At 43.8% G+C, this 287,716-nt stretch overlaps 5 protein-coding genes across 14 annotated transcripts; 2 read left to right on the top strand and 3 right to left on the bottom strand.

The window, feature by feature from the left end:
• Positions 1-14,132: 14,132 nt before the first annotated feature.
• PDLIM4 (PDZ and LIM domain 4) lies at positions 14,133-28,641 on the bottom strand. Of its 2 annotated transcripts, XM_059917032.1 has the most exons (7): positions 28,472-28,641; positions 23,860-24,011; positions 19,999-20,080; positions 15,403-15,584; positions 15,023-15,186; positions 14,581-14,698; positions 14,133-14,449 (listed from the first exon to the last, which is right to left on the bottom strand). In XM_059917032.1, the coding sequence occupies exons 1-7, from the start codon at positions 28,562-28,564 to the stop codon at positions 14,245-14,247; spliced, it is 996 nt and encodes a 331-aa protein (XP_059773015.1). In that variant the 5' UTR covers positions 28,565-28,641; the 3' UTR covers positions 14,133-14,244. The 2 variants fall into 2 exon arrangements, with proteins under 2 accessions (XP_059773015.1, XP_059773016.1); XM_059917033.1 differs by lacking the exon at positions 14,581-14,698 and having other exon boundaries at positions 14,285-14,449.
• A 21,695-nt stretch (positions 28,642-50,336) lies between these two features.
• On the top strand, positions 50,337-88,535 carry LOC132362480 (prolyl 4-hydroxylase subunit alpha-2). 9 transcript variants are annotated; one of them, XM_059917027.1, is made up of 18 exons: positions 50,337-50,405; positions 50,950-51,081; positions 58,008-58,091; positions 59,261-59,360; positions 59,971-60,067; positions 60,360-60,511; positions 63,278-63,415; positions 66,897-67,136; positions 68,424-68,617; positions 69,401-69,577; positions 73,420-73,490; positions 73,727-73,826; positions 78,001-78,054; positions 78,165-78,233; positions 78,603-78,668; positions 80,438-80,506; positions 80,899-80,995; positions 88,065-88,535. In XM_059917027.1, exons 4-18 carry the CDS (start codon positions 59,279-59,281, stop codon positions 88,133-88,135), a joined length of 1,677 nt encoding a protein of 558 aa, XP_059773010.1. In that variant the 5' UTR covers positions 50,337-50,405; positions 50,950-51,081; positions 58,008-58,091; positions 59,261-59,278; the 3' UTR covers positions 88,136-88,535. The 9 variants fall into 9 exon arrangements, with proteins under 9 accessions (XP_059773010.1, XP_059773006.1, XP_059773005.1 ...); XM_059917023.1 differs by having other exon boundaries at positions 58,008-58,096; XM_059917022.1 differs by lacking the exon at positions 58,008-58,091.
• A 21,677-nt stretch (positions 88,536-110,212) lies between these two features.
• Positions 110,213-179,948, top strand: LOC132363387 (prolyl 4-hydroxylase subunit alpha-2-like). Its single transcript, XM_059919097.1, is given in 10 exon segments — positions 110,213-110,429; positions 149,923-150,063; positions 150,760-151,005; positions 155,931-156,060; positions 156,062-156,128; positions 157,366-157,542; positions 177,841-177,911; positions 178,596-178,695; positions 179,519-179,572; positions 179,877-179,948. Coding segments are annotated over 10 exon segments (1,275 nt in total).
• A 91,122-nt stretch (positions 179,949-271,070) lies between these two features.
• CSF2 (colony stimulating factor 2) lies at positions 271,071-273,124 on the bottom strand. Its single transcript, XM_059919457.1, has 4 exons — positions 272,966-273,124; positions 272,824-272,865; positions 271,963-272,088; positions 271,071-271,178 (listed from the first exon to the last, which is right to left on the bottom strand). Exons 1-4 carry the CDS (start codon positions 273,122-273,124, stop codon positions 271,071-271,073), a joined length of 435 nt encoding a protein of 144 aa, XP_059775440.1.
• An 11,893-nt stretch (positions 273,125-285,017) lies between these two features.
• LOC132363386 (interleukin-3-like) lies at positions 285,018-286,796 on the bottom strand. The gene is made up of 5 exons (XM_059919096.1): positions 286,632-286,796; positions 286,500-286,535; positions 285,404-285,496; positions 285,240-285,275; positions 285,018-285,122 (listed from the first exon to the last, which is right to left on the bottom strand). Exons 1-5 carry the CDS (start codon positions 286,794-286,796, stop codon positions 285,018-285,020), a joined length of 435 nt encoding a protein of 144 aa, XP_059775079.1.
• Between the last annotated feature and the right edge of the window lie 920 nt (positions 286,797-287,716).

The raw sequence follows: 287,716 nt of genomic DNA, 5'->3' as shown, positions 1-287,716 counted from the left end.
GAATTTATGTGGAGATCATTTATTTATAGTAGTGATCCCAAGGAAAGGAGTGAAGGACTAGGGAGAGTGAACAGGGAAGGAGGTAAGGCCGACACAAGACTGTGTAATTGAGCTGGTCATTGGTACTGACCAGGATCAGTGACAGTGATGTGCTGTGACATTAGAACTTGAGACCAAAGGAAAAAATTAGTAATAACTGATCGAATCTTAAAATTTTGATGTTTTGTTCATCATGGATTTTTATATTGGTTTTGATTTTTAAAAATACTATGTTAAAATATTATTTATCTTGATTATTGAATTTCTTGGCACCCCCTTAAATTTTGCACCTGAGGCAAGTGCCTCACTCTTTTCACTTGCCTTAGCTTTTTCCCAACCCTAATTGCTGTGGGTAATTGGGATTTGATCCAGCTGGGACCTTCTAAAGAGCCTTAGAGAATGAAGAGGCATTTGTTTACTAGTTCTGGCTCCACTGGTCGACTCCCCTGCACTTTCAGGGTGTACATGTGTGAGAGCCAGCAGGTACCACTTCACAAAACTGTTTGCCATAGCCCATGAGTATATGTAAGTCCATACCTTGAACCACTTCACCTGCCATACAAAACGAATGCCCAAGTACACTGCTTATAGCTGGACCATTGGGAGGATTTCCCTTCACCATTGTCCTTTAGGGCCACTCCTAAGTGGGGCTATGTTGCAGTAAACAATCCATTTTTTGGCTGATAGCACCTGTGAGACAGGGCTGAGTATTTTTTTCCCTCTATCCGTTGATTATAGAGAAACACCCCCATAAGACCATAGGTTTGAGTTGAGGGAGAAGTGTTGGTATAGCTGAGGTGTAGGTGTCATGGAGTCTGAGCCTTCTGTTCATTAACTTACCTGAACTGTATGGACCTGCTCGATCCTGATCCTGACTCTACCATTTCTCTTATATGATGGATTGCTTATGTGCTTGCTTAATCTTATGACTTGATAGAATTTGACAATACCTAGCTCTTACTGGATATTTCTAGTTGCATAGACCCTTGATGTCCCATTGTCAGGTATAGCCAAATAGCTGCTTTTCAAAAGGCAAATAGCTCCCTGCTACAGAAGGCATGACCTTGCTCTGGCACCCTAGAGATCTTACTTAAACTCTTTTATTATGGCTTATCAGAGACTCTACCCAGCATCCTTATCACCATGAACATCTCTAGCAGCATTGATTCTGCTGGGTCATGTGGACCAAATGGCAGGGAACCTTGTGCTATTGTTAGACACATTGTAGAGCTCTCTCTTGCTCTGGGCTTCACTCAAAGGTGGGAGCCTTCCAAGGCACCCATTAAATGGGTTAGAGTAGTATTCTCACCAAGCACTATGTCTTTTTATTAGTGGTAGAGGGTACAGGGTACAACAACTTGCCTTTACCTTACAGAGGATGGCCTGGCATGCTTCAGACTACTGGATCCCTAATAACTTCACCAATTGGCTTCAAAATAATATGGAATGAAAGAAGTGGGGTGAGGATATAGATGAAATAAGATTAACCATAATATTGGTCCTAGGGGTTCATTTTACTACTTTGTCAAATTTTATATACATTTAACTCACTCTGGAACAAAAAGGTAAAAAAACCTTCACCAGCATGGAAGGCCCTCAATCATACTTTTTCTCTCCCATCTTCTGGTATGAATGTATCTTACTAGGACATCTGCTCACTAGGTTATGATATATTAGCATTATGTCATCAGTACAGTGGACCATCATGATGTTCTATGGAATATCAAGACAAAGTCACTAAATACTATATTGTGACAGAGAGCCGGAGAATTAACATAACCTAAGGGCAAGACAGTGATATGTACTGCTATTCATCCCACATAAAAACAAACAGCTTTTGATCCTCCATACTGAAGGATATAAAGAAGAAAACCTTTGATGTTGGTGCTAATCTCTGTAATTCCTCCAAGGAGGTGGTTTTACTTCTGATATAATAAATTGGTCAAAAATGTGGGTGTGTTAGAGGCTTCTGTTTGGTCCTTCCTACCATAATTGCTCTTATTTAATAGGACAGGGAGTAAATGTTAGAGTCTTGCCAGCTGCTAAGTGTATCTCTCCTAGTTATGCACTTAGGGACTAGGGAACTACTAAAGATCCAGTGTGGATCTTTAAATCCGTTAGACTTGCTTGCAGGAGAACTCCATTTACCACCTGGCTTTCATGAGCCCCCAGTATAACTGGGGGACCCTAATGGTGCTTCCTGTCCGTTGGTATCAGGGCCAGCTCGTACTCTGTATCCAACAGCTCTTGACAGCTCTGGGTCTTTCCCTTTCCTCAGGCCAGAGTTACTTGGGTTAAAGGCCACTGCTATGGACTGAATTGCGGCCTCCCCCCCCCCAATTCATATGTTAAAGCCCTAACCTCCAGTGTGGAAGTATGGTTGGAGATGGGGCCTTTGGGAAATAATTAGGTTTAGATAAGATCATGAGGGTGGGGTTTTCATGATGGGATAGTGCCCTTATGGGAAGGGACACCAGAGAGATATTTACAAGCCAGGAAAAAGACTCGCCAGGAAAAAGACTCTCCCCAGGAACTGAATTGGCCAGCACTTGATCTTGGACTTTCCAGCCTACAGAATTGTGAGAAATAAATTTCTATTGTTTAAGCCACCCAGTCTGTGGTATTTTGTTATAGCAGCCTGAGTAGTCTGAGATAGCCACATATCCCTTACAGGGAAAGATTGGGGAAGTAATTATCATAAATACTTTTAGCAGTATAGGAGGGTTCTTCCTTAAAGAGACTTGGCCTCCTTTTCAATTAATAGGCTCTGAGCTTGTGAACTGGCCTGAATCTGGGAAATTTATGAGGAAATACTATTTTCCATTGTAGCAGTTGTCATCAGCCTTCTGATCACTAGCTCTTACTTTTGGGGGTGAGGTTGTTATACAAGTCAAGTAATAGTCATCTGCCCATTTATTTAACTCCTAGGAAAAGCATGGTGTATTAGCCATCACCACAGATCCCGTGGGTTGAAGCCCTCTGGTTGTCCCTTTGGTCTGTAATTACATCCACTCTGCCTCTGTTGTTTAAGTGTCACCATCCAGCCTCTGCTATTCTAGAATCCTACCATCCCCACTAACACTAGAGATCCGCACCTGTGCATTTTGTATTGCCTTAGTGAAGAGAGTGTCTGATGAACCTGGCTTGGGAATATAATCTGGTGATAGGTTCTCTGGTCTTGCGTGTTAGAAACAATCTGACAGTCTCACTCCCCTGGGCCTTCTGACTCCTTTGATACTGTCAAGAAAGTTCTGGCATTTCCACCTCATTTCCATAGGCCATAATTGTATCCAAGTACTGAAGAGCCATCTCAGAAGCATATGAAGATGGTTTTATGTATCCTTGCTTGGATGTTAAACCCAGCGTAATGAGAGAATGCTTCCAGGTTAATAAATTCCCACATGTTACCCCTGTTCCTACCAGAACATAGGTCCTGTCATTTTTTCAATATATATGCTATTTCCTTGTGGATCAGGGACGGTATTTCCCCGCTTAGGCTATGCTGAAACCTAACTCTAGTATAGAGACCATGAGGGGAGGTAAGGAGGATCCGGAGGAGGGTAGGCGTCACCTCTGGAGCCGCTTGCCTTAGGAGGAGTCTTGGCAGGGATTCCAGGCAAGGAGAGGCTACTCTCCTGTAGTATGGGGAAGAGAGCTGCTGCTCCTGGCCTTGAAGGTTTAGGGGAATCCAGGAATTAAAAATTCTCAATTAACTGACCCAAATGTCCCTGTTCCATGTTCCAGGGTTCTGTGTATTTTGTATCAGGGCCATGACTTTGTCATAGACCTAACAAAGCTATGCATGCAGCCTTTTGTTGTGGCTCTCCTACCCTTATAGTTAAATCAATTAAATAAGCCCTGGGTTTGATTTCCAACACAGTCTGTCCTGTGGCTGCAGGAGATAAAGGTCTCTTTAAAAGCTTCTATGCAGGCCTCCTGGCTTTCACAGTGTACCTTGAGTTTAGAGTTGGCTGACCTGGGACTATCATTTTCTTTTTTCAAGGCTTCTAAAGCACTTAGCAAAAGCCAGTCAAGGCCATCATCCTTATAATCACCATTGTCCTCATGTGTTCTATGTGCCATAACCAGGGTTTCTCAATCTTGGCACTACTGAAATTCTGAGCTAGATTATTCTTTCTTGTGAGGGGCTGTCCTGTGTATTTTAGGATGTTTAGCAGCATCTCTGGCCTCTACCTATTAGATGCCATAGTACACTCTCCTAGTGGTACCAGACATTTAGCAGTGTCTCCAGACATTGCTAAATGTCCCCTGGGAGATAAAATAGCCCCTGATTAAAAAGCACTGACACAAGCCAATGCTTCACTTTCCCCTTGCGTCTCTTTCTAATCTCTAATCATAGGAGTTCTGGTAAATGATGCTACTGCATGTTGGTATTATTACCATCCTACTTACTAACAGTAATGGGGTCCTTATCTCTGTTTGAAAGGGGACTGTTCCAGTTCTGGAATCCCTTCCTTGCAAGTCTGCCTTCTAGACTGCCTTCTATTTGGGAATGACTCTAAGGGAACAGGACTAAGGGATGATGGAGAGTAAAACAGAGAAGAAGAAAAGCAAGTACAAAGGTACAGTGTAGGGTTGTTTACAGCTGTGGGGACCTGGGGGAATGTGTCTCAGAAATGTCTAAGATTCAGAAGTAGGCAACATTTATCCATAGGTTCCCGCCCTTCTTTGGTTCAGGTGTGGGTGTTAACCCCCCAGTACTTCCAGATTGCACACCCATGCATGTTGAGCAGGTTTCTATATGTGTTCCATGCCTCAGCTTCCGAGGAGTCCAGGAGAGAAAGTGAGAAGTAAGCAGCACAGCTGAGATTGGGATACCCCAGAGAAGCTGGTTGCTATATCAGTGGCTGGTTGCTATAAACAGTGTGCCTGGAATATCTGAAGTTGTGAGCTTGAGGTGTCCTATGTGGTCATCCTACTTACATATGACTACGGAGGATGCAGCCTGTGCTGCCCTTCACTGGGTGCTGCCTAGGAACATGAGGAAGGCTAGACCCTGGCAGCCTCATTTATAGGTTCAAACCCTGCCTCTGCTCCTTCTGACCAAAAGGGCCTGGAGTCAACTATGTGGGGCGGGTGGATCCATGGGCCACCCCCTGGCACCCAGGCAATCTGCTCCAACCCAGACACCTGCCATGTGAACACTAAACCAGTGGTTGGGAAAGGCAGATGGATGAGATTGGAAACGTTGGCAGAGGATAGACCATACCTGACCTAAAAAATTCTTAATTAAAAAAATTTAATTAATTTTTATTGAAGTGTAGTTGATTTACAATATTGTGTTAGTTTCAGGTGTACAGCACGGTGATCCAGATATATATATATCTATATCTCCATATATATATATATATATATATATATACTATATATTTTTAGATTTATATTTTAAAATATATATGTATTTCAGTTATATATATATATATTTTCAGATTCTTTTCCCTTGTAGGTTATTACAAAATATTGAGTATAGTTCCATGTGCTGTACAAACCTAAGTGGAGTCACAGTAGGACAGTCAGTTTAAGATTGAGCCTGTAGGGGAAGAACCATCCCTTGGCTGGGCCTCTGAGCTCTATCCTCCCAGACCAATTCCAGTGGGACCGGGTGAGACTACAAAAAGAGGGCGGGGGCAGTTTGGAAGGGATCTACTATTAGGTATTGCAAACAACCCAAGGCACTCTTGAGAATGAGCATTTGGAGAAGAAAGGAGAAGCTGGGCCAGAAGCTTGAGGAGGCTGGTGCCTCAGGGATAGGCAGGGGAGTGGACAGGAACACAGACTGAGAAGGCACTGCATGAAGTAGGAGGGGGAGGTGGTGAGGAGTCAGAACAGCCCATTTAGCTCAGGGATCCAAACCTGACCCCAGGCCCAAGTCAGGCAGGTGTGGGGGTGGGTTCGTGCAAGCCAGAGTTTATGAACAGGTGCTGTGGGCACCAGCCTTGTCTACACCCAGACCCAAAGCTTCAGGGGTCACCTGGACTCAGCTCATCTTCCACCGTTCCATGCTCCATGGAGGAGCCTGGCCCTGTGTGAAGAGCTGGTGCATCTGAGCTGCACTCTGGGCTGTCTAGGGACCTTGACAAGCAGAGATAGGTCAGCACCCTTCAGAAGTGGCCTGGCAAGAGTCACCAGGCCATTGGTAGGACAGGCAATGTTCTCCAGGGAAGATGCATACTTGCGATTGCCCTGGGTGTTCTTGCCATGGAGATAGCTGACCAGCGTGTGACCTGGGCAAGTTTCTCAACCTTTCTAAGCTCATCCATGAAGTGAGGATAATAACTGTACTTCCTTTCAGGTTTATGTGAAGATGAAGGAAGAGTAATATCAGTTCACTAAGGACTTGAAGGTGAAGACCTGGGACATATTAGCTCCTATGATATTTCTTACCCAATTTGCATCCTCTGAGACTTCCTCTGAGTCTGTAACTGTGCTCTGGCTTCCCATGAAATGTGCCTTTAGGCCAAGAATACCCTGGAGAGAAGCCGAGTGTCCTTCCACTGCTGCCTATATTGGTAAAGGAGCTGGTGTGTGGTGTGGTGCTTCAGCCTCTGAGCTTCGCTAACCCAGTCAGACTGGGGAGACAGACCTGCTCACAGGGCTGGTCAGTCAGGTCTCTGAGCCCACGTGGCTGAGGCCAACCCCAGACCCTATAGGAACAGGTAAGGCCTCTGGCAGCCTTTCCTGGGATTTCTAGCCTCTGCCTTCAGCCACAGATGGTCCACATCAGACAGGAGCAAAGATAAAATTTGGTTTCCAAGTACAGTTTCCTACTTGTGGTAGAGGGGGCACAGAAGGACAGTCCTTGCTTATTAGAGACCCCTTTACTACCCTCATTTCTTTTTAAACTTCCACCTCTTTTCAGAAGTGCTAAGGACTATTTTGTGGGAAAATTTTGAACGTTATGTGAGAAAATGATAAACCAGGAAATTACCCAGAGTTGTAGGAAGCAAATCAGGGGTTAGCGTGGGGACTAAAGTCAAGAAGCTGTTACCCTGGGTAAGAATGAGCCCCAGGATGGAGCTGCAGTGCAGATAAGCTGGGCAGGGAGACCCACAGGTGGAGGAGGAGGCAGGGCACTCCCTGAGTGGTCAGCGGGACTCTCTGGGCCCATAGCCCAGTCTTCTGGGCCTCACAGTGCAGGTCACAACACCCCTAACTCAGCTGTTCATGGGCTGTTACCCCAGGGCCAGGCTGCTGTGCCACCAAGAGGGGCTGAGTCCTTGGCCGGGAAGGGAGGGCTGGCTTGAAGCAGCATCTGGGTTTCTCCTGCCCTCACCCCTTTCCTTGGTTCTCAAGGTGGAAGGTGGGAGAATAAAGCTTATCACACAGAGAACCAGAAAGAAGGACTCAGTTTTCATTTCTAGCTCCTTGGAAGGTCAAGGAAGCCTGTAAGAGTCTGGAAAAAGATCTTGAGGAAGCTGAATTTACAGATCAGCACAACTGCAATTATGGGGGCCTGAGGCAGGGCTGTCAGCAAATTTCAGCAGGGACTACACCTCATGGGGCCTTGTGGGCTGGGTTCAGGAGTTTAGACTTTGTCCTAAGAGCAATGGGGAGCCATGGAAGCTTTAATAGACAAGAGTGGCATAGTCAGATTTGCATTTTAAAAATCTTTCTTTGCCGTTGGGTGGAGAAAGGATTGAGGGGCCAGATGGGAGACAGGAAGGCCAGTCAGGAGGCTGTTACAGGGGCCAGGCAGGAGAATGTAGGGGCCTGAACTGGGGCTGGAGCTATGGAGGCAGAGGGAAGTGGGCTAGTTAGGGATTAGTCAGGGATGAATGCAGTCATGCCTACGAACTGGTCTCCTTGCTTCCACCTTTGCCCCTTACAGTCTATTCTCCATACAGCAGACACAGTCATCCTGGTTAAAACATAAAAGCCCAGGTCATGCCACTCCTCTGGCTTCTCCTCTCCGAGTAAAAGCCAAAGTCCTTCCTGAGGCTTACAAGGTCAACGTGGCCAGTCTTCCCACCCCCACGTCTCTCTGAGCTCATATACTTCTACTGGCACCTCACTTATACCACTCCAGACATTTCTTCACTGCTCTTAGAACAGGCAAGCACATGTCTCCTCCTCCCTGCCCCGTCCAGGGCCTCTATGTTCCCTGCTCCCTTGGCCTGAAATGCAGTTTGCCCAGATATCCACACAGATGCTCCCTCACTCCTTATTTTCTACTGTAGTATCCTATTTATTTCCATTAGGCACTGCTTATCATCTGTGCTTTTTAAATATGTTTGTTCAAAATGTCTCCTAGTATGTAGCACAATGCCTGGAACATAGTAGATTCTTAGTAAATAATTAGTTGAATGAATGAGTTGAGGTTGAGGTTGAGGATGCAGGAGTGAGGCAGTTGCCCTCTAGGCCTTACCTCCTCTTGAGGGTTTAGGCAGTATGCCAGCAGAAACTAGGAGAGCGAGGTGAGGAGGAAAGTGGTAAGAGGCAGGGACGCCCAAGGTATGTGTGTGTGAGAGAGAGGGTAGGTGCTGGCCCCAGGGCCCCTGCACCTCTCCGTGCCTGACCTGAGATCTGGGCAGGACGGTGGTAGGTCTGGGCCAGGCTCTGACCAAGGAGATAACAGGCTGTGTCAGAAGCACCAGGAAGGAATGGAAGGGGTAGGATGGAGGGCATATGGATGGGAACTACTACTGATTTTGCCTGGGGATGGGCCGGCCAAGGCTTTGCTCTAGGGGAGGGGACAGTGGAGCTGGGCCTTAAAAAGTGAGTAGGAGTTTGCTGAATGAAGAAGAAAGAATAAAGGCATTTCGAGCTTGAGAAAAGGTCTGAGGGTATGAAAAGCCAGGATTGCTCAAAGAATGGTGAACAGTCTTGTGTAGCAGAGGAAGTAAGAACGCACAGTCGGTCAGCAACCCGCAGTCCAAGAGGTCTTAAATGGTAGGCCTATAATTGATCGGTCAGGGGCTCTATCCTGAGGGCCTTGGGGCCATGTTGGCCAGGGGAGGGGGTCCATGAAGCAAGGGAATAAGAGAATTCTCCAGCTGTCCTGAAATGGACCCCAGAAATGCTTAGGAAGCAGAACCCCAGACACAGTGATGGGTAGGATGGGATGGCTGGGGAGAAGGTGTAGAGGATGATGTCCAAGTCTCTGGTTTGAAGGCCCCTGAGGTGAAGACGTGAGAGAGGGGCAGGTTTCGGGACAATAACAAGGGGTCGGACTGGGGCAGGTGGGCTGGGATCTCTGAATTAGGGACCCTAGATCTGTGTCTCCTCCTGGAGATTCGGCTGCCCCGTCTCAGGACTGGGACCCTGGGTCACAAAGACCTTGTTCCACAGCTTGTCCCAAGCTTTTCATGGTCCAGCACATTTGGGGTCAGTCAGGGCCCCTGGGCAAAGAAGGTAGTTGGGGGACTGGGCAGAGCCTGGGCCTTGAAGCAGGGAAGACTGGCAGCTCTGGCACCACTCCTCTTGGCTACTGCCCACCCCCGCCCCTCCCCGCAGGATGCCTACCTTGGCAAGTGTTGATCTGGTTGTGAAACCGTGTACAAGCCCCTGTGTCCTTGTCTTTTGAAGTAAAAGGCTGACTCAAGAGTTAGTGATTGGGAAATGTGAAGATGTAGAAACAAAGAATAGCTGTTGGGCTGGGGAAATGGTAAAAATTAGACTATAAATCTGCCACATGGCAGAATCACCGAACTCCCAGTTCCCTGAAAGATATAAAGGCCTGACACACATTACTAAGCTGTTTTTATAGGAAGCAGCCCCCCTCGCACCAGATGAAAACTGCTGACCCCAAGAACATAGACCCTAGACTGGTTAAAGCCAAAAGGTTGATGATGCTTGAAACTTCACCTTATGCCAACCAGTCTGAGAACTGTCCACAAGCTGATAATGCCCTGCTCCTTGAACACTATAAAACTCCTCACTACCCCCTCCAAGGTGGGTCACACAGTCTCGAGGGCATTAGCTCACTGTGGCCCCCTTTGCCTGGCAAGGCAATAAAAGCTATTCTTCTCTACTTCACCCCAAAACTCTGTTTCCGAGTTTCTATTCAGCACTGGTGAACAGAGGCTGAGTCTCCACAACAGTTGCTGCAGCTTTGCTTGATCATGATCTTGATGGTACCTAGGTAACTGGAGGACTCCTCAATTGGGGTGGGTAGGCCCTGTGTGGGGAGGTGGTGACTGTGGGATTAAGGCGAGTAAGGGCGCCTGCTGGGAGTGGGGAGCCAGGTTTCGGCAGGTTTGAGTCTGGGAGAGGAGTGGGGGCCTGTGCCTGAGGCTACAGGATTTTTTCACTGGAGATCCTGAGCCTAATAGCTTCCCCCACTGCGGGCCAGTCCTCTGCTCACCGTATGAGCGGGTGGTGCCTGACCTTGTCTGCAGACTGCATAGGCCTGCAGGACCAGGGCGCAAGACTCCAGCCACTCACTTCTCAGAGGACACTTGCACACTGCCCTGTGCTCCTTGAGGGAGGGGAAGGGTGGGGTCCGTGGGAGGAGCCTTGGAAGAAATTCCTAGGAACAAATTAAAGCAGGAACACAAGATCTATAAGAAGAAAATGGAAATAAAAATATACCAGAGTACTACACTCTGTCAATGAAAAAAGTTAATCAATAGTCAACCTAAGAGAGAAATGAAATATTTTATTTGAGCCAAACTGAGGATTATAGCCCAGGAGACAGTCTGAGAGCACTCTGAGAACTGTTCGTAGAGGTAGGTGGGGAGGTCAGTATATATGTGATTTTGGTTAAGTGGATACTAGCAATCCAGCTCACATCTCAGTAGAAGGTTGCTGCTAGCCATGAGCAACAGACATCTTAGTTAATGGTTTTAGTGCTTTTCTCAGTATGGGAAGATGCAAGAATCAAGATTCTTAAAAATTTCTCCTGAAAATATCTAACTCTCTGAAGGCCTGTTCTGCCACTTTTCCCAGAACACAGAGTGCCTCATCCTGATCTTTGCCTTGAATTCTTTTCAGGGTCTACTGTAGGTCAGTGACTGCAGTGGCTAATGACTTGATTCTTGTAGAACTGGATGGTGGGCAACATTCTTTATTTTACAATCCCTTCCCTTTCGGTCTTAATTTCAACCAAGGTTTGGGGGCCATTTCATGACCAATTTGTCCCATGGCACTAGGAATGTTCATTCCCAGGTCAGTCAAGGATTTCATTGATAGGCCACTCAATGTGCTATTACTGGACTAGGCCCTGTTAACAGTAACCAAAGGCCTCTGGACTGCCTATCTCACTAGTCTGTTATGGTCCAGGAAATGGTTCTCTCTTGTTGCTTCTTCACATATCTAGAGTTACACTATCACACTCATTGATCTTATAGAACTATATATTTGGTCAGTCATTTCAAGTTGCCTAATCATCATTAATTTTATCTGAGGCTCAGTCACACATTTGGTAATGCAAGAAACAATAATCTGGCAAAATAGGCAGAATATAAGAAATATATCGAGTAACATTAATAAGGTCATAAGTAAGTATTTAAGCTAAGAACTTCCACTAGGTGGGGCCCAGTATTTACCCAGGTCATCTGACCAGTCTATTCTGCACCAATCACTATCTTTAAGGAAAATTATACACTGGCATTGTACATAAAGTTCACCAAAGATGTAGGCACATACAAGGCAAGTGGTGGTGTGTCATCATGACCCCTTACAGGATTGAGAAAGGAATGTTACCTTCTAAGAGTTACATGGCTGGCACCAGGAGAAAAATTGATGTTTATGGTTGAGGAGGTATTTCTGCCATTGGGGAGGTCTAGTTAACGCACATGGCAGCTGCGCAGTGCACACTAAGGGGAGGGAGGAGGCTAAAGGGCAGAGAAAAAGTTTTATGTTTAAATTTTTTTTGGTCTTGCCTTAAAATCTGAATTTTTATTTCATCAACATGAATAAATGCAGAATAAGCACAGATCACAGTATTCTCTGGGAGGAAAGGACTCTAGCCAGTTTTCCCCAAGTGAGTCTCTAGAATCAGGGCAACCCCCCAGTCATGGTTCAAAGGGGTTTGTTGTCTGTTTTTCCAGAGCCTGATACTGAGTCTAAATCTCTGGACAATTGGAAATGTATGAGAATAACCTTGGCAAGTTTGTAAATGAATAACAAGGAGGAGAGATTAGCACGTTAAACTCTTTAAGAGGTAATAATTAAATCAATATGATAGTTTCAATAATAAAATATTTCAGTGGAATAGGGTCCAGTAACAAAGATTCTTGCAAAAATATGAAAAGTTCCTATCTATCATTGAGAAGTTAATCCTCAGAAAAATGAGTGAAGGGTTTAGAGGAATTCTTGGAGGGAGAAGACCATTTTATTCCATGTTCATTCAGCACCCACCTGCAAACACAACAAATGTTTGTTGAATGAATGCTCATCCCTGGTAATCAGAGAAATGCAAATTAAAGTAACTACACATCGCATTTTACTTATCAGATTGGCAAAAATGAAAAATAAAAACCTGGTAATACCCTGTGTTGCAAGAGCGTGAGGAAATGAGCACTGTCATGTGCTGATGGTGAGAGTGTGAATTGGTAATGTTGCCGAAATGTCGGCTTCCCTGTGCACCAATGCCGAACAGAAATACAGAGACAGAGATTTTGGAGGAAGAGAGAGATGGCTTTATTTTTCTTCCATGCAGAAGGGAAGACAGAGCTGGCAGTGCCTCAAGAACTGTGCCCCTCTGTCCTAGGGAATTACAGGGGGGTCTTATAGGTGGAACCCGCAGTCCAGGGTAAGTGAAAAGGATCAAAGTGGTGAATGTCTTGCATTCTTCTTCTTGCAATATTTTAAAACAGTTACTGCTGGCGTCAGGCAGCCTGGTAATTGGGTCTGTTCATCTCTGGGTTATCGGCCTGCGACCTTCTTTCTGAAATGTAAACAGCTAAGAGGGGTGATTTGCTACAAGAGAATGCAGCAAGAGTAAGTGCCAGGTGCAGGGTACAATTCATATGGAATCAGAGAGTAATTAGTTTTGCTTAGCTTTGTGAAGGACAAGTCTAGCTACAAGTGTTAGTAGTAACAGCTAAAGTATAACCAAGATTGATTAATTCTTTCAGGCCTGTTTATGCTGTTTCCCCAGCCTGCTCATTGTTTCTTATTTTCCTTGTTTATCAGAAGAGTCTCATTTCTATTTTTGCTGCAACAGTAACAGTCTTTTGTGGTTTGTGATAGTACAAAACTGAATATAGCACAACCGCCCATTACCCGGGGCTCACTAAATAAACGAGGCTGCTTCCTCTTCCGAGCAACCTAAGGAGAGGGTAGATCCACGTGACCCGGAGTCCAGGATGCGTCATCGAGTGCGAACAGCCACAATTCACCAACTCTGCTACCACTTATATTTTTTAAAAGTGCGAGTCTCTACAGGAGTGTGCAACCGAGCTGTGAAAGGCCAGGCTTCCGAGAAGGAGTGGCGTGTACTCTGGAGGCGAGTGTTCTTTTCTTTCTACTAAAATCTTACACACACACACGCGCGCACACACGCACACACACACACACATGCCCTGCGCGCTCCCTGGTGGGGAGAGTGGGAAAGGAGAAAGAAGGAAAGAATACATTGGGGGTGGGGGGGGTGGGGGCGGGGGGATCGGAGAGGACGGGAAGAAACCCGGAAGAAAGAAATGCTGAGATTGCCGGGAGGCAGGTACCGCCCCCAGCCAAACCGGTGATCTCCCCAGTCCTATCCCCCGCGGGGCAGTCCCTCCTGCGGCTGCTAGGGGCCGCTCGCGCTCGTGCTGGTGCCCACACGGGGCCTTTGCTGCCTGTGCTCGCCTTTGACATATCTTTGCACACAGTTCCTCACCCTGTAGAGCTCTTCCCTCCCTCATCCCTTAGTTCTCAGCTGACACCTTCCCTGACTCCATCCAGCTCAAACCCTTTGGCATGACATCCCCTTCTAGCACCTCAGACCTCGCTTCCCTATTAACAGGACTGCCCTTGTGATTCATGTCTGCCATCCACCCAGGCTGTGGCTTCCTTGAGGGCAGCACAGTACCTGTCTTGCTCCCCCTTGCACCCAGTGCCTAAGAAAATGCTTGGCACCTGAACAGGTGTAGCACTCGAGAGCCATGGCCTGTGCTGGAGGGAGGCAGGCCAGGGCACCGACACGGTTGAGGCCAAGCAGAGGGAGTTTATTAGAGAGGCAGGGCGCAAACATATTTACACGGGTGCGCGGGGACGTTAAAAAAAGCAGAGTCGGGGACGGGAGGTTCCGGGAGCGGCTCAGACGAGTTCCACCTTGGCATTGGGGTACACCGCCACCACGTCATAGCCCTCAGGCGGCTTGACGCGCGCCTTGGCATGGCTTTCGCAGTAGAGCCGGTCGTCCAGAAAGAAGTAACCGCGCTGCTTGAGGTTCAGGCCGCAGTCGCTGCACATGAAGCACTCGGGGTGGTAGAGCTTGTCCCGCGCCTTGACGATGGTACCCCTGATGGGTGATCGGAGAGGACAGCGTCAGGGGCTAACCGATCCGAGAGCACGCCCCCACTAAGGGCCTCGGGCGGGGTCAGGGGACCACGGGGTTGGGGGGCGGGTGGGGAAGACAGGGGAGGTACTCACACGATGCCGTGGCCGCAGCGCGTGCACTCCGGCAGCCCCTGCAGGCCGCTCAGCGGAGCGCCTAGCTTGCCCGCCGTGGGCTTGAGGTTCCGGGGGCCGCCAGGCCCGGGCCGTTCCCCTGAAAGCCAGAGCACGATTGGCAAGAGCCCGGTGCGGAGGTCAGAAAAGGGAAAAACTTCATTTCTGCAGAGTGTGGGGCTGGGCCCTGCTTCCGTAGCCATCGGCACAGAGACTGGGACGGGGGTTGGAAGGGCGACAGGGGTTGGGCGGGAATGAGAAAGCCCGGGCGCAGCGAGGTGTGTGGGAGCGCGCTGAGGACACGGGGGAGGGGCTAATGGCCGGGAGGCCGGACGTGGGGTCGCAAAGGCGTGGCTTGGGCTGGTTGGGGGCGCGAAGTTCGGTACCTCAGGGAGCGGGGAAGGCGGGTGAGGTAAAATCTTACCGCCCTCGCCGGCCTCTAGCATGCCCTGCAAGTAGCGGAAGGAGCCTGACTGCTTGGGCTCCGCAGCCGTGGGCTCGGCCGACTCCCGAAGCATCCTGTACACCTCTGAGCCCAGGTCTACTCCGCAGTCGCGGCTCCGCGAAAGGCCTCTGGCCAGGTCAGTGCTGGGCGAAAGAAGATGCACTAAGGGACAGGGTTGCAGTACCAGCCTTCACTCTGCCAGCTCAAGGGTGTGGTGAGGTTTCATGAGTCAGAAGGCAATCAGCTGAGACCCAAGGATCAAGTGTTAAGGGTCAGGATGGGACCTGGTGTGAGATTTAAGGCATCGGGGATTAGGATGGGATCTGGGTATGGCATCAAAGATTATGCCTCTGTACTACCTGTGGGGTGGAGACACGTGCAGGGTGCCCATCTGGGCCAGTAAAGTAGCCTCACTGCTGCTGCCATTGTGAGGGACTGGGAGGCGAGGTGACTGCCCGTAAGGAGATCCCAGGCCTGGCCTGCCATCTTCTGGCCCAAGCCCCGTGGCTGAGGGCCACCTGCTTGTCGCTGGACTGCCATCCTAGGAGAGAGAGGAGCCTGAGGCACTGGGAGACCCTCTGGGGTAGGACCTCTGGCCATTCCTTGTACACCCACCCCTGCCCTGCTATGACAAGCCTTCTTGGGTGTTGGCTGGCTACTCTTGCTCGGGCATCTCTCGGCTATGGTGCCCGGTCAGGGAAGGGGTTTGTGGGGAAAGGCTGAGCCTTGGGCCTGGTTCAATCCCTGCAGAAATGAGAAATGCTCATGGAAAGTCAGACACAAAAACCTGAGTCCCTGAGACTCAACGTTGGCTCATGAGCCCTGTGGTGGTTCTGACTACCAGTGCCCATGGGGGACAGTGTTGGGGCAGGACCATCCCAAGAAGCTTTTTAAGGCCAGCATGTCTGGTTCTGAGTGTGTGGCTTCCTTGCAGAGGTGGTCCTGATAACAAAGTCTTCTTCCCTGTCAGAACTGTGCTGGGTACTGGATGGGCCCATGGCTAGGAATGCAAAAAAGGAATTCCTGTTCTGCAGCCAGGAAGGGTCATCAATCATTGTGTCCCAAGACCCTTTAGTGGGAGCAGGCTGAGGTTTAAAGGTACCATTGTGAGGTCAGCCCCCTCCAGGCCTGTATTTTTTCCCCCATTTCCTGCTTCCCAGGCCAAAATAGGTGGCCTTCTGTAGACATAGCAGATAGGGGCAAAGGCTTGGCCAGGGCTCAAAGCTCCCCACACCACCACCCCACAGCCAGCCTGATGCCCACAGCTGAAACATTTGAGGAGGAATGCCCTGAAAATGCCTCCTCAGTCCATGAGAAGAGGTCAGTCTCTCTGCAGGCGTGGTTTCTGAATGGGGACTTCAGATCTTTGTCCCTGCAGAGTCCAGGGCCATGTTGCCCCTCGCTTGCAGGCACACAAGCCTGCCCTCAGCAGTGTGATAACGCACACTCTCACAAATACATTTAAAGACATACCCATGCATGAAGGCAACACATAGGCACCAGCCAGTCCTCCACCTACATACACCTAATCACACACAGTTACATATACTCGGAGCCAGTGCTGGTCATGCTGGGGATGACCATGGTGACCTCCATGACACAGTTGGTGGCCAGAGCAGCCTGACTTTAGGGTGGGCCCCAAGAGCCCAGGCCATGAAGGTGTTCTCAGCCTCAGTCTGGGAGGTGACATGTAAATTGTTCCTCCCCTCTACAGTGTGAACAGGGATGCTAGGTGGGGAGGAAAGGACGCCTACCCTACAGGGAAAGAGCAAGCCTTGGACTCGGTCAGCCTCCAGCTGGGGCACAGTTGAGCCTGCAGGTCTTTGCCCAAGCTGCTGCTTTCTACAGGCTCTGAGCTGGGCAGGGGTGTGAGGAATGGGCAGACTAGCAGCTGAGTGACTGAATGGGGGTGGTGTCCCAACTTCTCCCAACCCAACAGACAAAGGAGAGGGGGTCTCTCACTGCCCAGGTGGGCCCCTATCAACGAGGCAACAGCAGCAGAAAAACCCTTAGCCTTAGCCTCTGAGAAACCTGAGCACTCTCACACATGTCTGCAGGGCAGGCAGGCCGGGGCTGGCCTGGCCTCTAATGGGGACCAGATGGGCCATGGGCCGTGGGGGCAGGGCTGGGCCCCGTACAGAAGAGGCTTCAACAGGAAGGGGGGGCTGGAGGGACCTGGAGGGAGGAAGCCCTCACTGACCCCCACCCAGCAGGGTGTGGGAGTTTATTGCAGGGTCATCAGAGCCACTGCCCCTCCCACGGCCACCCATGCAGCAGCCTCTCTAGGTCTGAACTCAGTGGTTAGGACACACGTGGTGACCTCAGTGTTGGTTTGAGTCTCAGCTCTATCACTCGTTCACTGAGCAAGTTACATCACCTCTCTGAACCTCAGTTTCTTCATCTGTGAAATGGGGGTGATGGTTTCTATATCATAAGTTCCTCGTGGAGATAAAATGAGTCAGTTGCGTACAAAGCACTTAGCATAGTGCCTGGCACACATCCATTGTTGGATGAATGGCTGTCATGGGCATTCCTGAGCCCCCATTCCTGGATTTCCCTTCTCCATGGTGTGCCTGGTACCATGTGTTCCCCATGTCTGAGTACCCACCAGCTGCCGACTTGGTTGTTGAATCCTCAGTGGGCTAGTCAGCAGCATGGGGGTAACTGCTAGCTTGCTCATCAGCTCCAGCATGACTGTGGTCAGAATCTGGGACACTCAACTTAGACGGAGGTGGGCACTAAATCCAGGTGAGCAGGTGGCACCTCCCAGAGGCCAAGTTCCAGCTCCCTGCTGGTCTGGAGAGGACAGGCTGAGTCCTGCACTGCCTGCTGCACCTGGCTTGCCTTAACCCATCACCTGGTTCTCAGTTCAAATGTCACCCTCTCCGGGAAACCTTTCCTGATCACCATCCTTCCTCCACTCTGGGCTGTGTTTCCATGTGAGGCCTGAGAGAAGGAGTCTCCAGTGACCCTACATGGAAGGTGGGCCTGAAGCCCCAGTTGGTGAGAGCCAGGGTACCTTGTGCTGGTCTTAGGGCCAGCTGTGGTCTTCCCCTCCTGTGATGGCTCCAGCTGGGCCCACCACCCTCCCCCCTGCAGGTAGAGGGTGGGAGCAGTATGGAGACAATGGGCCCTGTATCTGTGTTCCTGAGGACACGGCCCTACAGGGGCTGGGTGGGGGTGTTTCTGTCCCCCCCCCCATGGAGCTCATGACCTTTTAAGTACCAAAGGGGGGCAGCACCTGAGGGGCTGCCCTGTTGCTTGTGGAAAATCCCCCTGCTTCCAGCCTGAGCCCCCAGCAGCCTGGCCCTTGAGGAGGTCAGTGAGGGAAAGTGTGGGACAGAGGGAGCTGTTCTCCAGCCCCCAGCCCCACTGGCCCAGAGCCTCTCCTGGAGGACTCAACAGACCTGAGCTTCATATTCCAAAGCTCAGGCCCCCTTGTCCTATCCATCTTGGCGCTCACACACGAGAGCTGGGCTCACACATGAGCTGGGGGCCTGTACCACGCTATTCCCGTTTTGCCCATGTCAAGTCTGGGTGATTTGTCTATGCCCCCCAGCCCCTGTCCCCATGGGTCCATGGCACTACCAGAGCAAGCTTCTGAGACCCAGGCGTGGCCACAAATCTCTTGAAGAACAGCTGAGGTCCTGGGTAGAAGAAACCGAGAGCCTCTCTGTGCCCTCAGCCCTCACCTCTGCCCCCTGCCACCCCTGGGACTTTTTTCTCTGAACCTACGGTGCACAATCTCACCTCTTGGCCTTTGTATGTGCTTCACTTTGTATGTGGCACACTTCTCTCCATGCCCCTTTGCCTCCCTTATTCTTCCAGACCCTCAGGTCTTGGCTTGGATACCCCCTCTTCCAGGGAGCCCTCTCTGACCCCTTGAGTCATATACCTACTCTGGACTCCTTTGACCCCTGGCTTCTGCCATCCCAGAACTGCTAGGTGCCTCTCCCCTTCCAGAATGGGCATATGGTAAGCACCTGGCCTCAGGGATGCCAGCAAAAGCAAGGTAGGGAACAAATGTCAGAGAAAGATGGGGACTGGGATAGGGGGTGAAGGAGAGGCCATGGCAAATCATTCCCTCTGGTACAGCAAATCCTCCATGGAGAGAAAGTGGATATGAGCAGGCCCAGGGGGCCATGGTCCCACATGCTGGGTCCCAAGTTCTGGCTCCATCATAGACCAGTCGAGTCTCCGCCTTGCCCAAACTCAGTGGCCCAGAAATAACGAGTTCACTCTGGATACCTCAGCTTTGCCCACTTGGCCACCCCTCAAGCCCATGGCAAAATGAGGCCCTAAAGCAGCCTGGCTCCACCTCACTCTCCCTGAGGACAGCACCATAGCTGTGACTCTTGTCATACACAGCAAGGTGACTGAGCAGACAGGCCTGCAGCCTGAGGTCTGCTAGCTGCAATCACAGAATGGCCAGGAGAAAACTTCAGTCTTGGATAGGGCAAGGCAGTGCCTTATATTCTAAGGTTGGCTCTGGCCAGGTAGGTGCCCAAGGCTGGGATGAGACAGAAGAGTGCCCCATAGCCTGAGGTCACTCCACAGCCTATGGCTGTCCCCCACCCCTCCCCCAAGGCTGGTGACTTCCTCCTGATCTGGCAACACTGGGCGACAGAGTGAAACCCAGCTGGGTAGGTGGTAGCCCTGAGCCAAGGCCTGGCCCAGTCCCTGCCCACCACAGGCACTATTGTCCCAGAATCCAGGACTGCTTAGAGTACTGGCAGAGCCCACAGCAGGTACCCGTCACCTTGGGAGCACCTGATGGGGCATGGACAGAGCCCAGAGAAGTCTTCTGCTTCAGTCTCTGACCTGGGCATCTGAGAACCACAGTGAGGACATCCAATGCAGTTAAACCCATGGACAAGGCCTGGCCTCTCTGCCCTGGGCTTGCTCTGAGCTAGGCCAGGCCAGGCCAGGCCAGGCCAGGTGGTATACGTACATACCTGGGCCTCGGGATCGATGTGGATCCTGTGTGCCTGAGCCTTGCTGTCCTCTGGGGTATTGGGCCAGCTCCTGCCTTCAGGCCTGTGGCAGGAATTAGGATGGTCAGAAATCTCTGCTTACTAGCCCACCATGCCTGGGAACTAGGACCAAGAAGCGCTGGGGTCTGGGCCCAGGGCCACCCAGGACCAGGCTTGGTACCCTGCATGGATAAGGATACTACCCCAACTCTTTCCCCTGCACCAGAATGCTGGCCTTCGTGGCAAGGAGACACAACTCTAGATCTGCCACTCACCTGGGGTAGGCTGTGTGCCCCTTCTCCACCAGCTGCTCCTTCCCCCTCTGGTCTGGTTCCTAGAAAGGAAGCCCTGCAGCTTCCCCACCTTTCCACCCTCTCTGTGGCCTACGGAAGCTCAGCATAAAGAGGGCCAAGCTCGTGGTGGAGCAAGCCAGGCCTTACACGTTGATCAGCTAGGAGCCCATCCACTCATCCCGCTTCCATTCACAGCCTCTGACAGGGCCTGGGAGTCAGGCATCCGTGGGCCTAGGAAAAGTGGAATGGAGGCTCTGAGGGGTGCACCTCCCCTCCTGCTGCCGCTGGCAGAGTCATCACCAATGTCTGCCCAGCCCAGATGGGAAACAGGCCATTAGGAAATTCCTGCTTCGCCATAGAAACCAAAAGCCAAACACCACTCAGGAGGGAGAAAAACATCATAAACCTGCCATAAGCGGGGGCAGGCGGGGCCGAGAGGCTACAGGCCTGGGGCCCAGTCCTGCCACTGAGTAGTCCTGTGAGAAGGTAGGCCAGGAGGGTGTGTGGACCCCGGATTGGCAGGTGGGTGTGAGTGAGGCTGGTTACACCGAAGGGGAATAATGTCCCCACTCTGCCCCACAGGGCTTCCTGGGTCTTCTCAGGGGTCTTACCACTGGGCTAGCAGCTCAACCCTGCCCCTCTCCCCCGACTCAGCAGAGGATTTTAACAATCTGATTACACGTGTAGTCCACACTCACTCTGCTCTTCCTCACATTGCCCATTCCTTGGTCCCCTGCAGGCTACCTCTCTTCTCCACAGCCTTTCACAGGCCTGTGGCACCAAGGCTCTGCTGTTCCACCCCCCACTGGCATCTGGCTCCAGCCCCCTCAGCCAGGCTCCCAACTGACTGCCCTAACTCATAGCTCTAACTATGGTCTCTATGCACTCAGAACTCTGCTGGAATAAACCTAGGACAGCTTGTGTGGCTATTTGGCCTTATACTTCCTTGAAGTCCGGCCCAGAAGAGAAGTACAAGCCTGAGGTCTGAAGATCAGAGGGTACAAAGTACCCAGAGCCATCAGAGTGGCCCAAAGGCATAAGATTGGAATGAGAGGCTTATTCATGTGTCAACCTCCACCCCCAGGTCTCCACACTTAAGGCTGAGCAGGTAGCTCCATCTGCCATCTTTAAGCTCACCAAAGGGTGGGCTGTACAAATCCATCTTGTATCCCATGTAATAGGTGACAGGGACCTCACCAGAGGCCCCAGGGTTGCAGCTGATGCCAGGAAGGTCCTGGACCTACAGAACATGCCCAGAAATTGTGGGTTAGCTTGGATTGCTGGATACCTGGCTCTGAGTTCCGGACAGAGTAAGCATAGCGGGGAAGCTGGGCCTTTACTTCACTTTTGATCCTGTGGAGAAGTCTGTGGAGGATTACAGCCCTCTGTACGCAAGAGGGCAGGTAGGGAAGCTGGCCTAGGTAGAGCTCTGGGAGTGCTGGCACAGAGTAGCTCCCTCCAAGCAGCTCACCAGGCCAATCTTCCACAGACCCCATGTTGGGGGTGGTCTTTGGGGGCTCAGGCATAAGTCCTGGCACAACAGGCAGGATAGAGAGCAGGATCAGAGGCCTTGCAGGTGAGAAAGCACCCAGGAGAAGAGATGCTGGCCCAGAAGATCAAGGTGGCCCCTGTGTCTTGATCCCCCAGAATCTGCATGTGTGAGAATTAGGGATAGGGGGCTGGGGGACAGGACACCAGGTTTTCACCCTGACTGAGCAGACCCTGTATGTCATCCTCACTCAATCCCAGATCCCCCATTCTGAAGTTGAGGAAGCTAAGGGCTCTGATATTAAATCACTAGGACAACACAGTTCTCCAGTGCAGAGCTGGGACTGGAACCCAGATCTGTGATAGGAGAGAGTGTGCTCTCACCTGCTCCACGGCCAGGCAGCATCTGGGGGCTAAAACACCCAGTGTGGAACAGGTCAGTGGACCCCTGGCTCCATCCATGCCTGGCTTGGAACAAATGGCCACGGAAGGAAGGAAGGAAGGAAGGAAGGGGGACCTCCACCCTGCCCCCACCCTGCTACCCTTCCCTGACATCATTCCCTCTGTGGACCTCCTGAATCAGGCCCCCTGTGAGCCTTCCCTGCCCCTTGTCCCACTACTACCAGGGCTTCCCTTATTCAGCCATGCAGAGTCAAGGCCAGAGGTGAATCAGGGCCCAGGAACCCAGCCAAGTTGGGTGGCATCAGAGGCCCCTCGTGGGCAGAGCAGTGCTGATGCTTCCCCCAGCCAGCCTGTACCTCGGTCTCAGAGAGGGTGATGAATGTGATCCTGCTTTATGGAGAAGGAAACCCAGGCTCACAGAGGTCATCTGGTGAGCCTAAGAGCCCAAAGAGTCTGGAAGAGGGCCAGCTCTGCTGAACTCCCAGGACAGGGCATCCTCACTGTGGGCCAGGTGGAGTGTACAAGGCCCTGGACTTGCAGCTGGACCCACTCAGCGCTGAGAGCAGAGTCAGGGGTCCTGACTTCAACACGGACCCGGGCCAGACATAAATGGGGCTACTTCAGAAGGCTTCCCACCATGTTTAATGGCTCTGAGCCGATGGATTACCCCATGCCCTGCTGGCTCTAAGGCCTGGTTAACCGTGTTGTGGTTTGGGGAGGATTCGCCTACACACATCCACATGGGGTCGTGGAAAGTCGCTGTTAACAGTAAACGTGGCAGAGCTGAGCAGTTATGTCTGACTTCCCTGGATCTAGGCAAGACATGGGGAGGGAGATCCCGCCCAGCGCGGACCCAGCTGACTGCCATCAGCCTGAGCAAGGCTGGAGATGCCCCAGGTAGACCTTCCATCCTGGAGCACATCCAGGGCACAGATGGGGCTTGGTGACCCCCCCAATCCTCCCCTTCCTGATGGGCAGTATAGCACTACACAGTCCACGGCATCCAGATTTAAGCAGGGCAGAGGTTTGGGCCATAGTGGGGACAGCTGAGGCGGGGCAGCTGTGGGGCTGGCAGAAGTGGTCAGCAGTCAAGCAGAAGGAATGGAGTCTTTGAGAGTGAGAGAGACCTGAGGTCAAATCTTGCTTCCTCATTGCTCTGCTGTGTGACTTGAAGCACCCTCCAAACTTTCTGAGTCTCAGTTGTCTCACGTGTAAAGTGGAGACTATATTAGGTTTTACCTTATCGAGTTGGTTTGACAGTTAAACAAGGTGTTGAACGATAAAATTCTTTGAACTGGTCATCAAGCTGGTCACTCATGGGTGGGAAAAGGACTGAAATCACACACACCTCACCCCCGGTTTGAGGCTACTCAAGGTCTTAGTTCAGTCCTGATTTTGGGCTGCCTACCCCCTGCCATAAGTCCCCCAACATAGTTCCAGCCATAGGTTAAATGGGGGCTCCTTCCTCTTTTAAGCCACCTGCATCTCCAAACAGTGCCTGTCAAACCCCTGTGAAAGTGCTGCCCCATAGGAATGGGGTGCCAGGGAGCTGAAGCAGAGAGGCTGTGTGAGGCCCAGCTCACCCAGGATGCTGGCCACCCAGAACTGAGCCTCCCCTGATTCACCCGCATCATCCTGGCCCAGCCTGCCCTGTGCGTACCTGCTCACGGAGAGTGTGAGGTGGTCATGGCAGCCCTTGATGCGGTTCTGCGCCTCCAGGTGTGTCATGAGCTCTGTGCTCTCACCATTGATGGCCTCGATCAGGTCTCCAGGGCACAGGGCAGCCAGGGCAGCCTTGCTGCCAGCATGGACCTGTGGATGGACAAGCCAGATGGCTGGACACTGGTCATTATGTGGCCTTGCTGCAGGCTCTGTTCTAGACCCCTTCCAACCTCAGAACCGGGCCAGTGTAGCCCTGCTACCAATGTGACCTGTGGGTGGGCAAGTTGAGTTCCCACGTGGCTTTGCTGGAGCCTCTGCTCTAAACAAGCCCAACTCTAGCACGTGGAGGTCTGGCGAGGTATGAGGGCATATGAGAGGGGCTTCCTCTGGGCTGGGACAAATGGGATGTCACTCTTGCAGCCTGCATACATGCAAGGGACACAGAAGGATATGTGTTCTCCAGAAGATACAAAGCATGGACATGTCACATGTACCTTGTATTGCCCAACCCAGACAGACCACATAGTAGCCCCTTGACCTGACGTTCAAACCCTTAGTGACCTTTTTTCCTCTCATCTCCACCCCTCCGCATTTACCTCCACACACCCACACTCTATCCAGACCATCTGAACGTCAAGGGGGTACTCACGGGTACCAGATAGCTATCACCTCCGCACTTCTGCAGATGCTGTTCTCTCTACCTGGAACACACTTTCCTTTGACCCCAAACCCTAATTACCAGCTAACGCCTCCTCATCCTTCAGGTCTCAGGCTCTCAGCAGAGGCCATTTCTCCTGGAAGCCTCTCCTCTGGGGTCCCACAGTACCCTGTGGACCCCCTTTACCACTCTGCTCCCCTAACATTGTTAGTGCCTCATTCTGTGCTGTCACCTACCCAGGCAAGTCGAGGGCCATCTACTTTTAGCTGCCAGCCTGCACTCCCGGGTCACAATTTCACCTCCCCTTCCTCTGGAGGACAGGCACTCAGGCCACCCCAGTGCCACTGTTGACCCCAGAGGGTCAAGCAGTGTCCACATCTGGAGCCTCCTATAATGCTGGTCCCTTGACATGTGCCACATGAGGTTGGGAATAGGCTCACAGGAGGCCTAAGTAAGCAGCCTTGGGGGGGAATTCAGGCAAAAGGACATCCTTTACCCTGTCCCTGGTCCCAGCACAGCCTTTGGAAAGAGACTTTAGGGACCCTCATTCCTCCCAGCCTCTCAAGCTGTGGCTCAAGAGCTGTCAGTGGCACTGTCCCTGTTGGGGTGGGAGCTCCTGGAGGCCTGGCCAGGCTCAGCTTAGCCAGTTCTCTGTAGTGAGTGGACAAAGCCGAGGTGCCGGCAGCTCCTTGGCTGGAGTCCTGGTGTGGGTACTGCCAAGCAACCTGCCCTGAAATAGGCTGCCCCAAGGAATGTTCTTCTGGAGCAGGCTACCCTCAGCCAACCAGCCCACCATTAATGTTCCCTTGTAGGGCATGGGCACCTACACAGGCCTGTCTTCCCAGGGAAGGCACCCACTTGGCACCATCCCACCCTCCCCCCAAGGCCCTGCTCTAGGCCCCCTCTCCTACACGATACCTGCTCTGTGACATGGCCTGGGCTCAGTGCTTTAGCCATAACTAGCTCATGGCAACCTCTCAACCACCTGACGAGACAGAGGCTGTTCTCATCCCTATTTTCAGATGAAGAAAGAGAGGTTTTGGGGATGGGGCGCTTTGCCCCAGTCCCCATGCTGGAGAGGAGTCTTCTTCCTCAGGGGGGTGGCTAGCTGCAGGATGACTCAGCCAGCACAAGGGGTGCATTCAGGCCCCTGTGGGTGGAGGAAGTTCTCGAAAGCAGGGGTGGCTGGGACTCTGCCAGCTCCGCTAGCTTGGGAGTTCTGGTCAGAGAGGGCGTGAGGCCAGGAAACCGTGACTCTTCCAACTGCCTTTACATGCATTGTTTCATTAGTCCTCAAGGCAAGCCTATTTCCTAGATGAGGAAACCAAGGTCCAGAGAAGTACAGGACACTCAACTGATAAATGGCAGAGTTAGGATTTCAGTCCAGACCAACCAATTCCAAATCCTATGCTCTTAACCAGTGTGCTTTTCTGCAAAAGGGAGTGAGGGGAGAGAGAGTGTCCCAAGTAGAAGGATCAGCATGTGTAATGGCTCATCTGGGAGTGAAAGTAAAAGCAGGTTCCTGTGGCAACAATATCACCAAAATATCAGTGAGGAGAGAGTGGAAGAGATGAAATCAGAGGAAAAAGCAGGGACCAGACCTACAGGCCTTGTAGGCCCAGGCGAGAAAATTCTAAACAGGGAAATCGCAGGACAGAGTTGAATTCAGGCTGATCCTTCTGGCTGCTGAGTGTGGGATAAACAGACAGAAGGAAGAGAGAGGGGAGTGGTGAAGTCAGCTGGGAGGCTGGGGCGTGAACCAGCCCCTTCACCTATAGCAGCTACATTTAAAGCCCCTGTGTCACTCCACCTGGCCTAGATGCAAAAAGCCCCTACAGGGAGCTGGGCATACAGTTGGTGGTGTTCATTCCAGGCACTAGTTTCTAGGGACCTGGTAGCAACAACCCATTAGGATTACAAGGCCAGCGGTCACTATAGTTTGTGAGGAAGGAGCCCTGGGCAATGTTTGGGGGGGCTCCCAGGAGCTTTGTGGGCTGAGGTTGCATAGTCCCAGCTCTGCCAGGCAGCCGGCCTCTGTGTGAGTGTGGCTGTCTCCACTGGGTGGGGGAAGTCCCGTAAGCATGGGAGGGGTCGGGTCTTGAACCCCCTCGGTGAGGACACTCCCACATATCATCAGTGTCTGTAGACCTGCCCTTGAGGTACCTGCTGGGCAAGCTGTGGCCTGTGCCTCCTCAGCCCCGTAAATCTCCCCAGATCCCACCCAAACCCAGGCTCAGCCATCCTGGCTCCTCAGGCCTTAGCTGCTGCTCTGTGACTTTGGGGGGACAAGGCAGGGGTGTTCTTCCCGGTAAACCCTTTCCAGCCTGTCTGCCTGCCAGCGGCCTGCATCCCGATTAGCTCCAAACAAGGCTGCCGCTGTTGCTGCCGCTGTGACGTGTGGAGGCCTTTCCTCGGCGGGCAGGCAGCCGCGTGGGCAACAGATGTCTCTGCTCCCTGCTGCCTGCGGCCGTCAGCCGCTGCCACTGAGCCTGTCAGCAGCCTCACGCCCAGGGTGCCTGGCCCGCCGGCTGGCCTAGCACCCCCAAAAGCCTGCCTCGGTGGACACACAGCATGACACTCACTGGCAGACACAGATGTGCGCGCTCTCTCTCTCTCACACACACACACACAGGCCCCCAGCAGGGCTCTCTCAGGGAAGTGGGAGATAAAAGGCTCCCGGATGTGTTGAAGGCCCACCTCACTCAGCCCCAGGGACCTGGTGGCCATGGGGTGAGGGCAGATGTGGGAATCCTCCCAGGACAGCTGGGCCTGCCTGTCACCCTGGCCCCCAGAAATGGGATTCCATGATTCCATGCTCCACCAGGTGCCCACCCCTTCCCCTAAACTGGAAAGAAGACTCTGAAAGCCCAGCCAGCTTGGTCCAGCCCCCATGGAGAGAGGTGGCCGAAGGGTGGGGGGAAGGTGCTCTCAGTTCCCCCGATACAGGGCCCCGAAGACCAGAGCAGCCTGTATGGGGTCAAGGGATGGCCCCAGGTCCCCTTCTCTCTTCCCTTCAGACTGGGAGCCCCCAAGGGCAGGACCTGGGTTCTCGCCTCTTCTGTCCCCTAGGCTGGGACCCCCAGGGGCAGCGTCTGAGTCCCCTCTTCTGGCCCTTCAAATATGGGACCCCAAGGCTGGGCCAGGATCCTGTCTTTCCCAGTTTGGGCACCCCCTCTGACAGGGCCCGAGTCATGTCCTCTGTTCCTCTGTCCTCCACAAATTAGCCACCGCCCGGGGCGGTGCCCCCTCCTCCTCCTCCTCTGCCTAAACCTAGGGCAGTGCATGGCCATAGAAACTTGAGGAACTGGGCGGAGGTTATCCTGGCCCCTGGCCTTGTGTGTCTTGTGGCGAGGGGGTCTCCCAACTGCATAGTCAAGTCTCCCTTTCCCCTGGAAGCCAAAAATTCCTCCTGGTCACTTCCCCTTAGGACAAGTGAGGTCATGGATGAGAGACTGACCAAAACCAGAGTGGGGAACTGGATGGATCTTTCTTTCTTCAGTTTCAGAGAGGACCCCAGACCTCCTTGGGATCACCCAGCTCTACTGGCAGGGACCCTTGATAAGCGAAGGAGTCTCTCAAGTCATTTTGCTCGAAATTTTCAGGCGGGGTTCAGTCGAAGCAGCATCTCTGGGCCTCTGGAGATCAGTCCAGATCTCTGGCCCATGACTTTGGCCTGCAGTGAGTCCCCCAAAATGAGGCCAGCAGGGAGGCTGGTTTGTGAACTCTTGGGGGGAATCCTTCAAGGGATAAGGGCAGGTAGGCCCAGCGGGAGGGGGAGGAGGCTGTGGCGACGCTGCCCAGCCTGGAAGCCTCCTCTACAGCCTGTGGGTCACCGAGGCCAACCCTTGGCCTTCGAGCCTCCAGGACGTCGGGGATCCGGGTCCCGGGTGGACTGTAAGGACCGGGTCTCAGATTCAGGACCTCCCCGCCGCCCTGTGGCCGCTGGACTCACCCGCGAGATGGTGAGGGGTACGCTGAAGTCCCGGCCGCCCACCAGGCGGAAGCCCCAGGGCGAAGGGCCGCGCAGGGTCACCGAGTGGGGCATCGCGAGCCAGAGCTGCAGCCGGAGCTTGAGCCGGACACTGAGGAGCCGCCGCCGTCGCCGCCGCCGTCGCCGCCGCCGCGCCCCGCCCCTGGCCCGCCCGCCCCCGTACCCCCCTTCGCCCGGCCCCCGCCCCTGCTCCCCGCGCGCCGGGATTGGCCCCGCGGCCGACCCGACCCTCCCACTTCGGGGGGCTCAGAGGACCCGCCCCTCAGCCCCGGCCGCCTGCAGCCCGGCACCCCCGCCAGGTTCTCAGAGACCCGGGACTGGAACGGCCCCGACGTCCGAGATCCTGCCCGGGCCTCCGCTCTGCGGGCCGCGGACCGGAGCCCGGCTGTGGAAGCTCAAGCCTGGCCCTTTGAAGTCGCTTCTGCGGGGCGGCGCCCCAGCCCGGGGAAGGATGGGGGGCAGGGGCAGCCCAGATGGGGGATGGGGCCGTGCCTTGCTCCGAAACCTCCTCAAGGTCCTGGCAGGCAAACTGCGATCCCACCCCTCAGTGCGAGGAGTCCTCTGAACAGCGAGCGAGCACTGATGGGGACCCCTGGGCCTGAGCAGGCCTGGGCCAGTGTCACAGACCCAGGATGATAGCGGGCAGTGCCAAGTATGGGAGAAGGAACAAAAAAGTACCCAGCCTCATTCGGAGAGGTCAGGAAGGCTCTCTGAAAGAGGTGACCACTGACTTGAGTTTAGAAGCAAGGTGCCCTGTCTTGTCCTTCCAGGTGTCATTGCTTCCCCAGGACACTCAGGCCTTCTCCAGCTGCCCTGTCCTTCCAGGCCTTATTCCTGCGTGCATGACCCCCTTCCCTCTTCCCTTGCAAGGAGCTTTGTTTCCCCAGGCTACCTAGAAAAGGAGCAGCTAGGGTAGCTGGGGTCTTGGCTGTGCCACGTTGGAGGGGTGTGAAGTACTGAGGGGAGTGGAATTTGGGGCAGCCCTTCTCTTGGGACCCTCCCTAGTCTTCTCTCCACTCTCAACCATTGTCCTCCAGGGACAGCTTTTGCAGGTGCCATGGCCTAGCCGGGGCCCCACTTACCACTCTCAGACCCTCCTGGACACTTTGGTCTGGCTACATCAGGGCGGCACTATCCGTCGTTACAGACCCTGAGGGGCCCCTAATTTAGCCATTCTTGATAACCCTGTGTGCCCTCTTGTCCAAGTTCTGTTAAGGATGCTGCCCTTGGGATGCTAACAGGTTATGGGGTAAGGTGTCTGTGGGATCTGTAACACCTCAAGAAGGAGGACACTTGAGAGGCACAAACTTAGGGTAGTCCAAGGAAGTGCGGGTGCCCTTCAGGGTGGAATATGGATGCCTCTCTGGGAGACGGGGTGCTGCTGTCTGTTCAGCTGGCAGAGAAACATGAGTGGTGTGTGTGGCAGTGGTGTGTGTGTGGGAGGATGTATATGAGGGTGTGTGTGTGTGTGTGTATGTATACATATCCAGGGAGTGCCAGCCATTGGGCTCTCAATACTGTGAGGGAGAAGGTTTCTGCTCAGCTCTGTACAGACTTAGGCTCAACAGGGACCGAGTGGAAGGGCCAGTAAGAGAGTTGGCTGCTGGATGGTCTCTTGGGGACCCTTAGGCCAGAGGCGCCCCAGGACTTGGACCCCACTGAATGATGTGAAGATTGGGGGCAACTATCACTATCACTGACTGTCCGAGGATTAAGTGCACAGCATGGCTGGGTGGTCAGAAACCTCATCGGGACTCCAAGAGCCATGGTGAATGAAAATGGTGCAGAGCTTTGCTGTGGGGAGGGGGACCTCAGGAGTCTGTGGAAGTTCCTGCCCAAGGCATCCCATAGTGGATTCCTGAAACTCTTCCTTAGACGTTGCTTCCTTCTCCCAACTTACACACCCCCAGACACTGCCAACCCCGCCACCCACCATCATGAAATCCCTTCATTATCTTCCTGTTTACTTCCATTTGGGAGGGAGCGTATCACCCCCTTGCAGAAGTGGTCCTCCCGAGTATGACTTTCCTAGCCCTTCAGCACCTGGGCTGCGTAATCCATCTCTGAAGGCTTCTCGCACAGGGTTGAAGACAGGGGTGTGGTGGGGAGTGGCTCTTCTAGAATCAGGTGTATAAACTTTCCCCATTTCATTGAGCAGTTTCTGGGGTAGTTCCAGGGTCCATGCCAGTCATCCCCCACAGTGGGTCCTTGATGGCATCCCTGTCTTGAGAGGACATCAGAGGCCCGCTTCTGACAGCACCCTCCCACAGGACACAGGCCTGGACAAGGCTGTGCCCCTGGAGACTGGAAGCAGCCCTTCTTAGGGGCCACACTGTAGGCTCACTCCTGAGATACCCTGCATCCTGGACAGCAGGTTAGACAAGCTGCTACCAATGCATCCCCAATACTCCCTCCGGGAAACTCTCAGAATTTCCTTTTCACGCTTAATGTCCTTGTTCCTGGGGGACTGCTGTATTGCTGAATCTCTATCATGCTGGAGCACCAGGTCATGGGACAATTTACAGGGTCTGGGAGCCTTCTCCAAGGTGGAGATGGTGGTGGCTGAGTCATGCCTCACCTCTGCCCTAGTGGCCTTCACTTGTTCACTGCACACCCCTCCAGGCATCTGTGCTGCTGAGTATAACCAGACTGCTCATTTCATGCATTCTTTATTCATTCAACAAAAACGTATTGAGTGCTTTCCATATGCCATGGCCTATGCCTGCTCAGGGCTGTGGTAGAGGCATCCATGGGGACAAGGACTGTGTCTATCTTATTTATTTATGTTTCCCCAGCACCCACAGAGAGGTGGCACACAGAGGGTGTTCAAAAACATTTGTTAGTAACAATATTATTACCGTTATGGGAATTATTATCACAGCTCATCCCCCAGCCACAGCCCAGAGAGAAGCAGGGAGGGCATGAGGGGGCCCAGGAGGGGGAAGACTTCTGCTCTTGCTGCCTTGGAGGCACACTTAGTGGCCCTGTCGTTCAAGGGAGCCCCAAGTAGCTCAGGGCACTATGCCGAGGTCTGCTGTGTGTGGCCAGGTCTGTCCGAGGTCAGGAGAAACTACAGTGCTTTTTCCCCAATGGACTGGCAGGCTCCAGCAGGAACAGATGCCCTTGGGAGATGCCCTTGGGACTGAGCCCAGGGTGAGCGGGAGGGAAGGGCCAGAACAAGAACAACCTCAGGCTGAAGTTGAGGCCAACCCAGGGGAATATCCAGAGTTGGAAGCAGCCCTGGGTGGAGTGTGTAGTGAAGCTGACGGAGCAGCCCTTTATACCTTCCTGTGAGGTGCCAGGGGCTGGCCAGAGAGCTCAGACCCTAACCTGCCCTGTCCTGGCCCCATGGCCACAGGTCTCTGGGTAGAATCTGCTCCATTCAGGCCAATACATCCTTCCTTCAAGGCCGAGTTCTCTCCCTTCAGTCAATAGCCTGGATTCCAAGGGATCTGAATCTTGATGGGGCATTTCCTCTTCATGGGATGCCCACTCCTCAGTACTGGCCACTCCAGGGCCCAATGAGTAGCCAAAGAAGAACCTGAGAAGCCCCCATTTCAGTGTGGTCTAATGTGGCCTAATGTGGCCCGACACCAGGTCCCATGGCTTCTGGCCTCCTTGGGGTTTGCTCTCCAAGAGGCCTGCTGGTCAAGGCTAGGAACCTGTGAGTCTGTAGGGTGGAGAGGACAGCAGTCTGTGGCAGGGCTGGATGGGGAGGGGCTATGTGGGCCTTCTGCAGGGCCAGGGCTTGGCGCCACAGTGGTAGGGAGCAAGGCAGGCCTAGGCAAGGTTTGAGGGGCTCTGAAAGGGGTGAAGGCAGCCAGGGGCATGGGCACCAGGCGACATCCAAAAGGAAGGTCTGGGGTGGTGTAGCTTTTGGGCCGGCTGAGGATCTGATGCCCCACATATCCTGGGATGACAAGGCTAGTCAAGGAGGCAATAAAGCTGGCCTTTGAGCTGTGTTTGGTGCAGCAGAACACAGGGGAGGGCATGCCTGTGACAAAGGGAGTTTCCCAGCTCTAGTTTTGTGCCATTCGATCCCTCAACAAACTCTTATTGAGTGCCTGCTGTGTGTCTAGCCTAGACCTGATTCGCTAGACTTGGAGGCGTGGTGGGGACTCTCCACTCTGCCACACCTCCTCTGGGGGCTGAGAGGCTAGAGGCTCTAGAGAGAATCAGTCTCTGAAGGTCCAAACAGGGACAAAGCCAATTCTGACAATTGGAGCCTAGTTACTGGCCCAGAGCCAGATTCCAGGGCGGACACGAAAGCAGAACCAATTCTCATCAGGAAACCGAGCCTTGGAAAGGGTGAGTGTCCAACCCAAGCTCACATAGCTTCTAAGCAGTTGATCAGGGGTTTAGACCCTGCATTGGTGACATTGCCATGCCCCTTGCACCAGGGACTAGACGTGTCTCAGTCATACCTGCAATCCCCAATAGCACCCCTGTCAGACCTGCTTTGTCTCTGTTTTTACAGAGAAAACCCATCTGCTCTGGGACCCAACAAAGGGACTGTCACGCAGCAGGGCGGGGCAGATTTACCCAGCTGAGCCCAGGGAGGCCCTGGCCCTGAGGCCTGGGAGTGGAGGGTGTTGGGAAGAGTAGAGGGAAGCAGCAGACAGGTGGGAGAGCCAGGGGCAGCTCAGCCCAGCCCAGGCAGGGAAGTGACAGAACAGGCTGTTGGAGGTGGCTGTGAGGCCCATGTAATTGAGGGCTGTGCTACTGGGGCCTCAGGAAAGCAGCTTACAAAGTCACCATGGTCTCAGCCCCTGCCTCAAGGACACCCCCATCTTACCCTCCCTCCTACTTCTCATTCAGGCCAGAGGGTGCAGGCAGCCTGCCCTAGATCACCCAGCCTCTCCTAGCACCAAATGCTTCAGTTCTACCTGTAGCCCCAAAATAGAAGTCCAATGCAGGGGTTCTCAAGTTTCCAGCTTCCCCTGAGAGTTGAAGGCTTCTATCAGCCAGCCACACTTGTCCCTGTGCAGAGAAAATACCTCCTTTTACAAATCAGCTTCTCCAGGCGGAACAGCAGAGGGATCAGGGAGCAACTGGACTGTTCATTTTGTTCCCTGGATGCTCTTGGCCCTGGCCCGATCATCACCATGCTCTAGCATAAGCAGGACTATTCCCTCTGCAGCTCAGGGGGAGAGACATGGCTGTCAGGTGCAGGTAAGGCTCTACCAAAGGTGCAGGCATGACAGAGAGGAAACAAGCATGGGAAGCAGCCCAGGAATCTAATCACTGGGGCTCCTGAGACACACACCTCTACTCGTCTGTCAACTTGGGACTTGCTTCCTGGGCCTGGACTCCTGGCACGGCTCAGCTCTACCCCAATCCACACATCCACAGACACTCACATTTGGCAGTGATCTGGCCAGGATACTCTGTTCTCCTGGCTGAGGACCTTCCTCCTCTTCCTGACCATTAGAGCTGACACCCAGGCCACTCAGGGAGAGCAGGAGAGGTCCTGGCCACTTCCATATTTCTAAGCTCTCAGTGAAATAAAAATGGAAAAAATGTGAAAATAGTGTTTTAAGAATCATGGCATATGTTATTTATGCTTTGGTCATTTATTCAACAAATATTTTTGAGAGCCTCCTATAGGTCAGGCATTGTTTTAAGCCTGAGTATCAAACAGTTGAATGTCTGTAACACACATAAAAATGTATAGCCTCATTTGGAGATAACTTCAAAGATTTAAATTCCAGTCTTCCTAGTCCTTCTCCTCGAGATGAACCTTAACAGCCCCTACCCCTCGTAATTTTCTTACCAGTATAGATTTGGCCTCTGTCCCCGTCTACCCAAGAGTCTTGGGGACCACAGTGAGATTGGTGGAGGCCGCGAAGCCTTCCTCAGGAGTCCAGCAAGCATGGCCCTGCTTCCAGCCTGTCTTCCCAGCTGCATCCTTTCTATGTCTAAGGGCCACCCACCTCACTACATCAACAGCAACTTTAGGCACTGGCTGGTCTTGGTGAAATGCCCTGCCCCGTGGAGCGCAGCACTGCCAAGTCGTGCCTGTGGTGCCTCTAGTGGCTGAGTCACAGGCTGGCAGGGACTGTTCAGGCTGACTTCACCTCCGGGCCTGGCTATGGGACACCCCAGCTGTGGCCACCTGGTGTGAGCCTGACCGCTCCGGTTGCTGGGAGAGTGGGGCAGAGCTGTGCCCGCAGAGCGCAGCAGTCACCAGCTGGCCCCAGGGTGTGGGAAACCAGGTGCAGGGGGCCACGGGAATTAGAGCAGAAAGAGCCAGATACAGGCCTGGAAGGGTGAAGCTGGGTTGAGGCTTCTCCAGGTCCATGGGGTGAATGGACTGGAGCAGGACCCATGAGTGGGCCTCAGGTCCTGGGTGGCTATATTTTGGCTCCCAAGAATCTTCAAAAAAATCCTTTCCCACTTTCTTTCCCTCCCCAGGCTAGGTCCATAGCTGTGCAGACGCAGGCTCAGCAGTGGGAAGTGGGCAGAGCCCTCAGTGTTGGGGGCTGAGCTCCTCACACCCCACATCTCTTATACCCGCCCACAGTGGAAAGAGTGTATATGTGATGTGAACCCCCGCTGAGAGGACACAGGATCAGATTGTTTGCTGCCTGTGAGATCATTGTATTTCCAGGAAGGTAGGCTTGCCAAAGAACGGGGGAGGTGGGGCTGGGGGGTGTAGAGGGCTGCCTCTCCCACACAAGAAGCCAGGATTGCTCACAGAGAATGTATAATGAGCATTCTGTGTGCTGAGAGTTAAGCAAGAAGCGCCTCATCTCAGGGAAGACGAAGGGAAAATGGCAGGTCCGGACTAGACATGCACTGAGTGTTGGAATGGGCCCTGCCCAGAACTCTGGAACCAGCAGGCCCTGAGAGGTAGCTGTGTCTAGCATTAAAACAAGTGACCACAAAGAGCTGTGACGTTGGGCATTCAAGCATGAAGCATTGTTGGCCCAGATAAGGAACACAAACATTCTCCCTCTGAGAAGGGTGGTGCTCCAGGGCCAGCGCAAGATGGAGAGCTTCCACAATTATTGTTAAGCTCTATTATCCTAACACCAAGGCAGCCCCCTGCAGAGAAAATGACAGATCCATCTAATTTGTGAATATAACAAAGTGGCTTCCGTAGTATGATAAAATGGTTATCAACTTGGGGATTTTTTTCTAGGATTGCAAGCTTGATTTAACATTATAAAATCCACTGATTAATAGATTAAAGAGAGAAAAAGGAACACTGTGATCAACTCAAAAGGCATTTGATAAAATTCACCAGCCATTCACAGTAAACAGTTAGAAAATCATGAAGAGAAGGAAACGTTAACACTTTAAATAACATACACTAGAAACCAAAAGACAATATTGGACCTAAGACTCTAAAATTCCCATTAATGTCAGGATCCAAACAATGTCCCTTTTGCTACTACTGTGCAGTGTTGTTTTGGAGGTCCTTACTAGGACGATAAGGTGGAAAAAAAGAAATAATGGATAAGTAAAAAAAATAAGTAATGGAAAAAGTCAAAAGGGTCATTATTGGCAGATGTTATTGTGGTTGTGCCTTCAAAAAATCCAGGAGAATCAATTGAAAAACTACTATGACTAGTAGAGGGATCTAGTCAGAGGGAGCAGAGTAAGGTATATTCGTGTACGTATACAGGTTTTAATAGCTTTTAAAAGTATTAAGTCACAACTAATTAAAAAATATGATGTAAACAATTTACCATTCACAATAACAGTGACACATGAGAAATACCTAGAAACTGACTTAGGGCACATGGAAGGCATATAAGTTTTGCTCTAGGATAAATAGAAAAGAAGACAAAATAGAGGCATATGTCATGTTCCTGGAAGACTCAATATTTTATATTTAGTTAATTGATAAATTCGAAGTAATTCTAATCAAAATTTATTTGGATGGGGGAATTGGCAAGATGATTCTAAGATCAACTGGAAGGGTAAATATGGACAAAAACCAGAGATTTGCCCTATAGGCATTAAAATATGCAATAAAGCTGAAGTAATTGAGTATGGTGCAGCATAGGAAAAGACAAATATATCAATGGAACAAGACAGCTCATAGCATGTGGTAAAGCACACATATTAATTCAGAGTATAAACAGTAGTTTATTCAGTAAATCATGTTGGAGTCATTTATTATCTATACAAAAAAGTATGGTTATAATCCTATATACTATATACTTCTCCATACTATAAAATGACTTCCAAACTGATTCACAAATTATGTTTCAGTTTTTCTGATCTGAGTGTTCTTATAAACTATTCATATACTTAAACACAAAAAAGGGCTGGTAGAAATTATAGATAAATAATTTATAATATCTTTTTCATCAAGATAAATACTTTAAACCAGGTTATGTATTTCTACAGTGTTTTAATTTTATCTAAATAAATTTGTATTGTATTTATAACTAGAAAGATGAAGATAATGAGAAATAAAGAAGAAAAGGATAAATTTTGCTTCTTAGACAATGTAAAAACCTTACAATAATATACTTCCATTTACCCCTCCCTTCCTTTTTACTGTGTTGTTGTACATTTACTTCTACAAATGTCATTAACTCCATAATGAAGAGTTGTTATTTTTGCTTTAAACAGTCAGTTGTCTCTTAAATAATTTAAGAAACAAGAAAACGTATTTTATATTTACTTATTACAAGTGTGTTCCCTTGTTTAGAGCCAAATTTCCATCAGGTATCATTTCCCTTCAGCCTTAAGAACTTCCTTTAACATTTCTTTTTTTTAAAAAAAATATTTATTCATTTATTTGGTTGTGCCGGGTCTTAGTTGTAGCAGGTGGGCTCCTTAGTTGTGGCATGCATGTGGTCTCTAGTTCCCTGACCAGGGATCGAACCCGGGCCCCCTACATTGGGAGCGTGGAGCCTTATCCACTGCACCACCAGGGAAGTCCCCTCCTTTAACATTTCTGATAGTGCAGGTCCACTGGTGATGAATTCTCTCAGCTTTTTTTTTTTAATCTGAAAATATTTTTATTTCTCATTTCTTTTTTAAAGATAATTTCTCTGGACATAGAATTCTAGGTTGCTTTTAATAGCATATTTAATATGCAATATATCGTTTTATGTTTCCATGTTTTCTGGCTTACATTACTTCTGATGACTCGTAAATGTTCATTCTTATCATTGCTCCTCTTAATGTAACGTGTTTGTGCTCTTTCACTGTTTTTAAGATGTTCTCTTTGGTTTTAAGATATTTGATTATGATGTACCTGGATGTGGTTTCTTTTGTGTTTATCCCGCCTGGGGTTTTATTATCCTAAGCTTTGGGGGATGATGTGTTAATAATTTTAAAAATCAAATTTAGAATTTCAGTTACTATTCTTTTGAAGTTTTGCTGCAATCTCTTTCTCTCCTTTCCTTCTGGGGCTTCAGTTCTATGTATACTAGTCTGCTTGATATTGTTTCCAGGTCACTTCACCGAGGCTCTATTCACATTTTTTCAGTCCTTTTTCTTTCTATGTTTCCATTTAGATGGTTTCTATTGACTTAACTTCAGGTTTGCTGAACTTTTCTTCTGCAGTGTCCAGTCTGCTCTTAAGACCACCTGGTAAATTTTTCATTTTATATATTATATTTTTCAGTTCTAGAATTTCCGTTTAGTTCTTTTTTACAGTTTCCATTTCTCTGCTGAGATGGCTCATCTGTTCATTTATTATGTCCCTCTTACTACTCAAAAAAATTTTTTTAACATCTTTATTGGAGTATAATTGCTTTACAATGGTGTGTTAGTTTCTGCTTTATAACAAAGTGAATCAGTTATATATATACATATGTTCCCATATCTCTTCCCTCTTGCATCTCCCTCCCTCCCAACCTCCCTATCCCACCCCTCTAGGTGGTCACAAAGCACCAAGCTGATCTCCCCGTGCTATGCGGTTGCTTCCCACTAGCTATCTATTTTACGTTTGGTAGTGTATATATGTCCATGCCACTCTTTCACTTTGTCACTGCTTACCCTTCCCCCTCCCCCAAAATTCTTGAACATATTTATAACAAGTGTTTTAAAGTCGTTATCTGCTAATTCCAATATCTGTGTTATCTCTGAATCTGTTTCTATTCATTATTGTTTCTCTTGGTTATAGATCATATTTTCCTGCTTCTTCATATGTCTGGTATGGTAATATTTGATTGTATGTTGGGAATTGTGGACAATACATTGTTGAGAGTCTGGATTTTGCTCTTCTTTATAGAGTGTTGAGTTTGTTCCATTAGGCAGTAAATCTACTAGAGGCTTAATGTGATCCTGTTGAGGCTTTGTTAGAACAGGTGTAAAACTAACGCATTTTGTATGGCTAGAGTAGCCCTATTCCTAAGGTACGGACTTTCTAAGATTTTAATTAAATGCTCAGGGTGTTCAGCAAGGTCTTTCCACTCTGACCAGAACAGGTCAGCACTGTGTTAACTCTGGAATCCCCATTTAGTTCACAGACTCAGAGTTTTTATCCATCAGGCCTCAAAGATTCTTTCCTTGCACATGTACAACTTAGACAAAGCCTCAAGAGTGCATCTATGCAGATTTCTAGAGCTCCTTCTCCGTGCAGCTCCCTCCTCTTTAATACCCTGCCCCAGAAGTTCAGCCACCTCAGTATCCTCTATCTCTTGATCTCTGTTTCCTTTACTCAGGGAGACCATTGCTCTGTTTGGGCTCCACTTCCCTCTGCCATAGTTTGGAAAATGCCCTAGGCAAAGAATTTTAGTGAATGTGGAATTCACTTCATGTGTTTCCTTTCTCTCAAGGATGAAGTCTATTTGATGTCCAGTGCCTGTAATCAGTTGCTATAAATGTTTTATCTAGCTTTATAGTTGTTTAGGTAGAGAAGTAAGTCTATTACCAATTACTCACCCATGGTTGGAATCCAATACAATTTTAAAAGAAGAAAGGAAGAGAAAGGAAAACAGGGAGCCGTAATTCAGAATGTGGATCTGATATCACAGGTGTCTAAGAATATAAGCTGGAGCTGAAAGCAGCTGGGCCAGTGGGGCCTATCCCTTTCCAGTATTTTCTAATCTGGCACCAAAATTGGACTAAATAAAACTTCCAGTTCTGGCCATGGTGGTAGGTTGTATCAGACTAATACTCTTGCCAAAAACATTTATGAAAATTGGACAAAACATAAAGAACAACTATTTGAGGGCATTGGAGAACAACCAATACAGGTTAAGAATTGAAGGATTATGATCCTTGAGAAAGGGAATAATGTGTAGTGAGTTCCACACTTACCCTGGCTTTTTCTGGGGGCATGTCCCACATTGTTGCATGGAACAATGGGAACTCTCATACATTGCTGCTGGGAGAGTAATTTTGTGCAACCATCTAGAAAAATGGTTGGAAGTAACTACTATAGCTAAATATATGCATATCCTATGACCTAGCAATTCCACTCCTGGGTTTATATTCTACATAAATGAATGTTTATTTCCACTAAGAATTAACAATGTATGCTAAGAATATACATGTGCAAACATATACAAAGCAGCTTTATTTAAAATAAGTAAAAACTGGAAACAATCCAAATGTTCACCTACAATAGAATGTATAAATTGTGATATATTCAAACTCTGGAATACCACACAGCAATGAAATAGAATGATGTACTACCAAAAACAGCAAGGTGGATTGCTATCACAACCATAATGTTGAGTTTAAGAAGCAGACATAAAAGTATATAGTGTATATGTTCACTTTTATAAAATTCAAAATCTGTCAAAAATAATCAAAGGAGAAAGAAGAAAGAATAGTAGTCAACTTTGGGAGATTTTATTGACTATCACGGAGTACAAGGGAACCTTTTGATATTGCGGAAATAGTCTATATCTTGATCTAGGTGATGCTTATATGAATTTATATATATTCAAAACACATTGAGCTATATATTAAGATATGTATAGTTTTCTGTATGTTAATTATATCTTAATAAGAAGTTTTTAAACAAAAGTTTAAAATGGCACTGGCTGCCCATGCCATCCCACCCCTGCTAGTAGGGGTCTGTGAAGTTCAAGCAGGAGATACTAGCTTTCCAGTGGGTGGAATGAGGCTCTGCCTGGCCACCACAGGCTTCCATGTGAATTAGTCATCCTCCGCCCCAGCCTTTTAATTTTTTTATTTTTGGCCACACCACGTGGCTTGTGGGATCTTAGTTCCCTGACCAGGGATTGAACCGGGCCTTCGGCAGTGAGAGTACAGAGTCCTAACCACTGGACCGCCAGGGAATTCCCCCACCCCCCCACCCCAGCCTTTGTTCCTTCTGTCTCCCAGACCTCCAATACTCCCCCTGGCTGACTACTCAGGGAGACCCAAACCCCACTCCCTTACCTGACTACTCAGCATGTGAGATGCCCCTTCTGCAGGTTCCCTCAACCCCTAGGATTCATTGTCAGTTTCCTGTCTGTGTCCTTGGCCCCCCTCAAAAAAAAAAAAAAAAAAAACGCTTTAGCTCTGTCAGACGCCTTTGTCAGACTCATCTCTGTATCTATGTCCCTGGGCACTTAGGCCTGGGCACAGAGAAGGTGTCAGCAAATATTTATTGACATGGGTAAGTGAGGGTGTAGAAGGCTTCTGAGTCCTCCGGCTGAGTGATCCAGTGTGAATGCCCTTCTAGAGCAGATGGGCCTGGCTGCCCTTCAGTATAGCCAGGGCAGCTCAAAGACAGTCCTGAGGCTAAGTAGGTCACTGAGCCAGGCCCTCAAGTGTAGGCTGCAGGCAACTTCCCCAAAGTCCATTTCCTCCCTCTGGCTGACCACTTCTTGGTACTCCCCATTGGTTGAATCCAATCAAAAGTCAAACGGCAGGAGCACCTGTTGATGTCATCCATATGGGTAGGCAGCCAGGAGCACAGAGCAAGGGAAGGGAGAGAGACAGGGATCTGAAGGAGCAAGCAGAAGCCATCCAACACAGATGATGTCTGCGAAGTGTTAGGTTACACCTGGTACAGGGAAAACGCTCCCTCCATTAGCTGCCCTATTACAGAAGCACTTGGAGCATCAGGGGAACCCAGATGAGGACTGCCCATTCCTTCTCCTCTGGCCCCTCTCTTTAAAGGAATTATCTCAACACGAGCCATGATATTCTAGGTACGTTCAGAGTCCTGTCAGTGGCCTCCCCCATCTCCTTACCTAACTTCACTGCACTACTGCACCTTGGTTTTTCTTTAGGCCTATTGGCTCCTATGGCCTGAGTCTCCCCCAAGGCTGCAAGTCAACTTAACTGGCTGTGAAGGGCCTTGTTCACCCATGGCTGAATAAGGGGTTTGGGACCCTCCCAACATCCTCCCTGCCTTTCTCACCGTTGGAGGTCCCAGCATTGGAGGCATTCCTTATGGCCTGGTAAACATCTCTATCTGCCCCAGTTGCTCATGATTATGCAGTTCTAGGCAAGGGTCCCAGTTAAACCTTGGCAGCTTGGAGGGGTAGAGCATGGGATCAAGAACTGAGGAACTTTTTGAGCAAGGTTGGGACTGCTCCTTTAACTGGGTGGCCCATGGCGGGCTCCAGGCACCCTCTGCTGGCCATCCTCATTTTTGCAGATGCAGCTCTCTGGGCAGGACCAGAGCAGCAGAATTCTCCCAAAGGGTTTTGAGGCCCGATGCGTCTTAGCCCAGGGACAGAGATAACTGCTATTGTCCTGGGATGGAGTAAAGATAAAATCCCAGGTTTTGATGAAGGCAAGGGGTCAGCCTGGCCTAGAGATGTTGGGTGACTGTTGGGATGAGAGAGTAACGCTTGCTTCCAAGACTGTTGATGCATGATAGTGTCTGATGGCTAGACACTGTGGAAAAGCCATGTCTCCACCTTCACCACCTGGATCATTCACTCTTCAGCCAGGGAGATACCCTGTCCAAGTCATCCCTGATCCCCTTGGGTGTGTGATTCCTGCAGATGATGGAAGTGGACATCTTTCTGTTTCCAAGCCTCAGCTGAGTGGTTCAAGGTCAGGGATAAGGTCAGATTCTGTTTCAAAGTTAATATCAAGTTGTGAGACAGAGTCAAGGTTAAGGGCAGAGCCAGAGTACAGATCACAGAACCTCCTCCTCATGTTAGAGGCCAAGTTCCACAGGCTTGTGCATGCCTGCACATCCCTGTGTGCATGTGTGCATGTGTGTATGCACCTGCGTGTCCAGTGGGTAAAGATTCTCCTACCAAAGGCTGTGGCCAAGTCATTCTGTCTTTCAGCACTAGAGGCACAGGGATCATCAAGCTTCTCACAGGTTCATGCAAATGATGGAGAGAGGAAAAAATGTAGAAAACTACAAGAAAGAAAATGTAAATACTAAGTGCCAGCAAATATAACATTATGTCATGGAAACTAGTTAACTGTGACTCAGCCATGTTCTTACTGGGGAAGTATAAAATGTACTTATATGAGATGTGGGTGTACTGGAGTGTGTTTGATGTGGTGTGGGGTAGTCAAGGCCTCCAGAGGAATGAGTGCCTTGGCCTCCCTGTGGTGGGTCAGAGTCCTGGGCAGTGTCCCTCGGGCAGAGGACAGGGCCCACCAGTAAGTTCAGATGACTGTGTCTACTCAAGGGGCTTGGGGAGAGTCAGAGCCACAACCAGAGCTGATACAGGCAGGATAGTTGAGGACAGGAGAGAGCCTATGGGAGTTGAGGTCCTTAAGGCCTTATCCAAAAGGGTGACTCAGGATCCTACGATTATGTGGTGGTAGATGTACCAAATCATATGGCGATTTTTTACAAATCAGCAAAGAATACCCCATTTGCAATTCACTTTATTTCCATCTACTGGTAAGTTGTAATGAATAATCCAATCTACAATGTGTGTGATGTGAATGGAGCCCCAGGCTTGTGCAGCACAGAATCTGCACAACTTGACTAGGCTAGGGTCACTCATGGATGGATATCCATCTCATTCCAGAAAGGATATAAGGCGCCTTAGAAACATGCAGCACTAGAGCAGAAGTACATTCATTTAAAAATAAGAGCGGGGGGACTTCCCTGGGGGTGCAGTGGTTGGGAATCCACCTGCCAATGCAGGGGACACGGGTTCGAACCCTGGTCCGGGAAGATCCCACATGCCATGGAGCAACTAAGCCCGTGCACCACAACTACTGAGCCTGCACTCTAGAGCCCGCAAGCCACAACTACGGAGGCTGCGTGCCACAACTACTGAAGCCGGCACGCCTAGAGCCTGTGCTCCACAACAAGAGAAGCCACTGCAATGAGAAGCCCACTCACTGCAGCGAAGAGTGACCCCTGCTCGCTGCAACTAGAGAAAGCCCGTGCGCAGCAACGAAGACCCAATGCAGCCAAAAATAAATAAATAAATTTATTTTTAAAAAATAAATAATTAATTAATTAAAAATAGGAGGGGGAAATGAAGCACAGGGAGAGGAAGGGTGACATTAATAAGTTAGTGCCAAGACCATCATTAACTGGGTGGTTACCTTGTTGTAGAAGGAGCCTCACGACTGAGGAAACCAGATGCGTGATTAGGATTCCATGTCAGTCTAAAACTCCAAAGGGTGCTGGTGTGTTCTCTGGGGGTAACCAACTTGCTCCCTATTCTTGTGTTTTCTGAGGGCTGCCACTGATTTCCTTTAGCAGGGCCTGCTTTGCAATGGCAGGGCTGAGGGAGCCAAGGGTGAAAAGATCTCATTCTGGATGTGAAGTAGGGCCTCATCCCGAAGAGGGAGCGCAGAATGGGGAGCAGAGCATTCAGTAAATATTTGTTGAATAAATGAATGAACATAGCCTTCCTGTTTTACCTCCTTATGAATTCTTAAATCTTCCCCCTTCTTTCTCTATGCATTGCCATTCCCTACTTCAGATCACCATCAGCTGTCATGTAGACTTTGCACCAGCCCCGTCCCCAGTCGCTTCCAGGCTCTGCTCCTCCTTCTCCCCCTTCCCCGTCAGCAGGCAGACAGAGTGCTCTTCCTAGATTCCAAATGGGATCCTGCTCCTCCCTAGCTTTCACTCGGGGGTGGCTGCTCCCTGCCTTCAGCATCACATCCAAATCCATTTTTTGGGGCCCACGAAAGGTGATCTGCCCCAGGACCTCTGCAGCCTCACCTCTCGTTTCTCCTCTACCCTCTGCTATACTGGCTTCCTGACATTTTGACAAGGCCTGAAAAAAATAGTAAAACCACTGAACTTTCGGCCTTTTAAACAGTAGCTAAGTCAGATGTCCAATAACTATCCCCACTCTCACCTCATTCTCACCCATCCCTAATCCTTACCCAGCCCAATGCTGGGGGAGGAGGGACGGGGATGGGAGTGGGGGTGGGATGAGTTTCTGTGTTGTAATAATAATAATTTTTAAAAACATATTTACACTGTATGCATTAAAATATCAAGATTTGTAAGCACCATACCTAGCTAACTCCTGGCCCTCTGGGTATTTGCACCAGCCCAGAAGCTCCTTGCTCAAGATGGAAGTGGGGAGAGTGTGGTGAGGAGGGAAGCGGAAGTCTAAGCCCACTGGCTCAACCCTGAGGGCCTGTCCTGGACCTGCTGCATAATTATGGCTCCCAGAGGCCCTGGATGCCTCTCTCCACCCTGTAATGACAGCCCAGCTTGTGCTGGCTCTGCTTGGGCTGCAGGGGTCCGTGGGGGAGGCAGCTAGGAGGGGACTTGTTGGCATTCTATCAGGCCTGCCTCATCTTTTGCATGCACCAGGTGGGCACTCTGTGGGGACCCACTTGGCCCTGTCCAGGGCTGGCATTGTAGGCTCCTGGGGTTTCTGCCAGATTCTTTGTCTCTACCCCAGGGTCCTACACCAGGCTGTAAGACCAGACTACCTGGCAAGGCCCTATTTCTGAACCAGTGAGGCCACCACTAGGTGGCCCCACTCAAGCTGCACCCTCTCTCACTGGCCTTGAGTCAAAAGTGCTGGTCAATTGGGACACATCCAGTCTTTCCTTGGTCCCTAAAGGAGGAACCTGGAGGGGAGGGTTGGTCCCAAAGTCCAGTGGACAGCTCTATGCTGACGGCGCTGAAAGGTACAGATGTGTATGTATAATACCCTCTGCGGCCTTCGTTAATCCCGGGAGCCCTGCTCTGGGGAATCCCATGGAGGGACCAGGTGCTCATAAACCCTGACCAGGCTTCCAGCTACTGTGGTAGTTGCCAGGCCCTGAAAGTGCCATCAGCAGTCAGAGAGGACTCAGTGTCAGGCAGTGGAAGTTGTCCCTTCCCCTTCTCCAGGGCAGGGATCACAGGTGAGTGGGGGAAGGCAGGAGCAGGGCAAGCTGAGGATGCCTCTGTTTAGAGGGAAAGCCTGCACCACACCTGCCTTCCCATTCATCCAGTTACCTGTCCATCCAGCACAGATATTTTTGCCATCCTTTTCTGGAGAGATACCAGGTTCTTCTCCTGGGATGAGGGTGGTGGGCAGACAAGTCTAGCCTGCTTTGAGGAGCCATTGGCCAGGGCTGTCACTTAGGGACAGCGTGGGGCTAGGGCTTCATTTGGCAATGCCCCTGGCCAGGCTGGGGTCAATGGTGGCAGTGCATACCTGATCTTGAGCCTGGGAAGGGTCTCTAAGACTGGGACTAGGCAGGTAGCACCTTCTGTCACCAGTTGGAAATGGCTGGGTGTTTCCCTCCCTGGGTAAGTTTGCTTTGTGGGCCTCTGTTCACCTGCCAGTTTTCCCCACTAGACAGAGCCCCTTTGATCTTCATGGTCCCTGAATCCCCAGCCAGGGCCTCAACTGGTGCCCAGCAAATGTTTGTGGAATGAATGCATGAACGAATAGGATAGAGCCATTACCAGAAGGGAGGTGTGACTTTATTTACACAGTAGATGTGGGGGAAAGGAGTGTGACATGGCTGCTCAAGATGGCTGTTGATTTATTAAGTCACCCAAAATGGGTGTGCTTAGTGAGGCCTGCTGGAGGCCACATTAGTGGGGGATGTTCATTCATTCATTCATTTATTCATGTATTTTTCTTCCCCACTCCCTCTCTAGGTCCTGGCTTCCAGGCCCTATGCTAGAGCTGGAGACATAGTGGTAAACAGGACAGAAGCAGCCCCCATTCCTAGGAAGGCAAAGTGGTGAAGGAAGTAGAAATGAGAGTCAGATAGCTTGCATGAAATTCATCCACGAAGAGTTATGGGGTCTATGCAGGGACCTGGCTCAGGCTTGGTCCAAAGGGAAAACCTTTTGGAGTGTTCCAGACAGGAAGAATGACACAGTCAAAGGTCAGGGAACTGAAAAATGCCTCAGGTGCTGGAGCATCAAGTTTGAGGCTACACATGATAAGAGAGGCCATCAGGGCTGTATAAAGGGGATTGGCAGCCTTGGTGAGATCTGTGTCTATCCTTGTGGCAGGGACACCTTTGAGAGGTTCTATGTATGGAAATGACATGATCAGAATCACACTGTTAAAATATCACTCTGCCTGTGGCATGGAATAAGGATGGAAGGAGCTGAGTGGAAGCTGTGGGCCAGGATGGACCATCCAGGTAAGAGATGGTGATGTCCTGAATTTGAGCTGTGGCTACGGGAATGGAGAGCAGTAAATGGATTGAGTGATCTACCAGGTAAGATCTACAGTGGGGGAATGTGGTGGGGAAGAAAATGGAAATGACCAGGAGATGTTGATTCTGCTTCCTGAGATATGGGAAATGCTGGGGTGGAAGGAACTGTGGGCAGTGTGAGGTAGAGTGTGGGGAGATAATGAGTTCACCTAACAAGTGGCCTCAAAGAAAAGGCTATGTGGGTCTGGAGTGGGCCTGGGCTGGAGATTCAGAACTAAGAGCCAAGGATTTATAAGGGGTCCAGGAGCCCCTGGAGGGCATGAGGGAATGTCAAGTGTAGTAGGTTGAATTGTGGCCCTGAAAAGATATGTCCATGTCCTAATACCTGGACACTGTGGATATGACCTTATTTAGAAAGAGGAATTTTGCAGATGTAATTTAAGTTAAGGATCATAAGGTGAGATCATCCTGATTACCCAGGTGAGTCTTAAGTCCAGTAAGTATCCTTATAAGAGACAGAAGAGGAATAGAAGCAGACACTGAGGAATGAGTGGGGTCCAGGACTCTGAGGCCCTGTGGAGGCTTTAGTCGGAACTTTGGCTATGGTTATGTGGAGCAAGGCATTAAGGAGACACCCATCCCTTCATATAATCATGAAATATTTATTGAGCTCAGTTCTGTGGTAGTTGCTGAGGATGTCATGATGGACAAAACACACATTGTTTACATACTCCCAGGCCAGTGGTGTGTGTGTTGGGGGGAGGGGGGGCAGACATGAATCAAACAATCATTCAACTGTATCAACTGTAGCAAGTGTTAGGAAGCATGTAGGACATGAGAGGCTGTGATAGGAGATTTTGACCTGGCCAGGGAAGCGAGGAAATTCCCTCTGGGAGGATCTGAAGGATTTAATTGGGGAGGAGGGACATTTTCCTAGACAGAAAGAACAGCATGTGAAAAGGCCTGGGAGTGGAATGGGGAGGGAGAATGGCCAGTTAGAGGGACTGGAGGGGAAGGTCAGTGTGGCTAGAGGAGTGAGCAGTCACCAAACCATGCCGGGCCTTATAGGCCACTTTCAGGATTTTTCCTAAGAACAATGCAATTTACTAAGCTGAGAGTGATGGGTTCAGATCTGCCTTCTGAGGAGGTCACTGTGGTTGCCGTGTGGAAGAGAGACGGGAGGAAGTAAGAACGGAGGGGGACAGCCAGCGGGGAAACTGTTGCAATCATTCAAGTGAAAGAGGATGGAGAGAAATGAATGAATTAGAGAGGGATTTAGGTGGTAGAATTGAATGGACGTGGGATATGGAAGGACAGGGTTTGGGGGCGGGGCAGAGGGAAGTGCTGAGGGTGATTCCCAGGCTTCTGGTTAGGTAACTGGTGGTGGTGCAGGGGGCCGGGTGGCTCCCTCAGTGAAGCAGGGAATATGAGAGGTATGGGGGTGGGGGAAGGGGAGAGAGCATGAACTCAGCGTTGGGCACGTTGTGATTGAGGTGCCTGTGGACACTCAGCGGAGATGTAGACTCAGCAGCCAGTCAAACGCGTCTGGAGCTCAGGAGTCAGGGCAAGCGTAGAGAGAGAAATTTGTGTCATCTGTGTATAGGAATTATAGAAAGAGGAGAGGAAAGTAGAGCGCCTAGGCCTGAACTCTGAGGAACCACCAACCTTTACCGACTAATGGGCAGAGAGGGAAAGGAGGGTGAGCTGGGGGCGAAGATGCCTGGGCAGAGGTGGCGAGAGATGATAGTGGCAACAGAGGGAAATGAGTGTTCAAGGGAGACAGTGGCCAAACACTGCTGGGTGTGAGGTGCTGCTGGGAGCTTTGGCAGATGAGGACTGAAGAGTGGCTGTTGAATTTAGACTTGGAGGTTATAGAGAGTTTGTTGAGATCTGGTTTGGTCTTGTCGGGGGGCCAGAAGGCCCACTGCAGGGTTCTGAGGGGTGGGAGCAAAGTGAGGACAGACTGCTCTTTCGGGGAATTTTGCTGTGGTTGGAAGGAGAGAGACACTGCAATAGTTGGTGGGGTCTAATGAGGGTTTTGTTTCCATACTAGAGACCTGAAAATATTTACAGGTCAAGGGATGGATCCATTTGGGGAGAGGTTTAACATTCAAGTGAGAGAAGGGGTGATCCACAGGGCAAGCTCCTGAGAAGGGGGAGAGGATGGGAGGACCTGGGCAGACAGAGGGAGACTCCTGCGGCATAACAGGATGTAGCAGAGGCAGGAAGATTTCTGTTTGGTTTTAGTTGAGCTCTGGGGAGGTCAGCTGGTGGCTGAGGAAGGGCGGAACAGTGGCTCATTCCGTGTTTTATGTGTCTTGTGTGTATTTTTCTGTGTGTCCATGCCTTCCCCAGGTCTGGGCTGCCAGCCTGGATGGTGTGCCATAGGGAATATCCCCACACTGGACTGGGCGGAGGCTGAGCACCTCCCACTCTGGCCTAGCTCTCTGATGAGATTCTCAGACACTGTTTCCCCTCATTCATGACCAGGAAGGTTCACAGAACAGGCGTGGGAACCTGCTTGGTGGCCAGGGCCTCCTCTAGCCCAGGCTGAGATTTGCAGCATCCCTGCCTTCACTCCCTCCCAGCCTGGATTGGCTGAAGGAAGTGCCCACTGTTTTTGGCCCATGTTGTATGTAAGGGCTTGGGGAAAACGAAGGTTGGCTCCAGCGTGCCCCCCTTCCCCCCGTCTTTGATACGCTCCCTTCTCATCAACCCTTTCACCCACACATACATCCCCAGGAGGAGTGTTGGATCCAGGAGCTGGGGACAGTCTGCATTCCTTTGGGAGCTTGGCCCTGGGGGTGGATGCCAGGTCTCCAGTCTTCTTCAGGTCCTTCTCCACTGTCCCCATCCCTGATAATCCAGCTCCTGGGCCGGGTGACCCCACCCCCTGTAACCTGATGGTGGTGATGATGGGGAGGCGGCAGTAGGAGCCGTGTATACAGCAGGACCACCGAGGAAATGGGCATGAGCTGGGGCCAGGGTAGCTGGCCAGCATCCAGGGATGCTCCCCTCGACAGCACCGGCTTCAGGATAGGGTCGTGGGCCCCTCTCCAGCCGCCCAGGGGCCGGGGAGGAGGGCGGGCCGAGTCCCACAGGTGCGGGCGCCAAGGAGACGCCGCGTACGTGCGGAGAGCGGCGGGCGGCATGAAGGGCGCGGCGGCCGGCCCCAGGCCCGCTCCCGGCTCCCGTGCGGCCGGGCGGCCTCGGCCTTCCCGGGGGTCGCTGGCTGTGGTAGTGACCCCTGGCCGACGCTGTCTGGGCGCGGAGCCAGGGGCCGCGGGCGGGGGAGCGGGGGGCGGGGCGGGAGGTGGGGACGTGGCTGCAGCTCAAGCGGGCGGAGCCCGGCGACGGCGGGAGGTGGAGCCGCCGAGGGAGGAGGGGCCGAGCGGGTTGGGTGCCGCCGCGGGAGGTTCTGGAAACGCCGGGAGCGGCGCGTGTCCGGGTGAGCGTCCCGCGCGCCCGGCCCCCGGGTCCGCCGCGGGGCTCGGGCGCGGGCTGGGGTCGCCGGTTCGAGCCTTCTGCCTGCGCGGGTCTGGGAGCTGCGGAGCGGGGGTCGCGCCGTCCGGGCCGCAGCCCCGCGCCCTCTGCTCTGTTTCTACACCCTTGTGGGTTCCTGTCCCGCCGCCGCGTCCCCTCCCCGAGCTCAGGGTGGTGAGGTCAGCCGCGCCCTTCCTGCCGGTCCCCTCGGGGCGGCCGGGCCTGGCGGTCAGCGTGGCCGCCCCGCCTGTCAGGCTCCCGGGAAGGGGCGGCCTGGCCCGAGGGCTGCCAGAGGTTGGAGGCGGTGGCAGGGGCGGCGGGCAGGCCCTGAGGGGCCGCTTAGTGTTAGGGAGGTCCACCATCCTGCCTCCAAAGGGCTGGGAGTCTGCGGCCTTGGCCCCGCTTGCTGCGCATTAAGACAGGCTGTTGGATGAGAAAGTTTTGTTTTTCTTTTTCTTTTTTCCCCCTCCAGACATCCTTTTCTAACCTGCATGGTTTTGCCTCAGCAGGCGCGGAGACTTGTAACTAGTTAATTAATTCAACAAACGGACCCTTCTGCGTATCAGAAACTGCAAGGAGTTGCTAGCCCAGTGGGGCAGGCGGACTGGAAGACCAGGAAAGGCCAGGCCCCGGGCAGTGTGGTGAGTGCTGTGCTGGGAGGGAGCACCGGACTGTGGGTACTTGGTAGAGGACAGGATGCTTCAAGCCAGAGGGCTTCCTGGAGGAGGTGACCCATGAGCAGGAGTGGTCAGATGAAGGCAGTAGAAAGGGTAAGCCGGACAGAGGAACAGCATGTGTGAGTGGAAGCAGACCTGGGTACTCTAGTGGAAGCAAGGTGATGGGGGAAGGGACACTTTAGGGAATAGCTGCCCATGGACCCTGTCCAAAGAGCTTCAAGTGAGAGGACAGTGCCTGGTATTGTGCCCTGTATGTGGAGGATGCTCAGTGAACCCTTGCAGCATAAACATGGATCAGCATAAACCCTCCTTCTTCAGGGCAGAGGCCCCTGGCCTCTGTTTTCTAATCTGACACCTTTAAGGTGGTGTAGAAGAACATCAGAGTCCCTCCCAAGGCTGAGACTGGTGTATTCTGCTGTAGAGTGACACCTAAGGCTTGTGTTGCTTGATGTAATCCATCTGAAGCTCAGCAACCTCAGTGCTTTTGCAAGAGATCCTGGCCCTGAGAGCAGGAGTTGGGGAACATTGCTTTGTAGCTTAGGGCATTCTCAAATGTTCCTGATTTTGCAGAGATACACTGTCCACCTAAGAATTTATAGAATGGTTTTGCAAGCTGCTGCCCGTATCACATCTGGGATAGCAGGTTCCATGATTTAGTTCTCTGTTAAATGAACCATGGTTTCCTTTGGCTTGTGCTTAAACGGCCCCTGAAGCTTCCAGGGTGCAGTCTCTCATTTTATTCTGGGCCTCAAGGGCCAGCCTCTCTGTTTAGTTCTCCCTACTCATAAGATGTTTGGGCTTTGAATCCTTTTATCCTTGGGTCTCATTTGTAGACGGCCAAGCCCACGCGCTGTGTGACCCAGCCAAGGAAGCCACGTAGCAGAGTTGGAGTGTGTTGGCTGGGGGCCTCATCCCAGAGATGCTGTCATACTGGGCCACCCTAGTTCTCTGAGAGGTCAGCAGGCAGACATGATGGCGACTGAGCATTGTCTGTGGCTTGTGATAGGCCCTTCTACCCTGTCCAATGCTCTGAAATGGGTGTGCCCAGGAGAGTGCCTGCTTTGTCACTGGTTTAGCCTGGCCACAGCCAATCTCTGTTCATTCCTGGAGTACCTCCTGTGTGCTGGGCTTCTGCTTAAAGTGTACCTGGGGCTGGAATGAGGGAGGAGGGAAAGGAGGCAGTGGCGGTGGCACTATCCTTGCCCATGGGTGGCTCACAGTCTCTCTGAGATTGCTGCTTCACGCTGGCAGGTGGTCATGTGCCAGGGAGGAGCTCAGAGTGTCAGTGCTCATGAGAAGGAGAGACCGCATGGGTGCAGCCCTGAGGAATGAGTGGGGTGAGCGAATCTGGGGTCTGCTCATTTCCTGAGAGAACCTCCCCTTTTGACTCTGCCCTCCCACATCCTTGGGAGGGTCTGAGACTGGATGTAAGACCTTGGCCAGTGTGTGGCCACGCTGGCTGTAGTGTGCATTGGTCTGGCCGGTGTGTCCCTGGCTCCTGGGATCTCTCAAGAGTTTAAATCTATGCAGATGGAAGTTGGCAGGAGATGCTGTGATGCAGGCACGTGCAAGCCCAGACAGGGTGCTAGAGTGAGGGTTAAGCTTTGAAAACATTGCTCGAGTCTAGCAATTTGAACTTTTGAAGTGCACCAGGATGGGACATCAGTCTGTTCTTGAGCAGAGAGGGCTGGTGGCTCCTGTGGTCTCTGGGGTTTGAGCTGGAGATGTGGAATGAGGGATATAGTTTTTATTCTCAGAAGGAGAAGAGGAGCATGAAAAGTCTGGATTAGAGACCGAGGAGACCTAGGTCTAGGAGACCTAGGAGAGAGTGTTTGTTCAAGTGGTGTCATTGCAGGGCAGAGGATTAAATGTTTGGGTAATGAGTTCCCCAGCTCTAATAGGATCACAGACCAGCATCTGCTCTAGACCTGATCACAGACCACCATCTGCTCTAGACCTTTCACGAAGTGCTTGCTGAAACATAGCCTGCTCTGTACCCGGCACTCCTGAGGGCCCAGGGTGTGGCCGCGATCCTGAGGCCTGGTACTCGTAGGAACTCAGAGTGAGCAGGTCAGAGACATAGAAATACGTGAGATTCTAGAGTATTGGTCCAGTCACCTGTTTTTGCCAGAGAACTTTCCTTCCTTGGTGAGAGTTAGAGCCAGTGATTGACCAGTTTCCAGTTATTCCCTGATGGTCAGTATGTTGCATTACGCCTGACTCCACCCTCTGCTGAATCTCTTAACACTCCTGGGACATGGAGTGTTAAGAGATTCAATTTCTGTCTTGTTTTCATCTTCACTGTCCCCTAGACTGGACCGTCTTTCTCTCCAGGGATCAGCTGGGAAGCTGGCTGCTTCAGGTCTATTGCCATTCCTCTAGTACCCTTGGTGCTCATGACTGGTATAAGTTGTGCCTGGTGCTAGGCTGCCCACTGACATCTGTCATCTTATTCAGTCTTCAAAACAGCCCTGTGATATGCAGATTCTAATATTTTCACTGTTAAATATATGGGAAAACTGAGGCTCAAAGAGACCCTGTAACTTGTCTAAGGTCCCAAAGCCTGGAAGTGATTGTGGAGCTAAGCTTTAATTCTGGGGCTCTCTGACCCCAGGGTGGGTGTGCCTGCCTACTAGACTGTACTGTCTTGCCCTGAGCTGGGCCATTTGGTCATTTGTGAGTGCTGTGATGTCTGGGCAGGAGTGACTGCTCACTTGAACTTGAGGCACCATGTTTTTGTCTTCTGGGTCCATGTTGTTGTCTGCCTTCTGGTGGGATCCAGCCACGGACGTCATGAGGCTGCTTTGTGAACCACAATAAAGTCCTTGACCTGGGCAGGCCTGTTCTGCTAGGCCAAAGTGTGGCTCCTCCTTCTGGGAAGTCCTTGTGCTATAAGACAACAGATGTTACTGAGTAGGATTGAAGGCAGCAATATATAGTAGAAAGTATGTTTTGGATTTGAGTCTGGGCTCTGCCAGTAATTTCCTGTAGCATGTGAGGTGCGCAGGAAACTCTCAGCCTCAGTTATGTATCTTATATATCTATATCTCAAATGGAGATGGTTATCTAGTTTACAAGGTGTTGGTGAGGATTAGATGGTAGAAATGAAAGATTTTTGGAAAAATGAATAGTGGTTATCTTAGCCTAGAAAACAGACCCCAAAGCAGAGCTTAAGTACTTAATGCTTTGTTAGAAGGTAAGTTGCAGAGTAGCAAGGGTAAGGGAAAATAAAAGTGAGGTCGAGAAGGAGGCGAAGCAAATACAAGGTGGTGCTTTAGCAAGCTGACCAGTCTGCACAGAGATACACTAGTTGCTCAGCCATGCAGGACATCTCTGGGTGAGCTCTACAGAAGCTCCGTGCTGCAGAACAGTTTCTCAGTGAAGGCCTGGAGAGGGAATTTATCTGCTGACGTCCTCTTGTTTCTGTCCTTCATTGGTCACAGTTGCCCTAGGAGGAGTTAATTCCCCCATGCTCACTCCTCAGTTGCACTCCCAGGGCCCTCCAGCAGCCCCTGGGGAGGTCAGCGTGGCGCTTCGCTGGAGTCTGGAAGTAGCAGGAGGAGTCAGAGATTTGGGGCCTGCACAGTCTCCTTCACTGGGTCTGAGGCAGAGCAAGTGGCCCATGGCCCAGGAGGCAGGTGAGACCAAGAGAGTACAAGGTGGTATGTCAGATTCATCCAGTATAGTGGTGTGTGGATTTTATTCTTTCCGGTAGTTCCTTATAAGGTAGTCTTACCTGGACTGCCAAGTCTTTGCCAAGACTGATTGAAAACTCAACTGGCTTTTGAATGTTGATTTGTACGGCCTTTTCTGCTACTTAATTGTCTAGTTACTGAAGCAGGAGACTTTGTGGTTTTGATGGTACCCACGTGGGAAGTACAAGTCAACATGTCCAGGTACTGGATAGAGAAACTACAGTCAGCCCTCCATATCTGCAGATGTAAAACCTGTGGATACGGAAGGCTGACTGTACTACACCTATTATATAAGGGACTTGAGCATCTGTGGATGTTGGTATCTGTGGGGCCTCCTGGAACCAATCCCTTGTGGATACTGAGGGACAACTGGATAAGGATAGGTATGCATGAACATCTAGGCTTTGTTAGGTTCTCAGTGAAGGAGAATGTTTTTCATGTGATGTGGTAGTTAAAGGTATAAAACCTGGAGTCATGAGATGGGGCTGGAGAGCGCAGTAGGGCCAGGTCACACAGAGTCAAAAAGGCCCTTAGGACTAAGTAATTTGGACTTTGTCCTGAGAGTAGTGGAGAGCCTTCGGCGGGTTCTTAGGGAGAAAGAGACCAAACGAGGGGCTGTAGTAAGCTGTGATGGCTATTTTGTAGAGCAGAGGTGGGAGGGAGGCCACGTAAGATGAGAGACCAGTGCAGGTAGGGGCCAGTATAGCTGCAAGAGGGACTTAGGGGTGGCTCAGATCAGGGTGATGATTGAGGCATGACATCAGGTAGGGAGAGTAGAGTGCCTTCCATCCTTCCCTGGGGTGCCAGTGAGAGCAGCTTATGGGCCCAAATGGACATCCATGTACATAGGTGGTAGGGCCTCCTGGAGCCTCTGTTGAACTCTTCCTGGGTTGAGCACGCAGGTCCTCTTGGCTCTGCCATTTCAGAGTTGGCCACGCTACTGGGAGGCAAGGCCGCTGTGGGGAGCCCTGTTCAGGCTCATTTTGCCCCTTCACAGAAGGCAGGCAGCCTCTTGTTCAGAGCTAAGCCAGACAAATACATTGTTAAAACTCAAGCTGTTGCATTTGGGTTGCAGCTGGGAGCTTGGCAGAGGTTCCTGCCTGATGAGGTAAGGGGAGAAGCTAAGGACGCTGCTGGTTTGCAGTTGGAAACATCTTTTCATGGTCATTTGGCCAGGTTGTAAACGTCCTTTCCAAAGAGCGGGCTTGCTAAGGCATGTGATTGTATGTCTTGGAATTGTCCTGTGCTTAGAAATAGTGCCGGTCGCCTGGTGGGTGATTTATTGTCACTGGGGTGTTGGCAGGCTTTGGAGGACCTCCCCGTGGGGGTCCAAACTCAGGCTGCTGGACCACTTTAGAGTCCATTTGAGAGGGCCTGCTTTGTTTTCTTTTCATTTTAAATATGAAATATATTTTAAATTTCTCATAGAACTCCTTGTAGAAAGATTAGGAAATACAAGTAAACATAAAGAGAAAAATAAAATTATTTCAGCAAGATACAACTAGATTTATGACTCTCTGCTTGCATATATATGCAGGTATGTAAATTTCCATATATAAAAATTTTTCCTTATAAAAATGAAATCATAGAGTATATATTGTTTGGGAGCTTTTCTCACTTAACAGGATGCTTTGATCTTCTCTCAATGTTAATGTGCACACAGTGTCCATTCTTACACAATCCATAACAATCCACTGTTTGGAAGAAATGTAACATCTTCTGTTGTTACAGTTTCCTGGAATGAACAAGTCTGCGGTGAGGGTTTTTTTTTTTGCTGTTTTTGTTGGGCCAGACTTTGCTCTAAACTTGGGATGCAGCTCAGATAAAACTCAGTATTGGTTTTCTGTTCAGACTTGGTGATACTTTATTTTCATAAAAGGGGCCTCAGTGTTGCCCATTTCTAGGCCTATTCAGTATGGATTTCTGAGGCTTCCTGGAGGGCTTTTGACAGCACTGGACACTGGTGGGGGCACTGGGCAGGCATACATGCTCCCACTTATTCTGTCATAAGCAAACTCTGGGTATAGGTATGAGATGGGATGGGGGGCATGTAGGTGGTTGGCTTTTCCCATACTGTGGCACACAGTCTTTCTTGGAGACTGCCTCCTCCCAGCCTGACCCTGATTAGATGGCCTTTTGTACACCTAATACAAATTAGTGTTCGGGGGCTCAGGATCAGGGGAAATGGGCTGGGACTCTAGTGTACTTTTGCCTGGGGTGGCAGTGTTGATTGTGGCGGTCTGGGGGCTGCGTGGGAGCGCCTAGATCTCTGGACCAGCAGGGTTGTCATCCCCCTCCTCCATCAGAGCAGGCCTTCGTAGGCTCTTGGTCAGCCCATAATCCCATCTGTGATTCTTTGGGCTCTGCCTCCAGGCTGGGATTCGTCGATAGGCTCAGTCTAAGCCAGATAGCACATTCCAGAGAAATGACAGCTGGTATTCATGTAATGAAGGAACTTGGCTGCTTTTTCCTGAGTGCTGTAAGGCATGAACCATGGGCAGTATCACCAGGGTGACTCGAAAGGAACAGAGAGGCTTCTCCCTCCCTTAAATTTGTTACCTGATCTCTGAATGGGCATGCCACTGCAACTACTGATGGAACAGGGGACAAACGCTGGTGCCCCCCAACTTCCAACTGTGTTTGGTCTGGTCTCCTGCCTGGGCACTGCTCTCCCATCACCCCAGCCTGATGGGTAGTTGGCTGATTCATTGTCCACAGATACAGCCTCCTGGCTCTGGGTTTTTACTGTTCCCTCCCTACACACATACAGAAGGTGTTCTCCTGAGCGGATGAAGCCTCTTGAAGTACAAGGAGCAGACCCTAACCCTGTGAATGGGTCTTACGTAAGCAAGAAGAGAGGCCTTCTGGAATCCCGGGGTGGAGATGTGGTATGCTGAGGCCTGGGAGCAGATTTGTGGCTGGCAAAAAGGGGATCTGGGCTTTACCTTGGGGCTAGGCTGGGCCGTCTCACCTCTTCTCGGTGACTTGCTTTCATCTGCTGCCCTAACTTTATAATGGATCCCTTAGCCCATACTCCCTACCCTGCAATAGGTTGTGGGCTGAAGGATCTTGTTCTGTGTATCTCTGGGCCCCTGACACCTAGGGTATTGATGGGCATGATGTCAGCTCTGCAGACATTTGGCAGGGGATGAACAAATGGGGACACTCACTTATTCTCTCCTCTTCCTCATATAGGAACCCGTTTGAGGGTGGGGGTCGTGGTTGGGCTTCTCTGAGCCTAATCTGGAACCACAGTGGATTGGAATTTCTTCTGAAAGGGTGAGGTGAGGAATGGTGGGTGTGACTGTGCATCTAATCATCGCAGGCAAAAAACTGCTGATCTGGCGTTAGTCAGCTCAGACTTAGAATTCTGTCAGATAAGGCTTACATTTTGGAGAGAAAGCATTTGTATTTCCTTTATATTCCTTGTTTTCACTCAGTAAATTTCCAGTGGGGCTTGGCTGAAGTAGAGCAGGAAGAGGAGGGACTGACAGAACTGGGGCTTACGTGGGTGCTGTTCCTTCAGCGTGCTCCAGGCTGCATGGCTGAGCTGGGAGATGATGTCCAAAGCTTCCATTGTGTACTTGGGTCCACTGCCAGTGGGGCTTGCCCCATGGTGTGCCTGCTGCCTTCAGAGCTGGGTCTGGCTATTTCTAGGCTGATGAGAAGACAGCAGCTGGCCTCTTACTCATGTCAGCAACCCAGCCTGGCCTAAGGTTTTGCCCCTGTGTGGCTGATTCATTTTTGTATCCCGAGTGCCTAGCTCAGTGCCTGGCATATGTGGGTCTTTAGTAAATATTTGAGAATGGTGATTCTCCATGAGGACAGTGTCTTCCAAGGAGCTCACTACAGGAAGAGCAGCGTCTGCCCAGTCTGCTCTAACTGTGGCCAGGTGCAGACCAGCAGGGAGCAGTTTGATTTCTCTTCTGGCTCACCATCTGCTGTACACCTTATTTTGGGTGTGGGTCCCCTGGGGCATATTGAGTCAAGTTCTCTTTCTGTCATTGTCTCTCCTATACTTTCAGTTTTCTTGTGGGCAGGGACTGTGTGTTACATCTGGGTCCTCAGCACCTGGCACTGTCCTCGCACCTGTGTTGGAAGGAAAGACAGAAACAGAGAAGAAGTCTGGGCCAGAATCTTGAACTGACAGACTATTAGACCCAGAGGTGACTGTTGTCCACGGCCCCTGCCTCCATTCAGCCTTCCTGTGTTGTCAGTGGTTACCAGAAGTCGAGAGGCAGAGTCTCTCCCAAGGGCACTTGGCCTCCTGGAGCAGGGGACAGAATTAAGCATACATCTCTGGTTCTATACCCTGGCATCTTTCCACTGGTGGTCCTGAATATCTTCCCTGGCTTTTGTGTGTTAGGTCAGGATTTTGGCATGTTTGAATGTGTGTATATATGTTACCATTGTTGATCTAATGACTACTATCACTGAATGCCTTGCAGACACTGCCCTCTGTGACCATGAAACTCTGGGTATCCATGTTGCTGGTGGCCTGGTTTGGTGTCCTGGGCTGTGTGCAGGCTGAATTCTTTACTTCTATTGGTATGTGCCAACAGGACTATTGTCTACCTGAGCAATCCTTGACTCATGTGCCAGGGGATGTCACTGCCTGAGGCCTGTTCTCATTCAGGGTGGGATGGCCTCATCCACTGGTTTTGACCAGATCTGGGGAGAGCTGCTGTTTCCCCCTCTGAGCCCTGATGACCTGGATGTCCTTCCTGGGAGCCAGCTGTCTCAGCTGAGCCTCCACCCTGGGTAGTGGAGGCTGCTCCTGGGCTGCCTGGCATTTCTGACCAACTTTCTCCTGGACTAGAGTGTAGTTCTGAGCAGAGAAGCCCCCAGGATGTCTATGTCCCAGTAACATGACCCAACTGGGTGGCAGTGGGAGAATGAGATTTGGGGTTTCTTCCTTAAGGTGTCCTCAGTGCACTTAACATTCCATTGGACCCTCTGCCTCTCTCTTCCTGAAGCTAGGGGCCAGGACCATACGAATGTCTAGGTCTCGTTTAACTCTAGGGCCCCATGATCCCAAGAGAGTTGATATGCCCTTAGCCCAGGGGGCTTGCCTCTGAGCTGATGTTTTGTGCCCCAAGTTCGGGAGCTGGATGTCCCTCATCCATTTCTTACTGGCCCTTTTTTCTCTCCCTTGCAGGGCACATGACAGACCTGATTTATGCAGAGAAGGACCTAGTGCTGTCCCTGAAGGAGTACATCTTGGTGGAGGAAGCCAAGCTCTCCAAGATTAAGAGGTGTCTAATGTCCTAAATCCCTACACCCACCCTGAGCCAGCCCTCCTCCCCCACACCACCCCCCCACCCCGCACCAGAACCCATCCTGGGTGCCCATAAGAGGAAGCCCGTGAGGGGGCAATGTGGGGCTGGCCTGGAGGTTACTTCATGCCAGTCCCCCAGAGTAGCTAAGTATGTGGGCTAAGGACTCACTGCTTTTTCCTTTTTAAATAGAGACCCCCTGAATCTCACCAGGAAAATTACCCTAGGTCAAGATCCGTGTGTTAACCTTCCTTTTTCTCTGGTTCCGCAGCTGGGCCAACAAAATGGAAGCCCTGACCAGCAAGTCAGCTGCTGACCCTGAAGGCTACCTGTCCCACCCTGTGAATGCCTATAAACTGGTGAAGCGGCTAAACACAGACTGGCCTGCGCTGGAGGACCTTGTCTTGCAGAACTCAGCTGCAGGTGAGGGACAGTGAGCAGGTGGTTGGGTGAGCCAGTATGTCTGTGTGCTGGCACCTGGGGAGTGTGGGTCTGAGCCTGTCCTGGGTCGGGGTGTTGGTGTGCACGTGCAGTGTGTGAACATGCAGCCTGCCAGTCCGGTGGCTCTCATCTCTGTGGGGACCTGGCAGTTGTCTGTCCTTGCTTTTAATATGTTATAATAATCAGTTCTTGGGGATTCCCTAGTGGTCCAGTGGTTAGGACTGTGAGCTTCCACTGCAGGGGGCACGGGTTTGATCCCTGGTTGGGAACTAAGATCCTGCATGCTGTGCTACGTGGTCAAAAAAAAAAAAAAAAAAATCAGTTCTTGCCTTTTCCTAGTGTTTTTGGGTCCCTTTTTTTTTTTTGGTAGTGACTTTTTTCTAATTACACTTTAGTAATACATATTTATAGAAACATTGGAAAACACAAAAACAATCATATAAGAAAATTACAGTTCTTAATCCAATTGCCTAGTGATAATCACTGTTAAAATTCTAGTCTTTTTACACATGTATATACATTTTAAAAAATGGAATCATACATATATATCGTGGAATGCAAACTTATTTGCTTTGAGGGACCAAATGAATTAACAAAAGTAAGATAAGTGGGCTAAGTGGTGGGACCAGTGCAAGCTGGGGAGCACGGGCCTCATCTAAATTTATTCCCATTCATATCTTTTAGAAAGAAAACATTATCTGTTGGCAGATTTGTGACATAAGCATATACTGTTTTCCTGAATTTTTCAGCTTCTCTATATGTCCTTTAAATGTTCTTCTGCAACATGGTTTTAATGGCTGGACAGTAATATGTCATACTGGTGTAGTGTAAAACTGGTCAAGTCAGTGGATGTGGAATTGTTTCCAGATTATCGGCAATCTTACACATATCTTTATGCCCATCTCTGATTATTTTCTTATGATAAATTCCTATAAGTGGGATTTGCAGGTTAGAGTATGAACTTATTTAAAGCTTTAACTGTGCTTAGTCTTTTACTATGGTAGTACTTTCTATGCTCTAATATTTTCCTCTTAGCAGGAGATGGTGGGGCAGGCCTGGAGGTGGGCCCTTCTGATTCCAGCCTTGAGCCCAGCCCCGCTGGACTCACTGTCTCTTCTCCCTGAGTTGGAAGTGCTGATTAACTTCAGACCCGTTGTCGTCTCTCGGGCTGAGGCGTTTTAGCCCTTAATGGCCAGACTGGGCTGGGCTGGGCTGGGAGCAGGGTGGCCTCTGGGCAGGGATTAGTGAGCTCAGCTGGGCGGAGCTGTGCCCAGTGAGCTCACTGCCTCCAGAAGCCACGGCTGCCTTTCCCAGACCCTGCCTCCCAGCCTGAGCCTGTAGCTCAGAACTGGCTGTCCTGCCTGCAGTGCGGGAGAATAAGCCTGCCCATATGATCTTCTGTTCTCAAGTCTTGTTCTTCATACCCATCCCCCGCCATCAACATCTGGTTCTTCTGGAAAACCTTATAATTACCCGGAGGGAGACAGGACGGCCCCAGTCAGCAATACGTTGTTTTCACCTCTTTCTTTCAGAGTTCTTTCCCCTGAAATGGGGAGAGGGGGAGGCAGGGAGACATGCTAACAATGTGGTTTTTTTCTGGAAGCATTTTTTCCCCCTGGATTGTAAACTCATAGAGTCCCTGACCATGCAGCCGTGAGGAAGACAGGGTTGCAGCATCTTGGTCCCTGGGTCCCCAGGCAGGGCTAGAAGTGGGTGTTTGAGCCTGAGGTCGTGGGAGTAGGTGGCTATGGGTCCTGCTGCTCTGGGGAAGAGGCCAGAGAAGAAATGGCCTTGGACTTCCCCTTCTAATTCTCAGCTTATGAGCACAACTGAAGCCCCTGAATCAGCATGGGAGGGCCTGGCCTCCACCTGGAGTCCTGAGATTGCAAGAGGTGTATATCTTGCTTTACAACTAGGGCTTGGAGTCCCCAAACAGCTTCCTTGGGTGCTTCTGTGCTCAGGGGCTCTCCCAGGCTCCAGGCTGTGGTCTTGAGCACCACAATTGGGGAACTCATGCCCTGAGCTCATTGTGGGTCTGAGTGGTAGGAGTGCCCTAGTAAGCAGAGCAAGGCCCAGTGTGGCCTCTCAGGGGAACCATGCCGGGCTTGTGCAGCCCCACCTCAATACTGGCCTTGGTCAGATGATTCTCCAGTCCCTAATCTTGGCGTGGGGACAGCACCAAACACCTCCAGGACTGTCATCATCACCTTTCTGGATGATAAGGGCCAGTGGTCAGTAATGAGTGGCCAGCTGGGCTCTCTGAGTTGACCACTTCTGTCCCTTGGGCTCTTCAACCTGAGATGTAGGCTAGGAGTCTGTGATTACCTGGCCAGGCTAATAATCCTAGATCAAGGTTTTCCATGTGATTTGTTTTTCACTGAGTGGTCAGCACGTCCTCCCTGAGTCCTTTCCTGTGTCCCTGTCAGTTACCCTCGCTGTCCTCTTTTCCTTCTATCTCCACGCCAAGACTCTCAGATTCCCACGTGTTAATTAGTGTGAGGGGGCCTTTCTCTTCATTTCCAAATGAGCAGCACAGGCAGTTGGTACAGTGAGGAGTAAGAAAGGGGAGGTCTCCCTGGACTGGAACCATCAAGGAGGGCTTCCTGGAGGAAGGGGAAACAGCCTTTGAGGGAAGGGGCAGGGAGATTGCACTAGCCAGAGACCCTCCGGTGGGTGCCTGTCTGGTTCCAGGTGAAATTCTGTCCCTGGATCAGGGTAACCTTTTGTTCTCACTTTCTCCTTTGGAAGGCTTTATTGCCAACCTGTCAGTGCAGCGACAGTTCTTTCCCACTGATGAAGATGAAACGGGAGCCGCCAAGGCCTTGATGAGACTTCAGGACACATACAAACTGGACCCAGACACAATCTCCAAAGGGGAGCTTCCAGGTAACTCACCACTCCAGACAAAGCCTGTCCAGCATGTGTGTCTGCTGTGGTGTATGGACAAGGATGGAGCCACTGCTGACTCATGGTCTCTATGCTCAGGCTCACCACGACCTCTGGCTGTAGTTCTTTCTTGGGTTTCCAGTTGGTGTCAGTCCTCTATTCCCATGACAGCTGTCTCCCCTCAGCCCCTGCCCCACCACCTCCCTCCAGTATTAGCCCAGGCCTGTCCTCTCTCAGCTCAGAGAATGCCGAGGTTGCTGCTCAGGACCTCCTTGGTCTCTGTCCCCAGGGCACCACTCAGGTCTGCATCCACACCCACTTCTATTCCCCACCCTCCAATTTCTTCTTGCCTAAGACTGATCTCTGGACTCATTGCCCCATGTCCTGTGTGCCCTCAGTTACAGTCTCTGTCCCTGTTCATTCTGTGTCCACCTCTCTGGACTCTTCCCCCTGAGCTCACACACATGCTCTGTTCTTGCTCATCTTACAAACCCCTCCCTCAGGACCCAAGGCCCTTTTGAGTCTCTGCTGCTGACTGATCTCTTCTCCCTCCTGGCTAGGCAGCTGGAGAGCCATCCACACTCTTTCTCTACTTCCTTGGTTCCTGTGTCCTCCTGAACACACAAAGTCTGGCGTCTTTCCCCCCCATTGGCCAATCCTGCCCCTGCAAGGTCACCAGTGGCCACTTGGCTGGTAAAGCCAGTAGACAGGTTTCAGGCAGAATGTTCTTTAGCTTTTCAGCAGCATTTGGCACATTGATTGCCCCATTCTTCCTGATAGTCTCCCCTCCTTTGAATTCTGGGACACTGGTCTTGGCTGTTTCTCTTTTGGCTCCTCTCTCTCTCTCATTTTTTTATAGGCCCCTTTTCAATTCAGTTGTCTGCCTCAGTATGTTTATAAGAAGACGTGTTGGGGTTTGGTGGCTATTAAAGGCCAATAAACCCAGGGATTCAGTTAGACTCCATTAGAACTTGGATGCCACCTCACCCGTGGGGACCCTGTAGGAGGCACAGCAGAGGGAATCACAGTGAGGGGGAGGGATGCACTGTGTTGTTGGCTGGTCAGGGCCTGGAGCCTTGGTACTGAAGAGTCCAGTGAGCCAACAGGAAGGAGTGTAGACTTCTCCTTAATCCTCACTCAGTCAGGTTTTGGACCAAGCCAGGCCTTGAGGCCAGAGAGAGAAGGTGGCTTGGGGCACCTGCAGGATCTCTTCACCCTGTAGCTGTGAGAATGGTTGGTGGGAGGAGAGAGCCAGGCATTGACCTTTTACATTCAGTTAACAGACCCATGCATATCCTGGAGGGGAAATGAGGGGTGGACGGGAGTTGTTCCCCCAGGATGCCATCCCTACCTGGTGTCTCCCTAAACACCTTCTCCAAGTGAGCCCAGCCATTTCCATCACTCGAGGTATCACCTGTACATGGATGACATCCAGATCTGTGTTCCCTGTCAAGGCTTGTCTCCTGAGCTTTCAACCAGTGCAGGCAAATGGCTGTGGGACATCTCTACTTGGATGTTCCATGGGCTCCTTAAAATTCACATGTCCCAAACTGAAATCCTCATCCCTTTTTGAACCGTCTACTGTCCTTCCTCCTTATGTCAGCAAAAAGCTCTCCATCCACTGGCTGCTCTGGATTCTACCTCCCTACAATGTCTTTTGTACTTGGAGGCCCTGACTCCAGCCTCATGGTCACTTCTTTCTCAACTGGATTATTGAAATATTATTCTAACTTATTGTATACCTCCAGCTCACTCCTTAAAATCACCTTCCACGTGGTCTTAAGCACATATCTTTTTACATGAGTTCCTGATCACAATGTTTAACTTTTAGGGCTAAACCAAATCCCTCTTAATGTGTGGTCTTTGTGGTCCTGTGTGGCACCATCTCCTTGGCTTCCTTGTCTGTTGTACTAAGCTTTGCCACTGCTCAGCTTCTTTGTTCATCCCACAACCGCTGCAGGAATACCTTTACCCCCTTCAGCTGGGTTTCATCACGTGTGATTGCCCTTCAGCCCTCAGCTCTGCTGGCATTCTCCAGGGAGCACTCTCTAGGGAGCAGACTTTCAAGTTGGCTTCTGGGAAGGATGCTGAGTGTCTGGGAGCCATTCTTGACCTTCTTGGTATCTGTGAGACATGTTGATAATAGCTACTGATTATTACCACTCTGGGGAATTATAGGAGACATTTTCATATGTTGTCTTGTTGAATTCTTGGCGCAAGTCCTCTAAAACTGATGGTATTATCTCTATTTAGAGATAAGGGACTAAGAATCAGAGAGGCTACGTAACTTGTCCATAGTCACACAGTTGTGGGGTGCCATAGTTAGGCCCACACAGACCCTGTTTTGTCCAGCTCACTCAGCTGTGTTATACTGCCTCCATCAGTGTTCAGTTTCTCGGCCTACAGAGCCAGAGATCCGTGGAGGTACGTGGAGAGTGAACAGGGACTCAAGGACCTCCCCACCCCAATCTGTGGTCTGCCTACTAACTCTGTCTTGTGTTTACTCTCCCCATTTTCCTTTCCCACATTGTCTGTTCCTGAGCCATCATGGTGAGCAACCCTTGGTCTCTGAAGCAGCCAACACATTGCAGCAGGGGTTTCATCCTGGACATCTTGGACATCAGGCAGCAAGAGCCTGCTCTGAGGCAGCTCTTCCATGTCAGCCATGCCTAGGCTGCTCTTAACGGGGTTGTAGGGAAACTCCCTTGCTTTCCAGGGAGGGTCACAGCCTAAACCCTGCATCTCCCCATAGCTTACACACCACATCTCCTTTTTGACTTGAAACTCTCTTCATGGTCACTTTCCAGCGCCGAGCCAACAGCAGATGACCTGTGGTCACAGGACCTGCTGAATTGATCTTCATCAAGGGCCCCACCACCTAGTGGTCAAAGCTGGCACTGCAGTCTTATCTCTTGGTCTCCCTTGGCATCTGGCACATCACTCCTGCTCCTTCTGTTTCTTTCTCAGTGTTATTCACTCTGTCCTTTCTGTATAGGTGGTCTCTGGGGCCCTGGCCTCAGCCACCTTCTCTACTCTTTCCTGACACTATTTCTGGAAGCGATTATCTTCATCCATGGCTTTACCTGCCACCTAAGTTCTGTTTTTTTATATTTAACTTATTTTTCTGACTTTCAGTCTCAAATGGCCAGCTGCCTCATAGACATCTGCCGTGTGGCTCACAGGACCTTTATACTCTCCTGAACACTATTTCTTGGGCTTCCTCGGCTCTTCCATAACAAAGGACCCTTTGCACTTGGGGAGTCTGAGGTTAGGAGATAGGCTGTGCACCCCAGCCCGAGGCAGGGCCAGCCTGGCTGTGCTTTCCTTACTAATGTCCCTTGGAGGTGTGTGGTCTGAAATCCTGGTGGGGCTCTGCTGGGATGATGCCCCCCACCCAGGGACCCAGGCTCCCTCAATGGGGGAATCTTTCTCCCTAACCCAGAGGCTGTTTGAACCCGACTATTTGCCTCTCCTGCTGCAGGAACCAAGTACCAAGCAGTGCTGAGTGTGGACGACTGCTTTGGGATGGGCCGCTCGGCCTACAACGAAGGAGACTATTACCACACAGTGCTGTGGATGGAACAGGTGCTGAAGCAGCTCGATGCAGGGGAGGAGGCCACCACATCCAAGGCCCAGGTGCTGGACTATCTGAGCTATGCCGTCTTCCAGTTGGGTGACCTGCACCGTGCCCTGGAGCTCACCCGCCGACTGCTCTCCCTTGGTAAGGAGGTTCTAGGGGAAGGGCAAATGCAGAGGGGGAGGTAGCAGGGGAACTGGTCACCCTGCTGGCCACTACCTGGCTGCTCTCCAGGGACTGAGCCAGTCTGACCTGCCGCCTAGCCACTGACTAATGCTTTGCTGCTTTCAGGCCCAGTCCAGCTGCCAGCTAGCTCTTTACCCACTGAAGTTCTGGCCTTAGCCCTTGCCCAATCACTGATGGATACACTCAGGCCTATGGCACCCGTGGCCCTACACATGGATTCCTATTCCATTTCCAAACAGGAATCCAGTGCTGCAGTGCATCTGCTGCTATGTAGGGTGGAGCCTATACTGCGTCAGGAGTAGCTCGAGAGGCAAGCTGTATTTCAGGATTGCTGCAGTGACAGTGACCTGACCTGTTAGAGGCCTGAGGTCTAACTGGTGGACTTGCCATGGCTTTGGCGATTTCAGTTGTCCTGTGGTGTTAGACTGAAGGGGATCAAAAGCACTGTGTCTCAAGAACCCATTTGTTCCACCTGTTACTAATATATGGGATATCATAGTCTGAGATTTCACAGACCAGCAAAGACTTCCTTTCGCTGCTCCTTTTCATGGGCCTTGGGTCTGAGGCCAGCTAGTGTGAATGTCTGTAAGACGGATGTGGGAAGAGAGCTTTTTGGACTCTGTTGTGTTAGTAAGAGCCTTGTACAGGGAGTCAGGACACCTGGATTCCTCTTCTGAATAACCTAACCTTAATCTCTAACATCTTTGGGCCACAGTTTCCTCATCTGAGGGGTAGCACAGTAATCCTGCCAAGCTTACTCCTTCTTGTTGTGAGGCCCACAGGACAAAGCTGTGGGAGTGTCATGTGGCCCTTCTTGCCACCGGTGTTTCAGCCTGCCTTCTAGCTGTGGCCAGCAAGTGGTGTGGTCACCAGTAGTGGATGTACTCCAGGGGACGGCTGTCACTAGCACACAGCCACGTGGGGAGGAGGAGGCAGAACTCTGGCCTGCTTCTGTGGACCTGTGTCCTTGGGACTTCCAGGGAGTTCCAGAGGAGAGCCGCGTCGGTGGCTAAGCGTTCCCCGCGCCCCGCTCTTGTTGCTCCTTGCTCATCTCTGACCAGAGTAGGGAGAACCTCTGTTGGCCTTTCCTCTACGACCAGCGAACCCTGCTTAGGTGCTGTGGAAGGCAGAATGCTGCGTGCGAGTGAGCTGCTGGGAGAGAAAACCACTTACAGAATAATTTCTCTAAATGACCTAACAGATGTTTGTGGTTTCCTTTTCCTTCTTGTTCTTTGCTTTTTCTAGACCCGAGCCATGAACGAGCTGGAGGGAATCTGCGCTACTTTGAACGGTTGTTGGAGGAAGAAAGAGAAAAGATGTTATTGAATCACACAGAAGCTGAGCTAGCACCCCAGGAAGGCATATATGAGAGGCCTGTGGACTACCTGCCCGAGAGGGATATCTACGAGAGCCTCTGTCGTGGGGAGGGTGTCAAACTGGTGAGATACGTGGATGGGTCAGGGCCCAGGCTGTGGACCTAGACTTTGGCTCTGGACAGGCAGATCTGAGGAAGATGTTCCTCTGTCTGTAGGTCGTTTTCTCAATTCTTGATAGCATCTGCTGAGGCTGACATGTGGGTGTGCTCTGAGGTATAGGACAGGAGACTTGTCTTCCCTGAGGTCCCAGGCAGAGTTTCAATCCTCTAAGTTATTACTGAGCTCCCCTCCCCACCCCAACAGGCCAACTTCTACTTGACTCACTATTCTGAAGAAAGCCATGAGTGTGGATGTGCCTTGGGCCCCCACGGAAGTCATGATCTCTAGCAAAGACAAGGCAGTTGCTAGAGCTTGGTATGGGGTATCACTGGCCTTTGAGAGCCCTGGGACCCCAGTGCTTCCTCAAGGAGGCTCAGGTGTGAGACAGTCTCTCGGTCTTCTCCATGCCCATGTCTGCTTGGCTCCCACTGGCTCCTCTGTCTAGAAAGACTTCTCCCCAGCCCTAGCCCTCCTGACCTACTCACATCTCTGTGAGAGGGGCCAGGGATTACACCCTGCCACAGGACTTGTCAACATGAGGTATTCTTGGGAGAGAAGAAACATTGCATGATTTGTGGGGTATCGTTTCATGCCAGTCAAACTGAGGGGCTTTTGTTTTCTTCTCTGGTGAGGCGGGAGGGAGTGGCTGCTGGACATGGGGTGTGAGGCCAGTGTCTGCAGCCAGCTAGCCTGGGACTGAGGGTTAGGACTCACTCAGTTCAGGGCTTGTTGCTCTGTGCTCCCCAGACACCCCGAAGGCAGAAGAGGCTTTTCTGTAGGTACCACCATGGCAACGGGACACCACAGCTGCTCATCGCCCCTTTCAAAGAGGAGGATGAGTGGGACAGTCCACACATCGTCAGGTACTACGATGTCATGTCTGACGAGGAAATCGAGAGGATCAAGGAAATTGCAAAACCCAAAGTAGGTGACTCTGCAGTTCCTTCTTGGGCCACTCACTCCTGGTACCATGGGGCAGTTTAGTTGCTTACCCGGCTGGCCTTTGCTTATGTGTTGCATGAGTCCACTGTCGGGTACTAAGGTACTACAGACTCAATTTGACCTTGAGGGTTCATAGTCCAGTGGGGGAAGAAAATTGAGGGAACCAATGTGGACAGACAAGGGCTGTGATAGAAGGGCACACTGGAAGCAGGGCAAGCCCACAGTGAGAAGTGTCACCTCACCGTGTTGGGGGGCTGGTCTTTGGGCTAGTTTTTAGGAAGTTATGCCTTGGGGCGCTGCCAAGCTGGGTCCTGTGGGTTTCCTGATTAGGATTGCAAAGAAGTGATTGACTTGGAGGAGCACAAACATCTCTACAGTATTGAGTCTTCTCATCTAAGAGCACTCTGGGTCTCTCTATTTATTCATATCTTTAAAATTTTTCTTCACCTAAGCCCTGCACTTTTCTTGTTAAATTTATTCCTAGGCAGTGTTTTTTTTTTTTTGTTATTGTAACTTCACAAAAAACTGTTTCTTTCATCATTATGTTTTTACTGGTTACATTATTAAATTAGTTTACTATTATGTACTAAACTATTGATTGTAAAAGTATATTTCATAGTAGTAGCTAATGTTTACTGAGTTGTGAAGTGTGGCAGGCCCTGGTTTTGTTTTTTTGATGAATTTATTTATTTTATTTTATTTTTGGCTGCGTTGGGTCTTCGTTGCTGTGTGCGGGCTTTCTCTAGTTGTGGTGAGCGGGGGCTACTCTGTTGCGGTGCACGGTCTTCTCATTGCGGTGGCTTCTCTTGCTGCGGAGCATGGGCTCTAGGCGTGTGGGCTTCAGTAGTTGTGGCACGTGGGCTCAGTATTTATGTCTCACGGGCTCTAGAGCGCAGGCTCAGTAGTTGTGGCATACGGGCTTAGTTGCTCTGCAGCATGTGGGATCTTCCCGGACCAGGGCTCAAACCTGTGTCGCCTGCATTGGCAGGTGGATTCTTAACCACTGTACCACCAGGGAAGTCCCAGCAGGCCCTGTTCTAAGTCCTTAACATATGTTAACTGCTATGTCTATTTAGCAGGCTCTGTCATCATCTTCATTTTACCTGCAAGGAAACAGTTGTGGTGCAGATCACAGCTACTTGTTGAACTCACTTATTCTTCATTTGGTTTTTAGCTAATTATCTTGGGTTGTCCAGATAGTATTAGCATCTGCAAATAAGAAAAATTTTGTTTTCTCCATCCTAATAGTTATAGTTCTTTTGTTTTTGGTGTCTTGTTGAACTGCCCAGAGCTTCTAGAGCATTTTTACAATAGGAATCTTTGTCTTGTTCCTGAATTTCATGGAAATTCTTTTGGTATTTCATTGCTAAGTATGCAGTTGGTTGTTGGTTTTGTATATATTCATCATGTTATAAAATTATTCTTCTATTTCTAGTTCATAAAAGATTTTCTCCTTTTTGACATCTTTCAAAGGGAACTACTTTCTGCCATATCCCCATCCTTCTCCTATCACTGGTGATTAGAAGGGAGGATTTAGCTGGAGATCCTCTATTGCTCTGCTCCTAATAGAATTGTAGAGGCCAGGAGGCCCAGCACTCCTGGAGAGATCTAAAATAGGTTCCTATCCTAGGCCCTGGACTGTATCTTGGAACAACCTTGGCTTGAGATACTAGGACATCTACGGCTCAGAGTCAGTTCTTAGTGTCATTGATGTCGCTGAGGGAGGGTCTAGCCAGTGTGTGTGGAGAATGGGGACCAGAGACCCGCCCCCGCCCCCCCCCCGGCCCCCCCCCCCCCGCTTCCATTCCCTGGACCAGCTCCAGATTCCTCCCGGAAAGAAAAATGCTTTCTTGGCTGTCAGGTGAGAGAGGCACTGTTGTGCCATAACCTCCTGAGAGAGTTCTCCCTTGTCTCTCCGACCAAAGCACTAAAACATCTCTGTGTGTGTGTGTGTTCATGTTGGGTGCATGTGTGCACATGGGTGTGGCTGGGCAGTGTGGGCAGGGAGGAGCATGTTGGGAAAATTTGTCTTTGAACAGAAGCCGTGTGAAGAGCCAGACATGTTGGCTATTACAAGCTGACCTCTCCTTTCCGGGGCCTGTGAGGGACAGATGCTATGCTGGCTTTGAAGTAGGGCGCATGAGCTTAACGTGGCCTGTGGGGAACGCCTGGCAGCTGCCTGTGGGTCTCTGGTCTGCTTTCAAAATAGCCCTGTCTATCCCTGGGAGCAGAGCCCCAGCTGCCCAGAGCCTCCCTGTGGGTGTCAGGCCAGTGCTGCGGCTCACATGTTTGGATGGGGTCTAGCTGCAGCTGCAGTTGTCATCAGGAAAGGACCGTAGATATGATCTCAGGGAAGCTCTCTGCTCTGGGTGCAGTGCCATCTTACCAGAATGTGCTGCAGCAGCTCGTGTCCAGGTTGGTTGATCTCACCTCCTGGCCAGTGTTCTAGTCCATCCACCCCCTCCATCCCTTCTGCCACCTCTTGCCCTGACCTCTCCCTTACATCCTCACTGGCCTCCTTCTTCCTGCTTTGACGCCTCCTTAGCCAACCCTCCATGATGTCTCCACAGTGATCCTTCTTACATTCAGATTGTGGTGTCACTCCCCTGCATAAAGCCTTCCCTGCTTCTCAGTGGTCATAGGTTGCATCCAGCCCAACCCCCACTTAGCTCCTCAGCCTATTCTCATCTCTTTGCTCTCAGTTCTAACCCCCAGTCATAGTGCCACATCCATTTTCACCTCTGGGCCTCTGCATCACTGTTCTTTCCCTGTTCCTGTAATGTTCTCCCACCTGGCTAACTCCTACTTACCCTTCAAATCTCAGCTAGGTGGTCCCCCCTGTAGGAAACCATTCTTGACCCTGTAGACTGAGCTCCCACAGACATTGAGCTTCCCCTCTCCCAGCACCTACCATGTTGTGCTGTGATTACCCAGCTAGTTTTCTGCCTCCCCCACTTGACTGAGTTGTATGAGGGCAGGGGCCATGTCTTGGTCACCTAGCAGTGCCAGGCACATAGTAAGCACTCATTAGGATAGTCCACAGCTGAAGCACTGGGGGCTGGCTCCAGGCAGCAGGTCCTTCCTGGGAGTATCACTGCACCAGTCTGTGGAGACTGGGGGGATACGAGGTAGGTGAGGTGGTGTGTGTGTGTGTGTGTATGTGTGTATGAGCGAGTATGCGGAGGTGGCTTCCAGGCAGCAGTTTACTTACTGCACCTTGTAGATTCCTTTCCTATTCTATCATCTGACCTTGCAGGCCTCCCAAGGGAGTGAAAACTGGGCCTTCTCTTTTTGTTCCTTGCAGCAGTGGGCGGCCAGCGTGGGCTGGTGCAGTAGGACAGTGTTTGGGTAGGTTTCTGGGCAGAGAAGGCTGCTGAGGTTCAGAAGGACAGTGTAGTTGACCACGTTGAGAGGCACATGCAAGATTGAGGCTCAGGGATGGCAGCATAGTCTGAATGTGGTAGGAGCAGCCAAGTGCAGGAAGGTGTGGTGGGTGGGCCTGGTGAGAAAGGGGCTGTCCAGGCAGATGGGCAGATGGACAAAGCAGACTCCATAGGCATAATTCTGCAGACAGCATGGACCTGGGAGGGAGCAGGGGCAGGCAGCAGCCAAGCAGGGTAGTGGCCAGGGTCTGATAGAGCAGGAATTTGGAGGCCCCAGACCACTGCCCTGGCCTGGCTTGCAGGATCATGGGGCCTTGGCTAGAGCCACTGACTGCAGAGCTCCTTCCCGCACTGGCCTGATTGGCAGATCAGGTCCCAGTCTCTTCAAGAAAATACTCAAGGCAAAGAATGATAAGTCTGCCCTTTCTTCCTGCCTTCCAGCTTGCACGAGCCACTGTTCGTGATCCCAAGACAGGTGTTCTCACTGTTGCCAGCTACAGAGTTTCCAAAAGGTTAGCAAAGGTGATGGTGGTGGCGGGGTGGCTGCTCACGCCCCAACTCCTGGGCCTCCCAGTTCCTATTGAAGGGAGGGTGGCTTGGCTTGTCCTCCCTGCTGGCACCTCCCCTACATGGAGCACTCACCCTGTGCTGCCTGTTAGTGCTGGCCCTGATGCTGGGGAGAGAGTGCAGAACCTCATCTAAACCTGCCTTCCCCACCTTCCTTTCTCTCCCTCTTGTTTTGGCTTAGCTCCTGGCTGGAGGAGGATGACGACCCTGTTGTGGCTCGGGTGAATCTTCGGATGCAGCACATCACAGGCCTAACAGTAAAGACTGCAGAATTGTTGCAGGTATGGCTTGTTCCTGGGACCCTGGAGTTGGGAAGGGAGTATTTCTAGCTAGATGGTCTTCCAGGGTGCTCAGGGCCAGGCATAGGGAGGCTTGCCCAATAAAGTGTAGGACCGCAGGATGCTGTGAGTATGGAGTGACCTCGTGTTGGGAAGCCAGAATTAAGTATGCCCACTGACATTCAACAATTAGCATTCAACAAATGTCAACTGAACGTCTTCTGGGTGCCCAGGTATCATACTAGGAGCTAGGGATCATTGGTGGGCATGGCAGGCCCATTTATGTCTTCTTTACTACAGAAGCTGAAATCCTGAGTTGTTTCAGGGACACCTCTAAGAGCTATAAATATCTTCATAGGTCATGGTTCTGAGTCATAGTCAAATGCACTTGGAGGTAAAGTGTTCTGTAATACATTGGTAGCATTGAGAGGCCTGGACTGGCTGGCCGGTGAAGGTGGAATGCTCCTTTCTAAGTACCCACGTGGGACCCTGGCTTCCTGCTTTTGATTTCAGAGGTGATTGTGAAGAAACATGGTAGCACCATGCTGAAAATTTTGGGTAAAGCTCCTACTAATGTGTTGTCTGTTCTGTTGAGTTCAAATCAGTACTGACCACGCTCCCTTCTGAACATCCCAACTTCTGGGTTCTGCTGTAAAATGACGACCTGAGACACTGCCAGAGAAGTTTCACTGGCATTTTTCTTGAGTCCCCTGGATCTGTCTGTTTGGCCAGAGTTTCCGTGTATTTAAGGATATCACACTTTACCTGATCAACCATGGCTCTTCAGTAGAATATTGAACTGAGATCACTTGGAAAAGATCCTCTGAACTTTTGCCTGGACACATCCAAGCAAATCAGCACTCATTTTTCCCCCCTTAGCTGTGTCAGCAATCAAAACCAATATTGAAGGTCCTCCTTATGAATTTATGTGAAGTCCACCAGAGTTTTTAAAAACATGCTGATTATCTTACAGTCCTGTGAAATTTTAATATAATTTTTTCATTTCAACTCAATTTAGTGTTGAGTTTGTAAGCCTAATTTTTAGGTAAGTTCTGCAGACAAGCACATCAAGAGAGGACTTCTGCCACATCTCCCACTTTCCTCTTATGTGGGAGAACACCACCATTTCAAGAGCGATAGGGGCTCTCCATGCCCTGGGTGCATCCCTGTTGGCTTAGTTGTGATTCATATCTTCCTGGAGCAGCTTTGTTGTTGTTGTTAAGACATCTACCACTGCATATCAGAGCCAGTGTTAGGACTGTTGTGGCCCTTACTGAGGATGATGTTCTTCTTGGTTGCTGATTCCGTACCCTGGACCTAGAGGCTGAAAAGAGTGTACAGGACCTGTGCCCCTGTTGCTCTCCTGGCTGGCTTCCTGACTGCACCCTCTGAACCCTATCTCACATGCAACCCCAGAAGGCAGCAGCTTCGTGCTTGGACTGGCTTCTCTGCCACAACCCTGGCTTCATCTTAACTGACATCTTGTCATGTTGTAACTCAATTGATGAATGGGATCTGAATGCCGCAACTCCAGTGGAGGGGCTTTTATGGTCAGGGCTCTTCTGGAAGACCTGGACCACAGCTGCCAGGAGGTTGAGATACCGTTTTTGTTTGCTTTCATTCTCTAGGAACTGTCTTGGCATTTTCTTTGCCAGCCAGCATTGTTGAAAGCTTTGATCCTACCTGGTCTGAGGATAGGAACCTGGGTTTCAGTACCTGTCTCTCTGTGCTCATTCCACATTCCACGCAGTGTGATACAATGCCTAGGCACCAGCGACAGCTTTCTCACCAGAGTCCCTACAGGCTTCTGGAAAGGAACTGGTTTTTATGCTATCTGTTGACACTCTTTCATCTGTAGTTCATGTGTTTGCTATAGAATATTTGGAAGAAAGGGCAAAAGAGGCTTTCTTTTGAATTGGATGAGGGCCTAAGAGTGGAAGAGATGCTACATTGCCAGAATTCTTGAAGATTGAAGACACTTCTGACTAGATGTCTCAGCCTCACCGAATAAGTGATTTCTAATCATTTTTTCCCCTTCATTCTGACCGCAGTATCATAAATACCCACATTTTTCAAAGGACTGATTCTTCTACTTTTGTAACAAATGAATACCTCCTCCCAGGAATCAGTTTTGATGTACAGTTGCTTGTTATTAAAGGTATGGGTCTGTGGCCTGGAGTTTTCCCAGATGGTGATTCTGAAGGCTGCACATCCGGAAGTTCCCGTGACACTTGTACTATTTGGGGACAGTATTAAAATAGTATAGGTACAATAGCTTTAGCACCATGATCAAATGTGATTCCCAAAACTGTTAAAAGATGAGCCAGCTGTTGACAATACAGCTTCTTTCATTATCCCCAGGTAGTGAAAGTTTAAGCACTCCATCCAACAAGTGGGAGTGTTGGAAAATGCAGTCATACCCTGCTGCTCCAGCAACAAGCAGCAACTGAATTTTCCTGAGTGCACTGGCAAATTGATCACAGTCATGTTTAAAATTTTCTTCAAGTTCTCGACTATAGTGGATCCAAAGAAAAAGCATTTGTAATGTCACTTCATCAACTGCTCTAGAACTTCCCTCCTTAGATGAACCTCCAGGCTTAGGGTCACCTGCTGACCTCCTTGCACTAGACCTCCTTGCACTGTTGATAGGATTTCTAGCTATTTTTGGTGTGGGAATCTTTTTTTTTTTTTTAATTTTTAAAAAAATAAATTTATTTATTTTTGGCCTCATTGGGTCTTCGTTGCTGGGCACGGGCTTTTTCTCTAGTTGCTGCGAGCAGGGGCTACTCTTCGTTGTGGTGCGCGGGCTTCTCATTGCGGTGGCTTCCCTTGTGGAGCACGGGCTCTAGGCGCGCGGGCTCAGTAGTTGTGGCGCACGGGCTTAGTTGCTCCGCGGCATGTGGGATCTTCCCTGACCAGGGCTCAAACCCGTGGCCCCTGCATCGGCAGGCGGATTCTTAACCACTGCACCACCAGGGAAGCCCCTGGTGTGGGAATCTTGAAGGCTAAAGCAGTATATGACAGCATATTTTCTCACTTGATTCTGATTCTTCATATCAACATTTTTATTTTTTTGGACACCGAAAAATTATGCTGCCGAAAATCCACATTTCATCACATTCGATAAATACTGTTTTCTACTCCAAGAGGAGGATTTTCTCTCTTGTAAAGCTCATGCTTCCTCTGTCTCTCTCATGTCCATGGGTCGCCATTATTGCCAGTTTTGCAGCATCTTTCACCTGTTAGAATCGCCAAAACGGATATACAAAATCAATTTTCTGAGGACTAATAGTTGAACTCCAAAGGTGTTTATGGTTTCATTAAGACACAGTAGCCAAGTGTTCCCAGATGGACATTGGTGGTACCATTTGGTACATAAGCTTTCATGTCAGATTCTGTATTTTGTCTTGAACTTCATCTCTCAGCTAGCTACTGAAGCTAAAATAACCATTGTGATTTAGGACTTATACTGTGCTGATAAATTGTTCATAAAGGCATTTATGATTTCTAATCTAATTAGTGACACCTGAGGTGGCTCAGGCCCTATTCCAGGTCCAGGCTCCCACTGGGGGCACTGAGGTAGAGCAGCAGTTTTGGTCCCCCTGCAGCCAGCTGCCCATTCCCTGCTGCTTCACTTGGATGCAGAATTACTCTGTGCAGTGTACCACTGTGAGATGGAGTGGGATTTGTTTGTCCTATTCAGCCTGACCAAGAAGAGCTTCTGGGGCATGGTGACAGAGGTGGCAGGAGCACTGCCAGGCACTGAGTAGCTTCCAAACTAGCATTAAAAAAAACCCCAATCCTGAATTTGTTGTTGGCATTCTTCTGGATTACCATCTCATTATCTTCCAAATAATCAGGGCCCAGGCCGGGGCCTGCCTCAAGGAGGGCTCGCTCTGCTGCTGTCCAAGTGTCCCTGAAGTGCTGGAGCTCCTCCACAGTGGCCATCTGCAGCTTGCCCATCTTTTCCTTTTTGGGAAACCCTTTTGTGCTGCACCCTTCCTCTTGGACACAGCTGTAGACCTGTTTGCAGCATTTGTTCTGCCCATACTGGGAGGGGATAGTTACCCTCCTTAGAGAGGCTGCTCTTGGGGGTTCTGGTTGTTACCTAGGGAAATGGGCTGCTTCAGGGTGGTTCATGCTGCTAACAAAGTCCAATGCTGTTATTTCCCACCAGGTTGCTAATTATGGAATGGGAGGACAGTATGAGCCACACTTTGACTTCTCTAGGGTAAGGCCCAAATCACAGGTGCTTTCAAGGGCTCTGCTGTAGCTGGTTTGAGAAGGCTGGAGCTTTCAGGAGCACTGTGGCCTTCACATCAGGCCCCCCTGCCTCACCAGGGCCCCCTCTTTGTTGCTGGAGAAGCCCAAGTCCAGAGCCAAGTGCAGCCCGACTGTTTCCCCTGTGAGGTCAGGAGTGGTCCCCCTGGCCCAAGCCTGCCGTTCTTTGCCCTGACTCTAAAGCAGAGGACCTCACTAGGTTTCTGTGAAAGCTGTTCCTACCCCCCTCCCCCATGCCTGGCCAGGGTTTCCTTTGCAGCCTTGGCTCCTGGTCCAGGCCAATATATGGAATACACACTTAGTACCTTCCCTTGACCTTTTTGGCCCCAGTCCTGTGGGTGGCGGGTGAAGTCAGTTGCAAACTCGGGTGAAAGTTGTTGTCTATTGCAGCGACCTTTTGACAGCGGCCTCAAAACGGAGGGAAATAGGTTAGCGACGTTTCTTAACTATGTAAGTATTGGGTACAGGCCCACTGTTTACTCTCACTTAATTTTATAGAAGGATGAGCAAGATGCTTTCAAGCGTTTAGGGACGGGGAATCGTGTGGCCACGTTCTTAAACTACGTGAGTATGACGCGTGCAGCGTATGGGCCTTAAGGGGAGCCTGGGTCCAGAGTGCTCTCTTATATTCACTCCTGTCAGAGCTGATAACACCAGCTGTTGCTTGATGGCGGGGCCCTTCTGGCCCTCAGCGCCCTTCTTGGCTGGAATAGAGAGTTGCCCTTTGTTCCCATTTGTGTGCTTCCCCCAACCCCTGTGACTTTTATATACCTGGCTCCTATTTGATGGCCCAGAGCTAGTCTGGACTTTTGGGATGGGTGTCCTGGAGGGTTCCCTGCTTGGCAGCAGAGTGAGGAGGTAGCCTGGAAGTGCTCTTAGATGAAGCCGCCTTCGTTTCCCCAGAGCTCAGTGGCCTGCCTGCCTGCCTGCCACCTGCTGCCTGTACTCCAGCCACAGGCTCTTGGGTTTACCTCTCACACAAGGAAGAGTTTCCTCTCCCCTCTGCTGAGAGAGCCAGGTCTAGAGAGGCATAGAAGCTGTCAAGTAACTTAGAGACAGAAGCCTGTGTGCACTTTTCCCTTTGGTGTCTCATTTAAGTTTTTATCGTGTGGTTCTTATGTGCTGGGGACTGCCGTGAACATGCTGGTGAGCAGGACAGCATGTGTGGTCTCTCTTGGGCTTACGGTCCTAATATGAAAGACTTACTTTTAAACATAGGAGAGGTAATTGTTTAGTTACCATAGTGATAAGTGCTTTGAAGAAGTAGTGCAGCGTTGGGGTTCAGAGAAGGCCTACCTTGGGAAGTAACATGTCCGCTAAGACTTGAAGATTGAGTGGAAATTAGTTGGTGGAACATGATTTCTGGTAGAGAAGAGAATGTGTGAAGACCTGGAAGAGGGAAGGAGATTGGGATGTTGGAAAAAGAGAAAAAGGGTTGTGTGTCTCAGAGATAGTGCATTAATCTGGGGTGGCTAGAGGGAGAGGCTGGTGAGACTGCCAGGACCTTCAGGTTCTAGAAAAGAGCCTGGATTTGATCCCCACTCTGGTGGGAAGCGATCAGGGGTTTTCATCTTATTCATTTACCATACGTCTGTTGGGTGCCTTTCAGTCTGTCTGGTATGTGTCCTGTGGAAATATTTTAGCTCCACGTTTGATTACATTACAGGCAAAAAACTTGAAGTAAGAGACAGACGAGAAAGTAGTGGTGCTTTGGGCATGAGCTGAGGCACGCTCTGTGGGCATGAGTGCAGCCTTGCTACTGTGGATATTGTGTTCCATTTAGTTTGAGGTTTTACTGTGGGAGAAAGCAGGCCCTCTGGAGACACAGTGCCCTAGCTGGCCCTGGGGAAGGTAGCTGTTCTGGGAAGGTGAGGGTCTGACTAGAGCTGCACGTTACTCAAGCCAGAGAAACAGAATCCATAGTTGGGACCATAGATGGTGTTAGAAGCTGCAGGGAGCTCCTGGTCAGGGCAGCTCACAGGGCACAGTGGCTTAGGCAACGGCCGGCCTGGATGAGGATAAAGGGGGTGGGGGTCAGTCAGGCATTTTCCCAGTACAGACTCAGATTTTTCCCACTTGAGGGCAGCCAGGATATGGGTATCCTGCAGGCCTACATCCCTCCATGGCATGGAGACTGTCCTGATGAACCACACAGATTAAGCAGGGTTTAGGGAGGGGCATGGTGTGGGAAGAGCCTTTCTTGGCCAAAAGGCTGGTGGTGGAGTTGCTCATGCTCAGAGGAGGGCGATCTGCATACTTTGTCATGTCCTTGGTGGCTCAGTTGCTCTGAGAGCATTGAGTAGAAGGGCCAAGCTCTATCCTTGTATTCCCAGATGAGTGATGTGGAAGCTGGTGGTGCCACTGTCTTTCCTGATCTGGGGGCTGCACTTTGGCCTAAGAAGGTAAGTTCTGGTTCTTGTGGGTCAAAAGTTGAAGTGCAGGACTCAGACCTCATCCATGTCTCCTAGTCCCATTCTGTGGCCTGCTTGACTATCCCTTTGAGGGGCCTTAGCCCCTTCCTGCCTGAACCCTGACCTGTGGTCTCAGCTTCCATCTGGGGAGATGGGATGGAGAGGGAAGTCCCTTCAGGGCCAGGTGGGATTCCAAACATCCACGCTACCGTGAAGGGTAGATGCTTTTTGGGGAGCTTCTCTACACTGGAGTCCCAAAGCCCTGTGCCCCTGGACATGGGAAGGTGAGGGTGTTTCTGCTTAGGGAGGGCTCTTTGGTACTCGGGGTCAGATCCTTGAGCCCAGTATCTAAAGGTGTTGTATGACAGGCCTTCTCTTTCCAGGGCACGGCTGTATTCTGGTACAACCTCCTGCGGAGTGGGGAAGGTGACTACCGAACGAGACATGCTGCCTGCCCCGTGCTTGTGGGCTGCAAGTGGGGTGAGTGGCTTAAGGTGTGGTGTTGGCCTCTGGGCTCTAGTGGTCAGCCTGAGACTCTGAGCTGGGAGACAATTGCTGCTAGATTTTCACAAAGCCAAGACTGTCTCCCTTTTTGAGATTTTGTTTTTCGTTTTAGTTTCTTCTTGCTAACTGGTAGTCCCACCCAGCCATGTTGCTGTCCACTCAGCTGGTTATGTGCCAAGACAGCTGGTTGGGAACACTCTCAGAGATGCCTAGAGAGCTAAGGAAGCCCCAAGGAAGAATAGCTACATAAGCATCGTAGGTCCAGGATGGCTCCCCAGAAAAGTGGACTCTGGCAAGGGTTCTGAGGTTGCAGTGGGGGAGAACTGGAAACAGAGAGGAGAGGGTGTCCCAGGCAAGCAAAACCCACGTGGAACAAGGCACAGGCTAAAACCAGCATCATAGGTGTGGGGGCTGCCTGCCTTTGTCTTCTGCACAAGGGGAGGCCTGTGGCACAGGGGCCAAGAGATGAGACTCAAGGCTGGGACCAAACTGTGGAGGCTAAAAGTTGAGCTTTGTTCTGGAAGCAGCTGTGGTGAGTCATGGAGAGGCTTGAAGCAGGATGTGACAGGAAATGATCACAAAGAGATGATTTTATAGCCCTCTTGGAGAGTTATGGGGATAGAGAGTGATAGGTTCAGAGAAAATTAAGCAAATGAAAAAGTAAATGAGAAAAGAAAAAAGTTGTACAAGAAAGCAAATATAAGTACAGTTGACCCTTGAACAAAGCAGAGGAGGAACTTCAAGATGGTGGAAGAGTAAGATGTGGAGATTACCTTCCTCCCCACAAATACATCAGAAATACATCTACATGTGGAACAACCCCTACAGAACACCTACTGAACGCTGGCAGAAGAACTCATACCTCCCAAAACGCAAGAAACTCCCCACGTACCTGGGTAGGGCAAAAGAAAAAAGAAAAAACAGAGACAAAAGAAGACGGACGGGACCTGCACCAGTGGGAGGGAGCTGGGAAGGAGGAAAGGTTTCCACACAGTAGGAAGGCCCTTCGTGGGTGGTGGAGGGGGGAAGCTTCGGAGCCATGGAGGAGAGCGCAGCAACAGGGGTGCGGAGGGCAAAGCAGAGAGATTCCCGCACAGAGGATCGATGCCGGCCAGCACTCACCAGCCCAAGAGACATGTCTGCTTACCTGCCGGGGGGTGGGGGTTGGGAGCTGAGGCTCGGGCTTCGGGGGTCAGACCCCAGGGAGAGGACTGGGGTTGGCTGCGTGAACACAGCCTGAAGGGGGTTAGTGCGCCACAGCTAGCCGAGAGGGAATCCGGGAAAAGGTCTGGAGCTGCCGAAGAGGCAAGAGACTTTTTCTTGCCTCTTTAGCGGTGGGCGAGGAGAGGGGATTAAGAGCGCTGCTTAAAGGAGCTCCAGAGACGGGCGCGAGCTGCGGCTATCAGTGTGGACCCCAGAGACGGGCATGGGACGCTAAGGCTGCTACTGCAGCCACCAAGAAGCCTGTGTGCAAGCACAGGTCACTATCCACACTCCCCTCCCGGGAGCCTGTGCAGCCCGCCACTGCCAGGGTCCCGTGCTCCAGGGACATCTTCCCCGGGAGAACACACAGCATGCCTCATGCTTGTGCAACGTCACGCTGGCTTCTGCCACCACAGGCTCGCCCCGCATTCCGTACCCTTCCCTCCCCCTGGCCTGGGTGAGCCAGAGCCCCCTAATCAGCTGCTATGTTAACCCCATCCTGTCTGAATGGGGAACAGATGCCCTCAGGCGACCTACACGCAAAGGCAGCGCCCAATCCAAAGCTGAACCCCAGGAGCTGTGCGAACAATGAAGAGAAAGGGAAATCTCTCCCAGCAGCCTCAGGAGCAGTGGATTAAATCTGCACAATCAACTTGATGTACCCTGCATCTGTGGAATACCTGAATAGACAACGAATCATCCCAAATTGAGGCGGTGGACTTTGGGAGCAACGATATATATATATTTTTCCTTTTTCTCTTTTTGTGAGTGTGTATGTGTATGCTTCTGTGTGTGATTTTGTCTGTATAGCTTTGCTTTTACCATTTGTCCTAGGATTCTGTCTGTTGGTTTTTGGTTTTTTTTTTAGTATAGTTTTTAGTGCTTGTTATCATTGGTGGATTTGTTTTTTGGTTTGGTTGCTCTCTTCTTTCTTTCTTTTTTATTACTTTTTAAATTTTAAAAATATTTTAATAATTATTTTTTATTTTAATAACTTTATTCTGTTTTATTATTATTATTATTTTCTTTCTTTCTTTTTTTTTCCCCTTTATTCTGAGCCGTGTGGATGACAGTGTCTTCGTGCTCTGGCCAGGCATCAGGCCTGTGCCTCTGAGGTGGGAGAACTGAGTTCAGGACATTGGTCCACCAGTGACCTCCCAGCTCCATGTAATATCAAACGGTGAAAATCTCCCAGAAATCTCCATCTCAACACCAAGACCCAGCTCCACTAAACGACCAGCAGGCTCCAGTGCTGGACACCCTATGCCAAACAACCAGCAAGACAGGAACACAACCCCACCCATTAGCAGAGATGCTGCCTAAAATCATAATAAAGTCACAGACACCGCAAAACACACCACCAGATGTGGACCTGCCCACCAGAAAGACAAGATCCAGCCTCATCCACCAGAACATAGGCACTAGTCCTCTCCACCAGGAAGCCTACACAACCCACTGAACCAACCTTAGCCGCTGGGGGCAGACACCAAAAACAACAGGAACTACGAACCTACAGCCTGCGAAAAGGAGACCCCAAACACAGTAAGTTAAGCAAAATGAGAAGACAGAGAAACACACAGCAGATGAAGGAGCAAGGTAAAAACCCAACAGACCAAACAAATGAAGAGGAAATAGGCAGTCTACCTGAAAAAGAATTCAGACTAATGATAGTAAAGATGACCCAAAATCTTGGAAATAGAATGTAGAAAGTACAAGAAACGTTTAACAAGGACCTAGAAGAACTAAAGAGCAAACAAACGATGAACAACACAAGAAATGAAATTAAAAACTCTCTAGGACGAATCAATAGTAGAATAACTGAGGCAGAAGAACGGATAAGTGACCTGGAAGATAAAATAGTGGAAATAACTACTGCAGAGCAGAATAAAAAATAAGAATGAAAAGAATTGAGGACAGTCTCAGAGACCTCTGAGACCTCTGAGACAACATTAAATGCACCGACATTCGAATTATAGGGGTCCCAGAAGAAGAAGAGAAAAAGAAAGGGACTGAGAAAATATTTGAAGAGATTATAGTTGAAAACTTCCCTAATATGGGAAAGGAAATAGTTAATCAAGTCCAGGAAGCACAGAGAGTCCCATATAGGATAAATCCAAGAAGAAACACACCAAGACACATATTAATCAAACTATCAAAAATTAAATACAAAGAAAAAATATTAAAAGCAGCAAGGGAAAAACAACAAATAACATACAAGGGAATCCCCATAAGGTTAACAGCTGATATTTCAGCAGAAACTCTGCAAGCCAGAAGGGAGTGGCAGGACATATTTAAAGTGATGAAAGGGAAAAACCTACGACCAAGATTACCCAGCAAAGATCTCATCAGATTTGACGGAGAAATTAAAACCTTTACAGACAAGCAAAAGCTAAGAGAATTCAGCACCACCAAACCAGCTTTACAACAAATGCTAAAGGAACTTCTCTAGGTGGGAAACACAAGAGAAGGAAAAGACCTACAATAACAAACCCAAAACAATTAAGAAAATAGTAATAGGAACGTACATATCGATAATTACCTTAAATGTAAATGGATTAAATGCCCCAACCAAAAGACATAGACTGGCTGAATGGATACAAAAACAAGACCCATATATATGCTGTCTACAGGAGACCCACTTCAGACCTAGAGACACATACAGACTGTATGCAGAAAACTGTAAGACACTGATGAAAGAATTAAAGGTGATACAAATAGATGGAGATATATACCATGTGCTTGGAATGGAAGAATCAACATTGTGAAAATGACTATACTACCAAAAGCAATCTAAGTATTCAATGCAATCCCTATCAAACTACCACTGGCATTTTTCACAGAACTAGAACAAAAAATTTCACAACTTGTATGGAAACACAAAAGACCCCGAATAGCCAAAGCAATCTTGAGAAAGAAAAACGGAGCTGGAGGAATCAGGCTCCCTGACTTCAGACTATACTACAAAGCTACAGTAATCAAGACAGTATGGTACTGGCACAAAAACAGGAATATAGATCAATGGAGCAGGATAGAAAGCCCAGAAATAAACCTACGCACATATGGTCACCTTATTTTTGATAAAGGAGGCAAGAATATACAACGGAGAAAAGACAGCCTCTTCAATAAGTGGTGCTGGGAAAACTGGACAGCTACATGTAAAAGAATGAAATTAGAACACTTCCTAACACCATACACAAAAATAAACTAAAATGGATTAAAGACCTAAATGTAAGGCCAGATACCATCAAACTCTTAGAGGAAAACATAGGAAGAACACTCCTTTACATAAATCACAGCAAGATCCTTTTCGACCCAGCTCCTAGAGAAATGGAAATAAAAACAAAAATAAATGAGACCTAGTGAAACTTAAAAGCTTTTGCACAGCAAAGGAAACCATAAACAAGATGAAAACACAACCCTCAGCATGGGAGAAAATATTTGCAAATGAAGCAACTGACAAAGGATTAATCTCCAAAATTTACAAGCAGCTCAATATCAAAACGAACAACCCAATCCATAAATGGGCAGAAGACCTAAATAGACATTTCTCCAAAGAAGATATACAGATTGCCAACAAACACATGAAAGAATGCTCAACATCATTAATCATTAGAGAAATGGAAATCAAAACTACAATGAGATATCATGTCATACCAGTCAGAATGGCCATCATCAAAAAATCTACAAACAATAAATGCTGGAGAGGGTGTGGAGAAAAGGGAACCCTCTTGCACTGTTGGTGGGAATGTAAATTGATACAGCCACTATGGAGAACAGTGTGGAGGTTCCTTAAAAAAGTAAAAATAGAACTACCATACGACCCAGCAATCCCACTACTGGGCATATACCCCGAGAAAACCATAATTCAAAAAGAGTCATGTATCACAATGTTCATTGCAGCTCTACTTACAATAGCCAGGACATGGAAGCAACCTAAGTGTCCATCGACAGATGAATGGATAAAGAGGATGTGGCACATATATACAATGGAATATTACTCAGCCATAAAAAGAAACGAAATTGAGTTATTTGTAGTGAGGTGGATGGACCCAGAGTCTGTCATACAGAGTGAAATAAATCAGAAAGAGAAAAACAAATAATGTATGCTAACATATATATGGTATCTTAAAAAAAAAAAAAAAGAAAGTGGTCATGAGGGACCTAGGGGCAGGATGGCAATAAAGATGCAGACCTACTGGAGAATGGACCTTGAGACCACGGGGAGGGGGAATGGTAAGCTGGGACAAAGTGAGAGAGTGGCATGGACATATATACACTACCAAATGTAAAACCAATAGCTGGTGGGAAGCAGCCACATAGCACAGGGAGATCAGCTTGGTGCTTTGTGACCACCTAGGGGGTGGGATAGGGAGGGTGGGAGGGAGGGAGATGCAAAAGGGAAGAGATATGGGGATATGCGTATATGTATAGCTGATTCACTTTGTTATAAAGCAGAAACTAACACACCATTGTAAAGCAGTCATACTCCAATAAAGATGTTTAAAAAAAAAACCAAAAAAAAAACAAAGCAGGGGTTAGGAGTGGTGACCCTCTGCACAGCTGAAAATCCGTGTCTAATTTATAGTTGGCCCTCCATATGCACGGTTTCTCCATGTTCAAGGTTCTGCATTTGCAAGTTCAGCCAAGTGCAGATCATGTAGTACTGTAGTATTTACTACTGGAAAAAATCCGCATATAAGTGGACTCACGCAGTTCAAACGTGTTGTTCAAGGGTGAGCTGTATCATCTATTCGGTAGCTCAAGTGTGAGTAATATTTACATGACATAATAATGTAAGTACTGAATATTAAGTTAACTAGAACTTGTGATTTAACTATATTGGGGGATGGGAGGGGGATCTATGTATTTTAAGAGTGGTGTAAAAAATTCCATATCTCCATCTTCCATGGTAGACTATCAACATATAAGATCTAAAGTTGCAAGTCAAGAAATAACATTATGTTTTAGAAAAATGAGGATAAATATCAGAAGAAACAAAAGAGTTGAATGTTAGAGGAAGTGGGGATTGGTGTTGGGAAGGGGTAGGTAGGAGATTGCTATTTATCATTATAAGCCTTGTAGAACAATTTGATTTTTTCAACTAAGTACGTGTATTACTTACAAAAATTAGTTATTATAAATTGTATTTTAAAAGTACTATGACTTGATTAGTACATTAAAAGCAATTTGTTTTTTCATTCATTATGAAAGAGTCTATGTTGAGAAGTGAAATTGTGGTTTGTGAGCATTTAAGACACAACTTTAGGTGATAGTGCTAGCATCAGCTCTGCTTCTCTGCTACCCACAGAACACAAGATTGATCTGCTGGCCCAGAGCTCCTGAGGTTGACATCCAGGCTCTCCACAATCCTGACAGGCTTCCTCGTCTCTTACCTCTGAGTTCCCACCCACCACATCCCAGTAATATCAAGCTTGTTGGGGTCCTTGACACATACCAGCGTGGATCATGCCTTGATGTCTTTCTCATCCTGTTCCCACTTCCTAGACCCCCTTGGTATAGGAACCACCTGTTCTGTCCATCTTCTTCACTGGATAACTCCTATTCAGCTCTATGTCCCAGCCCTGGAGTTTCCTCTTCCCCCACATGGTTAGATGCCCTTTGGCTCTGTTTCCATGGCAACCTACACACATATATCTTGTGTCACTGACAGAGTTTTGTACAATTATCTCTCTTCCTCACCAGCTCATAAGCAACTTGATACCCGAAACCAAATCTTACTCATGTCTGATTCCCCAGCCCAGTGTAGGAGTCATCAAGAAGGAATCATTAATTTTGGCTGCTGAACCAACAGGATTGTAACATACTTTCTATCTGTTCACAGTCTCCAATAAGTGGTTCCATGAACGAGGACAGGAGTTCTTGAGGCCATGTGGATCAACAGAAGTTGACTGACATCCTTTTCTTCCCTTCACCTCCCTGGCCCCACAGCCCATGTTGTCTTCAAGTTCAACGTGACAGACCCCCTCTACCTTCCAGCCCTTGTCAGGCAGGTCTTTGGAGGCGTGAATGTTTGTCTGGAGCAGAGAAGGTCCTGGGGAAGGTCCTGGGTGACTTGGGTGACCTGGGTCCCAGCCTCACCAGTCAGCTATCTCTGGCCGCAAGGGTAGGGTTGGAGCAGAGTCAGGTGGTCTAGCACCTAGCAAGGTGCTTTTGTACCTCAGATGCTTTAGGTGTGAGATGTTTCAGTGAACCAAAGTTCTGATACCTTGTTTACATGCTTGTTTTTATGGAATTTCTATTAATGTGGCTTTAACCAAAAAATAAAATGTCCCTGCCAGAAGCCTTAAAGAGCCTTATTTGGAGTATTTTTTTAAGACGGGGAGCTTTTATCAAGTTCATCATTTCCTATGCATCTTCTCTGTACAGGCAGAATCTAGGTAATGAATACTTGAGTGGCAAACCCTGATGTTAGGTTCTAGACCAGGTTTCAACACTTATTTTTTCTCTAAGCTTCAGTGTCCTTTCTGCAAAGTAAGGGAGACAGTCCCTCCTTGCATCTCAGAGAACATAGAGATCATATATGTCCATGATTGTGATGCTGTTATAATTTGAAATTTCTAACTTTAAAATTTTGAGATATACACACAGAATTGTTTGTGATACATAGATGTACAGTTTAAAGAATATGAAGGTGAGCACGAGCACCCATGTCACCATCACCTGGGTTAGAGAAGAGATTATTTTGAAATTTACACCTCAGGACCTCCTGTGAGTCCCTCCATGATCACATTTCTGACCTTCCCCCAGTACCTCGGTGGTAACCATTGTCTAGTGATTTGTGGTAGTCATGCCTTTGCTTTTCTTTGTAGTTTTACTATATGTGTCTATATCCCTAAATAAATAGTAATAAAAAATAATAAATAAAAATTTTATTTTAGATAAAATTTATTTAAAAATAAACGTTTTATTACTAAATAAATAGTAATAAAAAATAAACAAAAATTTTGTTTTCCCTTATTTTGAACTTTTTGTAATGGAATCAGTATATTTTGGGGGGTGTTTGGCTTCATTTATTTGACAGTTGTTTCTAGGATTCATTCATGTTACTGTGCAGCTGTAGTTTATGTTAACTCGTGTAGTTCAGTTCTGTTAGTGTATTTGGTAGGACAGCACCATATTATAGCTGATATACTGTTGATAGACATTTGAGTTGGTTTCAGTCTTTTATATTATGAATAAGGCTGCCGTTGCATTTTTATACGTGATTTCTGGTACAAATAAACACATTTCTGGAGAATATATTTCTAGAAGTGGAAATGCTGAGTCTGAATAAGTGTGTCTTCAACTTTACCATATAATGTATTCCAGAGTGGTTATGCACATTGTCACCAGGAGTAAATAAGGGTTCTTGTTATCCCAGCCTTCTCCAATATCTGGTATTATCATACTTTTGCATTTTAGCTAGCTTGTTATGTGTATAGTGTTATCTATTTTAACATGATTATTAATGACATTGAACACCTTTTTGTATGTTCATTAGTCTTTAGGTTTCATCTTTGTTAAAGTCTTTCTTACTAATTCACAGGAATTTTTAATATATTAGGGACACAAGCTCTTTGTTGGTTACATGTTTTGCAAATATCTTTTTTCTAGTTTGTCTTTTCACTCCTAGTTCTGTCTTTTGATGAACAAAAGTTCTTAATTTCTATGTCAAATTTATCAAGCTTTTCCTTCTTGATTTATGGTTTTTATGTCTTGTTTAAGAAATTCTTCTGGGGCTTCCCTGGTGGCGCAGTGGTTGAGAATCTGCCTGCCAATGCAGGGGACACGGGTTCGAGCCCTGGTCTGGGAAGATCCCACATGCCGCGGAGCAACTAGGCCCGTGAGCCACAACTACTGAGCCTGCGCGTTTGGAGCCTGTGCTCCGCAACAAGAGAGGCCGCGACAGTGAGAGGCCCGCGCACGGCAATGAAGAGTGGCCCCCCACTCGCCACAACCAGAGAAAGCTGTCGCACAGAAACGAAGACCCAACACAGCCAAAAATAAATAAATAAAGCGTAAAAATTAAAAAAAAAAAAAAAAAGAAATTCTTCTGTATCCCAAGATTATGAAGATATTTCTTATATTCTTTTCTAAAATCATTATAGTCATGTCTTTTACATTTGTATCTTTAATACACCTAGGTTTTATTTTTTATGTGAGGTGCAAGGGTCTACTTAAAAAGATTCTTTTTACATATTTTATTAGGATAGGCTAGGCTAATGCTAGAGTAATAAAATAATCCCTAAATATCAGTGGCTTAATATATAAAACTGTCTCTCATGCAAAAAATCACTAGCTCTAGGGCAACTGTTACCCATCTACTGCCATGCAATCTCCCTCTAGAGCCTTCCACCATCAGAACCTAATAGGAAGCCAGCTAGTAAGGGAATCTGAGAAATATAGAATTGCAACTCCAGTATAACAGCAGAGTATAGAAAGACGAGTTTAGAGCTGAGAAACAACAAAAATTACTGGTAAGCTAGGTGGGTTTGTTTGTTTGTTTTTGGTCCTGTTTGAGATTCTTTGGGCTTCTTGAATCTATGCAGTAGTATCTTTAATCAGTTTGGGATAATTATTCAATCCTTTTCTCTTTCAATATTTTCTGCATTCCTTCTGGAACTCTGGTTAAATGTAAATTAGAGTATGTTGGACTATTCTTATCTCTTAAGCTGTCTTTCATATTTTTAATATCTATGTATGTTTTGGGGTAATTTTTACAACTGTCTTCTTATATACTAATTCATTTCTATTAAATGTATCCAGGAGTTTTTTTTTTCTTTTTTAACCACTTTAAAGATGTAATTCCATTCTTTTCTGTCCTTATACTAGTTCTGTTGAAAATTCAGGGATCTTGTCATTTTGTTGCTCTTGTGAAAGTAATTTCCCCCACACTCTCTCCCTACTATCTGATTTTTAAGATTTTTCTTTGTTTTGGTTTTCACTAGTTTTACTATGATGTACCTAGTGTGAGTTTCTCTTTTTATTTTCTGGCCTGGCATTTACAGAGCTTCTGGAATTTGTGGGTTGATGTCTTTGATCAGTTCTGAAAGTTTCTCAAACATTATTCAAATATTGTTTCTGTCTCATTTTCTGTCTCTCCTCTCTTGCTGGGGTCCCAGTAATCTGGATTTTCATTGTGTTTCATTATGTCTCCTTTTCTATATCTTCCATTCTTTTTCCCCCTTGTGCTTCAGACTATTTTCTATTAATTTGTCTTCTAATTCATTCATCTATTTTTCAGTTCTAGAATGTCTTTTCAATTTTTTTAATAGATTCTAATTCTCTGGGGAATTTACCTTTTGTTTTCTCCATGTTTTTCTTTAACTAATGAATCAGTTATTTTAAAATTCTTGTCTGATAACTCCATGATTTAGATTTTGTATGTATCTCTTTCTATTGTCTTTTTTTTCCTGTGGTTTCTGGTCATTTGGTCCATTCTGTTGGTATGCCTGATAATTTTTGATTGAATGCTGGACACTGTGTATGACAAATTATAGAGGCTCTGGATGGTGATAACCTCCTACACCACTCTCCTACTAGTCAGAGTGAGGATTGATCACCTTAATCCAGTCAGGGCCTGGGCTGACTTCATTAAGGCTGGGTTGCAGTTTTCTTCAGACACTACCTCTGGTTTACCCTTGTTATCCCCTGTCAGGGAGGGGAAAATTTCCCCCTCTGCTCCTCTTGAGTTCTTGTGGCTGGTATAATAATAAAATTGATACAAGACAGATTAACAGGAGAAAAAAACATTTTAAATCATGCATACAGAGGTCTCATAAAAATGGGATCTAAGAAGTGGCCAAAGCAGGCAGCTTTTATACCTTTTAGACAAAGAAACAATAAAGTTGTGAAGCACTGGCAGGACAAAGAAACTTAAGTTTTGGGTGCTCAATTAATAAAAAATCTAAACAGAATTTGGACTTAGGGTGGTAAATTAAATAAGTAACAAGATTTATGCAGGCTCCTCAGTCTGAATTCCCTAACTCTGGAGATAAGGGTGTCCTTCTACCTTCAGATGCAAGGAGGGCACCTTTTACATGAGAGATTTCCTGCTTTCAGGGAGACAGAAAGGAGGGTCAGAGTGTCCCCCTTGTGATGTCTATTTCTTAAGTAACTTTGATTCAAAATAATCAATATGCCATTGAGGTGCGTTTTGGGGTGGCCTACCCTGGGCCCCAATACCCCCTTACAGGATGTAGTCCACCAGGGATTTTTTAGTTGACAGCCTAGAGTGTTCCCTGGATCTGTCTCACTGGCAGTTCTACACTTGTAATCCTTGTATCCTCAGTATCCAGACACTGCACCCCAAATACATTTTTTCCCCAGATGTTTTCTGCTTAGCTTCTTAATCTTCCATTGTGCATGGCTTCAGATTTCAGAAAATGTCCTAATGGGTAAACAGTCTGAATGGTTTACTAAGTTCCACACCCCTCCCTCCTATTCAATATGCTAAAACAATTAGTCTTATTTTTGTCTTTCAGTGCCCTTTGAGACCACCAAGACCTCTGCTGGTTTCTCTGTCTCTTAGCAGTTGCCCGTTGCTTGGGTCCTTTATCTGGATCCTCAGTCTCTTATGCTATGCCTAGAATCAGTAAATGATCAAAGGATAAAAGAGGCCAGACTTTTGTCTCACCCACCTGAGATTCATCCTTCCCCAGGATCTTGATGCTCAAGCCCTTTTTGCTTCAGCAGTCTGTTGATGTCTTCAGATTTTTAAGAGATTTATCCAGCTTTCATGGTTGTTTTTGACATGAAAGTTGATCTACCATAAGCTATACCATCTTAGCTAGGAGTAGAATTCTCTTTTTGAGTTTTTGAAATTAATTTTCATGTGAAATGAAATACAGATATCATTTGCCTTTGATATCTTCCTTTGTTATCTGGTATAATAAGATGTTCCACATTCATCTTAAACATTTCCTGCATTAAGCATGGAATCAGCCATTAAGGAATCTGTTATGTGTTGTTGCCTTCCTGTCAATCCCTGTGTGGTCCTGGAAAGATAACCTTAGAGATATGGCATTGTTTTCAGTAATCTTTATTAACCTTCTTAGCTAAGTATTAACATGTTCACTATGGCACCAAAGAGTTGGAACATTTCAGTGTGCGTGCGTTTGGTAGTGCGCTAGGAATGTTGCAGTCTGTTATTTCAAACTCACAACTCTTTAGAACAGATACAGAAGAAGCTGAAGGTCAGAAAGGTTAGATAATGTATTTGAGGTCACATGAGGTCTCATTGCTGGTTAGTGAAAGGCTTGGAAATCAGACCCTCATCTGGCAGCTTCCCAAAGCCTTTGACCTAAAAAAAGTAATTTATATTTTTATTCATTCAACAGTTATTAAAGATTTGACGTGGTAGCAAAGATAAATACTCCCTTTATCTTTAAATAATTTTGGGTAATGGAAGAGATTCATAAATAGATGTGTAAAGTTTGAGAGGTTTGATAACAGAGAACCTAGTGCTTGAGTAGCACAGGAGAGTGAGGTCTCATTTAATGAGGGAGTTGGCACCACAATAGATCTGGGTCTTGAAGCACAAATAGACATTTTTTTCCTCTGTTATGCCAGTTTAAAATACATGCACATGGCTTAAAAAATAAGGAACAGAAGAGCTTACCATGAATAATGCTTTCCCACCCTACTCTGTCCTCCTCTAGTCCCCCTTGTTAGAGGAACTTTTTCAATTGTCTTTGATTGTTCTGACTATAAAGCAAATATTTACAAAGTGCTGTCTCTTGATTTTTCCACTTAAGAAATTTGAGAGATGATCATCTAGCTTTATTCACTATCCTACATTACATCTTCCTCCTCCCTTTGTCACTTTTTGATAGTTATAGTCCTTTCTTCTTTGCCTGGTAACACAAACATCTTTTTTGTTCTGTAAGCCTAAGGTAACATCTCTGACATTTTAGTATGTGAGCTGAAGATCTAGTGTTTGACCAAACAACTGGTCACCATAGTCTAGCCAAGTTAACATATAAAATTAGCTTTCACATGCCTTTTTACCTTCCAACTTCTGTCAGTTAGTTATACTCTGGACACTTTTAATATCCAGGATAAGTTGAGTTTAAAAGTTGGAAAACCAAAAACTATGTATGTATCTTAATTTAATTGAACTTATAGTTAGTATAATGTTGATGTAGCTATCATAAAAAGGAATCTGTGCCTTATTTGTCTAATAAAGTTCAAAACAAATTTACAATGTGTATTAGTTTGCTAGGGCTGTCAAAACAAAATATCACAGACTGGGTGGTTTAAAACAAATTTATTTTCTCACAGTTCTGGAGGCTAGAAGTCCAAGATGAAGGTGTCAGGAAGTTTGGTTTCTTCTGAGGCCTTTCTCCTTGGCTTGCAGATAGTCACTTTCTCACTGTGTCTTCACATGGTCACCCCTCAATGTGTTGTGTCCAAATCTCCTCTTATAAGGACACCAGTTATATTGGATTAGGGCCCATCCATATGACCTCATTTTACCTTAATTACCTCTTTAAGGCCCTAATTCCATATACAGTTGCATTTCAAGGTACCAGGTGTCAGGACTTCAACATATGAATTTCAGGGAGGTACATAATGCTGCTAGGAAATTATATTAGATCTGAAACATTATTGGGAATAAAAGAGGCCAAATACTTTCCCTTACTTTTTGTATATCAGATGTAGCCCATCATGAACAAGTGTGTCAGATTTTTAAGTATGTTTGCATTAAGAATATCATACCAGGGACTTCCCTGGTGGTCCAGTGGTTAGGAATCTGACTTCCAATGCAGGGGATGCAGGTTCGATCCCTGGTCGGGGAACTAAGATCTCACATGCCCCAGGGCAACCAAGCCCACACACTCTAGAGCCCACGCACCACAACTAGAGAGCCTGTGCGCTGCAACTACTGAGCCCACACGTCTTCTGGAGCCCGTGTGCCACAACTAGCGAGAAGCCTGTGTACTGCAACGAAAGATGCCGCATGCCACAACGATGATCCTGCGTGCCACAATTAAGACCCGATGCAGCCAAATAAATAAATAAATATTAAAAAGAAAGACTATAATAGAAGAAATTTTGAGTTTATTGAAGAGATTAAGGGATATGAGCTATCTTATGAAATGAAACTTTTAATAAAATACCTTTGAGGCCAGAGTTATGTTAATGGAACAAATATTGCAGGTGTGTATATAGGGTATATAAGCCATTATTTCCCCCAAAAATGATTATGCCAGATTTGTGCCTTGCTCCACAGCTCATAATTTAATGTGCAAAAAGACTGCTTTCAGTGACTTCAAATATAACCTTTTTAGTACTGTAAAGATATAGATATATTGATAGATATAGATAGATATATATAAAATTCATTGAGCAGTTAGAATATTATGACTGTTCTAAAAACTACATTAAAACACAAATACTAATCCTGAGGGGCATCAAGATCAAATGCAAGCAAGGCACTTCATACAAATTAAAGATGTTTGTCAAATGTTAAAAGATAATGACATCAAATGACAAAATACAACATGCTGAAACATAAAGCATCATTGTGCAAATAGATTACAAATTTTTATGCAACTTATATGTTTGGGATGATATTTTGAACTAAGAAAAAGTTTTTAAAAAATCACGACTATATACAAAGCTGCATGCTTAATAGAAGTCCTATCCCTTTACTTATAACAAATGAGAGCAAGTAACTGAAAGTATGTTTGATTAATGTTAAACTTTAGCAAGAGGTATGAATATACTTCCTGAATTTGAAAACGAAAAGAAACTGGGAATGTCCAAATTATTGGATGAGTCTATCAATTATTATAAAAAAAGTGTTTATCAAATAGAAATTAAAGAGATTATAGATATCCTAGATGTGGACTTACCAAGTGAAGTGTCTTCAGATATTCTGAATTTTTACCTGGATAAAAGTTATTTTCTATGAATACATCTGATTTACAAAAAGCAGCCTGTTAAATAGTCTGATAATTTAAATACTATGGACATTTCACCTGAAGTAGTTTTAAGCAGCATACAATAGCAATGATTTGTAATATCAAATCAGCATTGTGTTTGGATCCTCTAAAACTGATTCACAAATTTTTCTTAGCGCAATCTTATACAAACTTGGAAGTGGTCTAGGTAATTTTATTCTAAATACCAGTCACAGTGGCATCCTATAAAAGAAGTTTCAGTAAACTGAAGCTAATTTAAGATGACTTCAGATTGCACTTGGTCAAGAGAGGTAAATTTTGAAATTTTTACTGACGAGTTTGCCTCCACTAAAACCAGGAAAATAGAACATAGTAATTTTTATTTTTAGTATAAATAAAATACTTAAAAATAATGTGAATTTTAATATACCAATCTTCTCAATTTTGCAATATTTTCAACTAATTTACTACGTTGGGAACACTAACAATTAAACTACACAAAAACACGTATATGAGGGGCACGCGATTTCTTCTGTCGCGGGCTCTAATATGGCTTGGCATAGCACCGTGCTTAAGTTTCCAAACTTAGCATCTGAACTCCAACATTAGGGTTGCCAGATTTAACAAACAAAAATACAGGGCACCCCCTTAAACTTTAATTTCAGATAAACAACGAATAATTTTGCATGAGAGGTATTAAAAAATTATTCGTTGCGTATCCGAACGTCAAATTTAACTGGACATCCTGTATATTATCTTCCCACCCTAATCATTCCCACCCTAATCATCATTATTTTACATGGGCGAGAAAGCTGCCTGCCTGTTTCTGGGTCCACCAAGGCCGCCTCGTCACCCTGACCGCTGGTTATGCAGAGGTGACTGGGGCTCGTAGGGGCAGTCGCCTGGCTTCGAGTCACGCTGAGCGGCCTGTAGGCACGTCCAATCCTTCCAGGTAGGGGGACCCCCGCGCCCTCACCCTCACGGAGGGCGAGCGGCTGGCAAAGGCGGAGAGCACCTTCCGGTTCCCACCACCCTCCCTCCCCTATGCCTGCGCTCCAACACACTGGCCTCCTCAGGCCTTTGTGCTTGCTGGTCCCTCTGCCTGGAATGTTCTTCCCGCAGGGAGTCAGAGAGTTTCTGTCCTCATTCCCTTCCGACTGACCAAGTCCCACCTTCTCAGGCACCTCATCAGACAGGCCTTTCAAGACTTCTGTGAAGATCTGCGTCATTTCCCTCCCGCCCCGCCACCCCGCTCTGCTTTCTTCATAGCACACACCGCCACCGTTAAATGACAAACTTATTTGTGTATTAGGTTTTAACCCGACTCGAATAGAAGCCCCCTAAGGGAAGGAGTTTTGTCTTCCCGCTTCTCTGTCCCCAGCGCCCGAAACAGTGCTTGACTATCTGCAGCCCTCCCTCAAGTGGCGATGAAGTGCGGCCTTCCGGAGGGAGCTAAGTACCCGGATGGGGCGGGCCTGTGAACAGCCTTGGTAAGGAGGCGGTGGGGCTTGTGGTGGCAGTCTGCAGGGAGGGCGGGGCCAAGGGTTTCCCGAAAGGCTTTGGGCGTGTGGCGCGTGATCCCAGAGGTGAGGCGGTGAGAGCTGGTCTTGCGGGCCTCGAGGATAAGGCAGTCTCTGTAGCCACTCTGGTTTAGGGCTTCTGGCCCGCCCGTCTGTTCAGGCCAGTCCTGTCGGAGCAGGCCCTCAGGGCCAGGTTGGTCCTGCGTGGGCCTGTGGGGCTGTGTCCCTGTGAGGGGGCGCTCATAGCGCAGGTGGTGTGGAGTATGCGCCCTGAGGGAGGGCTGGGGAGTGCCCAGCGCTGTCTGGGACATCATTTACGAGGGTGAGGCCACTTTGAAGAGGTTTTTTAAACTTATGTGAAGATTTTTTTATTCCTCTAAAGTCGGGGAAATTTTTTTGTGTGTGAAGTGTTTGGGGGTTAAGAGAATAAGTGGAAAGAAAAGGCCACGGGTATTTGGCAAACCCGAAGCTTCGTGTTTTAAAGGAAATTTTCGGTGTGTTTCTGAAAGTGCTTTTATAATATGGGGGATAAGCAAACCCCCAGGTGGTCTCTTGTCCCTGACAGTACTCTCTTCTCTGGAAAGTCAGCCTCTTTCTTTCCCTTGCTTCATGAATTTGCAGCCACTGGGTCTCGCTGAAGTCATAACCAAAACCTCTGATGGGATCACAGCTGTCCTCTTGTCTGTCTTCTTGATTCATTGGCAAGCTACTTAAAACTATATACTATATTGTCTTTTCACCTCCCATTCTTTATTTTTTGGCATAGTAAATCTACCACAACTAATTTCGTGAAATTGTCTGTTGAAGTGTTCAGGGTCCTTCTAGTGGCCAAACTCAGTAGACACTTTTGACTTTTTTTCAGTGAAGGAAAAATAGCTTCATGATTCTTGATTTTTCTTTCTTTCCCAGCCTCCCTTGCCCGCTTCTCTTCATTGGGCCACATTTCTCCTGTGTATGTTCCCCAGTCCATGTTTCCTTTTCGCAATACTATACTGTAGGAGGAGGGATCTTATTTACTCAGTGCTGTAACAGTCGTTTATGTGCTTATGATTTATTAAACTAAGCTCAAATCTTTCTCTTGAATTCTGTTCTAGACCCTTATGTCCAGCTTCCTAGTGGACATATCTACCTGGACCTTGCACATAAGTCTGGAATGGATGTCACAAATTATGCAGTGAATGATCATAAATAGGGCCTAAGGTGGAAAAAAAAATACAGTTATAGTGACTATTAACTTTTGGGGTGACAGACCCTCTTGCGAATATTATGAAATTGAGGACTTTCTCCCTAAAAAGGTGCACAGTAATTTTTGCCTGTGGTTTCAGAACTTCCCAGACCTGCTACAGTTCAAGAACTCAGATTTTGAGTTAGGGTTTCCTCAAGTGATGATAAAATGAGAAAGTGTGTTTTCATAGATATACATCAGATTTAGAGCTTTTCCATGAGAATACATTGTATTCCATTCTCCATTGGCCAATAATTCAAATTAATCCATCAGACTTATTTATAGAAACTTGGTCTTTAGAAGTAGAATGAAGAATGAAAAGCCTGGAGCCCAAAGAAGAGCATTTCTGATTAATTATGTAGATTTTGTGTATCACAGGCCAAATGGGATCTACCTTAGCCTGGTCAGAGATCAGGGTCTGCTGCAGACCTTTCAGAAAGTGCTTGCTAGTGAGAGTGTAGCCTGTTCCTCTCCTCTGAGTACAGGTCTGAGGCCTGGTGCTTGGCAAAAGCCCTGAGTAAGGAGGCAAGAATGATAGAGGTGCATGAGAGTTCAGGTTTGTTGTTGTTGTTTTAGCAGAACCTTCCTTTGATGATTCATAGGGCCAGTGATAAGTGGTTTCTCAGTTCCAGAGTTATTCCCTTGATGGTCAGTGAGTGCTACTTTGAGACTGACCCCACTCTCTCCTGAATTAAATCTATTTCATCTCTTTTGTTCTTGTGCCAATAGTCTACTTAATATGTTTTTTTTTAATAGAGATGAGATCTAAGGAAACATTAGCCACTTTAAAACAAAAACAAAAACCTTCTCTTGGCTTCCATGGGAAGCCAAACCAATTGTCTTCTGCTTTTTCTTCTATCTCTTTGACTACAGCTACTCAACTCTCCCCTGGCCCTTCCTTGTCAGTCCTTAGTTATGGCCCAGAGTTTCTTTATGGCCCTTTTGCTTTCCCCTGAAGGCTCATGATTTCCAAATACTGCCTATGTATTGACAACTCTTGAATCTTTAATTCTAGCTTTTATCACTTTCCAGCTAGCAGCTACAGCTCTGCTTAAAGGGCCCACAAGTTCTTCCATGTTAATATATCCCAAACCAGATTCATTATACTTCCCTTAAGTGGTTCCTATTTCTGTTTTGCCTGTCTCTGTGAATGGCAAAAATAACTGATCACTTCTCTAGCTACAAACTCCTGTGAGATCCCAGATTCCATCTTCTGTCTCCACTGCTCTTCATAACTAATCATGTGAACTTTCTAACTTTCATTGTTCTTTTTTTTTTACTGCACCAGGAAATTGATGATTTGTTTCCATTTTGTTTTTAGTATTTACAGTAACCTTGGAGTTTAGGTATGTACTTCCCATTTTTACCCATGGGAAAATAGCCTTAGTTTTTAGGTTATTAATTACATAAAGAACATGTATGTACATATTACTGCTAAACAATTTAGGCAAAACAGAAATAGAGCAAAATATTAACAATGTTTCCTCCCTCCATTTTCCTCCTATCTCTAATGCAGTGGGTTTTTTTTTTTTTTTTTTTTTAGTATTTATTCGTTTATTCTATTGATCACTCTGAAGTCTCTCCCAGGGTTCTTACAGTGTGGTCCACAGTAACTTGTTTTTCTTTTTCTTTCTTTTTTTTTTTTACATTTATTTTATTTTTTTATTTTATTGGAGTATAATTGCCTTACAATGTTGTGTTAAGTTTCTGCTGTACAATGAAGTGAATCAGCTATATGTATACCTATATCCCCTCGCTCTTGGACCTCCCTCCCACCTCCACCCCCATCCCACCCATCTTGGTCAGCACAGAGCACCGAGCTGAGCTCCCTGTGCTATAAAGCAGGTTCTCACTAGCTTTCTATTTTACACATGGTAGTGTATTTATGTCAAATCTAATCTCCCAATTCATCCTACCCTCCCCTTCCCCCCTGTGTCCACATATCCATTCTCTACATCTACGTCTCTATTCCTGTCCTGCAAATAGGTTCATCTGTACCATTTTTCTAGATTCCACGTATATGCATTAATATATGATATTTGTTTTTCTCTTTCTGGCTTACTTCACTCTGTATGGTAGACTCTAGGTGCATCCACATCTCTACAAATGACCCAATTTCATTCCTTTTTATGGCTGAGTAATATTCCATTGTACATATATACCACATCTTTTTTATCCATTCATCTGTTGGACATTTAGGTTGTTTCCATGTCCTGGCTATTGTAAATAGTGCTGCAATGAACATTGGGGTACATGTGTCCTTTTGAATTATGGTTTTCTCAGGGTATTTGCCCAGTAGTGGGATTGCTGGGTCATGGTAGTTCTGTTTTTAGTTTTTTAAGGAACCTCCATACTGTTCTCCATAGTGGCTGTATCAATTTACATTCCCACCAACAGTGCAAAAGGGTTCTCTTTCAACTGGACACTATTTGCCCCACAGGGAACATTTGGCAAGGTCTGAAGATAATTTTGATTATCATTACTGAGAGGATACTATCGGCATCTAGAGGATAAAAGCTAGGGATGCTTCTAAATATCTGCAGTGTGTAACCCCAACAATAAAGAATTATTGGGTTCCAAATGTCAGTGGTGCCGAGGTTGAGAAACACTCTTCTAGAGGTAATCATTATATATTTATCTATAACTACACTGTCCAAACTGTAGACACTAGCCACATGAGGCTGTTTAAATTGAAAGTAATTCAAATTAAATTAAAAATTCAGTTCCTCAGTTGTATTAACTACATTTTAAGTGTTCAACAGCCACATGTGGCTACTGAATTGAACAGTAGATTATAGAACATTTCCATTATTGCAGTAAGTTTTATTGAACAATGCCTCAGGTATATATCATGCAAATAAATTATCTGTTTTACATAAATAGAATCATATTAAACATTGTTCTACAGTTTACTTTTGTTAGTAATATGTCTTGAAGATTTTTCTTTTATTTATTTATTTATTTATTTATGACTGCGTTGGGTCTTCGTTGCTGTGCATGGGCTTCCTCTAGTTGCGGCGAGCGGGGGCTCCTTTTCATTGTGGTGTGTGGGCTTCTCATTGCGGTGGCTTCTCTTGTTGCGGAGCATGGGCTCTAGGCGTGCGGGCTTCAGTAGTTGTGGCACGTGGGCTCAGTAGTTGTGGCTCGTGGGCTCTAGAGCACAGGCTCAGTAGTTGTGGCACACAGGCTTAGTTGCTCCACGGCATGTGGGATCTTCCCGGACTAGGGCTCCAACCCGTGTCTCCTGCATTGGCAGGCGGATTCTTAACCACTGCGCCACCAGGGAAGTCCAAGATTTTTCTGTTCTTTGTATATACAACTAAATATTTAAATGTAGTGGTCTTGTGAGATAGTTCATTTTATAATTTAGCAATATAATTTTACCTTTTTAAAAGTTTATGTTCATGAACTCAATACACTATGTATTCTATTAGGTCTAGTTTATTTTATTCAGTGTTACGTTTTTAAGATATATCCATGTTATTTTTGTGTATCTTGTGTAGTTTGTGTAGTTCATTCCTTTTAAGTACTCTGTGGTATTCAATTGGATAGAAACTGTGGTATACCATAGTTTCTTTATCTGTGCTACTATTGATGGACATTTGAGTTTCTTCCACTTTAGGGATATGATGAACTCTGGTATGAATATTCTTTTTTTTTTTTTAAAGGAAGTTCTTTTTTATTTTTAATTTAATTTTTACTTTATATTGGAGTATAGTTGATTTACAGTGTTGTGTTAGTTTCAGGTGTACAGCAAAGTGATTCTGTTATACATATACATATACCCATTCTTTTTCAGATTCATTTCCCATATAGGTTATTACAGAATATTGAGTAGAGTTTCCTTTGCTAAACAGTATGTCCTTGTTGATTATCTCTTTTATGTATAGTAGTGCATATATGTTAATCCCAAACTCCTAATTTATCCCTCCCCCGCACCTTTCCCCTTTGGTAACCATAAGTTTGTTTTCGATGTCTGTGAGTCCGTTTCTGTTTTGTAAAGAAGTTCATTTGTATCATTTTTCAGATTCCACATATAAGTGATATCATGTGTTATTTGTCGTTGTCTGACTTCACTTAGTATGGTAGTCTCTAGGTCTGTCCATGTTGTTGCAAATAGCATTATTTTATTGTTTTTTTTTATGGGTGAGCAATATTCCATTCTCTGTCTCTCTCTACATATATATATGCCACATCTTCTTTATACATTTCTCTGTCAGTGGACATTTAGGTTGCTTCCATGTCTTGGCTGTTGTACATAGTGCTGCAATGAACATTGGGGTGCATGTATTTTTTTTTGTTTTGTTTTAAATTTATTTATTTATTTATTTGGTTGCGCCAGGTCTTAGTTGCGGCAGGCGGGCTCCTTAGTTGTGGCATGCAAACTGTTAGTTGTGGCATGTATGTGGGATCTAGTTCCCTGACCAGGGATTGAACCTGGGGCCCCTGCACTGGGAGCGTGGAGTCTTATCCACTGGGACACCTGGGAAGTCTCGCATGTATCTTTTTGAATTATGGGTTTTTTCCTGGGTATATGCCCAGGAGTGGCATTGCTGGATCACATGGTAACACTTTATTTATTTATTTATTTATTTATTATTTATGGCTGCACTGCACAGCATGCAGAATCCTAGCTCCCTGACCAGGGATTGGACCAGCGCCCCCTGCAGTGGAAGCATGGAGTCTTAACCACTGGACCTCAGGGAAGTCCCTCTATTTTTAGTTTTTTAAGGAACCTCCATGCTGTTCTCCGTAGTGGCTGTACTGATTTATATTCCCACCAGCAGTGTAGGAGAGTTCTCTTTTCTCCACACCCTGTCCAACATTTATTGATTGTAGATTTTTTTTCCACAGCTTTATTGGAGTATAAATGCTTTACAATGTTGTGTTAGTTTCTGCTGTATAACGAAGTGAAATCAGTTATATGTAAAAATATATCCCCATATCCCCTCTCTCTTGAGCCTCCCTCCCACTCTCCCTATTCCATCCCTCTAGGTCATCACAAAGCATCATGTTGATCTCCTTGTGCTATGCAGCAGCTTCCCACTAGCCATCCATTTTACATTTGGTAGTTGTTTATAGACTTTTTGATGATGGCCATTCTAATCAGTGTGAGGTGATACCTCATTGTAGTTTTGATTTGCATTTCTCTAATAATTAGCGATATTGAGCATCTTCTCATGTGCTTTTTTTTTTTTTTAATTTTTGTTTATTTTATTTATTTTTGGCTGTGTTGGGTCTTCGTTGCTGCGTGCAGGCTTTCTCTAGTTGCGGCGAGCGGGGGCTACTCTTCATTGCAGTCAGCGGACTTCTCATTGTCGTGCCTTCTCTTGTGGAGCACGGGCTCTAGGCGCGCGGACTTCAGTAGTTGTGGCACGCGGGCTCAGTAGTTGTGGCTCGCGGGCTCTAGAGCGCAGGCTCAGTAGTTGTGGCGCACACGCTTAGTTACTCCGCGGCATGTGGGATCTTCCCAGACCAGGGCTTGAACCCGTGTCCCCTGCATTGGCAGGCGGATTCTTAACCACTGCGCCACCAGGGAAGTCCTTCTCATGTGCTTTTTGGCCACCTGTATGTCTTCTTCGGAGAAATGTCTCTTTAGGTCTTCTGCCCATTTTTTGATTGGGTTGTTTGTTTTTTTGATATTGAGCTGCATGAGCTGTTTGTATATTTTGGAGATTAATCCCTTGTCAGTCACTTCATTTGCAAATATTTTCTCCCATTCTCTGGGTTGTCTTTTCCTTTTGTTTATGGTTTCCTTTGCTGTGTAAAAGCTTTTAAGTTTAATTAGGTCCCATTTGTTTTTTTTTGTTTTTGTTTTCATTACTCTAGGAGGTGGATCAAAAAAGATATTGCTGCGATTTAGGTCAGAGAGTGTTCTGCCTATGTTTTCCTCTAAGAGTTTTATAGTATCCGGCCTTACATTTAGGTCCTTGATCCATTTTGAGTTTATTTTTGTTTATGGTGTTAGAGAATGTTCTAATTTCATTCTTTTACATGTAGCTGTCCAGTTTTCCCAGCACCACTTATTGAAGAGACTGTCTTTTCTCCATTGTATAGTCTTGCCTCCTTTATCATAAATTAGGTGACCGTATGTGTGTGGGTTTATTTCTGGGCTTTCTATCCTGTTCCATTGGTCTATATTTCTGTCTCTGTGCCAGTGCCATACTGTTTTGATGACTGTAGCTTTGTAGTATAGTCTGAAGTCAGGGAGCCTGATTCCTCCAGCTCCATTTTTCTTTCTCAGGATTGCTTTGGCTCTGGTAAATATTCTTGTACTTGTTTCTTGTACACATATTTCTATTCAGTTCATGGGAATGAAATTACTATTTATTTCATGGAAATGGAATTACTGGGTCGTCAAAATTTACTAGATTATGCCACTTTCTCAAAACAGTTGTATTTTCACTTCACCAGCCATGTGATTGCACTGCAATCCTTACCAATATTTTGTATTTGTATGACTCTTAAATTTCAGACCTTCTGGTGTTGTGTAGTTGTATCGTGGTTTTATTTTGCATTTCCCTGATTATGAATGGTACTGAACACCTTTCATATATTTATTGGCCATATGGGTATCTCCTTTTATGAGTTCTTTTTGAATCTCTAGCCCACTTAACATTGAGTTGTTTTTCTTATTTGTAGGAATACTTCATATATTCTGGATACAAGGTTTTTTTTGGTAGTCTATGTTGCAAAAATATTCTTTGGCTTTAGTGGCTTGCCTTTTCTCTCTCTCTCGATGGTGACCTTTTTGTTTTTTTGGAAGAGAAATACCAAGGTTTCTTCCTAAAATCATTCAGCAACAGTAAAATAACAATGAGAAACTGCTTTCAGTTTAAGCGAGTTTAGTTCCTCAGTTCTACAGTTTATACTCACTTTAATATAATCTAAAAAGAAAAAAGAAAAATATTTCTATAAATCATGGTCAGTGTAAAAATTAGTTAAACCTTCTCTATTCTCTTACATTGTGTTCCAAGTTTGGAGATAACCACCAGTAAATCGTCAACAAATGTCAATACATGGACATACCACTTAAATGTTTAGAGCATTGGGTTCTTCCAAACAGTAGGAAAGACCTTGTCTTATCTACTTTATAGAGTTTGTTGGATGCTACATCAGTACTAGTTAATACTTAGAACATGATTATTCACTTTTTAAGCTCTTCATATTCTGGTTAGACAGTAAGATACCTGACTCCACCCCTTAACTCCGTGACCTAAGACAAGTTAACTTAATGATGCTGTGCATTAATTTCCTTAGCTATGAAAGTTGGTTAACATATCAATTCCATAACTTTGTTGTTACAGTGAGTAGTCTATTGTTTAGATAGAACAATTGAGAGAATTTATGAACAAAAGGACTAAACAGATGATTTAGTTTTCCTAATTGGTCAGCTTAAGGGGGAGAGTTATAAGGACTGTAGAGTTCTAGATGATATTATAGCATACCTCAAAGAGACAGCCACTTACCCCCTGGTTAGATGTTCTTCCTGAAGTATTTCTTGGGGCTGGGGGCAGGTGAGGATGCAGTCATGAGCCTGACCTCAAGTTACTAATAGGGAAATGAGTGGTCTTCTCATTTATTTCAGGGGGCTAAGCATAAATGTCCTTTAGGGGGGACTTCCCTTGTCCTTCAGGTAATATAAGCCTTTCAACTTCATTCTTTTTCAAGATTTCTCAAAATTTTTCAAATTTTTGGTTATTCTGGTGTGAAATGTGAAATAAACTGGAGTCACTTATGTCAAGGAATTTTTTAATGGAGAAAGGAGGTCATTAAGGAGGTAAACTTTACCTACGTCCTCACCAAGTGGAACCAAACTTTTGAACTGGGCCAAACCACAAATATTCCAAGGACTCTGCAAGAACACCTGCAGCTTGTCACAGTAATGAACTTTTACTTGCTTCTAGTGATAGTCTTAGCACTCAATCATACTTAGCCAAGACTAACTTCTGCCTCCAACTCCAATTACATTTGTTTGTAATGCAAACCTTCTTTCTCTGCCTTTAAAAACCCCTGACTTTTACTCCCTAGTGGGGCACTGGGTTGCTACCCAAATCTGTATGCCCCATATTGCAATTCTTTGATCCCAAATAGATGCTTCTTGCTTGATTATTGCCTCCTAGGTTTGTTTGGGTTGACACTGGGAGCCTTGCATTTCCATATGAATTTTAGAATCAGCTTGGCAATTTCTGCAAAAATGCCATTTGAGATTTCAGTAGGGATTGTATTGAATCTTTGAATCAGTTTGGGGAGTATTGCCAACTTAATGTTAAGTCTTCCAGTCCACAAACATGGAATTTTTTTCATATATTTAAAGTTTTAAAAATTTCTCTCAGCAGTGTTTTGTAGTTTGCAATGTATAAGTCTTATACTTTTGTTAAATTTGAGTCTATGTAGTATATTCTTCTTGATGCTATTGTTAATGGAATTTTCTTAGTTCTATTTTTTTATGTTCATTGTTAAGATATATAAATATAATTGATTTTGATATGTTGATTTTATACCCTGTCACCTTGCTGAACTTTTCCATTAGTTCTAGTAGTTTTCTTGTGAATTCCTTGGATTTTCTACCTGTAGTCTGTAAATGATGGTTTCATGTCTTCTTTTCTAATTTTAAAAAATTATCTTATTGCTCTGGCTAGAACTTCTAGTACAGTGTCGAACAGAAGTGACAAGAGTAGACATCCTTACTTTGTCCCTGTTCTTAGCGGGAAAGCATTTGCTCTTTCACCATTAAATATGATGTTAGCTACGAGAGTTTCACACATGTCTTTATCAGGTTAAGGAAGTTCTTTTCTATTTATGTTTTGTTGAGGGTTTTTTTTTTAAGTCATGAATGAGTGTTGAATTATGTCAAATGCTTTTTCTGCATCTGTTGAGGTGATTGTGTTTTTTGTCTTTTATTCTAGATAGTATCGTACATTAATTGAATGTTAAACAACATTATATTCTTATATAGTATATTCTTATATTAAGTAAGATAAATCTCACTTAATCGTGGTGTTTAAATCCTTTCTACATATTGCTGGATTTGGTTTGCTAATAGTTTAGGATTTCCATGAGGCTTCTCTAGTTTTCTTTTCATATGATGTCTTTGTCTGGCTTTGGTATCTGGGTAATATTGACATTATATATTTAGCTGGGACGTGCTCTCTGTTTTCTGAGAGGGCTTGTGAAGGATTAGTATTATTTTTTAGTTAAGTGTTTGATAGAATTCACCAGCATTCACCATCTGGGCCTGGATATTTCTCTGTGGTAATATTTTAAATTACTAATTCAATATCTTTAGTTGTTATAGGTCTATTTAGATTTTCTGTACCTTCTTGAGTTTGTTTTGGTAATTGTACCTTTCTGGGAATTTTTTTCTTTCATCTAAGTTGTTTGCTTTGTTGGCATAAAGATGTTTATAATATTCCCTTATAATTTTTTAAGTTTCTGTAGGGTTGGTACTGCTGTTGTCTGTTTCATTACTTTATTCCTTTATTTATTTGTCTGTTTATTTTTAAGTTTTCTCTTTTTTCCTTGTCATTCGAACTAAAAGTTTGTTAATTTTGTTCATCTTTTCAAATAAACAGTATTTGGCTTCCTTTATTTTCTCTATTGTTTTTATGTTTTTTATTTCATTCGTTTCTGTTCTTATCCTTATTATTTCATTCCTCTACTTGCTTTGATTAGTTTAATCAAAGCAAGTTTCTTAAGGTGGAAACTTAGGTTATTGATTTGAGACCTTTGTTTTCTGATATAGGCGTTTAAAGCTATACGTTTCCTTCTAAATATTGCTTTAAGCTGCAGCCCATAGATTTTTACATACTGTAGTTTTGTTTTTACTCAGTTCAAAATGTTTTCTAATTTCCGCTGCAAATTCTTCTTTGACCTATGGGTTATTGAGAAGTCTCTTGTTCAATTTCCAAATATTTGAGGATGTCTAGGATTTCTTGCAGTATTTTATTTTTAATTTTATTCCATGTGATTGCAGAATGTATGATTTAAATCTTTAAAAATTCATTGAAACTTATTTTATGATCTAGCATATGATCTATCTTGGAGAATGTTTTATGTGAACTTAAAAGGTATGTGTATTCTGATGTTATTTGGTGGAGTATTCTATAGATGTCAGGTCAAGTTGGTTGATATTGTAGGGGAAGCAAAACTTTATATCTACTCTCTTAGGGCCTAGGTTTGGGCCTGAGAACTAAATTGATATGACAGATTAACAGGAGAAAAACACGTAGAATTTAAAATGTACATGGGAGTCCCCATAGGAAAATGAAAATCCCCAAAAGGATAGGCCCAAGTGCTTATATACTAGGTTGAACAAAGAGTAGCAAATGTGGAAAACTGACTAAAATACATGGGGATACTAAAGGAAGTTGAGTTATTTTAACAAGGTCTGTTTGTACAGATTTCTCCTGGCCTCTGCTCCCAATCTCTGGGGATTAGAATGTTGCTTTCATCCTGGTATTCAGAGGACATCTTTCACATAAGTTTTATCGCCTGCTTTCCAGGAGAAAAGAGGAGGTCAGAGTGCCCTACTTGCACTTGCTGTTTTTCTAGTGTCTTTAGCTCAAAATAATTCTTATGCCAAAGTAACATAAGGGTGCCATATTAGGGTGCCATATTCTGCCACTCCAGTAATATTGTTCAAGTCTTCTGTATTCTTACTGATTTTTTGTGTAGTTGTTCTATCAATATGGTTGCTGTTTGCATGGTATATCTTTTACCTCCCTTTACTTTCAAATTTTCTTAGATTATTTTAATTTAAAGTGTGTTTTTGTATGTAGTATGTATTTAGATCTTGTTTTATTTACTCAAACTGGAAAACTCTGTGTTTTGCTAAGAGAAATCAAAAGTGATGGAGAATCTTCAGGCAGGAGGATTTCAGATAGGATGTTCAGGGAAGACCTCTTTGTGAAGGTGATACATAAACTGAGACCTAAAGATTGGAAGGAATCAGAGTGTAAAGAAAGGAGGGGAAATAGCATTGTAGGTAAAGGGAACAGATTCTGAGTTGTAAGAGAGCTTGACGTTTTGAATAACTGAAAAAGGAGGCTGGTACATAGGGAGCCAGGAGACTGTGGGGGCAGATGAGGTTAGAGTGCTAAAAAAGAGCAAGCTCATATAGAGTCTTGAAGACTATGATCAGGAATTTGTATTTTATCCAAAATATTTAAATATTTGAACAAGAGAAGAAACTTGATCCAAATTATGTGTAGTAAGTCTGAATCTAAAGCCTGGTAAGCAAGAAATAACATATGCTGAAAATTTTCATTAATTCAAATTAAATATGATTTACAGCCTCTTTCCTGCTGTGCTGGTGAGAAATTTACTGTCAGTCACTATGGGAGTTCTGTTCTTTGCAAAGTTCCCATCAAAGTGTAGCAGCCTAACAAGGTCCACAGAAAATAGAAGGAAGCCTTCCAACTTTGACTTTGTCCTGGTCATTGCTGATAGTATATGGATGTTTGCTGACATCCACAGTGTTTCCTTCAAAGATGACAGTTTTCTGCTTGTGTGCCACTTTGGGGTTCAGGAATCTGTGGAGGCTGAGAATCCTGGTACTCCTTTTGGTGTACCATAGAACCATCATTTCTGAGGCCTAATTCTTTCTTACAGATGCTGCATGTGAGTGTAGTATTCAGTTCTCTTAACTAGACTTTTGTCTTTTTTCTCTCTCTACTGACCTTTTTTTCTGTTTTGAGAAGTTGCTCAGTTTCTCTTGTTCTCGTTAAAAGCTCTGAGCATGGTCTCACTTAGATTTTTACAAGACAGGAGCAACAGTTTTTTCTGATTATCTTCTTTTATGAAGAAAAATAAAACAGCCTAAGGGCATAGAGAGGAATGGAGTCTGGTATTTATGGAGATAAGGGGGAGTCCTCTCTTAGTAGAGTCCTGAATGCAATAAAGAAGAAGAGCATTTAAGTCAGAAGGAATAATAAATATAAATTACCTGGAGATGGAGAATAGTTGGTGCTTTTGAGGAACAATAAAGGTCAGGCCACTGTGGCTGGAGTCACAAGCAAGGGTGGGGAGGTTTAGCAGATGAAGTAGGCAGATACCAGAGCATGGAGGACCTTGCAGGCTGGGGCAAGGACGTCATGATTTTACTGTGAGTGAGACCATAGAGGATCAATCACTTCCGGTTGCTCTGTGAAGAATAGGCTGTAGAGGTGGCAAGATAGAAGAAAGCCCTGCTAAGAGACTCTGCATTCATTCAGGAAAGAGGTTATATAGTAGCTTGGATGAGAGTGGTTGTGATGAAAGTAATGAGAAATGATTGCATTTGATATACATTTTGAGGGTAGAGATGACAGGGTATGGTAATGGATCTCGTGTTTGTTATGAAAGCAAAAAGGAATCAAAGATGACTCCATGGCTTTTTGGTTGAATGGATTGAATGGTGTGCTAATTACTGAGATGGGGAGTGAATGAAATAATATTTATAAAGCATATATTCTGATACCAGGTACAAAGTACTCAGTAAATAGACTTTAAAAACATTAGACCTGTGCCCTATATTCTGAATGCTTTGTTACCTTGGTAAGGTAATTATCTTTTCCTAGGCTCAATTTCAAACAGTGGTAACAATTCAATAAATGTTAGCTATCCATAAGAGAATGGGAACAAGGCTAAGCAGTTATAGAAGAAGTCTTCTGCCATAGGAAGGATGTACAGCATTGATATTTGAGCTGTGCCATCAGTGTGTTGTAGGATTCTCCTTTGAGTGCTGCTTAGCTGGATCCTTGCTCTATCACTATCAACTGATTTATTTATTTATTTGTTTACTATCTACTGATTTTTTTTAACATCTTTATTGGAGTATAATTGCTTTACAATGGTGTGTTAGTTTCTACTGTTTAACAAAGTGAATCAGCTATATGCATACGTATATCCCCATATCCCCTCCCTCTTGCGTCTCCCTCCCACCCTCCCTATCCCACCCCTCTAGGTGGTCACAAAGCACCGAGCTGATCTCCCTGTGCTATGTGGCTGCTTCCCACTAGCTATTTTACATATGGTAATGTATATATGTCCATGCCACTCTCTCACTTTGTCCCAGCTTACCCTTCCCTCTCCCCGTGTCCTCAGTCCATTCTCTACGTCTGCATCTTTGTTCCTGTCCTGCCCCTAGGTTCTTCAGAACCTTTTTTTTTTTGGCTCCATATATATGCATTAGCATACAGTATTTTTTTTTTAACATCTTTATTGGAGTATAATTGCTTTACAATGGTGTGTTAGTTTCTGCTTTATCACAAAGTGAATCAGTTATACATATACATATGTTCCCATATCTCTTCCCTCTTGCGTCTGCCTCCCTCCCACCCTCCCTATCCCAGCATATGGTATTTGTTTTTCTCTTTCTGACTTACTTCACTGTGTATGAGAGACTCTAGGTCCATCCACCTCACTACAAATAACTCAGTTTCTCAACTGATTTTATAAAAACAGTATTTTGTAAATTGTCTTTACAAATTTGACCATAGGGACCCAACCCATAGGACCCAACCCACAGGGACAGAAATTCCATTGGCTGGTTCTGACACTCTCCTGGCTTCAGCCTTGTTTTAAAATTTTGGTCCAAAGCACTAGATACTAGGTTTGGAAATTGTCTGCTTAGGTGTTATTTGAGGTAGCTATGTCATGGTGGTTAAGAACATGAACTTTAGGGACTTCCATGGCAGTCCAGTGGTTGACTTCGCCTTCCAATGCAGGGGGTGTGGGTTTGATCCCAGTCAGGGAGCTAAGATCCCACATGCCTCGCAGCCAAAAAACCAAAACATAAAACAGAAGCAGTATTGCAACAAATTCAATAAAGACTTTAAAAATGGTCCACATCAAAAAAAAGTTTAAAAAAAAGGAACATGAACTTTAAAGCTTGAATGCTTGATTTTGACACTTTATTAGCTATGTGACCTTGGACAGGTTACTTAATCTCACTATGCTCAATTTCCACAAATATTAAATGGTGAAAAGAGTTCCTACCCTCATAGAATTGTTGTGAGGGTTAAATGAGTTTACACATGATGATATGTAGAAGAGTGGTAACCACTCAATAAATGTTAGCTACTATTATTATTAAAAGGATAGAGAAGGAGAAGTAGACCAAGGGCAGAGTTTGGGCAAACATAGCAACATAAAAAGAGCAGACACTTTTTATGTTTTATGTTTATGAAACAATGATGGCTGTAGTTATCTTTAATGGAATGATGGCTGTGTGCCAGTCACATTAAATCTATTATTTAATCCTCATTACACTAACCACATACAGAGTAAAATCAGAACTTTAAACATAAATAAACTTGCCCAAGACATCACAGCTAGTAAATGGGTAAACTATCGTACACCAGAGTTACCACAATATATACCTATATTGTATTTCTTCTTTGAGGCAGGATTTGATAAATATCATAGACCTTCTTTGAAGCTAGAGGTGGCCTTAAAGATCATGATATCCAGATATACCACTTTACTGATGAAGAAATTTGTCCTTTGAAAAGTGAATAATTCATCTGTGTTTCCTGAGTCTAAATGTTCAGCTTTTTTGTTATGTGCTCACTTATGTTCTTGTTTATTCTCCCAATGGGATCTGAAACTTTCCAGGACATGCTCCTCTCCATTTGACCTTAAGGACCAAATTTAAATAAAGACAGCTGAGTAATCTGTGAATCTAGAATTATACCTTGTCTGTTCGAGCTTATTTTTCTTATTGAGCTCTGCCATTTTTGAAGGCTATAGACTTTTAACCAGCTAATAGTTTGGACTTGGCTTTTTAATGAATTGTGTGCGCAGCTTTTTTTTTTTTTTAATAAATTTATTTATTTATTTATATTTATTTTTGGCTGTGTTGGGTCTTCGTTTCTGTGCGAGGGCTTTCTCCAGTTGCGGCGAGCGGGGTCCACTCTTCATTGCGGTGCGCGGGCCTCTCACCGTCGCGGCCTCTCCCATTGCGGAGCACAGGCTCCAGACGCGCAGGCTCAGTAGTTGTGGCTCACGGGATTAGTCACTCCGCGGCATGTGGGATCTTCCCAGACCAGGGCTCGAACCCGTGTCCCCTGCATTAGCAGGCAGATTCTTAACCACTGCGCCACCAGGGAAGCCCTGTGTGCTCAGCTCTGATCATTTTATTTCTAGACTGAACTGTTTAGTTTCAAGTATCATAGCATGCTTAACTTATGGTTCCCAGCAGCCAGCTTATATTGATCATCCTGGCATTAAAAAACTCCTTGACCTACGTTTAGTTACTTCCCAACTGGTTGCTTCCCTCTAGTGCTTGGTTTCCTGAAGAGCATATAATCAGATAATTTCCTTTTAGCTTTCACAGTGTAAGTCAATTAATGTGGTTTGTGTTGTGTGTGTTTGCACATGTGCATGCATTTGTATTAGTCTCACGTTAGTCACTCTTTTTTCTAACTGTAGTGGTCTAATGAATGTTACTAAATGCCTTGCAGATGCTGACCTCTGGAATCATGAAACTCCAAACCTCCATGCTAGTGATGGCCTTGTTTGGTTTTCTGGGCTGCACAAGGGCTGACATCTTCACATCTTGGTATGGGCCGGGCAAGGTCGTATTCTCCACAAATGATTCTTAGTTCCCAGCATCAGGTGTGGCCCACTTGTTCTCTATCAGGGTGGAAAAGTCTCACCCACATGTTTTTAGTTATAACTAGGGGACAGTGAGAAAGGAGTTTCCAGAAATTAATACTTTTCACTTTGGAGGTCATTAAGGGACTGGACCTCACATAGCCCAAAGGTTTTTTTCTGGGAAACATGTGTTTATGGTGTGTATCCTTTTTGTGGGGTCTAGATATTCTCAGGACCTTTAGGAATGTTCAGATACTTTTCGTGGAATGTCAGTGATTGTGGGTAGTGTATATTGTATGGCCTGAGAATCCAGTCTGCTCTTTTCTTCCTCACCTGAAATTTCAGAGTTCATTCCTATGTATTGAAGTGGTTTTATCCTCCAGGGTTTCCATGCCCCACATGGTAAGATTACCTGTAGGGTGAAAGGATGAGATAAAGGTCCTTTCCTGATGACATAGTTCACTGTATGGGCAAAGTGTTGAACATCCCACTGGGAGTGCCTTTCTCTCTTTCTTGAAGCCAAAGGCTAGAACATTGTGACCATCAGATCTCCTTTAGCTCTTCAACTCAGTGATGCAGAAAGAGCTGACTCTCTCCTGGCTCAGGGGACCTGCCTTTCATTGGAGCTTTTGTCCCAGTGAAGCAAGCTGGGAAGCCACTTGTCCAGTTCCAATGGGCCCTTTCTTCTATTCCCTTGTAGGGCGCATGGCTAACTTGATTTCTGTGGAAGAACAACTGGTCCAGGCTCTGAAATAATGTATTGTGTTGGGTGAAGCCAAACTGTTTGATGAAAAGGTAAAGATAATTCATTATTCCCACAGTCAGTCTAGGACCTTGCCCTTTTCTCACTCTCCAGACATAGAAATTGACATGAATATGATCCTCTAGTGTGCCTAGTGTGCCATTCCTAGTAAACGGAAATCTTCTCTGAAGGGACACACCACTTTAAATCCAGGCCACACAGGCCCTGCTGAACACGAGTTCACAATTCTAAATTCCTAAACCCATTCACTATAAGTGTCAGCAGAAACAATAGAAAACAAAATTAAAATTAGACCCCCAAGAACTTTTGAGATAATAGAGACTTGTAAGATAACTATATTTAAAATAATTAAACATACAAAAAATGAATAGAAAATGTTAGAAAGCAACAAAATTCATCAGGTCATGCAGATTTGAAAAGAACCAAATATATATATATATATATTTTTTTTTAAATAAATTTATTTATTTATTTATTTATTTTTGGGTACGTTGGGTCTTCGTTTCTGTGCAAGGGCTTTCTCTAGTTATCGAGCGGGGGCCACTCTTCATCGCGGTGCACAGGCCTTCTCACTGTCGCGGCCTCTCTTGTTGCGGAGCACAGGCTCCAGATGCGCAGGCTCAGTAGTTGTGGCTCACGGGCCTAGTTGCTCCGCGGCATGTGGGATCTTCCCAGACCAGGGCTCGAACCCGTGTCCCCTGCATTGGCAGGCAGATTCTCAACCACTGTGCCACCAGGGAAGCCCTCTTTTTTTTTTTTAAATAAATTTATTTGTTTATTTTTGGCTGTGTTGGGTCTTCGTTGCTGTGCGTGGGCTTCTCATTGCGGTGGCTTCCCTTGTTGTGGAGCACGGGGTCTAGGTGCGTGGACTTCAGTAGTTGTGGCACGCAGGCTCAGTAGTGGCTCACAGGCTCTAGAGTGCAGGCTCAGTAGTTGTGGTGCATGGGCTTAGTTGCTCCGCAACACGTGGAATCTTTGCGGACCAGGGCTTGAATCTGTGTCCTCTGCATTGGCAGGAGGATTCTTAACCACTGTGCCACCAAGAATGTCCCCAAATATATATTCTAAAAGTAAAAAAGCAGTTCTTGAAATTGAAAGTTCACCGGATGGGTTAAATAACATGTACTGGTTATTAAGCTATCCAAGAGACATATTGGATCCAAACTTACCCTTCTATATTCTGCTTTGGTCCTGGAGCTAGGACTTGGCAAACTACATTTCTCCTTTATTAATTGGCTTCCTGTCAGTTTCTACCAACTGGAAGGCACTAAAGGTAGAATGAAATGTAGTAGGAAGAAGAAATGACCTGTACTCTTCCTGTTTTGCTTGCTGTTCCTGTGAATGTCAATCCATGAATAGTTGTAAACTTCAGCATTGGTAGGTGTTCCCAGTTTTTTCCCAGTCTCCTAGAAGCAGTCTTATTTTGTGTTCATAGATAGCAGTTTCATGAAGTCAGTGCTCTTTCTTCAAAGGCTTGAGTCTCAGACCTTTGGTGCCCCCCTCTGCAGCTCTAGAAATAGTCAGACAGCATCATCCTCTTCAGAAATCTGTGTTATAACTCTGCAGGGTCCCTAGGTTTAAACCACGGTCCTCCTTATACCTCTTCCCTTGTTCCCCTAGCTGTAGGGATGGGAGCTGCTTCTGCAGTTACTATCACTGTGTTATTTCAGTGTTCCTTTTCTGTCTTTTCATTCCCTGTAGTGAGTTCTCTTTGACTTAATTGTGTGGTTTCACAGCAGATACACAGCAGATTAGGCCGGCTAAAGAAAGAATAGGTATCCTGGAAGATGGCCTGGAGAAGTCAACCAGACATAAAAAGCCACATATTGTATGATTCCATTTATATGAAATGTTTAGAGTAGGCAAATACATAGATACAGGTATTAGATTAGGGGTTGCCTAGGGCTGGGCGGCAGGAAAGACATTGGGGAGTGACTTCCAATGAGTATAGCATTTCTTTATGGGGAGATGAAAATGTTCTGCAATTAGTGGTAATGTACAATTCTGTGAATATTCTAAAAATTACTCAATCGTACATGTTAAACAGATTAATTTTCTGGTATGTAAATTATATATCAATAAAGCTATTATTTTAAAAAGTGAGTTCACTCAGTTTTACATATAAGACAAAAGATCCCCAATTATGGTGAATGAGAGAGCCCATTTACTTCATCAAGGCAAATACGTTGACCAAAGAACATTTCAATGAAGGATTCCATCAATTCTTGAATTTTCTGGTCAAGATAGAACTGGTTGGCTAGCAAGAAAAAGCTGTAATTTTTCAGAAATTTACCTTTTGTTCCTTAGATGCTCTACTATTTTTAATAAGCATTAAAAATAACATTGTAGAAATAAATCTGAATATAATAGTAATCACAAGAAATGTAAATGCATTAAACTTAGCAATTAAAAGAGAAATAGTCACTTACTATTCAGCAAATACTCATGAAGTGTATACTTTATGCCAGGCCCTATTGTAAACACTTGGGACATCAGTGAGTAAAACAGACAAGGATTCCCAGTCTCAGAAACTAACGTTCTAGCTAAGGGAAAGAGACAATACAATATACTGGATAAGTATGTTATGTAGTATGTTAAAATATAACAAGTGCTATGAAAAAAGAAGAAAAATAGAATAAGGTAAGCAAGACTGAAGGTGCTAGGAAGCTACGAGTTAACTGATACATTCTCAGATTCAGTAAAAAAATTTTAGCTATATTATGTTTACAAAAGAGACAGAAAACCCAAGAATACAGAAAGGTTGAACAGTAAAAGAATTGTAACATATACTCCAGGCAATTATTAAAGCCAGTATGGCAAATTAATATCAGACAAAATGACCTTTAAGGCAAATAATGATATTAGGGATACTGAATTTGTTTGGGTGTATTATAATATAGTATACAAATACTAAAACAAATATTTATAAAATTGCTGGGAAGAATTGATAAAGCCGTAACTATTGTGAGATATTTTAACATACACAGTCCTTGATAGATCAAGCAAATAAAAACACATTAAAGTAGTAGATGATTTTAATAATACAGTCAATAAGCTTGGTATAATGAGCGCATATAGAATCTTGCATGCTCATTTCAAGTGCATATAGAACATAAACAAAAAAAATTCCTTACACACTAGGTTATAAGATAAACTTCAGCTTTAAGAATAGGTATCAGACAGACCATGTTCTCCAATCACCATTCCGTGAAGTTAGAAAGTAACAAAAATAACTTTTAAAAGTTCATGTTTAAAAAAAATATATATTTTTATTATATATATATAATATAAATAAAGTAAAATATATAATGAATATATATAATGAATCTGTAATGATATCATCATAGAAATTAGAAAATATTTAATGGAATAACTATAATGAAAATATTATATATCAAATCTTGAGGGATGCGTCTAGATTGTCTTGGAGGGATATTTATAGCCTTAGATGCCTAAATTCCAAAGGGAGAAAGGCTGGAATTAATGAGGTAAGCTTTGTTAAGGTAAGTGAAAATTCTGCGTTGTATTTTAAGCCTCAAAAACTGCCATCACTTTATTTTTTAATTGTAAAATTGGTTTTATAAGGATGAGTGCCTCATCTATGTTCTGAATGTTAAGAGAATCTTTACAATTATTTTAAACAATTTTGTTGATTAGCACATGAAGACATAATGCCTTGATCGTCAGGAATAATGTCTGACTATGTCTGACAAATATAGTTTATGTCTTTAATGATGTAAACTATACCCTTTCCAAACATATGCCCTTTCTACAGCAATTATTTTAAAAATCTTCCTTTCCTATAGCAAACCCTTATAGTCTCAAAGTTATAAATTAAACATATTTTGGAATTATTAAAACAAACCTTTCAACATGACTCAGAAACTTGATTACATATAATGACAAGATAAAAAATAAGTATACATGTAAGTTAAACTGTGTAAGAATAGACATTAAAGATTTGGTAACCTTTTCCTTATCGATCAAACTAGTTGTAATTGTAACATGGCTTGTCTTTTCAGAATACCTTTAAGAGTCTCCTATGCTTTCAAAGTTCGTTCAAGTTGTTAACTGAGACTTGCCAACCCCTGACTTCATTTAAACTTTTCTACACAAATTGAGTTAGCAACTATGGGGCTTACAGTTTTCTGTTTCCACAGTGTGCCAGTCAAAGAGTTAGAAAAATAACAGGGGAAACCCCCAAGAAAGTAGAAGAAAGGAAACAATTCAGATAAAGCAGAAATTAGTGAAGTTAGAAAAAAGAAAGGTGCAATTTAGAGAATCATCAAAACCAGAAGCTGGTAATGTTTGTAAGTATTAACAAGATAATCCTCTGGCTGGGATGGTCAAGAAAAAAAGAAAGAAAAAATACAAATAAACAATATTAGAAGTAAAAATTGGGACATAACTATATATACCGTGAGGTTCAAAATGAATGTACAACGTGATTCACGTGATTCAGAAATGGGCAGAGGAATTGAATAGACATTTCTCCAAAAAAGAGACTCAAATGGCCAACACGCATCTGAAAGTACACTCAGCATCACAAGTCATTAGGGAAATGCTAATCAAAACCACAATGAGATACCACATCACACCTGTTAGGATGGCTAGTATCAAAAAAAAACAAAGCCAGAAAACAATCAGAAAATAACAAATATTGGCAAGGATGTGAAGAAATTGGAACCCTTATGCACTGTTGGTGGGAATGTAAAATGATGCTGATCCTGTGGAAAACAATATGGCGATGCCTCAGAAAATCGAAAATAGAATTACCATATGATCTAGCAATTCTACTTCCGGTGTATATCCAAAAGAATTGGAGGCAGAGTCTCCAGGACTTATTTGTACACCTGTGTTTATAACAGTATTAGTCACAACAGTCAAAAAGTGGAAGCAAACCAAGTGTCCATCTACAGATGAATGGGTAAACACAATGTGGTATAGACATACAATGGAATTTCATTCAGCCTTGAAGAGGAAGGAAATTCTGGTACATGCTACAATGTGGATGAACCTTAAGGATATCATGCTAAGTGAAGTAAGCCAATCATAAAAAGACTAATACTATATGGTTCCATTTATATTAGGTATTTAGAGTAGTCAAATTCATAGAAACAGAAAGTGGAATGGTGGTTGACGGGGGCTGCCGGGAGAGGGGAAAAGGGGGAGTTGTTGGTTAGTAGGTAAAGAGTTTAAGTTTTGCAAGATGTAAAAGTTCTGGAGATTGGTTGCGCAGCAGTGAATATATTTAACACTGCTGACCCGTACACTTAAAAATATTTAAGATGGTAAATTTTATAAGTATTTTAGCACAGTTAAAAAATTTTAATTAATAAATAATAATTTAAAAATTATGAACAACTGTATGCTAATAATTTTGAAAAGTTAAATGAAATGGACAATACCTTAGAAAAATGTAAATTACCAAAACTGAACACATGAATAGATCTATAATTATTAAAGACATTAATTCAAAAGTTTGATACTAGGCTTCCCTGGTGGCACAGTGGTTAAGAATCCACCTGCCAGTGCAGGGGACATGGGTTTGAGCCCTGGTCCGGGAAGATCCCACATGCCACAGAGCAACTAAGCCCGTGCGCCACAACTACTGAGCCTGCCCTTGAGAGCCTGTGAGCCACAACTGCTGAGCCTGCGTGCCTAGAGCCCGTGCTCCACAACAAGAGAAGCGGCTGCAATGAGAAGACTGTGCACTGCAAAGAAGAGTAGCCCCTGCTCGCCACAACTTAGAGAAAGCCCGCACGCAGCAACGAAGACCCAACACAGCCAAAAATAAATGATAAAAAAAAAAAAATCTTATCTATGAAGTTTAATACTGCCCAAAAAAGATAAAACCACTGTTGCTTTGGTTCCCACATTCTTCTCTGACTGACCTCAGCCCTTCTCATCTCTGCTAGTGAGAGCAGTGAGGGAAGAGTTCATGGATCAGCGTGTTGGATCCTGTGTCCCTTCTCTATGTGGTCCCAGCCACTTGGAGTTTTAAATCCCATTGCTTCCCTCTACCCACCCTCTGCTTCAGTCAGTCTAATCTCTTCAGTCTTTCCTCATAGTCTCTGTTTTGAAACTGTCTTTGTATAGCTTCTGCTTGGAAGCCTGCCTTTTCATTTATTTTTCCAGTTGTCCATTATTAGGGTCCATTTAAAATCTCAGCTGATCAAGGGCTTGATAAGTCTGTAGGAGGCTGTCCTACTAGCCTAACCCTTGATGGTTCATGCTCAAAAAGTGTGGATTTGACATTTCACATGCTTACTTTGAAATTGCTCATTTTGCCCTGTCCTGTTTTGGGTTTTACCCATTGTCACCTGTTCGATGTATTCCCCCTGGTGTCATGGGTGATACGTGGATAGTTAGGGCGTGAGTCCAGGGTTCTTGAGGGTGGGGGAGAAGGGGACAGTTACTCTGCTAAGAATGCTCACCTCTTCAGCTAAGCTGCTGATAACCAGACTCCCTTCCGGGCTCTCTGTCTGCTTGTTGCTTCCCTGGGGTTCTGATTACACCCTGGAAGCCTAGTTCACAGCACGTTTCCTGCACTATGTACTCAGCTATCTGACCTATTAAGATATATGGATAGTTTCCTGGCTATCTTAAGTTTCTTGTTTCTCAGATAAGGTTGATTGAGAGGTATTTTTGGAACAATGTCAGTGGTTTCATCACCCCTCCTCCGTTTAATCATGTATTCAACATGCAGCAAATATTTAGTGAGTAATTATCATGTGCCAGACACTGTTTTTGGAGCTAGACTACAGCAGTAAAAAATAATTCTAGCCCCAGTAGCAAGGGGTGACAAAGCAAACAAATAAACAAACATAGAAGTAAATTATTTGCTATTGTAGAAGGTGTAAAGAATCATGGAAAAAAAAAGTGTAACAGGGTAAAGGGTATCTGGAGTGCTGGAAGTAGGGACTATTTATACTACTACATAGGATGGGCAATGTAGTCCTCATCAAGGAAGTGATATTTAAGCCAAACAGTGATGTGAGGAAGATAGCCAGATGGCTGTACAAGGAAGGAATATTCTAGGTATGAAGAACATCTACAGCGAAGGTCCTAAAGGAGGAGTTTGTCTGGTGGGTTTAAGGAGTAGTGGAAAGCCAGAATGAGGAAGGCATAGAGTAAGCAAGGGGGAGAGTAGTAGAAGATGAGGTCAACAAGGGAGTGAAGGGCCAGATTATGTAGGACCTTGTAAACCATGGAGACTAATTTTTACTGAGTGAAAGTGGGAGTTTTTGGAAGAGTTTGATCAGAGGAGTAACATGGTCTACTCTTATTTTGAAAGGATCTCTCTGGCTCCTATATTGAGAATAGATTGACCTGTTAGGAAAGTTATTGGAAAGATCTAACTAAGAGAACATGGTGGCTTGGACCAGAGTGGTCATGGAGGAGTTGGTGAGAAGTTGTCATATCCCAGGGAAATTTTGAAGGTAGAACCATTGTTATTTCATGATGGAGTAGAGAGGGAAAGAGAGAGAAAATGAGAGTGAATCTAGTTTTTAGCCTTAAGAGCTGGAAGAATAGAGTTGTTAACTGAGACGGGGAAGGCAGTGAGTGGGTGGAGCGTGTTTGGGGGCAAAGTTCAGCCGTTGAATTTGAGTTATCTATTATACTTCTAAGTAGAGATGTCAAAATCATACATTAATGTTGTAAACAAAATTAAGACTATACAAAAATTTTTAATTAGAGATGCTTTTGGCAGACAATAATAGCTTAAACAATGAGGAAAATGTAATATCATATAAAAAGAAATCCCAAGATCAGGCAGTTTTAGGGTTGGTTGATTGAGAGGCTCAATCATGTTATGAACTCAGGTTCTTTTCATCTCTTCTGTTGTTAATGTATTTGCTTCTCCTCAGTTTAGCTCTCTTTAATTAACATGTCTTTAATAATTTTAGGTATCATATTTAGAGACAGCACAATAACCAGCTAAAGAGCTATTTTTTACTTTTATTTATAACACTGAAGAAACCTTTTCTGATGTCTCCCAGTAAACTTATATCTCATTGGCCTAAATTGCATTAGTTGCCCATGCTGAAACAAATCACTAGCGAGGGGAATAGGACCATCATGATTAATTTAGATTACTCAGTACACGATCAGTGGACGGCCCCAGCTTTCCTTGAAGCATTTTGTATGTTGAGGGGGTTGGATACCTGAACAGAGTTATTTTCATGGGAAACTAGAAGATGATTATCAACATGAGAGCAGAGTTGGCAACCAACATGACACTTGTAGCAATAAAGAAGTAAAAACCACCTGTAATCTACCTGATAAAAATAAACATGATGTCTATATGTTTACAGGCTTTCTTTTTCTTACATACACTGGCATAAAAATATATACAGGTACACCTAAGAGATATTGTGGGTTTTGTTCCAGACCACTGCAGTAAAGCAAATATTGCAATAAAGTGAGTCACATGAATTTTTTGGTATCCCAGCGCATATAAGTTATGTTTACACTATACTGTAGTCTATTAAGTGTGCAATGGCATTATATCTAAAAAACAATGTACATACCTTAATTAAAAAATACTTTATTGCTGAAAAGTGCTAACCATGACAACACAGAGTTGCCACAAACTTTCAATTTGCAAAAACAGTGTGAATGCAGGGAAGCAAAACACAATAAAATAAGGTATGCCTGTATTTCTTTTAACCAAATTTAGTTAAATTAAGTTTTAACCAAAATTGTATCGTAACATTTACTATTTTATAACATGGTTTGCTAGCTCATGCCTTTCTGTTAGTAAATATGGATTTCATCATGATTTTAATGGTACCCTATTCTATTATGTAGCTGCATCATAATTAATAAAGTTCCTCCTGTTGAACATTTTGAATATTTGGAAAAACGCTTCAGTGAACAGTGTTTGTTAGTCTTACATGTTTGCACACTTCCTCGTTGTAATGTCATACAAATGAAATTGCTGAATCATAAACTTGTAGGGTTGTCCTTCAGAAAGATTATATCTAGCTGACTGTGGATGTACTTATCATCTTTCCTAACCTGTTCAACCAGATATTGCTGATATGTTTGTTGATCTGTGAGGCAGTTATAGCTTAGTGATTAAAAGCATTGGTTTGGGAGTTACACCTACCTGGGCTTATATCCTGACTATTATTTATCAATTGTATGACTTTGGGAAGACATGACTTAACTTTTCTGAGCTGGTTTTATCTGTATAGTTGGATAGGGGAGGTGTTAATACTTGATTTATGGGATAGTTGGGAAGATTAATGGAGATAATTTTTAAATTCCTTATTCTAGGGCCTGGTATATAGTAAAGTCATAGTATTTGAGAGATGCATTTTAAATTTAAGATAAAATCTCTTAATTTTGATTAATTATTCTTATCTTCTCATTTTTCCCCCCGACAAATCCCATAGCTGGGCTGAGAAGAGAGATTCACTGAACCTTGTAATCCCTGAAGATAAGGAAGACTTGGGAAAATTAGTTGATGTGTACAGGGTGCTGAAGCATCTAAATAAGGTTTGGTCATTAGTGGAGAGCTTTGTCCTTCAGGACCCATCCATTGATGAGCTGGCTTTGTGTGTGTGTGCATGTGCACATGTGGGTGTATACACGTGTGTATGTGAGCTTTCTCTCATATTTCTGAATCTCTTTCTGAGCTTGTGAGGGTACTTGAGAATAATGTGTTCCTTGAAAGTTTATTAGATCTTACAAATAAAACTTTTATTTTAGGGATTTTTTTTAGAGACAGGTATTTGATGTATTTTTATTTCATAAATGTTTATTGGTCTATTTAAGCTTTGTGTTTCTTCTTGTACCCACTTTTGTCACTTTGTCTTTTCTAGGTTTTAGAATTTATTGGCCTATATTTGTTCATATTTATTCCTTTATGATATTAGATATCCTTTGCATTGTTGATAATTTTTATTCTTATCTCACTATTTAATTTATATCTTTTATTCTTGACCATTTTGACTATTTAAAAAATGTTTTTAAAGAATCAGCTTTTGGTTTTATTTTTTTCTGTTCTTTATTGTGGTAAAATATGCATAACATAATATTTATCATTTTAACCACTTGTGAGTGTACAATTCAGTGGCATTAATTAATTCACAAGATAGTGTTGTACCCATCAGCACTATCTGTCTCAAAACTTTTTCTTTTGTTATCTCCAACATAAACTATGTAACCATTAAACAATAACTCTCCCTTCTCCTCTTCCACTAGCCCCTGGTAACTGCTATTCTGCTTTCTGTTTCTGTGAGTTTGCCTATTCTAGGTAGCTCATGTAAAAGCAATATTTGATCTCTGTGTTTGGCTTAAGTCAATAAGCATGTTTTTGAGGTCCATCCATGTTGTAGCATATATCAAAATTTTATTATCTTTTATGGCTGAATAGTATTCTATTGTGTGTATGTGCCACATTTTGTTTATCCCTTCATCTGTTGATGGATACTTGAGCTGTTTCCACCTTTTGGCTGTTGTGAATAATGCTGCTATGAATATTGGTCTACTGATACCCGTTCGAGTCCCTTCTTTCGGTTCCTTTGGATGTATACCTAGGAGTTGTATTGCTGGTTCATGTGGTAGTTGTATGTTTAACTTCTTGAGAAATCGAGAACTGTTTTCCACAGTGGCTGCATCATTTTACTTTCCCACCAGCAATGCATGAGGGTTCCTATTTCTCCACATCCTTGCCAACACTTCTTATTTTCCATTTTTAAAAATTATACCCATCCTATTAGGTGTGAAGTGATATCTCATTGTGGTTTTGATTTGCGTTTCCTTAATGACTAATGATACTGAGTATCTTTTCATGTGCTTATTGAGCATTTGTATCTTTTGTATCTTATTGGGCATCTTCTTTGGAGAAATGTCTACTCAAGTCTCTTGCCCATTTAAAAAAAATTTAATTAAATTAATTAATTTATTTATTTTGGGCTGCATTGGGTCTTCGATGCTGCATGTGGGCTTTCTCTAGTTGTGGTGAACGGGGGCTACTCTTTGTTGCAGTGTGCGGGCTTCTTATTGCAGTGGCTTCTCTTGTTGCGGAGCACAGGCTCTAGGCGCGCGGGCTTCAATAGTTGTTTGCACGCGGGCTCAGTAGTTGTGGCTCGTGGGCTATAGAGCACAGGCTCAGTAGTCGTGGCACACGGGCTTCATTGCTCTGTGGCATGTGGGATCTTCCCCGACCCGTGCTCGAACCCGTGTCCCCTGCATTGGCAGGTGGATTCTTAACCACTGCACCACCAGGGAAGCCCATTGCCCGTTTTTTAATTGGGTTGTTTTGTTGTTGAATTTTAGGAGTTCTTTATCTTTTCTGAATATTAATTCCTTATCAGGTATGATTTTTAAATATTTTCTCACAATCAGTAGGTTGTTTTTTCACCTTCTAGTATTCTTTGATGCTCAAAAGTTCTTCATTTTAATGAAGTTGGGTTTTTTTTGTTGCCTGTCATTTGGTCATATTGTTGCCAAATCCGGTGTTATGAAGATTTTTCCCCAGTGTTTTTTCCTAAAAGTTTATAGTTTTTGCTCTTAAGTGTAGATCTTTGACTAAACTTAATGGATTAAACTAAATGGATTTCAAGTTAATTTTTGTATATGACATAAGGTAAAGGTCCAATTTCATTCTTTTTCATGTGGATATCCAGTTTTCCCAACACCGTTCATTTTTAAGAGAGTTCTTTCCTCATTAAATGATCACATCATTTTTGTTGGAAATCAGTTGACAGTACATGTGAGGGTTTATTTCTGGGCTTTCTATACTATTCTCTTGGTTTATATGTGTGTCCTTTGGCCAGTTACATACTTAAAAAATTTTTTTAATAGTGGTAAAATACATATAACATAAAATTTACCGTCTTAACCATTTTTAAGCATACAGTTCAGTAGTGTTACATACACTTCACGTTTGTGCCACCAATCTCCAGAAATATTTTTACTTTGTAAAAGTGAAACTCTATACTCCATTTCCCCTTTCCCTTTTCCCCTGGCAACCACTCTTCTACTTTAGGTCTCTATGATTTGACTACTCTAGGTACTTTATATACATGGAATCATACAGTATTAGTCTTTTTTTGTAACTGGCTTATTTCACTTAGCAGTTGTCCTCAAAGTTCACCCACATTGTAGCATATGTCAGAATTTCCATCTTTTTTAAGACTGAATAATATTACATTGTATGTATATACCACATTGTGTTTATCCATTCATCTGTCTTTGGATACTTGGATTGCTTCCAACTTTTGACTTTTGTGATTAATGCTGCTATGAATATAAGTGTACAAATAAATCTTTGAGACCCTGCCTCCAATTCTTTTGGGTATATATATCCAGAATTGGACTTGCTGGATCGTATGGTAGTTCTATTTTTAATTTTTGAGAACTGCTATCCTCTTTTCTGTATTGATTGTACCATTTTACATTCCCCCCAACAGTACACAAGAGTTTCAATATCTCCAAATCGTCATCATCACTAGGTTTTTGGTTTTGGTTTTGTTTTTTTTGATATCAGCCATCCTGGGTATATATATATATAATGGGTATAAGGTGGTATCTCATTGTGGTTTTGGTTTACATTTCCTTAATGATTAGAGATATAGAACATCTTTTCATGTGCTTATTAGCTATTTGCATATCTTCTTTGGGCAAATGTCTATTTAAGTCCTTTGCACATTTTTTTTTAAAATGTATTTATTTTTATTTATTTATTTATGGCTGTGTTGGGTCTTCGTTTCTGTGCGAGGGCTTTCTCTAGTTGTGGCAAGTGGGGGCCACTCTTCATCGCGGCGCGCGGGCCTCTCACTGTCGCGGCCTCTCTTGTTGCGGAGCACAAGCTCCAGATGCGCAGGCTCAGTAGTTGCGGCTCACGGGCCTAGTTGCTCCGCGGCATGTGGGATCTTCCCAGACCAGGGCTCGAACCCGTGTCCCCTGCATTGGCAGGCAGACTCTCAACCACTGCGCCACCAGGGAAGCCCATGCACATTTTTAAAACTCAGTTTTTTTTGGTTCTTGTTGTTCTTTCATACTCTTTAATTGCTGTAGTGGCTTTGTAGTAAGTTTTGAAGTCAGGAAGTGTGAGCCCTCCAACTTTATTCATGTTTTCAAGACTGGCTATTTGGGATCCCTTACAATTCTAGGTGAATCTGAGGATCAGCTTTTCCATTTCTGCAAAAAAGGCTATAAGAATTTTGGTAGGGATTGCATTGAACCTGTAGATTGTTAAGGGTATAGTATTGACAGATGAACAGTGGCTTAAGTCTTCCTATCCCTTCCATTTATTTAGGTCTTTTAAAGTTTCTTTTAGCAATTTTTTGTAGTTTTCATTATACAAGTCTTTCACCTCCTTGGTTAGATTTATTCCTAAGTATTTAATTCTTTTATATGCTATTATAAAAGGAATTGCTTTCTTAATATTCTTTGCAGATTGTTCATTGCTGGTGTACAGAAACACAACTTTCTGTGTATTTATCTTGTACCCGGCAACTTTGCGGTTAGTTTATTAGTATGAGTAGCTTTCTTATGGATTTTTTTGAGATTTTGTATATATAGAATCATGCTATCTGTGAATAGAGATTGTTTTACTTCTTCCTTTCCAGTATGGATGCCTTTTATTTCTTTTGTTGTCTAATGGCTCTGGCTAGAACTTCCAGTACAGTGTTGAATAGTAGTGGTGAAAATGGGCATCCTTGTCTTGTTCTGGATCTTCGGGGGAAAGCTTTCAGTCTTTTGCCAATGAGTATGATGCTAACCGTGAGTTTTTCATGAATGCTCTTCATCGTGTTGAGGAATTTTTCCTTCTATTCCTAGTTTTATATGAGATTTTTTTTTGTCATAAAAGGGTGTTGGGTTATGTCTAATGAGACTCCTGCATCAATTGAGATGATCAAGTGGTTTTTTCCCCTTTTTTCTATTAATGTGATATATTGCATTGATACAGTTTCTTTTTTTTTTTTATCACTTTTGTTATTTATTTATTTATTTATTTATGGCGTGTTAGGTCTTCGTTTCTGTACAAGGGCTTTCTCTAGTTGTGGCAGGCGGGGGCCACTCTTCATCGCGGTGCGCGGGCCTCTCACTATCGTGGCCTCTCTTATTGCGGAGCATGAGCTCCAGACACGCAGGCTCAGTAGTTGTGGCTCATGGGCCTAGTTGCTCCGCGGCATGTGGGATCCTCCCAGACCAGGGCTCGAACCCGTGTCCCCTGCATCGGCAGGCAGACTCTCTACCACTGCGCCACCAGGGAAGCCCTCTTTTTTTTTTTTTTAAATAAATAAATTTATTTATTTATTTATTTTTGGCTGCGTTGGGTCTTCGTTGCTGTGCGCGGGCTTTCTCTAGTTGCAGAGAGCAGGGGCTACTCTTCGTCGTGGTGTGTGGGTTTCTCATTGCGGTATCTTCTCTTGTTGCGGAGCACGGACTCTAGGTGCGCGGGCTTGAGTAGTTGCGGTACGCGGGCTTAGGAGTTGTGGCTCGCAGGCTCTAGAGTGCAAGCTCAATAGCTGTGGCACATGGGCTTAGTTGCTCCGCAGCATGTGGGATCTTCCCGGACCAGGGCTCGAACCCATGTCCCCTGCATTGGCAGACGGATTCTTAACCACTGCACCACCAAGGAAGCCTGATCCACTTTCTTATGTTGAACTACCCTCGCATTCAGGGGATAAATCCCACTTGGCCATGGTGCATAATCCTTTTAATATGCTCCTGGATTTTATTTGCTAATATTTTGTTGAGTTTTTTACATCTGTATTTATAAGGGATATTGGTTTTTAATTTTCTTCTTGTAATGTCTTTATCTGCCTTTGGTATCAGGGCAATACTGGCTTCATAGAATGAGATAGGAAGTGTTCCCTTCTGTTCAATTTTTTGGAAGAACTTGAAAAGGATTGGTATTAATTCTTCTTTAAATATTTGGTAAAATTCAACAGTGAAGTTATCTGGTCCAGGACTTTAGTTCTTGGGGAGGTTTTTGATTACTGCTTCAATCTTTTTGCTTGTTATAGGTCTATTGAGATTTACTATTTCTTCTTGAGTCAGTTTAGTTAATTTATGTGTTTCAAGGAATTTGTCCCTTTCTTCTAACTTATCTAATTTGTTGGTATACAGTTGTTCATGTAATTGTCTTATATTCTTTTTATTGCTGAAGGTTGGTAGTTATGTCCCCACATTCATTTCTGATTTTGGCTATTTGTATCCTGTCTCTTGTTTTCATTGTCAGCCTATCTGAAGATTTGTCAGTTCTGTTCATCTTTTCAAAGAGCCAACTTTGGTTTTATTGATTTTTCCTGTTGTTTTACTGTTCTGTGTTTTGTGTATCTCTGGTCTATCTTTATTAGTTCCTTCTTTCTGCTATCTTTGGGTTTGGTTTGTTCTTCTTTTTCTGGTTCCTTAAGTTGTAAAGTTAGGTTGTTGGTTTGAGTTCTTTCCTCTTTTCTCACATAAGCATTTACAGCTCTAAATTTCCCTCTTACCACTGCTCTCACTGCATCCCATAAGTGTTGGTATGTTGTGTTTTTATTTTCATTTGTCACTAAATATTTTTAAATTTCGCTTTTGATTTGTTCTTTCACCAATTGGTTAACACTTTGTTGTTAATTTCTCCATATTTGTGAATTATCCAGTTTTCCTTCTGTTATTTATTTCTAACTCAATCTTCTTCTAGTCAGGGAAGATGATTTGTATGATATCTAGCTTTTAAAATGTGTTGTGACTTATTTTGTGCCCTAACATATGAGATAGCTTGGAGAATGTCCAATATACACTTGAGAAGAATGTGCACTTAAAAAGAATATTCTGCTGTTGTTGGATGGATTGTTCTTTATATGTCTCTTAGGTCTAGTTGACTTATTGTGTTGGTCAAGTCCTCTGTTTGCTTATTCATCTTCTGTCTGGTTGAGCTATCCATTATTGAAAGTAGAGTATTGAAGTCTCCAACTATTTCTGTAGAACTATTTATTTTGCCCTTCTGTTTTGTGAATTTTTACTTCATGTATTTTGAGGATCTGTTACATGGTGTGTAAATGTTTTAATTGTTACATCTTCTTGCTGTATTGACCATTTCATTTATATATAATGTCCTTGTTAGTCTGTTCTAAACTTTTCAGATTTAAAGTCTATTTTTTTCTGCTTGCTTATATCTGCTTTTAACCCTTCTAGTATATTTTTTCATTTCAGTTATTGTACTTTTCAACTCCATAATTTCTTTTTGGCTCCTTTTTTTTTTCTTTAACACCTTTATTAGAGTATGATTGCTTTACAACGTTCTCTTAGTTTCTGCTGTATAACAAAGTGAATCAGCTGTATGTATACATATATCCCCATATCCTCTCCCTCTTGTGTCTCCCTCCCACCCTCCCTATCCCACCCCTCTAGGTGGTTGCAAAGCACCGAGCTGATCTCGCCAGGCGATGCAGCTGCTTCCCACTAGCTATCTATTTTACATTTGGTAGTGTATATATGTTACTGCTACTCTCACTTTGTTGCACCTTACCATTCCCTCTCCCCATGTCCGCAAGTCCATTCTCTGTGTCTGTGTCCTTATCCTGTCCTGACCCTAGGTTCATCAGAACCATTTTTTTCTTTTTAGATTCCATATGTATGTGTTAGCACACGGTATTTGTTTTCCTCTTTCTGACTTACTTCAGTGTGTATGACAGACTCTAGGTCCATCCACCTCACTACAAATAACTCAATTGCATTTCTTTTTATGGCTGAGTAATATTCCATTGTATATATGTGCCACATCTTCTTTATCCATTCATCTGTCGATGGACACTTAGGTTACTTCCATGTCCTGGCTGTTGTAAATAGTGCTGCAGTGATCATTGTGGTACATGACTGTTTTTGAATTATGGTTTTCTCAGGGTATATGCCCAATAGTGGGATTGCTGGGTCATAGTTCTATTTTTAGTTTCCTAAGGAACCTCCATACTGTTCTCCATAGTGGCTGTATCAATTTACATTCCCACCAACAGTGCAACAGGGTTCCCTTTTCTCCACACCCTCTCCAGCATTTATTGTTTGCAGATCTTTTGATGGTAGCCATTCTGACCAGTGTCAGGTAATACCTCATTGTAGTTTTGATTTTTCATTTCTCTAAAGATTAGTGATGTTGTGCATCCTTTCATGTGTTTGTTTGCAATCTGTATATCTTCTTTGGAGGAATGTCTGTTTAGGTCTTGCCCATTTTTGGATTGGGTTGTTTGTTTTTTTGATATTGAGCTGCATCAGCTGTTTGTATATTTTGGAGATTAATCCTTTGTCAGTTGCTTCGTTTGCAAATATTTTCTCCCATTTTGAGGGTTGTCTTTTCATCTTGTTTATGGTTTCCTTTTCTGTGCAAAACCTTTTAAGTTTCATTAGGTCCCATTTGTTTATTTTTGTTATTTCCATTTCTCTAGGAGGTGGGTCAAAAAGGATCTTGCTGTGATTTATGTAAAATAGTGTTCTTCCTATGTTTTCCTTTAAGAGTTTTATAGTGTCCGGCCTTACATTTAGGTCTTTAATTCATTTTGAGTTTATTTTTGTATATGGTGTTAGGAAGTGTTCTAATTTCATTCTTTTACATATAGCTGTCCAGTTTTCCCAGCACCACTTATTGAAGAGGCTATCTTTTCTCCATTGTATATTCTTGCCTCCTTTATCTAAGATAAGGTGACCATATGTGCGTGGGTTTATCTGTGGGCTTTCTATCCTGTACCATTGATCTATATGTCTATATTTGTGCCAGTACCATACTGTCTTGATTACTGTAGCTTTGTAGTATAGTCTGAAGTCAGGCAGTCTGATTCCTCCAGCTCCGTTTTCTTCCCTCAAGATGAACAGACATATTATTTGTATGTCTCCATACAAATTCTAAGGTTTTTTTGTTCTAGTTCTGTAAAAAATGCCATTGGTAACTTGATAGGGATTGCATTGAATCTGTAGATTGCTTTGGGTAGTATAGTCATTTTCACAATATTGATTCTTCCAATCCAAGAACATGGTATATCTTTCCATCTGTTGGTATCATCTTTAATTTCTTTCATCAGTGTCTTATAGTTTTCTGCATACAGGTCTTTTGTCTCCCTAGGTAGGTTTATTCCTAGGTATTTTATTATTTTGTTGCAGTGGTAAATGGGAGTGTTTCCTTAATTTCTCTTTCAGATTTTTCATCATTAGTGTATAAGAGTGCAAGAGATTTCTGTGCATTAATTTTGTATCCTGCTGCTTTACCAGATTCGTTGATTAGCTCTAGTAGTTTTCTGGTAGCATCTTTAGGTTTCCCTGTGTATAGTATCATTGTCATCTGCAAACAGAGACAGCTTTACTTCTTTTCCGATTTGGATTCCTTTTATTTCTTCTTCTTCTCTGATTGCTGTGGCTAAAACTTACAAAACTATGTTGAATAATAGTGGTGAGAGTGGGCATCCTTGTCTTGTTCCTGATTTTAGAAGAAATGCTTTCAGTTTTTCACCATGGAATATGATCTTTGCTGGGGGTTTGTCATATATGGCCTTTATTATGTTGAGGTAAGTTCCCTCTATGCCTACTTTCTGGAGGGTTTTTATCATAAATGGGTGTTTAATTTTGTCAAAACTTTTTTGAGTCTATTGAGATTATCATATGGTTTTTATCCTTCAGTTTGTTAATATGGTGTATTACATTGATTGATTTGCATATATTGAAGAATCCCTGCATTCCTGGGATAAACCCCACTTGATCATGGTGTATGATCCTTTTAATGTGCTGTTGGATTCTGTTTGCTAGTATTTTGTTGAAGATTTTTGCATCTATGTTCATCAGTGATATTGGTCTGTAGTTTTTTTTTTGTGACATCTTTGTCTGGTTTTGATATCAGGGTGATGGTGGCCTCGTAGAATGAGTTTGGGAGTGTTCCTCCCTCTGCTATATTTTGGAACAGTTTGAGAAGGATAGGAGTTAGCTCTTCTCTAAATGTTTGATAGAATTCGCCTGTGAAGCCATCTGGTCCTGGGCTTTTGTTTGTTGGAAGATTTTTAATCACAGTTTCAATTTCAGTGCTTGTGATCAGTCTGTTTATATTTTCTGTTTCTTCCTGGTTCAGTCTCGGACAGTTGTCCTTTTCTGAGAATTTGTCCATTTCTTCCAGGTTGTCCATTTTATTGGCATATCGTTGCTTGTAGTAATCTCTCATGATCCTTTGTATTTCTGCAGTGTCAGTTGTTACTTCTCCTTTTTCATTTCTAATTCTGTTGATTTGAGTCCTCTCCCATTTTTTCTTGATGAGTCTGGCAAATAGTTTATCAATTTTGTTTATCTTCTCAAGGAACCAGCTTTTAGTTTTATTGATCTTTGCTATTGTTTTCTTTGTTTCTGTTTCATTTATTTCTGATCTGATCTTTATGATTTCTTTCCTTCTGCTAACTTTGGGTTTTTTTGTTCTTTCTCTCATTGCTTTAGGTGTAAGTTTAGGTTGTTTATTTGAGATTTTTCTTGTTTCTTGAGGTAGGATTGTAGTGCTATAAACTTCCCTCTTAGAACTGCTTTTGCTGCGTCTCATAGGTTTTTGGGTTATTGTGTTTTCATTGTCATTTGTTTCTAGGTATTTTTTGATTTCCTCTTTGATTTCTTCAGTGATCTCTTGGTTAGTTAGTAGTGTATTGTTTAGCCTCCATGTTTTTTACAGTTTTTTTCCTGTAATTGATATCTAGTCTCATAGCATTGTGATTGGAAAAGATACTTGATATGATTTCAGTTTTCTTAAGTTTACCAAGGCTTGATTTGTGACCCAAGATATGATCTATCCTGGAGAATGTTCCATGAGCCCTTGAGAAGAAAGTGTATTCTGTTGTTTTTGGATGGAATGTCCTATAAATATCAATTGAGTCCATCTTTTTTACTGTGTCATTTAAAGCTTGTATTTCCTTATTTATTTTCATTTTGGATGATCTGTTCATTGGTGAAAGTGGGGTGTTAAAGTCCCCTGTGATTTCTGTGTTACTGTTGATTTCCCCTTTTATGGCTGTTAGCATTTGCCTTATGTATTGAGGTGCACCTATGTTGGGTGCATAAATATTTACAATTGTTTTATCTTCTTCTTGGATTGATCCCTTGATCATTATGTAGTGTCCTTCTTTGTCTCCTGTAATAGTCTTTATTTCGAAGTCTATTTTGTCTGATATGAGAATTGCTACTCCAGCTTTCTTTTGATTTCCATTTGCATGGAATATCTTTTTCCATCCCCTCACTTTCAGTCTGTATGGGTCCCTTGGTCTGACGTGGGTCTCTTGTAGACAGCATATATACAGTTCTTGTTTTTGTATCCATTCAGCCAGTCTATGTCTTTTGGTTGGAGCATTTAATCCATTTACATTTAAGGTAATTATTGATATGTATGTTCCTATTACCATTTTCTTAATCGTTTTGGGTTTGTTATTGTGGGTCTTTTCCTTCTCTTATGTTTCCTGCCTAGAGAGGCTTCTTTAACATTTGTTGTAAAGGTGGTTTGGTGGTGCTGCATTCTCTTAACTTTTGCTTGTCTGTAAAGGTTTTAATTTCTCTGTCGAATCTGAATGAGATCCTTGCTGGGTAGAGTAATCTTGGTTGTAGGTTTTAACCTGTCATCACTTGAAATATGTCCTGCCACTCCCTTCTGGCTTGCAGAGTTTCTGCTAGAAGATCAGCTGTTAACCTTATGGGGATTCCCTTGTATGTTATTTGTTGCTTTTTCCTTGCTGATTTGAATATTTTTTCTTTGTAGTTAATTTTTAGCAGTTGATTAATATGTGTCTTGGCGTGTTTCTCCTTGAATTTATACTGTATGGGACTCTCTGTGCTTCCTGGACTTGATTGACTATTTCCTTTCCTGTGTTAGGGAAGTTTTTAACTATAATCTCTTCAAATATTTTCTCAGACCGTTTCTTTTTCTCTTCCTCTTCTGGAACCCCTATAATTCGAATGTTGGTGCATTTAATGTTGTCCCAGAGGTCTCTGAGACTGTCCTCAATTCTTTTCATTCTTTTTTCTTTATTCTGCTCTGTGGTAGTTATATCCACTCTTTTGTCTTCTAGGTCACTTATCCGTTGTTCTGCCTCAGTTATTCTGCTGTTGATTCCTTCTAGAGAATTTTTAATTTCATTTATTTTGTTGTTCATCATTGTTTGTTTGCTCTTTAGTTCTTCTAGGGCCTTGTTAAATGTTGCTTGCATTTTCTCCATTCTATTTCCAAGATTTTGGATCATCTTTACTGTCATTACTCTGAATTCTTTTTCAGGTAGACTGCCTGTTTCCTCTTCATTTGTTTGGTCTGGTGAGTTTTTACCTTGCTCCTTCATCTGCTGTGTGTTTCTCTGTCTTCTCATTTTGCTTAACATACTGTTTGGGGTCTCCTTTTTGCAGGCTGCAGGTTCATAGTTCCCGTTGTTTTTGGTGTCTGCCACCAGTAAGTAAGGTTGGATAAGTGGGTTGTGTAGGCTTCCTGGTGGAGGGGACTGGTGCCTGTGTTCTGGTGGGTGGGGCTGAATCTTTTCTTTCTGATGGGCAGGACTGTGTCCGGTGGTAGTTTTGGGGTTTCTGTGAACTTAGTTTGATTTTAGCCAGCCTCTCTGCTCATGGGTGGGGTTGTGTTCCTGTCTTGCTTGTTGTTTGGCATGGGACGTCCAGCACTGGAGCCTGCTTGCTGTTGGGTGGTGCTGGGTCTTATCGTTGAGATGGAGATCTCTACAAGAGCTCTCGCAGATTGATATTACGTGTGGCCGGGAAGTCTCTGGTGGTCCAGTTTCCTGAACTTGGCTCTCCCACCTCAGAGGCTCAGGCCTGACACCAGGCCAGAGCAGCAAGACCCTATCAGCCACACAGCTCAGAAGAAAAAGGAGAAAAAAAGAAAGAAAAACAATAAGTAAAGAATAAAACAATTAAAATTAAAAAATAATTATTAAAATAAAAAAATAAAAAAAGTAATAATAAAGAAAAAAAGAAGAGAGCAACCAAACCAATAAACAAATCCACCAATGATAACAAGTGCTAAAAACTATACTATGATAAACATAAAAATCAGAAACAAGTCAGTCACAGACAGCAAATGTCAAGTCTGCAGTTGCTCCCAAAGTCCACCACCTCAATTTTGGGTTGATTCGTTGTCTATTCAGGTATTCCACAGATGCAGGGTACCTCAAGTTGATTGTGGGGATTTAATCTGCTGCTCCTGAGGCTGCATGGAGAAATTTCCCTTTCTCTTCTTTGTTCTCATAGCTCCTGGGGTTAGCTTTGGTTTTGGCCCTACCTCTGCGTGTAGGTTGCCCTCAGGCTTCTGTTCTGGCCCAGACAGGACAGGTTAAAGCAGCGGCTGACTGGGGGGCTCTGGCTCACTCATGCCTGGGGGAGGGATGGGTATGGTAGTTATAATTGGAATGCGGGGTTAGCCTGCGGCAGCAGAGGCCAGCGTGATGTTGCAACAGCCTGAGGTGCGACGTGTGTTGTCCCTGGATCAAGGGACCCTGGCAGTGGTGGGCTGCACAGGTTCCGGGGGGCGGTGGGTGGGGGCATGTGGATAGTGACCTGTGCTTACACATAGGATTCTTGGTGGCTGCAGCAGCAGCATTAGCGTTTCATGCCTGTCTCTGGGGTCTGAGCTGATAGTTGTGGCTCGTGCCCATCTCTGGAGCTCATTTAGGCAGTGCTCTGCTTTCTGTGGGCAGACAGGGAAGGAATCCCCTCTCCTCTTGCACCCGAAAACAATGGTCTCTTGCCTCTTAGACAGGTCCAGAGTTTTTCCCGGACTCCCTCCCGGCTAGCTGTGGCGCACTAGCCCTCTTCAGGCTGTATTCATGCATCCAACCCCAGTCCTCTCCCTGGGATCTGATCTCTGAAGCCCGAGCCTCAGCTCCCAGCCCCCACCCGCCGCGGTGGGTGAGCAGACAAGCCCCTCAGGCTGGTGAGTGCTGGCCGGCATTGATCCTCTGTGCGATAATCTCTCCGCTTTGCCCTCTGCACCCCTGTTGCTGTCTCCTCCGTGGCTCCAAAGGTTCCCCCCTGGCCCACCCTCTGGCTCCGCCAGTGAAGGGGCTTCCTAGTGTGTGGAAACTTTTCCTCCTTCATAGCTCCCTCCCAGAGGTGCAGGTCCTGCTCCTTTTCTTTTGTATCTGTTTTTTTCTTTTTTCTTTTGCCCTACACAGGTACATAGGGAGTTTCTTGCCTTTTGGGAAGTCTGAGGTCTTCTGCCAGCGTTCAGTAGGTGTTCTGTAGGAGTTGTTCCACATGTAGATGTATTTTTGTTGTATTTGTGGGGAGGAAGGTGATCTCCACGTCTTACTCCTCTGCCATCTTGAAGGTCCCCTCTTTTTGGCTCCTTTTTATAATATTTGTCTCTTTACTGATACTCTCCTTGTGCTCATAACATTATTTCTTACCTTTGTTCATGCCTTCCTGTAGCTCTTTAAGCATCTTAAAGAGAGTTTTAGTCTAATGGGTCTGATATGTGGGTTTCCTCAGGTACAGTTTCTGTTGATTTTGTTCTTTTGAATGGGCTATACTTCCCTGTTTCTTTGTATGCCTTCTGGTTTTTTCCCCTTGTTCAAAACTGGATATTTGAATGTTATAATTTGGTAATTCTGGAAATAGGATTCAACCCCTTCCCCAGGGTTAGCAGATTTTGTTGTTATTATTACAGGGTATCTCTTTGCTGGGGAGTAGCCTAAGATGACAGCTTAAGTTCTCATGGTCTTTTCTGAGCCTACATCATTCCCTGGGCATGCACAGTGGCTTTCTGAATTCCCCCACATATGTGGTTGGTTTTGAATGTCCATAAAAATAGGTGTGGTTCTTTTAAATCTCCTGGAAGTTGCTTTAGCTGGTGGAGATTGGAACAATGACAGCCAGCCTCTGTACCTGGAGGACAAGGTTTTTATTATCCCCTCTGGCTTCAGCTGTGCCAGAAATGTGGGTTGCTATCCCTCTACCACCTGACATAGGGATGGGTAGCTGCAACTCTACTGAGGTCTGAAATCAATGATATCAACTGCGGTTTACCAGCCAAGCTTTCCCCCAGAAGCTGCAAATTTTCATTTATACTTCAGAGTTCCATAACAGTCACTTCAGACAATTTCTGTCAGTGCAATTATTGTCTAGGTGGAGAGAGAGAGATTCCTGGCTCTTCTTACTCTGCTGTCTTCCCTGATATCAATCCAGGCTCTGTTTGTTTTTCTTCATTCTTTATTTTCCTCTCTGTTCCTCACACTGAGTAATCTCATTTGACCTGTCTTCGAATTCAGTGATTCTTTTTTCTGCCAATTCACATCTGCTGGTGAGCCCCTCTAGTAAATTTTGTGTTACAGTTCTTGTATTTTTCAACCCCAGAATTTCCATTTGGTTCTCTTTTGTACTTTTACTCTCTTTATTAGTATTCTCTCTTTGGTGAGACATCATGATTATTCTTTTATTTAATTTATTAGACATGATTGCCCTTAATTCTTGGAAAATATTTATAATAGTTGATTTAAAGTCTTATTTATGGGTTTCCAGACTGCTTTTCTTCTGTGTAAAAATTGTACTTTCGTGTTTCTTTGCATGTCTTGTATTTTTGAGGTATGAGAACTTGACATTTTAAGTAATGTAATATGGAAAATCTAGAAGTCAGATTCCCCCTCGTCTCACTCCCAGGGTTTGTTGTTGATCCTGTTTGCTTAATGACTTTCACACTATAATTCTGTAATGTATGTGTTCTTTGTCTTGTGTGGCTACTTAAGTCTCTGCTTGGTTAGTTGGTCAGCTAATTTTTGGACAGAGATTTTCCTAATCATCTTGAGCCAAAAGTCTCTCAGCCTTTGCTGAGGGACTCTGTGTGGGTGTCAGGGCATACTTTAAATATTCTGGCACAGAGTTTACAACTCTGCCTGAACTTTCATATCCTGCTGGTACCGAGACTCAAGGACAGAGAGAAGTGAGAGATTAGGGCCTTCTTAGGTCTTTCCTAGGAGTGTACACAGCACTGTACATGTATGTGGCATTCTAGAGTCCTAAGACTGTGTCAAAGCTTTTCAAAGCTCTCTGGGGACATCTTATTCCCCAGTTTTTCCTTTATGATAAGGACTCTGATGGGAAAAGTGGACAACATGCAAGAACAGATGGGTAACGTAAGCAGAGAGATGGAAACTCTAAGAAAGATTTAAAAGGAATGCTGGGGGGGGATAAATTGGGAGATTGGGATTGACATATACAACACTACTATATATAAAATAGATAACTAATAAGAACGTACTGTATAGCAGAGGGAACTCTACTCAATACTCTGTAATGATATATATGGGAATAGAATCTAAAAAAGAGTGGATATATGTATATGTATAATGGATTCACTTTGCTGTACAGCAGAAACTAACACAACAGTGTAAATCAACTATACTCCAATAAAAATTAATTTAAATAAAGGAAATGCTAGAAATAAAAAAATGCTCTAACAGAAATGAAGAGTTGTGTCACACAGGCTTAGTTGCTCCGTGGCATGTGGGATCATCCTGGACCAGGGATCAAACCCATGTCCTCTGCATTGGCAGGCAGATTCTTAACCACTGCGCCACCAGGGAAGTACCTTACCTCACTTTTGAAGGTTAATTTCACTGGATACAGCATTCTAGGTGGATGGTTTTTTCTTTTCAACACTTTTTTCTTTGTCTTTGATTTTGTGCAATTTGAATGTGAAATGCCTAGGTGCAGAGTTTTTGTTATTTTTCTTGCTTGGTGTTCTTGGAGCTTGTTGGATCTGTGGTTTGGTGTTTGTCATTAATTTTGGAAAATTCTAAGCCATTCTTACTTCAAATATTTCTTCTGTTCCTTTCTCTCTTTCTTCTCCTTCTGGTATTTCCATTATACATGATACATCTTTTGTAACTTTCTCATAATTCTTGGATATTCTGTTCTGTTTTTAACATTATTTTTCTCTTTTCTTTTCAGCTTGGGAAGTTTCTATTAACATATCTTCAAGCTCACCATTTCTTTCCTCATTCCTGTCTAGCATGCTGATAAGCCCATCAAAGGCAGCAACAAAGACCCAACACAGCCAAAAGTAAACAAATAAATCTATATAAAAAAAAAGTGAGGTAAAATAAAGACTTTCTCAGACAAAAATTGAGGGAGTTTGTTGCTGGTAGACCTACCTTGAAAGGAATGTTAAGAGAGGTTGTTCAGAGAGAAGTAAAATGGTATGTGTCAGAAACTTGGGTCTCTATAACAAAAGGAAGTGTTCGATAAAGAATAAAGAAGATAATAGTTTGTTCAAAATAATAATAGCAAAAATGTATTTGATAATTATAGTTAATGCACGAATCAAATGAATGACAGCAATGTTATAAGGGATAGGAGGAAAAATCAAGAATACTCTGTTATAAGGTACATGCACTACCCAAGAAGCAGTACAGTGTTACGTGCAAGTGGACTTAGATTCATTGTAAATGTATATTGCAAACTCTAGGGCAACCCCTAAAAGTTTTTAAGAAGTTGATATTCAATTGGGAATAGAAAATTATATAAATTATATAAAACGCTCAATTAAAACCAGAGAAGGGAGAAAGAGTAGAAGACAAAGAAACAAAGAACAAGAGCGATGAATAGAATAATGAATATGGTATATCTTAATCCAACTATATTAATAATCACTTTAAATGTGAATGGTCAAAATTCACCAATTAAAGGACAGACTATCAAAGTGGATTAAAAGAACAACAAGACCTAACCATATGTTATCTACAAGAAACCCATTCTAAATACAAAGGCAAATATATATATAATATTTTTAATGTTTTTATTTATTTATTTATTTATTTTATTTATTTATTTTTGGCTGCGTTGGGTCTTCGTTTCTGTGCACGGGCTTTCTCTAGTTACGGTGAGCAGGGGCTACTCTTCTTTGCGCGGTGTGCTGGCTTCTCATTGCGGTAGCTTCTCTTGTTGTGGAGCATGGGCTCTAGGCGCCCGGCCTTCAGTAGTTGTGGCACACAGACTCAGTAGTTGTGGTTTGCGGGCTCTAGAGGGAAGGCTCAGTCGTTGTGGCTCACGGGCCCAGCTGCTCTGCAGCATGTGGGATCTTCCCAGACCAGGGCTCAAACCCGTGTCCCCTGCGTTGGCAGGCAGATTCTCAACCACTGCGCCACCAGTGAAGCCCCCTTCACTGTATTTTTAATGTAGTGGGATCTGTAGTTACATTTACCCTTACATTCCTGATACTGGTAATTTGTATCTTCTCTATTATTTTGTGATCAGCCTAGCTAGAAGTTTATTACTTGTATTGATTCTTTTCAAAGTTTTACTTGTATTCTTTTCAAAGCTTATTACTTGTATTGATTCTTTTCATTCTTTTGATATTCTTTGTCCATTTTCTGTATTATCAGTTTCTGCTCCCATCTTACCATTCCCTTCTTTCTATTTTTTCTGGGCTTAACTTTCTCTTTCTAGATTCCTAAAGGGGAAGATTACATCATTGATTTTTCACATTTCTGACTTTTTAATATAAACATTAAAAACCATAAAATGCCCTCTGAGCATTGCTTCAGCTGCATTCCACAAATTCACATAGGTTGTATTATCATTCAGTTCAAAGTATTTTATGATATTCCTTGTTATTTCTTCTTTGACTCTTGTTTAGTTTAGGAATGTTATATTTTCTAAATTTGGGGGGATTTTTCAGATACCTTTTGTTACCGTTTTCTAATTTAATTCCTCTGTGCTCAAAGAACATTCTCTGTATGATTTCAGTCTCTTGATATTTATTGAGACTTGTTTTATGTTTAAAAATATGGTTTATTTTGATTAATGTTTCATTTCCTTATGAAAATAATTCTAATTCTCTTCTTGTTAGATGGAGTAATTTATGTCAGTGGGTGAAGCTGTTAGATAGCATTGCTTGATTTTTTTTATATTCTTACAGCTATCCTGTCTACTTTTCTGTCAGTTACTAAGAGAACATTTCGAAATATCCAACTATAATTGTGGATTATCTATTTCCCCTTTTAGTTCTGTCAGTTTGTTCCTCAGGGTTTTTGTTTGTTTGTTTGAAACTGTGTACACGCACAGTTAGGATTGATGTAACTCTTTGATGAATTGCTCCCTTTATACAGGCATACCTCGTTTTATTGTGCTTCCTTTATCACTCTTTGAGGATATTGTTTGTTTGTTTTCTTTTACAAATTGAAGGTTTGTGGCAACCTTGCGTTGTCAGATGATGATTAGCATTTTTTAGCAATAAAGTGTTTTTAAATTAAGGTATGTACATTGTTTTGTTATATATAATGCTGTTGTACACTTAATAGACTACAGTATAGTGTTAACCTTTATATGAAATGTGAAACCAAAAAATTCATGTGACTCGCTTTATTATGATATTCATTTTATTGCAGTGGTCTGGAACCCAACCCACAATATCTCTGAGGTATGCCTGTATTTATGAAATCGCCTTTGTCCATGGTGATATTACTTGTTCTGAATTCTACTTTGTTTGATATTAATATAGTCACTCCAGCTTTCTTATGATTAGTTTTTGCATGATGTATATTTTTTCATCTTTTTACTTTTAATCTATTGTTGTTGTTATGTTTAAAGTGCTTTTCTTATGGACAGGTGGGCAGAAAAATGATACCATGGCAGGTCTGAGACTACTGTCTTAGAAAGCCCTGCTTGCAAAGTTGACCTTTGAGTGGCATCTGGAACTTGGATTTTAGGAATGTTCATCCCACCATTCTCTAACTGATAGTTGTGGCTCACTGTGCCTAAACTCTATAAACAGTTTATACTGAATGCCTGCTATCCTTATGGGATTCTGGAATTTTGCTATGTGCTAGGCAGAGTGTGTAAACAACCAGCCTCTAATAACAACCTGTGGCATTGAGTCTCTAAGGAGCTTCTTTGGTATGCAACATTTTCATACGTTTTGTCACAGTTTATTTCTGAAGAATTAAGTGCGTCCTGTGTGACTCCACTGGGAGGGAACTCTTGGAAATTTGCACCTGGTGTACACCTCCAAACTTCGCTCCATGTTCCTTTTTTCTTTGCTGATTCTGCTTTGTATTCTTTCACTATAAGTCATATCCACGAATACAACTATATGTCAAGACATGGATCTTCCTAGTGAGTCACTGAACCTGTAGATCGTTTGGGGATCCTCAATGCAACAGCATGGAGTTGGGCTCCTCTTTTTTATCCAGTCTCATTATCTCTGCCTTTTAATTGAGATGTTTAGACCATTTACATTAATTTAAGTATCTAAATAGTTTGGTTTAAATCAACCATCTTGCTCTTCTATCTTTTCAGTATCTCAATGATTTCTTTTCTCCTTTTGGATTTGCAGAGTATTTTGCCTCATTTTGGATTTACAGAGTATTTTTATTATTCCATTTTATCTGCACCATTGGTTTATTAGCTCTAATTTTTTTTTTAATTTGTGTAATGTTTGCTTTGGGGTTTACAGTATGCATATTTAACTTACTGTATAAAGGCCTTTACATATTATTATGCCTCTTTACTAAATGTAAAAACTTTATAACACTATGCCTCCATTTTCTCCTTCTCTTCCTTTTTGCTATTGTAGTAATACATTTTTCTTGGACATATATTATGAACCAAACAGTACCTTGCTATTATTTTCCTTTAAACAATCAATTGTTTTTTTTTAAGAAATTAAATAATGAGGAAGCATCTTTTTATGTATATAAAATAATAATATAAATATTTTATATTTTATAATTACCATTTCCAGCACTCTATTCCTTTGTGTATATGCAGATTTCCATCTGGTATAATTTTCTTTCTGCCCAAGGAACTTTCTTTAATTTTCTTGTTATGGAGATCTGGTGATAAGTATTTAACTTTTATTTGTCTTAAAACTCTTCATTTCAGTTTTATTTTTTAAAGATATTTTCATGAAGTATAAAATACTCCATTGGCTTATTTTCTTTCAGCAATTTAAAGATGTCATTTCATTTTCTGGCTGCATACTTTCATATTTTCAGTAAGATATCTGATGTCGTCTTGTTAGCGCAAGTTCGTGTGCCCAACGCAGTGAGGCCAAACAAACCAAAACGTCGGAGTTTGGAGCAGAGAAAGATTTATTGCAGGGCCATGCAAGGAGACAGGTGGCTCACGCCCTAAAAACCCTGAGCTCCGGAAGGCAAAGCATTTTTAAAAGCCAGGTGAGGGAGTGGGGTCGCAGGATAAGTGATCAGCTCGTGCATAATTCTCCGATTGGCTGATGGTGAGGGAACAGGGTGGTGTCACAGGGGGTTAACTTTATCAGTCCTTAGGCTCCAGGAGGCCTGGGGCTATGTGCTCATGGTCATCAAGTAGTTAACATCTTGCATTTGGTGGGGGAGTTTTCACATCTTTAAAGCAACTCAGGAAATGTGCATCAAATACTGTTATCTAGGTACTTCAGAGGAGCTAAAGCAGAGGATATGGGGGAAGGCGGGTCCTGCTCGGTTACAATTTTGTCTTTGTTCCTCTGGACATAATGATTTCATCTTCATATCTGTTTTTTTTAATAATTTGGTTATGATGTGCCTTAGTGTTTTTTTTTTTGGTTCTTGTGCATGTGTTTATTATAGTTGGGTTCCTTGAGCCTCTGAAATCTATGCATTTATAGTTTTTTTTTTAAATTAATTAACTTATTTATTTTTGGCTGTGTTGGGTCTTCGTTGTTGTGTGCGGGCTTTCTCTAGTTGTGGAGAGCGGGGGCTACTCTTCGTTGCAGTGCGCAGGCTTCTCATTGTGGTGGCTTCTCTTGTTGCGGAGCACAGGCTCTAGGTGCATGGGCTTCAGTAGTTGTGGCACATGGGCTTAGTTGCTCTGTGGCACGTGGGATCTTCCTAGACCAGGGCCCAAATCCGTGTCCCCTGCATCGGCGGGCAGATTCTTAACCACTGCGCCACCAGGGAAGCCCTATAGTTTTTATCATTTAAAAAAATTTTAGCTGTCAACTCTTTAAACACTTTTTTTTTCAGTTCTCCTACTCTTTCTCTTCTCTTTCTGGGCATTTGACCGCATATATATTAGCCTGCTTTATATTGTCCCACAGATCACTGAGGTTTTGTTCCTATATTTTCAGTGTTTTTTGTTTGTTTTTAAATCTCTCTTTTTATATTTGGATTGTTCTGTCACTGTTTTCTCATTCACTGATCTTTTCTTTTGCTAATCCCTCATAGTGATAATTTTACTTCAGATATCATATTTTTGATCTTTAGAAGTTCCGCTTAGTTCTTTTTAAATAATATTTACTTCTTATATTCAAGTTTTTCTTTATATCTTTGTATGTATAATATTTATAGTAACTATTTTAAAGTCCTTGTTTAGTAGTTTATAATTTATCATTGTTGGGTCTATTTCTACTGATTGATTTTTCCCTGATTATGTGCTTTCTTCACATTGTTGCAGGAAAGAATTCAAGAGCGAGCCATAGTAAAGTGAAAGGTTTATTCAGGGACATACATACTCCACAGACAGAGTGTGGGCCATCTTGGAAGGTGAGAGAGGCCCCAGGGTATGGGGTTGTCAGTTTTTATAGGGGTGGGTAATTTCATAGGCTAATGAGTGGGAGGAGTATTCCAGGTATTTTGGGGAAGAGGTAGGGATTTCCAGGAATTGGGCCACCGCCCACTTTTTGACCTTTATGGTCAGCCTTGGAACTGTCATGGCACCTGTGGGTGTGTCACTTAGCTTGCTGATGTGTTACAATGAGTGTATACTGAGGCTCAAGGCCTAGTGGAAGTTGACTTGTACCTATTTGGTTCTAATCAGTTTATGTTGTGTCCTCGGGCTATGTAATTCTTTTAAAGGTTGTGCCCTGCCCACTTCCTGTCTCAATATGTCTGGTAATTTTTGTTGGGTGCCAGAATTGTGAATTTTACCTTGAATTTTGTGATATTCTTCATAGAATGTTTTATTTTATTCTAGCAAGTATTTAAATTACAGCTCAGTTTTATCCCTTTGAAGCTTGCTTTTAACTTCTGTTATGGTGAATCTAGAGTTGTCTGTATTCTGTGGCTTAACTCCTCTTGCAAGACCTGTTTTTAGTGGGATCTCTAGTGAGTGCCCTGTATATTCAGCATAGTTTCCCCATTTTGATGGTGGAAAGTCAAAATGGATTCCCTGCCTTGTGTAAATGATGAGAATTATTTGGATTTAAGTTTCTTGATAATTATTCTTTCCTCTACAGTATTTCTTTGTCTAGCTTTTGGATTTTCACCTAATGTAAGTGCAGAATAGTATTCAGCCAAAGAATAAAGGAGACCCATTTTTAGATTTCAGGATCTTTTGTGTGTGTGTATGGTTCCCTCTTCTTTGGTACTCTGTTCTGCAGTTTCTTATTGCCTTGGCATCCCCAATCCCTGATCTATGTCTCTTCAATTAAAGTATATCACTGAACTCTGTTTGGGTTACCCCTCCTACAGTGATGTTAAGAATTTGTCTCCAGGCAGAAAGATGGGGCTGTCATAGGGTTCTCCTTATCTCTTTCACTTTTAGGGATCAGTCCTTCTCTGCTCTGCTTTTTGTCCAGTTTGATTTATTTTGTCCAGTTTTCTAGTTGTTCGTGGTGAGAGGGAAAAGTCTTGTAGCACTTAATATTTGTGGGCTGAAGCAGAAGACAGAATATTATTTATTTTGATTTTCTAAGTCTAGTATAATGAATTATTATGAGTTTCTTTTAAAAAAATCTTTCTGGAGACATTCATTTTCCTGTTCCAAATAGACCTTATTCATTCTTTAGCCCTACTTCAAGCATGCCAAAATTCAAGGAATTTTGCCTCAGAACTTTTGTTGTTCTGGTGTCCAGTGTGGGTGATGGACAGGCTGATACCAGTCTGATTCTCTCTTCTTTGTAGAATACCTATTTTTTTTCCCTCTCTTGCAAGGTCTTATCTTTATCCTTGGGCTGAGATTTCAGAATGGTATTTTGAATATTGAGAGATTTTTGTTTGTTAGTTTCATTTTCTCAGATTGACACTTAGTGAGTGCATTCAATATAAGAGATTGTGTTTTTCTTTAGCACTAGAAAATTGTATTGTCTTTCTGATAATTTCTTCCCTTGTATTTTCTCTCGTCTCCCTTTCTGGAAGTTACATTACTTGGATGGGGGAATCTCCTGCATTGATCCTATTTTTCTCATATTTTTTCATTTCTTTGCCTACTTTTTATACTTCCTAGAACTGGCAATTTTACTTTGAATTTCATTTTTCTGCAGTCATTTTGAACTTCTAAAATCTTTTTTATTTTTATGATCATTGTTCTTTTTACATAGCATTTTACATTTGTGTTTTTGTTGTACTATCTATCAACGTAAATATCTCTAAGTGTTATCTAATAGTTTTAAGGAAATTTATATCTATTCCCATTATTATGTGTTTTATCCAGGAACGTTTTTTCTCCATTTTTGTATTATGGATTCTGATGTTGGAGACTTTCATAATATGCCTGGTGAATTTTTTTATCATCTGTTCATATCAGAGGCGATTGGTATCAGAGCGGTTAAGTTGAGGGAGAAAACTTAAAACCTCTGGAAAATACTGAAAATGTGAGCAGAATGTTTATTCTGGTAGAATTTGGCTTAGCTGTTGGGCAGGGAGCTGATCATACTCTAGGAAGCATCAAAATGCCAGTATATCTGGTCTTTTCCATGGAGCTATTCAGTTCCTTATAGAAAAACACTCTGATTTTTTTAAACAGCTTTATTGAGGAACTATTTGCATACCATAAAATTCATCCATTTTAGGTGTACAATTAAATGGTTTTTGGAAAATTTAAGTTGAATATGGAGCTTACGTCTAGTATCTTCCTTCTCTTAAGGAATATAGCCTCCAAGTCAGTTTACATTAATTTCTATCCAATGCCTTCAAATAATTGTTTTATTGGTTCTGTTCATATTTTATAGTTGCTTTTGGTGGGAAAGTTACTTCACTGTAAGCTGCTTTATCTTGGCCAAAACCAGAAGTCCCAATCTGTTGAGTTTTTAGTTCAGTTATTATATATTTCATTTTGGGTAGTGTTTGGCACCTTCTTGGAATTTTATCATATTTCAAGTCCCTATTCCATTTCTTCAGATATAGTAAATATATTTTTTCATATTCCACATCATATGATTCTAACATCTGAATTTTTATGAGATTGATTCTGCTTTTTTTTTTTCCCTACTGAGAGCTATTTGCTTTCCTTGGAATTTTATCTATGGAAATTCTTTGAGATCTGCTTGAAAGTGAGTTCCTCTAGAAACAATTTACATTTGCATTAGTAAGCTACCTTGCACACTGCCAATGACTTATTTTAAGGATATTCTAGAAGTCTGTGACAGAATCTTATCAATTTTTTTCAATTCCAGGAGTTGTTTTAGAGCATCACTGTACAATAAAACCTTCTGTGATGATGGAAATATTCTGTATCTGCACTATCCAACATGGTAGTCACTAGCCATATCTGGCTACTGAACATTTGAAATGTAATTTAATTAGTATGACTGAGGGACTGAATTTTTAATTTTATTTAATTTTAATAAATTTACATTTTAATAGCCACATGTGGTCAGTAGTTACTGTATTGGAGCATAGTTGTAGAAAGTCACTGCCCCAGCACCCCTATTCCCACTATTTCCAGATGATTTCAGTTTTGTGTAAAGTAGATTACATTGAGGTCTGATAGTGTGCTCTGGTCTGTTCTTTACTTGATTTCCTTTTAACTTCATGTGTATCTTTTTTTCTCTCTCCTTTGCTTTTTGCCTCTCTGGTGTGTAGAAGGGTTTACCTCCAGGCTCACATCATTGCGCAGGTTTTTCCCTACAGAGGAGGATATGACTGGGGCTGCTAAGACCCTGCTGCTTCTTCAGCGCACATACAAACTGGATCTGAAGGATCTTTCCAAAGGAGCCCTGCCAGGTAAGCAATATCCATGGGTTCCCTTTGTGAACATTTGCTTTAGGGCTGCTTTTCTTGCCTTTAGAATTTGTTATTTTTTCCTGTAGGACTTGAGAAATATGGAGGAAGAAGCTACTTTTTGCCTTTTAGAATATCACTCATGTGGCTATGAGGTGTTCTGGGAACCCTGGGCCTTTCATGGGAATCTAGGAGATGAAAACCAGGAAGACTTCATGTTCTAGGAAGCTGAGATCTGATTTTAGGAAATGCAAGAGAAATTGAACAGTTATGCCTGTGTGGATTTGGTATAATAGACAGATAACTTTCAAAACCCTGCTTCATCAAATATAGCCTTTATTGGTGCCTCATTCTTGTATTATCTTAGATCAGAACCTGCCCAGATCTCCTGATTCATACTTATTCCCCCCATCCCACCCTACCCTTTTAAAAAAATTGTATTCCCACAAATAAGGTGGTCTGTGGGCGTTCATTTCAGTGTCTTCTATGGGACTAAACCCCTTACCTTCCCAAACATAGTTCCAAAAATAATTTGATAATTTTCTGAAGCATGTACTCAGAGATAAAATATGAAAGGAAACAACTTAAGGCTGTGTATTTGGATAGTGGGAATGGAGTGGGTGAATGATCTCTTTATTGACCTCAATGACCACCCTTTGTGTCCTTTATCAGGAATATCATTGTTCTTCTTGCTTCTAGGAACCAAGTATCATTCTACCCTGAGTGTTGGTGATTGCTTCAGGCTGGGCCAGACAGCCCACAGCATCAGCGACTTTCACCGCTCAAGCTCAATGCTTTGGATGCAACAGGCACTGAAGCAACTGATTGCAGGAGAGCACAGCACTGTCTCCCAGATCCAAGTCCTGGACTGTCTTAGTAATGTCAGCTTCCAGCTTGGGGACCTGTCCAGGGCAGTGGACTTCACCCATCAGCTGCTTTCTCTTGGTAAGACTCTTGGGAGCTAGGAAAGCAAGTAATTTGCTCTGTGTCGGCTTGCTCCTTCACCCCACTTACCAACTGACCCCCTTCCCCTGGCTTTGGGTGGAATATTCCACAGAGTTCTTGTGACTCAGTTGTTGTAGGTAGGGAAGGCTAGAGTATGTATGGTAACAAATAAACTCCCTAATCTTCAAGACACAAAGGGATAAAATTTTAGTTTTCGTCCATGAAAAGTCCTCTGCAGGTTAGATGGCTCCTCTAAATGTTGACTCAAGAATTTAGATTTTTTTCTAGGGAATTTCCTTGCAGTCCAGCGGTTAGGACTCTGCACTTCCACTGCAGGGGGCCCGGGTTCGATCCCTGGTGGGGGAACTAAGATCCTACAAGCTGTGTGGCGTGGCCAAAAAAAAAAAACAATTCAGATTTTTTTCTACTCCCAAATGACTCTGCTATTTTGGAGTCCCTTCATGCTAGCCATGTGAGGGATTTCATGATACATGTTATAGGCCAGGACTGTAAGTGGCATCCATCACTTCTATCCACATTCTGTTGCCAGAGCTATCATGGCCCCAGTCTCATTTCAAGGAAGGTTGGAAAATGTAAAGTTTCTCTTTCCAGGAACATGAAGTAGATTGGTGAACAGCTAGTGAACAACTTAATCTTGATACAGTAGTGGAAATTCACTAAGGAGGTCTGTGTTACAGTGGAAACTTCTTTGTGTTTTGGTATGGTCATAATCAGTTAAATGCATTGTCTTCTTGAAGACATGGTTGCTAGGGCCTTCTCGTTTTCTCAGGCCCTCTATGCTAGTTTAGGTCTCATGATAAAGTAATCATTTTCTGATGCATGAATTTAGCAATAAAATATGAAAGGAAACAACTGAAGAAAGTGGCTACCTTTGGACATGGGAATGGAAAGGGGGTGTGGGAATAGGTGGTTCCATTTTTTTAAATTAAGTTTTCAATAAGTATTTGAATTTAAAATATAGGCATGTATAAATTTGATAGAGGTAAGTTATAGGAGGTAAAAGAAAAAACTCCATTGGGACATGTCGACTGAAAAATAAACGCACAACCTAAAAGTTGAGAGTTATATGTTTTATTCAGTGGACATTCTTAGGACTTCAAGCCTGGGAGACAGCCTCTCAGATAAACGCTGAGAAAACTGTTTCAAAGAGGAAGGGGGAGAAGCCAGGGTATATAGGAGTTTTTGCAATGACACCACGTAGTTGGAACAAGAAGCTACTGGTTTTTTGTTTTTTGTTTTTTTGTTTTGGCTGTGCCGCATGGCTTGTGGGATCTTAGTTCCCCGACCAGGTATTGAACCTGGGCCCATGGCAGTGAAAGCACCAAGTTCTAACCACCGGACTGCCAGGGAATTCCCAAGAAGCTACTGTTAATAAAAGAAAACTAGATATTTCAGGTTAAGGAGTTTAGTGCTTTTTACATATGGAAAGATGAAAGAGTCTGGGCTCACTGAAGTCATTCCTTTGATATGCACCTCAGCTATCTGGGGCCAGTATCCTGTGTTTTCTCATCCTGAGTTTCCTCAGGCTGCACCATCGAGGGTGGCTGCAGTCTAATGGCTGCTAGATGGTCAGCATTCCTTGTTTCACCTTCCGAGGTGACCGCAACCACTGATGACTGTGACATCCTTTGGCAGGCAATATTTTATTCCTCAGACATAATCTGTCTTTAAGTAAGAGGGCTCACAACTGAGGCATTCTCTGTTCTGATAAATCTGTTCTGACATTCTCTTCCCCTCTACAAGTTCCATTTGTTCCATAGTAGCCTGTGATTCCCTTCACCATAGAAGTTTATTATGTTTTATTTTAATGGTTCATTTACATCTGTATTGCCGTTATTAAATTGTTTCCCCCAATAAGCTGTCGACTGAAAAAAAATGCACATCCTAAAAGTTAAGAGTTAGTTTTATTCGGCAGACATTCTTAGGACTTCGAGCCCGGGAGACAGCATCTCAGATAGTGCTGAGAAAACTGTTCTGAGGAGAAGAGGGAGCCAGGATATATAGGAGTTTTTGCAACAAAGGGCAGGTAGTCGCAATGTCAAAAGATTATTGTTAATCAAAGAAAACCAGGTATCTCAAGTTAAGGAATTTAGCGCTTTTCTGTGTATGGGAAGATGCAAGAGTCTGGGCTCCCTGAAATCATTTTTTTGATATGCACCTCAGCTGTCTAGGGCCAGTATCCTGTGTTTTCTTATCCTGAGTTTTCTCATGCTGCACCCTCAGGGGTAGCTGCAGTCTGATGACTAGTAGATGGCAGGCATTCTTTGTTTCCTTCCTGAGTTCCCTCAGGGCTCATCTTTGGGGTGGCTGTAATGTGATGGCTTGACGGCTGCAACATCCTTTGTTTACTGATGGCAGGCAGTATTTTATTTCTCAAAGCAAGGACTGATTTTTTACCATTTTTGCATTTTCAAGCTCCATTGTAGTGCTAAACACTTAGTTTGATCTGTATTGAATGAATGTGATATTGTGACTTACAGTAAGAACTGTGTATTTGGGTTGTCCCAGTTCCTGGCACAAAGCTCATAAAACCCTTGGAATTTCCTAAGCGATGAGAGATATATAGGTCTCTTTGTTGTGTTAATGAGGTGACTTTTAGAAAACTTCTAGGTAACCTAAGGATGAGAGCTAGTTGCCAGGGGACCCAGCCTTGTGATTCGAAAGTTGAAACTTCCCTGACCTTCAGGGAAGAGGAGAGGGGCTGGAGGTTAAATTGACCACCAGTGGCCAGTGATTTAATCAAACATGCCTATGTGATGAAGCCTTCATAACAACCCAAAGGACAGGGCTCAGAGAGCTTCCAGGTTGGTGAACACATGGACATGCTGGGAGAGTGGCAAGACCAGAGAGTGTGGAAGCTCCATGCCTCTTGCCACATACTTTGCCTTATGCATATCTTTTATCTGGCTGTTCCTAAATTATAAACCGGCAATCTAGTTAGTAAAATGTTTCTCTGAGTTCTGTGAGCTGCTCTAGCAAATTAATCGAACCCACAGAGAGGGTCATTGGAGCCTCCAATCTACAGACAGTAGGTTAGAAGCACCAATTGGCCACTGAAGTGGGGGGAGGGGTAGGAGACAGTCTTGTAGGACTGAGCCCTCAAGCTGTGGAATCTGACACTGTCTCCAGGTGAATAGTGCCAGAATTGAGTTAAATTGTAGGACACCTAGCTGCTGTCAGAGAATTGCTTGGTCATGTCGGAAAACTCATAAATTGGAATCAGTGTCAGCATCTTAACAAATAATTGGAATTACTGGAGGAAGAAAGGATTAACTAAAGAATTAGAGGAATTGATTATGTTTGTTCTCTGTGGCCCTTAGAGTTAGCCCTAGAACACATGAGAAGAATATGCAGACAGATATACTTGGGTTCTGTTTGAGGAGAAACTTAATTGCCAAAAAGTGGAAGGAGCTCCTTGACAGGTGGTGTATTCCCTTTCTTTTCAGGGAGATGTTCTGGCATAAAGACACCAACAGATGGGGATATTACAGAGCCATTTTATTGCTACTAAATTCAGCAAACTTATCGAGATCTGTTACATGCTAGATGCTGTACTAGGCAAAAAAGTTAAATATGCGTGGCCTATTCCCAGAATACCTTAAGAATAATTGGGGATGGTAGTGGTAGATTAGACATGTAAACAGATGAAGTCAATGGATTGTAGAAAGTAACATGATAGAGGTTCACAGCACTGTGAGAGCTTAGTGAAAGGTACTTCAATTCTGGATTCATAATCACTCTAGGATGACCAAAAGGCTACATGTAATTTGACTGTAATATGTTTTCTTTTGAAAAGGGCATTTACATTATCCTAACACACCTGTTTTATATTCATAACCTTGGTAAGATTTCACACTCTTAGGCTTTGCTGCCCTGACTCAGGTTAGGAAAATCTTTCTTGTGTTGACATTATTGCCAGAGCTCTTTCATTGACTGGCTAGCGTGGGAGTGTCCTTCATGACTGATATGTGAGATAAGCTTTGTAAATTTTTTTGAGTATTTTGGTAAGAGCCTTAGAGTTAGACATCTGGGCCCTAGTTCTTATTTGCCCTTTTCTTTCTATATGGTCTTGACCTAGGTTCCTTGTTTTTGCGGTTTTTTTTTAAATTTATTTTTATTTTTGGCGGCATTGGGTCTTCGTTGCTGCCCACAGGCTTTCTCTAGTTGCGGCGAGCAGGGGCTACTCTTTGTTGCAGTGCGCGGGCTTCTCATTGCAGTGGCTTCTCTTGTTGCGGAGCACGGGCTCTGGGTGCACAGGCTTCAGTAGTTGTGGCATGCGGGCTCAGTAGTTGTAGCTTGCAGGCTCTAGAATGCAGGCTCAGTAGTCGTGGCACACGGGCTTAGTTGCTCCGCGGCATGTGGGATCTTCCTGGACCAGGGCTCGAACCCGTGTCCCCTGTGTTTGCAGGTGGATTCTTAACCACTGCACCACCAGGGAAGTCCAGGTTCCTTGTCTATTCTGTGTCTTGATATTCATATCTGAGGAATGGGGACCAAAATGCTTCTCTCTTGGATATTGTGAGGGCCCATAAGATGATGAGACTTGTGGAAGTTATCTGGGAAGATATAAGTTATCTGGGACTCTAGTGTACATTCTAACTATAGTCAGTACATGGTATATAACATTGTAATAAAAACACATTAGGAAGCAAATGTGCTTAGCACAAAAGTGAGTTGTGAGTGTGAGGCAGGATCCCTGGTTGCCTGTCTGTGCTAGCACCCTTGGGACTGGTGAGTGAGGCACGGTGGGGTGGATTTTCTCCATCCCAGTTTTTGTTTCTCTCTCAATGCTAATTCTGGGCAGTGTTCTAATTCCATACAGGTTTATCAGCGTATCTTGAAGAACTGCAGAGCTTCCCTGAATGATCTCCCTGATTATTAACTGTTTGCTTTCCTCTGTCCAGATTCCTCTCACGAACAAGCCTGGCTGAATCTGCTGTACTTTGTGAAGTTGTTAGAGGAAGAAAGGGCAGGACAGCTTGGGAATGGGGCATCAGAGAGCAAGCAGGAGACATTGAACAATGCCCCCTCAGGATACCCTGGATCATATGCAAACCCACGAGGTCTATGAGAGCCTCTGCCGTGGAGAGGGTATCAAACTCGCAAGATGGGAAAGGGAGTCATTGGGGTTGTAAGGGTTGCTTAGGGTCCTTGGGAGACCTTCAGATCACCTGGCAATATGAGTACTGGGGACTCTGGGCTTTGGGAGGCCAGATTTGGTTGAGAAGATATTCTAGTCCTTGAACCTGCCCCTTGAATGCACCACTGGGTCTTTTTCAGTCTTATAATTATATTGAACACATTTTAATTGATGGCTAATTAGGTGTTAGGCATTAAGACCATTATGAATATTATTTATTCAATCATTTTTTACTATGTGCCAACAGAAGAAATTAAGCAAAAATGAATAATATATGGCCCTGTTATGGAAATGTGTAGTTTATTAGAGGAAAATTTAAAATATAAACAAGTAACTTTAATACAGTAGTGGTATGTACAAGATTTGGTAGCAACACACAACAAAAGGTTATTAACTCTAGGACAAAGAGCGATAGGGTTCACGGGTAAAAGACTCCTCAACTAGATTACCATGTGGACAATGTAAGAGAAGTTTTACTCTGAGATCACACCATGAACAAGTGTACAGTGAGAAAAATTATTCTGTATTTTGGAAACAGCAAACATTTTTTGTATTAGTGGAGCATGAAATTTGAGAAAAGAAGCTATAATGTTCAGAATTTTAATATAGGCAGACTCATATCATGGAGGGCCAGGTGGATCATGAGTAGATCTTGGACTTTACTTTGTTAGACAGTGTCTTTCAAAATTTAACGTGCATGGGAATCACCTGGGATGTTGTTAAAATGCGGACTCTGATTCAGTAATAGTGGTGTAGAACCTGAGATTTCTGTATTTCTAACCATGTCCCAACTGATGCTGGTGCTGCTGGTCCATGGGCCACAGCATGAGAAGCAAGGCTACAGAGAACGGACCATTAAAGGGTTCAATCAGGGGAGTGAGCTGATCACCCCTGGACATTATGGGAAGTTGGATGGAAGAAAAAGACTGTTTTTTCCAAACCCACGTAAGGTGAATTGTCACTGTTTTTTAAGTCCAGTATAAGAGTGACTTACCTCTAAGGGCTTATAGATGTGAGAAGGGATGTTCCTGAAAGAGAAAGCATTGAATGATTTGTGTTCCATTTATGCTGACCAAGAAAAGGGCTTTTGTTTCCTTTCTGAGGGGAGAGGGAGGAGGTGGGCCTAAGGAGTGAGGCTAGCACCTGCAGGCAAAGGAGCCTGGGACTTAGGTCAGGGCTTGTTGCTCTGTGCTTCCCAGACACCACAGAAGCGGAAGAGGCTTTTCTGTAGGTACCACTATGGCAATAGGACACCGCAGCTGGTCATCACCCCCTTCAAAGATGAGGATGAGTGGGACAGCCCACATATCGTCAGGTACCACGATGTCATGTCTGACAAGGAAATCAGAAAGATCAAGGAGATTGCAAAACCCAGAGTAAGTTCTCATTTGGTACTGAACACATTTCCCTCTGTTACCTCCTGGGACTTACCTTGCTGTCATTATTTGGGGACACTTAAGGGAAAAGCTGATAGCAGATTGTCTTTTTTAAAAAAAATTTTTTTATTTTTTTTAGAGCAGTTTTAGGTTTATAATAAAATTGAGAGGAAGGTGCAGTGATTTCCCATATACCCCCTGTGCTGACACATACATAGATTGCCTCCCTCTATCAACAACACTCATCAGAATGGTACATTTTCACTAAGGATAAACCTATATTGATTGACACATCATAATCTCCCAAATTCCGTAGTTTACCTTAGGGTTCACTCTTGATGTTGTACTTTCTGTGGGTTTGGACAAATGTGTAATGACATATATCAATCATTATAATCTCATACAGAGCAGTTTCACTGTCCTAAAAGTCCTCTGTGTTCTGACTATGCATCTCTGCCCTGACTCTCCCCAGCAACCACTGATGTTTTTATTGTTTCCATAGCTTTGCTTTTTCTTGAATATCGTCTAGTTGGAATCATATGGTATGTAGCCATCTCAGATTGGCTTCTTTTACTTACTAATATCCATTTAAGGTTCCTCCATGTCTTTTCATGGCTTCATAGCTTATTTCGTTTTAGTGCTGAATAATATTTTGTAGTCTGAATGTGTTACAGTTTATCTATTCACGTACTAAAGGACATCTTGGTTGCTTCCAAGTTTTGACAGTTATGAATAAAGATGCTGTAAACATCCATGTACAGGTTTTTGTGTGGACAGATGTTTTCAGCTCCTTTGGGTAAATACCAAGGAGTGTGATTGCTGGATTTTATATTGAGTAAGTTTAGTTTTGTAAGAAAGAACCACACTGTCTTCCAAAGTGTCTGTACCATTTTGCATTCGCACCAGCAGTGGATGAGAGTTCCTGTTCCTCCACATCCTTGTCAGCATTTGGTGTTGTCAGTGTCTTGGATTTTGGCCATTCTTATAAGTATTTGATGGTATTTCATTGTTTTAATTCGCAGTTCTCTGATAACATATGATGTGGAATATCTTTTCATATGCTTGCCATCTGTATATCTCTTTGGTGAGGTGTCTGTTAAGATCTTTGGTCCGTTTTTTAATTGGGTTACTTGTTTTCTTACTGTTGCATTTTATGAGTTCATTGTATATTTTGGATAACAGTCCTCTATTAAATGTGTCTTTTGCAAATGTTTTCTCCCAGTCTGTGACTTGTTTTCTCATTCTCTTTGTATTGTCTTTCTCAGAGCAGAGTTTTTAATTTTAATGAAATCCACCTTATCAGTCATTTCTTTCATGGATCATGTCTTTGTTGTTCTATTTAAAAAGACATTACCATACCCAAGGTCACCAAGATTTTCTCCCATGTTGTCTTCTAGTTTTATAGTTTTGTGTTTTACATTTAAGTCTGTGATCCATTTTGAGTTACATTGAGTGAAGGGTGTAAGGTCTAGATTTATTTTTTTTGCATGTGCATGTCTAGTTGTTCCATCACCATATTTTCAGAGACTTTTTGCTCCATTGTATTGCCTTTGCTCCTTTGTCAAATATCAGTTGATTATATTTATGGGGGCCTATTTCTAGGCTCTCTGTTCTGTTCCATTTATCTGTTTGTCTGTTCTTTCACTAATACCACACTGTCTTGATTACTGTAGTTTTATAGTAAGTTTTGGAATCAGGTGTTATCAGTCCTCCACCTTTGTTTTTCTCCTTTAATATTGTGTTGTCTGTTCTGGATCTTTTGCCTCTCCATATAAACTTTAGGATCATTTTGTTGATATCCACAAAATAACTTGCTAGGATTTTGATTAGGATTGCATTGAATCTATAGATTAATTTAGGATGAACTGACATCTTGACAATACTAAGTCTTCTTATCTATGAACATGGGATCTCTATTTATTTAGTTCTGCTTTGATATCTCTCTTCAGAGTTTTATAGTTTTCTTCTTGTATATATAGTTTTAGTTAGTTTTTATGCCTAAGTATTTCAGCAAAAGTCTTTATGATCTGGTCCTCCAAGACCTCTCAGAAGAAATGTATATCAGTATATATTATCTGTTAATTTAGTGTCTCAGGAGATTTTTCTTTAAAAAACCTGTTTAAATTTTGTTTACTCATTTGTAAAGTTTTATTTTAGTTTTTAGTTTTAATTATATGTGGCTTTTAAAAGTGGTTACATGAATGAATTATGTAGCAGATTGCAAATGTTTACCTCATGAAAAGCATACCTATTTGTGACCAAACGGAGGAAACCTTTTCTGCTCTTTCCATGGAAATCCTGTGTCAGCTTCAGAGATCCCCAAGGATAAAACTTATCATCTATTCATCCTTAATAAAATCTGTGGTATTTTTTGTTTGTTTGTTTGTTTATTGACATCTGGAGAAGAATTATTTCTTCACGTTCTAGATGATAGATGACAAGCTCAATGGAGGCAATTTTTCTTCCTGAAACAGTTTCATTAGTTTCTTTATCACAATTATTGGTTATCCTTTAATAATTAGAAAGGATCTTCTTGCTCTTTCTTTTTGTATTCTTATAGGGATATAATCTTTATATCCAGCAGGAGATCTTACTTGTCAATATTTTATTTGGATATTTTCTCTTTTCTACATATTAGATAATGTCTGTTGGTATACCTCCAACCTCAGTGATTCTGCCTCTGTCATCTCCATTTCCATGTTAAGTGCATCTAGTGAAGTTTTAAATTCAGATATTATATTTTTCAGTTCTAAAATTTTTTCTTTTTGTTTTTTTTTTTTTTGCCCATGCTGCATGGCATGCAGGATCTTAGTTCCCTGACCAGGGATCAAACCCAGGCCCTTGGCAGTGAGAGCACAGAGTCCTAACCAGTGGACCACCAGGGAATTCCCAGTTCTAAAATTTTCAAAAGATTCTTTACTCGTATTATTACTGACTGAGATTTCTTTTCTTCTCTTAAATTGCAAGTATTATTTTTCTTTACATCCTTGAATATGGTTTTAATAACTGCTTGAAAATCTTTATCTGCTAATTCCAACATCTGTTTCATCTTTGGGTTGGTTTTGTTTCTGTCTTTTCTCTAGGGAATAGGTCACATGTTCCTGGTTCTTCATATGTCAAGTAATTTTTTTATTATTATATCCTGGCTTCTGCAAATATAATGATGTTGGGACTCTAGATTCTATTATAGTCCTTTGAAGAATGTTGTTGCTGTTTTATTGAGATATAATTGACATATAACGTTGTGTTAGTTTTAGGTGTATAACATAATGATTTAATATATGTATATATTACAAAATGATTACCACAATAACTTTAGTTAACATCCATCACCTTAAATAGTTACAGTTTTTTTTTTGCGATGAGAACTGTTAAGATTTATTCTTGGGACTTCCCTGGTGGTCCAGTGGTTAACTATCTGCCTTCCAGTGCAGGGGACCTGGGTTTGATCCCTGGTTGGGAAACTAAGATCCCACATGCCGCGGGGCAACTAAGCCCATGTGGCACAACTACTGAGCCCCCATGCTCTACAGCCCACATGCTCTACAGCCCGCGCCACAACTAGAGAGAATCCTGCGTGCCACAACGAGGAACCCACATGCCATAATGAAGGATCCCGTGTGCCACAACTAAGACCCGACACAGCCAAATAAATAACTATTAAAAAAAAAGATTTATTCTCTTAACAACTTTCAAATATACAATACAGTATTGTTAACTATAGTCACCATGCTGTACATTACATTCCCAGGATTTATTTATCTTTTAACTGGAAGTTTGTGCCTTTTGACCACCTTCACCCACCCCCTCTCTCCCCCTCTGGCAACCATCAACCTGATCTTTGTATTTATAATATCAGTTGTTGTTGCTGTTCTTTTTTTTTTTTTAGATTTCACATGTAAGTGAGATCATACAGTATTTGTCTTTCTATGTCTAACTTATTTCATTTAGCATAATGCCCTTAAGATCCATCCATATTTTTGCAGAAGGCAATATTTCCTTCTTTTTTATGGCTGGATAATATTCCATTGTATATATGAATACCACGTTTTCTTTATCCGTTCATCTGTCAGTGGGCATTTAAGTTGTTTCCATGTCTTGACTATTGTAAATAATGCTGGAATGAACATGGGGATGCAGATATATTTTCAAGATTGTGATTTCTTTTCCATTGGATAAATACACACATATAATTACAGGATCAAGTACACAGGCATATAATTACAGGATCATATGGTAGTTCTAGTTTTAAAATTTTGAGGAATCGCCATACTGTTTTCCATAGTGGCTGCACCAATTTACATTCTTACCAACAGAGCACAGGTTTCCACATCCTCACCAATACTTGTTATTTCTTGTCTTTTAGATAAAAGCCATTGTAGCAAATGTGAGGTTGTATCTCATTGTGGTTTTGATTTGCATTTCCATGATGATTAATGATGATGAGCACCTTTTCATATATCTGTTGGCCACTTTTATTATCATCTTTGGAAAAATGTCTATTCAGATCCTCTGCTCATTCTTTAATTGGATTGTTTGTTTTTTTCTTTCTGTAGAATTATATGAGTTCTTTATATAATTTGGATATTGTCCCCTTATCAGATAAATGATTTCCAAATATTTTCTCCCATTCCATAGGTTGCCTTTTCATTTTGTTGATGGTTCTTTTGCTATACAGGAACTTCTTAGTTTGATACAGTCCCACTTGTTAATTTTTTATTTTGTTGCTTTCACTTTTGATGTCAAATCCAAAATATTGCCAAGGTCAGTGTCAAGGAGCTTACCTTCTATGTTTTCTTGTAGGAATTTTATGGTTTCAGGTCTTATGTTCAAGTCTAATCCATTTTGAGTTGATTTTTTTGTATGGTTTGAGATAGTGGTCTAATTTCATTCTTTTGTATGTGGCTGTCCAGTTTTTACAATACCATTTATTGAGGAGACTGTCCTTTTCCCATTGTATATTCTTGGCTCCTTTGTTGTGAATTAATTGACCACCTATGCATAGGTTTATTTCTGGGCTTTCTCTTCTGTTCCATTGATCTGTGTGTCTGTTTTTATGCCAATACCATACTGTTTTGTGACTTTAGGTTTATAATATAGTTTGAGATCAGGAAGCATGATGCCTTCAGCTTTGTTCTTTTTTTCTCAAGATTGTTTTGCCTATTCAGGGTCTTTTGTGGTTCCATGCAAATTTTAGAATTTTTTTGTTCCATTTATGTGAAAAATGCCGTTGCAACTTTGATAGGGATTGCATTGAATCTGTAGATTGCTTTTGGTAGTATGGACATTTTAGCAATATTATTTCTTCCAATCCATGAGCCCAGAATATCTTTCCATTTATTTGTGTCTTCTTCAGTTTCGTTCATCATATAGTTTACACCATACAGTTCTTTCACTTCCTTGGTTAAATTTTTTGCTACATATTTTGTTTCTTGATGAAATTGTAAATGGGATTGTTTTCCTAATTTCTCTTTCTGATAGTTTGTTATTAGTACATAGAAATGCAATTGATTTTTGTATATTGATTTTTATATCCTGCAACTACTGCGTTTGTTTATTAGTTCACAGTTTTTGGTGGGGTTTTTAGAGTTTTCTGTATAAGATCATGGCATCTGCTGCCAAAGCAGTCTTCAGGAAAAAGAACAAAGCTGGAGACGTAACCCTCCCAGACTTCAGACAATACTACAAAGCTATAGTAATCAAAACAGAGTGGTATTGGCCCAGAAACAGACATATCAATCAATGGAACAAAATAGCCCAGAAGTAAAGCCATACACCTATGGTCAATTGAGCTTTGACAAAGGAGGCAAGAATATACAGTGGAGAAAAGACAGTCTCTTCAGCAAGTGGGGTTGGGAAAGCTGGACAGCTGCATGTAAATCAATGAAATTAGAACACTCCCTCATACCATACACAAAAATAAACTCAGAATGCCTCAAAGGCTTAAATATAAGATGTGACACCATAAAACTCTTAGAAGAGAACACAAGCAAAACATTCCCTGTTATAAATCGTAGCAATGTTTTCTTAGGTCAGTCTCCCAAGGCAATAGAAATAAAAGCAAAAATAAACAAATGGGACTTAATCAAACATAAGCTTTTGCATAGCAAAGGAAACCATCAACAAAATGAAAAGACAACCTATGGATTGGGAGAAAATATTTACAAATGATGTGACTGACAAGGGATTAATTTCCAAGATATACCAACAGCTCATACAACTCAATAACAGAAAAACCAGACAACCCAATCAAAAAAATGGGCAGAAGACCTAAATAGACATTTCTCCAAGGAAAACATACAAACGGCCAACAGGCACATGAAAAGATGTTCAACATCACTAATTATTAGAGAAATGCAAATCAAAACTACAATGAGGTATCACCTCACACTGGTCAGAGTGGCCATCATCAGAAAGTCTATAAATAATAAATGCTGGAATGGCTGTGAAGAAAAGGGAACGCTCCTACACTGTCGGTGGGAATGTGAATTGGTGCAGCCACTATGGAGAACAATATGGAGTTCCTTAAAAAACTAAAATAGAGTTACCACATGATCTAGTCATCCCACTTCTGCGGATATATCCAGAAAAGATGAAAACTCAGATTCAAAAAGGTACATGCACCCCAGTGTTCATATCAACACTATTTACAATAGCCAAGACATGGAAGCAGCCTAAATGTTCATTGACAGATAATGGATAAAGAAGGTGTGATATGTGTGTACACGCACACACACACACACACACGCACACACACACAAACAATGGAATAATACTCAGCCATAAAAAAAGAATAAAATAATGGCATTTGCAGCAACATGTATGGACACAGAGATTATCATACTAAGTGAAGTAAGACAAAGAAAGGCAAATATATGATATCACTTATGTGTAGAATCTAAAATATGATACAAATGAACTTATTTACAAAACAGAAACAGACATAGGAAACAAATTTATGTTTACTGAAGGGAAACAGGGAGAGAGATAAATTAGGAGTTTGGGATTAGCAGATAGAAATTATATATAAAATAAACAACAAGATTCTACTGTATAGCACAGGAAACTATATTCAATATCTTGTAATAAACTATAATGGAAAAGAATATGAAAAAGAAAAAAATATGTATACATATATAACTGAATATATGTATAATTGAATCAGTTCGCTGTACACCAGAAACTAACACAGCATTGTAAATTAATTATACTTCAGTGAAAAAAAAAAAGATCATGGCATCTGCAAATAGAGATAGTTTTACTTCTTCCTTTCCAATTTGGCTGCCTTTCATTTCTTTTTGTTGCCTAATTGCTCTGGCTAGGACTTCTAGTGCTATATTGAATAAAAGTGATGAGAATGGGCATACTTGTCTTGTTCCTGATCACAGAAGAAAATCATTGAGTTTTTCGTCATTGAGTATGATGTTAGTTGTGGGCTTGGCATATATGGCCTTTTTTATGTTGAAGCATGTTTCATCTATACTCACTTGTTGAGAGTTTTTAAAAAATTTTTATTTATTTATTTATTTATTTATTTATTTATTTATTTATTTATTTATTATTTATGGCTGCATTGGGTCTTCGTTGCTGCACACGGGCTTTCTCTAGTTGGGGTGAGCGGGGGCTACTCTTCGTTGCAGTTCACGGGCTTCTCATTGTGGTGGCTTCTCTTGTTGCGGAGCATGGGCTCTAGGCATGCGGGCTTCAATAGTTGTGGCACGCAGGCTCAGTAGTGGTGGCGCATGGGCTTAGTTGCTCCATGGCCTGTGGGATCCTCCAGGACCAGGTCTTGAACCCATGTCCCCTGCATTGCAGGTGGATTCTTAACCACTGTGCCACCGGGGAAGTCCGTTGAGAATTTTTGATCATGAATGGATGTTGAATTTTCTCAGATGGTTTTTCTGCATGTGTTGAAATGATCATATGATTTTTTTCCCTTTATTTTTTTAATGTGGTGCATCACATTGAATAATTTGCAAGTGTTTGACCATCCTTGCATTCCAGGGATAAATCCCACTTGATCATGGTTTGTGATCTTTTTAATGTATTGTAGAATTTGGTTTGCTAGTAGTTTGTTGAGGATTTTCACATTTGTGTTCATCAAGGATATTGGTCTGTGCTTTTCTTTTCTTGTAGTTTTTTTGGTCTGGTTTTGGTATCAGTGTAATGCTGGGATAGTAAAATGAGTTTGGAAGTATTCCCTCCTCTTAAAATTTTTGGAAGAGTTTGGGAAGGATTGTTACTAATTTTTCTTTAATGTGTGGTTGAATTTACCAGTGAAGCCCTGTGGTCCTGGACTTTTTGTTGGGAGGTTTTGAATGACTGATTCAGTCTCCTTCCTAGTAATTGCTCTATTCAGATTTTCTGTGTCTTCTTGATTCACTCTTGGTAGGTTGTATGTTTCTAGGGACTTATCCATTTCTTCCAGGTTGTCCCAATTAGTTAGTGTAGAGCTGTTCAAAGTAGTTTCTCAAGGTCCTTTGTATTTCTGTTGTGTCAGTTGTAACACCTCCTCTTTCATTTATGATTTTGAGTCTTCTCTTTTTCTTGGTGAGTCTACTTAAAGGTTTATCTATTTTGTTTATCTTTTCAAAAAACCAGCTCTTAGTTTTATTGACCTTTTCTATTGTCTTTTTAGTCTCTATTTCATTTGTTTCCCCTTGATCTTTGTTATTTTTTTCCTTCTACTGACTTCGGGCTTCATTTGTTCCTCTTTCTAGTTCCTTGAGGTATATATAATGAGGTTGTTTGAGTTCTCTCGTTAATTAATTTATGCTTTTATTGCTATGAGCTTTCCTCTTAGAACTGCTTTTGCTTCATCCTTTAAGTTTTGGTATGTTGTATTTTCATTTTATTTCCCTCAAGATCTTTTTGGTTGATTTCTTCTTTGATCCATTGGTTATTCAGCAGTGTGTTGCTTAGTCTGTGCATATTTGTGAATTTTCCAGTTTGCTTCTTGTTATTGATTTCTAGTTTCATATTGTTGTGGTTGGAAAAAAGGATGTTTTTTTGAAGAGTTTTACAGTGTCTGGTCTTACATTTAAGTCTTTAATCCATTTGGAGTTTATTTTTGCGTATGGTGTTAGGTAGTGTTCTAATTTCATTCTTTTACGTGTAGCTGTCCAGTTTTCCCAGCACCACTGAGTGAAGAGGCTGTCTTTTCTCCATTGTATGTTCTTGCCTCCTTTGTCGTAAATTAGGTGCCCATATGTGCGTGCATTTAACTCTGGGCATTCTATCCTGTACCATTGATCTATGTTTCTATTTTTCTGCCAGTACCATACTGTCTTGATTACTGTAGCTGGTATGGTTTGAAGTCGGAGAGCCTGATTCCTCCAACTTCATTTTTCTTTCTCAAGATTGCGTTGGCTGTTTGGGATCTTTTGTGTTTCCATACAAATTGTAAAAATTTTTGTTCTTATTCTGTGAAGAATGCCACTGGTAGTTTGATAGGGATTACATTGAATCTGTAGATTGCTTTGGGTAGTATAGTCATTTTCACAATATTGATTCTTCCAATCCAAGAACATAGTATATTTCTCCATCTGTTTATGTCATCCTTGATTTCTTTCATCAGTGTTTTATAGTTTTCTTAGTACACATCTTTTGCCTCCTTAGGTAGGTTTATTCCTAGGTATTTTATTCTTTTTGTTGCAGTGGTAAATGGGAGTGTTTCCTTAATTTCTCTTTCTGATTTCTTGTTGTTGGTGTATAGGAATGCCAGAGATTTTTGTGCATTAATTTTGTATCCTGCAACCTTACCAAATTCATTGATTAGTTCTAGTAGTTTTCTGGTGGCATCTTTAGGATTTTCTATGTATAGTATCATGTCATCGGAAAAACAGTGACAGTTTTACTTCTTCTTTCCCAATTTGTATTCTTTTATTTCTTTTTCTTGTCTGATTGCTGTGGCTAGGACTTCCAAAACTGTGTTGAATAAAGAGTGGCGAGAGTGGATATCCTTGTCTTGTTCCTGATCTTAGTGGAAATGCTTTCAGTTTTTCACCCTGGAGTATGATGCTTGCTGTGGGTTTGTCATATATGGCCTTTATTATGTTGAGGTAGGTTCCCTCTATGCCCATTTTCTGGAGAGTTTTTATCATAAATGGGTGTTGAATTTTGTCAAAAGCTTTTTCTGCATCTATTGAGATGATCATATGGTTTTTATTTTTCAACTTGTTAATATGGTGTATCACATTGATTGATTTGCATATATTGAAGAATCCTTGCATCCCTGGGATAAATCCCACTTGATCATGGTGTATGATCCTTTTAATGTGCTGTTGGATTGTTTGCTAGTATTTTGTTCAGGATTTTTGCATCTCTGTTTATCAGTGATATTGGCCTATAATTTTCTTTTTTTGTGATATCTTTTTCTGGTTTTGGTATCAGGGTGATGGTGGCTTTGTAGAATGAATTTGGGAGTGTTTCTCCCTCTGCAATTTTTTGGAAGAGTTTGAGAAGGATTGATGTTAGCTCTTCTCTAAATGTTTGATAGAATTTGCCTGTGAAGCCATCTGGTCCTGGACTTTTGTTTGTTGGAAGATTTTTAATTATGGTTTCAATTTCATTGCTTGTGATAGGTCTGTTTATATTTTCTAATTTTTCCTGGTTCAATCTTGGAAAATTGTACCTTTCCAAGAATTTGTCAATTTCTTCGTGGTTGTCCATTTTATTGGCATATAGTTGTTTGTGGTAGGCTCTTATAATCCTTTGTATTTCTGCAGTGTCAGTCGTGATTTCTCCTTTTTCATTTCTAATTATATTGATTTGCATCCTCTCCCTTTTTTTTTGATGAGTCTGGCTTAGGGTTTATCAATTTTGTTTGTCTTCTCAAAGAACCAGCTTTTAGTTTTATTGATCTTTGCTATTGTTGTTTTTGTTTCTATTTCATTTATTTCTGCTCTGATCTTTATGATTTCTTTCCTTCTACTGACTTTGGGTTTTCTTTGTTCTTCTTTCTCTAGTTGTTTTAAGTGAAGGGTTAGATTGTTTATTTGAGATTTTTCTTGTTTCTTGAGGTGATGTTGAATTGCTATAAACTTTCCTCTTAGAACTGCTTTTGCTGAGGCGTCCCATAGGTTTTGGGTCATCGTGTTTTCATTGTCATTTGTTTCTATGTATTTTTAAATTTCTTCTTTGATTTCTTCAGTGATCTCTTGGTTATTTAGTAGTGCACTGTTTTGCCTCCATGTATTTGTGTTTTTTACAGTTTTTTTCCTGTAATTGATTTCCAGTCTCATAGCGTTGTGGTCAGAAAAGATGCTTGATATGATTTCAATTTTCTTAAATTTTCTGAGGCTTGATCTGTGGCCTAAGATGTGATCTCTCCTGTAGAATGTTCCTTGTGCACTTGAGAAGAAATTGTATTCTTCCACTTTTGGGTGGAATGTTCTATAAATACCAGTTAAATCTGTCTGGTCTAGTGTGTCATTTAAAGCTTGTGTTTCCTTATTTATTTTCATTTTGGATGATCTGTCCATTGGTGTGAATGGGGTGTTAAAGTCCCTACTATCATTGTGTTACTGTTAATTTCTCCTTTCATGGTTGTTAGCATTTGCCTTATGTATTGAGATGCTCCTGTGTTGGGTGCATAAACATTTATAATTGTTATATCTTCTTCTTGGATTGATCCCTTGATCATTATGTAGTGTCCTTCCTTATCTCTTGTAACAGTCTTTATTTTAAAGTCTGTTTTATCTGATGTGAGTATTGCTAATCCAGCTTTCTTTTGATTTCCATTTGCATGGAATATCTTTTTGCATCCCTTCACTTTCAGTCTGTATGTGTCCCTAGGTCTGAAGTGGGTCTCTTGTAGACAGCATATATATGGGTCTTGTTTTTGTATCCATTCAGCCAGTCTGTGTCTTTTGGTTGGGGCATTTAATCCATTTACATTCAAGGTTATTATCGATATGTATGTTCCTATTACCATTTTCTTAATTGTTTTGGATTTGTTTTTGTGGGTCCTTTTCTTCTCTTGTGTTTCCCACCTAGAGAAGTTTCTTTGGCATTTGTTGTAAAGCTGGTTTGGTGGTGCTGAATTCTCTTAGCTTTTGCTTGTCTGAAAAGCTTTTAACTTCTCCATCAAATCTGAATGAGATCCTTGCTGGGTAGAGTAATCTTGGTTCTAGGTTTTTCTCTTTCATCACTTTAAGTATATCCTGCCACTCCCTTCTGGCCTGCAGAGTTTCCGCTGAAAAATCAGCTGATAACCTTTTGGGGATTCCTTTGTATGTTATTTTTTGTTTTTCCCTTGCTGCTTTTAGTGTTTTTTCTTCGAATTTAATTTTTGTTAGTTTGATTAATATGTGTCTTTCTGAGGGTTTATCCTGTATGGGATTCTCTCCGCTTCCTGGACTTGGGTGACTATTTCCTTTCCCATGTTAAGGAAGTTTTTGACTATAACCTCTTCAAGTATTTTCTCAGACCCTTTCTTTTTCTGTTTTTCTTCTGGGACCCCTATAATTTGAATACTGGTGCATCTAGTGTTGTCCCAGATGTGTCTGAGATTGTCTTCAATTCTTTTCATTCTTTTTTCTTTATTCTGCTCCTCGGCAGTTATTTCCACCATTTTGTCTTCTGGCTCACTTACTCGTTCTTCTGCCTCAGTTATTCTGTTATTGATTCCTTCTAGTGTATTTTTCATTTCAGTTATTGTGTTGTTCATCTCTGTTTGTTTGTTCTTTAGTTCTTCTAGATCTTTGTTAAACATTTCTTGTATTTTCTCAATCCGTGCCTCCATTCTATTTCCGAGATTCTGGATCATCTTTACTATCATTACTCTGAATTCTTTTTCAGGTAGGTTGCCTATTTCCTCTTCATTTATTTGGCCTTCTAGGTTTTTACCTTGCTCCTTCATCTGTGACATATTTTTTTGCCATCTAATTTTTTTTTTTTTTTTTTTTTTTATGAGTGGGATTGTGTTCCTGTCTTACTGGCTGTTTGGCCTGAGGCTTCCAACACTGGAGTTTGTAGGCTATTGTGTAGAGCTGGGTCTTGGTGCTGAAATGAGGAACTCTGTGAGACCTCACTCTGATGAATATTCTCTGGGGTCTGAGGTTCTCTGTTAGTCCAGTGGTTCGGACTTGGAGCTCCCACGACAGGAGCTTTGGCCCGACCCCTGGCTCGTGAACCAAGATCCTGCAAGATGTGTGGGGTGGAAAAAAAAAAAAGGAACAATAACAAAGTAAAAAATAAAATTAGACTAGGAAACTAACAGATATGTTAGAAAGAATATAAAAATAAAAATATGATGAATCAGCAACCGGAATGTACATCAGTACCACAATAGTGAAAAAGAGGGTGAGGGAAAAGAAAAACATAATAAAAACGTGGAAAAGGCCTTGGCTGTGGAGGGTGGGGCCTAAGCAAGTGTGAGGTTTGGGGGTGGTGGGGCCTATGCTTAGGACCCACAGGGCTAGAAAAGGCCCTAGGGGCTTGGGGGGTGGGGCTTAGGCTCAAGGAACAGAAGGGGCCCAGGCGTGCCCCCCCACCCCTGGTCTCATAGGGCAGAGGACCTCACCTGGGAGCGCAGCAGGCTTTCTGGGCTTGAGTGGGCAGAGCAATCGCCCTCCTCTCTTCTCCTGCTCCTCCGGTCTCGGAGGGGCCCTCCCGCCTGCCTCTCCTGATCTCCCTGGCCTCCCTCCTGTGCCCCCAAGGACCCATGTGCCCTGAAGGGGGCTTTGGAGGGCAGGGAACTGGCCTGGGAGCTCAGCAGGCTCCCCAGGCCTGAGTGGGTGGGGCAGTCTCCCTCCACTCCTCTCCCACTCTTCCCGGAGAGTCTCTCCTGCCTACCTCTCCTGATCTGCCTGGCGTCAGGCGTGCCAATCTTGTGTTGCCTCCACTTTTCCTTCTTCCTCAGTCCCTCTACATCCTACCAGTTCACTTTGGGATTCCTCCCAGCTCCTTGGGCCTCAGAGTCCCCCACGAGTGGCCGGCAGGTGCCCTTGTTGTGGGGAGACGCTAACTTCACGTCTTCCCACACTGCCATCTTGACTCCGCCTCCCTTTATTACCATTATTTTTAACTCTTTATCAGGTAAACCACTTATCTCCATTTCATTAAGGTCTTTTTCTGAGGTTTTGTCTTGTTTTTTCAATTGGAACATATTCCTCTCTTTCTTCATTTTCCTTGACTCTCTGTGTTGGTTTGTATGCAATAGATAAAGAAACCCCTCTTCCAGTCTTAAAGGAGTGGTCTTGTGTAAGAGATGAACCTTGTCATTAAACCCTGCCCTTGCTCTTAGTTTTCTCTCAAACGTTTGTAATTGTTCAAGCAGCCTGATTTGTTCTTAGTGGCTTCCAGTAGTTGAGGGTATGCCAAGATCTGTTAGTGTCCAAAGGGAAGGATATCAGTCAGCACCTAGATGCAGGCTGAGAGTAAGCTGGACCCTCTGGCAGCAGCTTTTAAAGTATGCAAATATACCTGTTTCAGGTGAATCCTGGGCAATGGGTGTTTTGGTCTGCTCCCTTTGCACTGTGGCTTGGCGTGATAGCCAGTTAAGAACTGTTTCTTTGTTTGCTCCCCTCCTCTTGAAGAAATCATGAACACAAGCTCCACTGGCCACCAAACCAGGTGTTCAAGAGTCATGCCCTGGGCTGCACCCACAAGATCTGGGGTGCCAGAGATATACACAAACTCCTTCTGGGAAATACCAGTGACCTGGAGCAAGGCAGAGGGAGAGTGTGAAGATAGTACCTGCTGATGACCTCCCTGGTCTCTAGAGAGTATTGGCATCGGCCCCTTGATGTGTGTTAAGTTAGAAGCCTGCCCCTAAGGCTGCAGCTGTCAAAATAAGCAAATCGTCCTCTTTCACCAAGAAGACTGGTTTCAGTCTGCTGCCTCTGCTGGGCCCTGGGGGGTTAGGTATGGTGAGTCCATGCGAGCCCTTTAAAAACTGTCTCTTTATTTGCCGTATAGTCTTATAGATCTCACAGATGCAAGCACTGTTGGCTTTCAAAGCTAGATGTTTTGGGGTCCCTTCTCTCAGGTGGATGTCTTAAAAGTTTGGGTGCTGGATGTGGGGTCCAAACCCATTGCCCCTCAGGGAGAAGCTGAGAGTTGTGAGTTCCCTCCTGGTTGTGTGCCACCTTGCCAGGGTTGGGGTTTATGGTGAGATTTGTGTCTCAGCCTCTCTTACCATTATTTATTTATTTATTTATTTTTATTTTTATTTATTTATTTTTTAAATGCAACTGTTTTTTTATTTTCATTTTTTTATCTTTTTAACTTCTTTATTGGAGTCTTACCATTTTTTAAATTGAGGTTTAGTTGATTTACAATATTAGTTTCAGTTGTACAACATAGTGATCCAAAATTTTTATAGATTATACTCCATTTATAGTTATTACAAAATATTGGCTATATTCCCTGTGCTGTACAATATATCCTTGTAGCTTATTTATTTTTTACATAGTAGTTTGTAGCTCTTAATCCCCTACTCCTATTTTGCCTCTCCCCCTTCCCTCTCCCACTTATAACCACTAGTTTGTTCTCTATATCTGTGAGTTTGCTCTCTCTTACCATTTTTCAGAATTTCATTTATTTATTTACTTATTTTTTTGTCATGCCGTGTGGCTTGCAGGATCTTAATTCCCTGACCAGGGAGCGAACTTGTGCCCCTGCAGTGGAAGCGCAGAGTCGTAACCACTGGACTGCAAGGGAATTCCCCTTCTCTTACCATTTTTTTTTTTTATTGGGGTATAGTTGTTTTACGATGTGTTAGTTTCTAACTCTTACCATTTATGATGTGGATTTTTTCTTGTTCACCTGATGTGTAGGAGTCACTCATCCTCTGGATTTGTTTCAGAGGAAATTTTTCTATATGTAGCTATAGATTTGATGTGTCCATAGGAGGAGGTGAGTTCAGGAGCCTCCTATGCCACCATCTTGAAAGAGGTAGCCTGTTTTTGTTTTTAATAACAGGCAGTTAACTTGGTTGGACACAAACAGCAAACTTTTTTGTGCTGTTCAGTTCTTATACCTGGCTGAGATGCTTACAGTCTCACCTATGTATGCTTTGTTTAGAGGTCTGCAGGAGATTCAGGCAGAGCTTATATGTAGCGTTTGAAAGTCCCTCTCTTTCTCTCACATTGTTGCGATTCACTCTTCACTTTTTAGCACCTATGGTTGTCTCTGTAACATGGTGCTTCAGGTTATAAAAACTTTGGATTTTTTGTCAGACTGTGCTATGTCACGTGTGGTCATCCAAGGCTAACAGCCATTGAAAAAATGGGAAACCACCTGTACCATTCCTGTCTTTTAAGGATCGACTGCCATTCATAATCTACCTGTTTTGTTTACTCTGCAGTGCCTTCCAGTAATTATTTTTCATATTTTGTCCAGAGTTTATAGTTATCTGGCTGAGGGTCAGTCTGTTAGGAGTTATATTCAGCTATATTAAGAAGTCTCTTATTTTTAATAAAAATAATTATATTTATCTATGTAAATAAGTACTTTATTCATATGATTGATGTATTTGGTCTCAGTTTTGACATACTATTTTAGATTAATTTACTGTATTCATCATTTTCTGTTTGCTTGTTTTACTAGGATATATCTTAGAATTGGCCATTTTAGGTCAAATCCATTCTTTCATTTTTCTTTTTTTAAGGATCCAGTGAAACCTACATTACTCTTCTTTGTCAGTCTTTTATATTTATCACTGTCTCTCATCCTGTTTACCTTTATCTTCATCTTCCTTCATTTTCTTTATTTTACTTTTCTCATTCTGTCCTCTCTCTTAGTACACCTTGGTCGTATTTCTATCTTCCATGGGGACCTTATAATAGTCTTCATTTCTGAGATAATTTTATTGGTTTTTTAAAATAGCTTTTCTGAATATGATCAGTTTCTATTTGACATCTTCTTTTGTTGTCTGTATCCATTCTGAGCTTTTCAGTTTCTGAATTGTGATGTTCTTTCATAGCCACACTTGCTTACTTAATTATATTTAATTAATGTTACAGTATTTTGTTAATTTTCTTCTGTTTCTTGGCTGGGGCTTGGTTGTTTTGTGTTTTCAACTCCTGAAAAGTTTTTTTTTTTTTTTAATAAATTTATTTATTTATTTATTTTTGGCTGTGTTGGGTCTTCGTTTCTGTGCGAGGGCTTTCTCCAGTTGCGGCGAGCGGGGGCCACTCTTCATCGCGGTGCGCGGGTCTCTCACTATCGCGGCCTCTCTTGTTGCGGAGCACAGGCTCCAGACGCGCAGGCTCAGTAGTTGTGGCTCACGGGCTTAGTTGCTCCGCGGCATGTGGGATCTTCCCAGATCAGGGCTCGAACCCGTCTCCCCTGCACTGACAGGCAGATTCTTAACCACTGCGCCACCAGGGAAGCCTCCTGAAAAGTTTTGATTTTCATTTTCTTTTTCTGTTGTAACTTGTATGGATGCTGAGTTCTTTTTTATTTTTCTTGTTGGTGTTTATTTTTGGTGTGTTTTCCTAGACCATTGATCTCATGTTAAATGTTTCCTCTTCTATTCCTACAGTGAAATGCAGTTTCTTTAATTAATAGTACTTTTTTTTGGTCTATCTCCTCTGAATTATTTCTTAATTTATAATTTTATTGGACCCCTTGCTTTTAGCCACTTCTTCTCTTTGCCACCAAACCTATGAGAGCCATCTCACTCTCTAAGAGTCCTCCTTCACCCAAGAAATAGTGCCTTCCCTATGCTGTAACCTGTGATTCAGTACGGTTTCCAAGCTCTTGTGTTTAAAATATCCAGAAGGCAGTGCTGTGATCCACTAAGTTTCAGATTTTTCTCTCAGTATTTCCCTACTCAGAGTAGGTCCTTTCCCTCTGGAAGGAAGACCCTGGATGACATTATATGGTGTTTACCATTAATATTGTTTCACCACCATTAAGACCATACTACACTTTTCACTCTTTCTGCAGCCTCAGATTCTTTGCTTAGATATCTCTGGAACACTCTGCTGACATCTGGTGTTTATTTTCCCACTAACAAGAAAATTGAAATTTGTAGTATCTCTGTTTCCAAGTTACATTGTAGGCATAGGTAATGGGTGATTTTTGTTTTCTTTCCTTATTGGTGGTTTTCAGGAAGCTCTGTGGAGGGAATTGCATTTAGAAGGATATCTTTATTCTGTGATACCCTCTTACTATTAAAATAATCAACGTTACCAACCTGGACTTCAGAATTTTTTTAGCTGTTTGAATTTCCTTTTCTTTTTAGTGAGTGACATATAATAGGGATGAATGTTAAGAATAGTTGAAAAGAATTGCTGCCACTTTTCATATAAATATTCTTTCTCAGTATTCACTTGACCCTTGCTAGATCATCCCACAAGGGCAGTGCCTTCTTTGAAAATAATCAAGGAATAGAAGAGGCCAAATAATGAAACAAAAATTTATATCAGTTATAGTGTCCTGCTTTACAAACATTTTTATTCAGAGCATCCTAACAAGGGCCCAAAATACCCCATTTCTAAATGCTATACTTCACACTTATCAGAAATATGATACAGGAAACCCTACTGTGAGTTAATGAGTGTCTTGGTTAACCTAGAGGAGGCTTCACTGAGACAGTATTTCATGTTGTTTCTTTTTTTGATGACCTAAAAGTTTTTACATCTGGGGAGAATACACCATAGTAAAATTTTATGTGTATGAACAGTAGGCCTTTCTTTTGAATAATGGGGGGAAGGACTATTTGAAAAGAGAAATTGAGCAAAGCTATGAAAGAGTATATATAGAATTTGAGTATCTGGAAGTCGATTCCTGTGTATTTCTGCTAAAATTGTGCATACCTTAGCGGTACGCAGACCCTAATTTGCAGACCACTACCCTAGTGAAACACTTGAACATGTGGACAAGGAGATGTAATAGAAAGGCTTTTACAAATCTGAATGTTCATCAAAGGAAAATGGATAAATGATTTATGACATATGCATACAATCCATTACTTAGCCTTAGTGAAAATTAGTGAACTAAAAAAAAACTACGTTTCTCATGCATCTCTCAAAAAACTTAACACTAAGTCTAAAAGCAAGTTATAGAAGGTTATGTTGAGTATGATACAATTTATATAAAGTTTCAATACATGGAAAACAATACTATTTATATTCACTTTTTAATACATTAATAGTAAATGTATAAAAACATGTTCCAAGATAAAGAAACACTAATAATTTTAGGATAGTGATTTTTTGGGGGGAGCTGTAGAGGAGAATTAGATTAGGATGGGCTATATTGGGGGTTTCAGTTTTATCTGTAATGTTTTGTTTATTTTTAAAGAAGTTCTGTAGTAAATAAATATATAAGTTGGGAATTACATTAGGCTCCGTATAATAGAGTCATAGTGACTTAGGCTTTATTCTTTCATATAAACAGACTTAAAGATAGTCTAACATCATTTTGGTAACTCCACAATATCATCAGGGACCTGGATCCTTCTTTCTGTTTCATCTTTTATAGTGCATGGCTTTCTTCCTAATGTCACAAGATGGCTCCTGGAGCTATACCTGGGTTTGAGACCAGAAGCAGTTAGAAAGGGGAAGGGCCCTAAAAGAGTCTGCTCCAACTATCTGCCCCACCCCCTTTATTTATTTTTTTAAATTTATTTATTTATTTATTTTATGGCTGTGTTGGGTCTTCGTTCTGTGCGAGGGCTTTCTCTAGTTGCGGCAGGTGGGGGCCACTCTTCATCGCGGTGCGCGGGCCTCTCACTATCGCGGCCTCTCTTGTTGCGGAGCACAGGCTCCAGATGCGCAGGCACAGTAATTGTGGCTCATGGGCCTAGTTGCTCCGCAGCATGTGGGATCTTCCCAGACCAGGGCTCGAACCCATGTCCCCTGCATTGGCAGGCAGATTCTCAACCACTGCGCCACCAGGGAAGCCCCACCCCCTTTATTGAGCTTACAAATAACAACAACTTTTGCTTACAAATAATTTTACAGACTGTAATCAGGTTCACACGAGGATAGAAGTGAAATGAGAAGGTATAATCTTTTTTCTGGGCACATTGGTATCTTAAATAAAATCAGGATTATCTTATTAGTGAAAAAAGAGAGAAAGCCTTTCATATAGGTATTGTGTAGGTAGGTAGTCTCTGCCTCACCTGACCAATGCCAAGATTTGGCAGGCCTGAGTTAGGGGTACCTATGAATTTGCTGTGTTATTCTTCACAGTTCTGTGTATGCTTTAAATAGTTCAGAATAAGTTTTTAAAATAATAAATGAATTAGTTAATGATAGTTCTGTCTCTAGGGTCTCTGGACATAAGCAGATAGTTAGGGATGAAGTGAGACTATATTTATTCTCAGATTTTATTTCCTAGATGAAACGATCCAGAGTCTTCAGTATCACTTCACCTTCTGTCCAGTCATCCAAAGTGAGAGTCAGCCAAAGGTAATCTGGGCATGGGGTGGTTTGGCATCTCTTCCAGTCACCTTACTCGTATATGTGAGATTTCTCTGACCTGTGTGTTCACTTCGTGTCTCTCCATTTGTTTACTGTTTGTCTCTCACATTGTCCTTAGCTGTGACTCTGTGTGCATACTTCCATGTGGGCTTATAGTGTGTATGTGTGTATATGTGTGGTTTGTGTTTGTTTATGGACCCTAAGAGTGATTTTGTTCTAGCTTAAATTATACACTCATTTTTATCATGGTTTGACCAGTTTTGAGTTTTACTTAAAATTTTAGGAGATCTTGTTATATCACAAAAAAAGCACAGGACGAAAATCTTGAAGACTTGAGTTATAGTCCTAGCTCTGCCACTTACTGACTCTATAAACTCAGATAATATACCTCCTCAGTATTGTCCCAGTATTATTGTTACCACATCAGAGGGTTGGAAGGGATGAGTTCCAAGGGCCCTGTGAATGCTGACATTGTGGGGATTCTGAACGTCCTCATACAGCATTTCTGAGCCAGAAATGACAGTTGTGACACAGTGTCCAGAGACAAGAGGAATGATCTCCAAACCCTCCAACTTCCCCACCTCCTTTTCTACCCCATCTTTTTCTCCTGACTCACATTGGTCCACTTTTCTCCTTTCCCCATGCCCTTGTCGTCTACCTGATTTTCTCCAGTGTATTTCTGACAGAAGAGGAAGACCCTGTGATTGGCCAAGTGAATCGCAGGATTCAGCTCATCACTGGGCTGTCAGATGAAACAGCTGAATTTTTCCAGGTATGAGGTATCTGAGTGAGGAATCTGTGTCCTGTCCCCCTTTCTTGCCCTTTCTAATCTGGCAGTTGAGCCATAGTTACCTCTACCCTGAAGCTTTCCATTCTCTAGCCTGAGGACACTGGCCTTGAAATGTTGTGAGCCCCACTTCCATGCCCCTTCCCACAGAAACCTACCCAGTCTGATTTTTGTTTGCCTCTTTCTCTGGGCACAAATGGCCTAGGGTTTAAGAGCATAGAGCTCAGGAATCAAAAAACCTGGGTAAGAATTCAAGCTTTGGGACTTCCCTGGTGGCACAGTGGTTGGGAATCCGCCTGCCAATGCAGGGGACACGGGTTCGATCCCTGGTCTGGGAAGGTCCCTCATGCCACGAAGCAACTAAGCCCGTGAGCCACAACTATTGAGCCTGAGCTCTAGAGCCCACGAGCCACAGCTACTGAAGCTCACGTATCGAGAGCCCATGCTCCTCAATAAGAGAAGCCACCACAATGAGAAGCCTGTGCACCACGACGAAGAGTAGCTCCCGCTCGCTGCAACTAGAGAAAGCCCGCGTGCAGCAACGAAGACCCAAAGCAGCCAAAAATAAATAAATAAATTTATTTAAAAAAAAAAAAGAATTCAAGCTTTGCTACTTTCTATCTTTGTCACCTTGGGTAAGTTCCATATTCTGTCTGTTCCTTAGTTTCCTGGTCTAGGTGCAGGTGGTAGATAAGCTGCTTATTGTCTTCATTTAGGAGCAGGCTTGGGAATGCAGAGTTCCTAGGCTGGCTTAGAGGCTGTCCACCTAGCTAACCTTGTATTTTTTTTTTTTTTTTTTTACTGCTAGGTTGCTGATCATGGCATTGGAGGATACTATGACCCTCATATGGATTATTTTTTGGTAAGGGCAAAATATCATTCCTTTGGGCTGTGTTTCAAGTGGCAGGAAAAGGTCACAGCTCACAAAAGTTTGGCTTCTAGCTCAGGGACCTCTAAATTCTCAAGGATAAATCTTTGGGGATTGTTTTAAAATTAGGAGAGAAAACAGATTTTATTGTCTTCTGGTGTGGTGCCGCCTCCACCAGGCACCTGGAATTGAGATGAATTCTTGGGGTAGAAAGTGATGGAGAGAGACCTACACAGAGTCCTTTGCTCCCATCTGTGTCCCCACTTGTGCTAGGAGGTTCCTCTGTCTCTCTCTTCAGGCAGACCTCACTCCTCAGTTGATAGGAGGAGCACTTGAGTCTACTGCTCTGAGCTCCAGTACTTTAGCCTAGCACAAGCCCCTAGTGTGGCTGAGCCAGACACAGAAGATAGATATTTGTGCTTTGGGAATGACAAGCTGAATCAGCAAACAAAACAACAAATGTTTCTTTAGCACCTTTGATGTGCTGGTTACTCTCCTAGGAACTAGGGTTAGGAAGGCAAAGAAAACAATTCCCATTCTCATACAGAGGCCATGGTTTTTTGAGAGTCATACATATGAACAGCTGCTTTCAAAGTTACAGTAAGTGCTATAAAGGAGGTATGTATACAGTGGTCCTGGGATCCAGTGAACAGGCATGCAGCCTGAATGTTCAGAGGAGGCTTCCTGCAAGAGCTTAGGTGTAAGCTAAGATTGTTCTTTAAACCTGTCCCTTCACGGGAAGGTGTCCCTAGAATCAAAGCCCTCTCACTGCTGCCAGAATGTAGTCTGAAAGTAGCTGTCTCTACAGTCAAGATTGACCCACTGGTTACAGGAATCTGGGAAACCATGTTCTTGACGTTGCAGGAATACCTTTTGCTGAGAAACCACATAGACCTTGAAAGCAAAAGCCAACCTGTTCCTATGGATAAGACCTCTTTGTGATTCCACTCTGAAATGTTCCTGACTTAGCCAGTTCTAGGATCAAATGTTTTCTAGAGTGGTATGCATTCCTTCTTAGTCATCTTTTCTGACCCACTTCCTTTGTTGAGTTTTCTGTCTCCATCATGGAAAAATAAGTGGATTGGATTGGTGGTCTGTTCTTTGAATACAACAATTGGTTCCTGTATCTGCCCTTTCTGCCTGGGTTCCAGTCTCACCTGCCTGTATGTCCATGTCCATCCTTGAGGGGCAGGGTGATCTCCATTTGGCTGTGATGCGTTTCGCATTCTCACATCATATCCTTAATTATAATAGTTGGGAAAGCAACTGTTGTTCACGCTTCTTAACTAGTTAAGGCTAAGACCTGCGTATTCACTTTCACCTAAATTTCATAGGGATTTGACAATGAGCCTTTGGAGCTTCATGAGACAGGGAATTGTGTGGCCACATTCACGAGCTATGTTAGCATGGTCAGTACTGGATTGCCCCCTAGACACATTAAGCATGGGCTAGAAGGGTCACCACTGAACAAAACATTGAGGATTTGGATCCAGGAATTTGTATTTTTTAAAACGCTGCAGTAGATTCTAGTGATCAACTGGTATAGGAACTACCTTCACTTAGTGTTAAAAGTAGAAGGGGAAAGAGGGAAAGGGAAGAGTTGCAGAATCACCTGGGGGATTTCTTTATATTACACAGCACCGCTTCATTCTGTTACGCCTTACGTTGTCAGTCTCTTCATTGGGGAGTAAAGATCTAGAACCATTTATTTTGCCAATCAGGTGTGATTTCCTCCTCTGGACTAGGGCTAATTTTTTAATTCTTAAAATAATTATTTGATTTTTAAGCTAATTTTTAAAATAAGCAATGAGGAAAAAAACCCTCAGGATTCCTAGATACATATAATAGGCATTTTTCTACTGTCTTTCCTTCTCTACCCAAAGTTGTATCAAATAATATGCAGATATTATCACACTGCTTTTAAGATATCTTAATTCCAAAGTTATAGCAGATTTAGACCCCACTTTCGTGGGGGACAGTCCCAGAGACTTGCTCATAACTAATGACTGATTCAAAGGGGAAAGATTTCTGACTCATTCTTATTCATTCCTTTTGGAAGGAAGTGATTGTCAGTATTGAAATTCTGCTATACCAAATTGAGGCTGGTACAATATGAAGATCCTTCTCTGTTCTTTTAATCATCACTTATTAAGCAAAAAAAAAAAAAAAAGAAAGCTTGATTTGGACAAAGAGTTTTCTTTCAGGAATTTTTTGAGTATGACTTGTTCTGTTTGTTGCAATGAGTAATTATAACTTAGAAAATGGACATGGGTGTTCTACTTTAGTATAATGGGCAGTAGTCACAATGTGTAAATACCCTGTTTTTGCCAAGATAAAATAAGAAAAATCATTAATTACAAAATGAGTGTAAGGCCTTTTAGGACTATTGTTCTAGGTACAGATTATCAACAGCAATTATCTCCACATCTTTTCTCCAGCATGAACATTGGAGCAGTGCCTTTATGGTACGTCAAGAAGCATTGGCAGAGGATTTAGAAGAGAAGGTGGTAAAGAAATGTAGTTTGAGTTCTCTTGTGAATTAACTATGTTCCTAGCCCTCCCAGTCTTTGCTGCTGCTATGATATTTGGGAGTTTTCTGTTTGCTTCTCTAATAATTGCACAGACAAGGGGTGGTAGGTATAGTATTTAAAGTTGATATTAAGTATAGTTCACTTTCTTTGCCTTCTGCATATGGCTTCGGTGTTCATTCTTAGAACAGTTGCAGTATTTGTTATTTACTTGTATATCGATGATTCAGTGGAAAGAGCAGGGACTTTAATACCCCCAAACCAAGATTCTGATGCTGAATCTGCTAGAAACTAGCTGCATATATTTGGCAGGTTATTCCCTTTAGGTTTTTTGTCCCCATTGGCTTATTGGTCAGTTAAAGGTATTGAAATAACCTGTCCCTAATTTCTAATCTAGTTTTGTTAGTCTCTGCAACAGTCAATTAGAAAATATTTATTGGCACCTACAATGTATCAGGCATTGTTCTTAGGTGCTGAGGATGTTGCAGTGAATAGAACCACCAAAGTGTCTGCCCTTGTGAAGATTAAATTCAAGTGGTGGAATTGAACAATAAATAAGAAAATTAAAAATCAATAAATAACATGAATACACATTTTAGAAGTCTTATGAAGGAATTATAATGGTGTAAAGAAAAATATCTGTGTTGGAAGATTTTGTTGATCAGGGAGAACCTCTTTTAAGGAGGTGATATTGCAATGATAATGAGCCAGCTGTGTGAAAGATCTGGAAGATGAGTATTCTAGACAAAAAGAATAGCAAGTGCAAAGGCTCTGAGACAGAGAAAAACTTGGCAAAAAAAAATATTTTGGAAGTAGCGCTTTCAATTTCAGCCACCATTTTCCTAGTTACAGGAATCTAATCTCAGACAATCCTGATCTCTCAACTCTTAGATATGGCAGTTGTTTCAGTGTTTCAAAGAGACTTGCATAGTAACAAAGCACTGGGGCATGCTTATTTGGACCTTGAGTCATTGTCATGTTACTACACAGGAAATATGAAGGTGTTCTTCATCGCTCTGTCAGGCTTGTACCTCTGCTGGAGTAGGTGGTGCTTCTGTTAGTCTGACCCAAACCCTCATCCTTGGGGAGTCAGAGCCCCTGTTTACCATTATCTTTTGAGGCCATGAATGATACACTTGTCCATTTACTATTAAAATTTGACGGTTCCAAGAAACCCTCCAGTGAATCACCTGAGCACCATATTCTTCCCTATCTTTATTACGTAACAGCAACACTGTCTCCTCTTGATGATCAGGGTCAGTGACCCCTGTCAGTAAAGTGACTCCTTTTATTGCTTCCTAGTCTCTTGGCATAAACTGCTTGAAGTGACAGTGCAGTAGCCATAGCTTAAATTTCAGTAGGATTCTCTTTATCCCCTAGTAGAAGCTTTCTATTCTGGTAACCAGGTCCTGTGGAGTTGTTCTGTCCAATAGAACATTGTGCAGTAATGGAAATGTTTAGTATTTGTGCTATTTATTATGGTAGCCACTTTCTTATGTGGCTGTTGAGCACTTGAAATGTGACTGGTACAACTAAAGAAATTAATTTTTAATTTAATTTAATTACATTTAAATGTAAACAGCCACACATAGCTATTGGCTACCTTATTGGGTAGTGTAGCTCTAGACCCACAGAGCCTATAAATGTAGAGATAGGAAACAGAAATTCTCCAAGGGGGTCACTCTGAGTGGCATTAAGTGGAGCCATTCCTGTTTCCACCCCAGGGTTCCCAGACCCATGTGTTCTACATAATATAGTTGTCGATTTGGGGTTGTAGAATACATCCTGGAAGATACCCTTGTCTTTGCAGAGTATAATTATAATGTTCAAGCTAACACCTTACTGGAATGTTCAAGAGATCATTCCTCTACTGTATCAGGCTACCATTTTCTGGGTGATAGACTGTGTGACCCTTTGATCATAGCTAGATTGTAAAAATTCAGGGTCCTGCCACATTGGTGAAGTCTTTAAATATCCAGTAGTTGGTCCAGAGCAGCATATCCCATTATCTGCCCCTACCTGTTTACCAGCTAAAACAGAAGTTGGCCAACTTTAAATGGATCCTATAGCAGGAAAGTTAGAAATGGAGTATTTGTGGTAGAAATTGAGTGTTTAACCTTGGAATGTCAAGTGATTATGCAACAAAGCTGCCCATTGAGTTCATGTCTGTCAGACCCACCACGTCATAAGATGGGACAGGCCCAGCAGTAGGACCTTTATGATAGGCTTTTCCATTTATGTGAACAAGGACGTTGAAATTTTGATAGGGATTGCACTGAACCTGTAGATTATTTGCATAGTAGTGCTGTGTTAGCAGTATAGTCCTCCAATTCACGAACAGGGGGTGTCTTTCCATTTATTTAGAAGTGGAAAATAGCTGAGATTGATTCATGAATGGGTTAGCTCAAAATATGGGTGCAAATTGAAAATATGTTGCTACTGGAAATGGTCCAGAAATGCAGTGTTTTGGAAATCCTCCTAATGATCAGAGCTGTGAGTGGTTCACATTGTGTGTGAAAAGAGATGTGGCCCAAGGTAAGCATAAACACAGACTCATGCCAATTTTACATGTCACAGGCACCCCATCCCTACCTCCCACCTTGAACCAGCATCCTTAGGATCCAGACCCAATAATTAGATCCTGATGGAATATGTTGACTAGGTCCTATAGCTTCTTCAGTGTATAGTCTGATTTTCCCTCATTAGGCCCACTACTTCTTTAGTCAGGTTATATTGTAACTTGACTTTAGTTATTGGTATAGTGACCAGAAGGAGAGATGAAAGTAGATCCTGAGGGGTGTGCACATGGTTTTACAAGGCTGAGACCTCTCCATCATCTTCAAAAATGGGGTAGATCTAACCTTTTTAAAAATTTATCTTTTTATTGAGATGTAATTTACATACCATAAATTTCACCTTTTTAAAGTATATAATTCAGTGGTTTTAGTGTTTTGAACAACAAGGTGGTGCAACCATCATTAATCTAATTCCAGAATGTCTCCATCACCCCTAAAACAAACCCTGTGTCCTTTAGCAGTTATTCCCCATTCTCCCCCTCTCACCCACCGTCCCAGTCCCTGGAAAGCATTAATCTATTTACTGCCTGTGTAGATTTGTTTATTCTGGACATTTCATACAAATAGAATCGTATAAAATGTGGTCTTTTGTGTCTGGCTTCTTTCACTTAACATAGTTTTCAAGGTTCATCCATGTTGTAGCATGTATTAGTATTTCATTACTTTTTAGAGCTAAATAATATGCCATTGTACAGATATGCCACATTTTGTTTATCCATTTGTCAGTTGATGAACATTTGAGTTGTTTCCACTTTCTGATTATTGTAAATAATGCTACTATGAACATTTGTGTACAAATTTTTGGGTGAACAGATATTTTCAATTCTCTTGCTTATCCTAGGAGTAGAATTACTGGATCATATGGTAACTCTGTGTTTAACTTTTGTAGAAACTGTTACACTGTTTCCTACAGTGGCTGCACCATTTTACTTTCCCACCATCAACGTATGACAGTTCCCATTTCTTCACACCCTTGTCAACACTTATTATTTTCTGCTTTTTTATTATTATAGTCATCCTATGGTGTGTGATGTGTTATCTTCTTGTGGCTTATATTTGCATTTGCATAATGACTAATGATGTTGAACATCTTTTCATGTTTTTATTGGCCATTTCTTTATCTTCTTTGGAGAAATACCTATTTAAATCCTTTGTCCATTTTAAGATTAGGTTGTCTTTTTATTGAGATATAAGATATGTATTCTTTTTTATATCCTGGATACCTGATCTTTACCAGATATATAACTTGAAAATATTTCTCCCATTCTGTGGTTTTCCTTGATGGTGTCCTTCGATGCACAGAAGTTTTTAATGTTAATGAAGTCCTGTTAATCTTTTCTTTTCCCTTTGGTTGCTTATAATTCATATGGCACATCTAAGAAACCATTGCCTGATCCAAGGTCACAAAAATTACACCTGTGTTTTCTCTTAAGAGTTTTATAATTTTAGCTCTTACATTTAAGTTTGATACATTTTGAGTCCTCTTTTTTTTTTTGGTCCATGCCATGCAGCTTGTGGGATCTCAGTTCCCCAACCAGGGACTGAACCCGGGCCACGGCAGTGAAAGCCTGGAATCTTAACCACTAGGCCACCAGGGAACTCCTTGAGTTAATTTTTATTTATGGTGTGAGCTATGGGTCCAACTTCATTCTTTTGCACTTAGATTTCCATATGTCCCAGCACCATTTGTTGAAAAGATTGTTCTTTCCTTACTGTATTGTCTTGGCATCCATGTCAAAAATCATTTGACATACATATCTGGGTTTATTTCTGGCTTAAAAATTCTATACCATTGACCTATATGTCTGTCCTTATGCCAATATCATACAATTTTCATTAATGTAGTTTTATTTTAAGTTTTAAAATCGGTGAATGAGTACTTCAGCTTTATTTTTCTTTTCCAAGATTTTTGGCTATTCTGGGTCCCTTGCATTTCCACAGGAACTTTAGGATAGGCTTTTCCATTTATGTGAACCAGGGAGTTGGAATTTTGATGAGGATTGCACTGAACCTGTAAATTATTAGGATAGTATTGCCATATTAGCAATATAGTCTTCCAATTCATGAACATGGGGTGTCTTTCCATTTATTTAGGTCTTCTTTACTTTCCCTCAGTAGTGCTTTGTAGTTTTCAGTATACAAGTCTTACACTTCTTTGTGTGTGTGCAGTTTCTAGTTCAGAATTTTAAAAAAATTTCAGTATACTTGATTTTACAGTGTTGTGTTAGTTGTATGTGTATACCAAAGTAATTCAGTTATTTATATATATTTAATATATATTCTTTTTTATAAATTTATTTATTTATTTATATTTTTTTATACAGCAGGTTCTTATTAGTCATCAGTTTTATACACATCAGTGTATACATGTCAATCCCAATCGCCCAATTCATCACACCCCCACCCCCCCGCTGCTTTCCCTCCTTGGAGTCCATACGTTTGTTCTCTACATCTGTGTCTCAATTTCTGCCCTGCAAACCGGTTCATCTGTACCATTTTTCTAGGTTCCACATATATGCGTTAATATACGATATTTGTTTTTCTCTTTCTGACTTACTTCACTTTGTATGACAGTCTCTAGATGCATCCACGTCTCTACAAATGACCCAGTTTCGTTTCTTTTTATGGCTGAGTAATATTCCATTGTATATATGTACCACATCTTTATCCATTCATCTGTCGATGGGCATTTAGGTTGCTTCCATGACCTGGCTATTGTAAATAGTGCTGCAGTGAACATTGGGGTGCATGTGTCTTTTTGAATTATGGTTTTCTCTGGGTAAATGCCCAGTAGTGGGATGGCTGGATCATATGGTAATTCTATTGTTAGTTTTTTAAGGAACCTCCATACTGTTCTCCATAGTGGCTGTATCAATTTACATTCCCACCAACAGTGCAAGAGGGTTCCCTTTTCTCCACACCCTCTCCAGCATTTGTTGTTTGTAGATTTTCTTATCATGCCCATTCTAACTGATGTGAGGTGATACCTCATTGTAGTTTTGATTTGCATTTCTCTAATAGTGATGTTGAGCATCTTTTCATGTGCCTCTTGGCCATCTGTATGTCTTCTTTGGAGAAATGTCTATTAGGTATCTGCCCTTTTTTTTTTTAGCATTTGTATATTTTATTTTATTTATTTACTTTTTAACATCTTTATTGGAGTATAATTGCTTTACAATGGTGTGTTTCTGCTTTATAACAAAGTGAATCAGCTACACACGTACATATATCCCTATATCTCCTCCCTCTTGTGTCTCCCTCCCACCTTCCCTATCCCACACCTCTAGGAGGACACAAAGCACGATTGGTTGTTTTTGTTTTATTTTGTTTTTTTTTATTGAACTCTATGAGCTATTGGTATACAGTATTTTGGAAATTAATCCCTTGTCTGTCGCATCATTTGCAAATATTTTCTCCCATTCTGTAGGTTGTCCCTTCATTTTGTTTATGATTTCCTTTGCTGTGGAAAAGCTTTTAAGTTTAATTAGGTCCTGTTTGCTTATTTTTGGTTTTATTTCCATTACTGTAGAAGATGGATCCAAAAAATATTGTTGTGATTTATGTCAAAGAGTGTTCTGCCTATGTTTTCCTCTAGGAGTTTTATAGTATCCGGTCTTACATTTAGGTCTTTAATCCATTTTGAGTTTATTTTTGTGTATGGTATTAGAGAATGTTCAATTTCATTCTTTTACATGTAGCTGTCCAGTTTTCCCAACACCACTTATTGAAGAGACTATCTTTTCTCCATTGTATATTCTTGCCTCCTTTGTCATAGATTAATTGACCATAAGTGCATGAGTTTATTTCTGGGCTCTGTATTCTGTTCCATTGATCTATGTGCCTATTTTTGTGTGTGTGCCAGGACCATACTGTTTTGATTACTGTAGCTTTGTAGTATAGTCTGAAGTCAAGGAGCCTGATTCTTTCAGCTCCGTTTTTCTTTTTCAAGATTGTTTTGGCTATTCAGGATCTTTTGTGTTTCCATACAAATTTTTAAATTATTTGTTCGAGTTCTGTGAAAAATGCCATTGGTAACTTGATACACATTGCATTGAATCTGTAGATTGTCTTGGGCAATATGGTAATTTTAATAATATTGATTCTTCCAATACATGAACACAGTATATCTTTCCATCTGTTTGTGTCACCTTCAGTTTCTTTCATCAGCATCTTATAGTTCTTGGAGTACAGGTCTTTTGCCTCCTGAGATAGTTTTATTCCTAGGTTGTTTTTTTTTTTTTTTTTTTTCATTTGATGAGGTGGTAAATGGGACTGTTTCCTTAATTTCTCTTTCTGAGATTTCATTGTTAGTGAATAGAAATGCAACAGATTTCTGTATATTAATTTTGTATCCTGCAACTTTACCAAATTCGTTGATGGGCTCTAGTAGTTTTCTGGTGGCATCTTTAGGATTTTCTTTGTGTAACATCATGTCATCTGCAAACAGTGACAGTTTTACTTCTTCCTTTCCAATTTGTATTCCTTTTATTTTTTTTTTTCTTGTCTGAATTCTGTGGCTAGGACTTCCAAAGCTATGTTGAATAAAAATGGCAAGAGTGGGCATCCTTGTCTTGTTTCTGCTCTTAGAGGGAATGCGTTCAGCTTTTCACTGTTGAGTATGATGTTAGCTGTGGGTTTGTCACATATGGCCTTTATTATGTTGAGGTGTGTTCCCTCTGTGCCCACTTTCTGGAGAGTTTTATCATAAATGGGTGTTGAATTTTGTCAAAAGCTTTTTCTGCATCTATTGAGATGATCATATGGTGTTTATTTTTCAGTTTGTTAATGTGGTGTATCGCATTGATTGATTTGTAGATATTGAAAAATCCTTGCATCCCTGGGATAAATCCTACTTGATTATGGTTCATGATCTTTTTAATGTATTGTTGGATTTGGTTTGCTAGTATTTTTTTTTTTTTTGGTTTGCTAATGTTTTGTTGAGGATTTTTGCATCTATGTTCATCAGTGATATTGATGTGTAATTTACTTTTTTTATGATATCTTTGTCTGGTGTTGGTATCAGGGTGATGGTGGCCTCTTAGAATGAGTTTGGAAGTGTTTGTTTCTCTCTAGATTTTTGGAATAGTTTCAGAAGGGTAGGTGTTAACTCTTCTCTAAATGTTTGGTAAAATTCTCCTGTGAAGCCATCTGGTACTAGAGTTTTGTTTGTTGAGAGTTTTAAAATTACTGATTCAATTTCAGTACTGGTAATTGGTCTGTTCATATTTTCTATTTCTTCCTGCTCAGTCTTGGGAGATTTTAACTTTCTGAGAATTTGTTCTATAAAATAGATAACTAATAAGAACCTGCTTTATAGCACTGGGCAGTATAGTACTCTGAACTCTTTCTCAGGTAGATTGCTTATCTCCACTTCATTTAGTTCTTCTTCTGGGGTTTTATCTTGTTCTTCGTCTGAAATATATTCTTCTGCTGCCTCATTTTGTATAAGTTGCTCTTTGTATTTCTAAGTATGTGGAGGTTAGTTACATTTCTCAACCTTGGAGAAGTGGCCTTCTGTAGGAGACTTCCTATGCACCCCAGCAGTGTACTCCCCTCTCATCACCTAAGCTGTATGCTCTATGGGTTCCTTCTCTTGTGGTGGGCTGACTATGTGGGTGGTCTGGTAGGCTTGGTTGGCCCCTTGTCTGATTGGTTGCCAGGCCCTGGATACTACTGACTGCTCTTTAGTGGGGCCTGGTCAAAAGGCAACTGGTTGTAGAACTCTAGGGGGCCCTGGAGCTAGTAGTGGCTCACTGGTGGGTGGAGTCAGGGTCTCGAAGAATCTAGAGCTGTTGCTCACCCACTGGCAGGTGAAGCCGGATCCTGGGGTTAGTGCTGGACTACTCTCAGGCAGAGCTGGTTCCTGGAGTCTGGCTGCAGGGCCTAGTAATCCCAGAGCTCATTTCAGATTGTTGAGCGAGGAGGGTGCTGTTCCTGACACAGGTGGGTATGTGGTCTGAGGTGTCCTGAAGGTTGCATTGGCCTTCTGGTGGGCAGGGCCAGGGTCCAGTTGGTCCTAGAGTAGAGTCTGGCTTGCTGTTGGCGAGCTCAGTCTGCAGGGTGTGGAATTGTAATTTTCTGCTTCTTGTGTCTGCCCACTGATGAGTGAGGATGGTCTAGAGGCTAGTGCAGGCTTCCTTGTGGGATGGGCCAGTACCTGCCCATTGGTGGGCAGAGCTAGGTCTTGGCCCTGTGGTGGGCAAGGTCATGTCTAGTGGTGTGTCTGGAGTCAGCTGTGCACTCAGGAAAGTCTTTGGGCAGCCTGTCTGCTGATGGATGGGTCTGTGTCCCCGCCCACTTAGTTGTTTGGCCTGGGGTGTCCCAGCACTGGTGCTTGCCTCCTGTTGGGTGGGGCCAGGTCTTGGCGCTGATGAGTCAAGATGGCAGCCTCCAGCAGCACTGTTCATGCATTTGAATGTTCCCCAATATGTCTGCCATCAATGCCCAGGTCCCCAGGGTGAGCTGCAGCCAGCCCCCGCCTCTCCGGGAGACTCTCTAAGACCAGCAGTTAGGTCTGGCCCAGGGTCATATCAAATTATTGCTATTGCCCTGGGTCCTGGTGTCTGTGGGATTTTGTGTACACCCTTTAAGAGTGAAGTCTCTATTTAAGCCCTGCTAGACTTTAAAGCCAAATGCTCTAAAGCCAAATGCTCTGGGGGCTTGTCTTTCTGGAGCCAGACTCCCAGGCTGGGGAGCCTGACATGGGGCTCAGAATTCTCATTCCTGTGGAAAAACCTCTGCAGTATACTTATTCTCCAGTCTGTGGGTCTCCCACCTGTGGAGTATGGGATTTGATTATATCACGAGCCCACCCCTTCTGCCTGTCTCATTGTGCTTCCTTCTTTATGTCTTTAGTTGTAGAAGATCTTTTCTGGTCAGTTCCAGTCTTCTTCATCTGTGGTTGTTCTACAGATAGTTGTGATTTTGGTGTGCTCATGAGAGGAGGTGAGCTCAGGGTCTTTCTACTCTGCCATCTTGGCTGCTCAATCTTGCACTTCTTTTGTTAAATTTATTGCTAATTATTTTATTCTTTCTGGTGCTATTGTAAATTGAATGGTTTTCTTAATTTCCTTTTCATATTGTTGATTGACAGTATATAGAAATACAGTTGGTTTTTGTATATTGATCATGTTTCATACGATCTTGCTAAACTCACTTATTAGCTCTAATAGGTTTTTTCTGTGGATTCCTTGGGTTATTCTATATCTTATATACCCGATCATGTCATCTGCAAATAGAGATAGTTTTACTTGTTGCTTTCCAATGTGCATATCTTTTATTTCTTTTCCTTGCCTAATTGTTCTGGCTAGAGCCTTCACTGCAATGTGGAATTGAAGCAGCAAGAGCAGACATTGTTATCTTGTTTCTAATCATAGAGGGAAAGCTTTCTGTCTTTCACTATGAAGTATGATATTCCTTAAAATGTTTTTGCAGATGCCCTTTATCATGAGGAAGACTCCTTTTATTGCTAATTTGTTGGGGGTTTTAAAAAATGTATTTAAAAAAAAATGTATTTTGTCAAATGCTTTTTCTGTATCTATTGAGATGATCATTTGGTTTTTGTCTTTCATTCTATTACTGTGGTATATTACGTTGACTGATATTTGTCTCTTGAATTAACCCTGTGTTCCTGGCATAATACCTCTTTGTCATGGTGCATAATCCTTTTCATATGTTGCTGAATTCAGTTTGCTAGCATTTTGTTGATTTTTGCATCTATATACATAAGGAATATTGGTCTGTAGATTTCTTTTTTTGTTATATCTTAGTCTGGTTTTGGTATCAGGGTAGTACTGGCCTCAAAGAATTCTTAAGAAGTGTTCCCTCCTCTTCTATCTTTTGTCTCAAAAATAAAGTTATTCATTTCTCCTAATATTTTGGTAGAGGGAATTCCTTGGTGGTCCAGTGGTTAGGATTCTGTGCTTCCACTGTAGGGGGCATAGGTTCAATCCCTGGTTGGGGAATTAAGATCCCACAAGCCGTGTGGCATGGCCAAAAAAAAAAAAAAAAAAAAAAATTGGTAGAATTTACCAGTGAAGTCATCCTGGTATGGGCTTGTTTGTGGGAAGCTTTTGATTACTTATTCAATCTCTTTATTATAGGTATACACTGATTTTATATTTCATCCTGAGTCGGTTTTAATCAGTTATTTGTCTCTAGGAATTTTTTCATTTTGTATAGATTATCTAATTTGTTGGCATATAATTTTACATAGTATTCCCTTTTAAAGCTTGTTATTTATGTAAGTTCAGTAGTAATGTCCTCTTTTTCATTCCTGATTTTAGTAATTTGAGTCTTCATTCTTTTTGTTTTTGGTGGGTATAGCTGAAATTTTGTCATTTTTGTTGTTTTCAAAGACCAACTTCTGTCTTTTTTCTTTCTCTGTGTTGTTTTTTCTATACTCTATTCCATTTTTGTTTGCTCTAGCCTTTATCATCTCCTTCATTTTACCTGCTTCGGGTTTACTTTGCTGTTCTTTTTCTAGTTTCATAAGATGGAATATTAGACTGTTGATTTATGATATTTTTTCTTTTTTATTTTAGGCATTTACAGGTAAATTTCCCTCTAAATACTGCTTTAGCTGCTTTCCATAAATTTTGATATGCAATGTTTTCATTTTCATTAATCTCAAAATATTTTATTTCCCTTTTTGTTTCTTCTTTTGCCTATTTTGGAATGTGTTAATAAGTTCCACATATTTTTGAATATCCCAAATTTTCTTTGTTATTTATTTCTAATTTTCTTTCTTCATGATCATAGAGCATAATTTGTGTGATTTCAGTCTTTTATGAATTAAGTCCTTTCAAGCTTATTGAGATTTGTTTTATGGCCAAACATGTGGTCTGTTATGGGGAATGTCTCGTGTATTTGAGAAGAATGTATAATCCAGTGTTGATGGAGTGTTAATCTGAACTAGATTGTTATAAGATGGAGTGGAGTGTTTTATAGATGTTTGCCAGGTCTGTTTGGCTTATAGTGTTGTTCAAGGCTTCTATTTCATTACTTGCCTTTTATCCCTTATGGAAAGTCAGGTATTGAAGTATCCAACTCTTATTGTTGGATTTTTATATTCTCCCTTCAGTTATGCCAGTTTTTGCTTCATGTATTGGAGGCTTTATTTTTAGATGCATTTATGAATTTAATTGTTATGTCCTTCTGGTAGATGATTGACTCTTTTATCATTTTAACATACCCTTCTTTGTCTCAGTAACAAGTTTTGTCCTGAAGTCTGTTTTATCTGATTTTACTATAGCCATTCCAGCTCTCTTTTGGGTACAGTTTGCATGGTATATCTTTTTAAACCTGTTTACTTTTCACCTGTTTGTGACTTTGAATTTTAACTGTGTCTCTTATAGATAACATATAAATTAGAATATGTTATGTTAGCTATCCTGCCAATCTCTGCCTTTTAAGTGGAGAGTTTAATCTATTTATGTTTAATGTAGTTACTAATAAGGTAGTATTTACATCTGTATTTTGCCATTTATTTTCTGTATGTTTCATGTCTTTTTTTTTAACATCTTTATTGGAGTATAATTGCTTTACAATGGTATGTTAGTTTCTGCTTTATAACCAAAAAAGCTATCCATATACATATATCCCCATATCTCCTCCCTCTTGCGTCTCCCTCCCACCCTCCCTATCCCACACCTCTAGGTGGTCACAAAGCACCGGGCTGATCTCCCTGTGCTATGCAGCTGCTTCCCACTAGCTTTCTGTTTTACATTTGGTAGTATATATAAGTCCATGCCACTCTCCCACTTTGTCCCAGCTAAACATTCCCCCTCCCCGTGTCCTCAAGTCCATTCTCTATGTCGGTGTCTTTACTCCTGTCCTTCCCCTAGGTTCTTCAGAACCTTTTTTTTTAGATTCCATATATATGTGTTAGCATACGGTATTTATTTTTCTCTTTCTGACTTACTTCACTCTGTATAACAGTCTCTAGGTCCATCCACCTCATTACAAATAACTCAATTTCATTTCTTTTTATGGCTGAGTAATATTCCATTGTATATATGTGCCACATCTTCTTTATCCATTCATCTGTCGATGGACACTTAGGTTGCTTCCATGTTCTGGCTATTGTAACTAGAACTGCAGTGAACATTGTGGTTCATGACTCTTTTTGAATTATGGTTTTCTCAGGGTATATGCCCAGTAGTTGGATTACTGGGCCGTATGGTAGTTCTATTTTTAGATTTTAAGGAACCTGCATATACTGTTCTCCACAGTGGCTGTATTAATTTACATTCCCACCACAGTGCAAGAGGGTTCCCTTTTCTCCACACCCTCTCCAGCATTTATTGTTTGTAGATTTTTTGATGATGGCCATTCTGACCGGTGTGAGGTGATAACTCATTGTAGTTTTCATTTCCATTTCTCTAATGATTAGTGATGTTGAGCATTCTTTCATGTGTTTGTTGGCAATCTGTGTATCTTCTTTGGAGAAATGTCTACTTAGGTGTTCTGCCCATTTTTGGATTAGGTTGTTTGTTTTTTTGATATTGAGCTGCATGAGCTGCTTGTAAATTTTAGAGATTAATCCTTTGTCAGTTGCTTCATTTGCAAATATTTTCTCCCATTCTGAGGGTTGTCTTTTGGTCTTGTTTATGGTTTCATTTGCTGTGCAAAAGCTTTGAGGTTTCATTAGGTCCCATTTGTTTATTTGTGTTTTTATTTCCATTTCTCTAGGAGGTGGGTCATAAAGGATCTTGTTGTGATTGATGTCATAGAGTGTTCTTCCTATGTTTTCCTCTAAGAGTTTTATAGTGTCTGACCTTACATTTAGGTCTCTAATCCATTTTGGTTTATTTTTGTGTGTGGTGTTAGGTAGTGTTCTAATTTCATTCTTTTACATGTAGCTGTCCAGTTTTCCCAGCACCACTTATTGAAGAGGCTGTCTTTTCTCCGTTGTATTAGTGTTTCCTCCTTTATCATAGATTAGGTGACCGTAGGTGCATGAGTTTGTCTCTGGACTTTCTATCCTGTTCCATTGATCAATATTCCTGTTTTTGTGCCAGTACCATACTGTCTTGATTACTGTAGCTTTGTAGTATAGTCTGAAGTCACAGAACCTGATTCCTCCAACTCCGTTTTTCTTTCTCAAGATTGCTTTGGCTATTTGGAGTCTTTGTGTTTCCATTCAGATTGTAAAATTTTTTTGTTCTAATTCTGTGAAAACTGCTATTGATAATTTGATAGGGATTGCCTTGAATCTATAGATTACTTTGGGTAGTATAGTCATTTTGACAATATTGATTCTTCCAATCCAAGAACATGGTATATCTCTCCATCTTTTTTTTGTCATCTTTGATTTCTTTCATTGCTATCCTAAAGTTTTCTGAGTACAGGTCTTTTGCCTCCTTAGGTAAGTTTATTCCTAGGTATTTTATTCTTTTTGATGTGATGGTAAATGGGATTGTTTCCTTAACTTCTCTTTCTGATCTTTCGTTGTTAGTTTTTAGAAATGTAAGAGATTTCTGTGTATTAATTTTGTATGCTGCAACTTTACCAAATGCATTGATGAGCTCTAGTAGTTTCCTGGTAGCATCTTTAGGAATTTCTATGTATAATATCATGTCATCTGCAAACAGTGACAGTTTTACTTCTTCTTTTCCAATTTGGATTCCTTTTATTTCTTCTTTTTCTCTGATTGCTGTCGCTAGGACTTCCAAAACTATTGAATAAAAGTGGAAAGAGTGGACATCCTTGTCTTGTTCCTGATCTTAGAGGAAGTGCTTTCAAGTTTTCACCATTGAGAATGATGTTTGCTGTGGGTTTGTCACTTATGGCCTTTATTATGTTGAGGTATGTTTATGCTCACTTTCTGGAGTGTTTTTTTTTTATCATAAATGGGTGTTGAATTTTGTCAAAAGCTTTTTCTGCATGTATTGAGAGGATCATATGGTTTTTATTCTTCAGGTTGTTAATGTAGTGTATCACATTGATTGAATTACTTATGCTAAAGAATCCTTGCATCCCTGGGTTAAAGCCCACTTGATCATGATGTATGGTCCTTTGAATGTGTTGTCAGATTCTGTTTGCTAGTATTTTGTTGAGGATTTTTGCGTCTATGTTCATCAGTGATATTGGCCTGTAATTTTCTTTTTCGTGTGTGATATCTTTGTCTGGTTTTGCTATCAGGGGTAATGTTGGCCTCATAGAATGAGCTTGGGAGTGTTCCTTCCTTTGCAATTTTTTGGAAGAGTTTCAGAAGAGTAGGTGTTAACTCTTCTCTAAATGTTTGATAGAATTCGCCAGTGAAGCCATCTGTTCCTGGACTTTTGTTTGTTGGAAGTTTTTAAATCACAGTTTCAATTTCAGTACTTGTGATTGGTCTGTTCATATTTTCTGTTGCTTCCTGGTTCAGTCTTGGAAGGTTGTACCTTTCTAAGAATTTGTCCATTTCCTCTAGGTTGTCCATTTTATTGTATAGTTGCTCATATTAGTCTTTTATGATCCTTTGTATTTCTGTGGTGTGCATTTTAATTTCTTTTTCATTTCTAATTTTATTGATTTGAATCCTCTCCCTTTTTTTCTTGATGAGTCTGGTAAAGGTTTATCAATTTTATTTAATTTCTCAAAGAGCCAGCTTTTAGTTTTATTAATCTTTGCTATTGTTTTCTTCATCTGTATGTCATTTTTTTCTGCTCTGATCTTGGTGGTTTCTTTCCTTCTACTAACTTTAGGTTTTGTTTGATCTTTCTCTATGGCTTTCAGTATAAGGTTAGGTTGTTTATTTGAGATTTTTCTTGTTTACTGAGGTAAGATTGTATTGCTATACACTTCCCTCTTAGAACTGCTTTTGCTGCATCCTGTAGGTTTTCAGTTGTCGTGTTTTCATTGTCATTTGTCTCTAGGTATTTTTTTTTCATTAATTATTATTATTATTTTTAACATCTTTATTGAAGTATAATTGCTTTACAATGGTGTGTTAGTTTCTGCTTTAAAACAAAGTGAATCCGTTATATGTATACATATGTTCCCATATCTCTTCCCTCTTGCATCTCCCTCCCTCCCACCCTCCCTATCCCACCCCTCTAGGTGGTCACAAAGCACCGAGCTGATCTCCCTGTGCTATGCGGCTGCTTCCCACTAGCTATCTATTTTACATTTGGTAGTGTATATATGTCCATGACACTCTCTCACCCTGTCACAACTCACCCCTCCCCCTCCCCATATCCTCAAGTCCATTCTTTAGTAGGTCTGTGTCTTTATTCCCATCTTGCCACTAGATTCTTCATGACCTTTTTTTTTTTCCTTAGATTCCATATATATGTGTTAGCATACTGTATTTCTTTTTCTCTTTCTGACTTACTTCACTCTGTATGACAGACTCTAACTCCATCCACCTCACTACAAATAACTCAGTTTCGTTTCTTTTTACGGCTGAGTAATATTCCATTGTATATATGTGCCACATCTTCTTTATCCTTTCATCCGATGATGGACACTTAGGTTGCTTCCATGTCCTGGCTATTGTAAATAGAGCTGCAATGAACATTTTGATACATGACTCTTTTTTTTTTTTTTTTAATTTTTAAAAATAGATTTATTAGTTTTTTTTTTTTTTTTAAACATCTTTATTGAAGTATAATTGCCTTACAATGGTGTGTTAGCTTCTGCTTTATAACAAAGTTAATCAGTTATACATATACAATATGTTCCCATATCTCTTCCCTCTTGCATCTCCCTCCCTCCCACCCTCCCCATCCCACCCCTCTAGGTGGTCACAAAGCACCAAGCTGATCTCCCTGTGCTATGCGGCTGCTTCCCACTAGCTATCTATTTTACATTTGGCAGTGTATATATGTCCATGACACTCTCTCACGCTGTCACATCTCACCCCACCCCCTCCCCATATCCTCAAGTCCATTCTCTAGTAGGTCTGTGTCTTTATTCCCGTCTTGCCACTAGGTTCTTCATGGCTTTTTTTTCCCTTAGATTTCGTATATATGTGTTAGCATACTGTATTTGTTTTTCTCTTTCTGACTTACTTCACTCTGTATGACAGACTCTAACTCCATCCACCTCATTACAAATACCTCCATTTCATTTCTTTTTATGGCTGAGTAATATTCCATTGTATATATGTGCCACATCTTCTTTATCCATTCATCTGTCGATGGACATTTAGTTTGCTTCCATGTCCTGGCTATTGTAAATAGAGCTGCAATGAACATTTTGGTACATGACTCTTTTTGAACTATGGTTTTCTCAGGGTATATGCCCAGTAGTGGGATTGCTTGGTCATATGGTAGTTCTATTTTTAGTTTTCTAAGGAACCTCCATACTGTTCTCCATAGTGGCTGTATCAATTTACATTCCCACCAACAGTGCAAGAGTGTTCCCTTTTCTCCACACCCTCTCCAGCATTTATTGTTTCTAGATTTTTTGATGATGGCCATTCTGACCGGTGTGAGATGATACCTCATTGTATTTTTGATTTGCATTTCTCTAATGATTAAGGATGTTGAGCATTCTTTCATTTGTCTGTTGGCCATCTGTATATCTTTTTGGGAGAAATGTCTATTTAGGTCTTCTGCCCATTTTTGGATTGGGTTGTTTGTTTTTTTGTTATTGAGCTGCATGAGCTGCTTGTAAATCTTGCAGATTAATCCTTTGTCAGTTGCTTCATTTGCAAATATTTTCTCCCATTCTGAGGGTTGTCTTTTGGTCTTGTTTATGGTTTCCTTTGCTGTGCAAAAGCTTTGAAGTTTCATTAGGTCCCATTTGTTTATTTGTGTTTTTATTTCCATTTCTCTAGGGGCTGGGTCAAAAAGGATCTTGCTGTGATTTATGTCATAGAGTGTTCTGCCTATGTTTTCCTCTAAGAGTTTGATAGTGTCTGGCCTTACACTTAGGTCTTTAATCCATTTTGAGTTTATTTTTGTGTATGGTGTCAGGGAGTGTTCTAATTTCATACTTTTACATGTACCTGTCCAATTTTCCCAGCACCACTTATTGAAGAGGCTGTCTTTTCTCCACTGTATATGCTTGCCTCCTTTATCAAAGATAAGGGGACCATATGTGTGTGGGTTTAATCTCTGGGCTTTCTATCCTGTTCCATTGATCTATATTTCTGTTTTTGTGCCAGTACCAAACTGTCTTGATTACTGTAGCTTTGTAATATAGTCTGAAGTCAGGGAGCCTGATTCCTCCAGCTCCATTTTTCGTTCTCAAGATTGCTTTGGCTATTCGGGGTCTTTTGTGTTTCCATACAAATTGTGAAATTTTTTGTTCTAGTTCTGTGAAAAATGCCTGTGGTAGTTTGATAGGGATTGCATTGAATCTGTAGATTGCTTTGGGTAATAGAGTCATTTTCACAATGTTGATTCTTCCAATCCAAGAACATGGTATATCTCTCCATATATTTGTATCATCTTTAATTTCTTTCATCAGTGTCCTATAATTTTCTGCATACAGGTCTTTTGTCTCCTTAGGTAGGTTTATTCCTAGATATTTTATTCTTTTTGTTGCCATGGTAAACGGGAGTGTTTTCTTAATTTCACTTTCAGATTTTTCATCATTAGTATATAGGAATGCAAGAGATTTCTGTGCATTAATTTTGTATCCTGCTACTTTACCAAATTGATTGATTAGCTCTAGTAGTTTTCTGGTAGCATCTTAGCATTCTCTATGTATAGTATCATGTCATCTGCAAACAGTGACAGCTTTACTTCTTCTTTTCCAATTTGGATTCCTTTTATTTCTTTTTCTTCTCTGATTGCTATGGCTAAAACTTCCAAAACTATGTTGAATAATAATGGTGAGAGTGGGCAATCCTGTCTTGTTCCTGATCTTAGTGGAAATGGTTTCAGTTTTTCACCATTTAGGACGATGTTGGCTGTGGGTTTGTCATATATGGCCTTTATTATGTTGAGGAAAGTTCCCTCTATGCCTACTTTCTGCAGGGCTTTTATCATAAATGGGTGTTGAATTTTGTCAAAAGCTTTCTCTGCATCTGTTGAGATGATCATATGGTTTTTCTCCTTCAATTTGTTAATATGATGTATTACGTTGATTGATTTGCGTATATTGAAGAATTCTTGCATTCCTGGCATAAACCCCACTTGATCATGGTGTATAATCCTTTTAATGTGCTGTTGGATTCTGTTTGCTAGTATTTTGTTGAGGATTTTTGCATCTATGTTCATCAGTGATATTGGCCTTTAGTTTTCTTTCTTTGTGACCTCTTTGTCTGGTTTTGGTATCAGGGTGATGGTGGCCTCGTAGAATGAGTTGGGGAGTGTTCCTCCCTCTGCAATATTTTGGAAGAGTTTGAGAAGGATAGGTGTTAGCTCTTCTCTAAATGTTTGATAGAATTCGCCTGTGAAGCCATCTGGTCCTGGGCTTTTGTTTGTTGGAAGGTTTTTAATCACAGTTTCAATTTCAGTGCTTGTGATTTGTCTGTTCATATTTTCTATTTCTTCCTGGTTCAGTCTCGGTAGGTTGTGCATTTCTAAGAATCTGTCCATTTCTTCCAAGTTGTCCATTTTATTGGCATAGAGTTGCTTGTAGTAATCTCTCATGATCCTTTGTATTTCTGCAGTGTCAGCTGTTACTTCTCCTTTTTCATTTCTAATTCTATTGATTTGAGTCTTCTCCCTTTTTCTCTTGATGAGTCTGGATAATGGTTTATCAATTTTGTTTATCTTCTCAAAGAACCAGCTTTTAGTTTCATTGATTTTTGCTATTGTTTCCTTCATTTCTTTTTCATTTATTTCTGATCTGATCTTTATGATTTCTTTCCTTCTGCTAGCTTTGGGGTTTTTTTGCTCTTCTTTCTCTAATTGCTTTAGGTGCAAGGTTAGGTTGTTTATTCGAGATGTTTCCTGTTTCTTGATGTAGGCTTGTATTGCTATAAACTTCCCTCTTAGAACTGCTTTTGCTGCATCCCTTAGGTTTTGGGTCGTCGTGTCTCCATTGTCATTTGTTTCTAGGTATTTTTTGATTTCCCCTTTGATTTCCTCAGTGATCACTTCGTTATTAAGTAGTGTATTGTGTAGCCTCCATGTGTTTGTATTTTTTACAGATCTTTTCCTGTAATTGATATCTAGTCTCATAGCATTGTGGTCAGAAAAGATACTTGATATGATTTCAATTTTCTTAAATTCACCAAGGCTTGATTTGTGACCCAAGATATGATCTATCCTGGAGAATGTTCCATGCGCACTTGAGAAAAATGTGTATTCTGTTTTTTTTGGGTGCAATGTCCTATAAATATCAATTAAGTCCATCTTGTTTAATGTATCATTTAAAGCTTGTGTTTCCTTATTTATTTTCACTTTGGATGATCTGTCCATTGGTGAAAGTGGGGTGTTAAAGTCCCCTACTATGGTTGTGTTACTGTTGATTTCCCCTTTTATGGCTGTTAGTATTTGCCTTATGTATTGAGGTGCTCCTATGCTGGGTGCATAAATATTTACAATTGTTATACCTTCCTCTTGGATCGATCCCTTGATCATTATATAGTGTCCTTCTTTGTCTCTTGTAATAGTCTTTATTTATTTATTTTTTTAAATTAATTAATTAATTAATTTATGGCTGTGTTGGGTCTTCGTTTCTGTGCGAGGGCTTTCTCTAGTTGTGGCAAGCGGGGACCACTCTTCATCGCGGTGCGCAGGCCTCTCACTATCACGGCCTCTCTTGTTGCGGAGCACAAGCTCCAGACGCACAGGCTCAGTAGTTGTGGCTCACGGGCCCAGTTGCTCCACGGCATGTGGGATCTTCCCAGACCAGGGCTCAAACCCGTGTCCCCTGCATTAGCAGGCAGATTCTTAACCACTGCGCCACCAGGGAAGCCCAATAGTCTTTATTTTAAAGTCTATTTTGTCTGATATGAGAATTGCTACTCCAGCTTTCTTTTGATTTCCATTTGCATGGAATATCTTTTTCCATCCCCTCACTTTCAGCCTGTATGTGTCTCTAGGTCTGAAGTGGGTCTCTTGTAGACAGCATATATATGGGTCTTGTTTTTGTATCCATTCAGCCAGTCTGTGTCTTTTGGTGGGAGCATTTAATCCATTTACATTTAAGGTAATTATTGATATGTATGTTCCTATTCCCATTTTCTTAAATGTTTTGGGTTTGTTATTGTAGGTGTTTTCCTTCTCTTGTGTTTCTTGCCTAGAGAAGTTCCTTTAGCGTTTGTTGTAAAGCTGGTTTGGTGGTGCTGAACTCTCTCAGCTTTTGCTTGTCTCTAAAGGTTTTAATTTCTCCATCAAATCTGAATGAGGGGCTTCCCTGGTGGTGCAGTGGTTGAGAATCTGCCTGCCAATGCAGGGGACACGGGTTCGAGCCCTGGTCTGGGAAGATCCCACATGCCGCGGAGCAAATGGGCCCGTGAGCCACAACTACTGAGCCTGCGCGTCTGGAGCCTGTGCTCCGCAACAAGAGAGGCCACGATAGTGAGAGGCCCGCGCACCGCGATGAAGAGTGGCCCCCACTTGCCGCAACTAGAGGAAGCCCTCGTGCAGAAACGAAGACCCAACACACATAAATAAATAAATAAATAAAGTGAAAAAAAAATGCGTTGATACAACCATGTCTCACTAAAAAAAAAAAAAAAATCTGAATGAGATCCTTGCTGGGTAGAGTAACCTTGTTTGTAGGTTTTTCTCCTTCATGACTTTAAGTATATCCTGCCACTCCCTTCTGGCTTGCAGAGTTTCTGCTGAAAGATCAGCTGTTAACCTTATGGGGATTCCCTTGTGTGTTATTTGTTGTTTTTCCCTTGCTGCTTTTAATATGTTTTCTTTATATTTAATTTTTGATAGTTTGATTAATATGTGTCTTGGCGTGTTTCTCCTTGGATTTATCCTGTATGGGACTCTCTGTGCTTCCAGGACTTGATTAACTATTTCCTTTCCCATATTTGGGAAGTTTTCAACTATAATCTCTTCAAATGTTTTCTCAGTCCCTTTCTTTTTCTCTTCTTCTTCTGGGACCCCTATAATTCGAATGTTGGTGCGTTTAATGTTGTCCCAGAGGTCTCTGAGACTGTCCTCAGTTCTTTTCATTCTTTTTTGTTTATTCTGCTCTGCAGTAGTTATTTCCACTATTTTATCTTCCAGGTCACTTATCCGTTCTTCTGCCTCAGTTATTCTGCTATTGATCCCGTCTAGAGTATTTTTAATTTCATTTATTGTGTTTTTCATCGTTGCTTGGTTCCTCTTTAGTTCTTCTACATCCTTGTTAAATGTTTCTTGCATTTTGTCTATTCTATTTCCAAGATTTTGGATCATCTTTACTGTCATTATTCTGAATTCTTTTTCAGGTAGACTGCCTATTTCCTCTTCATTTGTTAGGTCTGGTGTGTTTTGACCCTGCTCCTTCACCTGCTGTGTGTTTTTTTGTCTTCTCATTTTGCTTATCTTACTGTGTTTGGGGTCTCCTTTTCACAGGCTGCAGGTTCGTAGTTCCCGTTGTTTTTGGTATCTGTCCCCAGTGGCTAAGGTTGGTTCAGTGGGTTGTGTAGGCTTCGTGGTGGAGGGGACTAGTGCCTGTGTTCTGGTGGATGAGGTTGGATCTTGTCTTTCTGGTGGGCACGTCCACGTCTGGTGGTGTGTTTTGGGGTGTCTGTGGCCTTATTATGATTTTAGGCAGCCTCTCTGCTAATGGATGGGGCTGTGTTCCTGTCTTGCTTGTTGTTTGGCATAGCGTGTCCAGCACTGTAGCTTGCTGGTCGTTGAGTGAAGCTATGTGTTGATGTTGAGATGGAGATCTCTGAGAGATTTTTGCCGTTTGGTATTACGTGGATCTGGGAGGTCTCTTGTGGACCAGTGTCCTGAAGTTGGCTCTCCCACCTCAGAGGCACAGCCCTGATGCCTGGCTGGAGCACCAAGAGCCTTTCATCCACACAGCTCAGAATATAAGGGAGAAAAAAATAGAAGAAAGAAAGAAGATAAAATAAAATAAAATAAAGCTATTATAATAAAAAAGAAGAAAAAAAATTATTAAGAATAAATGTATTCAGAAAAAAAATTTTTTTAATTTTTAAAAATAGATTTATTAATTTTTTATAATAAGTAAGAAAAAAATTATGAAAAAAATTTATTAAGAAAAAAGTTTTAATTTTTTAAAATAAAAATATGAAAAAACTTATTAAAATTTTTTTTTAATTTCTAAATATAGAAAATAAGGAAAAAATTATTAAGAAAACATTTATTAGGAAAAAATTTTTTTTAAGTAAAAAAAAAAAAAAAACCGGACGGACCTAACCCTAGGACTAATGGTGAAAGCAAAGCTATACAGACAAAATCTCACCCAGAAGCATACACATATACACTCACAAAAAAAGGAAAAGGGGAAAAATTAATATATCCTACTCCCAAAGTCCACCTCTTGAATTTGGGATGATTCGTTGTCTATTCAGGTATTCAACAGATGCAGGTACATCAAGTTGTTTGTGGAGCTTTAATCCGCTGCTTCTGAGGCTGCTGGGAGAGATTTCCCTTTCTCTTCTTTGTTCGCATAGCTCCCAGGGTTCAGCTTTGGATTTGGACCCGCCTCTGCATGTAGGTCGCCTGAGGGCGTCCGTTCCCCGCCCAGACAGAACGGGGTTAAAGGAGCAGCTGCTTCGGGGGCTCTGGCTCACTCAGGCCGGGGGGAGGGAGGCGTACGGATGTGGGACGAGCCTGCGGCGGCAGAGGCCGGCGTGACATTGCAGCAGCCTGAGGCGCGCCGTGCGTTCTCCCGGGGAAGTTGTCCCCAGATCACGGGAGCCTGGCAGTGGCAAGCTGCACTGGCTCCCGGGAGGGGCAGTGTGGATAGTGACCTGTGCTCGCACACAGGCTTCTTGGTGGCGGCAGCAGCAACCTCAGCATCTCCTGCCCGTCTCTGGGGTCCGCACTGATAACCGTGGCTCGCGCCTGTCTCTGGGGTCCGCGCTGATAGCCGCAGCTCACGCCCACCTCTGAGGTCCACGCTGATAGCCGCGGCTCGCGCCCGTCTCTGGAGTTCGTTTAGGCGCCGCTCTGAATCCCCTCTCCTTGGGTGCCGCGAAACAAAGAGGCAAGAAAAAGTCTCTTGCCTCTTCGGCAGCTACAGACTTTTTCTCGGGCTCCCTCCCGGCTAGCTGTGGTGCGCTAACTCCTTCAGGCTGTGTTCACGCCGCCAGCCCCAGTCCTCTCCCTGCGATCCAACTGAAGCCCGAGCCTTGGCTCCCAGCCCCCGCCCGCCCCAGCGGGTGAGCAGACAAGCCTCTCGGGCTGGTGAGTGCTGCTCGGCGCCGAGCCTCTGTGCGGGAATCTCTCCGTTTTTCCCTCTGCGCCCCTGTTGCTGTGGGATCCGCGCTGCGCCTCACGCCCGCCTCTGGAGTTTGTTTAGGCGGTGCTCTGAATCCCCTCTCCTTGCGCGCCGCGAAACAAAGAGGCAAGAAAAAGTCTCTTGCCTCTTCGGCAGCTACAGACTTTTTCCCGGACTCCCTCCCGGCTAGCACCGAAGCCCGAGCCTCAGCTTCCAGCCCCCGCCAGCCCCGGCGGCTGAGCAGACAAGCCTCTCGGGCTGGTGAGTACTACTCAGCACCGATCCTCCATGCGGGAATCTCTCCGCTTTGCCCTCCGCACCCCTGTGGCTGCGCTCTCCTCTGTGGCTCCGAAGCTTCCCCCCTCTGCCACCCGCAGTGTCTGCCCACAAAGGGGCTTCCTAGTGTGTGGAAACCTTTCCTCCTTCACAGCTCCCTCCCACTGGTGCAGGTCCTGTCCCTATTCTTTTGTCTCTGTTATTTCTTTTTTCTTTTGCCCTACCCAAGTACGTGGGGATTTTCTTGCCTTTTGGGAGGTCTGACGTCTTCTGCCAGCGTTCAGTGGGTGTTCTGTAGGAGCAGTTCCACGTGTAGATGTATTTCTACTGTATCTGTGGGAAGGAAGGTGATCTCCGCGTCTTACTCTTCCGCCATCTTGCCCCTACCCCTCTAGGTATTTTTTGATTTCCTCTTTCATTTCTTCAGTGACCCATTGGTTGTTTAATAACATATTGCTTAGCCTCCACGTGTTTGTGTTTTTTACAGTTTTTTCTCTGTAATTGATTTCTAATCTCATAGTTTTGTGGTCAGAAAAGATGCTTGATATGATTTCAGTTTTCTTAAATTTACCGAGGCTTGATTTGTGGCCCAAGATGGGATCTATCCTGGAGAATGTTCCGTGTGCACTTGAGAAGAAAGTGTATTCTGCTGCTTTTGGATGGATTGTCCTGTAGATACCAATTAAGTCTATCTGGTCTAATATGTCATTTAAGGCCTGTGTTTTCTTACTAATTTTCTATCTGGATGATCTGTCCATTGGTGTAAGTGGGGTGTTAAAGTCCCCCACTATTGTGTTACTATCGATTTCCCCTTTTTATGGCTGTTAACATTTGCCTTATATATTGAGGTGCTTCTATGTTGGGTGCATATATATTTACAATTGTTATATCTTTTTGAATTGGTCCCTTGATTATTATGTAGTGTCTTTCTTTGTCTCTTGTAACAGTTTTTATTTTAAAGTCTAATTTATCTGATATGAGTATTGCTACTCCAGCTTTCTTTTGATTTCCATTTGCATGGAATGTCTTTTTCCATCCCCTCACTTTCAGTCTGTATGTGTCCCTAGGTCTGAAGTGGGTCTCTTGTAGACAGCATATATACGGGTCTTGTTTTTGTATCCATTCAGCCAGTTTATGTCTTTTGCTTGGAGCATTTAATCTATTTACATTTAAGGTAATTATGGATAAGTATATTCCTATTGCCATTTTCTTAATTGTTTGGGGTTTGTTTTTGTATGTCTTTTTTCTTCCCTTCCTCTTTTGTTCTCTTCTCTTGTGGTTTGATGACCATCTTTAGTGTTGTGTTTGGGTTGCTTTTTCTTTTTTGTGTGTGTATCTATTGTAGTCTTTGCTGTTCCCATGAGTTTTTTTTTTTTTTTTTTAAATGAAGTGCCTGGATCTTTTTTTTTTTTTTAATTAATTTACTTATTTATTTATTTATTTTTGGCTGTTTTGGGTCTTCGTTTCTGTCGAGGGCTTTCTCTAGTTGCAGCAAGCGGGGGCCACTCTTCATCGCGGTGTGTGGGCCCCTCACTGTCGTGGCCTCTCGTGTTGCGGAGCACAGGCTCCAGATGCGCAGGCTCAGTAGTTGTGGCTCACGGGCCCAGCTGCTCCGCGGCATGTGGGATCTTCCCAGATCAGGGCTCGAACCCATGTACCCTGCATTGGCAGGCAGATTCTCAACCACTGCGCCACCAGGGAAGCCCCCCCATGAGGTTTTGATATAGCAGTCTATATATGTGCGAGGTTGTTTTAAGTTGCTGGTCTCTTTCCCGCTTAGAGAAGTTCCTTTAGCAATTGTTGTAAAGCTGGTTTGGTGGTGCTGAATTCTCTTAGCTTTCGCTTGTCTGTAAAGCTTTTGATTTCTCCATTGAATCTGAATGAGAGCCTTCCTGGGTAGAGTATTCTTGGTTGTAGGTTTTTCCCTTTTATCACTTTAAATATATCATGCCACTCCCTTCTGACCTGCAGAGTTCCTGCTGAAAAATCAGCTATAACTTTAAGGGCAGTCCCTTGTATGTTATTTGTTGCTTTTCCCTTGTTGCTTTTAATATTTTTTCTTTGTCTTTAATTTTTTTCAGTTTGATTAATATGTGCCTCGGCATGTTCCTCCTTGGGTTCTTCCTGTATGGGATTCTCTATGCTTCCTGGACTTGACTGAGTGTTTCCTTTATCATGTTAGGGAAGCTATCATACCCTCAAATATTTTCTCAGGCCCTTTCTCTTTCTCTTCTCCTTTAGCACCCCTATAATGCGAATGTTGTTGCATTTATTACTGTCCCAGAGGTCTCTGAGACTGCCGTCATTTCTTTTCGTTCTTTTTTCTTTGTTCTGTGGCAGTGATTTCCACCACTCTGTCTTCCAGCTCACTTATTCGTTCTTCTGCCTCAGTTATTCTGCTATTAATTTGTTCTACTGTATTTTTCATTTCAGTTATTGTATTGTTCATCTCTGTTTTGTTTTGGTTTTTTGGCTGCACTGGGTCTTCATTGTTGCACATGGGTTTTCTCTAGTTGCAGTGAGTGGGGGCTACTCTTCGTTGAGGTGCATGGGCTTCTTATTGCGGTGGCTTCTCTTCTTGCAGAGCACAGGCTCTAGGCACATGGGCTTCAGTTGCAGCACACGGGCTCTGTAGTTGCGGCACGCGGGCCCTAGAGCGAGCAGGCTTCAGTAGTTGCGGTATGTGGGCTCAGTAGTTGTGGCGCACAGGCTGTAGAGTGTAGAGTGTGTGGACTTCAGTAGCTGTAGAGTGTGTGGACTTAAGTAGTTGTAGCGTGCAGGCTCAGTAGTTGTGGCTCGCAGGCTCTAGAGCGCAGGCTCAGTAGTTGTGGAGCATGGGCTTAGTTGCTCTGCAGCATGTGGGATCTTCCCAGACCAGGAATCGAACCCGTGTCCCCTGCATTGACAGGTGGATTCTTAACCTCTGGACCACCAGGGAAGTCCCTTTTCTGTTTGCTTGTTCTTTAAATCTTCTAGCTCCTTGTTAAATATTTCTCGTATTCCCGATCTGTGCCTCCATCCTTTTCCTGAGATTTTGGATCATCTTTACTATCATTACCCTGAATTCTTTTTCAGGTAGATTGCCTACCTCCTTTTCATTGAGTTGTTTTTGTGGGTTTTTATCTTGTTCCTTCATTTGCAACATATTTCTCTGTCATTTCATTTTGTCTAACTTTCTGTGTTTGTGGTCTCCCTTCCACTGGCTGCAGGATTGTAGTTTCTCTTGCTTCTGGTGTCTGCCCCCTGGTGGATAAGGTTGGTCCAGGGGCCTGTAAAGGCTTCCTGGTGGGAGAGACTGGTGCCTATCCTCTGGTGGGTGGAGCTGGGTCTTGTCCCTCTGATAGGCAGTGCCATGTCAAGGGGTGTGTTTTGATGTGGCTCTTAGCTCAATACAACTTTAGGCAGCCTGTCTTCTGATGGGTGGGTCTGTGTTCCTATCTTGGTAGTTGTTTCACCTGAGGCTTTCCAGCACTAGAGCCTGCAGGTTGTTGGGTACGGCAGGCAGGGTCTCACTGCCAAAATGCGAACCTCCAGCAGAGCACACTGTGATCAGTATTCCCTGAGGCTTCCACTACCGGCGTCCTTGCCCTCACAATGAGCTATGATCAACCTTTGCTTCCCCAGGAGACCCTCCAAGACCCCTAGATAGATGTAGCCCAGGTTCCTGTGGAGGTACTGCTTTGTGCTGGGTCCCAGTGCATGTGAGACCTTGTATGTGCCTTCCAAGAGTGGAGTCTCTGTTTCCCCCAGCCCTGTGGAGCTCCTGCACTCAAGCCTTGCTGGCCTTCAAGGCTAAATGCCCTGCGGGTTCTTCCACCCAATGCCAGACCCTCAGACTGTTTTGGAGGGCTGTATTATGTGGGAACATCCCTGTGTAGACTGTAGACTGTGTGGGTTTAATATTTTTTGGTGTGACGGTTGTTTTTAGTACAGATGTCTGCCAGATCTCTCCTTAGTGTATGCCTGCCATCATCCCCTTTATAGGAAGTATGACTGATGTTGTGCTGACCAGAGCCTGCACTGGAAATTGAGCAGGGCCTCCCCTTTGCTCTTTGGTTGTCACTGCCCTGTCAGAGGTGGGGTCTGCTCCCTAGTTATTGGAGTAGAGGCCCCAAGATCTGTTCCTTAGCTGTGTTTCTGATCTGCAGTGCTAGGTAGGTGGAATTAGAGCACTCCCACTGGGAGGGCAGCCACTGAGTATTCCTCCTCTGGAGCTGTTCACCTGTCTGTATGCTCTGTTGTGTCACCTTTCACCCGTTGTGCAAGCTCTCAGACTACACTGTTGTTGGCACTGCTCTCGGCACCACCTTAACTGTGGGTATGTCGGCAATTGGCCTTGGCGTCTCTCAGGCATTGTTTTCACCAGGCCACCAGCGTAGATCCACTGACATCAGGTCCCAGGATTGCAGTAATCATGGATCTGGACCCGTTATGGGAGAAATGGGGGCAGCTCAGACTCTGGCCTGGCCCAACCCCCATGTGTATGTGCCCACAAAGTCTACAGCTGCTAAAGCCAGACCCGTCTTGGCTGCAGGAGCACTCATCCATTCAGATGTTCTGTAGGTGCTGAGTTTCCAAAGCTGGTTGTGGGGTTTTCAGTTCGCAGTTTGCGCAGCTGCAAGGAGAGATTTCAGCTCTTCTTTCTTAGTTGCATAGTCCCTGGGGCTCAGCTGTGGTTTCAGCTCCATCTCTGCATGTGGGCCACCCACAGGGGTCTGCTTCAGAGGCTGCCACGGAGCACACGAGCCCGCCCCAGCGAGGAGGGGGGTGCGGCAGTGACTGTGGTCATGGGAGCCCTGGTGGGGATGGGGCACATGGGGTAGTCAGCAGCTGCAGGCACAAAAGAGCTGGCCCCTGCAGGGGCCCTTCCTAGTGCCTGGCTGCAGGCAGAAGAGATCTGGCCCCAGTGGTGACGGGGCACATGGGGGAGTTGGCCAGTTCAAGAGAGCTGGCCCCGGCAGGGTCCCTTCCTAGTGCCTGGCTGCAGGCATGAGAAGAGAGCCAGCCCCAGCAGAGGCCCTTCCTAGTGCCCTGCCACAGGTGCGAGAGAGCCGGCCCCAGTGGCAATGGGGCGTGTGGGGAAACCAGCCAGTGCAAGAGAGCTGGCCCTGGCAGGGGCCCTTCCTAGTGCCGAAGGAGGCAGGGGCCAGCGTGTGAGGAGAGAGGCTGCAATGGCAGCCCCGCCCCTCGTGCGTCACTCAACAGTGGCGATTTGCTTCTATGGCAGTCCGAGTTTCCTTCACAAGAATTCCTGGTTGAGGATTTCCTCACTCCCATCCCTTCAGGCTGTCTCCTTGCAGCCAACAGCAGTCCTCTCCCCGGGTTTGCTCTCCAAACCCCACGTTCCAGCACCCAACTCCTGTCCACACCAGCGGACACACGTCTTGGGCTGGGGCACACAGGGCTTTGGCATGGACCATCTGCATACGTCTCAGTCTGTCCTGCCTGCCATAGACTGGTTGCTGTACTCTCCTCCGATAGCCCCTGAAGCTTCCCTTCTGTCCCAACTGATCTCCCTGCTGGTGAGAGGGCTTCCCCGAATGCAGGAACCTCTGCTGTCCTTCAGCACCCCCCCACCAGGGGCATATATCCCATCCCACTTCCTCTCCTCTTCCTTTTCCCTTCTTCTTAGTTTCATCCTACCTGGTTACATGGGGATCTTTCGTGTTTTTTTAGGTGTCCGAGGTCCTCTGCTAGTGTTCAGCCAGTGCTCTGTGAGAATTGTTCCATTTGTAGATGTATTCTTTTTTTAAAAAAAATTATTTATTTATTTATTTTTGGTTGCGGGTCTTTGTTGATGCACGCGGGTTTTCTGTAGTTGTGGTGAGTGGGGGCTACTCTTCATTGTGGTGCACGGGCTTCTCATTGCGGTGGCTTGTCTTTGTTGTGGAGCACGGGCTCTAGGCCTGCAGGCTTCAGTAGTTGTGGCACACGGGCTCAGTAGTTGTGGCTTGCAGGCTCTAGAGCGCAGGCTCAGTAGTTGTGGCACATGGGCTTAGTTGCTCCGTGGCACGTGGGATCTTCCCAGACCAGGGCTCGAACCCATGTCCCCTGCCATCGACAGGCAGAGTCTTAACCACTGTGCCATCAGGGAAGTCCCTGTAAGTGTATTCTTGATGTATTTGTGGGGAGAGATGAACTCCACGTCCTCCTACTCCTCCGCCCTCTTGACTCCTCTATTAATTTCTAATTTAGTTATTGTGACCAGAAAATATAGTCTATCTGTTTTCAGTCTTTTAATATTTCTTGAGATTTACTTAATGATCCTGCAATGGTTTGGAAATATTCAAAGGGAACTTAGAAAAAATGTATATTGTATAGCATTAGGAGTAATTTTCTGTATGTGTCAATTAGGTTATGTTTGTAAATCATGTTCATATATTCTGTATCCTTACTGATCTTTTTGGTCTGCTTTTTCAATAAGTTACTGACATGTTTTGTGAAGCTCTCCCACTATGACTGTGGATTTCACTGTTTGTTATTGTATTTCAATTAATTTTTGGTTTATATATATTTGAGGTTATGGTACTAGGTACATACAAATTTAGAATCATTAAATCTTCCACATGAACTAAACTTTTATCATTTTGATACATTTATTTTTATCTTTAGTAGCAATTTTTATCTTAAAGTTTACCTTATTTGATATTTGTATGGATTCTTCAGATTTCTAAGCTAGTGTTTGCATTGTGGATCATTTTACATTCTTTTACTTTAAACTCTTCTGTTATGTCTCTTATTAACGGTATATAGTTGGATTTGTCTCTTATTAACAGTATATAGTCTTATATTTTGCATTTTGCATTTTGTCCACTTTCAATTAACTTAATTATTAATATATTTGGGTTTTAATCTACCATTTTCCTAAGTGCTTTCTTTCTTTCCCCATCTGTTCATGTTGCTTTTTTTTTTCTCCTTGCCATCTTTTAACTTTTGTTATTCCATCTTTTTATTCTACTAACTTGGAAGTTATAAACTTGTACTGGTCTTTAAGTGGTTATCCTAGAAAGTATGACATACATTTTTGATTTATCATCTTCTAATATTACTTGTTACTTTTACCTCTTCCTGGGTAATGCAAGGACCATAGGATGCTTTCAATTTATGTATTCCTCTCTCAATGTATATCCATTGTTATCTTACTTTTTAGCTTCTCTTTTGAGACTATTTTAGTTTTATAGAAGAGTTACAAAAATAGTACAGAGCATTCTGATTTATAGCTTTCTGTTATGATAACATCTTACATAACTATTAGATGGTTTTTAAAACAAAGACATTGACCTCGATGCAATACTATTAACAAAAACAGAAGAATTTATTCAGATGTTTTTCACTTAATGTCCTTTTGCTGTTCCAGGATCCAGTACAGGGTACCACATGTCAGTTATTTGTCATATCTCTTTAGCTTCCTCCAGTCTGTGATATTTCCTCAGTCATTCCTTATCCTTCACAACCTTGACAATTTTGAATAATCCTAGTTAGTTATTTTGTCAAGTGCCCTTTATTTCGGGTCTGTCTCCTGTTTTCTCATGATGAGATTGAGGTTATGCATTATTGGGAAGAATCTTACAGAGAGAGGTGTTGTCTTCTTATTGCTCCATATCAGGGAGTACATGTTGTCAATATGTATTACTGGGGAGGTAAACCCTGATCATTTTGTTAAGATGGTGTCTGTTTCTCTTTGTAATTACTAAATATCTTTGTGGGAGATACTTTGAGACTATGCAGATATCTTATTCCTGTTTAAACTTTCACCTGCTAATTGAAGTGTCCCTTGGTAGATCTTCTCTACAAGAGTTATTACTGTGGTGTTCTAATGGTGGTTTTCTGTTTCCCTCATTTCTTCTTCATTTATTAATTGGAATTCTTATATAGGAACATTAGTTTCTTTTTTCTCATTTGTTTTCTTATTCCATTATTTCTGTATATCACCATGAACTCATAGCTATTTATTTCATTCTCTATGCTCTACTCCAATATTTTTGTTATATATTTTGTTGCTCAAGTTCTTCAGAGTTTGTCCATTTGAAACTTTTTCAGATTGTCTCCTATGCCCTTTCAACATACCCCCAATTTTTCAGTACTTTGTTTCTTTCTGGCACCAAAAGGTAATCCAGGCTCATCTTATCTTTTCCCTGCCTCACCTCTGGAATCAATCCATTCTCCTAGGAGCTATGGTTCTTTTAATTGGAGAATGGTATTTAGAAACCAAGATATGAGAACTAAGCATACTCTTTGCTACTGGGTTGTCACCACTCCTAAGCCTTTTCAGTTACTAGTGCTAGGAAATAAATGTATACTAACCCATGCATACACATGCATCTGTATTTATTTTTCTGTCTACATATCTTTATATAAAAAAAATGAGTCTGTATTAATAACTCCAGTTGTAGTCTAGCACCACAGGGTTCACACTAGCTCTCTGCCTTGCCTAATTCTACCTTCTCGCTCCAACAGTAAGAAACCCGACTCTTACTACCTACAATATGTTTATTTGTTCAACTCTAGTATACAAATAAAATAGTTTCAGAGTTGTTAACCCAAACTACTTTGAGAAACAAATTTTACCAACCATACTACAGTATTTGTATACAGTTCTTTTTACCTTCAGCCTTACAGGATCCAGTCAAAACATTGTTTTCTAGAATTACTTGGGTCAGCTCCTTTCTTCCCAGTTTCTTTCAATACAGTTATATCATTCATTTGTAATACAGTTCGTAAGTAAACCATAAATGTAAGTGTCACTAATTTAGATTAATTTGCTTATAGTCTGAATTTCATTTTCCTTCCCATATCCTGGTTGTTGTTTTAAAATTTCGTACAGTAAAATTTATTTTTTGTAGTGTACAGTTCTTTGATATTTGATAAATGCATAGGGTCATGTATCCACTACCTTTCCATAGAACAGTTCCATCACCCCAACAATTCCCTCATCACTCCCCTCCAGGGTCAGCCATTCTTCCCGACCTCAGTCATTGTTGGCAACCACTGATTCTGTTTTCCATCCCTATACTTTTACCTTTTCCAGAGGTTTATGTAAATGGAGTCATACAGAATGTACTCTTTTGAGTCTGGCTTCTTTTGCTTAGCAAAATGCATTTGATATTCATCCATGTTGTATCAAGAGTTTTTTACTTTTAATTAATGAGTAGTATTCCATTGTATGGATGTACCACAATTTGTATATTACTAATAATTCACTGGTTGAAGGGAATATGGTTTGTTTCTGTCTTTTATGTGATTATGAATAAAGCCACTATAAATATTTGCATGCAGGTTTTGTGTGAACATATGTTTTCATCTCTTAGGTAAATACCAATGAGCAGGATTACTGGGTCATATTATCAGTGTTGTATATTTATTTTTTTAAAATCTGCCCAAATTCTTTTCCAAAATGATTTTGCATTCCCGCAAGCAGCATAAAAGAATTCTAGTCGTTCCACATCCTTAGAATTCTAGTTGTTCCACTTAGTATTATCATTTTATTTAAGCCATTATAGGTATGTAGTGGTCTCAATTTCCATTTTCTTAGTGTTTAATAATATTGGATATTTTTCATGTGCTTGTTTGCCTTCTGTATATTTTCTTTAATGAAATGTCTATTCAGCTATTTTGCCCATTTAAAAATTAGATTGTTTATTTTATTATCAAGTTTATAGATTTCTTTATGTATTTTTGTTACAAGTTTTTATCATGTATGTGTTTTATGAGTGTTTTTACCCAATATGTACCTTGTCCAATATATCATTTTATTATGGATCATGATTTTTGTGTTAGATTATCTAAGAAGTTTTTGCCTGATCAAAGGTCACAAAAAGTTTCCCCTATATTTCTCTCTAGAAATTTTATAATTTTAGATTTTACATTTATGTCTGTAGTTTTGGCTCGCGGGCTTAGTTGCTCTGCGGCATGTGGGATCTTCCCAGACCAGGGCTCGAACTCATGTCCCCTGCATTAGCAGGTGGATTCTTAACCCCTGTGCCACCAGGGAAGCCCTCCATTAATCTTTGTGTTTATACTTACACTTATAACTCAATGTCATGATTACTGTAGCTTTTAGTAAGTCTTTGGAATCAGGAAATGTGAGTACTCCAATGTTCTGTTTTGTCAAAATTGTCATCGCTAGCTTAACTGTTTTGTTTTGTTTTCCATATAAAATATAGAACCAGCTTATTGATTTCTAGAAACAAAATTGTGATGAGATTTTGTGTGTGTATGTGGTAAAATATACATGACATTTACCATTTTAACCATTTAAAAAGTGTACAATTCACTGACATTCAGTACATTCATAATGTTGTGCAACCACCACCATTATCAATTTCCAGAACATTTTTATCAATGCAAAAGGAAATCCTGTACACATTAAGTAGTCACTCCTCATTTCCCCTTCCTCCCAGTCCCTGGCAACTACTACTGTGCTTTCTGTTTCTATGGATTTGCCTATTCTGGTAAGTTTACATAAAGGGAATCATACAGTGTGTACCTTTTGTATCTCACTTCTTTCACTTAGCATAATGTTTTCAAAATTCATCCATGTTGCAGCAAGTATCAGTACTTCATTCCTTTTTTTGGCTGAATAATATATCAGTGTATGATACAGTGGGTTGAATAGTGGCTCCAAAAACGTTATGCCATGTCTTAACTCCCAGAACCTGTGAATGTTACCTTATTTGGAAAAAAGGATCTTTGCAGATACAATTAAACTGAGAGTCTCAAGATGAGAACATCCTGGATTATTCAGTGAGTCCTAAATCCAATGACAACTGTCCTTATAAGAGACAGAAGAGGATAAGACACAGAAAAGCACAGGACCATGTAAAGACAGAGGCAGAGATTGGAGTGATGAAGCCAACGAAGCCAAGGGATCCCTAGAGCCAGCAAAAGCTGGAAGAGGCAAGGAAGAATTCTTCCCTATAGTCTTTGGAGGGAGTGTAGTCCCCTGACACCTTAATTTTAAACATCACGCTTCCAGGATTGTGAAGGAATAAATTTCTGTTGTTTTAAGCTACCCAGTTTATGATAATTTGTTATGCCAGTACTAGAAAATGAATACATATGGATATATATGTATTACATTTTATTTATTTATATATTTATTACATTTTATTACATCCATTTATCCATTCATGAGTTTTAAAAAAACTTTATTGGAGCATAGTTGATTTACAATGTTGTGTTCGTTTCAGGTGTACAGCAAAGTGATTCAGTTATACATGTACATGTATTCATTCTTTTTCAGATTCTTTTCCCAGATAGGTTATTACAGAATACTGAGTAGAGTTCCCGTGCTATACAGTAGGTCCTTGTTGATTATCTGTTTTGTATATAGTAGTGTGTGTATATTAATCCCAAGCTCCTGATTTATCCCTCCCCCCGATGTTTCCCCTTTGGTAACCATAAGTTTGTTTTCAATATCAGTAAGTCTGTTTCTGTTTTGTAAATAAGTTCATTTGTATCATTTTTAAAAATTAGATTACACATATGAGTGATATCATATGATATTTGCCTTTCTCTGTCCGACTTACTTCACTTAGTATGATAATCTCTAGGTGCATCCATGTTGCTGCAAATGGCAAAATTTTTGTTCTTTTTTATGGCTGAGTAATATTCCATTGTATATATGTACCACATTTTCTTTATCCATTCCTCTGTTGATGGACATTTAGGTTGCTTCCTTGTCTTGGCTATTGTAAATAGTGCTGCAGTGTACATTGGGGTATATGTATATTTTCGAATTATGGTTTTCTCCAGATATATGCCCAGGAGTAGGATTGCTGGATCATATGATAGCTCTATTTTTAGTTTTTTAAGGAACCTCCATACTGTTCTTCATAGTGGTTGTACCAATTTACATTCCCACCAACAGCATAGGATGGTTTCCTTTTCTCCACACCATCTCCAGCATTTATTGTTTGTAGACTTTTTGATGATGACCATTCTGACCAATGTGAGGTGATACCTCATTGTCGTTTTGATTTGCATTTCTCTAATAATTGGCAATGTTGAGCATCTTTTCATGTGCCTCTTGGCCATCTGTAAGTCTTCTTTGGAGAAATGTCTGTTTAGGTCTTCTGCCCATTTCTTTGATTGCGTTGTCTGGTTTTTTTTTTTTGATATTAAGCTGTATGAGCTGTTTGTATACTTTGGAGATTAATCCCTTGTCGGTCACTTTGTTTGCAAATATTTTCTCCCATTCTGTGGATTGTCTTTTCATTTTGTTGATGGTTTCCTTTGCTGTGCAAAAGCTTGTAAGTTTAATTAGGTCCCATTTGTTTATTTTTGTTTTTATTTTCATTCCTCTAGGAGGTGGATCAAAAAAGATATTGCTGTGATTTACATCAAAGAGTGTTCTGCCTATGTTTACCTATTAAGAGTTTTATAGCATCCAACCTTACATGTAGGTCTTGGATCCATTTTGGGTTTATTTTTGTGTATGGTGTTAGAGAATGTTCTAATTTCATTCTTTTACATGTAGCTGTCCAGTTTTCCCAGTACCACTTATTGAAGAGACTGTCTTTTCTCCATTGTATAGTCTTGCCTCCTTTGTCATACGTTAATTGACCATAGGTGCATGGGTTTATTTCTGGACTTTCTATCTTGTTCTGTTGATCAATATTTCTGTTTTTGTGCCAGTACCATACTGTTTCGATTACTGTAGCTTTGTAGTATAGTCTGAAGTCAGGGAGCCTGATTCCTCCAGCTCTGTTTTTCTTTCTCAGGATTGCTTTGACTATTCGGGGTTATCCCTTCATGAGTTGTTGGACACTTGGATTGTTCCCCACTTTTTTACTACTGTTAATAGTGCTGTTATGAACATTTGTGTGCAAAGTTTTGTTTAATCACCTGTTTTCAATTCTTTGTTTATATACCCAGGAGTAGAATTGCTGAGTCATATTGTAATCCTATGTTTAACTTTTTTAGGAACACCAAACTATTTTCTATAATAGCTGCCCCATTTTACATTCCAATTTCTCCACATTCTTGTGAACACTTGTTATTTTCCTATTTACTAAATATGTAGCCTTCCTAGTGGTTGTGAAGTGGTATCTCATTGTGGTTTTGATTTGTATTTCAGTAATGGATAATGGTGTTGAACCTCTTCTCATGTGTTTACTGGCCATTTGTATATCCTTTAGAGATATGTCTATTCAAATCCTTTGCCCATTTTTTTTTTTATTTTTGGCTGCACTGGGTCTTTGTAGCTGCATGCAGGCTTTCTCTAGTTGCAGTGAGTGGGGGCTACTCTTCATTGTGGTGTGTAGGCTTCTCATGGCAGTGGCTTCTCTTGTTTTGGAGCACAGGCTCTAGGCATGCAGGCTTCAGTAGTTGCAGCACGTGGGCTCAGTAGTTGTGGTGCGCAGGCTCTAGAGCATGCAGGCTTCAGTAGTTGGGCATGTGGGCTCAGTAGTTGCAGCTCACAGGCTCTAGAGCATGGGCTCAGTAGTTGTGGCGCACGGGCTTAGTTGCTCTGTGGCTTGTGTGATCTTCCCAGACCAGGGATCGAACCCATGTCCCCTCCATTGGCAGTCAGATTCTTAACCACTGGACCACAAGGGGAGTCCCTTTGCCCATTTTTCAGTTGAGTTATTTGCCTTTTTATTGTTGAGTTGTAAGAGTTCTTTATATATTCTGCATACTAGACCCACGTCAGATAATATGATTTGCTTTCTCCCATTCTGTGGGTTGTCTTCTTTCTTGATTGTGTCCTTTGAAGCACAAATGCTTTTAAATTTTGATGAAGTCCATTTTATCAGCTTTTTACTTTGGTTGCTTGTGCTTTAGGTGTCATACCTACCCAAAGTCATGAAGACTTACATCAGTGTTTTCTTCTAAGAGTTTTATGGTTTTAGCACTTACGTTTAGGCTTTTGATCCATCTTGAGTTAATTTTGTATGTAAGGTAAGGGTTTAACTTCATTCTTTTGCATGTGGATATCTAATTATCCCAGCACTATTTGTTGAAAAGACTGTTCTTTCTGCATTTAATTGCCTTCACACTGTTGTCAAAAATCAGTTGACCACAGATGTATGGATTCATTTCTGGACTCTCAGTTCTATTCCATTGATCTATATGTCTATGCTTATGCCAGTATCACACTGCTTTAATGGTAAGTAGCTTTTTATTAAGTTTGAAATCAATAAATGTGAGTTCTTCAACTCATTTTGAATATTGTTTTGGCTATTTGTGTTACCTTGAAATTCTATATGAATTTTAGGATCAGCTGTTCAGTTTATGCAAAAAGGCCATTGGGATTTTGATTGGGATTGAACTGAATCTGTAGATTTCTCTGGGGAGTATTGCCTTCCTAATAATATTTTATTTCAATCCATGAACAAGGGATGTCTTTCAACTTATTGGTCTTTTTTTTTTTGGTTGCACCAGGTCTTAGTTGCGGCAGGCGGGCTCCTTAGTTGCGGCTCACCAGCTCCTTTACTTGCGGCACATGTGCTCCTTAGCTGTAGCTCGAGGGCTCCTTAGTTGTGGCTCAAAGGCTCCTTAGTTGAGGCACATGTGCTCCTTAGTTGCGGCTTGTGGGCTCCTTAGTTGTGACATGCAAACTCTTAGTTGCAGCATGCATGTGGGACCTAATTTCCTGAACAGGGATTGAACCCATGTCCCCTGCGTTGGGAGGTGGATTCTTAACCACTGCACCACCAGGGACGTCCCAATCAATGTATTTAAGTCTTCTTTAATATCTTTCAGCAATGGTTTGTAGTTTTCAGTGTACAAATCTTGTACTTTTGTGATTAAATTTATTCCTCAGTATTTTATTCTTTTTCTATTTTAAATGGCATTATTTCCTTAATTTTCTTTCAGATATTCATTGCTAGTGTATAGAAATACAACTAAGGACTTCCCTGGTGGCACAGTGGGTAAGTCTCCACACTCCCAATGCAGGGGGTCTGGGTTCGATCCCTGGTAAGGGAACTAGATCCCACATGCATGCTGCAACTAAGAGTTCGCATGCCACAACTAAGGAGCCCACTTGCTGCAACTAAGGAGCCTGGGAGCCGCAATTAAGGAGCCCACCTGCTGCAACTAAGGCCTGGTGCAACCAAATAAATGAATAAATAAATATTAAAAAAAAAAAGAAATCTAGCCTAAAAAAAAGAGAAAGAAATACAACTAGTTTTTGTGTGTGCTTGGATTTTGATTGGGATTGCATTGAATCTGTAGGTCAACTGAGGGAGAATTAACATCTTAACAATATTGAGCCTTATAATCCATGAACACAGCCTCCATTATATAGGTCTTTGATTTTTTTTATCAGATTTTTTTGTTATTGTAGTTTTCAGCATACAGAACCTTTACATGTTTTGTTACATTTATGCCTAAATACTTCATGTTTTTGTGCTATTATAAATGGTACCCTTTTTTGAATTCTGTTTTCCAGTTGTTCCTTGATAATATATGGAAATACAATTAATTTTTTATTTTGACTTTTTATCCTGTGACCTTGCTTAACTATTAGTTCATTCTAGTAACTATGTTAAAATTGCTTCAGAATTTTTTATGTAGACAAGCATGTCTACAAATAGAGACAGTTTTATTTCTTTATTTCCAATCTGTAGGCCTTTTATTTCACTTTCTTACCTTATTGCACTGGCTATGACCTAGAGTATGATAGTGAATAGGAATGGTGAAGGCAAATCTTTGTCTCACTTTCAATCTTAAGGAGAAGCATTCAGTTTTTCATCATTAAATATGATATAAGCTAAAAATTTTATGCAGATGATTTTTGTCAGGTTATGAGTATTTCTTTCTCTTCCTAGTTTGCTGACAGTATCATAAATGGAGGTTGAATTTGTTAAATGCTTTTTCTTTAACTACTGACATAATCAGTCATACAGCATTTTTCTTTTTTAGTCTGTTGATGTCATGAATTATTTACATTAAATCAGTTTTAAATGTTGAACTCACTTTGCATTCCTTGTATGAACCCCACTTAGTCATGATGTTGTCCTTTTGATATATTGATGGGTTCTATTTGCTAATATTTTGTTGTAGATTTTTGTGTCCAAGTTCATGGGAATGTTGGTTTGTAGTTTTCTTTTCCTGTAGTGTTTTTCTCTGGTTTTGTTATCAGGGTAATTCTGACCTCATAAAATAAGTTGGAAAGTGTTCCCTTCTATTCTTTTTTCCAGAAGAGTTTGTGTAGAATTTCTAGTATTTCTTCCTTAAATGTTTGGTAGAATCCACCAATGAACCCATTTTTGCCCAGGATTTTCTTTGTTGGAATACAGTTTAATAAGTGTAGAATTATTCAGGTTGTTTATTTCTTCTTGCATGAGCTTTTGGTAGTTTGTGGAGTTTTTCCACTTCATCCAAGTTGAATTTATTGATATCAGAGTGGTCTATAGTGATAGCCCTTCTTTCATCCTTGATAATAGGTAATTTGTATCTTCTTGTTTTCAATATCATTCTGACTAGAAGTTTGTGTTTTATTGATCTTTTTCAAGAAAATTAACTTTTGGTTTCATGGGTTGTCTCTATTGTTTCTGTTTCCAGTTTCATTGATTTCTGCCCTTACCAAATAATTCCCTTCCTTCTGCTTGCTTTGCATTTAATTTGCTCTTTTTCTGTACTCTAACAAAGGTTAGATTGTTGATTGGAAACTTTTCTTCTTTTCTAATATAAACATTAATGGCAAAGAATTCCTTGTAAGCACTGCTTTGGCTGTATCATGCAAAAAATTTAATAAGACTTTTTATATTGGGATAATTTTAGATTCATAGAACAGTTGCAAAGATAGTACAAAGAGTTACCATGTATATAATTTCACCCATTTTCCCCTAATGCTAACAACCTATACCAAGCCATGGTATATTTTTCAAAACTAAGAAATTAACATTGGTATATTAATATTAAGATCCAGACTTTATTCAGATTTCACCATCTTTTCTTCTAATGTCCTTTTTCTGTTCCAGGACCCAATCCAGGGTACCACAGTGCATTTAGTCACCATGTCTTCTTCATTTATTGCTTCCTTGTTTTCAATGGCATTAAAAACTTTAAAGCATACTGGTCAAGTATTTAATAGGATGGCCATCAACTTAGGTTTGTCTGTTTTCTTATGATTAGACTGAAGTTATGGGTTTTGGAGCAGAATGTGCTCTTCTTATTGTATCATTTTAGAGGGACACGACATCAACATTTCTTATTATTGGTGACAAATTTTGATCACTTGGTCATGGTTGTCACATAAATTTTAATATGTTACGTTTTCATTTAAATTCAATTCAAAATGTTTTCTAATTTCCTTTATGACTTTCACTTTGACTCATGAGTTATTTACAAGCATGTTGCTTAATTACCAAATGTTTGGGGATTTTCCACATATATTTCTATTTTTTACTTCTAACTCTATTCTGTCATAGTCTAGAGACATACTCTGTATGATTTTGGTTTTAAATTTGTTCAGGATTGTTTTATGGCAAAGAATTATGGTATACTTGGTGAATGTTTCATGTGCACTTGAAAAGAATGTGTATTTTGTTGTTGTTGGGCTGAGTGTACTATAAACATCAACTAGGTTAAGTTGGTTGATAGTGTTGTTTAGATTTTCTATATCCTTACTTATTTTGTTTGTTCTATTACTGAGGAGTGTTGAAGTCTAACTACAAATGTGGATCCTGTCTGTTTCCACTCAGTTCTGTCAGTTTTTGCTTCATGTGTTTTGAAACTCTTTGTTAGGTGTATACACAATTAAGATTATCTTCTTGGTTAATTTACCCCTTTTTCATCATATAATGTCCCTCTTGTACCAAGTATTATTTCTTCTTCTGAAGTCTATTTTGTCTGGTATTAATATAGCCACTCCAGCTGTCTTTTAATTGTGTCTTAATAGTATATCATTTTCCCATCATTCTGCTTTTTAAAAATTAATAGTTTATTTTTTAGAGAAATTTTAGGTTTACAGAAAAACTGAGCAGAAAATATAGTCTTCCCGTTTACCTCCTTCCCCCCTCAAAGACACAGTTTCTGCTATTATTAACATCTTGCCTTAGTGTGATACACTTGTTACAGTTCATCAGCAAATATTGATACATTATTATTAACTAATGCCCATAGTTTACAATAGCGTTCACTCTTGGTCTTCTACAGTTCTGTGGGTTTTTACAAATATGTAATGACATGCACCTACCATTACTGTATCATACTGAATAGTTTAACAGCCCTAATCTAATAATGCCCTGTGCTCTACCTATTCATTCATTCCTCCTCCCTCCTTGAACTTTTGGCCACCATTGATCTTTTCACTATCTCCATGGTTTTGCCTTTTCTAGAATGTCATATAATTGGAGTCATACATTATGTAGCCTTTTCAGATTGGCTTCTTTCACTTAGCAATATGCATTTTAGATTCTTCCATGTCTTTTCATGGCTTGATGGCTCATTTCTTTATATTGATAAATAATATTTTGTTATATGGATATACCACAGTTTGTTTATTCACCTATTGAAGGACATCTTGGATGCTTCCAGGTTTTGACAATTATGAATAAAGCTGCTGTAAACATTTATGTGCAGGTTTTGTGTGGACATAAGTGTTCAGCTCACTTGCGTAAATACCCAGGAGCACAATTTCTGGGTCCTATGGTAAAACTATGTTTAGCTTTGTAAGAAACTGCCAAACCATCTTCCCAAGTGACTGTTCCATTTTTCATTCCCACTAGCAATAAATAAGAGTTCCTGTTGTTCCATGTTCTCATTAGCATTTGGTGTTGGTGGTGGTTTGGTTTTTCAGCATTCTAATAGGTGTTAGTATTTAGTATCTCATTGTTTTAATTTGTAATTCCCTAATGACATATAATGTTGAGCATCTTTTCATGCTTACTTGCCTTCTATATATCTTCTTTGATGAGGTGTTCAGATACTTTGCCCATTTTTTAATTGGGTTGTTTGTTTTCTTATTGTTGAGTTTTAAGAGTTCTTTGTATATTTTGGATAACAGTTCTTTATCACATATTTATTTTGTACATATTTTTCCCCAGTCTGAGGCTTGTTTTTCGTTCTCTTGCCATTGTTTTACTTTTAACCTATCTTTGATTCTATTTTATTTTTTTGTTAAATAAATTTATTTATTTATTTTTGGCTGCGTTGGGTCTTCCTTGCTGCGTGCAGGCTTTCTCTAGTTGTGTCAAGTGGGAGCTACTCTTCGTTGCAGTGCACGGGCTTCTCATTGCAGTGGCTTCTCTTGTTGCAGAGCACGGGCTCTGGGTGCACAGGCTTCAGTAGTTGTGGCACATGGGCTCAGTAGTTGTGGCTCGCAGGCTCTAGAGCACAGGCTCAGTGGTTGTGGCGCATGGGCTTAGTTGCTCCGTGGCATGTGGGATCTTCCCAGACCAGGGCTCGAACCCGTGTCCCCTGCATTGGCAGGCAGATTCTTAACCACTGTGCCACCAGGGAAGTCCCTCTATCTTTAATTTTAAAGTAGGTTTCTTGTACACAGCATGTAATTGTCTTGCTTTTGACAATTTGACAATCCCTGTTGTTTGTGTGTTTAGACAATTTATATTTAATATAATTATGATAGAGTTGGATTAAAATCTACCATTTTTCTAGTTGATTCCTATTTGTTCCATCTGTTCTTTGTTCTTTTTTTTCTCTTTTTCTGCCTACTTTTGGATTGACTATTTTTTATTATTCTATTTGATCTCCATTATTGGCTTATTATTTGTACCACTTTTTAACAAATTTTAGTGATCCTAGAGTTCATAATATACTTCTTTTAATTAACTAAAATAATTCTTTGAGTAATACTGTACTACTTCATGTATAGTTTAAGAACCTTATAGTAATATTTCCATTTTCTTTCTCCCAATTTTGTGCCATAGTTGTCATACATTTAACTTTATTGTATGCTATAATTCCATAATACTTTGCTATTACTTTTGCTTTAGATAGTCAATTATCTTTTAGGACATTTAAAATACGAAAAAATATCTTTTATGTTTATCTTCATTTATTCTTTCCCAGACACCTTTATTTCTTTGTGTAGATCTAAGTTTTTTAGGGCAGAACTGTGGGTAGTAAATGATCAACTTTTATTTATTTGAAAAGATGTTTCATACTTCTCATTTCCAGTCCAGCATATAAGGAACTTAGAAGTTGCCATTTCATCCTAACAACAATAAAAGATGAACACACTAAAAAATCAACAACTCTGCTTAGATCCATCAGAGAAGTGAGGTCACAGGGCAAACCTCTGCACCATAAATTGGAATAACACAGGTAGATAGAATCACAACTTACTATAGCAGAAATCTACCTCCATGAGAATGAGTACTGGGATAGAAAAATCTTAACTGTGATTAACAAGTTCCTAGAGGCTCAGCGTGGACAAGATTGAGACATAAAAAAAACTCCAGGAGATCCTAGTCATCAGAAGGCTCTCACACTTTCCTGAGCTTTACCTGCAGGAACCCTGTCAGGTTCTCACAGTGAAGATCACAGAAAAATCCTCTCACACTTCAGGCAGGGGTAGAGAAAAAGGAACCATTTTGAATTATGCCAGAGCATTCTGTTCTTAACAAGGCCTGCTCTCAGGAGAATCTATTTTACCAGAGCTGGGGTTTTATCAGGGCCTAACTAACCTGGGGAAGGGGGATACCCAACTCCAGCTGTCTCTAGCCTTCCATGTGGGGGAAGGGAAATACCAACTGCAACACCTTCTAGCCATCCTCTCCCGCCTAAGGGGGGAAAAAACTGAGAAGCATTGGTGAAGCTGACAGTCCACAGGCACAGGATCACCAAAAGACTGACACCTAATCATGGGATTATAACATGCTTCCACTCTCTCCTTACCACTGCATTACTAAAGGCCTACTCACCGCGGTTCCTTTTACCCAATACATCATGTCCTTCTTTCAACAAAAGACTGTCAGTATACTAGAAGGGGGAAAAAAAACCAGTTTGACGAGACAGAGCAAACATCAGAACCAGACCCAGATATGGCAGGGATGTTGGACTTACCAGACCATAAATTTAAAACAACTGTGATTAATATCTAAAGGGCTCTAAAGGAAAAAATGGAAAACACACAAGACCAGATGAGTAATAAAAGCAGAGAGATGTAAGAAAGAATCGAAAATGCTAGAAGTAAAAAATACTGTAACAGAAATCAAGAATACCTTTGATAGGCTCATCAGGGTACTGGACACAGACAAGGAAAGAAACAGTGAGCTTGCAGGTATGTCAATAGAAATTTCCCAAAATGAAAAGCAAAGGGAAAAAGGCCTTTAAAAATAATGGAATATCCAGGAACTGTGGGACAACTACAAAAGGTATAAAAAACACATTATCAGAGTCCAAAAGAAGAAAGAGAGAAAGGAGCAGAAGAAATATATGAAGGATTAATGACTAAGAACTTCCTCAAATTAATTTCAGACACCAAACCATAGATCCAGGATACTCAGAGAATGACAAGCATGATAAATACTAAAAAAACCCTACACTTAGGCATATCATATTCAAACTGTAGAAAATCAAAGGTAAAGAAAAAAATCTTGAAAGAAGTCAGAGGAAAAAATAACTTACCGGAAGTGGTATAGTATTATTTGAAAGTGGACTTGGATTAATTGTAAATGTATATTGCAAACTCTAGAGTAACCACTAAGAAAAGGTTTTTTTTAAAGCAGCATATCAATTATACCTCAATAAAGCTGTAAAAAATTTTAACTGATACGCTAAGAAAGGAGAGAAAATGGAATTATATAAAATCCTCAATTAAAACCGCAAAAGGCAGAAAAGAGTGGAAGACAAGAACAGGAACAAAGAACAAGGGCAACAAATGGAAAATAGTAACAAATATAGTAGGTATTAATCAAACTATGTCAGTAATGACTTTACAGGTATCTTGGGAGACAGTTTGGCAGTTTCTTAAAAATATAAACATTGTCTTACTGTATCATCCAGCAATCACAACTAATCGGTATTTCCCTAAATGAGTTAAACCTTATATTCACACAAAAGCCTGCACACGAACGTTTATAGCAACTTTACGCATAATTGCCAAAACTTGGAAGCAACAAAGATGTCCTTTAGTAGGTGAATTGATAAACTGTGGTGCATCCAGACAATGGACTACTACTCAGGGCCAGAAAGAAATGAGCTATCAAGTCATGAAAAGACATGGAGGCATCTTAAATGCATATTGCTAAGCAAAAGAAGCCAAACTGAAAAGGCTACATAATGTATGACTGCAACTACATGGAATTCAGGGAAAGTCAAAACTTACAGAGACAGTAAGAAGATCAGTAGTTGCTAGGGGTTGGGGGGAGGGATGAATAGGCAGAGCGCAGTGGGTTTTTAGGGCAGTGAACTATTCAGCATGATACTGTAATGGTAGATACATATCATTATATATTTGTCCAAACCCATAGAATGTACAGCACCAAGAGTGAACCCTAATGTAATCTATGGACTTTAGGTGATAATGATGTGTCAATTTAGGTTCTTCGATTTTTGCACATGTGAAAAATTGCAATGTAAAAAAATTTTGCACCACTGTGGTACAAGATGTCAGTAGTGGGAGAGGTGTGCATGTGTAAGGGCAGGGAATGTCTAGGAACTCTCTGTACTTTCTGGTCAGTGTTGCTGTGAACCTAAAACTGCTCTTAAAAAATAGTCTATTTTCTGGAAAGTTATTTTATTTTTCCTTCAATTTAAAAGACTGTTTCATTGGGTGTTAAATCCTGGTTGACAGCTTTTTTTCTTTCAACACTTTGAAGATCTCACTCCATTGTTTTCTGGATTACATTGTTTATGAATATGTCTGCTATAATTTTTAATCTTTGTTTTTCTGTGTGTAATGTTTTGTTTTTGTCTTGCTGCCTTCAAGATTTTTCTCTTTGTCTTTGGTTTTCAGCAGTTTGAATATGGTATGTCTAAGTGTGATTTTTGGGGAGGTAGTAGTTATCCTGTTTGTGATTTCTGAGCTTCTTGTATCTCTAGTTTATATTTTTCATTGTTTTCTGAAAATTCTTGCCTAACCTATCTTTAAATGTTTCTCTTTTTTTCTTTAATTATATTTCTTCCTTCTAGGATTCTAATTACACATATATTAGACCACTTGATATTGTCTCATAGCTCTTGGATTCTCTTTTCTGGTTTTTTACACACCTTTTTCTCTTTGTGTTTACATTTGAGTAATTTCTGTTGCCCTATCTTCAGGTTCTGTGATCCTTTCCTTGGCTGTGTTGAGTCTACAATGAGCCTGTCAAAGGCATTCTTCAGCTGTCTTATTGTATTTTTTATTTCTAGAATTTCCATAGTGTAATATCATGATGTAAATATGATTTTTTTTCTGGAAGTATGCACATTTCTTCTTTTCCTAAGCCATTAGTGTGGAGAGTTGAGTCAATTTAGTTAGTATGTGACCTGGGTTTGAGATCACTTTTGGTTGTTATATTTGCCTTCAGTGTACTTTCAGCTTCAAAACATTTTGCTTAGGTAGGGGCTAAGTTTCCAGAAGTTTTGTTTTGTTTTTTAAATATTCCTGCTTCACCTGCAGCTTTGAGACTTCCCAGTGGACTTGCACCTCAGAAGGATTTTCTTGATGCACTCTTGCCCCTCCCCAGCAGTAATCTTCTTTCGCCTGGTATTCATGCTTGCTAGCCTAGTGGTGGAGACCAGTGGGGATCCTGTGTTGTCCTGGTCCAGCCTTAGTTATAGACAGTTTGCAAACTCTATTGCCCTATGGGATGTCAGGAAATTATCTGGCCCCAGATCTTTAGAAGTGTTCTACCATTGTGGGAGAGACATTATACTATCTCCTGTCCAAGATCCACCAAAGATACAAGGAAGAGTTTTGAATGTCATGGAGAGGAGGGTCAAGATCACTGAGAAAGCTCCAGGGACAGGAATAGTCTCCTTGTGAGCACCCAGTGAAGGTCTTTGGAGAAGAGATGTGAGAGGTGTGAATTTCCCTTGTGTCTGTGACTCCCAGGAGTCCCATACTCTCACATAACCCATACTTTGCCTTTAGCAATTTATTTAAAAGTTTTATGTGAATTCTTCTTATCTTCTTCTGTGGTACCCAGTGTTTCATCCTTTTGTGTTCTGCCACAGGTGAACATGTGCTCTTTGATTGCTCTATGACTCAGATCTCTGATGGATTCAGGAAAAGTTACCGTTTTGTAGTTTATCCGGTTATTGTTTTGTTGTTGTTGTTAGGGTGTGAGCAGTACTCTTCCCAGCTTTCTCCATCCTGGAATTCTTCTTTGTGTTTTGAGGAATTTTTTCCCTAATCCATTCCATATGTATTTAATATGTAGCATAATAATTGATGTTTCCTTTCATTTACTTGCAATTTTGATTCCCTCTTTGACTTACAGTTATTTAGATAGTGACTTTAAAAAATTTCTTTAAAAATATTTATTTATTTATTTATTTGGCTGCGCCAGGACTTAGTTGTGGCGTGCGGGATCTTTGTTGCAGCATGTGGGATCTTCATTTGCAGCATGCAGGATCTTCAGTTGCAGCATGAGGGATCTTTTAGTTGCAACATGCAGGATCTTTAGTTGAGGCATGCGAACTCTTAGTTGCAGCATGTGAACTCTTAGGTGCGGCATGCAGGATCTAGTTCCCTGACCAGGGATCGAACCTGGGCCCCCTGCATTGGGAGCTCAGAGTCTTAGCCACTGCACCACTAGGGAAGTCCCTAGATAGTGACTTTTAAAAGTCACTATCATTCTTATGACTTTTGGCCACAAAGTATATTCAATATTTATAGGATATAGTGTTTAATATCTCTATTAAGCCAAGTTTATTAATTATTAATAATAGTCAAGTTCTCTATATCTTTATTTGCTTGATCTGTTAGAGTGAAAGACGTATGTTAAGGTATCCATTATGACAATAGCTTTACACATTTTTTTTTTTAATTACCTTTCTTTCTTCCTGGCTGTTTTAGTTATTTTGTAAGCTGTTTTTCAGCCCAGAAATATTCATGAATGTCTTCGTTTTGGAATATCATAACAAAATAACCCTCTGATTTCATTTAGTTGTTTTTTTCTATTACAACTTCTGATTTCTTCTTGTTTCATGTATCTTTGGCCGTCTCTTTATTTTTAATCTGTTTTGTCCATATCCACTGAAAACTCAAGGGCATGTTTACTGTCCTCCCTTCCCTAGACTACTGATATAGGTTTCTCATTGGTCTCCTTGTTTCTCCTTTTACCTTACTATAATCCATTCTCCACTCAGCAGCCAGAGTAATAATTTTCCAGCTGAAAGCTCTCCTGTGGCTTCTCTCACACTTACACTTTTTACTATGGCTTATGTTAATGTAATCTACACCAGCCTACCTCTCCAACCTCATCTCATCCGACTCTCCCCTTTGCTCCCTATGCTCTAGCCATGCTGGCTTTATTTCGTTTTCTAAACCATGCCGTGTTTTTACTTCAGGGCTTTTACACAAGGTAGTTTCTCTACCTAGAAGGCTTTTTACCATGACTAATGCCCCCTTTTCCTTCAGGACTAAGTGCATTTGTCACCTCAGAGAATTCTCCCTGACTACTCAATCTAAAGTAGGCATTCTGTCACCAAGTCACTCTATTATGTTGCTTTATTTTTTTTCTTTAAAGCATTTACTAATATCTGAAATATTTCTAATCATTTATCTGTGGGACTCAGTGAGAGTGGGTACCTTGTGTGAGCTGTTTTCTGTTATATCCCTGGCACCTGTAACCCTGTATATCTCAGGGAAGTTTTCTACAGCTATTTCTTTAGGTCTTCATTTAATCAGTTTTCTCCTTCTAAAATTTCTTTTGTACTCATTTACCTTGCCTGGAGTTTTCTTCTAGATGTCATAATTTTCTTCTTTTTATGTGTTTCCTTGAATTTCTTTTTAAGTTTGCTCACTAATACACTGATTCTGTTTTCTGTGGTACCTAGTTCTTATGTTTACTGCTTCCATTGAGATATAAAATCTGCAATTCTGTAATCACATTTTTTTCTCTCTGCACTTTTTTCTCTAATTATATTGTTCCTCTTGATGCAGTGTCCTTTTGGAATTTGTTGGAAAAGTTATTCCTCAGGTTGGGTCACTTTTTGTGAACTGCTAAATTTTTTTTGTTTTGAATTTTATTTTTTTATACAGCAGGTTCTTATTACTTATCCATTTTATACATATTAGTCTATATATGTCAATCCCAATCTCCCAATTCATCACACCACCAACCCCCGCTGCTTTCCCCCTTGGTGTCCATACATTTGTTCACTACATCTGTGTCTCAATTTCTGCCCTGCACACCGGTTCATCTGTACCATTTTTCTAGGTTCCACATATATGTGTTAATATACGATATTTGTTTTTCTCTTTCTGACTTACTTCACTCTGTATGACAGTCTCTAGATCCATCCACGTCTCAACAAATGACCCAATATCGTTCCTTTTTATGGCTGAGTAATATTCCATTGTATATATGTACCACATCTTCTTTATCCATTCGTCTGTCAGTGGGCATTTAGGTTGCTTCCATGACCTGGCTATTATAAACAGTGCTGCAATGAACGTTGGGGTGCATGTGTCTTTTTGAATTATGGTTCTCTCTGGGTATATGCCCAGTAGTGGGATTGCTGGATCATATGGTAATTCTATTTTTAGTTTTTTACGGAACCTCCATACTGTTCTCCATAGTGGCTATATCAATTCACATTCCCACCAACAGTGCAAGAGGGTTCCCTTTTCTCCACACCCTCTCCAGCATTTGTTGTTTGTAGATTTTCTGATGATGCCCATTCTAACTGGTGTGAGGTGGTATCTCATTGTAGTTTTGATTTGCATTTCTCTAATAATTAGTGATGTTGAGTAGCTTTTCATGTGCTTCTTGGCCATCTGTGTCTTCTTTGGAGAAATGTCTATTTAGGTCTTCTGCCCATTTTTGGATTGGGTTGTTTGTTTTTTTAATATTGAGCTACATGAGGTGTTTATATATTTTGGAGATTAATCCTTTGTCTGTTGATTCGTTTGCAAATATTTTCTCCCATTCTGAGGGTTGTCTTTTCGTCTTGTTTATGGTTTCCTTTGCTGTGCAAAAGCTTTGAAGTTTCATTAGGTCCCATTTGTTTATTTTTGTTTTTATTTCCATTACTCTAGGAGGTGGATCAAAAAAGATCTTGCTGTGATTTATGTCAAAGAGTGTTCTTCCTATGTTTTCCTCCAAGAGTTTTATAGTGTCCAGTCTTACATTTAGGTCTCTAACCCATTTTGAGTTTATTTTTGTGTATGATGTTAGGGAGTGTTCTAATTTCATTCTTTTACATGTAGCTGTCCAGTTTTCCCAGCACCACTTACTGAAGAGACTGTCTTTTCTCCATTGTATATACTTGCCTCCTTTGTCATAGATTAGTTGACCATAGGTACGTGGATTGATCTCTGGGCTTTCTATCTTGTTCTATTGATCTATGTTTCTGTTTTTGTGCCAGTACCATATTGTCTTGATTACTGTAGCTTTGTAGTATAGTCTGAAGTCAGGGAGTCTGATTCCTCCAGCTCCGTTTTTTTCCCTCAAGACTGCTTTGGCTCTTCGGGAGCTTTTGTGTCTCCATACAAATTTTAAGATTTTTTGTTCTAGTTCTGTAAAAAATGCCATTGGTAATTTGATAGGGATTGCATTGAATCTGTAGATTGCTTTGGGTAGTATAATCATTATCACAATATTGAGTTTTCCAATCCAAGAACATGGTATATCTCTCCATCTGTTGGTATCATCTTTAATTTCTTTTATCAGTGTCTTTTAGTTTTCTGCATACAGTTCTTTTGTCTCCCTAGGTAGGTTTATTCCTAGGTATTTTATTCTTTTTGTTGCAATGGTAAATGGGAGTGTTTCCTTAATTTCTCTTTCAGATTTTTCATCATTAGTGTATAGGAATGCAAGAGATTTCTGTGCATTACTTTTGTATCCTGCAACTTTACCAGATTCATTGATTAGCTCTAGTAGTTTTCTGGTGGCATCTTTAGGATTCTCTATGTATAGTATCATGTCATGTGCAAACAGTGACAGTTTTACTTCTTCTTTTCCAATTTGTATTCCTTTTATTTCTTTTTCTTCTCTGATTGCCGTGGCTAGGACTTCCGAAACTATGTTGAATACTAGCGGTGAGAGTGGACATCTTTGTCTTGTTCCTGATCTTAGAGGAAGTGCTCTCAGTTTTTCATCATTGAGGATGATGTTTGCTGTGGGTTGGTTGTATATGGCCTTTATTATGTTGAGGCAGGTTCCCTCTATGCCCACTTTCTGAAGAGTTTTTATCATAAACGGGTGTTGAATTTTGTCAAAAGCTTTTTCTGCATCTATTGAGATGATCATACGGTTTTTATTCTTCAATTTGTTAATATGGTGTATCACATAGATTGATTTGCATATATTGAAGAATCCTTGCATCCCTGGGATAAATCCCACTTGATCATGGTGTATGATCCTTTTAATGTGTTGTTGGATTCTGTTTGCTAGTATTTTGTTGAGGATTTTTGCATCTATATTCATCAGTGATATTGGTCTGTAATTTTCTTTTTTTGTAGTATCTTTTTCTGGTTTTGGTATCAGGGTGATGGTGGCCTCATAGAATGAGTTTGGGAGTGTTCCTTCCTCTGCAGTTTTTTGGAAGAGTTTGAGAAAGATGGGTGTTAGCTTTTCTCTAAATGTTTGATAGAATTCACCTGTGAAGCCATCTGGTCCTGGACTTTTGTTTGTTGGAAGATTTTTAATCACAGTTTCAATTTCATTACTTGTGATTGGTCTGTTCATATTTTCTATTTCTTCCTGGTTCAGTCTTGGAAGGTTATACCTTTCTAAGAATTTGTCCATTTCTTCGAGGTTGTCCATTTTATTGGCATAGAGTTGCTTGTAGTAGTCTCTTAGGATGCTTTGTATTTCTGTGGTGTCTGTTGTAACTTCTCCTTTTTCATTTCTAATTTTATTGTTTTGAGTCCTCTCCCTCTTTTTCTTGATCAGTCTGGCTAATGGTTTACCAATTTTGTTTATGTTCTCAAAGAACCAGCTTTTAGTTTTATTGATCTTTGCTATTGTTTTCTTTGTTTCCATTTCATTTATTTCTGCTCTGATCTTTATGATTTCTTTCCTTCTGCTAACTTTGGGCTTTGTTTTTTCTTCTTTCTCTAGTTCTTTTAGGTGTAAGGTTAGATTGTTTATTTGAGATTTTTCTTGTTCCTTGATGTAGGCTTGTATAGCTATAAACTTCCGTCTTAGAACTGTTTTTGCTGCATCCCCTAGGTTTTGGATCGTCGTGTTTTCATTGTCATCTGTCTCTAGGTATTTTTGGATTTCCTCTTTGATTTCTTCAGTGATCTCTTGGTTATTTAGTAACATATTGTTTAGCCTCCATATGTTTGTGTTTTTTACGTTTTTTTCCCTGTAATTCATTTCTAATCTCATAGTGTCGTGGTCAGAAAAGATGCTTGATATGATTTCAGTTTTCTTAAATTTACTGAGGCTTGATTTGTGACCCAAGATGTGATCTATCCTGGAGAATGTTCCGTGTGCACTTGAGAAGAAAGTGTAATCTGCTGTTTTTGGATGGAATGTCTTATAAATATCAATTAAATCTGTCTAGTCTTTTTTGTCATTTAAAGCTTCTGTTCCCTTATTTACTTTTGTTTTGGATGATCTGTCCATTGGTGTAAGTTAGGTGTTAAAATCTCCCACTATTATTGTGTTACTGTAGATTTCCTGTTTTATAGCTGTTAGCAGTTGCCTTATGTATTGAGGTGTGCCTATGTTGGGTGCATATATATTTATAATTGTTATATCTTCTTCTTGGATTGATCCCTTGATCATTATGTTGTGTCCTTCCTTGTCTCTTTTAATAGTCTTGATTTTAAAGTCTACTTTATGTGATATGAGTATTGCTACTCCAGCTTTCTTTTGATTTCCATTTGCATGGAATATCTTTTTCCATCCCCTCACTTTCAGTCTGTATGTGTCCCTAGGTCTGAAGTGGGTCTCTTGTAGACAGCATATATATGGGTCTTGTTTTTGTATCCATTCAGCAAGCCTGTGTCTCTTGGTTGGAGATTTAATCCATTCACGTTTAAGGTAATTATCGATATGTGTGTTCCTATTACCATTTTCTTAATTGTAATGGGTTTGTTTTTGTAGGTCCTTTTCTTCTCTTGTGTTTACCACTTAGAGAAGTTCCTTCAGCATTTGTTGTAGAGCTGGTTTGGTGGTGCTGAATTCGCTTAGCTTTTGCTTGTCTGTAGAGCGTTTGATTTCTCTGTCGAATCTGAATGAGATCCTTGCCAGGTAGAGTAATCTTGGTTGTAGGTTCTTCCCTTTTATCACTTTAAATATGTCATGCCACTCCCTTCTGGCTTGTAGAGTTTCTGCTGAGAAATCAGCTCTTAACTTTATGGGATTTCACTTGTATGTTATTTGTCGTTTTTCCCTTGTTGCTTTCAATAATTTTTCTTTGTCTTTAATTTTTGTCAATTTGATTATTGTTTGTCTCGACGTGTTTCTCCTTGGGTTTATCCTGCCTGGGACTCTCTGCACTTCCTGGACTTGGGTGGCTATTTCCTTTCCCATGTTAGGGAAGTTTTCGACTATAATCTCTTCATATATTTTCTCTGGTCCTTTCTCTCTCTCTTCTCCTTCTGGGACCCCTATAACGTGAATGTTGTTGCATTTAATGTTGTCCCAGAGGTCTCTTAGGCTGTCTTCATTTCTTTTCATTCTTTTTTCTTTATTCTGTTCCGTGGCAGTGAATTCCACCATTCTGTCTTCCAGTTCACTTATCCATTCTTCTGCCTCAGTTATTCTGCTATTGATTCCTTCTAGGGTATTTTTCATTTCAGTTATTGTATTGTTCATCTCTGTTTGTTTGTTCTTTAATTCTTCGAGGTGTTTGTTCTTTAATTCTTCTAGGTCTTTGTTAAACATTTCTTGCATCTTCTCGATCCTTGCCTCCATTCTTTACCGACGTCCTGGATCATCTTCACTGTCATTATTCTGAATTCTTTTTTGGAAGGTTGCCCATCTCCACTTCATTTAGTTATTTTTCTGGGGTTTTATCTTGTTTCTTCATCTGGTACATAGCCCTCTGTCTTTTCATCTTGTCTGTCTTTCTGTGAGTGTGGTTTCTGTTCTGCAGCTGCAGGATTGTAGTTCTTCTTGCTTCTGCTGTCTGCCCTCTGGTGGATCTAAATTTTTTTTGTTTGTCTCACATTTTGATTTATTTGTTTACTTTTCATTACGGAGGGAGACCTGAGTTTGCCCAGTACTAGGAGTTGAGATGACTTTGCCATAGATTGCCATATCTATCCTCCTTTAATGCTTTCAGGCTTCTGAGATGAGCAAGAGCATTATGGGCAGTGAAGCTGTGGTAAAGGGAAGAGTCAGGTCTGATATGGGGAATAGTCTTTTTCATCAAAGGGAGACTCTATAGCCTTGGAGAATCAGAGGAATTGGGAACTGGTTTAGCTGTATGTGAAGATGGGATAAATGTACGAATAAAATAGAACCACCTCTCAGTTATCTGTATTGACTCTGGCAGAAACATCTAGCATGGCTCCTGGCACAGAGTTAATACTCAGAATATGTTTGTTGAAATGAACCAGAGCACACTGAGTGATTGCTGTATGCCTGGCTCTGTGCTGGGTGCTGTGGGAAATTCAGAGACGATAATCCCATTCCTGCAGTGGGCTTTATCTGGTAGGAATTAATAGCCATTTGAAGAGTTAAAAAACAAAGGAAGAAATTTCTCAGTAAATATAGGTGTGTTAAAAGAAGGGAGAGGTCCCTTTGAACTGGTTAGTTGCATAAGTCTTCCAGAATGGGACAATATTAGCTGGGTCTTAAAGTGGTTGGAAAAAGGAAGGATGTGGTTAGGGTGAACTGGCTTGTGGGAGTAGCTGATATAAAGGTGATATAGAGGCCTTAATCAGCATGATGTGCATGGGAGAAGTAAAAGGATCAATTCGTCTGGAACAGACAAGATGTGGGTATAGAGTAAATAGGCCCTGGCCCCATGAGCCTGAGCCTTGATTGCTAAGTGTGGGATTTTAGCCTTTACCTTGTGGCTGCTAGAAGGTGTTAGAGGCCTTGAGCCAGGAAGAAAGAACTATGGCTAGAACTGCTTGAGGAAGCTCCGTCGGTACATTTCCATTGGTGTGAGATGGGCAGGATGTAAGATGTCTCCTCTTGTGTTTTTCCTCCTTTCACCTCATCTGTCTCTTCTCTGTTTCTTTTCTTTCTCCAACCTGCATCAGTCTCCTGGGATATTCCCTGGAGTGACTTCTGATTCCTACCATCTCCAAAACAGTAACAAGATCAGCACCACACTCTTTACTTGCTAGTAGCTGCTGCAATCAGGGCTGCGGGTAGTATGCCAGATATGGCAGAGATGTTAGAGTTTTCCAGAGGGAAGTTCTGCATCCTGAACGCTGAGCTGGGAGCATACAAAATGGATGTTATATTCTTGTCATATGGCTTATGAAAATTGGCCTTAAGAAAAGAAATAACAAATGGAAGGACGTTATTGTCACTCCGTGGCTTGGGGGTGGGTGGGGAGGAGGGAGTACTGGGTTCACCAATTGTCTGAGCTTCTAAGAGTTTTTGCACATCTGAAGAACTGCCTTGCCTAAAAGGCCCAGGAGACCATATCGTCTAATGGTTAGAAAGTTGACGCATCTCTCAACCCATCACTCTGCCTCCTGTGTCACTCCCTATGGATGACAGGGAAGTCCAGTCCCAGCACTGTGTCCAACCTGGTGCTTCCTTTGGCCACTTGCCAAAGTGGGCTTCTCACTAATGGGAATGGAGATGAAGATTTCACCCAGATATCATTAGGATTACACTGTTCTACCATTCTGAGTTTGTTACGCCTGTTCCACATCTCTCAATTTTACTAATATACTCCCTTTCCTAGGGTTTTTCTGAAAACATCACTTGGTCAAGGTTTTTTTGTGTGAGCAGCAGATGCTTGAGAAGATTTGAGGTACTGCAGCTGTTCTTTGCTGTCATGGCACTTGCTCCGAGCTTCATCCATCATAAGGGCTTTGTGTCTCATGTGTTTCATAGTGTTTTCTGTACCAATCTCCACTGTGCATCTCCTACCCTTTGGCAAACTCTGTGCCAAACAAATAGGACAGATTCAGCCTAGAACTGTGCTGTCCAGTACAATAGCTACTAGCCATATATGGCTATTTAATTGAATGTAGCTAATTAATTAAAATTAAATAATATATGGACTTCCCTGGTGGCGCAGTAGCTAAGAATCCGCCTGCCAATGCAAGGTACACAGGTTCAAGCCCTGGTCCGGGAAGATCCCACATGCCATGGAGCAACTAATCCCGTGCACCACAACTACTGAGCCTGCACTCTAGAGCCTGTGAGCCACGACTACTGAGCCCACGTGCCAAAACTACTGAACCCCCTGCGTCTAGAGCCCGTGCTCCGCAACAAGAGAAGCCACCGCAATGAGAAGCTCATGCACGCAACGAAGAGTAGCCCCTGTAGCCCCTGCTCGCCACAACTAGAGAAAGCCCGCACGCGGCAACAAAGACCCAATACAGCCAAAAATAAATAAATAAATAAATAAATAATTTTTAAAAATAATATAAAAAATTATCTATTGCCTTAACCATATTTCAAGTGTTTGATGGTCACATATGGCTTGTGGCTCCTATATTGGACAGTGCAGATACATAATTCTCATCATCACAGAATATTCTGTTGGAATGCTGGTCTAGAATAATATAGCCAAATTCCAGCAGGACTGTCCAGGTAGATGTAGGTACTCCAAGGCAGGTTCAAGTTCTTCATTGCCACTATGTGAAGCAGATGTACCTACCTCTTCATTATTCCAGTTGTCCATCTGGTAACTATTAGATTAGACACACACACACTCTCTCTCTCACTCGTTAATTCTTACAGACTGGATATTCTAAACCCATAAGAAAGAAGAGAAGCATTTTCCAAATTGCTCCATAATTTTTCTTACCCACGACATGGTTAATACCTCATGTTATTATGCAAGGAAGTCCTTCTTTTTCACTGTGTGCCCCTTTGGGCCTGTCATGAGGAAGAAAATAAGCCCATTTTTGAACTTCTCTCCTTTAGTGTCAGGCCACTCGGCTCTAAAAGGATGCAATAGAAGCTCTTCTTATTCATTCCTTTTTAAGAGCCTGATGAAGTGGTCTCTACCTCCCAGTCTCTGCTGAGGCTCTGGAGGTAGAGACCGGGAGTCTCAGCATTGGGAAGGTCTTCTTAGATGCTGTAGTCTTTTGTCATTTCACACCTTAACCTCAAAGGAAGCCCTTTTTCCTGGGATGGAGCACTTTAGTTCCCACAACTCTTCTCTGAAGTCACTGTAGAGTGGGTGGAGGGAGATGAAGGCGATGCTTTGGTCTGAACTTTTTGAGTAACCTTAGGAGTGGCTCTGTTAAAACCAGAGGGTTTTTTTCTTTACCACACCACCCCCAGGATTCCATTTCCTGCACATGTGGCATCAGCACCTCTAGTTATCTTGGCCCAGGCCTTTGGACCATTCCTTGGGAGGGCTCTACCCTCTGCATTGAGCTCCATTTGTACCTCTCCAGTGGAAACAATGACTTTCTTTGCCCTGACCTGGTAGGAAGGCTCTTTCCTCTTGGTTAACCAAAGTGGGAATTAGGATTACTGCCTCTGTGGGTAAAAGACATTTTGCATGTTGGAGAAAGAGGTAGGTAGTGGTTTCATCTGCCACTACTGCCCATGGATGTGACTGGAACCTCCTCCTGATGCAGAACCCTGCCTCTTCCATTGGCCCTTTCCCACTCCTATACTATTTTGACTTTCTACTCACCCTTTTTCTAACCCTGATGCCATCCTAGACCTTTTTTTTCTGTCCCTTCTCTTGCCCCAGTTCTAGCCACTGCCCTGGACTCAAGGTCAGTTGAGGGGAACAGTCTCTCAAAATCTGGGCAAAGATCTTTGGGGGTGGGGTGCTGCTGGGATGCACGGTGAGGACATGAGGAGAGGCACACATAATCTGAATGCTGGTATTTGCCTGACAGGGCTGGATCTTCCATGGCCTTCCTCACTGTCTGTCTTTGAACTTCTTTCATAAGAGGAACCTTTATCTTCTGGCCCTCTGGCTATCCAGTACTTTATACCTGCCCCCCATTCCCTACTTGAGGACATTCAACTGTGCTGCAGGAGAGAGGTGGCCCATGCCCCCACCTTCAGGGGCCAGGGAGATCCATGAGCCTGGCAATGAGGCCTAGGCAGAGACATGGCAGGTGAACAGAGACATCTGGAGTCTAGTCACTCATGGACCGCAGGGACCCCTGCAGAAGAATCAGGCTCCAAACTTTAGCCTTTGCTTGGCCAACTCCTAATGATTTTATAAAAAATAGTTTTGTCTTTTAATTACCCAAGTGATGTACGAATACATTCTCCTCTTGTAACATCTAGAGGAGAATATTATCTTCCTGTAAAAAAAAGAAAGCAGTTCAGCCTGACAATTATAAAATTGTAAAGCTAAATAAAGTGCCCTTTGACTGCCTCACCTGATCCTAATCCCCTCTCCCAGTTCCCACAAGTAACCACAGTTCTCAGTTAGGTGTATATCCTTCCAGATCTTTTATTATACATTTATTTACTGACCCTGTATATCTATAAAAAAAAATAGATAGGGTTCTTTTGTGGTTTTCTGCTTTTCTTTACTTCTCTCTCTCTTTCATAAATGATGTACTATACCTATCACTCTGCAGTTATCAGTCAGTGATATATTAGAGATCACTCCTGGGTTGGTTCAAAGAGAGAATGTGCATTTTGGAATTGCTGCACAGTATTCTCTAGCATGAACATACCTCAGTTTATTTATTCATCTCTGGTTGACGTAAATTTTATGCATCTGCAGAATTTCACTATTACACACAGGCTGCAATGAATATTCTTGTATATGCTTCATTAAGCACACAAGCAAGCATCTTTTCTGGTAGATACAACATAAGAAATTACAGACTCATGGGAATATATATATTTACATTTAGTAGAGTCTGTCAACTTGTTCTCTAGGGACAAGTTAGATCCACTAACATTACATACCTACGAAGCCTGTTAAAACCATTGTCTTCATAGTATCAAATGTCACATACAGAATTTCTGACTGTTTATTTCTTAAGTTCCTTAGTGATGCTAAACATCTCTTTATATATTTAGTGGGCATTTCTGTTTCGTCTTCTCTTAGTTACCTGTTCATATCCTTTTCCTATTAAGTTAAGATTCTTTTTTTAATAAATGTATTTTATTTATTTTATTTTTGGCTGTGTTGGTTCTTCGTTGCTGCGCGCAGGCTTTCTCTAGTTGCGGTGTGTGGGCTTCTCATTGCGGTGGCTTCTCTTGTTGCGGAGCACGGGCTCTAGGTGCACAGGCTTCAGTAGTTGTGGCTCGCAGGTTCTAGAGCACAGGCTCAGTAGTTGTGGCGCATGGGCTCAGCTGCTCTGCGGCATGTGGGATCTTCCTGGACCAGGGCTCAAACCTGTGTCCCCTGTATGGGCAGGCAGATTCTTAACCACTGTGCCACCAGGGAAGCCCAGAGTTAAGATTTTACTTGTTAACTTTTTGATACTCCTTTTATACTCTAGATATTAATTCTTTGTCTATTATAAGTGTTACAAATGTTTCCTCTCAGTGTTTCACTTGTCTTTCATTTTATAGTATCTTTTATTATACTAAAGTCTTTGATTTTGATGGAGTAAGATGATCGATTTTTAAAGGGACTTGATATTTTGTGTGGTCTTATTTAAAAAGGCTTCTTCTCCCCTCAAGGTCATAAACATATTCTTATATATTTTTCTCCTATGTCTATTCTTTATATTTAGGTCTTTAATATCTCTGAATTTATTCTGTGAATAGTATGAGGAGGACTCTATCAATAGCTTAATTTTTCCTCGTAGGTGATAATTTTGTAGAAGCTTTGTTGATTGTCTTCCCAGTACTTATCCTGCCCTCCTCCCTTGCTAACGGCATTTTGAATTTCCCAGATATGTAGTTTGTGTGGGATTGATCTCACCTTCACCTCTTAGTTTGTGTGGGATTGATCTCACCCTCACCTCTTAAAGTGGCATAAGGCAATCAGTGCATCCCATCCCCCTGGCTACAGGGCATGAATGGTTCAGGTGGGTTAATGACCCTTTGGGTGCCAAGATACACGAAATAATATTTGCTGGGAGCTTCTGAGAAAGAGGCTTTTCTTCTGTATTGGCTCAGTTGCCACTGACAATTATCTTACTCCCACAAGGGAAGCTAATCTTAGGATGAACCAATACAGTAGAAGACAAAGAAGAGAAATCAGGTTCTTGATGACATCATTGATCTGCTGGACCAATCCTGTTCTGAAGTCCAGCCTACCTCTGGACATTTCTTTTACATGAGCCAGTACATTTTCTTTATTATTTAAGCCAGTTCGAGTTAAGTTTTACTTAAAACTAGAAGTATTTCTAACCTATTTAGTCACAGTTGTCTCAATACTGTTCATTGAAAGATTCATCTGTTTCACACTTACATGAAAGACCACTTGTGGTAGACTCAGGTTTGCTTACTGAAAGACCAAGAGTATACATGAACAGAAAGCTCCAAGACTTGGGACTTCCCTGGTGGTGCAGTGGTTAAGAATCCACCTGCCAATGCAGGGGACACGGGTTCGAGCCCTGGTCCGGGAAGATCTCACATGCCGTGGAGCAACTGGGCCTGTGTGCCACAACTACTGAGCACGTGTGCCACAGCTACTGAAGCCCGCACACCTAGAGACCGTACTCCACAACAAGAGAAGCCACCACAGTGAGAAGCCCACACACTGCAACGAAGAGTAGCCCCCGCTCGCCGCAACTAGAGAAAGCCCGCACACAGCAACAAAGACCCAGCGCAGCCAAAAAGTAATTAATTAATTAATTTAAAAGAAAACTCCAAGACTCTATAGCTAGGTAAGGATAGGTTGCCCAAAAAACTGGCAACAGAAATTTTCAAGGCCTAGAGTATACATATTAGGACTCTGTGATGTGGCTTACTGAAGAGCAGAATTATTGCTTTATTTGGTAGTATGAGCTGGAGGGATTGCAAAAGGCAGTAAGTGCTCTTCTGGGCTCTTCTGACCTGGTGGATATGTCATTCTCTGCAGTCTGCCAAGACCATGAACTTGGGGGTTGCTTTTGTGAGAAAGCAAGAAACCTCCACGTGCATCCTCATCTCACTAATATCCTTTGTACTACTAATTAGTAACTACTTCAGGAGTTAACCAAAATAAAACCAACCTTAAAGAGGGTCCAAGTCAGTATTATCACTCATCTCTGAATCTAGACTTCATCTTGTCTCCATAAATCCCATAAATATGTGGGTCTGTTTTCTGGACCCTTAATTCTGAGTTACTGATTTGTTTATTCATTTAGGTACCAGTACCACACAGTCTTAATTCCTTTTGCTTTATGACATATTTTGAAATTATATACTGCAAATCTTCCACCATAGTTCTTCTACAGAATGATCTCAAATATTCTCCCTTGTGAATTTTAGAATCAATCTGTCAGGATCCATGAGACTTTATGTAGGGATTTTGATTTTAATAGAATTAGGATGGAATTTATAGACTAATTGGAGGAGAACTCACTTTTGTGGTATTTGGGAAAGCTGCTAATTTTTTGTTTATTGATCTTATATCTGGCCACATTGTTCAACTCCTGGGCTTTCTGTGTAAAGTCTCACATCATCAAGAGGTAATATAGTATAGCAATTGAGAGTACAGAGTCTGAAGTCAGACTTTCTGGGTTTAAATTCTGGCTCTGCCGTTTACCAGCCAAGTACCTCAGCATCTGTTAGTTTCCTCATCTGTAAAAATGGCTTCTATACTAATACCTACCTCATAAGGTGGTTGTTAGGATTAAGAGTTAAATGAGATACATAAAACATTTAATATAAAGCAAGCAGTGATAATAATCATCATCATTTATTTTAAAATAACAAGTTTATCTGTTGTTTTTTTAATCCTCATACGTGTTTTTCTTATCTTAATGCACTGGCTAGGACTTCAATACAGTATTGCATAGTAGCATGGGTATCAGGTATTGTTGTCTTGTTCCTGACTTTAATGGAATTTCTTCTAATGTTTCACTATTAAAATATATTTGCTATAGATTTCTGGTATAATCCTTGGTCTTATTAAGGATGCTTCCTGGTGGTCCTAGTATACGAAGAATTGACTGAAGCAGTGAGTGAAGGCCAAGCCCTGAGCACTAGGCCAACCTTGCTCGCAGCCTATTAGGCATAAAGTACCCAGGGCTACAAGAGAAGAGGAGACAAGGCTGCAGATGCTTCAAGCAGGCCAGACACCCGCCTTCCTCTGTTGGAGAGTCCCATGCTTAGAAGGGGCATGATGGAGATATGCTTGGGCTGTGCATGTAGTAGTCTGTCTGTAGCAATAATGAAGGCTCTGGCCTGTGTATACAAGACATATGGGGGGTATGTACCTGTGTGCATGGGTGCACATGCATGCTCATGCTGGTCCTGGTTCCTGCAGCCTCATGGGCCCTGCTTAGCCATCGTTTCTGCAGTAGAGGGAGAGGGGCTCCTGACTGCTGTATCTCTTTTGGATTGTCGTAGTTTTCTGTGTACAGTACCCTTATTTCACCTGCCCCACCCCCTAGAGGCAGTCAGGGTGATGACTGAAGCATCAGAACTGTGGTTTCTGTAACAGGAAGTGATTTAGATGCTGAAAGCTAATTTTAGATGAGTTGATATGGGGTTTTCAAAGAATGTTTCAGGGGTGGTTTCAGGCTCAAGGCTCAGCCTCCAGCTCCTCTCATCTACGAGGGGCTGGCAGTTTCCCACTGTCATTGTCATTGTCTAGCTGCGTGAGCTCATGCCCAGCTGGTCAGCACTCTTGGGTGGAAAGCCAGGGCTGGTTTTCCCTGGATTCCAGCCTGCCTGAGTCATTGTTTTTGGCCTTGACCTCAAGGCAGACTCAGCATAGGCTGGCTCTAGGCCAGGCTGACATAAGGCCTTTTATCCCTGGCAAGAACTGCCTGGAGGCTCTGAGGGTCCTGTCAGGACAGGACTCCCATCCAGGCTGAGGCATGGGCCAGTGATGAGATGAGGCTTTTGGGCCAAGAGAAGTGTCATCTTGGATGGCAGGCATGTAGTGGGGCATCTTCTCCAGGTCAGCACTTTCTCGAGCTTCCTAGAAGGGAGGACACTCGGACCCATGAAAGCTACACTAGAGATTCCATCACTGCTTCAGACCTGGAGGTTGGGACTCCTGCTAGTAGCAACAGACACAAAAGCAGAAGAATAGGCACAGAACTTTCAGAGAGTCCTGTCTTCTTAGAGCTAAAGCCCCACTGGTTGGCACCCTCAGAGCTGAATGGTTTCCGTCTCTGCCAAGGCCTGAACACAGGAAATAGGAGACAGGGGCTGTATGCTTACCTCCACAAGGGTCTACAAAGCCCATTTTCATCTGCTGTCGTGTACCCTAGGGCTTCCACAGCAACCCCTGTAGCAGAGAATGCTGCCCCCATTCTAAAAGAAGACGGGCTTCACTGTGCTAAGAGAGATGGCCCAGGGTTACACAGTTAGTGTGGGTGGCATCAGAGCCAGGTTATGTGCTGACCCTTGCACCATACTGCCAATGGGATGCCCAGCATTCAGGGAGGGAGCGCTGCATGTCTGATCCAGGCAGCAGCCAGCCATGAGCCCCTGCCACAAACCTGGGGCCTCTCGAAAGCTGAAGGAAGCATAATTAAAGTCTCTGCCAGTGCCTAATCTACCCCTTGCCCTGCTTCTGTGTGAGGTGTAGCCTGGGAGATGGGGCCAGGCCTTTAGGCCTTGGTTGGTACACAAGAGGAGACACTCTTGCCCCAGAGAGGCCTGTAGACAGGCTTTCTGGGGGCAAAGAGCAGGAAGCCTTCTCTTTGGCCTCCATAGTCAGTCAGTCCCCTGAGGAGGATCAAGGAGGGCAGGACTGACGACCAGCCCAGAGCCAGGGCTGGGCTCAGACCTAGAGATGATGAGAGTATTCTCACAAAAGCTCCAGTGTTTGCAGCGTATTGACACAGTTTGATGGTATGAGCTAAGGCCTGCTTTGAGAGTTCCATAGAAGGTGTCTTTGACCTACTTTCAAGGGCTGTGGTGGCAGGAGGAATTTTTGGCCACATCATAAAGCGTTTTGTGGCCACCTCTGATAGACCAAGCTCAGGAAGTTGTAATTTTCCACAATTAGCTTATTAGTCACCAAGATAATCCTTGCCCCAGCTCCTGGCTCCTGCTCCTCTGTGAGAGGCTGACAGGGATGGCGCTCCAGTGTGGCAGCCCTGCCTCCTCAGGTTAGGCCTCAGCAGCAGGCCAGGAGCCCTGGAGGCCTTGAGCACTGAGGTTGGACCGTCTGTGTGCCTTGTTTGTGGAGCTTCTGCACAGCCAACTTCTGAACATTTTGTCCTCCTCAGGAGATTTAGTTTGGGCAAGAAATCCTTTACGATCTCAATGAAGGGATGTGGGTAGAGAGTAGATCCCGGAAAATCCACTCAGAGGAAGACCCTTGTACTCTGTGGTATCAGTAGCTGTGAGGGCCCAATCTATGACCTTTCTGGGGCATTTTCATTTTAAGAAAAGAGAAAGTCTTAAGCCAAGGAATACATTAATGGAGGCTTTCATAAAACACTTTCAGGAAACTATATAGTGTTCAGAGCTCCTTGCCCATTAGAAAGATGGGGCTGTGTGGTGTTCACACTTGGATCCCCAGGGTGGACCTCACTCAGGGAGACAGAATTAGGCGAAGGCTACCCCTCTGTGGGAGTTTTGCCTACTCAGCCCCTTCTTCGAAACTACTGGGTTGCCTCATCACAGCTCCTGGACTCCACCATGTGCCTCTGAGGGGCATTTCTGCTCCTGGAGTTGGTGGAGCACTGCCAGGCTGAGGGCTGAGGAGAGCTGGCCCCTGAACCTTGCCCCCAAAGCCATGGGGATAGTCTTGCATCTCGGTTGCCAGCTGGTGGCATTTTCCAAGTAGAAAGGGGTGGAGTGGGGGTCCCCTCTGGCCTCTAGGCAGGCCTCTCCTCCTCGAGCTTACAGCTGGCTCCAGCTTGTCCTCAGTCAGGACATGTGTGTGGTGGATAGGAACACAGGGAAGCAGGAATTGCTGCCTTTGAGGCAGGCAGAGTGGGATGCGGCTGGAGGAACTAGGCTTTTCCTGGTCTTATTTCTATCAGAAATAGTCTTAATGTGGCAAAAGTAATTTGTTTGTTGGTTTGTTTGCTTGCTTGCTTGTTTGAAAGTACCCTTCTTTTTTGGAAGTCTTGGCTGCTGCCTCAGTTCTGCTGGGACCAAGGATTGGCCCAGTGTCCCAGATGTTTGGAAGCCTCCAAGGCCCTTTTACATGCCTGTGAAGTGACACAACCCATCTACCCACCTTACCCAGGCTCCTGGTGCTGATGTAGGTTAGAGGAGGGGACCGAGAAATAACTTAGCCTCCAAGCTTTGGACTGCCTTCTTAGAGTGTACAGTCTTCTTGGGGGAGAGAATTCAGGAAGAGGATGGCTTGCTATACATGGGAAGTGGGAGCAGCAAACAAGCTGCCACATCCTGGGAAGGTTTAGAGGGAGGCTTGTCAGGCAAATGGTGGTTCACGTACAAACTACAGACAACAAATCGAGAGGACAAGTGGGTAGAAGTGAGGTGGTCACTCTGCCCTCAGAAAAACAGGAGTCCAAGTTCATAAGGAAGTGACTCTTTTAAATACACAGGTGGGCCAGCCCCAGACATTACTCTAACCTTTCACAGACATCCTTTTCACCGTGTTTCTCATATGCCACCTTAATCAACTGATGCCTTTTGGGGTGACTCAGGGCCACTGCTCAGGCTGGCCATTGTGTGTTGAATCTAGGCGAGTGTACAGTTACAGCTGGAGGTGGGCCCAGCTCTGAATGGGCACCAACCCCTAAAAAGTCCCCAGATTGTCCTGTAAGCAAAAGTCCCATAGTCAGTTTGCTTTTGGATCCTTTACCTCCTCCTTTCTGAGAGACATTTGGTAGAAAAAGCCTAACTTTTAGAGTCCAAGGGACCTGGCTCCAACTCCTAACTCAGCCACCTACTAGTTGCCAGACCTTAGGCAGTTTACTAACTCTTCATTTTGCCCCGGTTCATTATTCATTCATTCAGCATATATTGCTTGAGCATCTTCTGTGTACCAGGTACTCGTTTAGGTACTTGGGAGTCATGAATAGAGGAAACAGAGAAGTATTCCTGCCTTTAGAAATGTGTATCATAGCGTGAGAGGCAGAAAATAAACAACAAGCTTGATAACATGTTAGAAGGTGATAAGTGCTACAGGAAAAAAAAAAAATAGAGCAAGATAAGGGGGATTTGGGGTGCTGGGAGTGCTGGCAGAAGGGGCTGCAGTCTCAAATAGGGTGGGCAGGGCAGATCTCTTTGAGAAAATAACATCTTTGAGAAAATAACATCTGAGCAAAGACTTGAAAGTGGTTGAAGGAGTTTGGCTATTCCAGACAGAGAGAAGAACCAGTGCAAAGGCCCTGAGGCTGTTGTGTTCAAGGAACAGCAAGGGAGCTGGCAGGGCAGGAGCAGCATGAGTGAGGGGGTGGGGCACTGGGGAAGAGTCAGAGAGGTAATGGAAAGATGAAGGGGCAGATGACGTTGGGCTTTGTAGGCCATTGTGGGAACTTTGGCTTTTGCTCTGATAAAACGCAGAGCCACTGGAGAGTTTTGAAGAGTCCCACAATCTAACCTAGATTGTAACATGATCACTCTGGCTGCTGAGTTGAGAATAGACTATAAAGCAGAGCACAGGTAGAAGCAGGGAAATTAGCCAGGCGTTTACTGAGGTATATTTTAGGCAGAAGATAATAGTGGCTTGAACCATCATGGGTGCAGTGGAGATGGTAAGAAATGTTGGACTCTCAATGTATTTTGAAAGGAGAGCCATCAGGATTTGCTGATGGATTAGATGTAGAATATAAGAGGGAGAGCAGAGTCAATGTTGACTCCAAGGATTTTACTCTGGGCAGGTGGAAAGAAGGACTTGACATTGCCTGAGATAAGGAACGCTACAGTAGGGCAGGTTTGAAGGGGAAGATCAGGAGTTCAGTTTCAAACATGTAAAGTGGGATAATGTTATCCACTTCACAGGGCTGTAGTGAGGATTAAATAAGATAATATGTGAAAGTTCTTAGCACTCGCACATAGCTAACTCTCAGTAAATGTCACTTTCCCTTTTCCTTTCTCATACAGGTGGATGAAGCATGAGCAATTAGGGGTCCTCTAAGCCAATTTGACTAATTGCCTTTCTATAGAAATAATGAGCAGATGTCAAAACAGTCTCCTCCCCAGTGGTTTTCTCACCCTTCAGAAAACTTTCACTGTTGCTAACAGGGTCTTTCAATTTGTCAAAGGTTTCTTGGCAATGTTGACACACCAACGTGATGATGAGCTTCTGCATCAGTGGCACCTTGGTGCCCTGGCAGCCTCTCATCTGTGTGCTCATCATTTCCATGTCAGTCACTCTGCAGGTGTCAGCTGAGCAAGAGGCAAGACCTTCTCATCACAGTGAGCAGAGATTAAGGGAAGCAGTTTCTCCAGAAGCTACACTTTTTATTATCAAAAGAGAGTTAGCTGACATAACATTAGGTCACAACTTTCTCTTAGCTCTTTGAATCATTTGTCTCTGAATAAAGTTGCTGGCATGTGGCACATTGCAGTTGCTGAATGAACAAAACAAAAAGGTTATAACATGTATTGTAAGACATTTTTTTCACAAAGGGTATGAATGTGTACTTGACTCTATGAATAAGGAAAGAGAGGTTGAATGATGTTAATCAAAGAGCCATCTCTGGATATGGGATGCTTTTTGCTTTACTTGTTTGGATTTTTGTGTGTGTGTGTGTGACAGTATTTTTTTTTTTTGGCTGCGTTGGGTCTTTGTTGCTGTGCGCTGGCTTCCTCTAGTTGCGGTGAGCAGGGGCTACTCTTCGCGGCGGTGCGCGGGCTTCTCATTGCGGTGGCTTCTCTTGTTGCAGAGCATGGGCTCTAGGTGCCCAGGCTTCAGGAGTTGTGGTTCACAGGCTCTGGAGCACAGGCTCAGTAGTTGTGGCGTACGGGCTTTAGTTGCTCCACGGCATTTGGGATCTTCCTGGACCAGGGCTTGAACCCATGTCCCCTGCATTGGCAGGCAGATTCTTAACCACTGTGCCACCGGGGAAGCCCCCTTGTTTGGATTTTTAACAATAAATTTATATCATTATTAAGACAATAGAGTAATTTTTAAGAAGTTTGTGAAATGTTCAAGTAAGATTTGTGTGGTACCCATGTGATGGATAGGCTTTCTCATGAGGTGTTTTCAGTGGTGACATTTGCTTCATCTGAGGGACAGCCTGACCCTGCTGTAACGCAGTGGGACTGGCCAAGCAAGGGCACATGAGATGGCGACAGCTTAGGAAGAGAGATAACCTTCCCCAGAAGTGCCCAAACTTCCCTCTTCCATTGAGGTTGGTGACTGCCCAGACCCAGATCCGTGCTCACTCTCACTCACCTACACACTTGGAGAGAGCCTTTGCTCCAGGCAGAAATGTATGAACAACTGTACACTGGTTGATAATGTGAGGGCTCCAGGTACATATGAAACATCTTTGACAGCTTCAGAATAACAAAATCTTCACGTCCAGAAGTTCTATTTGAGGGCCACTGATAGGACTGGCATATATGAGAACAATGATCTTATTCTTATTCTCTTTAAATTCTGGATATTTGGTTTGTGGGCACCTGCCAGTGTTGCCACTTGGTGTTGGCAAGTGAATCCCCAATATACAGGCTTCTTTGGCCCGTAAAATAGTTCAAGGGACAGGCTAAGTTCCCATATGGTTTCTCAAGAAAGCTATGAAATAGTGCAGAAGCAGAGTGTTTGAGTACCTGCCTTTGGAGACTTGGGGTCCTCTAGTTGGAAGCCCATATCCAACAGTGTTTCCCTAAGCTCATTCTTAGAGTCCAGAGTAGTCCAGTTCCTGAAAATGACTCAATTCTCATACTCTCTGACCTTTGGAATCCCACTGCAGAGTGCCAAACTGGTGAGGGGGAATATCACCGAACGGGTCACAGATACCCGACCTCCGCCTCCCCGTGCCTGCCCCGCACTGAGGTGTGCTGATGGGAGTGACTTCAGTGACCACTTTTGCCCCAACACTGAATGCCCCCATGGGGCCTCTGCCTCAAACCTGATTGCCATTTATGCTGCAGCTGTCTCTGTTTCTGCCCCCTTCATCTCGACACCCCAGCCCTCCTGCTTTGGGATCTTTGGCACTTGGATGCTGAGCAGATATCCTCTCCTTGGTGGTGAGCAACAGTGTGAGCAGGTAGTAAGCAACAAGCCTCTGCTGACCGCTGACTATTTTTCCTCTGGCAGCCATCCTCCCCTGGCCCTGTGTTGCTAACCTCTGTCTTACACTCCTCTCTGCTCTCCCATGGCCAGGAGGTCAGAAGCTGCTCCAGATGGGGAGGATGCCAGCTGAGATGCCTGATGACCAACACGCTAGAGCTTCAGTGGGCATCACTCTCTGGGTGTCAGCCTGGATCGTGGCCAAAGTGCTGAGTGGCGGGCAGTCAATAGGCAGCAGCTGTGACATCCATGCTTGAAAGTTCCAGCAGTTTGAGGTACAGGAACATCAGGAAGAAGGGTACTTGCTACATTTCAAGTCCAATTTCTCATATGACCAGAATCAGGGTGCCCTGAGAGTGAAGACAGAGCCTGCTGGGTCAGGCCCCACATGCCCTCACAATCTGTCCCCACCTCCTTCTGGATACTCTGGCTCTGTCCAAGGGCATTCAGCAGAGGCCTCCAAGAGGCCAGGCCAGTTGAGGAGCAGAGGGCGGGAAAGTTGAGGCAAGTGGTATCCACCTGCCAGGCCAAGCCACTGAGCACTGCACCCTGCCTCCCTCCTGTGCTCTGTCTTCTGTTCCCTATTCCCTGTGACCCCTTTCCTGACCCGTCTTCCCCCTTGTTACCCCCACTGTCCAGATCAGTTCATCATCTCTGGCAACCTCCTCACTGATCCCCCTTCCAATGCTTTTGGCCAGTACAGTAGCATGAGTGATCCTTTAAAAATGTAAATCCAGCTCCTTTTTGTCAGGTCTCAGCCAAATGTCTCCTCAGAAAGGCTCCCATTGATCACTCCAAAGATTCCATGCCATCATCTCTTTTATTATCTTCGTTGCTCTTATCTCTGACATTATCTGGGGAATTCTTTTGTTTACTGTATACTATCTCCCCCACCAGAATGTAAGTACCAAGAGAGCAGACAATCTGTCTTATTTCCCACTTGTCCCCAATGCCCAGGACAGTGCATATGCAGCAGGTAGGTACTCAATAAGTATTTATTTGTTGAATGAATCAATCAGTCCATTCATCATTCTATCCATCCTTCAGAAGAACTCACATTCCAGTCACTAGGTTGTTTGATAGTCCTTAGAGTGACCTGGGTGCTGAGTGGAGAGGAGAGAGCCTCTCTTTGGTGGCGAGCAAGGCACGAGCCTGCTATGACTCCAGGAGATGAGGCAAGGACCTCTTAGCAGGGTGGCAGTCAGCCAGTGGTAGGCCACATGTCTCTTTAAAAGCAGCAGGAAGCCAGGCTCTGAGATAAGAAGTGTGACTGCCAGTGTGATAAAGGTGGGGACAGGGCCAGAGAGCAGAGAGGTAAGGCTGCTGCGTGGGGATGCCCAGGCCTCTGCGGCTGGCCGGCCAGCACCACACATTTCCTGTGGGGAACAAGGAGAGGAGATCCCCTCTGAAGGCCCTGGAGCTGGGGCTGCCCCAGGTGCCTCACCCTTGTCTTACTGAGGTGGCTGAGATACAAGGCTGCTATCCCTCATATCTGCCATTCATGGACACTTGGGGGCCTGCCCTAGGGCAGGTGTTGGACCCGTGTGCTCTCAACTGCCATGGCTCCATGGGCTCCTCTGTGTTTTAGTTTCTCTGTTGGTAAAATGGTTCCACCACACTGGTGGTTGTGAAGAGTCTGGGTCATCTAGGAGGAAGTTCTCGGTGGGTACTGGGGGCTGAAGGCTCAAGGAGGAGTGAGGCTGTGGAAGGCTGAGATGTGAGGTATAAGTGGGAGCTCGGGGTGCTAGATGGGCCATAAGGCTCACGCTGAGGGTCCTGAAGCAGGCAGGGGGCAGACACTTAGAGGACCCAGGTCCAGCTGGCATCCTGATGCTACATAGCCAAGACCTGCCATCCCTCTCAGTATCTTATCCTGACTGGTTCACGCTGAGTGGCAGAGAGGGTAATGGAAGAACACCTGAAGGAGTCTCGGAGACTAGGGTCCAAGTCTCGTCTTTGCTACTCTGGGGCTTTACAGCTCTCAACAAATTATTTCTCTGCTTGCAGCTTCAGTTACGCCATCTGTGAAAGAGGGGTGTCATGGTCTCACATGATTGTGGTGAGCCTTAAAGAAATGATGTAACTCATTCCAGTGACTCTATGGACTTCAGCTCCCCACTCCTACAGAGTCATCTTCTGGGGTGCAGATGGTAGGGGAATGTGTGGACAGAAAACCGCTGTCCTGACTCAGTGGCTTGCTCCACCCTGACCTCTGGCCCAGATTCTGGAGGCCTTAGTCAAGGGGTGGGGGCCAGAGCTGGGCTTTCCCTGTAGGTTCCGTGGGACAGAAGCACTGTATCTCACTGGAAGGCCCTCAAAACTGCTGGATATAGCCCTGCCTAAGAAGAGCTCGGAATGGACAGGCGGACCAGTTGGACCCGCCTCCTGGGGAAACCCAGGGATGAGCTGGCACCTGGACCTGAGTGCAGTTCCTGTCCATCCTGCTCCAGCAAGGCTCTGGGGGAAGCTTGAGAAAGGAAGCTGGAGTGACCCACAGGCCGAGGGCTGCTCTACCTGAATCCTGCTCAACATCCAACCTGTTAAAAGAGCCCAGCCTCAAGGGCCTGAACTATCTAGGCCTCTTCCACTCACATCACCTCCTCATTCCCCATCGCCCCCTCACCCCAGCTGCCCCAAGGCCCTGCCAGTAGATGCCACCTCACCCTGCACTGACCTGCTCTCTCCAGGGTCAGGGAAGTTTTCTGACCTCTTGGTCTTCGCTGCCTCCATGATGCCACCACTCCTGGCTCCCTCCCTCCTCTCTTTTCAGTCCCTAGCGGCTCTTCTGCAGTTGCCTCCTCCTCTGCCTACATTCTAGGTTTGCAAGTTACTTGGGGCTTGGTCCTCTCTCTCCTTGGCTACATAAGTGTCTCAGACTTCGATCTAAGGGCTAAATGAGGACCTGTACCCTCCAACTAGGGCCCCTATCTTTTCTTAATATACTACCCCTAAACAGCACCTCAGACTCATGGTATTCCCCAGACATACTTCTGCATGCCCTTCTCTGGAGAGAAATTCCACCATTTTGGAACTGCACTAACTGTGAGCTACTGGGCCCAGAATTCTCCTGTCTGGCTTCAGCCTCCACCCTAGTATTAGCTAATCCCTGCCATGCTTCTCACCAGGACTTCTGCCATGAAGGAAAGGCTCTCTCTTACTCATCCCGTCACAGGCATGTTCTTTCCTACCCCTTTGCCACCTGGCAGATGACTCCTCCTCCTCCCTTCAAAGACTGCCCTGGGACTACCTGCCCAAGAAACTATACCCAACTCCCCAGCTCCCTGACCCAGATGGGGCTGAATCTGCTCATTGCCTGATGGGTGTCCCTGGTACCTGAAGGCTGAGGTGCAATGAGTACTCCCTGGCTGCCAGTGAGGACCCGCCCCTTCACAGTTGTCTGTGAAGCACAGACAGTCTCTGGCACAAGGTAATAGTGCAGCTGTTAATACTTCTACTCCTGTTGGAAGAGAGTGCATTAGCTGGTGCAATTTATCAGCTGTTTGAGAAACACAGGGGAATTAGTTACTCCAAGGATAATGGAATTGGGTAACTATTGCTAAGTTTAACTGATTCTCAGGAAAAGATAATGAAAAGCTTAGAGCAAATTTGGATAAAAGTTTATGGATTTGAGATCACTGTCCAAGGATGCAGTATTTAAAACTGTGGCAGGGACCCCAGGAGATGATGCAAATACACCATTAGAATGGTTCCTAGAAACATGGAAAAATAAGTGAGATAGGCATGTTAGAATTGCTGTGGCAGACTGTGGAGGAAGTGGGTGTACAGGAGTGAGGTACTAAGTACGATTGGAAAACCCACCCAAGGACCCCAAAGATACCAAAACAGTAAAGAGTGTGCTGGAAAGAAAGGCACCAGCCTCACTAAGAAGTAAAGCAGTGGTTGTCCTCAATAGGTCAGGACTGACAGTAGGAGATATTGTCACAGAACTGAGCTCACTGAGAGTAGTACTGCTCATTCTGTACAATCAAAAGAAATCAATCAAGGATGATGAGCCTAGTCATCCCAATCACAAGTCCCTTGCTAAGTTTCCAGACCAGAACCAGTTTTCAGACTCAGAATGCATTGACTGAAGAAGAAGCCAGATCTCCAGAAGGAAGGATCCCATAATACCACAGCAAGTGTGCATGATAATGATTTCCCTAGCCCTTCCCCAAGGGAACCTGTGGCCATTTATTTGGATAACTGTAGATACCGGGAAAAGAATACACAAGCATTTCAAGGACTATGAAACACAGGATTTGAGTTGAAATTATTCTCTAGAGACCTGAAATAGCACCCTCTTGTTAGAGTTGGGGGCATATGTAGTTCAGATAATAAATAGATTCTTGGTCTGAATCCTGCTCATAGCAGGCCCTCTAGGTCCACACACTCACCGGGTGATATAATCAGATAAACATACTTCATGGCTAGCATAATCTTCTATATTGGGTCCTTGGCCTATGTGGTAAGAGCTATCATAGTGAGGAAAGCCAAGTGGAAACCTTAAAAACTTCTCCCTATTCCAGCCAAAATAGTAAATCAAAAACAATATCACATTCCAGAGGTGATGGCAGAAATTAGTGCCACCATTAAAGACCTAAAGGAAGTCCATTGTATCTTCTTTAATTTACCAATAAAACTCAGATACACCCTAGAAGATGGCAGTGGGCTACTACCAGTTCAGCAAATAGTAGCCACAGTTGCAGCCACTGTGCCTGCCAGGTGTTCTATCTTTGCTGCAGTAGATTAACATGACCTCAGGCATACAGTGTGTGGACACTGATCTGGTGACTCCATTCTTTTCTACCCCTATTAGGAATAGTTTGCATTTACTTGGAACAAACAACAGTATAAATTTCCAGGGTTAGGTTATCGCTCCTTCCTGCAGAACATCACACTGGTCTACTCTATCAATAATGTTATGCTATATATACAATGGAATATTACTCAGCCATAAAGAGAAATGAAATTGAGTTATTTGTAGTGAGGTGGATGGACCTAGAGTCTGTCATACAGAATGAGGTAAGTCAGAAAGAGAAAAACAAATACACTATGCTAACACATATGTATGGAATCTAAAAAAAAAAAATGGTTCTGATGAACATAGGGGCAGGACAGGAATAAAGACACAGACATAGAGAATGGACTTGAGGACACGGGGAGGGGGAATGGTAAGCTGGGACGAAGTGAGAGAGTAGCATTGACATATATACACTACCAAATGTAAAGTAGATAGCTAGTGGGAAGCACCTGCATGGCACAGGGAGATCAGCTCGGTGCTTTGTGACCACCTAGAGGGGTGGGATAAGGAGAGTGGGAGGGAGACACAAGAGGGAGGGGATATGGGGATATATGTATGCATATAGCTGATTCACTTTGTCATACAGCAGAAACTAACACAACACTGTAAAGCAGTTATACTCCAATAAAGATGTTAAAAAATAATAATGTTATGCTGATCAGACACGATGATCAAGAAGTGACTAACACATGGATGGCCATGACAAGATACACGTACTCCAGAAGATGACTCCTGTGAAGATTCAGAGCCTGCCACATCAGTAAAGTTTTTAGGGATCCAGTGGTCTAGAGCGTGTCAGGAAATTTCCTCTGAAGTATAGGACAAATGACTACATGTTGTACTTCTCACCATGAAGAAGGAAGCACCATGTTTGGTAGGCCTCTTAGGGTTATGGATGTAACCTATTGCACACCTGGGAATATTACTGTGACCCATATACCTGGCAGTAACACAAAGGCCTGCCACCTTTGAGTGGGGCCCCAGGTAGGAAAGGGCTCTGCAGTGTTTTCAGGCTATAGTACAAGTAACCCTGCTATTTGGACCATATGAATCATCAGATCCTGTGGTTTTTAAAGATATCAGTAGTGGGAGAATACATTGTGTCCCTGAGGTTATGGAACAAAGCCATAGCATTTTCCTTGAGGAATTATACACCTTTTGAAAAACAGCTCCTGTTATTCTCCTGAGCCCTGATGGATCTGGAGGGCCTGACTGAGAAAGTCAGGCAAGCCTAGCAACAACCCATCATAAAATGGAAGTTGTACATTGGGAATCAAGTATGAGCAGGATTGGTGGGCACAAGTAAGCTTCACAAACAAGAAAGCCAGGACTTCATGTGTCTGCTTCTGTGGCACCAGAGCCTCTCCCCGGGCTCACACCTATGGATACATGAGTGATCCCCTAGGGCCAGCTGATGGAGGAGGTAAAAGCCCAAACTTGGTTTACAAATAGATCAGTATGTGAGTCAAGCCAGAAATGGTTAGTTACTATATTACAGCTCCACTCAGGGGTGACCTTGAAAGACAATATTGAGAAAAAATCCGATGGGCTAGAGCTTCAGGTGGTATACCTGGCCATTGACTTTGTGTAGAAAGGTTGTCTGAAATTAAAATATATATGGACTCAAGGGCAGTGGCAAATGGCTTGGCTGGCTGCTCAGGGACCTGGAATGAGAAAGACTAGAAGACCTGGGACAAGGAAGTCTAGTACAGAGGCATGCAATGGAGGGACGTTAGTGGCGTGAAGTATGAAGAACTTCATGTTGCACGTTAATGCCCACCAGGAAGCATACCACAATGTAAGAGTTACAATAATCGGGTAAACACAATGACTCTACCAGCTAATATCATCCAGCTTCTGTCATTGTACCCCAGTGCTGGCTCAGTGGGTACAGGAATGGAGTAGCCATGGGGACAGGGATGCAGGCTATACATAAACCCAATACCATGAGCTCTTACCACAGTTGATTTAGCTGTCGCCATTGTCAAATGTCTAGCCTGCCAGCAACAAAGACCAACTTTGAGCTGCAGATACAGTACTGTGAGTCAGAGAGATCAACAGGCCACTTGGTTGCTATTTGACTACATGGCCCTCTAGAACCCTGGAAGGGCAAGTGATTCTTCTTGACAAAAATAAATACACATTCCAGGAATGGGTTTGCCTTTCCTATCTACAGGGCCTTAGCCAAATCACTATTCAAGGGCTTTCAGAGTATTTGATCCACTAGCATAGGATCTCATATAGTATGTCAAACCAAGAGATCCACTTTATGGCAAAGAAGGAGTAAGTCCATGACTGTAGAGACCACTGATCATATCACATACTGCACCATCTAGGAGCTGCCGACCCGATAGAGTGTTGTGCAACAGCTTGTTGGAGGCATAGTTGAAGCGCCAGCTTAGGAGTGGTACTTTACAAGGATGATAAGCCATCCTCCAAGACACAGTTCTCACTATGAGTGAAAGACCCTTATATGGATTCAAGTCCCAATAGATATAATACAAAGGTCTGAGAACCAAGAGACAGAAGCAGGAATGGCCCATTTTACCATCACCCAGTGACCCACTTGGGAAATTTGTGCTTTCCATCCCTGCAACTCTGGACTCTGTAGGTTTAGAGATCCTGCTTCCCCAGTAAGGAACACTTCCACCTGAGACCACAGCAAGAGTCCCATTAAACTATAAGCCAAGACTGTTGCCAGGGAATTTTGCCTCCATTTTTCCAGAGACCAACAGAAAAGAAGTACTCTTGGCAGGTGTACCTAAGCCTGGTCTTCAGGAGGAGGAAAGGGTACCGCTGCACAGTGCTACACAGTGGGATCCACTTGAGTGCCTCTCTCGTACTCCTTCCCCCAATTTTGACAGTAAAGGGGCAAGTGCAGAAACCCCAGGCTAAAATCGAATCAGATCAGGAATTAGATCCTCAGGGATGAGGGACTGGGTTATGCCACTGGGGAAGCCATCAAGATGAGTATATGCTCAGTGCTAACTGAGGGAATCTGCAATAGATAGAAGAGGAGGAAATGAGTGCTAACTGTGGCCCTGAGATCAACTACAACAGCAGGGGCTGTAGTTCATCTCGCTAATCTTTCTCTTCTAAGCTTCCTTCAAGAAGAGAAGCACATCAGAATCATTGGTGACTCAGCCTGGCTTGAGAGAGCCCATTGCTAAGTTTTTGCCAACCAGTTTTCAAGCCATTACAAACTTCAAATTGCCTTAGTGGGAGTATTTACACAATGACAATTTACAAACGTTCAAATCAAGGTTTGGCCTTTTCTTTTTTAAGAGCCAGTTGTTAAATATGTAACGGCACACACAGCACTAAAATCCTGGAGGAGCTGCTCACAGAACCTATGGGAAGTGGTTATATGAAGAAGTGGATCCAAACAGTTCAAGGGGTGGACTGTGGTAGATGTAATGGTGTGCTATCCAGAACACCCTTCAGGAGTCAAAGGCTTATTCCCCCCGCTTAGGAGTTCTGCTGGAAGGCACCTCTTGGCAGGCATCCCCTCTCTTTGGGGATCTCCTTGGGTGAAAAACATTGCCATGCCTGAAGTCATGCCCCCTTCCAGGGACAGCCTACATCTAATTACTGATCAATATCAAGGAATAAGGCTTAACCTCTTCACCCCAAATTAGGAAAACTCTGAGGGATCATCCCAGCTCTAGAACTCTCCTTTGGCTCAGCTGAGACTTTTCTTGTGACTGCATTGGATCCAGCTTCTCCCTCTGTTCAGTCCTGCCCACTCCCCTCCCCTCCCCTCCCCTTCCCTTCCATGAACAATCCTACATGCCAATCTCTGTCTCAGAGTCTTCATCCCAGGGACCCAACCTGAGGCAGGCAGCCAGGTCATGGTTTCAGCACAAAGGTCCCTTCAACGTAGGAAAGTCTTACCCTTTCCCAGGGGTTCTTGGACTCTACAGACACAGAGCTGAGTGTGTCCAAGTCAGCCTCAGTCTCTCTAACTATGAAAGAGGCTAATCTTCCCATTCTTGTCTGGCCTGGAGTCTCTCCCCTTGGCCAAGACCTTTTAGGTCCTCAGGTCTCTGGGCCCTGGAGGTCATGGAGGTGAAGAGAAGTTGGCCAGTGGAGCTAAGCATCCTCTGATAACCACAGGAGCACTGGACTGCAGCCTCTACCTGGTACTGTCCACTGTGCCCACAGAGTCTGGACTCACAGTGGCTCCTAATAAGACCTTTTCCAGGACAAGCAGTTCCACTGTGCTGTGAGTAGGAGGCCTCAGGAGGGATATGGGGGAGCTTTTCCTGCCCCACAAGGTTTGGAAGGGGGCATGTGACAGGGGTATGAATTGATTCTTGAGTCTGGCCCTGTTGCTAAATCTGTTCACCTATGCCAAATAGAAACGTGGAGACAAATTTTTGGGTGAAGTAGAAAAGAATAGTTTTATTGCTTTGCCAGGCAAAGGGGACCACAGTGGGCTAATGCCCTCAAAACTGTGTGTCCCGCCCTGGAACGGGTAGTGAGGAGTCTTACAGTGTTCAAGGAGCAGGGCGTGATCAGCTCGTGGGCATTCTTCTGATTGGTTGGTGGTGAGGTAATCGGGAGTCAGCATCATCAGCCTTCTGGTTCCAAGTGGTCTGGGGTCTACATGCTTGTGGGCAGCACACAGTTAACTTCTTCCACCTGGTGGGGGTTTCAGGATCTGCAAAACAGCTCAAAGGACATGGCTCAGAATATTATCTATAGCCCTTGAGGAGGAACTAAAGGTCCTTGACTTTGTTTAATGGCTAAAGTATTATTATTTTGTCTTGCTTGACTGTTTTCCTTTCTTTCTGTATTTTCTCACTTCTCTGATAAAATTTATTCTTTGACTGAAGTTTTTCTACAGACAAAAGGCAGGTGGAGGACATGGGTGGGGGTCTATTCTGGGAAGGCCTCATAGGGTCCTGCTCGGTTACAGTTCCAGGGACAGTGAGGGCCACAGCTTGCTCCATTCCTGAGGATCAGGGGGAATTGTGGCCCTGGAAAGAGTCCCTCGAAGTCTCTGATTGCAGTGCCAAGAGAGAGAAACTCCAAGAACCTCTAGGGCTGAGCTCAGGGCAGAACTGCCACCTCTCACCCTGACCACAGCAGCAGCTGTCTTTGTCTGTACCTGCTGGGACTCTAAGTCTGTTCATCTGCTTGTATGTCTGTCAGTCTGTCACTGCAACTGTCGCCAGGTGGTCTTTCCATCTGTCCCTTCCAAGCTTTGCCTGAATCTGTTAGCATCAGGGTCTGTCCATCTCTTATTGTCAGGAACTTCAGTCTGTGTCTCTCTGTTTGTCTGTCACTGTCATGGGCCCGTTCTGTCTGCCTGTGACTCCTGGACTTTCCAACTGGCCGACACCAAGGAAAGATGCTCCTTCCTACCACGGAGGTTCATGATAACTAGGGGACCCAGGCCCACAGCCATGCCTAGTGTTTTTGTTTGGTCTGGAGCCCAAGCCTGTCTCTCTCTGTCCCTAAGCATCAAAGGTGTGGGAGCCTTTGGTGTGACTGTGGCTCAGGGCATGGCCTGAGACTCTTGCAGCTTCCTTTGATTTCTGCCTGGGTTCCAAAACTGGTTGGTATGCATTTCCAGGGGTTGGACCTGTGAGAGGAGGTGTTAGGGTCTGAGTCACAGGTCTTCTATGAATCTAGGCTGGGCACAGCCCCGCCTCTGGCTTTGAGGAGGGCTAGAGCTTCTGTTTCAGTTGAAGACCTGGGAGGACCTACAGCAGCTTCCCTACGGAGATCCCAGTAGGAGAAGGGGCCTAAGGGTTGTGGGGGTCAGTCGGGAAGACCATCCTGGGTGTGGGGGGATGGGCAAGACTATGAGTTATCATGTAGTTTCTGAGTCGAAGCTGTGGCTCCAGCAACAGTTGCTGTTTCCCTGGCCTCCACTCCCGGCACATGAAATGACCACACACTTATCCAGCCCTGCTGGCGCAATAGGCCTGGGCGGGAGTCAGGGCCTCCACCGGGACAACTCGGGGCTGCCCCAGGCTCTGGGCAGGAGGAAGTATGACACATTGCCAGGGAGCTGGGCTTCCCTCCCTTCTCTTGCTTCCTTTGAGATAGTTTCTAAATCCGTTAAGTGGGAGAGGGAGCAGGCAGCTATGCTGATGTTGGGTTCTCAGCTCCACTGCCTCCTGGGTGACCCAAGGTCATCCTCTTGGCTCATCTCTCAGATGCTGTTGTTGATAAGGATAATGATAACAACATCCCTGGTTGTGTACGGAGTACCTTATAGCCTGGTGCTGATCTTTGCCCCACAGAGCATTTTCTAAACTTTGGGAAATTCATGCTGCCTTTCCATCCTGACTTCCATAAAACCTGTAAGTATTTCTATTAATCAGAGGTAAGAAGAGGCTCACTTTCCTCAGACTCTGGAACACAGTCACTGCTGGCACCTATGCAGTGAGTGGTCCTCCGCAGACCTGGGGGATAGAGCTGTAGTTCAGAGCGGAGACATCACAGTCCCCCAGCAGATGATAGTGCTCCCCTAAGGCCTAGAAGGTAGCCAGGCAAGCCCCAGAATAAATGTTGAGGAGGAGGATGCCCCAGTAGAGGATGTGTCCACCTCCCACTGGACACTGGTCTGTCCCACTGGGAGGAAAATGTCAGCCATTTGACTGGGATGCATTCCAGGCACAGGGGCCTGGGGATGGTAGGAGAGCTGCAGCTGGTTCCTGTTCCTGGAGCCCAGGGCTGTGGTGCGGGAAACAGAGAGCTACGAGCAGTGAGGCTGGAGGGGTCTCCGGGACTGTGGGGCCAGAATGGCAGAGCAGGGTCTTCGACCAGACCAAAGGGCTTGGAGCTCATACTGAGCCAGCAGGCAGCCCATATGGGACACAGCCAGACTAATGCACTAAAATGTAAGCACCTCAAGTGTTGGGTTCTTTGCGGAGCCTGGCATAGTTCTTGACACTTTGTAGGACTCAGTAAATATTTGTTGAGTGAATTAATAGGTGCATGAATCCATCTGGCTGCCTGGGGAGCGAAGCAGGAGGGACCTGTCTTAGAGACGAGTGCCCATGGGACAATCATGGTAGACGGCTGCGTGGGAGAGGTGGGGTGGGCCAGGCAAGGCTGTAGGATAGAGAGAAGTGGAAAGATTTGAAAGGGGCAAGGAAGGTGAAAGCACCAGGACATGGCAGGAGACTGGAGACTGACTAGGGAACTGAGACCCCGAGAGGACCCCAAGCTGAGCTCCTCGGCCTGGTCTCTCTCCTAGGACAGTGGTACATAACAGTTTCTTCAGGCCTCCCAGAGGCTGTGGGGCCAGAGACTTGTGGATGAGGGCTGTGCTCCGCAGTGCACTGGCAAGACAACATCCACACCCACGTCAGATTGGGCCCTTCTTGAGCTAACTGCCCCGAGGAGACACTGGAGATGCTGGAAGTAGAGGCAGCCCACCCACAGCCATGACAGCATGGGCAACTGGAGAGCAATTAACTGGATAACTTCTGCTCTTCTCAGTGCACGTGCTTCACTGCAGCCTGCCCAAGCCAAGCCCCCCAAGGACAGGCCCCACAACCCTATGAGCAAGGGCTGACCTCGGACCAGGCTTAGTCGGATTTGGGTTTTGTTTCCCAACAATTGGCTTCTCAGAATGTTGATGGTTGGGCGAGACTGAACAATGTAGAGGAGAATTTCCAATAATGATGAGAATGTTTGGGAAATAGCTTCAGACCGTGAGAAGGAAGAGGAGAGATCCAGCGTCTGATGGACAAGCAGTATCTACAGAAGGCAGGAAAATCCACAACGATGTTGTTTATAAAAGACTTCCTTGCAAAAAAAGTTTGGCAGTACCAACTAAGCTAAAATATGTATATCCTATGACCCAGTAATTCCACACCATTCCCAGCATTTCCAACAGAAATGCATACATATGCTCACCAAAATATGAGTACAAGAGTGTTCATAGTAGCTTTTTAAATATTAGCCAGGAAGCAGAAACAGCCAAAATATCCATCAGCAGTAGAATGAGAAAATATATTTGGGGTGCAATGGAATACTGTACAGAAACAGAAAGGAACAGACTACAGCTACATGCAACAACCAGAAAGAATTGCACAGATGTAATACTGAACAAAAGTCAGACATAAAAGAGAGCACAGCCTATGATCCCACTTAAATGAAGTTCAAGAATGGGCAAAACTACTTTATGGTGATAAGAGGTTGGAAAGGTGGCTATACTTGGGGGAGTGGATACTGACTAGGAGCGAGAGAGCACAGGAAGCCTTTGGGGTGCTGGAAAATGTTCTGTATCTTGCTCTGGATGCTGGTTATATCAGCATACACATACATAGAAGTTCACCGAACTGTACACTTAAGATTTGTGTACTTTATTGTACAATAACTCAATTTTTAAAAAGTAAAATAATTTTAAAAGGTTTTTTTCTGCCTCTAGAAGAACTGCAGGATCTTGAAGGAAATGCCAGCCTTCGCCTTGGGTGAGGACCCAGGAGCTGTGTTTGAGGGCAGAACTTAGGGAGTTTGTACTCATCTTTCTTTGAATTTGAGAAAAAGAAAAGGGAGATAAAATTTTGATTAATCATTTCCAGGTTGAAAGAACAGGTCTGGGCCAGAGATAACATCAGTGGCAGCAACATGAAACTGTTTCACTGTTGTTATCTCAAACCACAATGAAAAATAACTTGTGAAGCTGCATCTTTACTGGCAGCCATAACTCGGGGTCTCCTCATAGGAGGGAAATTGGTCAGTCTTTTCCGAGGGCAAGATCTGTGCCCAGCAGCCCTTCTGAGGGCCTAGAAAGGGGGCTTCTGTGGAACCAGTTCTGAGGATTCTGTCTGGCTCACCTTACTGTCCTGAGGAAGTCCTGGGCCTCTCTGGGCATTGGGGCAGAGAGCTGCCAGCACTGACAGTAGGTGAGATGGCCCTTCCTCATACCCAGCTCCCATCTTGTGGGCTGGCCCTGCTCTGCAGACCTCGATGCCATGAGCATTCTGGCCTCCCCTCTCCTCAGAGGAATAGGGCCAGTATCAGGGTGCTCTCAGCAGAGCTCTGACCTAGGCCTCGGGCAGCAGGGCCCTGCATCTGTCTGGGCCTCCTTGTGTCAGGCCGATCTGGGGCTGGGGCCTCTCTGCCCCTGCCACAACCCCATTTCACAGATAAGAAAACTGAGACCCAAGAGACCTACATGCCAGATTTCTTATTTGTGAAGCCCATGTAACAAGGTGGGAGGGTCCAGAGGAGGAGCTTCTGGATCTACAACAACCATCCTTGTGCATTCAACACAAATAGCAGCTTGCTCAGAAGCCCAGGTTGGCACAGTATGTGCCTGGTCCATGCAGCCCCTGCCTTCCACTGAAGGTTTGGATTGTAGGAAGCTGTTTAGATCATGGGGTAATCCCAGTCACCTCTAATAAACTGTGCAAATGATTAGGGTTAGGGTTAGGGTTCGAATTGAGGGTGGGGGTCAGAGCTTGGTAGCCCAGTGTGGCAGCCTTTCAGGACCCGAGTGACTAGCGGATTTCCCACAGGCAGGGCCCCGTTCTTTGGGGGTGTGAGGGTGTTGGTAGTCAGGGAGGAGCTGTTATGGCAACGAGACACTGGAGGCTGTTGTGAGGGGCTTAGCGGGCCAGGGGAGGGGCTTTGAAGTCAGAGTTCTTTGCCGGTTTAGATGAAGCTGGGGGTTTGGAAATGTCCCTGGCCCCCATGGGCCCCCCACCTGGTCCAGGTCCCCCACTGTGCCAAGTGCTCTGTGAGTAGCCTGAACTCTCCCATTCTCCTGAGCCATTTACTAGGGCTGACCATTCTGTGGCCACAGTGAGTCCTTGGCGGGTGGCGGTGGGGATGAACTAGACTTCGAGCTCCCCAGGAGCTGTAGTAGCGACCGAAGGAGGGAGGGCCTTGGACCTTTGGATCAGGCATGGATGGGTGCTGAGTGAGGCTGGGGAGGGGTGTCTGGGAAAGGATCTGACTTGAGTTTTGACGGACACAGGGAGAAGGGGAGCAATAACGATCTGGCATTGGCATTGATGGGGCCCCTACTGTGTGTCCACTGGCACTGGAAGTACAGTGGAGGGGCAGATGAGGTGGGGTTCCCACTCGCCTTCTTGAGCGTCCCTTCCTGAGAGACCCCTGGCCCTCTAGGTCAGGAGCCCTGGTATGGGGCCATCAACCCCAGCCCCCTGCCCCTTCCAGTGTATCAAGGCCCCAGAGAGAGTGGACACTATCATGACTCTTACCAGCATTTCCACACCCTAGCTTTATTAAAGCAGCAAGTGCTGATGTATCAGTTACAGAAATATTTCCTCAAGCACACCCCCATCATTACCCACCCTCAGCCTCATCTGCTGACCCAGGGCCAGCAAACTCTTACCCCACCCTGGCTGTAAATTGTTCCTGAGGCTCCTCCAGTCCCATTTCCTGAAACTCTAGGGCACCAGGACGTGAGAGGATGAGGTCTCAGAGGATGCCCTTGGTCCTTTTACAAGATTTCCATCCCTCTATAGATATGACAACGCTCTGTAAGCCTTCTTTGAACTTTGAGAAATTACTTGTCTCAGTAGTACAGTTCTTGTGTGGTTCTGTTGACGAAATAAGAAATACATATTTATCTTCTTAGCAGAAAAAAATAAAAGCAAATTCTGTTCTCCCAGCCATAAGGGCCCTGTAAGACCCCCCCCTCATCCCCTAGGAGATAACTTGGGCAGGCCCTCCCCATCTGTCTTAGGGAGGGCACTGGGGACCATCTGGTGGTAGTGGAGCCCCAGGTCTGAGGACCATCCATAGCTCTGGGGAGAGACCCAGCAGGGTGTGGGGAGGTCTCGTGGCTTCCCAGGACAGGGACATGAGGACACACAGGGCGGGAGGACACAGCAGACAAAGAGCAAGGTGGGCAAAGAAAGCAGGGCGCCTCAGTTGTTTCCCCGCAACAGGTCCCCCTGAGGCACTGCCCATCGCCACATTGTGGGCTCCCAGTGGAGCTCCTTAGCCCAGAAGGGGCCCCAAGGGCAGGGCAAACCGGAGCCAGTTTAGACTGGCCACCCAACTGGGGTTGGCCTTTCCCTTTCCCCAGGCTGAGTCCACAACCAGCCCTGCTCTGACCTGTTGCACACTGACCCCTGTGCATAGGGGCTTGGTAGAGAGCATGACGGAAACCTCTAGAACGACACCTGAATCCCCACTCCCCTAAGCCTCAGCCCCTGTCAGTGAGTGAACTTCTTTTGGATCAGAAAGTAGTACCTGAAGCCTCACATGTGACAAGTGGGGGCCATAAGAAGCCCTTTGCCCCACTGGGCCTCTGGCTGTGGTGGCAAGAGAAAAGACGTCTGAGGTTCCCCTAAGAGCAAACAGCTACTTACTTTCAGCTTTGGGCAGATTTTGGTGAGTTCTTGCATGTCCTTTTCTACGTGGTAATCGTTGTTATATTTCATAGAGATTTCATTCAGGGTGGAGATGAAGCCCTCTCTAAACTTCCCTAAAACAGAGCTCCTAAAACAGGGTTGGGGGCATTGAGTTGGTGGTGGTGCCCAGCAAACCATCGGCTGACCCTCAACCTCATCCATCCCTGGTTACCCTGGCCAGATGGAGCCCTGGACTCAAATTCAGGTCCTACGCTGATTCTCCCACAGGAGACCCATGGGCCCTGTGAGCTTTGCAGCGGGTATCTGGTCTCCCCCCTGGCACAGGGCTGCTCTGGGACGGTGATCAGAGAGCCTGGCAAAACCTGGCCGCTGGTTCATCTGCTGGCTGAGCCAGAGACTTGATCTTCAAACTCCCAGCTTTCTCCCCAGATTTCTTGACCCAACAACTTTTGTTCTTGTCTCTGCCCTGGGTGATCCCTTTCAAATGTGGTCAGAAATGACCATGGGGTGACTGCTTCTTACCTCACTGGTGTTCTGGGGCCTTTTGAAGAACCCTAGAAGTGGGAAAAGTTGGTTAGAAACCCAAAGGGCCACTGAGAGCAAAGTGATATTTGATGAAGACCCAGACTTAAGTTGTACGTTATGTTGTCAGCCATGAGTTCTTCCTGAATCTCGGCACAGACTGCTGTGTGATTGTCCTGGAGAGACACGCTGGCTATCTTCATTGGGGTGGAATGGCTTTCCAAGCCCCAGGAGCACGTACAGGTACATGGTATGACTTGAGGGTGGCTCCAAGCTAATCCGAGCCCTGGGCTTGATAGCATTTCTGTGGGGAGAGGTACCTATATACAGGAGTCTAAGGAAATGCTAAATCTCTTACCAGTTTATATGGAGGACAGAGAGGACCTACCTTATCTCTGGGCAAGATGTGTTTTTCATGCATTTTCTATGACTACAGCATACTTAGTGGATTATTGTCTTTGCTGAAATTCAGGCTTTGTCTAAGAATTTTTATTCATGATCACATCTGAAGTCATGACCTTTCCGCCTGTGTGTGGGGCAGGTCTTTGGCCAGGACTGGCGCTGTCTGCAGGTGAGATAGCCAGAGCAGAGGGAGCAAGTAGGGTGGAGAAAGAGCCAGGCAGGAGCTAGAACTGCACCAAATGAGCTTCCCCGGGCCCACCCATCAAGGTAAAGGCTGGCCCTGCTGCCCACTTGACACTTGGGGACACACCCTCTTCCTCACAGACCCCAGGAGGGACACAGGAGAAGAGGTTCAGGAACAAGTCCTCCAGCCCCATTGGCAAAGCAAGGAGAGGAAGGAGAGCTACTATTTTCTCAGCCTGAAGGCCGTGGATTTGTGGGGGGGAATGCCTAATTACATGCAAAACTTCATGTAAAAACAAAAACTAGCTCCCAAAAATGCCACACTAGAGCCATGTACCATAAGTTATGAACTTACATTCTGACTCTCAAAGATTAAGATCACTCATCTTGGGGAAAGTTTGGTAAATATACTGAGCTCTGACCCCTGTGGTTTGGTTTCTTTTTCCCTGAACCAGTCTATCTGCTGGTTCAACTTGGGAGTGGCTGAAGCCCTGAGTGTGAGGGACAGGGCATGGCCACAGGGTCCAGGCCTCTGAAGGGCACAGGTGTTTTGCCCATTCAACCAGTGACCAGCCACGCCCAGGAACCCCCCATCTGCCCAGGAAGGATGATGCCTCTTTTCTGGAGAAAGATTCCCACTGTCTGGGTTACTTGGACTTCCAAGTGAACCTGGAAACCTCTCTCTGGGGTGGGAACCTTTGAGCATCCAGGGAAGCATGTCCAGATGTGCAGAATGTTACACCCAGGAGGGCTGTCACCTCCCCTGTGCTCTGACAGCACTGCCTATCTAGTTGTGCCTGATCTGCTGCAGGCCCCTGTTCCCTGCCCCAACTCCCAGCTTCCTGCCCTCCCTGACCTGGGTAGAGGAGAGCACCTTGAGCATTCGCTCATGGTAGAAAACAAACTGAAAAACTGCACAAATAAGAACAGATTTTTAATAATTTATTATTATGGTAAAACATCTTGAATAAATATGGGGTATGAAATTAAATAAATAAATAAATTAATTAAAATACATAAATATATAAATAAATATTACTGATCCCTGCCAGTGTAAAACATCTCCTGTTTCCCCTACCACACCCGTATCAGGGTCAACATGGCCCAGAGCAAGTCTGTGTTCCCTACAGCCCTGGCCCACCCTGTGGTCCCTCCAGGGTGAAGATCCTGGGTTTTGTTTGGCTCTTTGTGGATGGGAGGGCAGTGATCTGTGAGGTAAGCTCCCAGGCTGGCTTCTGGCTGGTCTGGCCTGCTTCACTTCTGGACTGCCTTCCAGCAGTCAAAGGGGATGGTAAAAAGAAAACCCTTCAGATTCTCTTTGAAACTTTTAAAGGTGATAATCTGGGTTTCACAGGAATTTTCCTTAAGAAAGAAAAGAAAAAAAAAAAAAACTTGAGTCCAGGCATGAGTGGGTAATATGGGGGAAGCATCAGCATGTTTCTGTGCTGCCTCTTAGAACTCAGAGGCCAGAAGGCCTCTCTGGGGCCCACCTGCTGACCTGGGTCAGGTGACATGCTGCCACCCATGTGTCACCCAAAAGGCGCACAGCTCTGCCAATGGCAGCCGGGGCCAGGGGCCTGATAAAGTGCAAGCCGGAGGCTGGTCTGCTGGGCAGCTGGGCCACTGCCTCTTTGGTCCCAGGCCAGGGCACAGCAGTTGGGCCCAGGCCGTCTCTAGGAGCCCAGAAGGGGCAGGAGTCAAGGCCACAGGCCTCACTGTTTTCCCACAGGAAAGGAATGTTTGGGGCCTTTTTCCATTTCAGGTAAGCTTTCCTCCTTGCTCCCATGCAATCCAGGCATCCCAGGAGGGGCCAGGGGAAAGTCCTTTTAGGAGGTGGCACTTGGGCCCCAGAACTTCCTCTGGGCCTTAGGCAGGTCTTGAGTTTCCTTGTACTTGCCTCACCTCTGACCTCATTAATGGTAATAATAAAGATAGCAGCTCCCGCTAGGGAGTGCCATAGGCTCTCGAGTCCAGGGCTTTAACTCCTAGAGTTGCTCCCTCTCAGGAGGGGCTAGTCATTACAAACCTGTTGACTCAGAAACCCTTTGGGGTCGTGAACAGCCACAGCCAAAGGTCTCTCCCCAGCCATTCCTCCACCCTCCTAGAATGAGACCTTCCTGCTTGGGGACCTGATGTGGGCACTCACCTGGGTGGGGGGGCAGTGCCGCTTGTAGTGGCTGGCTATCATGGTCAAGGGGCCATCGAGGCTAGTGAGGCTGCCCCGCAGGCCCTGCTTGTACAGCTCCAGGCGAGTCTGCAGGCATGTCGGCTCCTGGGGGAAATGTCCATTCTTTGGTGAGCCGTGGCCAAGTGTGCTCTGGTAGGCACAGGATATCCTCCCCATCACTCCTTCCTGTTCTCATCCCTATCTCCCAAGAGCAGGGCCTGGGAGGGGCGCAGGATTATTCCTGACTAATCTCAGCCTGGACCCGGTTATACACACTGCCCTGTCCCCCTGTCCACTGCAGGCACGAGTCTGACTCGTCCTCACCACTCAGCTCAGGCCATTCCCAGCCAGCACAGCCACATTCCCTTGGCCTGGCATCTCAAGAGGGTCCCAGTCCCCAGAAAAAAGAGATCACTGTCCTCCCAGCATTCAGGGGGAAGGAGGAGGGGGGCCTCACCCAGACCTGCTGTGTGAGCAAAGTTTGTTCCTGAAACCCTTCTGTGCCCGTCAGTAGCCAGCACCGTGTCCACAGGGCTTCGTCTCAGGCCACAGTGAGTGCCCCAAGCCCATATCCCCTGTCTCATGACATAACCCCCACTTACCCACCTGTCCCCTGGTGACCCCTAGCCCCTTGAATGCTAGGTCTGTCCGTGGCTGGTCAGCTAATAAAGGAGCTCACGTGACTGCCACAGGGGCAAAGCCAGTGGCCTCCTGCGCAACCCTCCTTCTGGCAGCCAGCTGACTGGAGAGAAAGTGGACAACCCTGTGACGGTCCATCTAAAATGGAGTCACTCCCCAGGGCCGAGGCCTTTGAGAAGTTGTGTCAGAGAGGTATCTTACCTGGGATTCAAACACTTCAGAGATGACTTCTGTTGTTTCATCCTGTAGAAAAGGAAAATGTTGTGTTATCAAGCTGACAGGCATGGCAGGTCCAGGCCAGCGAGGTGACCCAGGCGTGGCCTGTGCTCCCTCCCTCACTCACCATCACAGCAGCAGAGTCTTTACTGTGGTTCAGAATGCTCAGGGCCTCCTTGATGGCATCCACATGCTGCCAGGGCCGGGTGGCAGGGCTGGGTGGGTGGGTGGGTGCGGAGGTGCTGCAGACCACAGTGCTCAGGAGAAGCAGGTTCTGCAGCCACATCCTCCTTAGGACTTTAGCCTTTCTCTCTGAGCACTGGGCTCACTGGCAAAAGAGCTCTTATATACACAGTTAGAGGAAATGATTAATGGTGACCACAAAACACCAGGGAGGCGGGGGAACTACCTGAACTGTGGAATCTCCTGGCCCTTATCAGCTACACATGGAAAGGTGAGCCTTTCCCCCAGGTGGTCAGCCTTGGGGGTTTTCATTAATGAGTCTTTCCAAGAATTGGCAGCCCACCTGCCCACCTTCTTGAGCTTCTCCAGCCCTCCTGGGCAGTCTGACCTGCCAAGTCTTCCCCCTCCCTCTGAGGGGCCTCTGGGCACAGCTTGGACTTCCTGGCCTGAAGTGGCTGGGGGGCGGGGTCTGGGAGACATTGAATCGAGCTTCTACTCCCGCCCCCCTCCCCGGCTTCCCATCCTGCCTGTTATCCCAAGAGGCCTTTGGGCCGGCTGTGCCACACTGGGGCCCATTCCAACTCCAGCCTCCCCTTCTCTTCCTAGAGCCCGTAGCTGTGGCCACAGTGAGATATGAGTGTGAGGAGGACTCTCACAGGCCTGCCCCACTGTCCACCTAGGCAGATTCCAGCCAAATGACATAGTCCTGTGACAGCTCACCTCATCTCCCACCAAGGACCCAGAGCAGTCGGCAAGCTGTTCCCAGCCAGGAACCTCTGCCCCACAGCCCCTGTGAGCTGAGGGAATGACAACCATGTGCAAGTCCAGCCAGCAAGATTCCAGAACGTTACTCCATGGTAAGATCTCATCTAACAGCAACAATCCTGGTTTACACAGCCGTATTCAGCTCCCAAGCTGCAGAGGTGAGTTGGGGCTCTCAGTGGGGGTGGGTCAGGGTTCTGAGTTCAAATCCTGCCTCCAACTCCACCTTGCTGAGTGACTCTTCCCTTGAGTTACGTGAACCTCGCTTCCCTCTGCAGGGCAGACTGTCCCCTCTGAGGTGGGCACTGTGCTGCTAGCTACAGCCTCTGGCAGGCATTAGGCACCAACAGGGTCATGGCTGCATCCACAGGAGGTACAGGGGACAATGGCTTTTCAACCAAGGTCTTCTGGGCTTAGCTTCCTACGTGGCCCCTGCCCCAGCCCACCTCCAGTTCCAGAGGCCTCCCTCTGGAACAGGAACTGCTTCTGGAAAAGTCACAGGCTCTTGAGGGGCTGACAAGTGTTTGATTTTCACAATGGACTTTGGAGAGCACAGCACGAGTTGGTGTTTACTTCCCCATGCCATGAGTTTTGTGGTCGAAGGGGTATGGGTCCACACACTTAACGTTTCTGAGTGTCTGTGTGCCAGGGTGGTTGATGTCTGTACTTAGAGATGTGTCAGGAGGGGAGGATGTTTTACATGAGGTGCATCTGTGTGAGCCCCCATGCCTCTGCAGGTGCCCTTCTGATACAGGAGAAGCTCCCCACACTGGGAGATTCTGGGCCCCAGAGGGTGATTTAACCTAAATTGATGGAGTCAGACGTAAGCGAGGACATGCTGCTGAGCTCAAGTGGACAGCCCTGGGAAGCAGGTAGAGCTCATGGTCTGAGTACTGTGGCCCGAGCTTGCAGCCCTGGCAAGTTTCACTGCATAGCAGGAGGGTTGTTGCCCTTGTACAGAGAAGCCAGGCCTTAGTCCTCCAGACCCCACTGGAGTCCCTGCCAGGATCTGGGGCACACCGCGAGGCCAGCCCTACCCTTCTGAACCTGATGGGACGTTCCTAGGTGGCCAGGCTGGGGGTGAGAGTGTGGCGTGTCAAGGCCCTGGCCCTTCCTCTACCTTTTCCATGAAACCTCTGCTCAGCCCCTACCAGGAAGCACTCAGGGGGGAACAGAGGGTCAAGGATACTGGGTGAAGATGCCACACAGAGTGGAGGTCTGTGTCAGACAGTGCCCTGGAGGCTGTGTGGTGGAGGATGGGGGCCACAGGTTATATGGAGACTGGCCCAGACACTGGCCATCACTCCCCTCTCATCCTTTCTTTCCAACAGGGAGACAGAGGTGGGAAGAGGGAGGCACCCTGTCAGCCAAAACAGAAAATATCCCCTTATGCAGCCCAGAACTCCCTTGTTAGGGAGTTGTTACCTGCAAAGCGGGCCTTCACCTCCTTGCGCACATAAACTAACTGGGACCCAGAGGTGGAAGTAACAATCCACAGTCATGCAGTGAGAAGTGGCAAAGCTTGAAGGCAGGCTCCAGCCCTGCATCCAACACAAAGGCAGCTGCTGTGCCCCCAGCACTGCACAGGGGACTTGGCACACCCTCGCTAAGATGTGGCCTGAGGGAGTAGGATGAGTGTGTGTTTAGGGAGAGGGAGTTGTGAGTTGATGGCCCCAGGGCTGGGAGGAGAGATCCCCAAGGACCCCTCCCGGTCATCCCAGAGACTTTGTGGGCCACCTCCCTCCCCTTCCCCACAGTTCACTGACCCCTTTATCACTACTCCTGCTGGGCCCTCAGTCTGAGTCCTGGGAGGGGGACTGTCACCCTTGTGAGGGGCTGGGGGGCCTTTGGGGGAGGTGCTGGAAGGAGGTAGGGGGCTCTCTCCAGGTACATAACAGGGAGCTCGGGGCTCAAGGCCAGGGCCCTCTGGGACCTGAAGAACAGAACTGGAAACAAGAGACACACCTGCCCAAACAGGGCTGCAGGGAGAGTCCGAGGGAGCCCTGACACTTCAGAAAAGTCCTGAAGGAAGGTTGTTCCAGAACGAACCATCTTGCCCAGAATAGAAAGCTGGCATCTGCAACCTTGACTGGCCCATCAGCTCCAGAGGGACTGGTGAGGGAGCTGGGCCAGGTTCCCCAGGCTCCCACCCAGCACCTTTGCCTGGACTCCAGCCCCAAACAGAGAGAGCAGTGAGGGGCATCCTCAGGACTTTGGAAGTAGTAAAGTCTTCTGGTAATGATTTCTCTTCCTTTTAATTTTTAATGAAGCCTCCAGTGGGTTTTTTTTTGTCCCAAGGAGGCAGATAAAGGCAGCAGCCCCTTCTAGCTATTTGATGACACTCCTAGCTGGGGATGAGCTTAAGGAACAGAGATTCACAGGTGGGGAATGCATTTCCAGCCCTGGAGGAAGTCCTCTGGGCGGGTGGGAGGCATAGGTTGGGGGAGGCAGGCTGGTGCACACCCACCCTTGGAGTGTCATTTCCTGAGTGTACAGTTGTTGTATCTTGGGAAACAGCAAGGAAGCTCCAAGAACCAAGGAGTGAAGTGAAAAAGGACATCTCATTATCCTTGTCCCCACCTTAAAGTTGGCATCCCCGGGCACTACCCGAGGCCTGGCTCGCTCTGTGCAGTGCTCTGGTGCTGGGAACTTCCTCTTCACCAATGACTTCCATATGTCTTGTGCCATGACTTCTCTCTGACCTTTGGGCCCATGTGGCCACAACTGAGTCTTCTGAAGTTCCCCTGGCCTCTCAAACTTGTCACATCCAGTCCAGTCTGGACTGGCTCCCCAAACCTCTCTGATACCTTGGGTCTCCCGCATCACAGCAAATGGCCTTGCTGTCCACCCAGCTGCCTGAACCAGAACCCCGATGTCAGAGGTTCCTCATTCACCTCCTACCCCCAACCCACACACCCAGTGAGTCCCCTCAAGGCCTTCTCTTAACTTGCTTCACTCTCATTTCATGACCGCCCCCTCCTGGCTGTTCATTCTCTGTGCACATCTTGGTTGGTACCCTTAACACTGTGCCCATGAGTCTGGGCCTTGTCCTCCCTACCCACTACCCAACATGAGCACCAGAACTGAGCTCTGAGTGCAGGGGGCTGTGGGGTCGGCCACACCTCCAGCTCCCTGGAAGCTGGGCTATATGGATGTAGAATCCACACACACATGGTTGGGGGTTAACCACCCTCAGGTCCTCCCAGACCAATCAGGATTCGCCAGTGCCAGGGGTCTGGGGATACCCAGAGAGCAGAACAAGAATTGCTCTTCTGATCACCCTGGCCTTTTTGAGGTGCATCTCTGGAGACTTAGAGGAGATGCAGGAAGGCTCCAACTGGAGCTGCAACCACAAAGGTCAAAGATGTAGCTTTGTGTGTATGGTATGGCCTGAGGTGACCAGAAACCCCTCTCAGGAAGGACGAGCCATTCACTGGGTGTTCCTGAGGGTGATGCAGGACCCCATGAGCCCTGAATCTGGGTGGTGGTTGGGCTCTCCACCTCACCACATCTGTCCAGAAAGATGCAATCTAGGGCTGCAGCTGGGCAAAGGGTGGCTATCCCTGAAAATTCCAGTAAGGCTGAGTCCTCTGCCCAGTTTGGGCTTTAGAAATCTCCCAAAGTGGGGGGGAGAGGAGAAGAAAGGTTGAAGCACTACCTCCTCCCTGGGAGGATTCCCCCACAAAGTTTCCTGGGACAAGCAACAATTTCCTCTGTGAGGCAGCGATAATTAAACCCATTGTACAGATGAGGGAGTTGAGGATCAGGGAGAAGGAACTTTCTTGGGCTACCCAGGGATCAGTGGTGGAGAGTCCATGCCTGAGACAGAGAGATGCCTGGATGGCAGGCTCTGCTGGGGAAATTGTGCCTTTGGCTCCCAGGACTTCCCGGGGACAGTAACAGGACACTCTAGCTTCCCTGCCCACACCTGGAGGAGTCTCCCTTTACAGCTGCCCTGAGGGGGACATCCCTCTGCTGGTCTACCCAGGTGACCAGCATTTCCTGGCTTTCTGATCCCTGAGATAGAAGACATCAGGGGAGCAGGAACAGATACGGGTTCAGATCCCATCTATGTCATCAGTGATAGTGTGGACTGGGTGGGCCACTGGTCTCCTGGTCCTCAGGTCCCCAGGGAAGACAAGGGGTGGCAGGCCCAGGGAGGGTGAGATCAGCTGAGATGCCTGTGCAGAGGTCCCATGGGATGTGAGAAACTGTAAGGCCCATTTCCTTCCCCTTCATAACTTCCCCTGTGAAAAAGATTCCAGGGAAGCCACAAGCCCCTAATTTCCCCCGGAGTCTGTGGGAGGGACACCCATAGGAAACCCCTTCCAGAGGGTTTTCTCCTGACCCTGTGGGAAACGTGCCAAAAAGGAGTCACACTGCTCATCTAGGTCCTCACCCCCCCCCCTCGCCTTAGCGCACCCCCTCGATGTTATTGCTGTCACTTTCCATGCCATGCAATCTAGGAATGCCTGCCCATGTCATGGCCTCAGCCCTGATGTCATCTTTCCAGAAGAAAGATGTGTGGCTCCCCACAAACCTCACTGCCAAACCCATGGACTCCTGTCCTTCATGTGCCAACTTCAATGCCCATAGGCCACCCTGCTGGTGTGGACCTCTCCTTGTGGCTCCTGCTCCTTTCCTACTCTCCCAGGACCACTGGCCACTGGCCAGTCTCTCGCCCAGCTATCATGCCTCTGGCCCCTCAACACTGCTGTCCTGGCCTTCAGCTCTTCTTCCCGAATAACACTCTGTGGCCTTAGCCATCACGTGAACAGGGACTGCTCCCAGTCTGTCTCCTACACACGTAGCCTCTGAACCGTCGAACCCTCCTGTGGGCCCTTAGACCCTGCAGACCTGCTTTTTCATCCCCTGGGTCCTCACCTTGGACACATGGACAGTAGTTCCAACTCTTCTCGCTTACACTCCACAGCACACTTTGTAACCTGCCTCCTCTTCACCATACCTGTTCCTAAAACTCTCTGCCTGTCTGTGCCCCAAACATTCTCCCCCTGTCCTATCCTCCTCCTCCCTCCGACAGCCTGACTTGCCCACCTGACTCTACTTGCCCTTTCAGCAAGCACTGGGAGGCAGCATCTCCCAGGAAAGGAATCTGGCCCCTGGGACCACCAAGCTGGGACAAGTGGTTCCTTGAGATTCCTCAGCTCTGAATACCCCCCATCCCAGCCTGGACCATACAATGGGAGGGTCCACTGCTTCCCTACAAGACTGAAAGCCTTCAGGACCAGATGGAGGGCCAGTGGGAGGGTCCCATCCTCCTCCTCCCCAGCACAGGGCTTGGTGCAGATAGGAAAAGTTTGTTGACTAATTGAGCTGTGACAACTCATTTCCAGGAGGAAAGTCACCTTCCATCTCAGAGAGGCCACACCAGCTCTCTGCCTCCCTGGCCACAAGCTTAGCTGTAGAGGCTTCTGGTAAGGGTGGATTTAGGTTTCCTGTGCAGACCTTTCCCCAGTACCCCAACACTGCCCCACACCCAGCCCCAGGAGGCAAACTCTGCCAGGCAGTCTGGGTATTCAAGGTCAGCAGACTGGAAATGACTCAGTCAAACGGATTTTCCTGGAAAGAGCCAGCTGACAACACGGCTACAGAGCACTTTCCTCCCTAGTCCTGCCCCCTGTCCTGGGTAGGAGGAGGTGGCCCTGCCAAGGGCCCAGGGCCTTGCCTTGTAGGAAAAAGCAGCCATTGAGTCCGGCCCTCAGCCTGGGGAGATCAGAGTCACATTTATTGGATGCTCACTGATGTGGGGTGGGCTTGGCCAAAGTGTTTCCCCCAGCCCCAGTCAAGGCTCAGAGCCCCTCTGAGGGATCCATTGTTTTATTACCGTGCTCAAGGGAGCCCTGGTCCTTTTCCCCATAGGGGTCAGGACAGATGCAGCAGAAGGAGAAGGAGCACCCTACCACCATCACCCCCGGATGTGGACCCTCACTGCCAGCACTCTGCCACCAGTGCCCCACTACCAGGTGCTCTTACAACCCCGTGCTTCCCACCTGGGCACGGGTACGGGCACAGCCACACTCCTTTCCTGGCACAGCTCCCCTCAGAGGTACACATCTTCACTGTCACAGTCTGCTGTCCCTGGCTGCACCACTTCATCTCTGGCATGGCCCATGTGGTGCCCTCCAGGGCAGGGTGAGTGGAGACACTCGCCCACTGTCTGCTGAAGGAAGTCCCAGGGGCGGCATGGTCAAGGGTGCCATGGTCAAGGGCGCCTGTCTGAGTAGGAGGCGAGAAGGCCTCAGGCCAGGATTCTGTGGACCCTGGGGAGTAGGGAGGGCTCCTGGAGGGCCACAGCATGAGCCAAGGCTGGAGGTGGAAGTTGAGTCTGGGATCTCTGAGGAGCTGGGTAGGAGAGAGGAAACCTTGACTACCAGTCAAGGCAGGGGGTGGCTGTGAGCCAGTGGTCTCTCTCTCAGAAACTCCATGAGGCGTGGGGATGGGAACGAGCCTGGATCTAAGCCCAGTGTGTGTGCGTATGTGGCGGGTGCTGGGTAGGAGAAGTGACAAATGTGCATATAGAGGATTTTGGCGATAAACATGTGATGGTTCAATGAATGGAGGATGGAGCTGAGGCACCACGGCTGTGCTGTGCGCCCCTGGAGCTGAAACCAGGAGGTCTTGGAGCCAGTAGGTACCTCTGGAGGCCTGGGTCCAGTCAAGGAGGAGACCCCAGGTGGGCCCTAAACCAGACTTAAAGGGCTCCTGTGCTTCAGTGGGCATTGGCCAAAGCACTGTGGCTTACGGATTCAGAGGCTCTGGAGTCATATTCTCTGGGCCTCATTTTTTTTTCATATGTAAAATGAAGGCAGTCATAGACTTCATCTGGTCATTGAGGGGATTCTGAGTCCCTTTGCCTGATCCATCATCCCCTCCATGAGCCTGACCTGAGGTTTTCAAGGAGAAAATTGAGGCCCCAGCCCATGGTGAGAACTCACCCAACCCTCCACTCCGGCCCACACAACCTCTGCCTCTCCCTCCCTCTCTCCCTCCCGCCATGGCCCCAGGGATCCCGCTGTGCTTGGCTGGCCCCTCTTTCCTCCAGCTTCTCTCCCTCTGCCCTGGCTTTTTCCTTTTGGCATTAAAAACAGTGATGTGGCCCCATCCTATCCCTCCCCCTCCATACACCCCCGACTCCTCAGGCATGGTTGTCTAGTCTTGCTGTCTCCACAGTGTCCAGGCCAGGCTGGGCTAAGCTAGGCAAAGAGAGGGAGGAATCGCGAGGGACCAGGCTGAGACCCAGAGGTGCGTGGGGCTCCCTGACCAAGGGAGCTCTGGGGGACTTGTCTCTATCTGGCCACCCGGCACCCACACTGTGGCCCTATAAACTGCCTAAACTCTCCTGTGACCCCCAACTCACCCTATGCTCTTAGACCTCCACACCCTTACTGCCTGGTGCCATCTGCCTGACAGCCTTCTCTGCACCTCTGGCTGCCTGATGAACTCCTACTCCTTTATCAAGCTCCCTGTGCATTACCTCCTGAGAGAAGCACCTCTGACGAGATCCACACCCATCCATCCATCGCTCTGTATGTAATAACCCCTACCACACCATCCTGGGCCAACTGGGCATGGCCAAGAGGTCCCCGGAGGCCTGACTCAGTGTCTCCCCAATCCCCTTCCCCAGCCTGGGTAAGCCGTGGAGGGTCCTCAGGGTGTTTGCTGAACTCAGTCAAATGCAGATTCAAGGCCAGGGTGGGAGGAGCAGAACCCTTTCCTGGAGCAAGAGGATTCACACCATGGAGGGAGGTGGGCAATACCTCTCTGAGTTCTCGCCTCAGGCATTTGGCTTCCTGGCAATTTCTCTTTGCTTTATTTTTCTGTATTTCAAAGTTTATCAGTAAAGCTCGTCTATACTCTCTCATATTGCCCTCGCAGTAAAAAAAAAAACTATAATTTTAAAAAATTGAAGTATAGTTGATTTACAGTGTTTCAGATGACAGCAAAGTTATTCAGTTTTAGTTTTATATATATATATATATTTTTTTCTTCTTCAGATTCTTTTCTATAATATTTTTAAAATTAAAAAATAAAATTCCTGGTTGAGGTTATCTACTTTCCTGCTGAAGAAGCACCTTGGATTTGGGAAGGTGGGAACTTTGGCCTTCACTTGGACATTGTGGGACTTATGATGGGGCTTTGGTGCCCCCTTGTGGCAACTGAACCTATCGACCTGGCACTAAGGACAGTCTGGGCAGGCTCTGAGAAAAGACCTGCAGGAGAGACTCAAGCACCCCAGGGCCTCCCGTTGGGTCATGGAGTCATCAGCCCTCTCCCTGAAGGCAGATGGACATGATGTGAAAATACCCTAATTTGACTGGGAACTGACCGCCTGTTGGTTCTGGGCCCCAGGACCAGGGCTGTGCTTGGGCCTGGTTGTGTTAGACCCAGGCAGGGTCTGAGGTTTGGGGTCAAGGATGAGCCTGAGTGTGCTGGGCTCATGTTCGTCCCACTTCAACCTGAAGCAGCCTGGACTGCTGTACAAGAAGGGCGAGGAAGAGCCCCCAGGAAATCTGAAAAGGCCCACCCCCTTCTCAAGCATGTCACCTCCACCCAGGTCCTGCCTATGCTGACTTCACACTCCATGTCCTCTGATCTTTCTGCACCAAGTCTGTGTTGTCTGACCTGACCACTGACCCCCACCTCCTGCAGTCATTCGCCACTAACACAGGTTGCGGTTTTGGTTTTTTGGGGTTTTTTTTTATTTTTTATTTTTTTATTAACACAAATGGTAGATAGTTTCACACTGATTTACATCTTTCTTTTTTCCCATTCTTAACCATGAAGTAGTTAATTTTATAACAAAATATACAGATATAAAGTGAGGGAGGTAGATAGCTAGACAAATACATAAATGTGCCTATAGTCAGAAACGAGATAGCATCCACTTCATAACTATGTTATTTAACAAATTATCTATTAAAGGACATATAGATTGTTATTATAAAACATATATCAATAGAGTAATAATTCTCATATATACACACGTATGTATATAACAAATAATCACAAGGTATGCCTATCACATTTAAGTAGATAATAGCAGCTTACCTTTCAAAGAGTTTGAAAAATTTACACTTTCATCAAGAATAAATGAGAATGTCTCTTTTCTACAGTATATTCATTTTTAAACACAAGGTAATTCTAAGTAATATTTTAAAAATAAAATGTGAACAATTAAAATACAGCATTTAAAAAAACTCTGAAAAAAAAAATAAAACTCTGGTATGTAGACAATAAGAAAAAAAGAAAAAATGTGTACACTATGACAATTTCATGGGTTTTTTTTTTTTCAGGAAAAAATATATACACACCAATGTAGGTTCTGAATTTTTATAAAGCCTGAGGAGGGAAGGGAGAGAAACTGAGGGAGAATTGTGGGCTCTTCCTTCTGTTCCATGAGTGCTGTCAGCACATTTCAGTCTCCAGGCACTGGCTGTTATTCCCTCTGTCCAGAGTTCTTTCCTCCCTGATTGCTGCATGGCTGGCACTTTCTTGTCATTCAGGTTTCAACCTATATGTCCCCTCCTCAGAAAGACCTTCCCAGGCCATTCAATCTAAAGCAAGCTCCCTGGACACCTTCCATCTGTCTAGTCACTGCCATATTCCCAGCGTCCAGTAGAGGGCCTGACACATAGGTGTTCAACACCCAAAGCTCTTATGGGACTTCTGAGGAGTCAGAGAGGATGACATTACTCCTTAGCATGGTGACAGAGGAAAGTTTGCTCTGCCTCTTCTCCCCTGAACCCCCAGACAGGAGGAAGTGCACCTGGGCAGGGTGCAGGGGAACCAGAGAGGGAGGCACTCAGAGCTAAAGGGTCAGTGGGACCCCAACGGTCAGGTGGCAGACTGAAGCCACATTCAGTGATGCCCCAGTCTCCATCGTTCAGGTCAGTCTGTGCCACCTCAGGGCCACACTGGCTGTCCTTCCATTGGGTCCCTGCCTACCCACCTGTTTCAGAGAAGAGCTCTGTCATGGAGTAGTGTGGATAACCCAGAGGTATGCAACATTTGAGCTGGTCTTCTTTTCCTCCATGTATTCATTTTTTCTTTTTCAATAGGATTCCAAATCCCCCTAAGCACAGACACTTAATAGTAAATTAAAAAAAAAAAAAAAAAAAAAAGAATTACTGCACACATTTTCGCATCCTTTATAATATACAGGAGACTGTTTCTGTCTGACTTGTCTTTATTATGTTATTCCTGGTCTACTTTAATAAGAAAGATTTCAGTCTGATCTGATTCAAAATCTACATTGCACCTTCTCTTTCTCTACCTTCATTCATCCCTTTAATGACTAGGCATTAGAAAACGTGCTGGAAAAGGGCTCTTTAAATAATCAGAGTGTTACTTGTTACTTCAGGTAGTTAACAGCTTCTTTAAATGAACCTGGGCGTGTTGAGTCAGGATCAGGGCATGCGAGGCTGAGGTTATAGTGTGGGTAAAGGTTTAGAGGTAGGAAGCAAGGTGTGTGGTTCCTCTAGGAAGCCACAGTGCTTCTGTTACCTGGAGCATCAAGGAGGTAGGTAGCTGTGGGAGAAAGGAAATAGAAGCACTGGGTGGAACCAGGCCTTTTATGCTACCCTAATGATCTGGACAAGGTCCAGAAGACCCTGAGGCCTGGAAAATTAAGTATAAACCAACCTGGTCATATCTGCATTTTCTAAAACTCAATCTGGCTCCCCAGTGGACCACAGATTGCCAGGGTGTGGGTTCCAGGCCCATCTGGTGGTAGGGAGGTGTGTTAAATCATCAGGCAAGAGAGTTACTAAGACCTGAGTAAAATTGAGACACTAGCAACAAAGCATTTGTTCAGAGAGTGTGGTTTATTTTCACAGTTGTATAGAAACCAGTTTAAAACCTGAGATACAAATGAACATGCCCCCAGGTCCCCATCTTGAGTCTTGTTCAGAAGGAGCAGGACATGGCTCCTCTGCTAAAATAAATACCCTTCACCTGGCACAAGGTAATAAATAAATACATAAATAAATAGTCTCAATAGAATAAAAATGAGAATAATCACAGAAGGACAAATGGGGGCTGCACATTACAGGAATTAGATAATTAACAATTAATCTGACTCCACAGGAGAAAATGAAATTCTTCCAGTCCCGGACTATGCGAGAGACAGCCAAGAAACTTAGGACAATCTGCTGTTACTGACGTTCCGAGGCTCCAGAGAGGGAGCTGAGCTTCGGACTTCAGACGTTAGGGCTCTATGTTTTCTTACACTTCAGAGAGTCTCTAATGGCAGACAGATATTCCTTCAATTTCACCCGGAAATCACCCAAGTTATCCTTCTCAGTAAGGATTGGCTCTTCCTGTGAAGAAACCAAGAAGGTGGCATTAGATGGAGCCAGGTTGGAAGGTGGATGACAGGCTGGGGTCAGGTCATGGCTGAGGGCATCACCTGCAGGGACATCTAGGGGGCAACTTACCGTGGACATGGCTGTGGGCAGGATTGGCTGGATTTCCTGTGGGAAGAGACCGAAGCAGACAGTCAGAGACTTGCCTGGAAAAGGAGCAGGACCTGCTACCCTCCTCCCCAGAGGCAGGGCAGGACCAAGGCAGGGATCCCAAAACCCTTGACAGCTTCACCTACCTTAAGATTTTTCGTGATTTTCGAATCCTCTCCAAGGGAATTTGTGGCAAATGTCAGGAATTCTTCCAGGTTTGGCCTCCGGAGGCTTGTTTTCTAAGGGGACAAAGAATTCACGTAAACGGGGAAAGGTTGGAGAGTGTCTTTCCCGTGGCTGGGCTGAAGTCATCCCCACAGTTTTCCAAGCCTGCTTTCAGGGACATCCCTGGACAATCCCCTCCTTGTCCCCTTCTTGCCCCAGGTGGGTCCCTGAACTGCTCCGAAGGGCACAGGCCTAGAGGTGAGTGCACACCCCAGGCAAGCCTTATGTCACCCACATCCCGAGCCCCTGGCTTCTGTGAGCTGCATGAAGGGCCTGGGTGGATCTTTCTGCACTTGGGGAGAAAAAATTTCCCAAAGCAGGCTCTAAAAAGGCAGAGGGTTGGCCAAGGGAAATATTTGCAGCAAGAGGCCTTGACTGAATTAAGGGCTCCTAGAAATCAGGAAGACAGTCACAGAGGCTCCAGCATGGAAAGAGGTGCAATGTGTGAACAGTGAGTGCCTAAGAGAGGGGGAATACAAATGGCCGATAAACTCAGGAGAGATTCCACCTCTTGTTTGACCCAAGAAATGCCATGCAAGCAAAGGTGAGATAACCACTTTAGGAAAAATAACTATAAATGATGATAACTAGGGCTGGTCAGAGTTGAAAATATGACAATTATTCAAGGAAAAGGAGGGAAGCAAGCACGATCCTGAGGGAAATTTTAGTCTGCCAGCCCAGAGGATGCTCCACTGAAAACTGAGCTTAAGGCCTTTGATATTGTTCACCTAGAACTGCCTTTTTATTTTGTAATTTAAAAAAATCATTTTCATTATTATAGCCATGACTGGGGAGATGTATTGAGCAGCTGCTAAGCACCAGACACTGGTCTGGGAACTTGACGCACAGTGTGCATTTAATCCTCACAACAACCCCACTGAGATAGGTGCTGTTAACCCTATTTACAGATGAAAACACCGAAGCTAGTCAAGGTGGAGTGACATGCCTGAGGTCACCCAGGCAGGAGGTGAATGGGGACCCACCCAAGTGCACCCATGTGTGGGGCTGAACTCTTACCATCAGCCTTCTCTTCTCGTTTGAGTTCAAGGAGTCCTGTAGGGGCAGAGGGAGAGAGCCCATGAGTCCTGTTGGCCTGAGGCACCTGCCAGCCCTTCCCTGCCCCTTGCCAACCTTATCCCAGCTACTCACTTCTGAAGCCACAGTTAGCTTGTCTAGCTCATTTGTAATTTCCCGGATCAGGTTGAGTTCATAGCATTGTTGAGTTCCTGGTGTCTTGACTGTTGCCCCTTGTGCTTGAGGGGCTTGGAGTGCGAGCAGGAACAGGAGCCGATGCAGGATGGGGAGGCTGCTCATGTTTGGGCTGCCAGGATGGATTCTGTCTTGTCCGGGCCCTTCGTGGCGTTCTGAAGTGTCTGAGACAGCAGCCGTCTTTTATGCAGCGTGCCCATGCCGCGGGGGTGTGGCGGGCGGGCTTCGGAAGAATCTTTATCTGACATGGAACCTCCATAGCAAACCACAGACTTATTCATCACTTTTTAGTACTCAAAATCAGTGAAACTTGGAAAAAAAAAAATACAGGGTATCTCCTCATCTTGTCAAGGAGGCTAAGAGACAGGCAGGTCACTGGGCAGAGTGGGGACAGGTAACAGGACCTCTCTGACAGGGGAGCGGCCCCCTGACTCTGAGCTCCCTTGAGCCTCCTGCCCAGTGGGACCTGGTCCTGCCATCCCCTGGACAGCCCTGACCCTCTGCTGCCCGCCCCACCTGGCACTGCCTGGTTCTGCATGGGTGGCAGGTGAAGCCCCAATGAAACAGGCAAGAGTTTGTCTGGCAGCTGGTCACATGGCTAACCATCCACCCGTGGGCTCGTCCACTGAGAGCACATCTCTTGATACCCACTCCTAACGCTGAATTACTGGTGTTAAAGCCCCCAGTGGTTTGCCTCCCGGGCTTTGGGCAGCTTCTCCTCTACACTCTCTGTTCCTGGCGGGTGGCAGATGGAGCTCAGGCACCAGACGCCCATTCTCTTATTGGTGTGATAACAGCACAGCCCAACTCTACCCTGTGCTGTGGGATGTTAGCCCCTGGTGGAGGCCTGGCTGCAGGCCCTGGGCAGTGCCTCTGGTAGTACAGAGGAGCTGGGCTCAGGGGCCCGTTGATGGGGGCCCTTGAGGAAGATGTCACTGGGAAGTAGGAGGAGGGGGCTGGCCTGGGGAGGTTTAGGTGGTGGGATTGACATGGTCTGAAGGGCGAGGGAAAGGAAGAGAGGTTTC

Source organism: Balaenoptera ricei, chromosome 3 (genome assembly GCF_028023285.1).
Source record: "Balaenoptera ricei isolate mBalRic1 chromosome 3, mBalRic1.hap2, whole genome shotgun sequence".
In the NCBI taxonomy this organism is placed as follows: Eukaryota; Metazoa; Chordata; class Mammalia; order Artiodactyla; family Balaenopteridae; genus Balaenoptera; species Balaenoptera ricei.
The sequence above is the reverse complement of the archived record's forward strand: the minus strand, read 5'-3'. Positions and strand labels throughout refer to the sequence as shown.

Coding starts and splice junctions, on each gene's coding strand:
- LOC132362480 (XM_059917022.1), top strand. CDS start 59,279: ATGAAACTCTGGGTATCCATGTTGCTGGTGGCCTGGTTTGGTGTCCTG. Junction 73,491..73,726: donor AGCTACAGAGTTTCCAAAAG/GTTAGCAAAGGT, acceptor GTTTTGGCTTAG/CTCCTGGCTGGAGGAGGATG. Junction 73,827..78,000: donor AGACTGCAGAATTGTTGCAG/GTATGGCTTGTT, acceptor ATTTCCCACCAG/GTTGCTAATTATGGAATGGG.
- LOC132363386 (XM_059919096.1), bottom strand. CDS start 286,796: ATGAGCAGCCTCCCCATCCTGCATCGGCTCCTGTTCCTGCTCGCACTC. Junction 286,536..286,631: donor AGCTAACTGTGGCTTCAGAA/GTGAGTAGCTGG, acceptor CTGCCCCTACAG/GACTCCTTGAACTCAAACGA. Junction 285,497..286,499: donor ACGAGAAGAGAAGGCTGATG/GTAAGAGTTCAG, acceptor TTGTCCCCTTAG/AAAACAAGCCTCCGGAGGCC.
- CSF2 (XM_059919457.1), bottom strand. CDS start 273,124: ATGTGGCTGCAGAACCTGCTTCTCCTGAGCACTGTGGTCTGCAGCACC. Junction 272,089..272,823: donor CTGAAGTGTTTGAATCCCAG/GTAAGATACCTC, acceptor CATTTCCCCCAG/GAGCCGACATGCCTGCAGAC. Junction 271,179..271,962: donor GGCACTGCCCCCCCACCCAG/GTGAGTGCCCAC, acceptor TTCTTTCTTAAG/GAAAATTCCTGTGAAACCCA.
- PDLIM4 (XM_059917032.1), bottom strand. CDS start 28,564: ATGCCCCACTCGGTGACCCTGCGCGGCCCTTCGCCCTGGGGCTTCCGC. Junction 20,081..23,859: donor CTCACACTCTCCGTGAGCAG/GTACGCACAGGG, acceptor TTCCTGCCACAG/GCCTGAAGGCAGGAGCTGGC. Junction 14,699..15,022: donor GCTAGAGGCCGGCGAGGGCG/GTAAGATTTTAC, acceptor TCTGGCTTTCAG/GGGAACGGCCCGGGCCTGGC.